At 45.2% G+C, this 211,606-nt stretch overlaps 2 protein-coding genes and 1 long non-coding RNA gene across 7 annotated transcripts; all 3 read left to right on the top strand.

Moving 5' to 3' along the window:
* Positions 1 to 742: 742 nt before the first annotated feature.
* LOC135321787 (uncharacterized) lies at positions 743 to 13,177 on the top strand. Of its 2 annotated transcripts, none has more exons than XR_010381860.1 (2): positions 743 to 882; positions 6,535 to 13,177. It is a non-coding gene; the product is annotated as an uncharacterized LOC135321787 (long non-coding RNA). The 2 variants fall into 2 exon arrangements; XR_010381853.1 differs by having other exon boundaries at positions 6,954 to 13,177.
* A 29,777-nt stretch (positions 13,178 to 42,954) lies between these two features.
* PROM1 (prominin 1) lies at positions 42,955 to 144,158 on the top strand. Of its 4 annotated transcripts, none has more exons than XM_031437020.2 (25): positions 42,955 to 43,000; positions 49,338 to 49,771; positions 81,214 to 81,269; positions 88,082 to 88,287; positions 96,046 to 96,166; positions 98,253 to 98,316; positions 99,205 to 99,294; positions 110,705 to 110,922; positions 112,853 to 112,927; positions 115,157 to 115,220; positions 118,311 to 118,470; positions 120,633 to 120,785; positions 126,816 to 126,939; positions 128,321 to 128,424; positions 130,064 to 130,148; positions 131,689 to 131,835; positions 132,464 to 132,535; positions 133,516 to 133,608; positions 135,883 to 135,936; positions 136,518 to 136,598; positions 136,714 to 136,782; positions 138,884 to 138,976; positions 142,053 to 142,171; positions 142,662 to 142,685; positions 143,112 to 144,158. In XM_031437020.2, exons 2-25 carry the CDS (start codon positions 49,552 to 49,554, stop codon positions 143,164 to 143,166), a joined length of 2,547 nt encoding a protein of 848 aa, XP_031292880.2. In that variant the 5' UTR covers positions 42,955 to 43,000; positions 49,338 to 49,551; the 3' UTR covers positions 143,167 to 144,158. The 4 variants fall into 4 exon arrangements, with proteins under 4 accessions (XP_031292880.2, XP_031292852.2, XP_064343965.1 ...); XM_031436992.2 differs by lacking the exon at positions 42,955 to 43,000 and adding an exon at positions 43,009 to 43,187; XM_064487895.1 differs by lacking the exons at positions 42,955 to 43,000; positions 142,662 to 142,685 and adding an exon at positions 43,383 to 43,502.
* A 20,583-nt stretch (positions 144,159 to 164,741) lies between these two features.
* Positions 164,742 to 167,877, top strand: FGFBP1 (fibroblast growth factor binding protein 1). The gene is made up of 2 exons (XM_010991013.3): positions 164,742 to 164,860; positions 166,789 to 167,877. Exon 2 carries the CDS (start codon positions 166,809 to 166,811, stop codon positions 167,520 to 167,522), a length of 714 nt encoding a protein of 237 aa, XP_010989315.1. The 5' UTR covers positions 164,742 to 164,860; positions 166,789 to 166,808; the 3' UTR covers positions 167,523 to 167,877.
* The last annotated feature ends 43,729 nt before the right edge of the window (positions 167,878 to 211,606 follow it).

Raw genomic sequence — 211,606 nt, forward strand, 5'->3', positions numbered from 1 at the left:
CTAGATCTTGGAGAGATTTTAATGCCTTACCAGGAATCTTAACTTGATCCTGTAGGCAATGGGGGGAGCTCAAGTGCAGCTTTAAATTGCATTGTTCTAACTATCAAATGAGATGGAAAATGAAAAAAAAAAAAAAAAACCCAAATGAAAAAACAAAACTGCAGGCATACATCGTTTTATTGTGCCTCGCAGATACTGCATTTTTTACAAATTGAAGGTTTGGGCCGTGCAACAAGTGAGTCTATCAGCATCATTTTTCCAACAGTATTTGCTCACTTCATGTCTCTGTGTCACATTTTGGTAATTCTCAAAATATTTCAAACCCTTCACCAAAAAGATTATGACTTGCTGAAGGCTCAGATGATGGTTAGCATTTTCTAGCAATAAAATATTTTTTAATTAAGGTATGCACATTTTTTCATTTTTTTACTGAGGTATAGTCAGTTGACAGTGTGTCAATTTCTAGCATACATCATGTTTCAGTCATACATATGCATACAATCTTTTTTTTAATACACTGCTATTGCACACTTAGTAGAATACAGTATAAAATAAACATAACTTTTAGATTTACTGGGAAACCAAAAAATGTGTGCCTCGCTTTATTGAGGGACTGGCTTCATTGCGGCGATCCAGCACTGAAACTGCAGAAAAAGAATCTCCGAAGCACAGGCATACTTTGTAAACAACAAAGTGTTACATAACTTGCCCAAGATCACAGAGGTAGCACATTATCAGAGCAGGAAGTTAAACCCCTCCCCTAACTATAAAACCCGTGCTTTCAACTTCTGTGCTCTCTGCTGCTGTGAAAGGAGGGAGAAGCAGAGGCAGAGAGACCCCTTCAGCAGGCAACTGCGGTCCTCCACACCAGAGGAGCAGGAGGTAAGGGATGGGGAGTGTGGTGACCTTGTGATGTTGGATGTCTAGGATGTTGACCCCTCTAGGAAGTCCGAGGAGGGCTAGCTGGCTGAGCGGTGTTGGGTCAGGGACTTCTGTGTGACACTGCAAACCTCAGTCTGCTCATCTGTAAATCGGGCTTGATCATCTTCTCAGGGTTGTTTGGAGGAGCAAAGAAGATAATGCATCTAAAACTAAATGTGTAAATGATAAAGCGCTATACAAACCTAAGCTGTGCCACCCATCATTCCCCAAGGCCCCACAGCCCGGATGAGTGGTCCTCAAAGTCTGGCCCCAGACCAGCTGCATCCCATCACCTGGGAACATGTTAGAAATGCAGATTCTTGGCCCCTTCCCAGCCCTGCTGAATCCAAAACTCTGGGAGAGGGGCCCGACAATCTTTTTACGGCCCTCCAGGTGATGGGCATGCACGTTCAAGTTTGAGGCCCCCTGGCCAAGAGCCATCCCCCGTCTAGGATCTGGAACTCAGAAGTTTGGCGCCAAAAACAACTCCATCTGCTTTTCCCAAAGTAAAGACTGAAGAGCCTTAAAATAGGATTTGGGGAAGGACGCGGGGGTGGAGGGAGCCCCGCCCACCCCGGGGAGCCCCACCCACCCACCCACCCCTGCCATCGAGAGCGGGGCGGGGGAGGATCCGTGGGCTGAGGTGGTGGCCCCCAATGAGCAAATCATGGGAAGCCCAGGCACCTGCTACATTCTTTATCCTCCAGCAGGAGGTCTTAACTCCTCTGCAGAGCTCAGGGCTGCTGCAGGAGGTGGGGAGGGTGCAGGGGTGCAGGGGCCCAGGAACAAGGGAGTTGGGATACCAGGGCCAGGGGGCACAGTGGATCAGGAGAGAAGGGGAGTGGCTCGGGTGAGGGATGCTGGGGAGTGGCAGGGATTCAGGGACCAGGGGAGGGTCTAGGGGGGTCAGGTGTGCAGACCTGACCGAGGATCCCCAAGGGGTCACAGGGAGTCTGCATTGCAGAGGGTCTGGGGCACAGCGGGGTTCAGCGGACACCCCCACTTGAAAGGAAGCTGCACTTGCATCATTTCTCCTCCGGGGGCTGCTCCAGGAGGGCTCCTCTCCTGGACGCCCTGCCAGCTCCTCGCAATCTGGCCATTCTAAAGGCGACTCCAGGCACAGCGAAGACAGGAGTCTGTTCTGATGGGTGGTGCTAGGATTTGGATTGTGAAATATTTTCCAGATCACTCTGGGTCCTGAACAAAATTTTATCTGATAAAACATTTTTCCTGCTTTAGAACAATTGAAAACCATTCTATTCCTACCCAAGCCACCTCTCTACGTCCAAGGACCCTGACTGGGCCCACACTTGATTTTGACCCGCAAGTGTTTTCAGTTGGGACCATCAAAAGGTGTTTTAAAAATCAGACAATTCGGCATAAAAATATAATTTCTGGTTTTTAACTTGCTCTAGTCCCACCCCCAACTCTCTAGTTCAGCAGTAGCCTTGAAAAATAACAGTCTGCCTTCCCAGTACCGGATGGAGCAGAACAGACCTGGAATTCTTTCCAAACGTCATTCCCAAAGAATTATCATTGTGTGACCTGTGCAGTAGTTCCCTGGAAGACCCACTCAGAATGTTTGTCTTTGTTTAAACTGATTCAAAGTTCATCCAGTGTAAAAGTCTCTCCCACCAGGATGGCCATAATAAAAACAAATCAATTTTAAAATAACAGGTGTTGGCAGGGATGTAGAGAAATTAGAACCCTCACATGTTGCTGGTGGGAATGAGAAATGGTGCCGGCGCTGTGAAAAAGTTGAGCAGTTTTCCAAAATGTTAAACAGAGTTACTGTACGATGCAGCCGTTCTCCTGGATGTAAACCCAAGAGAAATGAAAACATATGTCTGCATGAAAATTTGTACATGAATTTTCATAGCAGCATGATTCATAATAGCCAAAAAGTGGAAACAACCATGTGGTCCATCAACATTAAATGGAGAAGCAAAATTCCATACAATGGAATATCATCCGGCTACAAAAAGAAACGAAGCTACAACATAGATGAACCTTAAAAACATCACGCTAAGTGCAAGAAACCATACACAAAGCCCTCGTGTTGTAGGATTCCATTTATATGAAATGTCTGGAATTGGCACATCTGTAGAGACAGAAATTACATTATTGGTTCCCAGGGCTCGGGGGAAGGGGAAGGAAGGGTGTGACTCCTTAATGGGTATGGAGTGTCTCTTAGGGGTAACATTCTGAAGTTCGATAGTTGTACCATCTTGTAAATATAATAGAAGCTACTGTATTTTACACTTTTAAATGGTGGATTTTATGGTACGTAAATTATATCTTAAAAAATTTTATTAATTAGCAAATGTACAAGGAGGACTTTGCTGTGATGTTTGTTGTCTTACAGACCAAATTTCAGCTCCAAATTGCACTTTTGATACTGGCCTCCTGTAGTTGATGTGTGTTCTGCCCTTTCGCAGTAGAGAGCATAGAGCATAGATATTTACTCTGGATTTGACTGGAGAGAAAATAAGATCAGAGACTGGTTTTAAACCATCCCAGGAGCTGGCCCTCTGACGAGCTGTTGTCAGCTTGCTCGTGGTGGAACTTCACTGCTCCTGTACTTGGACTTGGAGGAGTTAGTAAGGGAACACCTTGAAAGTCTAAAAATAAAAGTCAGTTAAAAAATATTGGAAATTGACAAGTTACAATAAAAAAAGCATGAAATGTGAAAACAGTTGGAAATTCTGTAATGACTGGGATATTGCTAAACAAATCAGTAAGGAAAAAGCCCAGTGGAAGAGGAAAAATGTATATACAAAGTTGATTCTTGAGAAAATCAATGGATGAGCCAATCAACAAAAATATACCATCTCTCAAGTAACTTAAAGATTACAAATGGAAACAAGAACAGGAAGTCATTTTTTGCCTCTCAAGTTAACACACAGTTTACAAAGAACCGTAAAACCAGTGCTGATGAGCATCGTGAGTATTTTCCTGCATTTTTGGTGGGAACTACAAATTATGATTAATTCTCTGGAGGACTATTTGACAGAAGGTATCAGAAGAATGAAAAGTTACAGAAATGAAATCAGTATGTTCAAGCGTCAGAAACAACAGCTCAAGCTCTGGAATCAGATAAACCTAAGTTTGATTGCAGCTTTGCTGTTTACTAGCTGTGTCACTTTGGACAAGTCATTTAATATCTCCAAACCTCTGACACTGTAGCTGTAAAATGGAATTAATTATGGTACCTGCTTCCCAAGTTTCTCTGAGCATTTGTTTATCAAGACGTTTGTAAAGCACTTGGTCGGTCACTGGCCGTTACTAAGCACTCAACAAATAGTCACTGTTTTATTGTCATTAAGAATCTATTCAAAGAACGTGTGCTGTTTACCAGTATTCTTTATACTAATGCAAATTAAAAGGATGCCTTAAAATGTGGAATGTTTAAATAAATCATCATTCATCTACATAATGGATTTCCACACAGATATTTAAAGTGTAATAAAATCTTTACTGACGTAGAAGAATGTTTACAGTATATTGCTAAGTGAACAAAAACATGCGAAAATACTAGAACATGAAACTATAAAAAGTCTTTACAAAGACTTCAATTACATAATTTAAACTGTTGAATGATCATGTGTGTGATCATGTCAGAGAAAAGGTTCTTGCTTTGTGCAGGAAAGAATTTAAGAGCAAGACATAGTAAAATGAAAGCAAATTTATTTAGAGAGATACACACTCCATAGGCAGAGTGCAGGCTGTCTCAGAAGGCAAGAGTGAGCGACCAAGAGGTGCAGAGCTGATGGGTTTTACAGGCTCAGTAATTTCATATGCTAATGAGTAGGAGGATTATTCCAATTCTTTGCCGGGGGGGGGGGGGGGGGGGGGCAGGGATTTCCATGAACTGGGCCCTGCCTACTTCTTGACCTTTTATGGTCAGCCTAGGAACTGTCATGGCACCTGTGGTTATGCCATGAGGCTCAAGTTCTCCTCGAAGTAGAATCTTCCACCATCTTGGTCCTAACCAGTTTGTCCTGTCCTCAATTACTGTGTCATTCCTTCAGCGGTAGTGCCCTGCCCGCTTCCCTCCTGTTTCAATCAGATTCTAAGTGATTTTTTTCCTTTAAGTGATTTTATTTTTTGGATAGGCCTTGTTTTTTAAGGCCAGTTTAAGTTCACATCAAAACTGAGTTCCCATATGCACCCTGGCCCCTGACCCGCACAACCTCTGCCCCACTATCAACCTCCCCCAGTGAGTGGTACATTTGCTGCAATGGATGAGCCCACATGGACATGGACACATCATGCCTACCCGAAATCCATAGTGTTCATGAGGGTTCAACCACTGATCTTCTTACTGTCTTCATAATCTTGCCTTTTCCAGAAAGTCAGATTGTTGGAATCATACACTCTGCAGCCTTCTCAGAATGGTTTCTTTCACTTAGTAAAATGCATTGAAGTTTTCTCCTTCAGGTCTTTCTATGCCTTGATGGCTCACTTCCTTTTAGCACTGAATAATATTTCATTATCTGGATGGAACACAGTTTATTTATCCATTCACCTACTGTGAGACGTTTTGGTTGCTTCCATATTTTGGCAGTTACGAATAAAGCTGCTAGACAGGTTTTTGTGTAGACATAATTTTTCATGACTAATTTTTATAACAGATTTATTGAGATATAATTCACATATCATAAAATCTACCCATTTAAGGAATAGGATTCAATGATTTCGAGTATATTTATAGAGTCATGCAACCGTTACCACAATCAATTTTAGAACATTTTTGTAACTACACAAGAAACCCCATACCTATTAGTAGTCACTCCGCATCTCATCCACCCTGGCCTCAGGCAACCATTAATATACTTTCTGTCTATAGATTTGCCAGTTCTGGATATTTCTTACAATGTATGGTCTTTTGTGACTTCTTTCACGTAGCATAATATTTTCAAGGTGCATCATGTTGAAGCATGTATCAGTACTTCATTCCTTTTTATTGCTTTAATGAATATTCTTCATTGTATGGATAGACCACATTTTCCTTATTCATCAGTTGATGGACATTTGGGTTGATTTCACTTTTTTTGGCCACTGTGAATAATTCTGCTATGAACATTCACTGGCAAGCTCTTATGTGGACATATGTTGTCATGTCTCTTGGGTACATCCCTGGGAGTGGAATCGCTGGGCCATCTCTAACCTTTTGAGAAACTGTGAGATTGTTTGGCAAAGCAGCTGAACTAAACGCCAGCGAGGCATGAGGGCGCTAATCGCCCTACATCCTTACAGAGCCTGCTGTTATCTTTTTCAATAGAACCATCCTTGTCAGTGTAGTGACTTTTTTTCAAAGACATTTTATCCATTTCTCTGTTTTATGATGAATGACTATCATTTTTGTAATTGTGAGGGACGTGTTATATAAATAACCCATAAAAGTAAAAACCCCTCCGGGTGGGACTGCCGTGAGCGGCAGCGCCAGGGAGTGCGGCTCCAGTCTGGGACATTGGGTGGGGCAAGCCAGACTGAAAGAGGCAACATTGGCCTGTTGGGGGCACTTGGGGGGGCGCTGTGATCTGCTGCCCCGGGCGTCTCCTGAGGCCCCAGCCTCTGACCCATTCCCTCATTTCGTTTCCACAACTCCAGGAAATGTCTTCAGGGACTGGCCCTCCCTGGCTGGATTTGGGGTTTGCCTCCTCATCACCCCAGTTTGGGGCTCACCTCACTGCTGCTTACCTGGTTGGCAGCGGGCAACACTGCTCATATGGAAGCGCTCCTGGGATATTTCAGGAAGATGCGGGAACTGATTTTGTTAAGTTCCTCTCATGGGCACATCACCCCCAGCAAAGCCAAAGCCCTCAATGGAAAGCCGAGGCTCAGAATGACTCCCTTGTCCCCAATAAGCCGAGGTTCAGTTTCACGTGGTGCATCTAAGTGATGCCAAGTACACTCGTGAGATCTGAACTGTGCTCCTGGGAGTATTGTATTAGTGGACAAATGACAGGAACTTTTTCCCTTTTTGAGTGCAAACCTAGTGACTTGGTCATTGTGCACCCTCGTTACAGAATTCAAAACAAGGATAAGAATGACCGCCGTCACTGTGAACCAAGGACTTACTGCCTTTGACGCTGCAAGCAGCTGACATACCCTCTCACCTCAGTGCCTTCCTTGTGGCTTGTTTCCTCACCTTCCAGAAAATTGCAGAAGCCATTTCTCATCCAGTCAGTCAGTTCTACAGTAATTAAGAAATCATTCTTGTATTAATCAAGTGTTTTTATTCTGTATTTTTGATGCTTTGACACCTTGGGGTCTTGCTGACCCCGGAGGGGCCGCCCCTCCAAGGTAGCTAATTCCCAGAGACAGCCAATGGCTGGGCTGCGCACAGGTGTTTCCTGTGCAAACCGACCAATCCAGAGCCCACACCCCCAGCCACCTCCCCTAAGGCTCTCACCCTCTGAGCCACTATCCACCTGGCTTCGTCACCCCCAGGCCAGGCACCAGACACCCAGGCGCAGCATCCACGGCCCAGCGTCTGCTGAAATTATTCCCACCGGCCAGTTGCACGCCAGCTTACCCTGCAGCAAGCTCCTTCCCCTGGAAACCTTCCTAAAGGCGCTTGCCCGTGTTTTCCCCTCACTCCCTCTGCCTCCAGCGGATCACGGTGCTGCCCCACGTGGCCCTACCTACTGAGCAAGGCCTCCTGTTTCCAGGGATCTGCGAGAATAACACACTTCTTCCTTCACAACAGTTACTGCCTCACTTGTACGGCATGCCATGCCAGTTACAACAAACCCTCACCCCTCTCCAAACCCTCCTGGAGACCCAGTCTAGAGCCCCTCCGGTCCGTGCTCCCCAGCAGCCTGCAGATGACTTCGTAAGCTCCTAACTCCCTGTACTAACTCTCTTTTTCCCTGGAAACCACTAGAGGGTTTTGTTTCCTGCGGTTAACCCTGATGCTAAAGCCTCTAACCCCAGGCTGCACAGGTGGCCGGGAACAAAGACCCCACCGTCTGTCTGCCTCGAGCACCCATGCCCTCGACCAGGAAGCCCTGCTTTATTTACACCGGTGTTTGTGTCACCACCTACCTTCTCAAGGGGTTTTCCTCTCTCTTGAAAGCACTTCCCCAACCACAGAATGTTGCACTGGCCCTTAGGTGACCTTCGTGGGCCAGCCTCCAGCTAAAGCTGTTGCCTGAGCAGGTGTTTTCCAATTCCTTAATCTGGATCATTTCCCGGCAGTGACCTGGGCTCCAGGTTAGGTTCTGATCTCTGGAGAAGAGGACTCGAAGGTGTCTATGAAGCCGAACTGAGTGTTCCTCCCATTTTGGAAAAGAACAAGGAATGACAGGGAATCCAGGAAAACTTCCTGCCGCCACTCAAGTCTTCAGAGAGGCGCTCTGGCTCCTGCTGAGGCTTGTGGGGGGGGGGGGTATTTCAAGTCAGAGCCCATCAGTCACTTCCACCCGCATGTTTCCTGCAAGTTCCTGCCCAATCTTGGCTCGTGGAGGCAACATCTCACATTATATAGGTGGATGGATCCCATAGCTTGTTCAGGTCATTTTCAGATAGTGAAAATACTCCAGTCTGGTCTAAGCCACATCTTTCTTCTTCTTTTTATCATCTCATATCCTACTGAAGCGGCGCTCTTCCCCCAGTTCAGGCAGAACAGCAGCAGGAGGGGGGGCGATGGTGTGTCCTTCGGGGCATATTTTTCCTCCCCCTCCCCCCTCTGCCTTGCTGTGGCTGGTGCCTCCGGAGCTGGAGGAGAAGGGTGGGCAAAGGGAGAGGAGATGCGAAGATAAGGGGGTTCTGTTGAATTCCTGTTGGAATAGCTGACGACTGGAATGTGCTAGGTGGTGGATGCTCAAAGGTTGGTCCTCACGTTAATTTCCTAGGGCTGCCATAGTAACGTGCCACAATCTGAGGGGCTTACATGAACAGAAATGTATTCTCTCACCCTCTGGAGGCCAGAAATCCAAAATCAAGATGTTGGCAGAGCCACGCTTCCTCTGAAGCCCCAAGGGAGGCTCCTTACTGGCTTCCTCCAGCTCCGGTTGGCGCCAGACTTCCTAGGCTCATGGCTGCATCAGTGCCGCTGTGCCTCCGTCTTCACATGGCCTCCTCCTCTCTGTGCCCGTGTCCAGACTTCCCTCTGCTTATAAGGACACCAGTCACAGTGGAGTAGGAGCCCACCCGACTCCGGTGGGACCTCACCTTAACCAGTTACATTAGCTGCAACCCCCATTCCCAAATAAAGCCACACTCACAGGTCCTGGGGGTTCAGATGCCAACGTGTTTGTGGTGGGTGGAGGCAATTCATCCCGAATGGCCCTCTTTCTCCTCTGTCTTTGGTGAGGTGCTCCTGTGGGCTCCTCAGGGATATCACCCTCTCCTCACAACCACCCTCATCACCACCTGGAGCCTCCTGGCCTGGGAGGTCCCTCCTTGTCTGACCTCTCCCAGCTTCTCTTCATCTCTGGCCCCAGGGCTTCACACTGCAGGTCCCCCTGCCCAGCAGCAAGCAGGATTTTTTCCAGGAAAGTTCTAATCTGGTTCCTTCCTTGGCCCCCTTGGTCCCTGGCTGCCACTCCCCCTTGTGCATCCAGGAGGGCTCCCAGAGAGCAGTGCCGTTTACCTGTGGCCTCGGCAGTTCAGAGGCCACACCTGCCTGCAGCAGGGTCGCTGCTCTCCTCTGGTCTGGCCATGCCGGGCCGCACCGCAGCAGCTCAGGACACGCTCAGCACCAAGTCAGACGCCAGAGTGGCCTGGCTGCCCTTCTCACCCCTCCCAGATTCCTCCTCCTGCACCCGCTCTGGTCTGGGATGGTGAGCCCACCTTCCCCTCTTTCCTCTGAAGTGGAGGAGCAGCACCGTAGCATCCTCCACGTCTGTGTAGGTGCTTTAGCCTTCTCTGGTCCATCACCTCCGAATTTCTCGTCTTCTCTCATGTATGAGGAGGGTGGCGAGCCCAGGTCACAGGATTTGGCAGATTCAGGCATCCCGGGGAGGGGGGGTGTTCTAACACTTCTTTTCAGAATGTGCGAAACCCGTTGTCTTCGGTTCTGGGGGACTCGGGAAAACTCAGTGGACCAGACCAGTCTCATTTAGCATCCTGGATGATGCAGTGCCTGGTTCATAGTGATGCTCAGTAAATAACTGGCTTGGAAGTCCAGATTCCAGTGCCTGTGGTTCTGATGCTCTGTCATTTCATTTCATACTACATTTGCAGCCATGAGACTTCAGGAAACACTGTGGTCCTCCAAAGAATGTTCTACTAAAGACAAACTTCCAAGTTTTGACTCTTTCCACATCTATTGCCACTGAACTTCGATAGATGGGGACTTGTACACAAGTACGTGATATGAGCAATCACAACCCTCTTCATTCAACTGTGTCCTCCAAGAAGGCTCTCCATCCACTTTATCTTACAGGGAACACCCCTACCCAGACAGTCTCTGCCCCTTTTCCCTTTCTAAGTGTGCTTCAGAGCAGTTCTGACTGCCTGAAATTAAATTAACTTATGGTTTGTTGTTTGTCTCTTCCGACTGGAATATAAGCATCCTTCAGCTCGCCGTTGTCTGCCAGGTCTCCCGCAGCGTCCAGGGTTCAGAAGAGGGTCTAGCACGTGGGAGGTGGAGTGGCTTGAAGGGCGCCCCCCCACCAAAAGATGTGCCCACTGGAAACTGTATGTGACCTTATTTGGGGAAAAGTTCTTTGCTGATACAATTAAGTATCTTAGGATGACATCATCCTGAATTAAGGTGAGCCCTAAAAACAATGACAAGTGTCCTTACAAGGGAAGAAAAGGAAAGGAGACACAGACAAGAAGGCCATGTGAAGAGGGAGGCAGAGTTTGGAGGGATGTGACCACAAGCCAAGGGATGCCTGGAGCCACTGGAAGCCAGAAGAGCTAGGGAAGGGTCCATCCCTAGAGACTTCAAAGGGAGTGCAGCCCTGACAACACCCTGATTTTGGCCTTCTTGCCTCCAGAACAGTACAAGAATAATCTCCTGGTATTTCAAGTCACCAAATTTGTGGCAATTTATTATGGTCGCCCTGGGAAACTCATACAGTGGACATGCAGTAAATGTCTGCTCAATGAATGAATGAATGAATGAATGAATGAATGCCATCCACAGCAGCAGTGTTCAGCCCCTCTCTATGGGGTCCTGGAGAGCCCATTGCGTCAAGGCATCGCCCCAGAGGAGGAGCAGGTGTCAGGACCATTGGGTGTAAGTCCCAGCTCTGCTGATAAGTGTCAGTTCCACTCCTGGCCTCAGTCTCCCTGGTTGGAGAGACGATCCCTGAGGTTCTGGGGTCTCCATGACCGAACAGGAGTGCTGCAGAGACAAAGAAGTCTCTCTCTGAGCAGCTCTTTCCAGGCAGCCCTGCACGCACCGGGTCTGAGACCGCAGCTGGCAGAGGGCCCCGGGAGTCCCTCCAGAACAGGGCACGGGCTGCGTGCCCAGCAGTGGCAGCTGCTGTGTGTCTGTGTCTGCCTGCCCTCGGGGCCTTTGGTTACCTTAGCGATCATCTCTCTCCCAGGCTGCCCGGGGCAGATGGGATCAGCTGGCGGTAGGGCTAAGGGAGAACTGTCCCCTGGCTGTGAGACAACATGGGTGCATCATGAAGGGCTTAACCTCTAGCTCAGGGTGGAGGACAAGTGGTTTAGGAAATTCACAACAGCGCTTTAAAGGCTTGTTTTCCATTTAGTGGCTGCGGGGAAGCCCCCTGGTATCGACGTGTCTCCTAGGAAGTCTGGCTGGTTTCCCCAACACAGAGAAGGAAGACTATTTTTGGAAACTTGTAATGGTCTACAGAAATTTATCCACAAACCCGGCCTCTGTATTCTCCCGAGAGTCCAGTTGGATGGCCAAGTTGCATGGTTCGTTTCAGCAGGCTTACATGGGTTTAAAAAAATTCGGAACTCGATATATTTGCGCTGAAGTTCAGCTGAACTCAATCTTCTGACCTTTCCAATGACTGATTCTCTGCGCAGCTGCTGCCCCTCGGAGGGATGGCAGCCCCTGGCAGCCGGGCGGAGCCAAGATGACCCTGGCTGAGGTCCCAGGACACGCAAGCACTAGAGCAGCCTGTGTGACTTTGTAGAAGTTCGTACATCTCTCTGGGCCTCAGCTGCCCATTTGGGAAATAGGACTCACAGTGTCCCTGTGCCCACCTCGGGAGGTGTGGAGAAGGTCCAGCAGCCAGGCACTTCAGAAGACTTCCTAAGAAAGGGCTCGGGGCACCCAGGGAGATGGCTGGTGAAGCCAGAGGAGGGGGAGGCATTAACTTTGCCCAAAGAAAGGTGTCATTACTGAATCTAAACTCGTTCTGCTCACTGCAAGACAGACCAATAAATGGGGGATGAGGTGTTGGAGCAAGGAATAAAAGACTTTACTTGGAAAGCCAGCAGCCCAAGAAGACGGCAGACTAATGTCCCGGAGAACCATCTTCCCCAAGTCAGAATTCAGGCTGCTTTTATCCTGAAAAGGGGAGGGGCTGGGGCTGGTTGTTGCAGACTTCTTGGTGCCAGAGTCCTTTGCTCTGGCATCTGTCCACGTGGGTCAGGTCATGATGTTCCTGCAAACCTCCAGCAGGACGAATATTATTTTCTTTTCTGCAACTTTTTATCTTTATATGAATGGGGAAGTGTTAATACCCTTAAAGGTCAGAGCTTGAGAATGGGTAGACTGTATATTTCAGGCTCTAGGCAACAGTCTTTTACAAAAGGTGCAGAACCAGCATGACTGAGCCCAGGAAACAGAGCACAGGGATAGAGCCAAAGGAACAGGTCTAATACGCAGTCAGATTTGTTCTTCGCTCCTACAGAGTGGCCTTTATCTCTGGCTTCTGGGAGCTAACCGCCAAGCCCTTGGGATGGTCCACCTGATAGAAGTGCCTTTGTTTACCTGGGTCTTGGGCTGTGCCAAATAATTTGCACTGACAATGTGATCTGTGGTGGAGCCCTGGGACCAAGCAGTTATCAGCTGCCCCAAGGGACTGGATATGAAAGTCAGCCACGTGTGTAATCTGCTTTGTGTCTGTGCGACTGACCCCCATAAAAACTCTGGACATCAAGGGTTGGATGAGTGCCCTTGGTTGGCAACACCCAGTGCGTTCTGTCTCACGTGGTGGCTGAGAGAAGTAAGCACTGTCCTGATGTCACTGGAAGAGGACAAGAGGCAGCTCATACCTGGACCTCTCCTGGACCCCTCCCCGTGCCCTTCTTGTTGCTGATTTTGATCTGTGAGCTTTGGCTGTAATAAATCACAACTGTGAGAATGATAGCTTTGCTGGGTTCTGCAGGTCTTTTTGTTGAATTACTGAAGCTGAGGTTGGTCTTGTAGACTCCCCTGAACTTACACTTGGAGAACAGGCAGCATAGGAGAGGGCTCTGTGGCAGAAAATGCGAGAAAATGTTGGATGGGTCACTACCTCTGGTTCCCCCTGCACCCTCACCCCTGCCCCAGCCCCTCCATCCTGCCACTGGCATGGGGTCATGTCTCTAAGCATCCTGCATCTTCACATCAGTCCCTCAAGTCTCAAAATCTGGGGAGGGAGCATCTGACTGGCTGAGCCTGGATCACGTCTTTGTCCGCTGGTTGCCTAGGGGCTTGGAGAGGGTTTTTGTGGTCTAGGGACCATGCCTCCTACCTGGCTCCAAACAATGGGGGATTCCTCCACCCCCCAAATAGGAAGAGTGTTCCAAGCCTCGGAAGATGAAGCTATCCACTCCAAATGACTTGGCTGCTCAGACCATCTCAGACATTTCTCTCTGAGATTAAAGAGTAGCGGGAAACTGCTTAGAAGCAGACCAGCTTAGCGGGCGTGCAAACCGTGCAGCCGGATAGGGCCCCACACTTGTTTTAATGCTCTGCTGTCACCGTCTTGAAGTTTTTCTTAATTTTTGAACAAGGGGCCAACATTTGGTTCTGCACCAGGCCCTGTAAATTGCGTAGCCCGTCGTGCCTGGAAGTCATCAAACATCACACAAATGCAAGGGCTTGTTGTAAGCTTTGTTTACCAGGAAATGATCGAATCCATCAGACTTATTTTCACAGCTGCCTCTTTTATTATTATTATTTACTTTGACTTAGACTTAATGAAACTGCCATCTGTCCCACCTGTCACACCCCCTGAGCAGCACCCTCTGTGGGTATTATAGGCTTTCTGCACCCCAGACCCACTTGCCTGCTCTGCTGCTGTCGGTCCCACTTGACTTTGACCTCTTGGTGCTTCCACTGCATCTGTCCTTCCCTCCAGAAATGCTCCTGCCTGGACTCAGCTGTCCTGTGCTGCCCTGGTTTGCCCCTTTCTTCAGATGTTGATCCTTTGTCTCTGCCATTCGCATTTGCTCTACTTTCTCTGTGCCCTTCAACCCTGGATGTACCTCCAGGGTGAGTTCCCTTTTGTGTCCGCTCTTCTCTAGATGCACCAGTTTTATCCCAAGTCTTCAAGCAGAGCTTCTCTGCCCAGGCTCCCAAGATGGTTGTTCTGACTGGCTGATGGGCATCACCACATGGATGGGCATCACTGCATGGATGGGCATTACCATGTGGATGGGCATTACCATGTTGGTGGGCATCACTGCATGGAAGGGCATCACCACATGGATGCCTCAATTAGGTCCAAATCTAATGTCATCAGCCCAAGCCACCTCCCCATCCCACTCTCCTGATTCTGCCCATGTGACCGTCAGCCTTCTAGCTTAACTAGTCTCCACTTCTTTCCTGCCTACACATTGTTATCTTATTTAAGACATGTCCATCATTAACATCACTTGTAAAATTATTTCCAGTAGGGAGTTGGGTGCATCAGAATCTCTGGGCAGAGGCTGGGGTGGAGAGGTATGTACGTCAGCAAAGTCTCACCGGATGCCATTCCTCAAGCCAGGTGCACAGCAGGGCCAACAAATATTTGTTGAGGAAATGAATGAATGAAATATTTTTTGGCTCTCAGGGCCCCTATAACTAGTGGAGGAGGTAATAATGAACATCTCCAAGCTCCAAGGTCAAGTAAGAGCTACAACCACAAGGAGTCACATTTTCAGCATCAAGCCCTACAACAAGAATTCTGGTAAAGAATTTTTGTATGATTCTTAAATATATTTAAATAAAAATCTTACAAAACTATTTGAATTTAAACATGTCCAACTGATTTTCACAGCCCCTGATCCTCCCATCCTGTCAAGAACCACATCATCTCCTGCCTGGCGATTGGAGTCACTTCCTAACCATGCTCACTGTTTCTATTCTGCGCCACCGGCGAGTGGTTCGGGGGTTTCACGTGTGGACACTGGGCGAGAGAAAGCCTCCACTCGAGGGTCTCCACCCAGTGGGACGGGAGGGGATGGGAGCCTGGGGTTGCGGGTGGTCAGGCTCTCGGCTACTTGAAGAAAGGCGGTCACTGGTCAGGAAGAGTAAAACAAACGAAGCCCCAGCAACAGAATCTGATCACCGGATCCAGCTGTGCCTGGATCTGCCACTAGCCTTTCTGGACACCTAAGTCAGCACCCTTTGTGTGTGAACTCCTTTGGAGCCAGGTTTCTGTTTCTTACAAACAAAAGGCTTCTGGCAAATGCAGTTTTCCAAGTTTCAGTTTCCTCTTCTGCAAAATAAGCCACCTCCTAGGTCTGTGACGAGGATCAAATGAATGAGTATTGGACCAGAGCTTTGTCAATACACAGTACAATTATTCATTGTCATGTGCTGGCCTAAAGCTCCTATCAGCTAGGATGCTTTGGGTTGCAAGCGATAGAGCATGCAACTAAAATTACGTTCAGCCCTGGTTACTCGAAGTGTGGTCCCTGGACCAACATCAGCATCATCTGGGAGCTTTTGGGAAAGGCAAAGCCAGCGGCCTCACTCCAGCCCCATGAATTTATATCTCTGTGTTACATCAAGTTCCCTGAGAGATCCTCGCTCACTAAATTTGGAAATCAATGGCTTCAGCAGCAAGGATTTATTAACTTGTATACAAGAAGTGCAAAGCTAGCTGGGAGCGGGTTGTTTAATTTCCTCAGTGGCCTGGGTGCTTTCTACACTGCTTCTTGGTTTACTGGCTTCTGTGCTTGGGTTTGTCTCATGGTCACAGGATGGTGGCCTTAGCCTCCAATACATATCTCCATAGACTCATGTTCAAGAACAGGAGGGGCAATTTCTCCTCACATATCCTTTCCATTAAGGAGGAGAATCCTTCCCCAAGTCCTCAAAGGACCTCTCCTTCTGCCTCAGAAGCTGAGGCTGCATCCCGTGCTCACCCCTAAGTGGTCATGGATGCAGGGAATGAAGGGACCACAAATGGCTCAAACGAAGCCACATGCATTGCCTGTGGCCATGGAGGGGCAGCTCTCTTGAGCATGTGGGAGAGGGAATGCCCAGACCTGGGCTTTGCCAGCAGGGGAAGAGGGCAGAGTCAGCTGTGGAACACCACTAGGAGGGTCTGCCACATGTATAAGAGAAGTGTCATTTAGAGTCTGGAGTGATCATGGTGTTCTGTTCTCTGATCCATCAGTTAAAGTCCAAGTCATGGGGACCTCATCCATGGGTCATGGTGGGTGGAGATTTTTTCCAGGTGTATTAAGTGAGTTTTTCGTTAGTTCAGAAAGGCCAAGGAAATAGGTTGGGTAGATAGAGGCCCCCAGAGGACATTCTAAGCCTTCCCCAGTGTCAAGGCCACACCCATAGCACCAACAGTGTCCCTGCTCTGTGCAGCCCAGCCCAACAGTGCCACATGAGCTCCGTCATCTCTTCACCTAGTGAGGGCCTGACATCTTCAAGGGATAGAGTCCAAGGCATCTGTAATTTCTGAATTCACAAATAAGGCTTCACCTGTGGACACTCTGGAAACTCAAAAACCAGAAGGCCTCCCTGAGTCCTGCCAAGCCCCAAGCTGGAGGACACTCGGGATCTTCATTGAAGGGAAGGATGTCCTGCTTCCAGACTCAACTCCCATTTGACAAGCCAGGCAGCACCCCCAGATGGGGCTTGTCAGGGCCGCCAGGACCCAGGCAGCCTCTAGTCCCAGTGATGAGGGAGCAGCTCCTGCCGAAAAGCACTCTTATCCCGGGAGATCTCCGAAAGACTGAAAACGGCAGGAACAAGGATGCTCTGTGGGGAGGTGAGCAGCAGGTGAACCCTGGGTCCCTGTGCTCCTCCAAGTTGAATTATTTATGATGCTGTATCGGTCAGGTAGTGTTTTTAATTAGCATCCTGGGAAAAGACTGCAGCCTCGAAGCCCTCTTGTGGAATCTCAGGGAAAGCTCCACGGCCCACTGAATTGTTTTGGTAACAGCGTGAAATCCTGAGCAAGGGGAGCCGGCAGGGCTGCTGGCTCAGGTCTGAGAGGTTTTCCTTGCGGAGGAAGGAAGGGCTGAGGCATTTCCCCACGTATTGGAGGGCTGACCCTGCTCCAGGGCAGAGTTGGGAGGCTTGAATGGATGGCGTCCGTGAGGCAAGGCCAGGTTTCTGGCCCTCAGCAGGCAGCAGCTAGTGTATCCTGGCGAGGCATCGCCCAAGGGCTCCACACGGTCTCCGAGCAGCACCTGAGCGGCTCCAGCAGCAGAAACCTGGGGACTGACAAGCCGGCTTCCTCAGCGTGTTTGTCCCTGCTCGGCTTTTTGGAGGTACTGCTTGAGTATCTCCAGGTGCAGCCAAGAGATGACCAGAGCGAGAAGCCAGGGAGGAAGCAAACGGCAGCTCTGAGGAACCAGGAACGCAGAATCGGATGCTTGGAGCCACACAGAGGTGAGGACCTCTGGCCGCATGTTCCTAAATCCCGTATTAGGGGCCTTCATTACATGGGAGGAGGCAGTGGAGCAGGATGGAGGAAGATACCAGACCTGCAAAGAACCAGCTCTGCCCCTAACTCGCTGTGTGACCTTGGACACCTTGGACACACTTAACCTCTCAGCATCTCAGTTTCCTTCTCTGTAAAATGAGACAATGATAATGACCTAGCACATACAGCTACTCAAAAAAGAATACTTGCTTCCTTTGGTCTTTGGGGAAGTTTTACCTGACCTCTCTGACCCTTGGTTTCTTCTTCTGCAGATAAAATAATCCCCATGACATTGAATTGTGGAGAAAATATAATCACAGCTGATGTGTTCACATTGGCCAAGAGTTTATTCCATGCTTGTCCCATTTGCAGTGCTTCACGTGTATTATTCACTCACTTATCCTCTCAATGAACCTATGAAGCAGGTACTACTATCATCTCCATCGTACAGGTGAGGAAATGAGACACAGAGAGGTTAAGAAACCAACCCAAGGCACACAGCCCAGTAGAGCAACCTAGATGCTCATCAACATTTGCTTGGGGGAAAGATGGGCGACTTGTCTCTAAGATATTAGTCTAGGTATTCTGAGGGATGGGACTAGGAGCAATTTTAAGTTTCTTCTTTGGGATTTTCTGTTTCCAGGTTTTCTACCACAAAATGTGTAATTTTCATTATCACACAAAAAAATCTCAACAAAGGTTAAAATGTATGAAAATGAAAACCACAGTTCCGCCCTCCTACACTGATGCTCTGCAGGTCGCTGAGAAGAGAGTGTGGGACACTTTGATCTGAGCGACATACCTAGGAAAGGTGAATCCACAACGATAGATGCAGACTGGGGGCTGCCAGGGGCTGGGGACAGAGGGGTGGGGAGCAACTGCTTAATGGGATCAGAGCTTTGTTTTGGGGAGATGAAGATGCTTTGGAACTAGACGGGGTGGTAGTTGTGCAAGACTGTGAATGTCCTAAATGCCAGTGAATTGTACACTTTAAAATGGTTAATTTTTTTTTTAAATTGAAGTATTTACAATGTTGTGTTAGTTTCTGGTGTACAGCATAGTGATTCAGTAACAGACATATATGTGTGTGTGTGTGTGTGTGTGTGTGTATAAAATGGTTAGTTTTATGTTATGTGAGTTCTACTACAATTTTTTGAAAAAGGAGAAGAGGGTCCTGCACAGTTGATTCCTGTCCCATGGCTGGATCTGCCGAATGACCGTCCCCCGCCCCCCTGTCACAGAAGGAGCTTCAGCTGAGAAATCTTCCTCCTGTGTTTTTTGTCTGATGCTCAGGGAGGGGCCACCTGCCTGTTGTGGGCCCCACCACCCTCTGGGGTGAGGAGGCCCCTTGGAACCCTGAGGGCCTTTTCTGGTTGAAAAGCCTGTCCCTTCTGTTCCTGTCCCCTCCCTGGGGCCACGCAGCCGCATCCCGGTGCGGCCCCCAGGGCGCAGCGCGGGTGGGGAGGGCGTGCGGCGGGTCTGTGGATGCTGGGCCCTTCTTTGCTGGGCTTAATCTTCGCTCTTTACCATCCTGTGGTCGTTCGCGGTGAGTCATTTTTCCCCTTCAGCCCACTGCATCCCTTGAGTTGAGTGAGTCTCCCTGAGCACCAAACTGGAAAGCTGACATCTCAGGATCAGCGGGAGGGAAATGAGGAGGCAGCCCCTGCAAGCCCCCGAGCAGTCTTATGACCTGGAATTTGCTCCCGGCTCCGCTGCCTCTCTCTCCAGAGAAGCCTGTTCCACAAAAGCTGCCTGAATTGGTGGCCATTTGCACCTGCTCTGTGGCCCTGGGGCCCAGTCATAGGGCCAACCTGCTTCCAATTTCAACACCACAGTTAGGAGACCAAGTTGGTGAGGCGGTCGTTAGCAGGAGAGAGCTCAGAGGCCCTCCAGGCAGTCTAGAAAGGCTGGACTGTGTCTTCATTTCTCCTCCTTCCCTCCTCCAAACAGCAAGCACCCTGCAACTGTCTCCAGATGATTTCTGTGGCACGACAATGAAAGGTGGTGCTTGAATCTCAGCTCTGCCACTCCCTGGCTGGGTGGTTTGGGCTCTTTCTCTGCTTCCTTGAGCTTGGATTTCCTTGGCTCTCCAGGGAAATAAGAGCAGCCCCCACCTCTCGGAGGCGTGGAGAGGCTGGGGTGGCGAAGGGCCGAGGGGCAGCAGGCCCTGGGGAGGGGGTCGGTAACCCTGAGCAGCGATGGGATGATGTCAGTGTGGGAAAGGGGACGGCCACCCAGGGCCACAACACTTTCACTTTCAAAAATGTCCTGCAGCCACTTTATTTACTTTCCCAGAGTTCAGCTCCGGGTTTAAACAACTGGACCTACCAACAAGGCTTTGCAACATAAATAAAGAAACTTCTTCTTCCTCCTGGCTGCCAGGAATCAGATCCCCTCCTGCCTCCGGGAAGGGAAGGCGCTGCCCTGTCCCGTGGGCACCAGGGAGATCACTGGAAGGGCTGTTCCCTAACCGCAGGAGGGCAGCGAGTGATCATAATTCCCGGCGGGGCGTCCTCCGCTGCGGCAGGAGGGCGCAGCTTGTCCCGGGCTCCCCGACCCCCGCGGCACCTGGAGGAGCAGCTCCGTGCAGTGGGAAAGGCTTGGCAGCCAAAGCTCTGCCTCTTACTGGAGGCAGGGACCCTTGAGGGGGACGCGGAAGCTCTCTGAGCCTCTCTCTCCTCATCTGCAAAATAGAGACAACGACTGTCCTCGTGGGGCGGGGGCTCGTTTGCTAGGGCTGCTGGCACCAAGGGCCACAAACCGGTGGCTTAGACAGCAGGTGTGCACTGTCGCACTGCAAGGGGAGGATCTGTCCCAGGCCTCTCTCCTCAGCTCATAGACGGTCACCTTCTCTCTATGTCTGTCTTTGTGTCCAAGTGTCCCCCTTTTATAAGGTCACCAGTTATTCTGGATTTGGGGCCACCCTAATGACTCATCTTAACTAATGACTCTGTAAAGACCCTGCCTCTGAAAAGGGGGTAGGGACTTCAACATGAATTTGGGGGGGGGGCCATTCAACCCTGTCGGGGGGGGGGTGCCATTCAACCCTCTCAGGGTGGCTGCCATGCTGATAGGAGATGGAGAGGTGACTGTTCATAAATGTGTTCGCTTGTCTCTTCTAGAGGTGGGGAAGCCTTGGTCTTGGGGACATTGAAAGAGGATTAATAAAATGGCCACACTTAGGCTAACAGATTGCTTATTCTTATGCTTGCCCTTCGAACAGTCAACGGACCTGACCGATTGCTACTCACAGCTCCAGGCCCTTTGTTAAAATAAAGCTATTAATTCTGTTTCTGCTTTATTCCAGTGATCAAAAGTAATAATCACACTTGGTTTCTGACTTGTTCTCCAGGGAGAAGGTCACAGAACTGTAACCTTACAAAGTAGGCTAAATACCAAGAAGACCACGCCTTGGGCTCTTAGGAGATAAAGAGACTGAAAAAGTGGTAACTTTTGGCCTCTATAGAATTGGTCACCTGGAGGCATCATGACTAAGTCTTATCACTTGGAAAATGAATGTGTTGACTGTTTATTGTTTGAGCTCTGAGCTCTGGCTACATAACCACCCCACCCCATCCCTAAGACGGGTGTACACTTTAGAAGGCACCAGCCTGCTGTGAGTCCCCTTCACCAGGCAAAGCAGTAAAGCTGTCTCTTTCCTTCTAAGCTCCAAGACCCTGTCTCTGAGTTATTTGGTTCATCAGGGACGAGGCAGATCTGGCAACATTTCTGCTGTTCTCTTCTGGCCGTGGCAGCAGAAGCAACTCTTGTAGGACTCTTGCTGGGTGGTTCCCTGCTGCATTCCAGACGATTCCACTGTACACTCTATGATGGACATGGCCACGAGCTCAGCGTAAAATGTCCCAGGGACCCAGACACCTGGCTTAGTGAATTTTTGTTTTCTCTTCCCCAAGTTTCAGGCTTCTTTGCTCAAGAAGCAGTCGGGGTTGGAAGCCGAAATCCCAGGCCCGGATTCAGGCCAATCCACACCCAATGCCCCACCCCCATTCCTCAGCAATGGAATTTTGCCAAGTCTCTTCACCTTGGGAATCAAGCAAATGGGCCACATACATTGTGTCTGGGATACAGCGTGGTCTTGAATCAATTCTATTGTTATGGAAACGACAGGCCAGTCAAGAAACAAGCACCACTCGGAGGGTTGGAGTACTCAGATGTATTACGCCGGCGGGCTCAGAGGGGCTTCTGCTCCGAAGCTCTGAGCACCTCCAAGACGTGCGCATGAGGTTTTATAGGGTAAAGTACAAGCTTGGGGTATTCGGCCAGTAGGCATGGAACAGCTTTAGCAGTATTATCATCACAAAAGTGGGGGCGGGGAGGCAGCAAACCAACATTCCAAAGCCAGATACATATCTTTGAAAACCCAGCTGGCTAGCAGAAAACATGAACAGCAAACCAACACTAATTAACCTAGATTTACAAGTTAGTCCAGCAGAACTCAGATCAGTATTCCGATACTTAGATTTGTGAGTTATCTTGTTAGCCCAGCCCGGCTTTTCCTTCACACTATCGAGTGTACGTGGATATTTACTATCGGTGTAAGTCCCTGTGTTATGTGGTGTGTCCCTCTTGGTCTCTGTCCTCCTGAGCCCATCCAGGCACCATGCCTTGTGCCCCATTTGAAAGTGGACAACTTCTCTGCTCCATTTGCTTTAGCATCTAACTGGTAAACGGGGTGAGAGTTCCTCAGTCAAGGCATGATGGGTCAAAGAAGCCACGTTCCCCCAGACTATCTGGTCTTCAGGACATCCTTGGTGAGCCCCCTGGGCCCTTGAGCCAAAGACTCGGCTGCACAGGCAGAGTCCCCGTGCTGGGCTGGCGAGCAGAGATGAACTTTGAGGGGCCGGGCCAGGTGGGAATTCCTGCCCTAAGCAGCTCAGGACAGGGGCACCAGGTGGAGCTGTGAAGACCCCTACTGCAGGAGAGTCTGTGATTTCTAAATGACACCAAGAGGGCAGTGCTCTTGTCAAACACTGAGGCAAAGAAAGCCAAACTCTGACAGTGGGGTTTGCAGCAAAATAAGGGTTCATTTGCAGGGTACCAAGCAAGGAGAATGGGTCCTTCTGGAATTTGAAAAGATCTGAACTCCCTGATGACTTTCAGGGAAGGGCTTTAAAGAGAGTGCGAGGGGAGAGGGTCCTCAGACGTGTGATCAGCTCATGGACATTCTTCTGATTGGTGGCTGTTGCAGGAATCTTCATCATCAGCCTTCTGGCTCCAGCCAGTCTGGGGTCCACGTGCTTGTGGTCAGCATGTAGTCAGCATCCTCACCCAGGGCAGGAGTTTTCGTTTCTATAGAACAACTCCAAGATATGCACCAGACGGTTATCTAGCTCCAGGAGGACCCAGGAGGCCTGAGATTCCATTGTCCTAATCTGTAACTGCTTGAGTCTGTTCTGTGGGACTTGGGGAAGGCCTAGGAGACAGAAGCCTTTTTTCCTACAAATAAGAGATGGGCACGGAGGGGCTTTTGTACTCAGGAAGGCCCCGCAGGGTCCTGCTTGGTTTCAGTCCCCACTTCTCTTTGATGTTCATCAGTCCTGAGTGGAACAGCGGCGGAACAAGAAAGGGAATGAGTTTGGACAGAGAGGGTAATCATAAACTCAGTGAGGGAGCTCAGTTTTAGAGGGACTGGGTTTCACTTTGATGTGATAAAGCTGGGGCTGCAAGCCCTTGGGGCGCTGGGCGGGGTGTCCCACATAAGAGTGGACGTCCCTGATGTCAGTGAGGCGGGAAGGGGAAGATGCTGGAACGGGAAGTAGCTTGGAGGGCAGGCCTTACACTGGCAAGGAGCCGACCGACTGCTTCTCCATGGGCCCCGCTGTGGGGACCTGGACCCCAGAAGTAGGGAGAAGGGGTGCCAGGTGCTAAGGCTCAGCAGTGGCTACTGCCTGGGAAGAGGCTGAGCCAGGCACGGGACAGCTGCGGGTGACCTTTAGGGTTCTGAGAGCAGCCATGTTGGTGGCGGTGTCAGTGACTCTATTCATGTCCCTTTGGTGCTCTCCAATCCCCTATAAAACTGTGCTAAGCCATCCAGCCCAGTCTCAGCTGAGCTGGGGCAAATTGATGGGTGTGTCTGTGTTCAGGGTTAGGTCAGAGAAGTAAAGGACTAGCAGGGGTGTGGTGACATCAGGCAGACTCCGAGGGAATGGGGAGTCTCACAGCCAAGACTGCCATGGCCCTCCCTGCCAGGGAACCTCCCCCCTGGCCACCAGCCTGGAGAATCAAAGTTAAGAATTTGATGAGGACACCTGTCAGGGAGGCACAGTTACCGGGGTGATAAAACCCCTTCCCCATGCGTTTCCTTTCTGAAGACTAGTGTCCAAGGTTATGTGCCATGGGCCACATCAGGGTTGGGGGTTCCCATAAGGGCAGGGGGAGCCAATAGGGGGTCAAGAGAATCTGTCTTAGAAAACCCAAGTTCAAATTCCAGGAGGATCAAGCTCAGAAGGTCAGGGCATGATTAGGGGGCAGATTACAGAGTTTAGGGTTTAGAAGCCTTCATCTGTATCTTCAAACCCCTGACTTCATGTCCTTACACTGCACTGCAGCCACCAGGACCCTCGATGTTGCATGAGCACGTGAAGCAGTCCTGCACCAGGGCCTTTGCACTGGCTGTTCTCCCTGGAACCCTCGGTCCACAGTTGTCCACTTAACTCTGGTCTCTGCTCCAGCATCACCTCCGAGAGCCATCTCTGAACACCCCATGGAAAATAGCTCTTTCTGTCCCCTATACGTTTTTTTTTTTTGACTTCATGGCACTATTCCTTAAATTGTATCCTACAGGATGTTTATTTATCATTGTCTGTTTGCCCTGGTAGAATGGAACCCCATGAAGACAGGAACTGTGCTTTGCTCAATATTGCCTCCCAAGGCTCTCTAACAGACCTGGCACATAGTAGATGCTCACTGAGTCTTTGCTGAGTGAACGGATTGAAGGTGGTAAGTGCTGCTGAGCCGCCACTCGGGTTCCACGACTTGCCTTTATGGAACATCAGGCTGCCTTAAAGGGGCGGGCACGTGGCAGAGGCAACGTGGACACGCCACAGTGGTTTCTACCTAGGCCTTTAGCCACTCTGTTTTCCATCTTCCTCTCTCTGTTACTCGGTCCTCTCCCCGAGGAGACCCAGTCCTCCGCAGCGACCCTCAACCACACCACACGCATTTCTTCCGTCTGGCCTTCGGTCGTGCTTTTGCCTCTTGTAGTGAACGTTCCTTCTCCCTTCCATTTTCCAAATCCTGCTCTTCTTTCAGGTCAGAACTCTCCATCCCACAAGGGCTAGCTTGAGACTCTGAAACCTTTTTTGTAAAAACTCTTTTGTACCAAGTAAAACTAATATTCCTTTCCCTGGGAATCCTGAATACTTTCTTTAGTCTTCAGTTCAAGCAGCTTTCCCAGGCTCGTGTAATTATGACATAAGAGGGGTCTGTCCCTCTTAGAAGACGATAAGTTTCTTAAACATCTTGACTGGAGGTTTGGTATCCCCAGGACTTTGCATATAACAAGTGTTCAATGAATGTTTGCGTAACTGAATACTATTGGCATTATTCTCTGAGAATTAGCTGGAGAAAAGGAAAAAAAATTAAATGTGCTTTGTAATAATGCCATCACATACTTTTAGTTCCCCAAACAGCAATCTGACAGCATATACATCTTATGGCATGTATATTACCATCACTGCTTTATAGATGAGGATCAGAGAAGTTGTGTGAGCTGCCCAGGGTCACACAGCTAGTAAGAAGCAGAACAAAGTTTTAAAGTCAGACATATATATTTAAAGACACAATGGCTTATATTTAGTTTAATGGCTTATATTCAGTCAGATTATTTATTAATTTTTTAATATTTTATTTTATTTTAATTTTTGGTTGGGGGGAGGTAATCAGGTCTATTTATTTATTTTTAGAGGAGGTACTAGGGATTGAACCCAGGACCTTGTGCATGCTAAACATGCACTCTACCACTTGAGCGACACCCTCCCCCCTTAGTCAGATTATTTTTATCCCTATAAATTCAGAATGAAATTCTAGAAGATGACATAACTAGATATAAACAGGCATGGACTTGGAAGCTTGATTCTAATATTAGCAAAGGGTGACCAAAAAAAAAAGGTGTCCCTTCTCCACCAGAATAAGGATAACTTTCAGAGGACAGTTTAGAGGCTAGACATCTGCCCCAGATGAATCAAAACAATTGGCTACAATGAAATCTCATAAATTAGTGATGCTTAATTCACATTTTTCTGGAAGTGGAAACAACTAGCGTAGCTTTACCCAGGCTTGAAGAGGCAAGAGAGATGTTTACAGCAACAAGAACAGCTGATTGCAAGTATTTATGTGTCACTTAAATTTATTCTAGGAAATCTTATAATTACCAAGTTCATCAGCTCTCACACTGGACTCAACAGCTGACGTTACAATTTAAAATTTTATTTTTAAAACGTCCTCTGAAGCTAAGAATAGAAAAATATGAGGGTTGCCCTGAAGTAGTGTCTCAGGGCAAACTTAGCTAATAGAATTTAGTTCAGCCCCTGAAGAAATTAAATTTCACAAACAGTTTATATGAAAATTCTTTAAAAACTATCCGTAAAAAAGCATCTTTCCAAATAATGTGCTCTGATGTTTACGGAACTTAGAACACAAAAATTACCCTTTAAAATATTTCTTTTTGAGGAGGAGGGGAGGAGGTAATTAGGTTTATTTATGTATTTTTTTTAAACGGAAGTACTGGGAATTGAACGCAGGGCCTCTTGCATGCTAAGCGTGTGCTCTACCCCTGAGTCATATCCACCCACTTAAAGTATTTCTGTGACACCCTTAAACTAAATACTTCCAGAGTAAAAACTAATGCATTCTTTTTTTTTTAAATTGAAGTAAATCTGATTTACAAGGTTTCAGGTGTACAGCAAAGTGATTCAGTTATACATATATATATATAATATATATTATTTTTCATATATTATTATATATATTATTTTTCAGATTCTTTTCCATTATAGGTTATTACAAGATATTGAATACAGTTCCCTGTGCTCCACAGCAGGCCCTTGTTCGCTATCTATTTTATATAGGTTAATCCCAAACTCCTAATTAATCCCTCCCCTCCAAAACTAAACTAATGCATTATTAAACTTTCATGCTTTTTTCTAGAAAAGTTGGTTACCAAATGTATCACTTACAAACTCGAAACAATCAAAAAGCTTTTAAATCTAAAAAAATATAAAAAGAGGGATTGGATGGAGATATTTTAATTCAATTATAGGGATTTTTTTTCCTTCAAAGAAAGTTTTCTTCTTTTAATGATAATGCTTCCAAGCAAAGGCTTTTTAAATAGAAAATCTGGAAAAGACAGAACATTTTTTAAGACTAGAAAAGAAAAAGACTTTGTCCCACTGCTCCCAGAAACAAGCGTGGTGAACGTGTTGGTGTAGCTCCTTTTGCTTTGTTTTGTTTTCTCTAAGCTTGGTTTGTACTGTTCCTGTGTTTGCTCGCATTTATCTGCCCCTTGTTTTGCTCTGAACAGCACCAGTGACCTGGTGAGTGGTTGTCTTGGGGCCCCGGGAGACTGAGCTGCCATTGCTCTGTGATCGCAGGTGGGTTGTTCTTTCTCTTCTCCAGGCCGGACGTTTACACAGGTCGGTTCTGAGAATCTGAAAAATCAAGCACCTTCTGCCCACAGACCTGCACAGGGGCCCACACCACCTGGCACACAGGCTCAGCACCCAAGTCTAAACCCCTCAGCCAACCCGGAGCCTTGGGTTCAACCCCCTGATCTGGGTGATTGTCCAGACCCGTTGGCAGCTAAGACTCTGTTTCTCAGTGATGCTCTCACGTAGGCCCTTATTGTTTAAATCCGCATGCGTTCTGAGTAAGAGACAAGGAGGAGAGAGCCTTTCCAGCCGTCGCCTGAGCCTCCCCGCTGACAGCTTGCTGCCTCCATGAATCTTGCAGGCAGATTGTAGGAAGGGGTTGGGGGCGGCCAGCAGACTTTCTGCACCTGACCCAGGTCACTGCTGGAAACACTCAGGTGAAAACTGTCTGTCTGTGTCAAGATCAGAAGAAAAGGAGCCATCAATCAAGGCTCAAAGAAGGGTTTTGTTTTTCTGTCCCTGCAAAATGGTCCCGGTTCATTACATGTCCTGGCATGCATTCGATGCTGGCTGAAGTGACAGCCACACCCAGGCCCTGACCACACAGGGTCCAGGGGCAGCAGGACAATGACTTGAGTTGCTAACGTCCAAACTGCCTCAGCCAGGCTGTGTGGCAATCGTGACATACCACACTTCCTCTAGGGATGCCGCCAAGCCAGCATCGGGACAGTCAGGGACAGAGCCAGGGGTCAGCAGGAAGGGCAGAGGGCCTAGTGGGGCAACTGAGGGCCCGGGGTGAAAGGTGTTCCGGGAAGGACTTTGAACTGAGAGTCTGGAAGACGGGGCACCAGGGTAGAAAGAAACAAGGAAGTATTTGCCAAGTACATACTGAACCCAACACTATGTATACAATCGGTCTATTATTCAAGCTTCTCAAACCTGCACGATAAGTATTGTTCAGCTATTTAACCAACACATATCATGGGCTGGCGCTCTGCACGGGACCCAGCAAGCAGACACCAGGTCCTGCTCCCCAGGGGCTGCCTTCTCCTGGGGGAGCTGGCAAGAGAGAACTGGACAAATACGCGTGTGAGATGACAGATGAGAATGCCCCCCCAAAACTTAGCTGCCTCCAGGGGCAGCAAGGGGCACAGTCCGGAGAGGCTGTGTGGCATCTGGGGCTGAGGTCCCCCTCGCAGAGGATGTGCTCAGGGCACAGCCGGAGGGGAAGTGGGCCCCGGTGTCTGGGGGCCACGGGGATTACAGGCCACGCCGGACACTTTGGACGTTGTTCTGAGTGGAGGTTGAGATGGGGGCCATCGGCAACTTTTAAGCAAATGAGGGACAAGCTCTGGCTTCCACTTTGAAAGCATCGCTCCTCTGGGTGGGGAATTACACCGCAAGTGGGAAACAGAGAAAGCAGGGGACATGTCAAGTCTCCTGGTCTACAGATGAAGATTCGGAGGCTGAGGAACGTGCCATGACCGTCCTGAGTCTTTAAGTGACTTTCCTTTGCCCTTAGAACAGGGCACGTGTATGGACGAGACCCGGCATGTTCTGCCTCACCTCCTGCCCCTGTTCCCTGGCTACCCCGTCATCTCCTGAACTCCTCAAGAGGCCTCTGTGCATTTGTCCTGACACCTGCAGTGCTCTTGTCCCACCTGTTCACCTGGCTAAGTCCTAGTCATCCTTTGCATCCTTAACCCTTTCTCAAGGAAGCCACTCCTTCCCCCGCAGACCAGGCCAGGTTCCTGGGTACCTCTATGGGGTCCTCCTCTGCTTTGGTGGCATTCCTCACCTTTGGTGGTCCTTCTCTTTGGCAGTCTCCCCTCTGGGTTCTGGAACACCCAGGGACAGTCTGGGTTCTCACTTTCCACCCATCAGCACTTCAGCCGGGAGTGTGATCTGACATGTAATGTGGCCCCTTGCTCGTGAATACCTTGTGAGTTGAGAAGACCTGCCCAAGATCACACAGCTAATGAACAGGAAAATCAGGATTCAGACTTCTGATCCCAGCTTCCCTGTAGCCTCAGGACTTGAACTTAAGTCTTGGTTTAGTCCAGGACCTGGGTGCTTCCTAAGAATATTTATTCCCAGCCTCATTCTGACCTGCAGAGTCACAACTCCAAGATCAACCTGGGACCCTGGTTCTGTTTGTTTGCTAGTTTCATCAAGAGCCCTGGGTTATTCTTATCAAATATATTTTGGAAAGGCACACCGATGGGACTCCTTCCCAGAGGAGTGTCCTGAAAGAAAAAGATTAAGGAGGAGATAAGAACAGGATTCCAGGGACTATAACAACAGTTCCTTCTCAAACGCTTTCTCTTTTATAAAAGGCAACTGCAAGTGAAGCCTGATATTTATTTATGTGAATTATTTTGGTGTCCTAATGGAATGTTCCTGAATTCACTGAGAGTGTAATTTCCTGGACAACTCTAAATAGCCCTGCCTGACAAGCTTTGAGCAAGTCTGAATTAGGCAACACTCAAAAGGAGCAAAGGTGGCAAAAACTCTCAAATGCCCTGAAAGGAGAGATAGAAGACAAGAGAGGTTAGCCAACCTATGTGAAGGCACACAGCTAGCAGGTGTTAGAGGTGGAAGGAGACCCAGCTCCCTGTGCCCCTGGCTGACCTCTTTCCTTCTGAACCACAGGAGTGTGCCAGGGCAATGTGGGTTCTGCACAGAACCAGTGATGCTCGTGCTTCAGAGAGAAGGTGCTCTGAAAACATCACATCAGTGATGCTCTGAGACAAAATCAGTGGCATGGCACGCAGTAGGTGCTCAATAAACAATGGTTAACTGGTTGACCAATCCCAGCCCCTAATCACCTGGGAACTAGACACTTTTCATACTATTTCACTCTCTGCCTTGTTGCAGTAAATCTATGAAATACCTGAGCCAAGTTCCCACTAGTCAAATGAAAATATATTTGATGATTTAAAAAATAATCAGTGCAGAATCAAGGGAGGCAGACATTCTCACTCTGCTGTTTCCTTACCTCGCAGAACCTCAGTTTCTGCCTCTGGGAAATGGGGGTGATGCTTCCCTCATCACGTTGTTGGTGAGGATTAGATGAGAGAGTGCACAGTACCTGCACAGAGTTGGTCAGAGACGGTAAATGAAAAGGAACAGATGAATGACAGAGAGGAAGTGGTCTGTTCTGCCCTAAATTTGGAATTTGTCCTCTCTCCTCCCAACCTCTTGTCCTGTCTATCAAGGATGCAGCAACTATAGGCATTGATTCAGACATTTCCTGAATCAAGAGTCTGTGGTTGGAGGGAGAATGTGAGTCCAAATGCACTATACTAATAAAAGCGGAAAGGAACAGCAAATAAAGAAGCCATAGAACCCACCATCTTCCACTAAGCGTGATACATTGGCATTTTGTTAGTTATGAGGAAGTTTGGTTACATGTAACAGAAAAACAAAAATACCTGTCGCTTAAACCTCATAGAGATGTATTTGTCACTTGCTCATAGTTGTGGAAGGAAGGCAGTGAAGGGCTGGAGTGATGCTTCACTGTTCCTTTCATGTTGCTTTGCTCTGCGTGACTTCTATTTTCAAGGTCAACTCATGACCCTAGATGGCTGCTGGAGCTCCAGCCATCGACCCAAATTCTGACTAGCAGGTGGGAGGAAGAGATGAAGGAAGCACATTCTCCCTCTGTGATGGCTCATTTTACGTGTTCCCAGTTTAAATATTGTTTCTGGGTGTGTTTGTTAGAATTTTCCTGATAAGATTAGCATTTGAATCAGTGGATTTAGTAAAGCTGATTGCCCGCCCCAGTGTGGTTGGGCATTGTCCAATCTACTGAGGGTTTGACTAGAACAAAAGGTGGAGGAAGAAGAAATTCTCCCCGTTTTATTCCTGCTTGAGCTGGGACATTTCACTTCATCTTCTCTTGCCTGTGGACTGGGATTCACATTATCAGCTTGCCCGGTTCCCAGGCCTTCAGATTCAGACAAAATTATACCACCAACTTCCCTGGGGTTCCATCTTGCTGAAGGCAGATCGAGGAACCCCTCAGCCTCCATAGTCACGTGAGTCAATTCCTAGTAATAGATCTGCATCTAGATCTCCTATTGGTTCTGTTTCTCTGGGGAACCCTGACTAACAAACACACTCTCTAAGGACATTTCTGAGAACTGCATACACCAATCCTGCTTAATTCAGCTTGACCAGAATTCAGTGATATGGGCACACCTAGCTTCGAGGAAGGCTGGGAAACGTCGTCTTTACTGGAGGAGGCCGTGACACTGCTTATTCAGGATTTCAGTGTATGAAAGGTAAAGGGGTGGGGGGAGTGGACATCAGCGGACAAGGAGCAGTTCTGGCCACTCTTACTATTTGTGTGTCATTAGATGACTAGTCAAGGTCAGGGCTGTCCCTAGGCTAATTTTAAATGTTGAGTTGGGATGGAGAATAGATCCTTTTTTCCTTAAATGCACATCTTATTTAGTAACGTAACCTAACATATGTAACTGACATCTGAGCACCTGCTCCCCTTGAAATGGGGCCGGGGAGCCCAGACCACGTCCTGCACAAACTCTGGGGCTCCCTGCATCACAGTTAGAAAACCACATCAGAACGGGAGCCCTTTAAGAAGAGCCTTCTGGTAATGAAAGAGTAATTGGGCTTTTATCAAGGATTAGCTTTGTAACATACATGTTCTGGTTGTGCCCTTTGTTTGGGAAGGCAGAAACTGAGGTTCAGAGAGAGCAAACTGCTTGTCTGAGGTCTTAGAGCCGAACGCCCATATATTTCCATCCCTCACGTTGCCTCCCATTCCAAGATGAAGGGGCCTGGTCTGGGTTTTTTCCCAGTATTCTATTGTCCCCTATCATGGGATAGAAGGCTAGATCCCTGAAGTGAGGATCTGGAACCCTCGGTACCCAGCTCCCAGCGATCCTCTAGCTAGTCTCCTGGAGGGGTGAGAGGGGGAGTTCCCCAAGTTCCCTTTGTTAACACGGATGGTCCCGCAGCAGGGACCCTTTGTGGAGGGCGACTGTTGGGCCCCATCAGTCGCCACGATTTTTAGCTGACTCTGAGATCAGAGGCCGAGGGGCTCTTTAAACTGCATCCAGGAAACTGGAGCATTCACAGTGCTCCAGCTCAGTGTCGACCCCCAGAGGAGGGAATGTGTAAGGATGGAGACACATGGGTCCTGGGCAAAGCAGTGGTTTTGAGTAAGAGACCTGAGATTTAATCCCTCATTTCCCACCGACTGACATTGTGACTTTGGGAAAGACCAGCCAGCATGGGGCAGATGTTCAATCAATCCTTACTGAATAGTAATACGCATCAGATCCTGTGCTGAGCTCTTTGGGTGGGTTAACCCACTGAATCCTCACCGTCTCATGCCATATTAGATGCTAGTATCTGTCAGCCACACTTTTCAGAGGAGGGAACTGAAGCACAGAGCAGTTAAATAACACCCCCAGGGGACAAGTGACAGGCACTCTCCCTCCAGAACGTGTGCTTAACCCCTCTGGTGTAAAAGGTGGCACACACAACCTCTTGGAGTCCCTGTTCCTTCATCTCAGGAGGCTGGTGAGAGTGGGGGCACCTTGAGCTTAATCGGTTTGCAGGGCGGGATTGGAACCAGTGCAGCATGGCTGGGGAGTGGTGGACTCGTCCCTGGAAGGCTGTGTCTGCGGGATGGGAGTCCCCCTGAGAGATCCTGGGCCAAACAGCAAAGCCCCAAACAGGGGTTGGAGTGACGGTTCTGTGATGCGCGTGGTGTTTTCACTTAGACATCCTGTCCCGCCCCATTTCCCATGGCTGTGCACCTGTGCTCCCCAGGGAGAGGCAGTGGAGGTAAAAACAAAATGAGCATTTCACCAAATTGTCCGCGGGAGAAGGCTGGGCAGTACTGGTTTGGTGTCCCTTTGACAGAGGGTAACATCAGGGAGAGAGGTGTTTCCTCAAGTCTCGAAATATATTGAAGGGTGTGGGATATCCTCATCTGACCCAGGAGACAGCAGTGCTGGTGAGGCAGGTAGTTCCCAGCCAGCCCAGCCTCAATGGGAGCAGGAGGGGAGAAATGGCCCAGGCAAAAGGTTCCCGGGGGCTTCCAGACTGGAGAAGGGGGGAAGGACCTCCCAGGGTGAGACTGGGAAACCCAGCAGCAATGCTGAGAGCACGTGATGAGATTGGGGATGAGAAGTTCTGAAACCTTAGCCAGTCTGTTTGGAGCAAATTAAGCCATGTTAATGGTGGAATCGCTTTAACAGAGGGAAACACCAAGAAGGAAGAGATGCTCCCCTAGTGTCTGAATTCCTCAGGGTCCCATGGTGGACAAAGGAGAATGAAGAAGAAGCAGAGATGGCCAACCTGGGGTGGAGAGCAGAGAAAGCAGAGGAGGGCAGAGAACCCCAAGAGCACTGTTGGGGGGAGCCTCTGGGAGGGTCACCTTAAACATAAAGTGAAATACTGAGAGTAATGGTTATCTTGATAAATGGTAACTATTGTTCTTACTGTGGACTAATAAAGTACAGCCTGGGTCTGTGAGCCTCAGTTTCCTTCTCTGGAAAATGAGGATAACAGTGCCCCCTCAGAAGGGTTTGAAATAAGGGGACGTATGGAAAGCAATTTGCTCAGAGCTTAACAGATAGTAAATGGTCAACAAATGGCAGCAACAAGCACACAGAACTGCCCCGTGGATACACATCTTCTGTCTTCTGGCTCCCTTGCTGTTAACTACTAACAACAAAAGAAGTAGGGGGCGGGTAGAGCTCAGTGGAAGAGTGTGTGCTTAGCATGCACGAGGTCCTGGCTTCAATCCCCAGTATCTCTGTTAAAGGAAATACATAAATAAATAAACCTAATTACCTCCCCTCCCAAAAAACAAAAACAAAAACAAAAGAAAAGTACCCAAAAAACAAACATGTAATCAATAGTCAATCAATGCAAAAATTAATCAATAGTCAATTTAAGAAAGAAATGGAAAATTTTATTAGAGCCAAACTGAGAATTATGACCTGGGAGACGGTCTCTCAGAGAGCTCTAAGAATGGCTCCAAAGAGGTAAGTGGGGGGAGGCCAGCCAGTATATATGTGATTTTGGTGAGGAGGTCCCGTGCAATCAAATACACATCAATAAACATCACAGGAGAAGGTTGCTGCTAGCCTCCAAAGACAGACATCTTAGTTAATGATTTTAGTGCTTTTCTAAGTATGGGAAGATGCAAGAATCCAGGTTCATAAAAAAATTCTTCTGAAGATACCCAACTACCTGAAGGCACCTCATCCTGATCTTCAGCCTTCAGGGTGTACTGTAGGTCAGCAGCCACAGTGGCCGATGCCTTGATTCTTCTGGACCGGATGGTGGGCAACGTTCTTTATTTGACACTCCCTCCCTTTTGGTCTTAAGTCTGACCAAGGTTCGGGAGGCATCTCATGACCAATTTGTCCCGTGGTGCTGGGAATGCTCATTCCCGAGTTAGGCAAGGATTTTGTTGATTGGCCACTCAATGTGACATTATTGGACTAGACCCTGTTAACAGCAGGCAGAAGCCTCCGGGCCCCCATCTTACTGGTCTGTTAGGGTCCAGGATACAGTTCCCTCTTGTTGCTTCTTCCCACATCTGGAGTTACACTCTTACCATCACTGATCTTATAAGACTATATATTTGATCAGTCGTTTCAAGTCACCTAATTATCGTTACTTTTAACTGAGGCTCAGTCACGTTCGGTACTGCAAGAAACAATAATCTTATAAAATAGGCAAAATACAAGTAATAAAGCTTGTAACGTGAATAAGGTCCTAAGTAAGTATTTAAGCTAAGAACCCCCATTAGATGCAGTCCAGTATCTCCCCAGGTCCCATGACCAGTCTATTCCACACCAGTCGCTGCCTTTAAGGGAGATTACATCTTGGCATTGTAGGGAATGTTCATCCAAGATCTCTGCACGTATAAGGCAAGGAGGTGGGCCGCCGCGATCCTTTGCAGGATCGAGAGGGCGATGTTATCTTCTGGCAAGTTACATGGCTCGCGTCAATAGGAGGAAAATTGATCTTTATGGTCAAACAGGTATTTCTGCCTTCGGGGAGTCTGGTTAGCACGTAATACAGATGTGCTGTGTACGTCAGAGGACGGCGGCCATAGGGCACAGAAAACTTTTGATGTTTAAATGCTTAAACATTTCTTGTCTTACCTTAAAAGGTGAATTTTATTTCATCATGACTTCTGTTTGTCTTTTTTGAGCTTATAGTTTCCCCGCACCGCCCCTGACCACACCCCCACCAGTTTTCCTCTGAGAGTTATCACACGCCAGGCACTTTCTCATTAGGCCATCGGAGATTTCATTAACTATCCTTTTAGTCTTTTTGTCCGAATGCCTCTATGCTCAAAATTATAAGTAAAATGTCGAGCTTCTCCAAGTGCGAGGCTATCCTCAGAACAGCACCCAGCACTGGAGGTTGGTGACGGTCCCAGTGGAGGAGTTGTAGCTATATTCCTGAAATAATGCACTTTGCAATTCTTTCAAAGCAGGCTGTCATCATTGGCTATGTGAGGTCAGGGAGGGCTGACTCCCTGGGGCCAGGGAGGTGACCTGAGTGGATTAAGTGGTTTGGGTACACCTTATGCTTTAGGTCTCGACCCAAATGCTTAGTACTTGACAAAACTGATAGTGGAGACGCCTTCTTTAATACAGCTGATAAATTTTGCCCAAACTCAATCATTTCTCCTCTGACTTAAAAAAAAAATTTCAAACTCTAGATTTTGGACGTATTTGGTTGTCGCAATGTGGGAGGGGGGCGCTACTTCTGTCTGGTGGGTAGGTCAGGGATGCGTGAACATCCCACAGTGCACAGGACAGCCCCACATCAAAGGGTTATCCAGCCCCAAATGTCAGGAGGGCTGAGGTTAAAAACAGCCTTCATCTAGAACAGTATTCTGACTTCATTTGTAATTTTCCTGCCCTCCGTAATGTAAACTGTCTGGGGATCTCTCTCAGACTTCACCCGGATTATTGAAAGAGGTCAGGCAGTCCTGCACTTAACCCCGCCTCCAAGTACAGCCCCTGCACTTACATGCCAGCCAGTCCACCAGGCCAGTCCTTCCTCTCTGCTCCCTGGTCTTTCAAGGGCGAGGTAATTCTACCTAAATTATGAGGATGGAGGGGAGAACCGAATTTTGTAAACATTGGAACCTGCTTCCCCGCCATTTTCCTTGATCTTTAAAAACGTTGAGCCTGTTAATTAAAACACAACAAATCATTCTGTGCCTGCAGCAGTCAAAGGGCATCTACTGTAAGCTAGCTTTTAAAATATTTCCCTTTGTCCCTAGCAGTTCCTTGGAGACTTGAGTCAAAGGTTGCTCTAAATGGGATTGCTGTTGGAAAGAGCTGGAAGAAAAGTTGACAGGAACCTTTGATGTGAGGCTTGCAGCATCTCTCTCCCAACAGAGGGGCTGTTATTATAATATTAGGGTCTATGCATAGGTTTAGAGGTAACTATGCATTTTACATTTCCAGGATTCATTCACATTTTAATTAAAAATTAATTAATGTTTAAAATTGCTATCTGCTTTTTCAAAAAACTAAAAAACATGACTCCCAGGCAAATGTATAGGGAAAATATGTGAAAGATTTTACTCAACTCATTGATTAATGAGGAAACCAGTAAGATGTTATGACTGCTTCAAAGGATACTTTGAAGAATAGACATTTATATAGGTAATTGGGAATGCTGAAATGAATATCTGCTGATAGTTGCAAAATTTGTCAGTATCCTATAGGGCAGTGAAGTATTATGTTTCAACAGGGTGGAAAGGAAATGATCTTTACCAGAGAACAACCATTTGCATTGTTATCAGTGTTCCACAATTTTAACTTCTACCCTTACAGAGTTGTGATGTATCCAAGTCAATAGAAATACAATCAAACATACACCTCTATAGAATCCAATAATTCCCAGAAGGGCCTTTTGATCATGACCCTCATTCCACTGGAAGGATGCCCTGTCGTCTCCTTTGCCCATTTCCAAGTCTTGGACAATTTCTTCTGCAGAGCAAAGGTCAGAATATGTCTAGCTCCTTCAGCCTTTCTGGCTTGGAGCCATACACATCCTTGGGTCATATTATGTAAATATTTGTAGGATGAACATTTAACTTGTGGACCCAACAGCCCTACACCCCGAATGTATGAAATTGAAACTAAAAATCGGGGGTAGGGGTGAGAGAGCGTTTGACAGAGAAATAGAAAGAGCAGAAATAATAGCTGCCATTCATTGCCTCCTGTGTGCCAGGTGGGTTGCATATACCACCTCATTTAATTTTTGCAAAACCTGTATTTTGCAGGTGAGGAAACTGAAGCTCAGAGAGGTCAAGTACTTATCGAAGGGTATACAGCGAACATGCTTATTGATTTGCTGGCTTTTGTGTCTCATGGTCTCCTTTATGAGGGGGTAAGCTCTGGAAGGCCAAGGGTGTCCTTTGGTTTATTCTCTGCCTTTTATCTTTGCTCAGCCTGGCTCGCAGAAGGTACTCAATCAACATTTGTTGAATGCATGTACAAGTGAATGAATGAATGCATGAGAGAATGAATGAATGAGTCAGTGAAGGGAATAAAAGAGCTAGGGCTTGTTACCAGGTTTGTTCAGCCTCCACCTCCCATGCTTTTCCCACCATACCACAAAATATGGCTCCTCCTTCACTCTCTAGTATAAATAATTTTGGGGACTATAATTTAACACCTTCATTGCTCTGGCAAAAATGAATAGTGTTTTAATTAGCAGGAAGTTTAGTGGGTTTAAAATAAATATCTGATTATAGCTTAGGTAGTAGACAAAGTATGATGCAAAAAATTATGCAGAGAATCATTTTTTAGAAAGTCTCACAATGAGGGAAATATGCAAGGGGTAAATAAGAGGAAGGACAGTGTTTCATAAAATAGTTTTTTCATAAGTTTCATTGGAAAAGGTAACTGGAAGACAAATTCAGCACATGAAATATAAAATTCCCTCAAATCTGCCCCATTAAAGTGTAACAGACTTTTCATAAGGATGTTCTGGGTCAGAGTAACTGGAATCTCTAGCTCCTGACATATAGTAGTGTTACTGAACTCAGGTTCGACTGCTTATTGCTCAAGAATTCAATACTAAGAAACAAGTGTTGGGTAAAAGGAAGGATAGTTTCGTTAAGGAAGCTGGCAATCCTGGGAAGAAGGTGCACTCACGTCCCAAAGAACCAACTCCCAACTCTCCAGGTTTTGCTCAGAGATCATATGAGGAAAAGAGGAAGGGCTATGTGCTGGGGAGGGGATAATCTTCAATTTTCAGAGATGGCTGTCTTGATTATGTGCTTCCAAGTAGCCATCAGGTCTTGCTTTCAGCTGGAACATTATCTGAGCCATATATTTTTGGCTAGCTGGGAGGGCCCTGCAGGATCCTGCTGGGTTTCAGTCGGTGCTGAGTAATTTTTATGAATGAATGAATGAACGAATGATTAACTCATGCTTAAAGTGCTTTTAGATGATGATGAAGATAAATGCAAATTAATAGTTCTTTAGAGAAAGGTAATAATATTAATTATTCCCAGAGGGGTAAAACACTGTGTGCATAGATGCAAGTTTTGTGTTGTGTAAATTAAAAGTTCCTGGGTGAATCTTTTATGGGATATGATAAAAACTGAAAACTATAGAATCAGAATTGTGGAATTTTCTTGCCTGCCTCCTTCTGCAAGCTCTCAATATCATCTAGCTGGAAAGAACCTTGCCTTCCTTAAGAAAATGAGAGAGTGTCCTAGCACTTTATAATTCTCTTACCTTCTATGGCTCTCATTTTTTCCATACAGTTCCTGAAGGCAAGTTATGAAGCCCCACTTGAGTTAGTGCATGTTAAAAATGACGTCATAGGGAAAGGCACAGGTGAAAGCCAGCCCCAGAGATGAGGCATTTATTCAAAACAGTTACCAAAAGACAGACTCAGCACATAAAATATAAAAGTACCGCACACCTGCCCCATTAAACTGTGACTGAGTTTTCCAACTTCTCCCCACGTTTCTTATTTGGAATTGAAGCTCTGAGGCACTGTCCTTGGCCTGCGCTTTCTGTCTCTCTCCTCCCCTTGGCCCAAACTGTACTGATGTTTTCTTCCTCTGCCTTTGAGTTAGTATGCAGTGGGCTTGATGGAGGAGTTGCAACTCATGGCTGAAGGTTCTCAAAGCACAAGAAGACTGTATTCTTGGCTTTTGGTTATTAAACACCAGCAATGCTATTTTCGGTACGTAAGCCCAGAGCAAGAGGGAAAAAGCTAGATTAACAGGAAATCAAGAGGTAAATCATTTAGAGGAGAACCCTGGCTTGCCTGAAGCCGTTCCCTTCAAAGCTAGTGGAATTTCTGTTTACAACAATTTCTCTTTCTCTGTTTCTTTGTCTCTGTCTATCTCTGTCTCTGTTTCTGTTTCCGTGTCTCGCTGGCTGTCTCTTACACAAGTTTCAGTCTTAAGAAGACAAGGCAGTGGATGTTGAGATGACACAAACCTGTTTTTCTAAAGGGTCACATGCTGCCATGTTTGTTGGCCAAACAAACACATAATTTTTTTTGAACATAGTTATTCACAGAAATTGTCAGGTTAACCAGAATAACATACTCGCTAACTTATTTTGTTTTAGCCTTAGTGACTCAGAAAAATATCCAAAGTTCTTCATAAAGAGTATCTTGTCAAAGATTGAGGATTGTTGAATGACCAAGCATTGTGTACTCCAACAATAATTAATCTCAATCAACACTTCATTCTTTTTTTTAACACTTAACTTCTAATGTCACATAACCCTGATAATTTTTGTTGAAACTTTAAGTTTCTTATTGCAGCCCTGTTGTAATTTTTCCTTTATTATAGCTCACTATTTAACCCAGCACTATCCAGTAGACCTGTCTGTGATGATGGAAATGTCCTGTATCTGCACTGTCCAAAATGGTAGCCTCTAGCCCACTGTGGTCATTGAGCAGGGCTCTTGACCAAAGAGAATGTGAAGTCTGGGGGGTTACATGACTGACCAGGGACCCACTGGCAGCTTGTGACTGAACCTGAAGGAATCTTCTGGCTGTTTCCAGGCTGCCACACTGCCTCATGCTTAGATTTCACTAGGGCAAGAAAAGTGAGGAGCGATGTTTAGAAAAGGAGACCTAATTTTTGCACCTAATGACTGAGTATGTATATGGGAATAACATCACCCTCTCTGGCCTTGCATATGACAGATGACGTAGAAATTTAGTTGCACGAAGTCAAAACCACAATGATGTATCGCTTCAGAATGGCCATCATCAAAAAGTCTACAAATAATAAATGCTCAAGAGGGTGTGGAGAAAAGGGAACCCTCATACACTGTTGGTGGGAATAAAAACTGGTGCAGCCACTATGGAAAATAGCATGGAGGCTCCTTAAGAGAACTAAAGACAGAGCTACCATATCCTGGGTATCCATCTACTCCTCGATATATATCTGGCCAAAATGAAAACTCTAATTTGAAGAGATACATGCACCCTAATGTTCATAGCAGCACTATTTACAATAGCCAAGACATGGAAACAACCCAAGTGCCCATCAACAAATGATTGGCTTAAGAAGATGTGCTATATAAGGGACTATTAACCCTAAAAAAGAATGAAATACTGCCACTTGCAACAACACAGATGAATCTGGAGTGTATTATGCTCGGTGAAATAAGTCAGACAAAGACAAATACTATATGATAGCACTTGTATATGGTATCTAAAAAATAATTCAAATGAATCTATGTACAAAACAGATGCACAGACATACAGGTTACCGAAGGTGGTGGGGGTGGGAGGGGTAGGGATGGGTAGGGGTGGGGAGGGACAAATTAGGAGTATAGGATTAGCAGGTACAAACTGCTATACTTAAAATAGATAAACAACAAGGATTTACTATATAGCACAGGGAATTATAGTCAATATCTTGTAACAACCTATAATGGAATATAATCTGCAAAAAGAATCCAAAACTCAAATCACTATGCTGTACACCTGAACCTAATGCAATATTGTAAATCAACTATACTTCAATAAAAAAGAAAAAGAAAAGAAATTCAGTTGTGCCAAATAACAGAACTATAGCATTAGAACTCCAGGTTAAATTGAACAGAACAGATCATTAGGTCCTGTCACTGTCTGCCTTAGGCTGTTCAGAACAGATCTTAATATTGTGTTCTATGTTTACTATTTATTCATTTAATTATTAAACACCTAGGACGATCCAGTTAGAGTGGGGTTGGGGGATCTGAGATAAAAGCAGTTGCAGGAAGACAGATGGCTGACCTTTTCAATCCACACTACATCATCTGTCGGGGTTTTATATTATCTTTCTGTGCACTGGTGTGTTAGAACAATCATGGGCTTTGGAGACCAGATCTGAGTTCAAATTCAGTACTTCTCTTACTAGGTTTGTGACCTTGGGCAAATTATTGAAACTCTTTTAGCCTTATTTTTAAGATGGGGATATGCTGTTCTTATTGCTAAGATTACATGAAATAATGCACATAAAACGCTTGGCATAGTATCGCATTTGAAGTGAAAATTCATTAAGTTTTAGCTCTCACCACTACTACAGTTATAATTATTATTACTGTTTTTATTATTAGGGATAAGAATGAGCCCTGTGAGGCTTAATTATCTTTCTTTTCTTTTCTTTTCTTTTTTTTCTTTTCTTTTTTTTTTTTTTTTGCAGACAAGGAAACTGAGGTTTAGCTAGGTTAAGCACTGATGAAAAAAGACAGGGCTGAAATTTGAGGCAGGACACAGCTGGCTGCTCTCAGGAGGGAAGAACTCACCTCTGGGCCCCACCTAGAGAGGGTGGCCTTTGAGCAGAAGTGCTGGGGCCTCTGGAGGTGTTCCATCAGGGGCCCCAACCAACAGGGGCTTTCAGAGGAGGAAACATCAGGCCTGATTAGACATCTCGCCTAACCTGGCTATGTCTGTACTGCAGTTTTCATAAGTTTCCAGAACTAGCATTTGCCCTGGAAATACGCGCATTCAAGATCAATTTAAACTTTTAACTATAAATCAGACAAATCACACTCTTTCCAACACCTGTTTTGTGCTAGGTTCTGGGGTAAGTGAGAGAGCTACTGAATTAACGTTACTGTCCATCTTTCAATCGTTGGTCTGTTCGTCCTTCCCATTTATCCATATCACAAGCCTTGAACACCTACTGTGTGCTAGACGCCGTCCTGAAGGTGCTTGTCTTCTGTAGGTCGTCTTTTTTCCTATCAGACTATACTCTCCACTCAAGATAGGAAGTAGGGAGGGAAGAGTGAGATGAACGTCGGTGTGTGTAGTTGGAGTGGTTGCTTCTGGCAGAAGATTTCCATCACTTAGCCTGCGGAAATGGCAGGCAACTCATAGGCGAGAGACCGATATGCAAAGAGTCACTAACGCTCAATGTTTGCAGCTATAGCGGATGCCTGTGTGCACATAAGGGGTTAAGGACTGCTTTTTGCCGGTTTTATAGCTCCAGCCGCTGGCATTGCGGTTAGTACACGTCAAGGAACCAAATGATTTGAGTTTTCTTTTATTTGGGTGCATTAAAAAAAAGTCTTGAAATTTGGTAATAGAAGCATCTAAAGCGTCACGGGTTGTTACCGAGGCAGGTCTGAGTTGGAAAGAGTGAGAGAAGTTTGTGGAAGAGCAGCGGCGTTCCGAGTAGCCCTCTCTGCTTGCGTAAAGGAGGCGTGGGTGTTGGGAGAAGAACGTGCTCGGGTGAGGGGACTCTCGGCGTCAGGAAATGAATGCAGCGAGGTCCCTGTGGGTACCCTGGGGCATCGTGGCGAAGCTGCTCAGCTGGTCCAACCGGGAGGGCGGGCAGAACCCCGGGCTTAGCGCTCTTTAAAGTCCCCAGCCAGTCCCCACCGGGCACCTGGCCGCGCGCTCGGCTCTCCCGCCGCGGGTGAGTACGTTTACGGAAGCGGTGCATTCCGCCGGCCGCAACCGTCCGGGAGCGGGGGAGGCCGCAACAGGTCGCCGCCGTCACCCTGCTCCTGGCCGGCGGGCCTCCAGGACAGGCGCCTTTCCGGGCCCGCCCCGTCCGGGGGTCTGGCTGGCTCGCGGGGCAGCCAGGCGGCCTCTCCGGAAGCCGTCCCGGTGGTCCCCGAGGCCGACTCATAAATCATTCATGAGCCGGGGCCGGGCGAGGGGGGCTATGAGCAAAGGGGGCGGCGGCTGCGGCGGCGAGGGCAGAAGAGGGAGCTGGACCCGGCGCGCGGTGAGTAGCTGCATCTTCATCCCGGGGCTCGGGAGGTATCTGCGGACTCGACCGCGAGGCTGAGCGCTCCCCTTTCCAGAAAGCTGGGGCGGGGAATGGGGAATGGAAGGGCTCGCTCTGCGCCCGTCTCCGCCCAGCCCTCGGCGTCCCCTCCCCGGCCCCGTGGCAGGTGGTGCGAGCTCCAAGAGCGGCGGGGGAGCCAGCGGGGATTCCGGGCGGGGGGCAGACGCGCGCAAACTTTGCGGGCTGCGTGGTGGGTGTTCTTTCCATGCGCTGCGGGGGGAGCCGGCGGCAGTGGCTCGCCAGGTTCCGGGGCGCGAGCTGGCGGTGGGAGAGCGAGCGCGACCCAGACCCCGAGGTTGCCAGCTGGGTCTCTGAGAGGGCGAAGGACGAGAGGAGGAGGCTCGCCCGGGACTTGAGAACTGTTCTGCTGAAGAGTGACCCGGGGTTGCGGGGCACTGACCCTCCCGGGCTGGGTATGGGAAGGGGTCACCTTCCTCTGGTTTTCTAAATGGAGTACGCTGGGCAACTGTCCATCACAGGACGGGGGCTCTGGGGGGTGCAGTGGGAGGCCTTATGGCCGCGCCCATGAGGGAGCACTCGCTCCCCTGAATTGAAGCATCCCTCTGCCCACTTTGGGTGCACAGCGCGGGGACGTTCGGCGATTGCTGGAGGGAGAACTGAGAGATCGCGGCGCACCCCGCCTGTACTGCGCGGGCCAGGACAACAAAGGGAAACGTGGACGGAGGGAGAGCTTCGCGGTGCGGGAGAGTCGGCAGCCTGGAGTCAGTTTTCCCGAAAGTCCGCGCGGGGGCTGGGGATCCGATCCACGGGGGCTTGAGGCACACCAATCAGGACCCTCACCACCCCTCCACTGGCGACCCCCGATCCATACCAACCTGCATGCGGCCGGGAACCCGCGCTGGCGCGCCGGGCGCAGCCAAGTTACTCCGGCAACCCCCTCCCCCAGGCGGCGGCGGATTCCTCGAGTCTCCTCGCTTCCCGCGCCCACCCTGCGGCTTATCCTTTGTCCCGCAGCCCGAGAGAGGCTCCTACCCGGGAGGGAGCGAGCCCCGGAGGGGCCCCGGCCTGTCTTTGGATTGGAGGGAAAGACCGAGGAAGCCATTACCGCTAGCTTTCTGCAGCAACAGGTTGCGCCTGTAGCCCACGGAGGCTGCTGACCTTTCTCCTGCCCCGGCTTGAGAAAGGTTTTCCCGGGTTCCGGTGGGCGGCGGCTGACCTTTGTTAAGATCAGCAGGTGTATGATTAAGGGCCTTGAACACCCCTTCTCCCAACCGCAACATAAACCCACTGGAGACTCAGACAGCTGCTGGTGATGGTTGGTTGAACTACATGAAATTGCCGCTTTCTGTGGGTCGAAGACTTGACTATCAAGGCAACTTAGTGTGTGAAGTTTCTACCTCTTTCCTCACTCATTTGTGAGTTTCCGCCTTTAGTACCCTCAGAGCTGCCCTGCCTGCCAGGGTGAGCCTGGGATCCACGGTGGAGTTTAGACTATTTCTCTGTGCAGTGGCCGTACACACCCTCCACCACACCTGCCAGGTGTTTGTGCGGCAGGGCCTGTACCTGTTCCAGCTGCAGCCCTCGCACACAATTCCAAACCCCATTTTACAGATGAGCAGAGGACAGCTTGGAGATTGTAAGCGACTACTGTCACAGAGCTCATCAGTGGGACTGGAGATGTCCCCGTCTCAAAAGCGAGGGCTCTTGTCCTTGCAGCAGAGCCCTTCAGTTTAGTTTTGTTTTCTTAATGGGTCCCCTAATCTTTTTTTAAATGAACTTCCTTAAGAGTTGCATGCTGGGCTATTTCTGTGTGTCTAGATAAGGACCCAGTTTTACTTTGTTTTCCCCCTAAATGGCAAGTCAGTGAAGCAAAGTGCATCAGAGGACAAGTGGGAAATAATAAAACTTTAAATCAAATATTGTTTTGTTGGTACTGTTTAAAATATGAACAATTGGGTTTTGCAGGGGCCGAGAACTTGCTTTGAGATTTGTTAAAGGTCAGGTTGCTTTGTTACAGGCGACAGAAACCAACTCTGGATAACTTAAGCAGAAAAAGGGACTGGATACTGGGTGGCTTAGAGAAATGACAGGAGGGCTGGCTAGCCAGGCCGAGGAGCCTGGAGGAGTGGGACACAGGACATGCAGCAGGTCCCCTGATTGGTGTATAGCCATGGCTGCCCCCAGAGACTGGCTGTGGCTGCTGGCAGGCCGCCATCATTGTTTGGATGAGGTAGACACCACCTCTGCCTCAGTGTGTATCTCCTGCACAAGCCCAGGAGTAAGCATCTGACTGGCCAAGCTTGGGCTCAGTTTGGGCACCTCAGCGGGCCTCACAATGAGAGGCAAGACGGCCACCCACAGGACTCACAAAGGTTGGCTCAGAAGTTGGGCAGCTCCCATCGTGCCCCACCCCCTCAGTAAACCCAAGATAACAAACATCTACAGATCCTTTAAAAAAGTCCTTCAAAATTTCCGTCAAAAAAAGGAGAGCAGAAATGAAGCTGGATGGTCATTGTATTTGTTTTTAAACCAGTGTTTGTGGATGTGCCCATCCCTGGACTCCAGGCTCAGAATCATGTGAGGTATTTGCTTAAAATTCATGTTCTTGGGTCCCTTTCCCAATCTGAATTCAGTGCATTTGGAGTAGAAACCAGGAATCTGCACCCCGCAAACCAGAAAATGGTGACTCGCCCTTATTGATTATAGTCCGGTGCCTGTGTGAGGAGAGAGGCCCTGAGGGAGCCGGTTCCAAAGCCTGTGAAGTTGAGGGTCCCAGCTGAAAGTATGGCGCCCAGAATGGTAGGCCGGTTGTTCCGCCGTGGGTGACTCCAGCGAGGCGACAGTCTGCTGCTTGTGTTGGAGGAAACAGCTGTAAGCAGTCCAGCACCTCCCTTGCAGAGGCTGGAGGCTGCTTATCAACAGATGCTTGGTCAGTTCTGAAACAGGTAAACATGACCACTTTGTCAGTCTTCTCTCTACCTGCCGCCGTTTGATTTCAGCAGTCCTTACTGAGTGCCTACCGTGTGCTGGGCTCCCGGGGTGCAGAGAGGATGAGTAAGTCAGGGACCCCCCACGCAGACGTTGGGCCCAATCAGTTCAATGTAAGAAGGGGATTTGGGGAGCTTTTGTCTTGTGCCTGTTGTTCTGCAGTTGTGTTTGGGAAGATTGAGGTGTCTGGAAAATAGCACGGATTAGCCAGGGGGTCCGTGGGAACAGTGCTGGTTCTCAAATCTTACTTGTTTTACTAATTACTCACAGGGGCAGTGGGTTAAAGATGCAGATTAATGAGCCACATCTTGAGAGATTAGTTCCGATCGATCATCTGCACTTGAAATAAACACCCCGTTTGATGCTGATGCAGCTGATGAGTCGGGAGAGCTTTCCTGGATTTTCTGCCGGCAGCTCCCTGAGCTGCTCTCAGTGGCGCTGGCTCCCTGTGGTGGTTTCATAGGGAAGTAGCCAGACCTTCTTTTTTGGGCACAGCTGATTAAAACTGAGATGTATAACTTCCTTTCCGACTTGGTGTGTATCAATTGTCTAATGTTTCATAAGTAGTGAGATTTTATTATGCTCTTAAACTTAAAGAGTTCCAGAGCAAGATGTAAAGAAACCTGCACATGCCGCTCAGGTGCCAACTCCCCTGACACCCTGTCTTCCCATTTCATTTGGGATTTCCTTTCCCCTGCTTCTTCTCTGAGGGAGTCGGAAGGTCTCTTTAGTCACAGATCTCCCGTGGGCCTTCCGCCGTCTCCCTCCCGCTGTTTCTCTGTGTCCCTGGCTGAGGCTTGGTGGCATTACCAGGAAGTCAGCCTTTCTTAGCAGCTGAGCCCTTAATCCTTCCACCGGCTCCTGCCTGTCCTTTAACAGACAACAAGATAAGATGTGAGCGTGGTGTGTGTGTTTATGTATGATGTGTGTATTATGTGTGATGCTTGTGAGTGTGTGTGTGTGCATGTGGGTGTTAGTATGTGGCATGTATGTGTGTGGAGTGTGCTGGCTGTGGACCATATGTACCTGGTATATTTAGTGTGTTGCGTGTATGTGTGTTGTGTGTATGTGGGTTGTGTGTTAGTGTGAGTGCATGTATGGTGTGTGTGATGTGTGCGCGCACACACCCACCTGCCTGCCTAAAGGAGCGTGGTCGTATCCTACCTGAATAACCACACCCCCTCCCCCCACCTTCCCATCTTCCTCCTACCCAGTGCTGGTCCTGCAGACTTCCAGAGAGGGGCTTTGCGAAATAGCTGGCCTGCTTTGTTTCCTTCTCATGTACTCTCTCTGGAAATGATCTGAAGACTGAGCAGAGCGCTGATTCCTAGTAGAACCCGGGAAAGGTTAAGCACTTCAGAGCCCGAGGACAGGGACAGCGGCCATGCCTGGCAGGGACTGCCCTTTGGAAACAGTGCCCAGGGTCCTGGTGGGTCTGTAGGGGAGATGGAGCTGGAAGCTTGGGGTTTGATGAGTTTGGCACTGGGCTCCATAGAAGATCTGGGCAGCCCATGATTTCATAAAGGGAGGATCCAGGGTCATTCCGCTGGCAGGTCAGAGCAGAAGCAGTTGGAGTGGGATGGGGCTTAGAGGATGAGCCCATATCCAAGGGTACCCGATATGAATGAGCATCTTCATTCAAACAGCTCGTGTAGTACTACCTCTTGTCCGGAGCTTTCTTTGACACCACCTATTTCTGTGATATAGGTGGTGGGCCCTCATACAGTGTGTCACTTTCTTGGTGGTCCCTCTCCCCCATCTCACAGTATGTGTTTCAGGAGCACCCTGTCCTTATTCTGAAAGTTATTGAGTGTGTATCTAACATGAAAAATAAAATCAGGGTGTTTTCTGACCCCAAAGAAGTAAGGACAAGCAGAGCATCCCGGCTGCTCTGGGAGGTTCTGTTTTGATTCAGCCTGTGTTCAGTTCTGGGGATAGAAATTCGAGGAGGACAGGGTCAACGTTGCTCTCACTGGACACTGGGCTGGTAGCACTTCTAGATTCCTGATCCTTCTCCCTTTTCCCGGGGGTGGGTGGGAGCCTCCCTCTGCTCTGCCTCTCATCGCCTGGACCCCGAGTTGTCCAGGTGGTGACTTGGGGCAGGGATTTCCATCAGGGCTACCTGATGAGTGTGTTAGGAAGGCAGAGTCCAGTGTCACCCGGCCTTGAAGAGTGTGGTCCCTGCCGGGCAGGCCACGCTCGTCTAGTTTGGGTTGAGGGTGAGTGGAAACAGGGATGTTTGAGATGAGATCTGTGAGCACATAGCAGAATAAAAAGCGTATCTCCAGAGACGGGAGAACAACCCCAAACTGGAGGAAATAAACAAGCATTATCGTCTATTGCTGGGGGCCTTCGCTTCTCTGACTGGGAGGGAGGGCTCTGCAGGGACAGTGTCTTGGAGCTGTGGTTAGAGTTCATAGTTAAAGCAAATGACTGGGTTTGAATTCTGTCCCACCGTGAATCAGCCGTGGCCCCAGGCAAGTCGCTGACATGCTATCTGGGTCATCTGTAAAGCGGGATAACGCCTTAACCGAGGGCCTGCCTGCAAAGCATGTAGAACATGTCTGGCATGTAGTAAGTGCTTAATAAATGGCAGCTTCTAAGACTGCACATGCACTTCACTACCTGGTGTTTCTGGGTCTGGTCCCTGGAACCTTCTAGCTTTCCTGCCCTTGCGCTCTGAAGCAGGCTCTGTGTTTGCATCCCCGACAGCGGATTAGGCTGAGGGCTTGCTCTAAAGCTTTGCAGCCTCTCCTCCAGGGAAGCTGCGCGTGCAGGCCGGCTGCGTGCATTAGTGACCGCTGCCCCTTCTCTCCCTGCCAGGGATGGTGCCTTGAGCGGCTGACCACCCTCCACTCCCCGGAGAACATTCTCTGCCGCCCATCACCGCATGCCAGCCCAGCCGGAAAACCGAGGGCTCAGCACACTCAGTCCTCACCACGCCTCTTCTGCACAGCATCACAGTCCTCCAGGCTTCCAGAACCTCTGAGGCAAAAGGCCCCCAGTCCTACCTCATGTTTGGGGCATCTTGCTAGCTATGGCCCCAGTCCTCGGCTTCTTCCTGCTGCTGGGGCTGTGTGGGGACACCGTTTCAGAGGGGTCGCCACCATCCACCAACAGTTTTGATTGTTTGGAATTTGAATTTCCTCCAACAAACTATGAGACCGAAGATTCTTATGAAGCTGGACCCACTGGCATCCTCTTTCAGATGGTGCACATCTTTCTCCACACCGTGCAGCCCCATGCTTTCCCTGAAGGTAAGTGCCGGTTGCGGGAAAAGGTAGGGTTGGTCCCTAGACACGCTCAGGTGCACACACACGATATTGTTTGTTAATGACAACACCATCCGTGTAGAATATATTCAGTATTTTTAAGTGTGAGATTAAAAACGATTGAATTGCACAGGAGCCGAAAGTATTGAGACAGAAATTAAGAAAACCAGGTTAAATAGGTTGTCGGGAGTGTGAACATAAGAAATGAAATCAAACTGCATTGCTGCGCTGTTTTTCCAGTTCTTTATCCTCCATCTCCTCCCTTTTATTTTTTTTTTCATCTGATTAGTGCATTGAATTATTCTCAAGTACGTACCAAAGGTAAAAATTAGGATAAAGATGCAACTTCTCTGTCATCAAATGAGAAGTTAATAATGACCTTTCATGACCATTTAAAATTACAAATGTAACTCCCCCACCCACCACAAAATGCAGTTTTGACATTGCTCAGGGCAAGGCCAGGCTGGACGGAGCCTGTTACCTGGGTAACTGTTTGCTTCAGTTCTAAGAGTCTGAGTGAGGGTGGGAGGGCGTGTTCACAGCACGCCCTCCCACCCTGTACCGTCCTACTGTTTGGCCTTACCACCGCTCCTCCTCTGTACTCCTGAGTCTTGGGGCTCTGTGTTTTCAAGTGTGGGGTGATGAGAATGTAAATGGTGTGTGGCAAGTGCCTGCTATTAGGGTTTGGCAGTCTAAATTTTTATTGATTTAATCTAGCTTAAGCTTGTTCTTTAAACTATGAAGATTTGAAGATGAGCATGATTACTAAAAATTATAAAATTTGTAGTAATGTTATCATCTTCTTTAGCTGGTCAGCTGTTGTTCACAAGAAGATTATTTGTGTGTGTGAGAGAGAGAGAAAGAGAGAGGGGGAAGAGAGAAAGCGAGAATATATTTTGTGAACTTCAGCTCTTTCTATTACAGGCAGTTCATAGATTTTCGTTCATGTACATTTTTAAATGTTCCTTTGTTTTATTTTTTTAGATTCCACTTATATGTGATATCATAAAGTGTTTGTCTTTGTCTGACTTACTTCACTAAGCATAATACCCTCCAGGTCCATCCATGTTGCATCATTAATATACATTTATGTTGAAACTTCCTTTATATTTGTCTCAGATTAAGCAGTTGAAACAGTTTGAAGTGTAGTTCTCCATTTTTAGTTTAAATTTCAGTTGAGTGAAATAAATCACTCTGAGCCCTGCTGTCATAGGAGAGTGCTTGCTGTTTATGTCACTGCTTGAGCGACTAAATTTGGAAATCCTAAGGGCAGAAGCAGAAAATAAACTGAGTTTATTTATTAATGTTGAATACAAGTTCACTATTCTCAATAAATAGTTCTTCATTTGTTTTTAGACTTGATGTAAATAAAATTAAATAAACAAGTATCTACTAGTGTTTTTAGTCTTGGCTTCTTTGTTGTTTTTTTCTTTTAATGTAAAAAGCATAGAATTCTGTTGTTTAATATGAATTTACAATGACTTCTTTAAAAAGACTGTGATGAGCATCTTCCATGGGTCATTCTAAGACAGATCATGTAATTAGTTAATCCTGTAATCTGTTTCCATATGTTGTTCTATTTTGCTCCTTCTAGACTTCTTGGGAAGACTTCCTCACACATATTTTACAAGGAAAAGCAGTGTTTTTAAAGGTCTTCATTCAAATGATCAGGTTAAAAGACATCTTTCTGGTGCTTTCCGAGGTTTTCGACTCCAATGTCATTATTAGTTTAGAATTTGAATCCTAATGTAATCTGAGGCTGTTGGCCTTGCTTGTCCCTTGACCTTCATTAATACTTGTTACTTCAGAGAAAGAAACTCCCAGAAGTTTCAAAAGTAGACCAGAGCAGACCAGTACTCCCCCTTTCAAAATCACCGTTAGGTTGCTTAGAGAATATAATACTGAAGTTAGCAGGTGACGTCTTGGACTGTTGATTTTCTTCCATCAGCTCATTATTTCTATTCTTTCACCCAGTTACTGGATTTCATAATAGTCTTGAAGTGCCCATTAGGTGCTTTGCAACATAAAGAAAACATATGAGACAATCATAGTTTTTCCATTTGGGGCCGGTGCATTTCATGAGCATCAAAACAGAGGCAGATGTCATCATAATTGAAGATGCAAAAAAAAAAAAAAATAGAGCAAGAGGGAGAGAGATGGATTTCCGTTCATTAGGTTAACTAATGTAGTACACTAACCAAAACAGATGACTATGGACAAGTCTTCTGTGGAGTAACATCTTCACAGATGGTAATATCCCACAGGTCTATTGTTCCACGTGAGGGAGAAGTGTTTTGAATGCAGAGTCCCAGCACAGAGCAGAAGAGGAAGGGAGGAGGGCCCTGAAACCTGGACTCTGTCTTTTCATGCCCTCGGACTGGGGAGTTTTCCACTTTCACATCCCATGTATGACCAAAATGGTGTACCAAATTGTGCATTTGGAACTCCCCAAAGAGAAGTTGTACCATGTTATATCTTGGTAAATACAAAATGGAAAGGTCTAGTTTAGCTGGGGCTTGAGACAAAGGCTTATTCCTGGACAGAAGAAAAGACCAGGAAGACAGGTAACTATACGCTGTGGCAGAATGTGCTCTAGAACCTGGTGTGGGTATTTCATAAATCCCTGCCCTGGACTGAAGTTGCCAGAGCGGAGTGGTGACCTGGGCTTGGCTCTCTAAGCAGAGAGTGATGGCTTACATTTGGGAGGAGTCTTCAGTCTATGCATTCAACCTAGAAAAGGTGTTGATGGCAGGATGAGTGAGGAGGGGCTGGGGGTGGGGGGTGAGGGTGGGGGTGGGGGCTGGGGATGGAGGGTGGGAGAGGGAGTTGGGGAAAGAGCATTCCAGGCAGAGAGAATGGCTTGTCCGGGGAGTGAAGGAGACATTGGTTCATCGTGGACCTATGGGGCGTGTATCTGTGGAATAAGTCCGCCAAGGTTGGGAAGCCAGAGCTGGAGTACCCGGACTGGTAGGCCAGGGGGTTCTGTAGGGGGACAGAAGCTAAGGCAGCAGGAGCAAAGGCTTCATTCACTCGAGAAGCATTATTGAAAGCCCTGCCTTCTGTGGTGCGCCTCGCTGGGTGCTGTGAGCCAGTGTGGATGTGAAGCTGGGTTTTGGGAAAAGAATCCGACAGCAGCTGGTAGGATAGGTCACAGGGAGGGTGGTAATAATGAACTAACGTGGAATGAGGCGAAGGCGATGGGGGAACAGGGTCAGGATCCATTTTAGGTCCAAAAGGCTTGGTTTAAGTCCTAGCTCTTGCCTGTTACCTGCAGGGTGCTCTTGGCCAAGTTAATTTTCAGAACCTCTGTTCTCATAGATGTAGTATGACTATAATCACAGCCCGCTCCGTAGCTTTTATCTGTGAGGCTGAAATGAGCTGATGTACGTGAAGCCTCTGTTTAAAACCATGTCTGCAAGGCACAGAGAAAAATCCTCAGTACATGTGGCTGCTATTAATATTGCCATGTGAGGGGAAGAGTGGGTGAGATTTGATGCCCAGATTGGTGTCGGGAGGGATATGGAAAGAAACGGTGTCCCAGGGGGGCTCATCAAGCTGTCCCTGCTGCTGCTCCCTCAGGACCGTTCTATCTGGAGCTACGTTCCATTATTTTTGAGGTTACGTGGGCTGTATCTCCCCAGCAAGCCCCACGGTGGCAGGACTGGGTCTAGAAGCCAGGACTTGGATGCAATGCTAGTTCACTCAGTAGTCTCTACTCCTACAAAACTACTGGCATCTAACGGGCTCTGTTTTTCTCTGTTGGTTCTTCCCTGCTGTCCCCAGTATCTGCCGTAAGGCATCCTGTGCAAAGCGTTAGCTCATTTGACTCTCAGGTAGTTGATGGTGGTAGATGGTGGTCTAACTTCTGTTTATTACACCCCCCTTTACAGATTGGAAAACTAAGTCAGGATGAGATTCCACATTCAAAGTACACAACTAGCCAGTGGCAGATTGAGGACTCCCCAACCCCCATCTCCAGGACTAGTTATTTCTCGTATATTCTGCAGCTTACTTTGTGGGTAATTTATTTCCCTTTTATTTTATCATAGTGCTTTTAAAATGAAGAAATAAATACGAAAAATAGTAATTTTTACACCTTAAAAGCATGCAGTGCAGAAGATTATCTGGTGTGGATGGTAAGCAGTGTCTTTTCCAGTTTTGTGTGTCTGGGATGAAGTTAGTGTAAATCATGACCCAGATTAGAGCCTTTCTAATGGAGGAAGCAAAGAAAAAGGTCTCCTCTGCTTTTATTCTTAAAGAAGTTTTCTAAAGTCATTCTCCATTCTGTGTTGGTATATTTTAAAATTAGATTTTAGGATGGTTGACCTATTTCTATCAGTGTTTTGGGCTAATGTGGTTTGCTTCCTGGAGTTGGCGGGCGTGGGAGCGGAGCTGGTAAGTGGCAGACCTGCAGAAGAGGGAGGGATTAAGCGTGGTTTCTGCAGACTTTGAGATGCGTGAGGATGTGACATTCAGTGGGAGTCTCCCTGTTGAGGTAACAGAAGCCTATTAGCGAAGGGTGTTTATTATCAGGACTCTGGGTTACCTCGTGGGGGGAGGGGTCAGCCACCAGGGACTCCACCTCCTTCCCTCTTGGCTGCTGTCTGCCCGGTGGCCACTTCATTCCTCCTCCTCTCTCCCATCCCCCTCTCTGGGTTCCCCCCTCCTGCAGTCCTCATGGTGGAGAACCTGCCAAGTTCATAGGTTTCAGGCCGGCTTCCTGGAGAGTGGCTGGGCATTCTCTCTCTTTCAGTCCCAAGTCTCAATTCTCATCCCACCTGGGCCAGTCACCAAGCACGGGCCCATCAAGTCGCCGTGGCCAGAGTGACACCTTGTGCGTGGGCCTGGCGCTGCGAGCTGTCGATGTCCCCCTTGCCTCACAGGCATGGAGGTGGTTTCCAGGAAAGAGGGGTTGGGTGGACAGCCTAATAGGTGTGTGTGTGTCAACGTCCACCTAGAATCAGGAGGTTATATTGTATCCAACACCTGCGTGTTCTTAATTCAGAGCCAGCACTGTCTTCTTTAGATCATGAGACTCATTGGCACCGGGCCTGGCTATAAATAGGGTCATGGAGCCATTGTCCTCCTTCCCAGGTGTCACTCACTGTGCCGCGCAGGGTACAGCTGTCATGTCTTTGCATCTTAACAATTATAACAGCAAACTGCTATTATGTGCCTGCTTTCAGGGGTTTGAACAACTCAGTGACTCTGTGAGCTGGGTACTATTATCCTTATTTTACAGAAGGGGAAGCAGAGGTCCAGAGAGCTAACGAGCTTGACCAGGGTCACACACTAGCCAGTGGGCAGGGTCGAAGTTTGAAGCCAGGCAAGCTGGGTTTGTTGTCCAGGCTCACAGTCGTCACTTGTATTTTGTTGATAAGGAAAGAGAGACTCAGGGAGGTTGAGGGACTGTTGGCAAGGTCACACGCACTGATGGCTAAGGGACCAAGCCAGGGTTTGCCCCAGAGCCCTGTGCCGCCCAAGCCTGGGCTTGTCCCCTGTGCTGCGCTGCGTTGCCTCCGTGGAGGGGATCTGTTGTATATCAGATCAAATAAATGGCATATATGCCACCTATGAGTGTGGGTGGGTTTGAGGAGCGGGGACGTGTCTGGAGACAGTAACGGGCTCTCCTCTAGTCCATCCATCATGGTACAGCTTCTGCAGCTAAGATGAAAAACTAGACCTGTTGACTGTGTTCCCATAAGCTTGTCCATGAAGTCGTGCTGAGCCCTGTCCCGGCCTCCTCCCTGCGAGAAAGTGGTGCAGGCAGGCTGTTCCCTTCTGAGGAGTAAAAGTGGGCCAGTCCCCAGCAAGACACGAGAAGGAAAGCTTCCCTGTCCCCAGCGGTGACGTTCTCTTGGAGGCCTTCAAATACATCCAGGAAAAGACAGATTAGGTATGAATATAAAATGGCCCCCTTCCCCGGGCAGCTGCTGGATGAAGCCCACGTGGTGGGAGGCATCGCTGGTCCACTGAGTGGAAGGGAAGTTCTCGGATGTGCGCTTGGACATCCAGCTGTCGAGTGTGGTCTGGACGGGGCAGTGCTGGGGCAGGAGTGTGAGGGACGTTACCAGGACGGGTGGCCCTGGGCAGCCCTGCCACGTACCCTCTGCCTGGCTGGGGTCTAGATTCCAAAACGGGCCTGGCACTTGAGCGGTGGTGAGCACTCTAGAGCCACTGCCTGAGTTTGACTCCTGGCTCCTGTGTTGACTAGCTCTGTGACCTTGGGCACGTTGCTTAAACTCTCTGTTCCAGAGTTTTCCCTCTGAAAAATGGAGATAATAATAATAATAGTACTTTTGGGATCATCGTAATATCTAAGTAAATAATATTTATGAAGCAATTAGGACATTGATATACACTAAGAGCTATGTGAATGTTTGTTAAATAAAATATGAATGCATAAAATCTATATTCATTACAAACTTTTAAATTAATGTCACACCTCGGTGATCACATGGACAGAAGAACAAGTATTTATTTGACTTATACTGTGTTGGCTTTTTAGGGCTGCTGTGACAAATAATCACAAACTGGGTGGCTTAAAACAACAGAAATTTATTCTCTTATAGTTCTGGGGGCCAGAAGTACAAAATCAATATATTGGCAGGGCTACTCTCCCTTGAAGGGTCTAGGGGACAGTCCTTCCTGGCTTTCTCCAGCTCCTGGTGCCTCCAGATGTCCTTCTCTTGTGGCTGCATCACTCCAGTCTCTGCCCCTCTCCACACGGCTGCCTTCTGTGTCTCTGGCTTGGATCTCCCTTTGCTTTCTCTTATAAGGACATCTGTCATTGGATTTAGGGCCCATCCTATATTTGGGATGATCTCACCTTGAGATCCTGAACCTAATCTGCAAAGACCCTTTTTCCAAATAAGCTTACATTCCTGGGGTCAGGACTTGCTGATTCTTTTTGGGGGCCAACATTCATCTCACCACACCTATTACAGACTTCTTTAGTTCTCCCGGTAGCCCCAGCAGCTCAGAGATATTAAATGATCTGCCCAAGGTCATATTTCTGAAAAATAATGGAATGAGATTCAGACCTGGTTGTCTGATTCCAAGTTCTTGAATTTCAATGCTGTAAGTATAGTGAGCACCCACTGGGTGCCAGGCCTGGTGCTATTTGGCAGACAGACTGGGTTCCCCTGCTCTCAAAAGGCTGACATTGAGCACTGAGCCCTCCACCTCCACAGTCGGCTGTGATGCAGGCAAGCTGGTCCATGCTGACTGTCAGGTGTGAATAGTGGGCTCTCGGCTGTCCAGAGGAGAGACTAGCCATTGTGGGGCAATCAGAGAAGGCTTCCTGGAGGAAGTAACATTTGAACTGAGCTGTGCGGTTGTGGAAGAGTTCAGGAAGCAGAGGAGAGCATGGCAGGTACACAAGCAGAGGCCCGAGTGATGCATGTTGAGACAGGGGCTCGTGGAATATGTCTTGTAGAGCAGTGAGACCAGAGCCCTGCTTGTCTGGGAGGCTGTCAGGCCACAAGCCTGGGGAGTAGCTTGTGAGCAGATGGCAGATGGGCTCTGGAATGTCATGCCAACACGTGTGCTTGGGGCTCTGCGGACAGCGGGAAGTGGACATCACTCAGTAAACCTGTAACCCCAACCAAAGCAACAGGAAGGAGGCTGGGGGTGGGGTGTGTATTGTTCTCGAAGCCTGTTCCTGGAAATTCTCTTGTACACTTGGACATTTGTGGCATAGCTCGCTGCTACTCCAGGTGTGTCCTTTGGACCAACAGCATCTGCCTCATTTAGGAGTTTATTACAAATGCAGATTCTTGGGCCCTACCTAGTAAGTCAGAATTTTCTATTTTTTATTGAAAAAAAAATTTTTAAACAATTTTATGCATATAGAAAAGTGCACCTAAACTTGCAGCTCGATGGCTTTTACTAAACTGCACACATCTGTGTAACTAGACCCCAGGTCAAGAAAAAGAAGCCCCCAGAAGAACCCTCTCGTTTCCCGGTCGCTGTCCCCAGCTTATCCCCAAGGAAACCCTCTCCTGATTTTCAGTGTATAGGTTAGCAATGCCTGGTAGGGGAGTATGTTCTCTTTGGTTTCTAGCTTCTTTTACTTCACATTTTATTTGTGAGATTCATCCACGTTGTTGCATGTAGTTGTAAATATTCACTGCTGTTGTTCTGTCACGTGAATATACCATAATTTATTTATCCATCCTACTGGATTGGCATTTGAGAGGTTTCCAGTTGGGGCCTGTTTTAATCATAACAAAACACCACAGACTGGGTGGTTTAAACAGTCAACATTTGTCTCTCCTAGTCTTGGAGGCTGGAAGTCCAAGATCTTAATGCCGGCGGATTTGATGTCTGGTGAGAATCCTTTTCTTGGTTTGCAGACGGCTTGCTCTCCTCACTTGGTGGAGAGAGAGGGTTCTGGTCCCTTCCTCTTGTTAGAAGGGCACTAACCCTACCATGAGCCCAGGCTCGTGACCTCACCTAAACCTAATTACCTCCCAAAGGTCCTACCTCCAAATACCATCATATTGCAGGTTCGGGATTTGAAAAATGAATTGATTAGACACAGCAATGGATGTTTGAGTTCCCAGTTGTTTGCTGTTTCAAACACTGCTATGAAGACCACTCTTGAATATGTATCTTGCATACTTATAGTTGGGCAATACAACCAGTATGAGGAATCCCTGGAAAAGGAATTACCGTGGCATACGTACCATGGTATGTGCATTTAAAATTTTCATCGCTATTACCATTGTTCTCTAATTTATATACCACTTTGTATTCCCTGTATTAGTGCATGAAAATGCTTGTTTCTCCACACTTTTTCCAACTGTGGTTATGAAGACTCTATCTGGCCGGTCTGACATGTTATAGAAAACATGCTTTATTTTGTGTACCTTTAATCATTGGTCAGTCCTATTCTTTTATCCATTTTTCTTTACTTTTTTTTTTTTAAGATGGAGATCCTGGGGATTGAACCCAGGACCTCCTGCATGCTAAGCATGCGCTCAACCACTGAGCTATACCCTCCCCCACCATATATATTTCTTTTTTTTCAAAAAAACTTGTGATTTTGCCTTTGCTCATTTTTTTCAGTTGAGTTATCAGTATTTTTCACCTTTGATTTGTTCCCATATTTCACCGAATTTAGAAAATACCCATTTCTCAATTGGTGACATATATTTACATACTCAGAATTTAGAAGTGCAAAAACGTATGCGTTGCGAAGCTTCTGTCCCACTCCTGGCTCTCAGTCCCCAGCTTGCTTTCACAGACGACCGCTGTTTGCAGGTTTTGCGTGTGCATTTGTGTGTCTGTGTCTTTTCCGATTTGTTTTCTGGTAACGCAGGCAAACGTGTGTCTGTGGTCTTTTTCCACAGATGATAACATATTGTGTATATTGTTTGGCACCTTGCTTTCTTTGTAAATGCATATTTTGGTCATTGTATTAGTACATTAAGAGCTTCCTCATCTTTTTTTTTTTATTGCTGCAAAGTAGTTCATTACTTTTAATGTGTTTCTACCATTTTGCCGTTACAAATACTGTGTAACAAGTTATTTCACAAATGTGCAGGTAAGTATGTATTCCTAGAAGCAGAATTGCTGGGTCAATTTATAATTTTGTGAATTGGCACATTTGACAAGTAACCCCTCATCACACTCCACAGAGGTGGATTCAGTTCTGTCCTGCACGAGCGAGGCAGAAAAATCTCGCTGAATTTTGTCCAGTGTCTTGGGAGGCGGACATCATCTCTGTAATATACACATGGGGGAAGAGGCTCAGAGAGAGGAACTCACTTAGCCAGGGTCACACAGCTTGTGAGTGAGCAGAGCAGGGATTTGAACTCAGATCGTCTGATTTTGGCATCTTACTCTTACTTACGTTTCATTACGCTCTTAGACTCAGCTATTGCCCGATGCCTTTTAGTCGGATCGAACAATGCACCCCATGGAAAATGCTTTTGTAAGTTCTTCTATTTCCTAGAAAGCTAGAAAGGCAAGCAAGGAGAATGATTTTAAACTTTTGCTAGAAAAGTGTAGTCCAGTAACTACTGTGGATTTTGGGCCCTTTCAAGGTGACTTTTTAGACACTGTATTGCTTGTTTTACAAATAAGTTTCCCCAGTGTAGCAGAAATGGGCTCTGGAGTTAAGGACTGGCCTTTACTGACTCCTAATGTGCCTTTTAATAAATGAAAAATAACCTTCATTTTGTTTAGTCTGTTATTAGTAATTCTACCCTTCTTCACTTGGAAGTCTATTTAATTTTGTTTTTTTAAATTTTTAGAGTAGAACATCTAGTAATTTCATTTTTATTCTTATTTCTTTTTCTAAAAATTAAAAAAAAAATTTTTTGTGGGGGGAAGTAATTAGACTTATCTACTCATTTATTACTTTTGGTGGAGGTACCAGGGATTGAACCCGGGACCTCGTGCATGCTAGGCATGCACTTTACCACAGAGCTATACCCTCCCCCTTATTCTTGTTTCTTGATAAATGCATTTAAGCCTATAAAATTTCTCCTGAGAACAGTGTTGGCTTTATCCTGTAGATTTAGAATGTGGTGTTCTCATTTTTAATTTCCAGTAGTTCATAATTTCAGTTTTGATTTCTTCCTTTTACCCAGTTTGGCTAACATCAATTGAGTCAATTTTACCTTTTTGAAAAGGCATGGATGACAAAGATTGAGCATGAGTTGCTACAGTGTATTTTAAAAATCTCCAGTCTTCACCTGTGTAGGCTGCCATCCACCTGGGCTTCGCCCTGAGCTGTGAGCTGTGTGTGGAGGACTCGTGGTGAGCCCTGACACCTCTCCTTGCTGCCGTCTGTAACTGCACAAGGAAACGGGTCCCACCGGCTCCCATTAGCATGCTGTCGAGGCGGTTAATTACACCTCAGGGTTTCCTTTTGGTGAGAGCATGTGGAATAAAACTTTCTTTCTGAGAAGAGTGGCTCCCCCTTCAGCTGCAGGTACAGGACACAGATGTGCCCCTTGCTCCCTGTGTTCCTCTTCCACAAATGCCAAGTGCATGTGCAGCGCGTGCTGTGCGGGATGGGACCGTGGGTCAGATGGGCTCTACCTGCATGGAGCTTGGGAGTTTCAACTTATGTCCCTGGACTTCCTTTTCTCTTTTTGTCCTTCATATTCATGTTACCTTAATTTTATACATATCCCTGTAAGCCTTGGAAGAATAGGGAAAAAAAGTAAAATCCTGGAAAACAAAAACACTAATTCAAAAAGTTACATGCACCCCAGCATCATGGCAGCATTATTTACAATTGCCAAGATATGGAAGCAACCTAAGTGTCCATCCACAGATGAATGAATAAAGAAGATGTACTATGTGTGTACACACACACACACACACACACACACACACACACACACTGGAATACTACTCAGCCATAAAAAAATGAAATTTTGCCATTTGGAGCAACATGGATGGACTTCAAGGGCATTATGCTAAGTGAAATAAATCAGACAGGGAAATACAAATACTGTGTGACATCACTTATGTGGAATCTAAAGGTAAAAGCTAGTGACTATAATCCAGAAAGAAGCAGACTCACAGATACAGAGAACAAACGAGTGGTTACCAGTGGGGAGGGTGGGAGAGAGGCAATATAGGGGTGGGGAAGTGGGAGGTACAAACTATTGGGTGCAGATTGGCTTCAAGGATGTATTTTACAACACAGGAAACATAGCCAATATTTTGTAATAACTGTACATGGCAAGTGACCTTTAAAAATTATATTAAAATAAACTAAAAATTAAAAAAAAAAAGTCCTAAAAGCCAAGTTCTTATTGAGTGGGATTAAAAAAACCCAAAATAATTTAAAACTAGAAGAGACAGGATGGAGAAGGCTCTCAGGGCAGTAGCTTAGGTGAAAGCAGTCTTTTCAGTCTTTCAAGGAGAGCAGTGACTTGTTTACAGAAAGCAGCTTGAGAAAGCTGTTCAGTAATTCTGTAGGAGGGAACTTCTAAGTTAACGCTGGGAGACAAAAGGTGGCGACATAATGTTTGTGTTTGACATTTTTTGAGCACTGATTACCTCATGCAGGAGTCTGTATGTCCTTGTATTATTATTTTAAAATATTTAATATTTTAGTAATTGATGGTGATGCAGTATGATATGTTTATCACTGCCTTTGAAGGCTCTCCTCCAACCTGATTGGAAGTAAATAGCCTGAATCCTGGGGAAGGGGAGGGTGTGGATGTTTTTATATCCCCTTGGAGGTTGGCTGACCCAGAAGCTCAGCCTAATGAGATTTGGACGGCTGGCTCCTTGGGGGGCCGCTGATTGAGATGTGCTGTGCTTAACGCAGCCAAGTCTACTAGTCTACGGTGGTGTCAAATGACTGAGTACTCGGGAAGCCAGCTTTGCAAGGAATTGCATTTCTTTAAAGAGCCATTCCAAGTATAACTTGTGTAATAGAAATAAAGCAGAGTAGAAGTGAGTATCTGCTCTGAAATCAAGTTAATAGCTGACTTCAGAAGTGAGTGCTTCCTGAGTTCTGCATTGAAGTAACAGCACAGACCCGTCTTCCTGAGGACCAGTTTGCTTGGATGTAATTCCACGTGTTGTACTGTGAGTGTGTGTATCTGAGCTGTCCACTTCTCTCCTGCAGGGCTGTCCTCCCCCTCACTAGGGCTGCCGGTCGCCTGGACCAGTGGAGATGCCTCCTCACTTAGGGGGAGAGAACGGGGAAGTGGGGGACACAGTAGCCTCCGAAGGACCGTAACAGTCATCCCAGCTTCCTCCCAGATCTTCCTGAATGTGCCACATGACGTCCTGCCACAGACCCTTGGCATCTGGCCATTCCCTTTGTTTGGACCATTCCTCTGCATGGCTTGTTTCTCCTGTCACGTGGTCTTTGCTCAAATGTCAGCTCCTCAGGGACCATCTCTGGCCACACTCTCTAACTTAGTATCTCTCTCCAAACACACCACACTCCCTGCTGGTTCTGACTTGTTTCTCATACTATTTGCATACATTTTCTTCTCTTTTGAAATTTCTATCCTGAACCCTCCTCCACCAGCCAGTGATCTCCTACTTCATGGAGAAACTGGGTGGAATCCCATGGAAACTAATTCATCCCTCCCCATTTTTATTTCCAATTTTTCACTAGGCTTATTCAGGCATTTAAAATTCTTTCCCCTCAATAACGAATTAGTCAAAAGATATGATCATTTTCAAAGTCTTTGAAAGAACTACCCATTTCCCAGAAGGTCCTGAAATGGTTGATGCCACCACCAGTAATGTGTTGGGATTTTTTAAGACTGAATTAATTGCATCTTGTTACTTTATACTTATTTCTGATCACTCCTGTGGTTGATGGTTCTCCCATCTGTGTTTCCTTTTTGAGGAGTTTGTGAAATGCCTTCTGCCCAGTTATGTAGCCAAGTCTCTGTCTTTTTAGTGTTGATTTCGTGTCAACAGCTCTTTATACAGAAACCTTTTGCCTAATCAGGTCACTTGGTTTTAGGGAATCTGTCACTGAGGGAAGATCATCTGGTCAGAAATAATCATCCAATTTCCTAGTCCCATTTTACAGACAAGAAAACTAAGGCCCAGAGACAGGAAGCTCGCTCATTTCAGGTCCCACAGTCAAATGAATGCTGGTAGGTCAGGCAAGCAGGAAGGTGGGCAGGGGAGTTGTTGGCTGGGAGGGAGGCAGTGCCTGCTTTGTTGTTTGAAATTGGATTCCTGGTACTTGGGTATAGCAGGAGCTTTTGTTGAATGAACACGCTTTTGTTGACTAAATAAGTGAATAGTTTATTATTGTTGGTTAATATCATTCTTTGCAAGCACAAGAGACATACTTTTATTTGTTTCCATTTTGCAGGTAGAATATGTTCATTCAAAATATACAGAAACAGATTTTAAAAAGGTCCATTCTCCACCCAAAGAAAAAAGATAGTTTTTCAGATTTTTTTTCCCTAGGCAAAGACATTTTAAAATAGTTTTTATATAGTGAAAATCACGCTATATCCCCATATAGAATGTAAGCATAAAGTTAAGACTTGGAAGAAAAAAAGGTATTTAGAACATCTGGTTTCAGACCGTGCACCCACTGGTCTCCAGTATATGCAGAATATCTAGAACTGACTGTGCTTTAGGGTCAAATCATTTTTTATTATGATAAATGAGACTTTTGAGAAATAGATTGCACATTTAAAAACCAGACTGAATTAAGGACTTAGAGCCAGAGGGAAGTAAGATTTTGTGTGATATTTAATGTACCATTGGAATGGCTGGGGTTTTAAAGTTCAACAGTAGTGGTGATTTGGGATTATGATTTAGTTTATAAGAAGTCTTTGATTTCTCAGCCTGCCTCCTTTGGAGCTTAATAAAGAAGACGAGGTGAAAGACATACAGGAATTTCTTAAAATGAAACGAAATATAACTTAAGAATAGTATCATGATTGTATTTCTAGATTTGTTTTCAAAGAAAATATTCTTACCTAGAAGAAGTTATTTCTTAGGTTGGATTGAGGTGTCTTGTTTAGGGCATGCAAGTTCTACTGAAGACAGGCTGCAGGTGCATAACACTGGGTTAGGAATGATAAGATTTATGTGGGAGAAAGAACATTTCCTACTGTAAGGAATGAACAGTCTCCGGTTGAAGAGATGAAATATATTTACAGAGAATAAATAGTCCAGGGGACATGTAAGCCGGTGGATCATTCAGTCTCACAAGTGGATGATGAACTGTAGGTAATTAGTGATGAGGGAAGTTGGCAAAGGACCTCAAGTGTTAACTTTGAAGGATAGAAGGAGGGTTTTGATAGGTGGGGGGATAGCATCACCAAGCCTCAGAGGGTTGGAATAAGTTTTTTTGTTTGTTTGTTTTGGGGACAAGGGAAGAGATCTGGCTGGATTGGAGGGGTCTTGTCTGGAGGGAGACATAATTATAGCAACTGCCTATTGATTGCATAATATGTGCTGGAGTTTTGACGTATTATTTTTAACAATGGGTATTTATTACCTCCGTATCAAAGATGAGACAATTGAGGTCCAGGGGTGTTAAATAGATTGCCAAGGTCACACATCATTAAGTATTAGATCTGGAATTTGAACTCAGGATCACATGATTTAGGGTGGCCATTTAATTTATCATCTAAACCAGGACTTTTTAAGAGTGAGAGACAGCACTGGTAACGATTAGGCCAGGACAGCAGGTGTGCACCGGACTGTCTGGGCGAGCCAAGATATGTATCTGGTCAGTCTGCTTCCAAAGCCTGCACTCGCTTTAATTTCAGTGGGAAGGATAGGGTCACATTATGCACAGCTTTAAAGATAATTAGTGGAGGCCATGTAAAAAGGGTTGTAGGTTAATTAATCTGACAACGTTGTCTAGAAAGGAATGGAGTTAAGAGAGATGTGAGTCCAAGGGATCAATTAGAAGGTGACGTCACTAAAAGTGGGTTACGTGGAATGAAGATCTGAATTGAAGGATGGAGTGAGAGGGAAGTAAGATTTCCTATATGTTTTTATTAATCTGTTTCTTTGTTTTTGTTTTTGTTTTGGTGGGGAGAGGTAATTAGGTTTATTTATTTATTTATTTATTCTTGGAGGAGTTACTGGGGATTGAACCCATGCATGACCTTTTGCATGCTAACTATGCACTCTACCACCTGAGCTATACCCTCCCCTTTCCTATAAATTGTTTATAAAAAATTTTCAAACCTACGCCAAAACCGGAAAGAATAATACAGTGAATCCTCGTTAGCCAATTGCCCAGATGAAAAAATTTATCCGTTTTTGTCATATTTGTTTCATCTGTCCTCTTTTCTTTCTTGTTTCTTTGCTGGGACATTTAAAGCAAATTCAGACATACTATCATTTCACCCTCCACATCAATGTGCCTTTCTAAAGAATACGGGCATTTCTTACTATCCACACTGTCCTTACCGAACTACCAAAATTAATAAGAATTCTATTTTTTTACTATTAATTCTCATCATTAAGTGTGATATCCATTTTCCCAGTTATCTTTTTACTCATTCCTTTGTTCCTTGAGTCAGAATCCCAAAAAGGAGAGAACAAAGCATAAAACGTGTGACTTTCCAAAACTGAGTTCAAAAGTTTTGCCCCTAATAAACAGGAAAATAGGTTAACTGGCTAACTAGTATTAGAAACAGAGTTTGGAAAAGGGAAAATGATTATAGGGAAAAAGATGGGAAGAGATCCAGGAACTTTTGCCTTCCAGATTTTTATCTTGAATCATTTCTAAACTTTAGAAATGTTACAAGAATAGTGCAAATGGACACCTGTCTGTCCTTTATAGATTCATCAATTGTTAATATTTTGCCACACTACTTTGTTAGTATTTTGCCACACCACAGCATGCATCTTGTAAGACTAAGTCTCTCCTACATAACCACATGCAAGTATGACACTCAGGACATTTAACATTATTGTAACACTTTTATCTAATATACAGTTCATATTTACATTTCTCAGATTTCTCCATAATGTTCTATATAGTTTTTAATTCCCTGGATCCAGTATTCAGTCAAGAATCCTGCCTCACCTTAGATTTAGTCTCCTTTAATCTAGAACAGTTCCCTAGCCTATTTTTCTTTATAGCATACAAGTAGTTTTTTGGACGAGCCTAAGCCATTTTCCCCTGAAATGTCCCTCAATTTTGAATTTACCTTGATTTCTCATGATTAGATTCAAATGAAATCTTCTGTCGGGGTACTACGTGCATGCTGGATCCGCTCAGTGGATCTCATCTGGAAGTTACTGATGTCAGTTTGTCCCATGATTGGTGAAATTAAGTTTGTTGATTTGATTAAGGTGGTATCTTCCAGTTTTCCCCATATCCTGTCCTGTTCCCCAGCCCTCGTTGGCTGAGTGCTTTTAGCAACCAGGGATTACCCGTGCCTTCATAAATCATCACTGTGGTGGTTGTGAATGGTCATGCTCTATCATTTCTTTTCCGTTCATGAGTGGCTTTCTGCTGTGTCTGGAGCATTGTGGTGCCATGTCACAGGAAGGGAGAAAACTTGCACAGTCTAGTATTTCCCCAGGACTCAGGGGTGACTTTTGAGTGGCCTGAACAGAGCTCAGGGACTTGGGATCTGTGGGGTGTCGTGATCGCAGATGCGGGGGAAGGTGCACGTGCTGCCTCAATGGCTGGGGGGCCTTATTTAGCCCCTGCACCCTCCGAGGGGGCCCAGGGGCCCAGGTGTGGGTTCAGCTCTCATAAAGGATTCCTTCTGTCCCCACCCTGGCTGCGGGGCTTCCCATCCCACCGCTAACAAACAGGCAGTGCCGTTGATCCAACAGAAGTTGGTTTGTTTTTGTGTTTAAATTGAAAGGAGGTGGCCTTTGGGCATTTCACTGCCTTCCTCTTCATTTGGGGTTTTGTTCTCTGACACTTAGGAAGTTTATGTAGGAGAAATTCAGAGCAAATAAGCAGAAGCCGTTTTTGTACTGGGGTTTGGGAAGTTGTCTTTGGGGGCCTCCGGGCTCTTGCTAATCCCAGTCTCATTCTGAGTTCCCAGCTCTGCCCTGCCTCGAGGAGTGACTGGAAGACAGCGGTCAAAGGCCAGGCTCACAGACAGGCTCAGGACTTTCACATAACACAATTCTGTTCCTCTTTTAAAACACAGCTCAAACATCACCTGCTCCACGAGTGTTTCCTTACTCGCCACAACTCCCCCAATTTGACCTGCTGACGGTGAACCTTGTATGACCCCATCTTCCCAAAAAGCAGACCTACTTTTTATCTACTTATCTGTGTTTCCAGTAGACTGTGAACCTGTTAACCACAAGAATTTTATCTTTTCGTCTCTGTATCCTTAACACCCAGTATAGGGTCTAGGACATATTTGTGCCTATTAAGTATTTTTTTCGAGATGTATTTTTATTGAAGTATAGTTGATTTACAATATTATATTATTTTCAAGTGTACAACATAGTGATTCAAAATTTTTATAGATTATCCTCCATTTAAAGTTATTATGAAATATTGGCAGTATTCCTTGTGCTGGATAATATACCCTGGTAGCTTATTTATGATATTTGTACCTCTTAATCTGCTACCCCTGTTTTGCCCCTCTCCCCTCCCCTCTCCCTGCTGGTAATCACTAGTTTGTTCTTTATATCTGTGAGTCTGTTTCTGTTATATTCATTTGTTTTATGTTTTTAGATTCCACATATAAGTGGTAACATACAGTATTTGCATTTTTCTGTTTGACTTTTTTCACTAAGCATAATACCTTCTAGGTCCATCCATGTTGTTGCAAATGGCAAGATTTCAATCTTTTTTTATGACCGAGTAATATTCCATTGTGTATATCTTCTTTATCCATTCATCTTTTGATGGACACTTAGGTTGCTACCATATCTTGGTAATTGTAAATAATACTGCTGTGAACATTGGGGTACATGTTTCTTTTCTGATTAATGTTTTCATTTTCTTTGGATATATACCCAGGAGTGGAATTGCTGGGTCATACAGTTGTTCTATTTTTAGTTTTCTGAGAAACCTCTATACTGTTTTCCACAGTAGCTGCACCAGTTTACATTCCCACCAACAGTGTATGAGGGTTCTCTTTTCTCCACATCCTTGCCAACATCTATTACTTGTGTTCTTTTTGGTGATAGCCATTCTGACAGGTGTGAGGTGATACCTCATTACGGTTTTGATTTGCCTTTCTCTGATGGAATGTTGAGCATCTTTTCTTGTGTCTGTTTGTCATCTACTTTCCTCTTTGGAAAAATATCTATTCAGTTTTTCTGCCCATTTTTGAATCGAGCTGTTTGATGTATGTGTGTGTGCGTGTGTGTGTTATATAAGCTGTTTATATATGTTGGATATTAACCCCCTACAGTCTTATCATCTGCAAATATTTTCTCCCATTCAGTAGGTTGTCTTTTGTTTTGTCGATGATTTCTTTTGCTGTGCAAAAGCCTTTGAGTTTAATTAGATCCCATTTGTTTATTTCTGCTTTTATTTATTTTGCTTTAGGAGACAGATCCAAAAAAATATTGCTATGAGATATTGCTACAATTTATGTCAGAGTGTTCTGCCTATGTTTTCCTCTAGGAGTTTTATGGTTTCTGGTCTTACACTTAGGTCTTAAATCCGTTTTGAGTTTATCTTTGTGTGTGGTGTGAGAAAATGTTCTAATTTCATTCTTTTACATGCAGCTGTCCAGTTTTCCCAGCACCACTTACTGAAGGGACTGTCTTTTCTTCATTGCATATTCTTGCCTCCTTTGTCAAAGACTGATTGACCACAAGTGCGTGGGTTTATTTCTGTGCTTTCTATCCCATTCCATTGATCTTTGTGTCTATTTTTGGGCCAATACCATACTATTTTGATTACTGTAACTTTGTAATATAGTCTGAAGTCAGGGACTATGAGACCTCCAGCTCTGTTCTTCTTTCTCAATATTGCTTTGGCTCATGAGGGTCTTTTGTGTTTCCATACATATTTGAGAATTATTTGTTCTAGTTCCATGAAGAATGCACTTGGTATTTTGATAGGGATTGCACTGAATGTATAGATTGCCCTGGGTGGTACGGTCATTTTAATTCTTCCAATCCATGAACACACTGTATCTCTTCATCTGCCTAGTAAATATTTTGAGGAGTGTAGTCTGACCATGTCATTATACCAATGAAAAAGCTTCAGCCTGAGAGGGTGAGGAACTTAACAAAACATCATGGAGCAAAGTCTCTCATCTCCCAGTCTTGTCCCTTTTCCTGCTATTAATAGATGTTTTGTCAATATCTATCTTGGATTAAAAAGCCCAAAGATCTATCTTTTCATAAACCACCATTATAGCTACCACCATCACCACCACTATTTGGGGACATTTATTTTGTGTCAGATACTCTTCTAAGTGCTTTTCTACTTACAATACTTAGAATAATCTTGCAAGGTAGGCAGTATTAACTCATTTTACATATGAAGAAGTGGGAGCCTAGGGAATTCAAGGCAAGGGCCCAAGTCACTTCATATCCCACAGGATGCAAGGCTGGACATGGGATCTGGATCCACACAGGGCTGTGTACTGGAAAGAGCATGGGCTTCAGCATGAAAACACTCCTGAGTCTCAATTCCTGACTCACCGTTTATCACCTGAGGGATTATGTGCAATGTATTCAACCTTCCTGGGCCCCAGTGTCCTCATCTGGGAATGGGAGCGATACGGGGACTGCCGGCAGGATTCTGTGTGGTAGCCATCTAGTGTCATTCTGATAAGCTCATGAGTGGCAATTGCTTTCTCTCCATTTTACAGATGAAGATCTCGAGGCCCAGAGGGTTTCTGTAACTTGGCCCATATTCAGACTGGTCACATTGCTTCTGAGTACTGGAGGCAGAACTTGAAGCCATTTCTGACTGGTTCTAAATCATGTGCTCTCTCTGCTTTGCCACACTGCCTAGAGCGCTTGGCTCTGGTTAATAGTCCCTTATCTTCCCCTCCCTTTCCTCTAAAAGACTGAGAAAGTTAGAAAGTTGGAGTAGGGTAGTAAAAGCCACAGATTGGAGATTTGGACAGAACAGGATAGGTTATTACGATTCTTAGAGAATTGCCACTGGATTGATTTATGGTTAAAAAAAATGAGGATTAATTTAAGGAGAGTAGAACCCTCTTATTCAACATGATTACTATTGGTAGTCGATTTGTTAAAGTTGGTCAATTTGGGGAATCCTAAAAATTATACATCCTTTTTGTTTTTTACATTTTTTGAAATTGAAGTATAGTTGATTTGCAATGTTGTATTCATTTCTGGAATACAGTATAGTGATTCAATTATACATAATGTATTCATTTTCATTACAGGTTACTACAAACCATTGAATATAGTTCCCTGAGCTATACAGAAGGACCATGTTGTTTATCTGTTCTGTACACAGTAGTTTGTATCTGCCAATCCCAAACTCTCAATTTATCCCTCCTTCCCCACCCTGGTAACCACAAGTTTTGTACATACTTTTCTTAAGCATTTTATTTTACCTTGAAGTATAAATGTAAATCCCCTCAACAGTCTTTTTTTTTTTTTTTTTTTAATTCGTCTCTGAAAGTTTTCTAACATCTGGATTCTCTCTGGGTTTGATTCTTTCTTGACAGTGGGTCATTTTTTTTCTTTCCTTTTCATGTGTCTTGTAATTTTTTCCTGAATGCTGGGCATCCTGAGGAGAATTGTAGAAACTGGGCTGAACAGTGTTTATTCCTAGATATGGACATGCCTTCTCTGCTTTCAGGCTATTAGTGTTGGGAGGCTGAGCCCTCCTGGTTGAGTCAGTTTGCTGTTGGACCATCTTCAGTGTATGTACACGGGCTTGCAACTCCCCCAGCCGTGGAGTGTGGTTGCCATGTGTGCAGCGTGGGGCCTGGCGTATGGAGGGTTTTCCTCAGTGTGCCCGCTCCACCCTCAGCTCCTAGCGGTCCCCACTCACCTGTGCCACCGAGGGCCCCTCTCGTGCTCCTGCTCCTCCCCTCAGTGCCAGGCTCATGGGGGAGGCAGTGAGGGATGGTCTCCAGCTACCCTGGTCCAGCCTTAGGCTTAGGCTGTCCCTGTGCGGCTGAGCTCGGGGAGTAGTTGGGGGTTTTATCAGTGTTCCTCTCCCCCTCCCCATGGCGGCCAAACTCTTACCGGGAATTTGCCTTCGGTGCTGGAAAGGAGTGAGCTTTCTGCCCCAAGAGTGCTTTCCTCTCTAGGAGCAAAGGGGTTTTGCTCCCATCCTGTCCCCCAGCAGCAGTGGGCCTTTACCTGTGTCCCACCAGGCAGGAGGGTTTCAACCTGTTCCCCATGGGCGGATGGGTTTTGCTGATATCCCCCACCCTAGAAGCAGTGGAGTTTTGCCTTGGCCACAGGGCGCAGAGGGTTCGCTGCCCCTCCTCGAGTGGCTTTAACGCTTTTTCTTTGAGACAAATGTCCAGGGAAGTCTGTGGTCTTTGTGTGTGTCCCCAGTGGCAACCCCTCACCTGCATACCTGCCACCACGGGGACTTTCTCCAGGCACCTCCCCCGCCCCAGTGGAAGCTTGCAAGCAAATGCAAACTCCTCCACATTTCTGGGTCCTCCAGGTATTCCTTCGGGACACGCTAGCCCACACGTGCCCTTTAATAGGTTGGGAACATTTTCGGTGGTTCCTTTTTGCCTGACCAGCAAAGGGGAAACAGCTTGTGGGTCCCTTGTCTCTCCTTCAGCAGTGTGGTGCTCTTTGGAATCGATTGCTTTGAAGCCTCAATTCTCTGGTGTGCCCAAGAAAAGTGAAACACACGCACACACACACACATCTGGCTAGTTCTCCATGCTGGTGAGAAAGACCTGTTTGCAAATTCCTACATCCTCATTCCCCACCAAACATTCTGAAGGTCCATCGACTGTGGATCTCTGGATAGGAATTTCCCCAGCATAACTTTGATGATGTCCAGTTTGGGTTTCATTCATGTAACAAGAATGTGTGGTGTAAACTGAGCACTGATTTTTTTTCCCCTAGATTTTTATTGGTTTTTCTATCTGGGCTTTTAGAGTTGCCTCCCCTACACTGAATTCAACAGCTCTTGTTCTTTTTAAAATTACTCCTCTTTACTGAGTTTTAAAAAGCATACCACTGAGAATTTGTATCAATCACTTTTGCTTTTGGAAGTCATGTTTTATCTGCTTACATAATATTTAATTCAGTTATGAAGTTGCATCCACAAGTACAATGAGCAGACAGTGGTTTGGGTACACACACGAGAGACTCTGGGAGACTGTTCAGCTCAGCTAGTGCAAGAAGGGATGGAGGCAAACCCCCAAAAAAGCTGCTTCTGGTGATTATTCACAAAACACTGGAAGAGTGTACTTTGTCTGGACCACACACTTGTTGGGACAAAACTGGGCTTATCCAGATCTTGAATATTTGGTTATTCCTTTCCCAGTCATTATTGGGCAGCATCTAAATTTTTGCAGATTTTGCAGATTTCAGCCTTACTTCTTTTCCCTTTTTTTTTTTTTTTTGTTTAAATAACAAATACTAGATGCTGAAATACTATAAAAATAGCTCCAGGTCACACCTACTGTAAAATCTGATTCACATGTATGGGAACTAAATTTTTAACTTGATAGTGTTACAAACTCAATTTTTTAATGATTTTTTTGGAGGGGGAGGGTTTGGAAAAAGTAGAAGGGTATGTCAATAAAAGTACTTTGTTTAAAAGCTTTTTAATATTCTCTTAAAAATTCAAGTGTATTCCAAGTATACAGAGGAAAAAAAAAGTCCCCCTCCACTCACCTCCTGGTCCCACCTTCTGTCCCCGGTTGTGGGGAGGCCGTGCTCAACAGCTAAGCCTTCCTCTGTCATGTGGCAGAAAAAAATGGGGTGTAGTGGATTCACATTCTCACAGGAGTGTGTGTGCGATCACCTGGACCTTGGTGCCAACCAAAGGATGTAAATCAAACTATTCCTTTTAAACATCCTCAAGTCAACGTTCCTCAAACAATCAAAAGATGATAGTGGAGCTACGCTTTCCAGGAATGTCTTAGGGGAGGAGATGAGCCAGACACCCTGGGACTCCACAAGCCCCTCCACCCTACCCCCCCCCCCCCCCCGATTTACCAGTGGTGGCGACACAGATGGCAGACCTGTCTCGGTCCCAGCGGCCCCCTCCCAGCCCCCGCCCATCATTAGGGAGCCCCTGGGCCCTGAGCCCTTATCCAACTTGCATCTTTGTCCGAGCTCCAGGAGACCCCAGAGGTCTCCCTTCTCCTGTGCAACCCGAGAGCCTGCTTCCTCTAGAGGAATTTGCAGTGATTGAAGGGCGGGCCTGCCCGTCGCAGGCTTGGCTGCTCGTTGCCTGACGATGAAATAGGATCCCCAGGCACAGACTGGTGTAAACATCTGGTTGGGGAAAGCTACAGGGGCCAGCCTGGTACCAGATGTTTTCCCAAGAATCACTTCCTGTGCGCCGTTTTTCCGAGCTCTTTCCTTGAAGAGCAAGTCATTAATTCTAGTACAAGCTGATGTGTGCCAGTCCTGCCGGGTAGCCGCCCCAGTCAATTCAAGGACAACGGTGCAGTCCTGTGCTGACAGCTGAAATGAAGGGAAAACCGCACCAAGGGTGTTTGAACTGTGCTTTAAATCCAGGAAAGGGGGCTCACCCTCCAGAATACTGGATGATATAGTTGGAGGCAGGGGGAATATGTTTGATAAGTTCTAATAAACCCAGCTTGGCTTCCAAATGTCTGAAGCATCAATCCTTTTATTAAAAACCAAACTGAAGAGTTTAGTCACGTTGATGGAGGAGTTGAGCGGCAGAAGGTAGCGCTCCGTGAAACGGAAAGGTTCAGGACCTGCCGCCTGAAGTGGTTGCTAAAATGCATTATCACCCAGGTCCTGAAGTCAGACAGACTCAGCGCTGCCACTCCAGAAGGAGATACGGTGGCAACACAGATGGCAGACCCGTCTCGGTCCAAGACCTGAGGCAGTTGCATCGTCTGGGTCCCCAAATCCTCACCCACACCAGCCACAGGAAACTATGAGCCGAGAAGTGGGTCAGTCATGTTCATCCAAGCCTCAAAGGACAGTGGACACACTTGACCAAACCAGGCTGCTGGGAGATGGGCTCGCTAAGTACATTCTTCAGAGAAGCAACACTGACCTTGCAAGTGATAAACTCATTTAGTTCTGTCATTTTTGATGGAAATCTTTTCAAAAAGCATTTATCTGTCTGCCTTTTCGTTCAGCGCACACCAAACGTAAGTCAATTTTGGAGGTGGTTAAGGGCCATCATTTCAAGATTAGCGGTCCCCTGCCTTTGCGCTCGCTCGGCCCCAGGGGCTTGGCTGGAGGCTCCGCTGGTCGGGAGTTGCACTGACGATGGTGAGTCTTCCTGCTGGGTAACAGGGCGGCTCAGACAGCCTCTGCTGCAGCACCCCTCCGGGGCGTAATTATCCTATGGGGAACACAGCTGGCTTGTGCCAAGTCGTGGTTTGTCTTCTGTGTCTACAGTGGTACCTAGGGATTTAATGAGATGCTAATCTAGGTGTTGCTGTGAACGTATTTTGTAGATGTGGTTCACACCTACAGTAAGTTGACTGTCAGTGAGGGCGGTTACCCTCGATAATGTGGGTGGCCCTCATCTAATCAGCTGAAAGGTCTTCAGAGCAAAACTCGATTTCCACAGAAGAAATTCAGCCTCAGGACCGTAGCATCACTTCCTGCCTGAGTTTCCAGCCTGCCTGAGACCTCAGACTTAGTACCCATGGATCTTTTAAATCAGTCTCTCTCTCTCTCCCTGTTTCCCTCTCTCTCTCTTTCTCCTGCTGCCTCTGTCTCTTCCTCTATTTCTATCTCATCTCTTACACAGTTCTGTTTCTTCGGAGAACCTGATGTCTTAACATAGGCAGTTACTCCCAGCGTTTGGGGATGAGGGTGGGGAGCAGTGTGTAGTTGGATAAGAGTTTAGTTTAGCCCCTTCCCATTCCAGTCACTGAAGAATCAAATAAGCAAGATCTTCTCATTTTTCGTGAGGCAGAGTTTGTGGTCACCAAGTTCTTTCTCTGAAGTACCTATCTCTGTGTAGGTGGTGCCATCCTGTGAGCCCATCTGAGTCATTATCATCTACCCTAAGCGTGTGGTTTAGAGATGCGGTGGTGGGCACAGGTCTACCTCTAAATAAGCAAGGAGCTTCCTTTTACCTTGGGTTCTATCTTAACTCACATCCGTTCTAACCAGAGGACTCACACCCAAAAAAGGACCTCAGCTTTTCGTCAAATGCTGGTCAAATGCATGTGTATTTATTTGCTTTAAGTTAAAATAAAATGTCTAAGGCATGAGTCCCTTTTTATTTTTCCACCAGCCTATCAGCTGTCAGAGCTGATCACGTCTGCTACGCCGATGTAAGGTAGATTCAGACATTTTCTATGCAGTGAGTTGGCTCCTTAAACGTTTTTCCTGATAAAAAATAAACTGAGTCAAATTATTCAAATAACCAGAGGTTTCCTAATTTCTTTGAATTAATGAGATTTTCCTGCCAAGAGAAGAAACCAGTCTCATTTTAGAAATTGGAATCAGGACGTTCTAAAGCATATAAACAAACCTTAGAAAACCTAGATGGATGAGAGAAGACAAGATTCAACTAACAGCAGTGGGGTACCTATGTCTGGAATCCAAGACCCTTTCCCCATGGGGCTCTAGGGAGAGGGCTGGGGGCCACATTCAAATCATGTAAATGCTAACATTTTCACCAACTACCTTTGCATCTTGGTTGAAATCTGCATCCTCCTCCAGAAAGAACAGTCTAGACCTAGAAGCTGGTGCTCACGACCAGCTTTACCAGCCATCCTGTGCACCTAACTCTTGGAGAGGGTACCACCATCTTACACCCATTTAGTCTTAACCTTTTGTCTGATGCCTGTTTCCCAGGATAAAACTGTTACCTGAGAGCATGTTACGTACATATGTTAGCAGTAGAGACGTGCTTGAATCTGTGGCTTGAACTGATTGGGAACACACGCTTTGTAGACTAGGAGAATTCAGGCAGTAGTGAAGCTTTTGAAAGGCTTGTGGATCTGTGGATGACAGCTCAGGTTGTGCAGACCCGCGGATAAGAAGCAGGCAGGAAGAGTTTTTTCTTTTTAGTATTTTGTATCTTTTTTTAATTGTCTATAGTTGATTTACGATATTATATTAGTTTCATGTGTACAACACTGTGATTTAATACTTTTATAGCTTACACTCCATTTAAAGTTATTAAAATAAAGGCTGTATTTCCCTGGGCTGTACAGTATATCACTGTTGCTTTTTGATTTTATACATAATAGTTTGTACCTCTTAATCCCCTACCTCTATCTTGCCCCTCCCCACTTCCCTTTCCCTGCTGGTAATCAGTAGTTTGTTTTCTATATCTGTGAGTCTCTTTCTATTTTGTTACATACATTTCTTTTATTTTTTAGATTCCACATAAAAGTGGCAACTTAGAGTATTTGTCTTTCTCTGTCTGATTTATTCCACTAAACATAATACGTTCTAGGTCCATCCACATTCTCGCAAATGGCAGAAATTCATTCTTTTTTATGGCTGAGTAAAATTCCTTTATATAGATTGCATATGTATATAAATATAAATATATATATATATATTTGTGGTGTATATATATATATATATATATATATACACACCACATAGGAAGAGGGCTTATTTGAGGTATACTGCATAGCATTTTGTAGTGATTTTTCTGGGTTCAAATACCATTTCATGCATTCTTTTGTGAATACAGAAATTCCGATTTTTGAATGAAGATGTCTTTTGAATCCTGGTTTACCTTAGTGCTAATTCTCAGTCTCCTATATTATGTGTATGTTACACCTGCTCCTGAGAAAAATGGGTTAGTTTTTATTTGGCCAAATCTGGCAGATGAGGCTGTTGTTAGAGGATGCTTGCAGTGGGAAAATGTTGGGGGTCTTAATTGGCTAAGGCTTTTTTAGTTAGGGCAAGTGACACCGTCTGCTATAACAAACAAGCCCAAATTTCAGTGAAAAATGCTTCTCTCTCACAGCTCCATCCAGTGGAGAAGTGATGGAGTGGGGGAGGGCCAGGGCATTCTACTTAATGGTTCCGCCATCCTGTTGGGCTTTGTGTTTCTCTACTGGCTCCTCCAGTGGGTGATGCGTAGATGGATAAAGAGGGTACATGAGGTTTTAGAGGAGGTTTTAGACGCCAGGTGTGGAAGTGGTGGGATATATGTCTGCCCACATTCCAGTGGCCAGAACTCAAGGCTCAGGGCCCCCACCTAACTTCAGGAGGGCTGACCGAGGAGAGCAAGGTGACACATGGTTCTGCTGGGTGCTCAATCGGGCCACAAGCTGAAGGACAGGAGAGGGCAGAGCAGTGAAGGTGGTGGGGTACAAGGGTGATGGTGAAGGATGCCAACCTTCACATGTTAGTGTCTTACAAACCAACCATGCCCTGAACACTTCTCTCAGGGCGAAATGCCTCTCGCTCTTCCGCACCCCACATCATGCTAGCACAGCCAAGACATTACCATTTTTCAGACTGTCCAGGTTGGTGTTTTACCTGGACTTGTCAGGCATTCCACGTGGTCTGCCTGCCTGGATCCCATCCCCACAGGAATTTGTCCTGATGGGGACAGTTGTCAAATTGATTCTTAGGAGGCTGTGGAAAGTCTTTTGTGCCTGGAAAGAAACACTTAGAGTTGTGTTTTGAGTCATATTTAATTTACTAAAGTTATACATTTACAACCCTAGTGTTTGTAGGACTTTAAATTGAATTTGAGTATCATTTTTATTTACTTATAAAACTCATAGCTTTAGCAAAAACGTGAATAATCTCTTTCACTTCGACCAGTGTTGATTTCATGCACAAATTGGCAGATTAAGTCGCTCTCTGTACAGAGACCCCCACACCATGTGAGTTTAAGATGGTGCCACTGGGGGTCAATGAGGGACGCTGTGGGTGTCTCCAAGGGGGGCACGTAACACTATTTATGCTCTTAGTTAATCACATTTCCAAGTAAACACTTTAATTCCCCGAGAGGGCTGACTCTGCTCCAGGGCTGTGTGTGTGTATGTGTGTAATTTTTATTAGTAAGAATTCTGAGTACAATAGCAAATTTAACCTGACATTTAGGAAAAAAAAGTGATTCATCCTATAAGGTTTGTTCATAAAGAAAAACCTATTCTGTGCATTTTATTCTCCAGTTTTAATGCTTACACCACAATGCTTCTAAGTCTATAACTTAATTTTAGGCTTAATGTTAATAATCCTACATTATTGCATCTGGTCAAAGAGACTAGAAACCCTCAGGTAGAAATGAAAATAACCTGAATATAAAACTTGACTGAAAAGCTTTAAAAAAAAGCGTTTTAAAACAATACAGCTTAAAATTAGAATACTTTTGGTAGATAAATTTAGCAGCTATGAACAAAATTAACATTTCATAATATTTTATCAAGAACTACATTACAGTAATATTGTTTTACATATAGGAGAATGATTTGCCTATTTATATCAAATATAAAAATCTCTTTATCAAAAAAAATTTTTAATATAGTTTAGCACTTTGGGGCGATTTTGTTCCCAAAAAAATGGCAGGAACAGAATTTAGAAGATGAAAGGTGGGGTATATTTTTTAAATCAGAGACCTAACCGATAAGTCTTGTCAAATAGATCCTATGAGCAAAATCTTTCCAAGAGCCCTTCAGTTTGTCACAAATCTGATACATCAACTGCCAAGACAGATGCAAAGGACTGGGCTGCAGCAGAATGAATGTGACACTTGTGAACCACCGAGAGTGGGGGGCAAAGTTGGACACCAGTCCTTCCACAGGCTTTCTGAGATGGACTGTAATTGATTCCAAGTTCTCCCCTGCGATGAACCTATTAAAACTGCGATAGAATCTCCGGGAGTGAGGTCCTGTGGGTTCCCAGATGACGTGTGAGCAGCAGCAAGTTAATGCCAGGACTTTTCAAGGAAAGATGCTTGGGTTTTGTGTTCTACAGGCATCCCTGATGTTCACTCACCCTGATTAAAAGCCGCTTAGTCAGAGATACACAGGGAAGCCAAGGAAAAAAACGATGTGTGGCGCTGAGCATTGAGGGCTGCTCATTGTGTGTTCCTGTGCCTGGGCATGCTGGGAAGGAGAGAGGGATAAGGAAACAGAGGCCCTGGGGCTTTGGGGAAATGGCATTGCTCCAGGGTGAGCTGGAGCACTTGAACTGTAGCTGGTCTGATCTGAGATGCGCTGAAGGGCATCTACACGGGCTCCTGAACACTTAGTAGCAAAGTAAGACTGTAAAATAGCTTGGTAATATTTATATTGATTGCATGTTGAAATAATACTATTTTGCATATATTTGGAGTTAAGTAAAACATGTTAAAATTAATTTTAAATTAACTAATCACCTTTTTAAATGTGGCTACTAGGAAATTTGAAACTACTTATACAACTTGCAGTATATTTCTGTAAAACAGTGTTGTTCTGGACTGCAGGAAGGGAGACCACCTCTGCTCCACAGTCTTGGGGTGGGTTTTTGGCCAGCATGGCCAGGATCAGCCTTGGCAGGATGTCAGGGGCAGCTGGCAGCCAATGGACAGGGAGCAGCCACCAATGAGTGTTGTCACTAGGTGTAGCTAAGACCGTGCCTGGGACACTCAGGACCACGAGAATCCCAGAAGGACTCGGGAGGGGCCGGGGGTCCTCAAGCAAACTGATGGGAGCATCTGTTTGATATGGAGGAATGTCACTGTTTCACAGAGGTTGCCGATGGTGCATAATCCATGTTCTCCTGTATTGGCTCACCTCCAGAGAGCTCTATAGAACAACACCTGTTACGTGTGTGCAACTGACGAAAGCAAAGAGACTGGTTCACCATTGGAGGACACTCGTGGGGCTAGGCAGCCTCAGGCTCCTTCCTGCCCTTGGGTTGCCCCTGAGGAGCCTTCAAGAAACTCTAGGGTTCCCAGGGTACCTACCAGCTTGAAAATCCCTATTCCTGCAGCACGTCCTTTACAGATGTGTTCCATGTATTTGCTCTGTGCAGGTGGGAAGCTGTGTTCCAGAAGGCCCATAAGAAAGCTTGTTTTGTTTACTGGCCAGTAAATCTGAACGTCTCTGCTTTATAAAAGGGTTCACCGTGGGCTTTCCTCCCCCCTCCCACAGTAGAACACTTTGGAAGTGATCATACAGGATACAGTCATAGCATCCCAGAACCTCATTCCTGGGGCAGGAGACAGTGTGCAGTGTGCGAGGGGCCCGCAGCAGGGGAACAAAGACCTGTGCCTGGGTCTGGCCTCAAATCCACAAATCACTGCTTTTAGACAAATCACCCTCCCTATCTGGGCATCACTGTGCCATGGCATTACTAGATAGGTGAATCAGGATACGAGGTAGCTCCTGACCTACTGAGAATTTTAAAACTCCCCAAATAAACATGCATAGAAAAGTCCAATTTTGCTTAGCATCGCAGGGTTTTCAGTGCACTGCTTGGAGATGGGAAGGGAGAGACAGCTCATGTTAAGAACTCTTGGGTTAAGTTATTGTAAGATTCCTTTCCTTTCTAAAATATCATGTAAATGTGGAATTATTAAAGAATAAATTAAGCTTGTGGTTCTAAATTATTAAGAATTAGTGATTTCAATGTAACATTTTATCAGCGAGTATTAATGAGGAGTTATGTGGTTTGCTGGTTCATATTGAGGTGTGTTGTGAGAAACTGAAAACTTAAAAATAGCAACCCTCCAGTTCTGCCATTGGCAAAATAGTAGGTCAAAAATATTTGTCCTCCATTCATTTGCTTCTAGCTAGAACCTCATTAGCTCAATTATTCACCTACATTAAGAAATAGGAATAAAGTTATAAGAATATTATATGAAGGTGCAATCGTTTGTGAACATACATAGGCCTTTATTTTCTAAATATGCATTTTACATTTTTATTGAAAAAGTGATTTTGTTTTGTGGCTTTTCTTCCCAGATATTATAAGAAAAATTCTACAGAAGAAATTTGACTTCTCAAAGGACTATGATAAGGTAATTTTTATTGATGTATTTGTTATAAAAAATAAGGATGAGCAAAATTTTGACTCACTTGAAAGTAAATCTTTAAACAACCTGTTATTTAAGAATTTAGTAACCTTTCTGGCTGAGTTTTATGGACTGTGGAAATGCCTTATAAATACTATTTGAACTGCAGCAAAAATTTCGAAAGTTAACACTTGCAGAAACATTCATCTTTCAAGCTGTATGTTGTTGAGAAACTAAAATTTCCTTAAAGGAAGTCTTAATGCTACTTTTTTAGCTAAGGAGAGAATACTCCGTGACTGCATGAATTGTTCGACCATCCCTAGAAACAGGGATGTGTACTTGTAACATATGCATGTGTATTTGTAGGGGGAAAATAATTAATTCCGACCAGAAGCTCTTCTGCAAGGAGGTGACTTTGCGACTTGTAAAAAAGATAAGCAGGGCTGGAGCGAGTGGGGAGGTGGCTTTCCAGGCAGTGGGGACCACGGGAGCAGAGGACGAGGTGTGAGGAGGAAGCCCATGGGCCAAACCGATGGATGAGCTGGGGCCAGTTCAGGGGAGGGCCTTGAAGGCCTCGCTCAGATAAGTGTGCAGTATTTGCAGAAAGTATCCAGGTACCTTGCATGTCTCTACTTAATACCAAGGTGCTGCTAATTCACTCCGTTTGCTTCTAGGATTAACTTAACAGAAGAATGTGTTCTTTCGATTCTGGCTGATGATGAGTGTAGATTGCCAGGGAAACAAACAGATGAATGTTTGTTGCATTGAAGGTTAGGATAATAAAAAAAAAAGTTGAATCTGTTTGTCAAGCTCTTAGTCCTACAGGGTCAGACACCTTGTTCCTCCTCTCCTGGTATGAAGGTGTCATCAAGACAACAGTAAAAGTACCAGTGGACATCCTTTAATGGCCAGCACAACAAATGTGAATGACAGTGTCCCCAGTGGATGTGAAGGCAGTGCGTCCACCAGGAAGGCTGGTGAAGTCTTTTCCAGAGGTGGTAACAACGGCTGTGTATCCTCAGTTTGCAATATAATGATATTCAAGAGAAAGTAAATGTAGAAGCCAAAGAGGAAAGCCTCGTCCCTAAGCCATTTACACACATCAAAGAGGATGAGCCAGTCGCTCCCTGGTGCCAACAACTGTTCTTAGTACCGTGGAAAGCAGCTTCATTCTTGAATGCCACTGGCTTCATTTATATCTTCCAAACATGTTTGTCCTTCTCTCTGGGCAGAATAAAATGATTGTAGCTTTTATATTTATATTAAAAATTAGCATGCCATTAGCAGTCCAGCCTGAATGCCAGTTAGTTCTGCCAAAAAATGGGTGGGGCAGGAGGCTGTGCTTTTTCTGTGTCCAAGCCTTGGAGGACCAGGTCCTTAGACCCTGAGGCGACTCTGAACAGCCTGTCCAGCATGAGCTCGAGTTGGCTGCCACTGTCCATGGCAGGATTCTTAGTTGGACCAGTCCTTTGTGGTTGGCTTGGTATTAGACCTGGAGTTCCTGTAAAATCGGGGACCCCCCGCTAGTTCCTGATTTCCTTTCCATCTTAGGATAGTGGATAAAAACTTTTGGGGTGGAGGTGAAGTGAGGAAAGGAGACAGAACTGGGCCCACTTGAATGAACTGAATCCTACCTTAGATGTGGAATCGGGTCACATTTTCCTGATAGCTAAGGAAGAGGGACTTGGTTAAGCAGAGGCACCGAAGAAGCCAGGTCCCCTTGGGAGGGGAGCTTTCTGATTGGTGTTAGTCAGATAAATGCTGGGTACATTGAGTCTGTGTCCCCCAAAGCGGACCCAGAGTCAGGGATTCCAGGGCAAGTCATTTATGCGGGAGGTGCTGGGAGCACTGGTTGGGAGGTGGGAGGTGACCCAGGGGAGGAAGGGTCACTATAGAGGATGTGCCATTCCACCACCTGCCCCAGGGGACGACAGAGCTCATCCTGTGGAGGAGATGCAAGACACCCTGTAGGACACCAGCCTCCGGATTAGCCCAAGGGAGGGTCAGAGAGCTGAGGTATCTATACTCCAAGACCCAAGAGGCACTGGTTAAGGGCTGCTGGGGGTGGGGGACAGTGCTAATCCCTCTGACCCCTGACCTCCCACGGCTCCTGAAGATGCCTTCGAGCACAGATGGCAGCAGTAGGAAGTCTGAGGAGGCACACTGGCATGGTTAAGGCTGGGGAACATGGGTGGACACCAACAGCATCTCCTATACTGGCCGGTGCCCACTGGCTCTAATACGTGCAGTGGGACAGGTGAGATCTGTCCAGGTGAGTGGCCGTCGGGGGTCCCCTAAGCTGTCCTTGTTCTGAGCTCAGTCTCACCTCCTGGTGAGCCTTGGGGGGCCGAGGAGCCTGGGCTGAGAGTCAGCGATCCTCTGCCGGGCGCTCTTTTTATGAGCTTTCCTCATGAGGAAGTTAGGAAGCAGTCAGCCGTACAGACCTCTTGTTCCAAGGGGTGGGCCTGACTTTGGAAGGGAAATGGGACTCCTTTTCCCAGACCCACCCGCTTCCTCCACTTCAGCTGAGTGTGAGAAGTAGTACTTCAGGATTCTGGGCCTCTTCTACTCCCATTTTCTCTCTTTTGTGTAATGTATTCATTTAATCAGTATTAAGGGAGTACTCACTGGAGGCCATGCATGGTAGGGGTGCAGATGTGTGGAAGGATGGTCTTTATCCAAGAATCTGCGGCTGGTGAAAGGAGGCAGTGGGGTAAGACATGTAGATGCGTGGATGTCATGGGCTGAACTGTGCCCAAAACGCGTATGTTGACGTCCTAATCCTCTGTACCTCAGAATGGGATTGCATTTAGAGATGAGGTCTTTAGAGGAGTAATGAAGTTAAAATGGGGTCATTAATCCACTCTGACTGGGATCCTTACAAGAAGAGGCAATTAGGACACACACACAGAGAAAAGAGCATCTGAAGACATAGGAAGCAGATGGCCACCTGCAAGCCAAGGGGAGAGGTCTTAGAAACTAACCCGGTCAACACCTTGATCTTAGACTTTCCGGCCTCCAGGACTGTGAGAAAATAAACTTCTGTTGTTTAAGCCACCAAGTGAGTGGTACTTGTTACGGCAGCCCTAGACGACTGACACAGTAGAGCCGGGGGGCAGCCCAGAGAGAGATACACATCATATAAGAAGTTCTGATAAAGGCTGCTTTGCCCAACCTCACTCGTGCTGCAAGTCATGGGGTAGGGATTCGGCACGTAGTAAATGGCAGGCCATCGTTCCAGGTGGAGCTTCGTCGGGGGCAGGCACAGGGCTTGGGACACAGCCCCGCTGCTTTTTCCAGGTGGGTTCGCCATGTTTGGAACTCACCCTACACGTTTGTGAAAGACACATGCCTTGGTTCCTTGTTTCCTGCCCTCCTAGAGGGTAAGCTGCTTTAAGTGTGTAAGTAAGTGTGTAAGAACACACTCTCCTCCCCCCAGTAAGGGAGGTATCTTTTGGGATCTCAGAAAGCATTGAGACAGGAAGCAGTACGAGATAGTCCCTGACCGCGTCATTGTCTGAGGCTCCCGGGAGTTTAGGGCTGAAGATGATGCTGACGTGCGTTATTATTACTATTATTATTACTGATTGAGCTTTACTCCGGCAGACACTTCCACCTAATATATGTTAAATAGTACATGCCAAGTGCTGAGAACAGAATAATGCACAGAACATGCATCGCCCCTCATTCTGTCGCCATGGTAACTCAGGCTCAGAGTCGCATTTTAACCATGCCAAGACCTGTCCCCCAGAGACTCCTATGTAGTTGGTCAGGGTCGGCTGGTTATTGATACTGCTCAAAAGGTTCCCGGGGGAGTGGTAATGGGAGATTAATTGGAGCACTGTCCCTCAATTCACTAGTGTATCTGATTGCAATTGGGCAACTGTCATCTGCCAAGCCCCTGGTGGGTGCCCGGGAAAGAGCGGGGAGTGTGACTGTCACAGTTCTCCCTCCCCTGGGGCTGCAGCAGGCTCAGGAATCGGCCACAAGGGAGCCGTCACCCTAAGTCAGGTGAGTGCCATGAAGGGACAAGTGTAGGACTCCATGAAGGAAGGATTTACAGCAAACTCAGACATGGTTATCAAGACAGACTTGCTGGAAGAAGCAACGTCCAAACTTAGACTTGAGTTTCATCAGGGGAGCAGTGATGGGAATAATGTTCTGGGTGAGGAGGTGGCAGGAGGGAGCCCAGAGTGAAGAAGGGGAGAGAGCATGACGCTTCCTGGGGACTAGACTGGTCAAGAAGAACAGGACGTGCAGCCGGGCAGCAGAGGCCCACGTGGAGGAGTGTGAATTCCACGTGGTGGGAGCCCCTGGGATGCTATTCAGCAGGGGAATGCCCCATCAGAGCTTCATATTGGAAAGGGCACTTGGAAGGTGGTGCCTTGGGCTCTGGGGTTCTAGGCAGCCGCTGATTCTCTTTTACAGAGACCATGTGGTTAGTGCATTAAGCATTTGTAGCTCTCCCTCCCATTCCCTGGTCCATGACTGATTAGCATATGATTAAGGACCTTTCAAGGAATCCAAATGTGAATTCAAACGTGAGCCTTAGAACTTGACTCCACCTGCAGCACCGTTTCTCTGATGAACACTCCTTTCACATTCTTGTCTGGTGTCCTCTCCCCCTTGATTTTCTCTGTGTCGGGTATTAATGTTCTTCGTGGTGGTTGATCACTCCAGTAACTTTTCTGTTTTCTCACTGCATGCTGCCTCTGCGGGCACAACGGCTTTGACTTCTACAGCCAGAAAACGTAGTCCTGACTCTGAAGGTAAAGTCCTGGCCGCTGTTTCACGTCGCTCTGTCTAAAGCCCACGAGTGGTGTGATGCTTTGGCCTGAATGCTCTGGTCACTGTCCTCTCCACTGTGATGGTTTTAAAATTACTTGTTTCTCTTTTGTTTCTTCCATCATCTTTCATCTTCTATTTCAGCTTTAGTGGTTCATGAAAGAATAGCCACCCATCTCGGCAAATTTAAATCTTGATCTCTTCAACACAGTCCACAAAGGCCTCCGGAGATCTTGGTATATCAGGAAATAACTGAGGTCCTTGCCAGACCTTGGCCAGACTTCAGCCTAGACGGGGACTCTGGAAATGACGTACCTTGTTCCTGACTCTGTTTGACCTCATATTTAGTCAGAAACATTGGGAAAGTTGTACATAAAACATAAAATTTGCATTTGGAGCTAAAGAGCACATTTAAAACGTTTTAATACACCTTTCTCTTCTGGGTTTGGGTTCAGTGTCTCGGGCTTCAGAAAGGATTTTAAATTCCTTTTAAAATAGTAACAGTTTTGTTTTTTTTTTAAGTAACGATTTAGAATATTTGCTGAGAAATGAAAGCAAACTAAGTAAGAGTTTGGAGTGTCTGGGGTTGGTTTCTCTATTAGCCAGTGATGTGAGTCCTCAAGGCCGGGTTACGCACCAGCAAATAGTGACTCTTCGTGGCCGCAGTGTCGGGCTGAGTTTAAGGAAGAGTGTGTAAGTGATGAAGGTGGCAAAAATTTAATCACTTTTTTTCTCCCTTTTTTTTTTTTTTTTTTTAGCATTTTAACCTTAATATGGGAGTAGATAATACTCAAGGGCCATGTGCACCTGGCTTAATACTTACAAGCATTTGCCCACAGAGTTAGCTAATATTGATCGAATATTTGCTGCGTGCTGGGAAGTTGGCTAATTGCTGACACATTACATTATTTAATTAGCTGTCCTTTGCAATATGCCTGTGACATTAGTGCTAGCAATGCAGCGCTTCGCAGTTTAGAGAATGAGAAGCCCGCTGCTGGGATTTAATTAGGCCTTCTGACTCTAAGTTCAGTGCTCTCTCCCAAGACATCACATGTGCTTCTAGCAACGAGCCTTGGGCTTTGTTTCGCTTTGCTCAGCTTGGCTTCAGAACATATTGCTATCTAGCTGGCCCATAGCTGCAAACTGCCAACCTGTAATTTCCTATCATTCTTTAAAAATGTCTTGCTTTATGAAAATGTGAGTAACTGCAGACATGGATTGGAACAAGAACAAGTTTTATCCAGTTGCATTAATTTTTTTTTATCCTGGAATAAAGCCAGGAAAATATGTTTAGGTCATGTGATTGTATCTAGCAATTGGGCCAGTTCCTAGGAACCTAGGAACCTAGGAACGATCTGAGACAGGCTGCCGAGCGCAGCCTCACTTATTAAGCATCTGCTCCGTGCCAGGTACTTGGTACGTTATTGCTAATCACAGATTATCTGTAACGTTCACCGTGACCTTACAAAGTATATATTATTATTCCCAGTGTATGGATGGGGAAACTGAGTCACCTGTGATTCACATGTCTGATTCGGAAAGTCTGAGCCTTTTTCCTAAATGTAGATATATTCCAGACTCTTTTGCAACTAACTATGAATTTATCATTAATTGATCCAGTCCAAACTGCTTTGAATCCTTAATGATGACTATTAGTTCTATCTGGTGAAAAGCACCCTTGGTGTAGGTTATTCATTATGCAAGTATTCCTGCCAAAATTTGTCATGCCATTTAAACAAAATACCTTTGAGGCTGAAATTCACTTGCAGCTTGGCCTTGCATTTGGATATTTTCCTGGAAGTTGAAAGAATTTAGTAATGGCTTGGTCCCATGTTCTGATAACTCAAATGTCTGCTTCCTCTGTTTCAAGAAGGATCTTCAGAATGGATGCACACACACATACACACACACACTCCTTACAATTTAACTCATGATGGCAAATAGGTTAAAAAGCATGAAATGTGTACCCTGTGGAATGTTCTACGTGTGATTTTGTGTTACAGCATGTGCTGTTTCTTTTGTTTGACTTGCAGATTATCTACTATGAGATCGGAATTATTACCTGTGCTGCCCTGGGATTGCTGTTCATTATCTTGATGCCCCTGGTGGGGTTTTTCTTTAGCGTGTGTCGTTGCTGTAACAAGTGTGGTGGAGAAATGCACCAGCGACAGAAGAAAAATGGCACCTACCTTAGGAAATACTTTGCAGTCTCCCTCTTGGTGATTTGTATATTTATAAGGCAAGTAGAATCTTGGACAACAGCTGATGGTGTTTTAGGTCAATGAGAAATGTCTCGTGTTTTAACTGTTAAGCCCATGAGTTTGAAACAACAACCACCAAAAAAAAAAAACAAAAACAAAACTAAAAACTAAAAAAAACCCCAAAACAGAAAAGAGAGGACAGAGATGCTTGCCCAGGACAGCTCAAAAATATGTCACTTTTAAGCAGAAGTTAGCGTTGTAACCAAGCTGCTCTAGCTTATGTGATGAGCCAGCCCTTTGGTAGTTTTTCATTTGAAGACATCCTGATACACCTCTGGCCGCAGAAAGCGTTCACCTCCCAGAACGGCACCCCCTCCTCTGAGTAGCTCCCTAGAGCCAGGCAGCAGGCAGGAGGGCAGAGCAAGTATTTGCTAGTTGGTTTGTACATCGTAGGTGTCTTGAAGGACGGGTAGAGTCCCTGAATTTGGCAAATTGAGAATATTGTAGAATGGAATTAATTTTCTCATCATATACCCAGTCTTCTAGAATTTGCGATTAAGCTGAAATCCTCTCTTGAAGCCTGGAGTACGCTTCATGGTGTTTCTTCTGCAGCTCCTACTGCTGCCAAAAGTTTTCCAGTTGAGTGACAGATGGGACGTGCCCGGCTTTTAGGACAAGGATATTAAGTTGGGTCCAAATCAGGTTCCTTGGTTGAGGAGTTTGCGTCATGGTACTGGCCCTCTGGTTGGGATATTTGGTCCTCTCTTCACATTTCCTCATTCATTCAACTGATGTGTCAAATCCAGGGGAAAAAAAAGTGCCTATGACATGAATAATGCCTTAAGGAGACACAGAGACAGCGAGGAGAGGCAGTCAGCCTCTTCCCTGAGGTGTCTCTACCGCATTTCTCAGTAGCCGTGAGGAAGATTTTTCAAGTTGCTAAATAACTGATATTGGGGAGTTTAAGCAGAAAACAGAATTGAACAGAACAATTTAAAGTTCTAAAGCTCTAGCTGCAAACTCAAGAGGAAGAGTCTTTAAGTGTGGCCGCCAGTAGGGGCCTGGTAAGATGTATGCTGTCAGGGGGACCATTCAGCGGCATGCAGTTTACCCAGGGGAGAGAGCACTGGCCAGCTCTAGATTTGCTGATATAAAACAGTCCCCAAGTGAGATGCAGTGAGACAAGCAGGTGGCAGACCCTGTGTAGAACACGGCGTCAGTGATTGAAAACAAAGAAGTCAGGGCACAAGCACTTTCTTACATTTGCACAGAGCACATGTGGAAAGATTGCCAGGACCCTGGCAACGCGGCGGTCCGACCTCTGGGAAGGAAACTGGTGGTCGTCTCTTTTAGATGACCTACCATGCTCAGCATTACCTGCTGAATTAGGTGCACTAAAAATTAACCCTGAACAACCGAAAAAATCTCCTCAGAAAGCAGAAGCTAATGCACTGCCGCTGATTCCAGGGAAGTCATTTTTTGAACAAGGGCATAACTTCTGCTGAAAATAGTCAAATAATAGACCTTAACAATATGCTCTTTAACAAATTACAACTGAGTGTTAGCTCATTTCACGCACCCTTGTTTGACCACCAGGGAGCTTTGTTGTGTGTGTTTTCTCTGCAAGATTGGGATGTGAGTGTCTCTCTCTCTACCCACCACCCCAACTCCTGTTTCCCTATGTGCCTCTACCTCTGTCTCTCCGTACATAATTTGAATCTGTTTCTTCACTTTGCATTCTGCAAAGCAGCTTAGGATCAGGTTGATGGTAATTCCAGATGTCCCCTCTCTCTCTGCTTTGCATTTGAAATGTTTTCAGGAATGCACAGAGGAGTAATTACCTTCTCCCCAACCGCCAGAGAAATGTCAGGTATAGCCCAAAGCCCCTTGTGCATTTCCTTTAAGCCTGAAACTTACATCCTTCATGCATCCAAAGACTTGGACAGCCATGCCTCTCCCTCCTTGTACACCATGGACATCAAAGATGAGGCTCAAGTGACAAAGTGTCATTTGAAAAGACTTGCCCTTAGGGGTTCTTGTCAGCATGATTACTTACTTAACAAGTTAATAGTTTTCACTTGATATAAATGCATGTGATGTAATTTCAGGAAAAGTCTTTATTGCATGTAGTTACTTATTTACCCAAATAAATGTTCACATATATAATAATAGGCTTTGAGGGTTATTTATTTTAGTGGAGCATATGTCCTGTATTGGGCTTCTATTTTTAAACTGGATTTTTATTCACATTACATATAATTATGCAATATACGCGTTATAGTTCACCTGGAACTGACTGCATTATTTTTATTAGGTTTTAGATACCAAAATATATGAAAGCTTCAATGTCAGAAAGAAACTTGAATGCTGTATGTATTTTTTATTCTTGAGAACTGAGACCCATCAAACAAATTTAGATAAGTTTTTTCTCCTGAGTATATTTTAATTTAGAAAATTCTTAAATTTTCTTACATACACAGATGTGAGTCTGTAACCTCCAACACATTCAGTTAAGATATTTTCCCCCAACCAAGTAAAACTTATTAATTAATATCACAATTTTAAATTTCAGTATAATTAAACCAAATTTGATCAACCATTTGAGGCTAAGTGACACATTTACAACTAATTTATTTCACACAGAACACTGAATTTATATATGAATTATAAATAGGCCTAAATAAGAGGAGTATTTGAGACTGTTTTGTTTACTTCAAATTCAGACTAGAAGTTTAAACTTCTTTGCCTTGAAGCTTTCAAATTTAAGTAGCTATTTTGATGTCTTCCTTCTTGAACACTTACTGGTTTGCAAGTATCTTCAAATCATGAGTTGAAATAATGTCTGTGTGTTGTTTGCAAGTAATCAAAACTAGCCAGTGAGAGTAAAGACTAGGCGAAAGCAAGGATTTCTCTATTATGATTAGATAGAAAGGAGAAGAAAGTTACGTCCCCACATCAGAAGATTAGATAAAATAAGAGGGGAAGGAATGCCAACAAAACCAGAAGGCAGAAAGAGGAAGAAAAGGAGGTGTTAACCTCCGGCTTATGTTGACCTCAGCAGAGATTGGATTCTGTTGACAAATAATCTTTGTATATGATTTTTTAAAACTCCGCTCAGAAGCCCACAGTAGTCCACTTGCCTTTTAATCAGGCTCAGTTCCAATTTGTGGCTGTACACTAAATGTTAGAATTAAAAATGAGGTTGGCTTTTAAATGAGTCTTGAGTACTCTAACATTTCATACGTTCTGTTTTCTTTAAAAATTAAAAAAAAATTTTTTTAATTAAGAAAGGCATAGATGTTAAGGAGAAAGCTTCCCTATATGTAGAATATATGTGGTCGTGTTCTCTCTGGGCTTTTCCAAAGGCAAGCTGTGGAATGTTTAATTCCACAGACATTGACATGTGTTTGTGTAAGCCTGTTTGACCATCAGCAGAAGATTACATTTCCACATCTCGCTGTGGATGGTTTACACAGATGTGTCTTACTCCAGAAAAAGCCAACTTTCCTTTGCACCTGTCATCACTGCATTTTTCAGAATTTCATAAAGGTTATAAGCAACAGTGAAAAGGAGAAGCCATGCATGCCTTTATTTCTCCAGTACAGAGGTGTTTCTAAGTTTCCAAGTGCGGTAAGTCAGCTTTTACTAATTACTGTAGTGAAAATTGAATCCTGGTCATTTTAGGAAGACGGCTGTTTTCAAAGTTCATTTATTTTTGTTGTTAGGATGTGATATCAATTCCTGGCTTGGTGGCCACAAGCTTCTAGCAAAGAAATTGAGCCAGTATGCCTTGAAAATCATGAGACTTTCTTAATGAGAGGGCTAGTTATTTAAAATCGATACTCAAATTGAAAAATTATTTTTAAAAAGTAAGAGACCAGTTACACACTGAAATTTATTTGGCTCTTATTGGCTAATTTCATTGTCAGTAGAAATTGGTAGAACAAATTGCTACAAATTTTAAAGGTTTAGCTATACTCTTTAAAAACTTTAAATATTTACTTCTAAGTGTATATGAGAGCAAATTGGTCCGTCCATATAAAATATAGAAGATGTAGTGCTAATATATCATAAAAAAAGTCCTGTCTTCTGCTAAAATTTTCCAGGAAATTTTGTTGTCCTGCATTAAACTTGAAGGCTTTTCTGTCAAATGTGAGAGAGCTGAAAGTAGTTTGATTATCATTTGATTGAAATTTTATTCACTTTTTGTGTGAGGTGAATTTCTTTCATCCTCATATCCTAAGAGTTGATTGGTAGTTGTTTAAAAAAAACCCAAAAACATTAATTCACATGATTTTTTTTTTTGCTTTAAAGAGCATCAAATAATAGGGAATGTCTAAATCAACAGCAACAAAAAGCATAACTTTTTCATTTTCTATTTGTGTGTAAATAGCAGTGTTAAATTTGAGATTATAAATGGAGACCATCAATTTGTGTAGTATTTAAAATTTTTTTCTTTGATTTGTTGCTAATATTTAAAAACAGGAAAAAAAATTTAAAAATGAAAATGGGAGATTTTACATACAAATCCAGACTCCCAGATTTTTGTAAATAATTGGAAGATCCGGCAATACTGGTCTTCCATCGAGGTGGCACTTGCTGGAGTTGCAGAACATCTGGCGCACCCTATCTTTGCTCCCCCAGCTCCCAAAGGTCGGTACCCTACACTGTGCCCTCCATGCTTTCTGCCTGCCTCTGTGGGCTTTTGATGTTCCCATCTTTAATTTAAATGTAAAATTTACAATGAGCTATGGGTTTGAAAATCAGCTTTGAAAGTTGCTGAATTCTATCCCAGAATTCTGTTTAGTACAGTTTTTTTTTTAATGATCTATGCTTTCATTTTAATTGGATTCATAACTGGGTAGCAGAAATGTGGGTCTTTTTAACTATGTTGCATTGAAATTCAGTGTTGTTTTGCAGCGCTGTGATGCTGTTCATTTATTTTACTGATTGATGATCTTTTGAGTAAAGGCATTAATTCAATAAAGGAACAAAGACAGTTTCTGACTTGGACACTCCGAACATATGGCTAATCTTCTAAATGGATCAAATGAAACAAAGCCCAGTCCTTAAACCCACATTCACTGATCACCCACCATGAACAAGAGACCCTCAGTACCCAAAGTTGACAAAGAAGCAGTCAACCTTTCTTTTAGAGCAGTTAAACATAGGTGAAAATAAAGACAAAATAAGAGACGAAGTGAGAAATATCCCATCAGAACTTCAGGCGCGCCCTCTAGGAGTTCATGGCTAGGCGTTCTCCCATCCAGGTGGACTTGGGCCTGCTGTTTGCTTCCCAAGTTCACTTTGACTTCTTATGTGACAAAATGAGTCTGGAGCATGATGAATGACGAATAATTTGGACGTGATGGGGAGGAGAACAAGAGTCCCAGTGTGAAATCTTCTGGTCAGGTGGCGATCCTGACTTGGCATGGTATGGAATGTTTGAGATTTGGCGTGGTAAATAAAGCTCCAGGCACATTGCTGTGACTCAGCCTTTCCTCCCTACTGTTGACACTACACCAAACTCATTGTTTTGGGTCATTTGGCCTCATTTCGCATGAATGTATCATTTAATAACTCATTGCTCTGGTGTAATGTCAACCTCATAAATACCGATGCAGACCTTTAAGACTGACAAAAATGTATTCCAAGGTGGTCATTCTAAATGGCAATTTTTAAAGGTGGTCCTTGACACCCAAACTTTTAAAATAATCGTAGATACCTTGTGAACATCCATACCCCTCTTTGCAGTTTGAGAAGCACTGATCTAATCGAGTTTCTAGCTTTGTGATGCCAGGGAAACTCAGAGGGAAAGTGACTTTCTCAGGCTCACACAGTGTAAGTTAGTGGCACTAGAACCCAAGTCTCCTGTTTCTACCCTAGTACACGTCCCACTGCAACTTGTTAACCATAAGAAATATTGTTCACCATTGTGTAATAGACTTTTTAGGATTAGTTTGGAAAACCCAAAGCACTTGTGTAATACTGCTGAGGGAAAGTATGTTTTTATGAGAACAGCAATGAACTCCTTGGAATAACTCATTACCGAAACTGGGGTGAATGATTCCTCATTTACCCAAGACTGAGAGGTTTCCTGGGAACATGGGACCTTTGGTGCAAAAATGGACACTTGGCCACCCTACTTGTAAATATATGAATGCATACTGCCTAAGATGTTGCTTTTGGTGAAGATGCAAAAGTATTCATATTCTGCATCAGAATTATTTTCCCTAAAGTTTCTTATTTGCAAAACATTTTTCTAAAAACATATTGACACCAATCATTGAGTGGTTATAAACTAACAATTTGTTGCAAACTAAATTTTGTTATTAACTTCTCAGGTAACATCTACAGCCTATGTGTTGAGTTTATGTGAGTCCCTGCTGCCATCTAGAGGCTAAATCCAATGAGGGGGGGCTTGGCAATTAGCAATTTTAAATGTAACTTTTTAATGTTTAAAGGCTTTGACATAAAAACAAACCAGTCGATCAAATTAATTGAAGTCAGTGAATTGTTGGTAATTAGTCAACATTAAGAGCCCTTAAGATTAAATGTAGACATTTCAGATGGTTCAAAAAATGTTTTTTATTTTCATGTAGAACTTTGCATGCAGGATGCCTTTCATGTAGTGTTTTTGAAACTCTTTTCCAAAGTATATTTTATATGGAAAGAAGTGTTCATATCATAAATACATAGGTATGAATTTCCGTGAAGTGAGCACAGCGATCCACCCCTCCCCAAGTATAACCACTGGCGTTTAGCATCAGAGTTGTGTTTGATTCTGTATTTCACGTGAGCTAGAATGACACAGTATGTACTTTGCTGTGTGTGGCTTCTTATGTAGCATTTTAATGCAAGATTAATTCATGTTTCTTTTCAATCTGGACGATACAGTAATAACAGACAATTATATTAACTGAAAACGTTAGAAAGCCCAAACCATTCTTATCATTTGGGTTTTTTTTTTTTTTTTCAGTAACGGAAATGGATTTTTTGTGTATATTTATTTTTTAGAAGTATAGTCAGTTTACAATGCTGTGTCAACTTCTGGCATACAGCATAATGCTTCAGTCATACATGAACATACAGGTATTTGTTTTCATATTCTTTTTCACCATAAGTTACTATAAGATATTGAATATAGTTCTCTGTGCTATAGAGTATGAACTTGTTGATCTATTTTATATATATTAGTTAATGTCTGCAAATCTTGAATTCCCAATTTGTCTCTTCCCATCCCCTTCCTGCCTTCCAACCATAAGTTTATTTTCTATGTCTGTGAATCTAAAAAAAAACAAAAGGCAAAGGAACTTATTTACAAAACATTTGGGTGTTTTTGCTGAGAGTCTTCTGTGAGGGAAGCAGAGCTACGCGTGTGGGGTTTGTGTGTGTGCTGCGTGGAGGGTGTGCACCTGTGTTCCCATCTGTACAGAAATGGGACTGTATTCCACACGCTGCTCTGTAACCTTTGTGACTTCTGTTTCCGCCATAACTGATCGTGAACATTGTTCGGTTTATAAGGCTTGTATTTAACAGAACAATGTCTCTTGAACGGATGTGGGTGTTCTCTGAGAGGATGGAGTCCTGTTCCGTGGGTCACATTGGCTGGTGCGTGGATTATGGTTCTGTGGCAGGAAGGTTGTGGCAGTGGCAGGGCTGGGCTTGGGGAGGAGGGGCCTCTGCGCAGGAAGACCCCCCCCCCCAACCCCGGGCCCTGGGGCTGCTCTGAACCTGGCCACAGGTTCGCTGCGCCCTCAGTAAACGCTGTCCCTTCTCCTCTGCTCTCCCCGCAGCATTGGCATCACCTATGGTTTTGTGGCAAGCCACCACATGAGGATTCACCTCAGAAAGACTCAGAAATTGGCAGAAAGCAATTTCAACGACTTGAGAACGCTCCTGAACACCACTCCAGGGGTAAGGACCACGGTCTGATTATCCTGTGATGCTCTGTGTCTGGGGCCTTTTGGAGTTCCTGCATATATTTGGAATCTCATTCAGACCTTCTGGAAACCTAATGAATCAATGCAGATGGATGCTGTCTCTTAATTTTGCAGATGAAGAAATAAAGGCCTAGCAAGTGATTTTCAAAAGAGTATAAAAGCATAATTTCTGAATTTATGTTTTTATTATATTTTATTTCTTTATTTTATTAAGGTATAACATATAGTACGTATTATAAAAGTACTTAACCATTTTAAGGGTCTCATGATTTTTAAGATTTTATTGTTATTTATTTGTGTATTTACTTATTTATTGAAGTATTACTTTGTTTTTAGATCTTTTTTTCTGTTTTGTGAACACTTACTTGCTAATACCTATATACATGTGTAAACTTCCTTGGGAAGGAGACACACAGACACAAGCTGTCTTTGGGGAAGGGGACAGGGTGGCTTGAGGGCATCCTTTTTCTGTATCCCAGAAATATGTTGATGCCCTGCCTATTCAGAACCTTGTTTTTAAAAATATCTCAGCAGAAAGCAGCCCAAACATGCTGCTGAGCGTGTGGGAACCTACATGCGGAGACAAAGATGCTGTCTTATCAGAGTCACTAGTAAGAGCCTGCCGGAATCCCTGGGCCTCCTCACACAGGGATGTGTTCTTCCAAATTGAACACATTCTACAAAAATGCCAACATGTTAAATATGGCGCTAGTTTTTTAATATGTGGTTGGAACTAAAATAGCAAAGCGTGCAAGCTTTCTTTAATACTGAGATTAGAGAAGCTAGTTTTATTAATAGTTTCATAGCCTGTGCAGAGAGGGACGCTTCATTTTCCCAGCCTGCGAATAAAAGTTCATATTTTCCACCTATCATCCTAACGACTCCAAAGTAAAACGTTCCCCCTAAAAAGTTGGCAAAGTCATACACGCAGCAGTCACGGCTGGTGAACTTTGGAATTGCTTTCCTAATCTCAGAAGGAGAGTAAATTGTTATGACTTTGGGGGAAATTTATCTGGTTCAAAGTATAAGAAAGCGCTCTGACAAATCTATAAGAAACTGGGCAAAGAATGTCAGTAGTCGATTCACAGAGGAAATATAGCTGGTCCCAAACACAATAAGAGATTCAGCTTTCCTCTAGTAATTGGAGAAATGAAAAAGTAAATCATGATGCACCGAGAAGGTTGGCAGTAGTTATTTTATTTAAAAGTGGTGATACCCGAAGTTGCAGAGGCTGCGGGGAAGCAGATCCGCTAAGACCTAGTAGACGGAAGAGCAAGTGTCCCCAGCAGAGGCCAGATCAGCGGTAACTGCTGAACAAAATGATGCTAAGGTGGTAGGTTTCTAATGGCCTCGAATTCTTTGCAGTCTCTCCTCCCTTCAAGACGTGGATCTGTTTGCAACCCCTTGAATCTGGGCTGTGCCTCTGACCTGATTCTTTGACCAAAAGAATGCAGCGGACATGACCTTGTGCTAGTTTTGACCTTAGGCTGCCAGAAGCCTTGCAGGGTCCACTCTTGTCCTCTCGTTGCAGGGGCCGCTACGTGAAAACACCCGGCAGGCCTTGGGGGGAGAAGCCACATAGAGAGAGGGGTCCGTTTATCCCCAGCCACACTGGCCCCAACCAGGCAATCCACATAGCCCATCCACAGGACCATGAGAAATAATAAACCATATTTCTTAAGACAATAAGCTTTGAGTATTTTGAAGAAGTCTGGGAGTCAGATAGGAGAAGTATCTCTGAGAACCCACTTTCCTATAAAAATGTTCTGATTCAGGATAATTTTTCCCTTTAAATCTCTTTTTTTTTTTAAAATTGAAATATAGTTGATCTATAATGTGTTAATTTCTGGTGTACAGCAGTGATTCAGTCGTATATATATTCTTTCTCATATTCCTCTTCATTATAGGTTATTATGAGCCATTGAATACAGTCCCCTGTGCTATACAGTGGGACCTTGTTCATCTGTTTTGTATAAAGTAGTGTTAAACGTCTTCCTACTGTGGCTTCTAAGGAGAAGAGGCGGTTTCATTTAGTTTTTTGTTTTTGTTTTTGTGTTTAGCAAATCGACTATGTACTGGACCAGTACACCATCACTAAGGCAAAGGCATTCTCAGATCTGGACAGTAAGTAAAATCTAAACTTGCCTCAAATTGTTTGTTTTGGCTGGAAGATGCTATGGCCACTTCCCATAAAACATGGAGGAAGAACTGAAGTAGTTGTTTCTACATTTTCTGCGTGAAAGCAGGGGAAAGCAGGTCAGTGGTTCCTCAGTGCTATTGACAATGTGTAGTTTGTTCCTCAGTGAGGAAAACCTAGCATTTATTGTAAGAATGCTTTTGCTTCCCTGCGGTCACCATCACCCGGTCTTCACTCCCCACGTGGGAGAGGAGATGGGTCTCTGGCAGGTCCATCGTTAGAGACAGACATGGACCTACCGGAGAAACCAGTGGCTTTGGGACTAGAGGGACAGGTGGGTGGTGCCGGTCCCTGCGCGCCCACGTGGCACTCACACACAGCCCAGTGTTCAGGAACCAGGGGCTGTATTGCCTTCGAGACAACATTTGGCAACATCTGGAGGCATTCCGGTTGTCCCTACGGGGTGAGGAGGGGAGAGCAGCGCTGCTGGCATCCATCGGTAGAGGCCAGGGATGCAGGGAAAAGCCCTCAGTGCCCAGGACAGCCCCTACAACAAAGAAGGATCAGGCCCTCAGTGTCGACGTGCCAGGGTTCAGAAACCCTGGTCCAGCTGGAGAGATTAGGGACCCCTCTGCGGTGATTAAGTTTTCCCGGGGGGCACCGCTGGTGTGGGGGCTTTGAAGAAGGCGATGAAATCCCCAAGGCGAGGGTCCACGCCTGAACGGAGTCTGGAGTGAAAGGGGATTTCAGGGCGGGAGAGACTACAGAGAATCTTCCAGGCAAGGACACCTTGCAGCGTGAAGAGACTGAGCGGTAGGAGGGTAGGCAATCAGTGCAACCCACCCTCACCGCCCCTTCTGCTTCTTTGAATTTAGATGTTAAATTATTGCTGGGAGGCAGCATTTACGAAAAGCTGAGACCCAGGGTGGTCCCCGCGCTGGATAATGTCAAGGCCATGGCAGAAGGTAAGCACATGGCACAAAGACCCGGACAGCCTTGCACCCGGAGTCCCCGGCTCCCCAGCCTCCCTCTCTGGCTTCTCTTTTCCCTGCGAGTCAGCGGGGGTGGGGTCTCGCTAGAGTCTGTTTTTTAAAACTTTTTTTAAAAAAAGCCTGTGCTAAAGCTATTGTACAAATGACCTAAAAGTCATTTGAAATAATAGTAGCAGAATTTGATAGGGGCCCGCCAGCTGCTTTTGTAAATAAAGTTCTTGGAACCCAGCCGTGCTCACCTGTGCAGACATCACCTGTGGCAGCTGCCACACTGTCACACGGAGCTGAATCGATGCACCAGGGGGCCCACGAAGCCCACATATGATGGCCTGGCCCTTGACAGAAAAAACTTGTCAGCTCCTCCTGCAGATTTTAGGTCTTTTGGAGTTTGTTGGCTTCCTTTTCCTTTTCCCCCTGAGAGAACAACTTCTGATGCAATAGGAGAATATGTTTGTATCGTAAGCTGCTGTGATCACTGATGTAAGTGAGCAGATATACTGATGTTAATTAATAAACTACATATTCAACTGCAGTGAAAAAAGACCTCCCGGGCCCTTCCCGATGTTGAGAAAATGTCGTTTTCTAAGCGTTTGATGGAGAAGACAGTTTCATCTATGCAAAACTTTTGTCATTTTGCCAATCTGAATTTCATTTTCATGAGCTTGTATTCCTGAGAAAATGGGCCATAAGAGAATGAATTGGGTGGAAGCTGGGAAATTATGCCTGTTCCTTTTGGCATAACACCTCCCGTCTTAGATTTCAAGGACTCAGGGAGGTACAGAAACACGTTGACGTACAGAACAACCAGGGGCCAGTCAGATTAGTCTTATTAACTAATGGGAAGGGCCTTTCCCTGCCCTTCCCCTTGACTCTGCGAAGGCTCCGGCTACGGTCTGAAGATGTTTCCTCTGCTCTTGACGCCTTAGACGGCTCCAGACACCTGTTCTCCTCGTCACCAACCATTTCCCATGCAGAGAAACTGAGGTCCAGAGAGGGGAGTGACTGCTGAGACCCATGGCCTCGCCTTCCTGTCCTAACTTCTTCCATGTAGTCTTCTCTTCCTCCCTTCCTTCCTTTCTTCCTCCCTTCCTCCCTTCCTTCCTCCCTTCCTCCCTTCCTTCCTCCCTTCCTCCCTTCCTTCCTTCCTTCTTCCCTTCCTTCCATGCCTGACCCCTGCCTGTCATTCCAGTCTCTCTTCTGCCAGAGCCCCTCGCCTTCCATTCCAGGCCATGAATCCAGGTGGTCATCCTGCTGTAAGTCCCTGATGGTGTCATTCTCTCCCAGATCCCGTACTGCGTGTGTTTCCTCTGCCTGGGGTGCCACAGAACCCCACCTCATCTTACCTGCCTCGTGGCCCTGAGCTAAGCGTTCTCTCCTCTGCAAGCTTCCCCACCCCCTCCCCTCCCACAGGGGAGCATGATAACTCCGTGTTTCTGCTGCTCACTTTGTAACCCTGAATACACGGCTTATTCATGGCATTTACAGCATTGCCTCTGTAGTACACCACGAGCTCCTTCAGGACAGGATCTGTTGATTTTGTTCACCCTTTATTCCCTGTACCTCTTGCAGCCTCTGGACTGGAGCAGAGAGATGATCATTTCTTGAATGAGTAAATGCCTGTGGCCCTTACCTTAATTGTCTAAGTTTAGGATATTGTGAGTTCACTGGGTATAAAGTAGAAAATGGACTATATTCTTTCATCACCCTGCCTCAGTTGGTAGGCAGCTCCTTTTGAGTCGACAAGCTTCCTGACCCTTTACTTTTTTTTAAATATATTTTTATTGAAGTATATTCAGTTTACAATGTGTCAATTTCTGGTGTACAGCACAATACTTCAGTCATATAGGAACATACATATATTCGTTTTCACATTCTTTTTCACCATAAGTTACTACAAGATATTGAATATAGTTCCCTGTGCTGTACAGTATGAACTTGTTGTTTATCTATTTTGTATATATTAGTTAGTATCTGTAAAATCTCAAACTCCCAGTTTATCCTTTCTCAATCCCTTCCCCACCTGGTAACCATAAGTTTGTTTTTTATGTCTGTGAGCCTGTTTTGTAAATAAATTTGTTTTTTTTGTTTTTGTTTTTGTTTTTTAATTCCACATGTAAGTGATAGCATGTGATATTTTTCTTTCTGTTTCTTGCTTCCTTCACTTAGAAAGACAATCTCCAGGTTCATCCATGTTGCTGCAAATGGCATTATTTTATTATTTTTTATGGCTGAATAGTATTCCATTGTATAGATATACCACAGCTTTATCCACTGACCATTTACTTTGGATGTCTCTAGTCATTTGTTTAACTTCATGACTTATTTATTTATTTATTAAGGTATAGGCAGTTACAGTATGTCAATTTCTGGTGGATAGCATAATGTCCCAGTTATACATACACACACATATACTCATTTTCATATTCTTTTTCATTATAGTTTACTGCAAGATATAGAATATAGCTCCCTGTGCTATATAGAAAAAATTTGGGTTTTTAATCTATTTTATATATAGTAGTTAATATTAGCAATTCTCAAACTCCCAGTTTATCCCTTCTCACCCTCTTTCCCCCTGGTAACCATGGGTCTGTTTACCATATCTGTGAATCTGTTTCTGTTTTATAGATAAGTTCGTTAGTGTCTTCTTTTTTTTTTGTTCTTTCCTTTCTTTCTTTCTTTCTTTCTTTCTTTCTTTCTTTCTTTCTTTCTTTCTTTCTTTCTTTCTTTCTTTCTTTCTTTCTTTCTTTTTTTTAGATTCCACATATGAATGATATCATGTGGTATTTTTCTTTCTCTTTCTGGTCTATTTCACTTAGAATGACAGTCTCCAGGTCCATCCATGTTGCTGCAAATGGCATTATTCTATTCTTTTTTATGGCTGAGTAGTATTCCATTGTATAAATATACCACAGCTTCTTTATCCAGTCATCTGTCAATGGACATTTAAGTTGCTTCTGTGTCTTGGCTACTGTAAATAGTGCTGCTGTGAACATTGGGGTGCATGTATCTTTTCGAATTAGAGTTCCCTCTGGATATCCGTCCAGGAGTGGGATTGCTGGATCATATGGTAAGTCTATTTTTAGTTTTTTGAGGAATGTGATTTTTTTCAGTTGCCTTCAGTGTGCTCTATGACTGTATCTGTCTGTCTGTCTATCTATCTATCTATTTATCTATTTATGTATTTCAGTGAGATTAAAATTGTTTTCATCGGAATTTAGGAGATAATTCTCATAATTAGAGATCTTTTGAAGGTGATATGATATCAATGCTAAAGATCACTTGAGTGGCTTAAACAATAGAAAATATATCACCCATGACAGGGTATCGGCTGTGAGGGGTTGGTTGCTTCAGTGGTTCAATAACATTGTCAGGGTGTCCCCTGCCCTTCAGCTTCCCTCGTGTTACCCTTTGTGTGTTGGTGTGGCTCTCCTGTGTAGCTCCAGGTACATGTGACTCTCATATATGTCACATGAGGAAGAGGGACACTGTCTCCTGTGCTCCTTTATATCACAAATGACAGCAGGCCTGGCCTCAGTCCTCTTAGCCAGTGCCCCTGGCAGTGGCTGAAGGGGCTGAAAAGGCGTGCTTGCTATGGAAGACCTGTGGTTCTCAAACTTGAGGGTGCACTGCAATCACCTTGAGTCTTGTAAGAACACAGCTGCCGGTGCCCCGCCGTAAGCTTCTGATTCAGTTGGTCCGGAGTGGGCCTGAGGCTTTCCAGGTCTAACGAGCTCCCAGGGGATGCTGCTGCTGCTGCTGGTTCAAGAACCACGTTCTGAAAACTACTGCTTTGATCTGTCGCTCCCAGGCCTGGGTGCTTATTAGAATCACCAGGTGAGCCTTTAAAAAATACCCTCCCTCGATAGACTCTGAGTTTATGGCTCTCGGGAGGACCCTGGCTGATGTTCTGTGCCTCTCCTGTTATGTTTCGTTGTTAAAAACTCCAGATGATTCTAAGGAGCACTCGGGTTGATAATCCATTGCTTAAAGGAACAGGCATGCGTGCTGTGTGGTTTGTGAGGGGCTTGTTCAACACATTGCCATGTATTTCTGAAACAATCAGAAAGGAGGGAGCAGAGCCGAGGCCACCGGATGATTGTATCAACTGACCTTTGCTGCATAACACAGTCTGTTCCAAACTTAATGGCTTGAAACAAGTCATCTGTTTAGCTCCTGATTCTGTGGGTCAATAGGGTGGCATTCCTGCTTCAGGTTAGCTCAGCTGATCTCCACTGGGCTCTCAGACATGTCTGCAGTCAGCTGCCCGTCCAGCCTGGGGCTGGGTGATGAATGATGTCCTCATTCACCTCTGGCCATCAGGAGGCTGTTGACGAGGGCAGCGGAGCCATGTGCCCCATCACCCAGCAGGCTCGCTGGTGCTGCCTCACCTGCCAGCCACGGGTTCTGCAAGCAGCAGGAAGGGGGAGCCCCAGTGCTCCAGCCCCTTTCAAATCTCTGCTGTGTCACATTTGTTATTGTCCCACTGGCTGCAGGGAGTGACATGGCCAAGCCTAGTGTGGGAAGAGACTACCCAAGGGTGTGAACTTAGTGCGGCACCAATGTATGGGGACCATCACTAGAACAGCCTACCACAGTGGGTGTGGTCCCCAGCCTTCACCATGGCCCCAGTGACCGCAGCCTGCTGGTGGTCCCATCATCACGTGAGTCTCCCGCACCATGACACGAGGTCTGTGTGGCTAATGCAATATAGCAAATAGGGCAGAGGTGATGGTGTGTCACTTCTGGGCTCCCATCTCTCTCCCTCACTAATCACACACATTGGGAAGTCAGCTGCTGTGTGGTGAGCCGCCCTAGAGAGGGGCCCACATGGTGAGGAACTGAGGTCTCCTGCCAACCACGTGATTGACTGGGAAATTGGTCCTCCAGCCCCCAGCAGTCTTCAGACAGATGCAGCCCCAGCTGACAGCTTGGGTGCAACCTCAGGGGAAACCCTGAGCCAGAACAACCCTGCTCAGCTAACCCCAGACTTCTGACCCTCAGAAACTGTGTGAGATAATAAACATTTGCAGTTTTAAGCTGCTAACTTTTGGGGATAACATGTGTGCAGCAACAGATAACTAATACCATGGACAGTCAAGCGTGTCCGTTATTTCCCTAAAGCATCAATTTACTATCTGGGCTCTGACACATGGAGAAGGACTAAAATCGTCTGATTTTCCCAGCCAATATATACGATGTTATCTGTGACACCTTTTCAGATTTATACCTGATTTTCAGGCAGCGTGTATTATATAGACCATTGGATTAAGAAAGAACTTTTTGGGGAAAGAGGAAAGTATCACATTAAACTAAATACAATATTGATCAAACATGCATCTTCATTTCATTAAAGTTAATGCAAAAAAGAAAGTGAAAGGAGTCATTGAATCAGGGAAGTTTGATAATCCTTAAAAACGGAAAGATGACCCACTCCGGAGCCAAAAAAAATAATAGGGAAAGAATAAACACACAAAAATGATAACACGGTGGACTCGTAGGGGGCGCTGTCTTAGATGAAGGACTCAGTGTGCAAGGAGTGTAACGTCCTATTCCTGTTAATTAGTACATTTTCTTACACCTGAGCTTTAACATTTCTTTCCTCCAATAATCACACTTAAGACAGAAGATGAAGTCTTTGTTATCATGGCCAAAAGTTGGCTCCCAAACAGTGTATTATTGTCCTTTATTGAAAACTAAATGGTGTTAGTTACAAAAAGAGCCAGCAAAGGCCTTTGGCAGGATCTTCATATGTGAGGCATCAGGTCTGCTTAGAGATGAAAGATGAAAGCTCTTTCTCATTTGAAAAGATGCTTGAAACAATGAAAACCACCTTCCTTGGTTTCAGCCCATTTTTACACTGAAGCCAGGATGTCTCTGATCTGGGAGGTGGGTGGGGCCCTCTACTCACAGGAAGGGCGGACTTCCCTAAATCCTCTTTCCGGTGTTGCATCTGTGCCAAAAACAAAACAAAAAGAAACAGATTTGAGAGAGAGAGAGTGTGTGTGTGGCGGGTGTGCCGAGGCTTGCTTCGACCCTCACCTCTAGGTGAGATTTCACAGCCCTCGTTCCTTGAGTGTTGACATTGCCTTTCACGTGGCAGCCGTTGTACAGGCTGGTACCCAAGGAATCCGCATTCCTGCAAATCCTCCTCCCAAATGATTCCCCCAGCCAGTCAACGGTGCTGAAAAGCCACTCCTTAACTCCACTGTCCCCGCAGAGCTACTCGGCCTCCCACAATGGTGGTGTGCTCTCCATCCTCCCATAGGTATGAAAATAATGCCTGATATTTGTATAGGATTTTGTGGTTTTTCAAACACCTTTTAAAGTATATATGTATTCCGTGTACTTGTCATCATGTCCCTGGGATACAGGCAGGGAGCTATGATGAGCCCCACATTGCAAAGAAAAGCCCAGAACTTGAAACCTATGTTCTTTGGTTAAATTGGATGCTTTTTTCCCTCTAGTGCTTTCTGACCCACTCTTACTTCTCTGCTTTAGGACAGCCAGAGAAAGAGATTGGAAACACCACTTCCTCTCTAACTAGGCAGTGTCCTTTGCTGACATGGGGAACACAAGAAGCAGGGAGGGACCCGCTTTGGAGAGCTTCCTCTTGCCCCTGGCACACTCGTCCGAGTGGCCAACAAGTGTGCTTCACGCCACGCGAGGCTGGGAGGAAGTTGTTGAGAACAGCTAATTTTACCCCAACGTCGGCAGGTCTGCCTTGCTTGGTCTGTTGAAAATTCAGCCTTCATAAGCTGAAGTAAGTCCCTTTTAAATTAAAACCGAAACAAAACCAAAAACAAAACAAAACAAAAGATGCCTTCTTATTGACCAAGCGTACTGGAATTTGGGCTTTCATTGGTTGAGGGGTGGCTCCTGTCTGTCCCCGTGATGGCTCTGATGATCAATTCATCCTTGTCAAGCAGCAGAAAGATGTTTCCTGAACTGCCTAAGGAGAACCACCCACCGGATCAGTACATGGCAGAAATTTAGATCGGGGGTCCTTGACATTTTTGGTACTATGGACTTGTGAACTCTATGGACTTTTCCTCAGAATATTTTTAAATACATCACATAAAAGATACAAGGTCATAAAGGAGACCAGTTGGGTTGAAATATCAAAATATTAAAAAAATGAATCTGCAGAGCAGTAGCATGTGCTTGTTTATTAACGTCATTAGCTAGTGGCGTCTAGTAGGGGTCTGATAACTGTCATAATTTCAGAATAGCCATGAGCAGACACAGTATATCAGCAAACACTGAATATTAAATAAAAATATTTCTGACTTTTTAGTGACAGTCAGAGAAACTGCCAGAGATTGGCTGTCCACTTTCGTAAGAGAATCAAAGGTTAAATGTGACTAGAGTGGAAATAAAAAGGGGGGTTTGCTTTGGTTAGACTCTTTTCTTCCAAGCTCATAAATCCTCCTGAATTCTATTCACAGGCACAGTTGAAAAACCTCCGATTTCACCTTAAATAGTTCAGGTTTATCCAGGGAACCAGATTACATCAGAAACAAGGAGCCCTGGGTTGTGATTAGAGCTGAGGGAACAGTCTTCAGAGACGACTTTGTCACTTGGTGTTTGAGCATTCCCACTGCGGGGAGGAGAATGAAGCCCGGACGTCCTCCCTGGAGAAGCTTCCTTCCATAGCTGTCCCCCTCACCGCCCGCCTCCCCCCACCCCCCACCTCACCCAGGCCTGTGTCTTAGCAGGAAATACTACTACTTAACTGGCAGGAGCGGAACTGTGATGAGAGTGGGGGTCCAGCGGCTCCTCCTCCCTTCGCCTTCAGAGTTCACCACCCTTGTCCGATAGCCTTCACTCTCTGCTGCCTCCGGCATCACTCTTGCTGGCGATCCTCTAGGGCCCTCCATCCCACCCTCGAGTGTTTATTTACACTTCACCAGTGGATTAATGATTATTTGGGTTGGCTCTGTGACCTTTTACAATCAAATCTCTCCAGTCATCTCTTTCATTCTCTTATAAGCATTTTTTGAGTAATCATGGGATGTTTGCCTGATTCATACAGAAAACCTATCTCTATCTGGCTTTCGACTGAGTGGATTATTGGCTCATGCACCTGAAACTAGCTTCAGGTGAGGCTTGATCTAGCGGTGAGCCACTTTCCATCTAGCTGTTCTCTACAATGTCTGCACCACTCTAATGCAAACTCCCTTTGCAGTTGAAAGAGGGCTGGCTCCAGCCACACTGGTCCTCCTGCTCAACCAGATTTCCCTCCAGTTGGGCCATCAAGGGCCCATGGCCAGCTCTGAACCGGTGCTACGGAGGGGAAATAGGTTGGCTGGGGGCAGTCAAGGCCCACTCCTTAAGCTGAGGGTGGATCCTGCATTACCCAAACTGCTGCCGCATGGAAGAGGGCTTCTGAGATGTCAGCCAGCAAAGTCCAACAAAGCAAGTGTTTGTAGAAATGATGAGCCATGAAGTCAAATTTAGAAAGCTGTTGAGTGTTGGGGGCCTGCCATGTGCTAATGCTGTGCACCAAGTACTCTCCTGTGTTCTGTCAGTCAGTGCTCACAACTGCTCTGTGGGATGGATCTGGTTACCCCCATTTTGCCAGCTCGAGACAGTGAGTCTCAGAGATCGTCTAACTTGTCTGAGATAAGATAGCCGGGAAGTGGTGGCTGGGAGCTGGGATTCAGACCCTGGTCTGACTCTAAGGCCTGTGCTGCCTTGACTCCGTGATATTTGGGCACATTCGGGAGTGATGATGCAGGGTGCTTCTGGGCCGTCCACGGCAACACAGCTCAGTGTCAGTTTGGAAGAGGAGTTAGGAATCTGGAGTTCAAGAGCTGGTGTGACCCCAGGGTGATGCTGGGCACCTCTGCACCCCAGATCCCTCATGAGTCAGTGCCTTTGGAGCAGGGGTCTGCCAAGATCTCTTCCAGCTTCAAAATTCTGTGAAGGTAAAGGCCGTGCAGAAATATGCAGACGGGTCAGTGCATGTTTACTTTGCCCCGTGGTTTGCCCAGCTTTTCCTGTTTGCTTTATAGTTCTCTTGGATTAAAGCCAATTAACACAGATGTTTTTTCATTTCAGTGCTTTCTGTATTTGTATTGAAGTTGTCTGTATTTTTTAAAAAAGCCAGCCTGAATACGTTAGAGTTTAGCCTCTGGTGTTGCCAGAGCGTCTTAAAATGTACTTAATAAACTGCTTCGGCAAATGTTTTGCTAAAAATTCCTTTCAGCTGCATGTGTCTTGTGGCCTTTGGAGAAAGTAGAAACATGCAGATGGATTGGTGCAGGTCGTATTTGAGCTGCAGGGTAGGACCTCTAAAGGAAGTGTGCTATGAGCTGGTAAAATGTTAATTAGCTAAAATTGAGATTCTAGAATACCTTTCCACTGACTTCAGATACATAATATATGTGATCTTGGTAGGCTTGGAATGACTCCCAGAGTTATGACCCAGTAGACATTTTATAAAATGCTTTGAAGCCTTTGGAAAATAAATGTATTTATTACTTCTCAGTCCTTCTTGGGACATGGCAGCCTAGTACCCATAATCCAGAATGTCTACACATGGCGCCTAAACGGACACACGTTTTCTGGGCCATCCACTTATTTTATTGTCCATTCTTTGTTGTTGTTGTTTGTTTGTCTCTTACCTTAAAATAACTCATCTTGAAGTCAAGGCGGAAGGGGCTATGAGAGGTAAACCACAGAACATTAAGATGTGAGGTGTGTGTTGTGTGATTTTGGCATGGTCTTTTGCATCCTCCTGTGTGTTTCTAGCTGGCACTGTGTTCTTTGAGTCTTGCTTCCTTATGGTAGGTATTTATTGAACCTCTAATTTGGGCTGGGTACCTGCTCCATGCTTTGCTGATAATCCTGGGAGATAGATGGAAAATGAGCAACTGGGGCTCAGAGCGACTTTTTGATAAAGTCTTTATTAATATTGTAATCTCAAATATCGTCAAGATATGACTGGGCCTTAAGTCAGGAGAAAAGATTGTAGCAGACTCTAAAATTTTCTATTCGGAGAAGGTGATAGAACTGGGGGCCGAGGGTCATACAGTCCAATCCTGGAGACCTCCCCAGATCTCTGAGAGAATCATCAAGGCTGGGTTGTGGCACCATCTTGGATGACACGGGCAGTGCCACCTCCTACGAGCATACCTGCTAAGGTCCAGCCTAGAAGCACAGACTCGCCTTATAACCAGGAGATGACCCACCCAACCTCCCACCCAGCCTCTAATTTGCAGGTATGCAAACCAGGTTCCGAGAGGTGAAGGAGTTTGCCAAACGTGCTAGAACAAGGTGGTAGAAGACCTGGGGTGAGACTGCACGCTGCTTTTGGCAAGAGGCCACAACACATGAAAATGTGTGTGTGTGGTGTTAGCACCGAGTTTCATGTGGTTGCCAGGGGAATTTGGGGACACTAGTTTTTAAAGGCACACTTTCCCTAGCAGCACGCTGTTGTGACTTGGTGCCCCCAGCATCTGTTTTGTGAGCCCAGACTTATTTGCTTAGAAGAAAAGCATTGCCCTGTAATTTAAATTTCACCTCTTTCACTGCTTTGATTTTCAGTCACTGTGGAAAAGAGTTGTCAGTTTGCTCCTTGCCTAGCCTTGAATTTCTACGCCCCAGAGAGACCAGGGTAGCAAATGACGGAATAGGGATTTCCTAGTCTAGGGACGTGTCCTCGGCGGTGGAGCTTCCAACATTTAACAGGTGGACTCAGTGCCACTGAGGAATTTCAGCCTGGTCATCCTAACCTCACAGTTTGCAGTATGAGCCTGGTGGTGGTGGTTTCACCGTTTTCAGATGAAGAAATTGCCAGTGTTCAGGAATCGGCGTCTGTTTACACAGCGGGTAGTGAGGCTGGGACCTGCACCTTGGCTTGCCTGCATCCCAACCTGTGATTGTAACCGCTGCCCTGTGTTTAATTACAGCTCTTTGAATGTCCACAGCTAAAATCTGACTTGGGGTGACTAGTTTTTATGTGAGTTAAAACTGCTTGCTATGGAAGGTGCTAGCCTGTGTGGGCTGACCTCTTCATGGGCAAGGCTAGGGGGGCGACACCTTTCCCTGCCGCTGCTGCTCCAGTCTGGCCAGTTCATGCTGTGCCCACCCGTCCCGGGCACATTTCTGGGGGTTGACCCTCGCCCCTGCTTGTTGGAAAGAGCCCCCCGGTGGGAAAGCTGAGCTGGTGGGAGCAGCTGGCAGGGGCAGAGGAGGCCAGCAGTGTCCCTGCATTTCCCCGCCAGACGCCCCCTCACAGCAGGGTCCCCTGCTTTGCCCTCCAGTGTCATTTACAAGTTCATCTCAAGTTCCCTTAGAGGACTTTTGTAGATGAGAAGGGATTTTTCCACTTGCTGGCCTAGTGAGTGCCTCTGTTCTGAAGTGGACTGTGTTCCTGCAGCCATCAGAGAGACCGAAGAAGCCCTGGTGATGGTGAACAGTGTCTTAATGGACATGAAACAGTCATCCGCACAGCTGAGTGCCAACCTGAGTGACGTTCAGAAGGACCTGGCGCTATCCCTCAAGGACCCCGCGTGCCAGGTGCCTTCGGCAGCCACCACTTGCGACCACATCAACAGCTCTCTAAGCTACCTGGATGTCAGCGTGGACTTCAGTCAGGTGAGGGGGGGCCCTGGCTCCGGGGCAGCGCCAGCTGGGGAAGGCTGATAAGGAGGGGCTCGCCCGTCAGGTGCTTGGTGACCGGGTCTGTGTCGCGGTAGAACAGTGGCAGCAGGAGAGAAGGAGTCGCGGGAGACCCTCCTTGGGAGTTCTCTGCGACTGATCTGATGAAACATCAGAATGAATTCAGCTTTTTTTTTTTCAGATTCTTCTTTTTAAATTTAATTTAAATTTTACTTTGGTAGTTTCAATGTGCATTTTATAAAATACAGGCTGTGTTCCCTGTGTTGTGCAGTATATCCCTGTAGCTTTTTTTATACATCATAGTTGGTGCCTCTTAATCCCCTCTCCCTGTATCGCCCCTCCCCCTCCGCCTCCCCACTGGGAACCACCAGTGTGTTCTCTGTATCTGTGATACATTCAGCTTTAAAAAAGAAAAAGGAAGTCGAATGCATTTTTGTAGACCTTTAAAAATTAAAATAGATTTAAAAATGGTGAGCCTAGTATATTAACCACATATGCCTAAATATTGGGTAATTTCCCATATTCCCAAAGAGATTAGAAAAAAAAAGAATTTGGAGCAACTTGAATATATAAAGTTCTGGGTTGTAGATAAAATAATCATATATCAGCATTGTGATATATACACACCACACTTTATACACAACAGTATTTTAACATAGCTACATTTTCCTCACCTTCACATCCCGTGAGTCGGTTTCATTCACACACGTCACATTCAACATCTGTGTCTGCGAATCTACTACAGTCACTTTTCTTGTCATCGAACAGTTTTTCAGAGCCTAGGACCTATAGTTGCATTTAGGTTATTTGAAATCAAGTCCTTTTGGGGTATCTTTTATTTTTGATGTGCTTTTAATACATGCAGAAAATTTGCAAGATTGGTATAAGGAACCCTTGTTCACAGCTTTTATCCACGTTCACCAGATGTCAACATTTGGGTCCATGTGCTTAATTTATCTCTGTATCTGCCATCTTTCTCTTCATACCACCATATATGTGCAAATTTAGTATTGTGTACTGTGCATTTTGCTCTTTTCTCAGTCATTTGGAGGTAAGTTGCAGACATTATTCCCTTTTACCCTTAAATATTTCAGTGGATTTCCTAACTTTACATAACATTTGGATGATCAAAATTAGGGCATATAACGTTGACCCAATACCACTAACAAATCCACAGTTTATATTCAAATTTTGCCGATTTTTCCAAAAAATGCTCTTTTAAACTGCTTTTTCTTTTTCCAGTCTGAGATCCAGTTTAGAGTACACGGTCTTTAGCTGTAATGTCTCTTTAGTTCCTTTGATCTGGAACAGTCTCAGTTTTTTTTTGAAGATTGCGGGCCATTTATTTTAAAGCATGACCTTCAATTTTGCTTTGTCCAATGTTCCCTCATGATTAGATTTGTTATGCGTATTTGTCAGGGTGTCACAAAAATGATACAGTGTCCTTCTCGGTACATTGTGTCAGAGGCCCATGATCTCTGTCCCAGTATTGGAAAGAGATAGAACACTTACATCCATATGTAATGCTGTAAAATAAAATATTTATTCCAGGCCACTCACCAAGATAACCACTGACTATTACTTTTAAACATGCTTTTTCAAAGGTTATTTACAACTGTATTCAACACTGTTCAGTACCTGACATTGTGAGGTCACACATACTCAATCTGTGTTAAATTTCTTTCCCTCATTTTTAGCTGACTGCAACAGGAGACCTTCAAACGTTGAAAAGTTAATGCTTGTAGAGCCCATTCTGAGCTAAATGTGTTTTCCCCAAATAATACTCTTAGATCATACCCTGAAATATAGAGACTTCGGGACTTGGGTGTAAGATGATTCCCATTTTTATGACAAATAATTTTGGGGGAAACCACCTTGCCTAATATTCTGTTTTATAAAATTTCAGCTCCCACCTTTGGATAAGCAAATTGCTAATATGAGTGATGTTCTTCAAACAAATTTGTCCGGCTTGATCCAAGAGGTATGTTTTTTGGGGAAAAAAAAATACAGTAGCTCATTTTAGATTATTTTAAAGAGTAGAACAGTACATAAGAAAACAGGTAACAGCAGAAAAGCAGTGATGCTCTGGAGGAGGGTGGCCAAGAACGGTGATCGGTGTTATCCTCCGGGTAATTCTATTCATTCCAATTCAGGAATTTTTTTTTATCGTGTATCTATTTTATGCCAAGCACAATGCTAGGACCGTAAGAGACAAAAAGAAAAACATGATCTCACCTTCCTGGGGCTCAGAATTTGGTGGGCTTGGTGTTGGACCCCATGCTGATTCTGACACAGACGCTCTCCCACTCGGCCTGTGAGTCAGCCGCGTTTTGTTTCTTTCCGCTTCTGCACGTGTGCACATGCTGGGCGCTCTGCCCGCGCTCTCGTCCTTCCCCCTCCCCTTTGCCTCCCTTCTTGGGCTACTAAGGCCGAGCTCCTTTAAGTTTTATACATCACTTTCTTAGTGAGACTTTTCCTGGGCTTCTTGACCAGGTCAAACCCTTTTTAATACATCCTTACAGCATTGCAAATATTTTTTGTTAATTTCCTCATAATTGTGATTATTGCTTTCATGTCTCGATTATCCCCCTGGACTGTAAACCCTAAAAAAGGCAGGGACCACATTGTTCGAGAATACCTTGATTTCCGCAATAGCCTAAAAGGAAGAGAATAGAATTTTACTCTTGGCTCTGCCTTTTAGCATAGTCATAAAAAAGTTATAAAATATCTCTTCAACACTCATCTTCATATACTAACAAAGTGAGTGTCCCCGGAAACAAGTCATTCAAAACTCTTAGCCTTTGCCTTCTGATGTCACCTCCTTTGTTAAATGAAGGAATGGAGCCGGGAGATGTGTGAGTCCCCTTACAGCCACGAAGCCTCTCATGATGGGTGAACCCCACAAGTCCAAACACCGATAGAGACAGAGGGACCAGGTGTACTGAAGCCAGCACAAGCTCTGGTGCGCTCAGCGGCTTAGTCCCTGTGAGGAAACGAGTCGGGGACGTGCTTTTAATGACATCAGCACTGCTGGGCTGAGGTGGAAGTGTTCTGGCACCATAAATCTCATAACGGCTATAGCAGATTGCACTGCTATGAAAGAATATAGACTAGGTGGTTTATAAACAACAGAAGTTTCTCACATTTGTGGTGGCTGGACGTCAAGGTCAGCCTGCCAGCATGGTCAGTTCTGATGAGGACGCCTTCCAGGTTGCCGATGGCCATTGCGTCATTGTAACCCCGCATGGTAGAGAGAGCTCTGAGGTCCAGCCCTTTTAAAAGGGCACTGACTGATCCCATTCGTGAGGGTGAGGGCTGCACTCTCACAACGTAACACCCTCCCAAAGGCCTCCTGACAACGTCTCACTGGGGATTAGGATTTCAACACATGCTTTTGGGGGGGGACAGACATTCAGTTCATGTAATTGCCACGGTTCCCCTAGAGGATGCCTAAATACACCAGCAGGAAGGTAGGAGACACAAACTAAACCCCTTCCAGAGGAAAGGCTGGCTATTGAATTGAGTTGCTTGGAAATAGTGACATTTTCCTGTCGTGGATTTAGATGCAAAGTGAGAAAGCTTGGCGTGGCTGTTTTGGTTTTCATTTTAGCTCCCTGCAATGTGTATCCTTTGTCAGTTGTGTTTTAGGACATGACTGTTTTCTATGAGACCTGATCTCCAATTTTACTGTGTAATTGCACTGGAGAATAAGATTCTATTTTCAGAAATTCACTTTATATCTGCACATGGTGCATTGTGCAGATCAGGGTCTTTTTAGCCTCAGCACAGTTGGGGCTGGATGATTCTTTGTTGTGGGGACTATCCTGTGCACTGCTGGGTTTTTATTAGCTCCTCTGGCTCATGTCCACACAAGGCCAACAGCACCCCCACAACTGTGATAACCAGAATGTCTCCAGACGTTGCCAGATACTCCTTGGGGAACCAAATGGCTCCCGATTGAGAAACACTAGTATAGATACATGTAAACTTGTAACATGAGTTGAACATTAAAAATGGGAACCTTTTAACATGATCTTCAGCGGATACAATTTAAAGGAAGTCCTCTCTAAAGGGTAATGAACATATGATCGTTTCAGCCTTAGGGGGCATGTTCCATTTTAATTTTGCTCCTCTACTCCATATGAGGTTGAAAATGAATAATAGCGAACCGCTCACTCTGTATTTCACTTTATTTTGAACTATTTTTTAGGGCTATACATCTTTTAATGATATACCTGAGACAGTGGAAAGTAAAACCACGAACGTCATATCAGGTAAGAGTCCCAGTCGGCAGTAATTTTGCATCTCTCCTTGTTAGAAATTGGCTGCTAGTACAAACAAACGTATTGTTGAAAATTGTATCATTCTTTTTCCCTCTTAAAAAAATATTCTTTCACTAAAACCTTAAACACTCAACGCATATTTCAGTTGTGTTACCTTCACACCGTGATGGAGATTTTCAAAAATAGTAATATTATTGAGCATCCATCACATCCGCCTGCGGGCTGGAAGCTGTCTGGTTGAGGGCCACGCCTTTGTCAGGTGCTGTCAGAGCCCACAACAGCCAAAGTCCACAGTTTGGAAGGTCACATTCTGATTGTTTTCGCTGGAAATTTATTTTATTTTCTAAAAGAACTTAAAATTCATTTTTTTAAAGTTTGTTTTTAAATTTAAAAATTTTTAAAATTTTTCAGGGGGCTAATTAGGGTTTATTTATTTATTCTAATGGTGGTACCAGAGATTGAACCCAGGACTTTGTGCGTGCTAAGCATGCACTCTACCACTGAGCTATACCTTCCCCCTTGAAAAATTCATTTGTTTTTAGAGGAATACTCCGTAGAGGGATTTATTTTGTCTTTTTATGAATGTGTTCCTCTGATGCTGATATAATGCTGTTTTAGACTCTTAAGGATGCTCACAATTTTGGAGAGACAGAACTGATGCTGAGAGAATGCCACTGGTCTCAAATGACCGCATCATGTCGAATTCAGGTTTTGGTATCTGGAGTGGATATGGAGAAAGAATGCAGTATACACAGTTCTCTGAGCAGGGGTGGGACTCCATCAAGGTTGTTTGCTAAGAAGGGAAATCTCTGAAGCTATGTAAGATTATCTTCTCTTTTTGTAAAACTTATCATCTTCTCAGTGCTTCCTTTTTATCTGTTGACCAAGTGGTTTTATTTCATTTATTATTATTTTTTTAATTGAAGTATAGTCAGTTACAATGTATCAGTTTCTGGTGTTCAGCACAATGTCCTGACCAAGTGGTTTTAAAATACCGTCTAGAGGTATTTGATAGTTTTTTTCCTAGTAGAGTTCTTTCAACCCATTAAGACTTTAGAAAGGGGGTTTTATCCTGAGACATAGTATTTTGGATGTTTTGTGGGTTCCCTTCTGTTCTAGATTCTGCTTTAAAATGTTAAGATTCTCAAGACAGAGTTCACGCTTTCCTAAGCTAGCATCTGAGGGCTTGCACACCCACGCTGCACACCCAGTAGCCACCTGCTGACTAATCTCTGTGTTTACTTTTTTTGTTTCCCCTTTCTGGACCTCTTCTGCCAGTACTCATGGCCCTCCCTTGTAAGTCTGGCCAAGCGAGGCGTGCGGTTTGTGTGAGCGAGGCCCGGTGCACGCCATGTCATTACCCAAACACAAGCCAGAGTTTTCCCAAGTCTGAGCGAGTGCCAGCCATTCCATCAAGCCGAGTATCATGCCCTTCCAAAACAAATAACCCTTAGCTCCCATGTCTTGAGCATTGGGTCCTACCCTGCATGCGTACTTTGAGTGCCTACTGTGTGCCAGGCGCCGCTAGGCTCTGGGGATGGCAGGTGAATAAGGCCTGACCCCTTCCTGCCTGTCAGCTGGGTGTGTTTACAGATGCTTGTTATCACCCTCCGGGAACAGGGCGAGGTGTGTGCAAGGAATCCAAGGTGGGTAGAGGGTCACGGAAGGTTTCCTGGAGGAAGCAACATCCAGATGGAGGCCTGAAGAAGGTATTAGCTGAGAGAGGGCACCAGCCATGTGTAGTCACCAAGGCTGTGGTGTGTGGGAGGCAGCACAGCCTGAGGAGCAGAAGGGGCCCGACTCTGAGTTCAGGCAACTGTGCGCAGGAGACGGGGGCGGTCTCCATGCTACATCTCCCGGACTCCCAGAGATCCCAGGGGTAAAAGAGAGACCTGCAGGGTCACCTTGTCCAGGATCCTGGGGTCTTTTGGTGCACAAGCCATCTGGAGGAGACGCTGAGCTCTCCTATTAGGAGCTCTCGAGATTGTATATTGATGTGAACCACCGGCTTTGAAAAACAGTTCCCCCCTACCCCCATGTTATGTAATTTCATTTTGGCTCATGCTACCACCGCCCCGAAGTTCACCAGGAGCCCTGGGACTGCATTGTGAGGACTGCCAGTCTTACTTCTGCTGCTGCAAAGAGGTTTATCTGCCTTTGAGGGTCGGTGGACTTTGCACTGATTAGCATGTTTTTGGTATGTCCATGTCAAGAATCACGGTGGATAAAGCCAACTTCAGATCTTAGGCGGGTGTTGGACCAGGTGACAGCCCTACCCCCCCCCCCAGGGCTTTGACCCCAAGACTTGTCAGGATGGATGAACGCTTTCCAGGAAACTGGAACTTTATTTCCTCTCTGAAAGATTAAGATGACTATTAATAGAAACTGTTCAACCACTGGGAATCCTATTGATTCTTGCATATAAGACAGAGATGTACTTTAATAAGTCTCAATTTGTATGAGTCAAATATAATTTTAACAAAAATGTCACCTGGGTCACTTCTTCCAAAAACTAGTCCTAGAGAATTACTTTGTTCTTGAGTGGCATTTCAGAGATGGAGGAATTATTATAATGTTAAATTATTTTCCCCAAGTCATTTAACAGAACCTTTAGTCAGAGAAACCCGAGTTTTCATCCCATTTCTAGTGCTTTCTGAAAAAGAGACAGATGGGCGAATGATTTAACCCCCAGGGGCCTCAACATCACTGTCAGTGAAATGGGAATAAAGAAATGAGTTAACATTTATAAAAGTGCCTGGCCCATGGTAGGCACAAAATACATTTTAAATCGCCTGACCTTTTTTTTTTTTTTTTTTTAGTGAAATAAGTAGAAGAAAACTCTGGCTTGATTTCAGCACCATATCATTACAGTCAGCTCTCATGGCTTGCTGTTTTGTTAAGTAATTGCTTTCCTATGGGCTTAGCTACATTCCTGCTTGTCATAGACCCTTTTCATATTTTTGACACGTACATAATGCGGGAAAGGCCAGAAGTGGTTCGAGCTTTCCAGTTGAGTTCCAGGGCAAAAGTTCTGTGTCCTCTAGGTTGGAAAACGCATCACTGAGGTATCTCTGTTTTCAGATATCAAGAGGACTTTGAATTCCATTGGCTCAGAGATCACTAATATAAGCAAAAAGATTCCTGTTCAGGATAAGCTGTCAAATTTCATTCACTACATTAATAACACTGAAGATTACATCCACCGCTATTTACCCACTTTGGAAGAATATGATTCGTACAGGTGAGTGAGTGCCTCCTGTGAGCTGGTAAACTAGCAGAGTGACACCTACCATAGGGCAGGATGAAAATTTAACATCATAACCAAGACAATCTTATGAGAGCCAACTACAAAGAGGCCATAACCTGATGGGTTGACCCTAGTTTATGTTCATTAAGAAGTTGAAGTGTTCACTTCGGTAGCACAGATACTAAAGTTGAAACTATGTAAAGAAGACTCAGGGCGTGGGTGTAGCTCAGTGGTAGAGCACATGCTCAGTATACATGAGGTTCTGGGTTCAATCTCCAGTACCTCCATTAACAAAAATTTCTTAAAAATAAAGACTAGCATGTTTGCTGTGAAAGGATGTCATGGGAATTCATGAAGCAGTCCATTTATTAAAAATTGCAGACTTGAAGTTCTTGAGCCAAATAGTCGATAACATGCAATTTTGATGTTGTCAGTGGACTCTGGAATCTTGGTTATAATTATCTAAGGCAGGTAAAAGGATTTTGAAGCTTAAAAGTAATTAAAAAGGGCATTTGGATAATATTTTTCTCTTCTTTGGTTTATAAAATAAATACATAGGTGTCGGTTCTCACAGAAAGAGCATCCTTGAAACCAGTACCGTGACTGAAGCTGCTGTCGTTCCCAGCTCTTCGCCCTTTAGGAGAATGCCAGGGTGGGGCTTGGCCCCGGGAGATGGTGGTGGGCATCTCAGACAGGAGCGTGGGGGAGGGAGGGGCTTGGAGACTCGGTGTTCCCAGGATCGCATGAGATGTGGGACGCACGCTCCTCTCTGAAAGGCTCAGCCCTATGACTGGCCACCGGAACTGTGCCTTCTGCCCCAACCCACAGAGATTCTGGAGACTTCCATTCCTGTTCAGGTTATTTATTAGGCAAGGATATGAGATAAATAATAAAATAATAGCAATAATTGCAAGCCTTTAGGGGACAGTCACAACGTGCCTATCACATGCTGTACACATGGCATCCCCTTTAATACAAAATCCCTTTGCTTGTGTTCTATTTATAACCCTGTTTCATAGGTGAGGACACTGAGGCTCAGGGAGGTGAGGCGACTTTCTTAGGGCTGGCGACAGCACGGCAAAAGTGGGTTTTCAGCCTCCGCCTGACTCTGCTTTTAATTATTGCTCTGTAATCAACAAGCCATTTTCTGACCCTGCAGCTTGGCCCCCCCAGCAGGTGTCAGGACAAACATAAGACACACCCTTTACAATCTCATTGGAAGTCATAGCTGGAAAAATGGTGCAGTGATCTGTCTATATATCAGCTCCCCTTCCTTTCATCTTCCCCCATCCTGAGACTGTAAGCTCATTAAAAAAAAATTTAATGAAGCAGATGAGGTATACATTAACTGGAAAAGATTTCTGAAGCCAGGTCCAGGGCTTATTTCATTTTGTGTCCTCAGTATCTGGAACAAAAAGTCACAGAATTGGTACAGGTGGCTATAATGATAATTGACGAGTTTGCACTTAATTGAATGAAAAGCTGTAGTGGCTGCTTTTGTCCAAGAAGTAAATGCTTTGTTTTTTAGTGTTTTAAGGGTTAGGAAGCATTTCTACCCTTAAATGCTCCTCAGTTGCTGGGAAAGGTTGATGTACGTTCCAGGAATGCCAGTAAGACCTAATTGAGGCTCCATTATCCTAAAATGTCTCACTGGACCATTACAAAATTGAGACTTGCAGGCATTTGATTTAGGATGCTCCTAAAATTCTAAAATATTCAATGCCCTCATCACGTAGAGTTGCTGGCTCAGTAAAGAACACAATTCACTCCCCGCCCCAAATATTCCTGCAGCCACAAAACATGTCAGAGGAAGACCAGTGGAAGGAGCCTCATGTTTCTTTACCTCATCATATCTGTTCACATCTCATCATCATCATAATAAACACTGCAGGAACCCTGAAGGAACTTAACCCTGCAAAGGAAAGACGGAATAATCCCGTGTCCGTTGAGAGCTCTTTGAAACCAAGATAAACATCATCTTGGTTGGGTTTGAGGGCTAGGGGTGGAGAGGGGTCTTTTCACAACACTCTCACCCTCTGAGGAATGAACAGAAGGATCTGACACTGGATCGCCAGCTGTTCCAGCTCAAGTCCGAGAGCTCTTGTGTTGCGATGACATCACTCTTGTGTTTGCTAACACTGTGCTTGTTCCACCAGGTGGCTGGGTTGCTTGGTTGTCTGCTGTTTGCTGACCCTCATAGTGATTTTTTTTTGCCTGGGCTTACTGTGTGGCACGTTGGGCTATGACCGGAAAGCTACCCCAACCAGACGAGGCTGTGTCTCGAACACCGGAGGCATCTTCCTCATGGTGTGAGTGTTGGCTCTTCCTTGCCGTGGGTGGGGTGGGGGTCGGTTTGAAACACAAGGAGGAGAGCAGGTGAGTCTGGTGTTACAGCGACCCGGTGGCCTCTGGGCCAAGCAATCTGGGTTCCAGTGAAGTAGGTCGCCTGGTGTGATTGTGCTTTCATTGGTTTGGGGAATTCCATGAAACGTACGTAAAGGAAGACTCTCAGTTGGCTGCACCCTGATAGACAAGCTTAAAAACAATACTTCTAGACGGTAGACTCCTCTTTAAAGCAGCTGTCATGGAAATTGTTTCCAAGTTTCTTTTCCTGATTCTTACTGGTTTTTTCCCCATATTCATCCATCTATCCATCCACCCCTCCCTCCCTCTCTTCATTCATTCATTCATTCCTTCACCAGATACTTGCTGATGACTGACTTGGTATCATACACCGTTCTATATGATCAGCCAGCTTGTTCACTTTGAAACACTAGAAACTTGATTTAGAACAGAGGTGGCCAACCTGGCACCCTTGGAATTCAGACAAGTAGCCTAAATTAGTGATGAGATCAGATGCGAGGTACCAGGGAATGGTGAGCCTGCCGTGGACTGAAGCCACTGCCCCCATTTCAATCACATTCATGTCTAAGTTCATATTTTTGAAAGGGGAAAAAAAAAAACTTTACTAGAGTGTAACAAGGTATAGGGGACATTCATGAGGTGGGACTGGAGATGGAGCCAGGAATGGAAGGCAGTAACCAGGGACAAAAGCTTTGAATGGTCCCCAGAGAGGAAGCTGTGTGAATTCCACCTCCATGAGCTCGTGGAGAATCCATGGGGGGGGGGGGAACGGGGGTGAGGAGGCCCCAGGGATGGGAAAGATCTGGAACAAGTCCTTCAGACAATAGAGAATCACAGCCGTGGCCCTTTATTATGTCAACAGGGACATGCCTTGACTTGCTTTTTTAACCTTTGGGTCGCTCTGATGTTCAGACTTCTTAAGAGCAATGGTTCTAAGGCCTTTTCCTTAAACCTTTAAGCTCCACTGTAGTGCAAGCCTTTATTAACATGAACACAGGCACACGAGTTTTAAAAATAACCTTCAAGCTAATGACATGGGAGTCTGCCAGAATTGGACAGAATTGGACAGAGTTCCACACATGGAAACGCCTGTTTGCTTACATGCCTAAACTTAAGAAATTAAACTAGCAAGGAAGAGTATATTTGCCCGGACTTTTTGTTTAAATGTACACGGCTACAGACAGAAAATTAATTTCATGTTCAGAATTTAATAATCCCGGCACTTGGCTATTTTGTCAGTGTTTTGATGGCAAATTTATTTATTACAACTTTTTAATTGTTTGAAGGGAGGGAGTAAATACTCCATCTTTTTCAAGGGATAAAACCAAAAGATGTGATATTTAGCTTCGAAGAATAAAGAAACAGGAGAGTCACGAGTGGATTGATGGCGGCTGAGAGCAGCGGCAGTTTGGACGTGATGCTCATTTGTGCAGGTTAAGGACTCTCTGAAGGGCTAAAGTCACGTGGACCCCTATGACTTCGGGGCCACAGGATTTAGCTCAGCAGTAAGAAAAAGGCTGGTGACTATAAGTTGCCATCAGATGCGTTCCAGGTGGTCTGCAGATCCGGAGGGTGGCCGTGGTCTCTGGCCTGTAAAGCTCACTACTCCGCATGGCGTGCTCTGCTGTCCTTGGCAAAACTCTCCACCCCTTGCCACATCTGGCAAACAACTGGATGGACTCATCAGACTAACCAGAAGAATGCAGTTCCTTCTTTATAATGCTCTACTTGCTTGTAGACACAAGAAAGCGTATATTTAGTTCAGCTTCAACCAAAACACCACCGGCTCTTTAAAAATAGGGACACTGTTCAATCAAGAGCGTGGACTTCATAAAAATCCTTGCCTCCCGAGAGGACGCTAGTGAAAGACCTGGAAGGAGGGCAGGCAGAGAGTCCTGGCTCTGTCTGCCCCTCCATCTCCTGAGGGTCCAGGGAGCATTTTAGGGGCTGAATGGATGATGGGGTGAACGTACATCTGCAGGGGATATGGACAGTTTCCCCATAGATAAGGAGACCCAATTAAGGCAGCCAGAAAACAAATCTCTTGTACTGAAGCCCACTGTAAAACTTCCAGTTGTAGCTTGAAAACAATGCCTGGATTACCCAGACCTTTGAAGAAAAACTAATACCAGATATTGCCATGGGCGTTTTACATACAGTGGAACTACAGGTGGCAGTTTCAACTGTTCTGTTAGAGCAGGCAGATGGATAGATGTGAGCAGAGAAAGGGAGACACAGGCCAAATGGCAGGAAACCATACATCTTGTGAGCAACCAGGGTCCTTGGGCAGACAGAGGAAAACAGGAACCTCTGGACTGGTAAGAAATCACACATTTTGGGGTGACGAGTGTTCTGGAGGCAGACAAAAGTGGGGAAAAGCAAGAATCTCTGGTGTCCCAATGTAACCTTTTGCTCACTATGCCCTCATTATAATAAGATTAGCCTTGCAGGTTAAAAGTACCCATCACGCACTGACGCCATGACACACTTCCGAGCCAGACTAAACAAGGACAAAAACCTCTCCTCCCCTTGGGAAAGTGGAGCTGGGATGGAGATCAGGGAATACAACTCCAAACCCTTCCCTCCCCAGTGATATTCTGCCCATTCATTTTTATACCCCGTGTAACCAGCTTGACAAAGAAACTCAGCACAGCTACTCACCTGAGTCTGCCCACTCTCCCCTTGAGAATGTGCTGTGTAGCCCTTAATAAGTCCTCACTTTACTTTCTTGACCTCCGTGTCTCATCTCTGAATTCTTTCTGCAAGGAGACAAGAACTTAATCGCCGGCAACAGTTACAGATACTTGGAAAGCAATTTGTTAGGTTCTAGCAAGGGCCATAAAGAGACCATAATCCTCTTGGTCAAGCCCTTCCCATTTAGAGAATTTATTTTGAGGAAGTAGACTGAACTGTGGGAAGAGCATCCTGCGCAGCTGAGTGTTTTTGCCTTGTTAGTTATAACAGCTAATTCCAGGTGACTGTCAGCTCCCAAGGAATGGGAAATCACGTAGCCACGGAAAGGATAAGTAGGTTAGCTCTCCTGGATGGCTGACGAAAGTGTCTTAAGATGTGCCACAAGGACCCACAAAATCATGCACGTGTCATTAGAACCGTGTGATCGGGAGTGGGCAAACTTTTTCTATCAAGGTCCCAATAATCAGTATTTTAGGTTCTGCCGGCCACATACAGTCTTTGCTGCATATTATCATTCTTGTTCTTATTTTTTCTTCTCCTTCTTGTTCTCCACCTCCTCCTCCTTTACGACACTTTAAACACACACCCACCATTCTTACCTCACCAACCTCACAAAGACAGGCCCTGGGCAGTTGCATGCATGTTCCTGACCTGGATGCATGCATGTTCCTGACCTGTATACATGCATGTTTAGAAAACAAAAACTGGAAATGTCAGCAGCATACTCTTTAGAGTAGTGGTGTTGCTTTGGAGTGTTCTATAGTAGGTTATTGATTATTTGTATAATTCTAACACACACACACACAACACTGATGTGCTCAGTTAGAACCTGGGGGTCTGTTATCGCCCTCTGTCGACTGAAAAAGAATGTACAACCTTAAAGTTGAGAATTATGTTTTATTCAACGGACTTGAGGATTAAGCCCAGAAGACAGCCTCTCAGGTCGCTCTGAGGAGCTTCTCTGAAGAGGAAAGGGAGGAGCCCAGATAAATAGGAGTTTTTGCAACAAAAGCTAGGTAGTCGGAACATCAAAATATTACTGTTAATTAAAGAAAACCAGACAACTCAAGTTAATGAATTTCGCTCCTTTCCATGTATGGGAAAATGCAAGAATCTGGGCTTACTGAAATCATTCCTTTGACGAACACCTTAATTAACTCTCTAGGGCCAGTGTCCTGCTGCTCTCCATCCTGAGTCCCCCAGGGCGCACAGACAGGCAGCAGCGGCTGATGGTTTGATGGCCCTGACACCCTTTGTTTACTGATATGGCAGGTGGTGTTTTTCATCCACATCTCACCTGAGGTCCCCTCCTTTACCTTCCCCCTAACTCAATAGTCCTGTCCGTCAGAGAAGGTCCAGACTGACCGAGGGCCCCTCCAGCAAACAGACATTGCTGTTTATTTCAGACCAGCCACTTACATGTAATTCTGCTGTAAGTGTTTGCCCTGGGAAGAGTTGTGGTGAGAAAAACACTGTATTATTAAAAACATCAGCCCTCACCCTCCTGAGGGTCCTTCTGATGTGCGCCAGTGATGGTACAGGATTGGCTACTTTGCCTAGACTAATTTAAGGGTTTGCTCTGTCTGTGTTTCCGTCTGGGCACCTGAGCATGGCTAGAGAAAAGTCACACAACAGGGCACATTAGGATCCCTACGAAATTATGATACCCCACCTCAAAGGGACCCTCCATAGCCCTGGAAATTCCTTCTTTCCTCCCTCTCTCCCTCCCTTCCTTTATTTCTTTCTTCTGGTCTTCCCACTCTGGTACATCCATCCTTCTTATTTCCTCTCTCTCAGCAGACAGCTTTACCATTTTCTTCACAGAGAAAATAGAAGCCATCACAAGCTTTCCACCACCACCCCTCCGAACGTGACTGCGCTCACAGACACGCGAAGCCAGAGGCAGAGGGGTCTCTCTGCCCGGCCCCTCCTCCTGCCCTGGCCCGCTGTGTTCTCTGTCCTTCCCTGCTCACCGTCCGAGGATGGGTCACAGCCTCCCTTCTCTCTCCTGCATCCTCATTATCTTCTCTCCTGGGTTTTCTTCTCAACACTTAAACATGTTCTGTTCTCTGCCTTTGAAAAGGAAAACAGAAAACCCCTACCAACACTGCTCCTTCCCTCCCGCTCCCCTCTCTGCACAGACGTCGGGAAGTGAAGGTCGAGTCTGCTGCCTGTTTCTGCATCTCCTTCTTCCTCCTCAGCCAGCTCCCCTGTGACTGCCCCGCCTGTCACTTGCAGGGCAGCCGTGATCTCTCCGTCTCCAGTACAGTGGGCTGCTTTTGGTTCTTCTGGAGCGCGTCCTCAGAGCAGTGATTGGAATAACTAGCTGCTGCTTCTGCAAACACTCCTCAGTCTCCCTGTCAGTGACTTCACACCCTAATGCTTTCCTTCCTACCTCTCTGACCCTCCACCTTGGTCTTGTTTGCAGACTACCCCTGTTCTTCAAATGGTGAGGCTCCCCCGGTGCAGCCCTAGGCTGCTTCTCCCTCCAACCCCAGCCCCAGGGGTCAGTGATCGTGTCTAAACTGCTGATGCCCTAAAGGAGGCCTGTAACCCAGGCATCTGCTCCAGACACCTGGCGGCCGCCTCCATGGCATCTCCACTGAGGTGTCTCCCGGGCAACGTGACCAAAAGGCCACCCTCTCTCCCCTCCCTGTCCCTGCCGCTGACAAGCCCTGGTGCCCCCCTTGGCCCCTTCCCTTCCTTCACCCCCAGTGCACACGTCTTCACCACATCCCGCTGCGCCGGCCTCCCGTGGCACACTGCTTTCACTGCCGACTTCTCTCCACCACCAGCACCCGGGTCCGACCACCACCTGCGGCCAGAAACAGCCCCCTCGGTGGCACCTTGGTCCACGTGGGCACCTGTCCATCTATCCTTCATGCTCTGCCAAGAGAGAAATGGGGGGAGGGGTGTTCTTCTTGAGCGTTCCCTCCCTGGACCCTTTACAGACTCCGAGGAGTACGTTTCCCACATCACAGCCTCCTCACTCACCAGGAAGCCACAGTTCTCTCATGTGACCCCAGAGCCCGTGCCTGACACCATGGTGCTGGGCTGCAAGCAGGCCAGGGGCTAAGTCATCAGGGGCCCCTAAACACGTGCTTAGGACTGACGGGGACAGTGCTTACCCCTTCCTGTCGGCGCTCGTGGGGAGGCTGACCCGCCTAACCCGCAGGAGGCTGAAGCATACAGTGACTGGGTAGAGTTAGTAAGGACTGGTAGGAAATGTTGAGTAATTCCTGGTAAAATTATTAACTTTATTTCTATTTTTTTTTCCCCAGCGGGGTTGGATTCAGTTTCTTATTCTGTTGGCTACTGATGACCATTGTGGTTCTTACTTTTGTGGTTGGTGGAAATGTGGAAAAACTCGTCTGTGAATCTTACCAAAACAAAAAGTTATTCCAGGTACATATGGTTTGGGGACCCCTTATGGAAGGGGCTTGGGTCAAAACTTTTATTTCCCCATATCTTGTGAGTTTCTTCAAGAGCAAAACGATGAGCAGTTGGTTTGTATTCAATACAGTGAGATTCCTTCTGTTTGTCAGAGCAGAAAAATACAGCAATGCGGCCGACCGTAGAACAACAGGCAGTTGAGGGGGTGGGGGGCTGACCCTCCACGTATGCAAAATCTGCGTACAGTTTATGCTGGTTTGAGGACCCTTAATTTTAAGTGAAAGAGACTGATAAATGACACACCTTGTGGCTGAGGGCTGTCCCTGGTGGAAATCTGATGAGGTAGTTAGGAATTGAATTTGAACTTCACTTTCTCCCTCTGAAACCAGCTGCTTCAGACTCAGTGGCACCAGGTCCAAGTTTAGCTTCGTTAACTAATGATGTTTTGATCTACATGTCTGCCTTCTAACTTTGGCTTTCCAAGGTTTTTCTCCAGATTCAGGTTTTTAAAAAATCTGTTTTCTTGTTTTATTGGCTATATTGTGTTGACCTCGAATCTGTTACTAGAATCAGGTGAATGGCTACTAAAATAAACCAGCTGTTGGGGTGGTAGTTTAACTGCTCAGCCGGCTGAGGAAAATGAAATCAGGAACATGAGTTTGTCAAGTCGTCTCCATTTGGCCTCTTGATTGAAAAATAATACATCAAACCAGACTTCACCATCTTTTGTGCTACGTTAAATCGTTGAAAAGGAATTCTCTAAAAGTAGGGGATATTTGGGAACCATTTACAGTCCTCAAGCATATGTACAGTCATGTACTAACTACCCCGTCTTACATGTGCATCCTGTGAGGTCAGAGAATGTGCCAATTTCATTCATTTTTGTCTACAGGGAAGTAGTGAAGAGCTGGGCCAGCTGCTTCATGGATTCTATTAGCTGTTCTCAGTCGAACAGTCTGTTTTGCTCCCATTTCTAATATGTTCATTTTACCAAAATAGAGGTCCCCCCCCCGAAGGGTACTGTTTTTTTTTGTTTTTTGGGTTTTTTTGAGGGGAGGTGGTAGCTAGGTTCATTTATTTATTATTTCTTTTTTAATGGGGGCTACTGGGGATTGAGCCCAGGACATCATGCGTGCCAAGCACGTGCTCTACTGCGGGGCTCTACCCTCTCCCCAAAAGTAATCTCAGTGATTCCTACTGATGCCACCCAGAAGTCAACCCATTTATTCCAATTACACTCCTGTTTTTTAGTTGTAAGTTGAAAATCAATGAGGAAAATCATGATACGAACATCCCCCCAACACTGTCTCTATCACAGAATATTCATTTTATTATCTGTATGTATGTGAGTAGAAAACTGTCTTTCCAAAAAAAGCTTTAAAATTTGTTCTAGGTTTTGGACACACCGTATTTGCTGAATGAGAATTGGAAATACTACCTCTCTGGCATGATGTTTGACAAACCAGACGTTAATCTCACTTTTGAACAAGTTTACAGGTACAAATAATTGCATGATGCATTTGTGTGTTGTTGTTGTTATGGAGAATGTTGTTTTTCTACAGTGAGAATTTTGCTTTCAAAGTGTCTTTAATTTTAATGATCAGACTTTGCAGTTCCAGAATTAAGCTGCTCTCTAGTCTTGGCTGTATGACCAAAAAGATAACCCTCCCCCTGAACGCCTTCTAGGCTTTAGGACGGTGATGCCCCGAGTCGCTTTGTCTTGATCCCTGGGGAAGGTGACCCCAAAATGCATTCATGGGACACTGTGAAAACTCTTATTTAAGAATCACCCTGCCCCACGTAAATGCCATATAACAAGAATTCATCGAATGGGTCTGTTGACGGAAGTAATCAATAAACAATCTCTAGCAGGGATAGAAAAGAATTTTATCTGAGCCAAACGAAGAACAATAGCCTGGGAGGCAGCCTCTCAGTTTACTCTGAGGAACTGCTCTGGAGAAGCATGGTTTTCAACACAGTTTTGTATTTTGTCAGAACAAACATCAAACAAGTCAAGGATACACTCATTAAATGTTTCCAAACAAGCATCAATTAAACCATCCCTAGGCAGAGAAGATGAGGCCAGGCTGGGCCTGGCCTGCCAGCTCTTTGTGATTCTGGCCCTTGTGGAACTTTCTGGTCTCACCTCCGATGGTTAGTATGTCAAACACTCTGTTCCAACACCAACCCACGTGGGGCTCCCTGGAGAGGAGTGTCGTTCCTCCCAGGGGTGGGGGAGGGTTGCCTCTCCCAGGCACCCCTTGGGGCTAGAGGGCTTTGGCTGCTGGACAAGGAGGAGGTGCCCCAGGAAGTGGCCGTCCTGGTGGCAAGGTTGCACATCAGATGAGGCCACCCTGCTTAGCTCAGTCGAGGAGGCACTTGTCACATTATGAAGCACAGAGAGGTGAGGCCAAGTTAGGTTTGTGGCCAAAGTGGACTGACCCTTTGGAATTTTATCACCCCGTCAAACTGGGTCTCCTTCCTGCCTTTAATCCAACCTTATGTTTGGTGAGTGAAGCCCACCCTAGAAATATGCAGGGGCTTGATAGGATCTTTTCATAAATCTTTTAATAAAGATAGTTTATTTTTATTTATTTTTTTTAATTTTTGTGGGGGAGGTTTATTTATTTATTTATTTTGAAGGAGGTACTGGGGATTGAACCCAGGACCTTGGGCATGCTAGGCATGTGCTCAACCACTGAGCTGTACCCCCCTCCCCCCTTAATAAAGGTAGTTTATTTGTAACACACCTTTGTAACATGCTTCTTTCTGGCCTATGCTTTTTTTTCTTTTAATTAGAGTTTATTTCTTCCCAAATTTGTAAACTCCATTATCACTCACAGCACTGGAAGAGCTCAAAGGAGACAGACAGAAGGATGCAGTGTTTACCAGTCCTGTTGTATCTGTCCCCAACATGGGGCATTTAGTAAAATGGGGAGCGAAGGCAGGAATGGTGGGCGCCATGGGGGTTCGTGCGGCCACTGGTGATGGCCCACTGTGTCCACCCCCAGACGTCACGCCTGTGTACACAGGTTAAACAAGGATGAACAGTTAGCCTTTCTCTCCATCCTGAGCAGTGGACCGAGGTGGCCACAACTGCCTTTCTGGATCTTGATTTCTCTGTTTATTCCTTCAGTGATTGCACGGAAAACAAAGGCATTTATGCCACACTTAGGCTGGAGAACATCTACAATATCAGTAAACATCTCAATTTCCAAGAGGTGAGTAACCAGGGCTGATCAGGATGCTGACCTATTTCTCTGCTACATTCAGTTGTCTTTTGTTTAAATTGGGGTGAAGTTCACGTAGGATAAAATTAATTATTTTAAAGTGACATTTAGTACATTTGCAAGGTTGTGCAACCTTCACGACTGTCTTAATTCCAAAACAATTTCATCACCCGCCCCCAACCAGTTGACTTTCTTTAGCATGCGTTTCTCTAGTAGATCATATGAGCTCCTCCCTGCGCACGCCTCATGGGGAAAGATTTTTGTCTTGCTGAGCGTTGATGTTCCTCGAGGAATAAACCCCGCTTGCTTCCCAGGGATGTTGACTCTCCAAGACCAGCCACCCTTTTCGGTCATGTCCCTGAAGAGAGAACGAGGCACCAAGAACTGTGGCCCACACAGTCACCACTGCTGGCTGTGGCCCCAGGATGCCAGCGTGGGCGCTGGTGAGCTCTGCTGGCCTTTGCCAAGAGACACCGTGAGGACAGAATGGAGCGACCTCTCCTCCTCCTTTGCCCAAGCTCACACCCAAGGCTTGAGTCCTAAGACTCCAAGGAGAGGCCAGTCTAGAGCACACTGGCTGGGAAAAGGGGCAAAGGGGTTTCAGCTGCCCAGGCCTAAGGCACTATTAGCCTAGGCTGTCCCTACTCCCCCATGCCTGGGGGCCTTCTGGGAAAGAATCTAAGGAACCTTCTTTCTTCTGGGCTTCCACATGGAAGCAGATACCAAGGGAAATCAAGGGAAGAGGTTGCTCCCCAAATCTCACGGCTTACCCACTGAGGCATCACAGAAGGCTTCCAAGAGGTACCGTGAAGCCATGACGGCCTGACAGTTTTCAGATGTGAAGAGGCTTATTTGAAAGCTGCGTACAGATTTTGTATTGATTATCTTCCTTAAATATCCCTTGCACGTCTACATAAATAAAATATAATTTTGCAACCAAGCCCTCAATCGATGCCCTCTACTCATTGGCTCATCATGCTATGTGCCATTTTCTTGGTGCACCATGACGATGTGTGACACCTCCCTGCTGCCCCATCTACCCGCAGGCCCAAGTCATCAACCACGGTCCCGCGATCCCAAGTCTCCCTACCACGCAAGTCCAGTGCATGCTGCCTCTTTCCGCCCCTTTCAGCATCTCTATTTGTCAAGACTCACTCAGAAGCCACCCCCTCTGTTGGCCTCCCTAGCCCCCTGCCTTGAAAGGCTCTGTCTCTGGTGTCCCCATGTGGTTCATGTGCCTCTATTACAACACTGCCTCTTCCCTTCGAGGTCTTTGAGGGTGGAGGTGCAATATTACTCTGTTCTGCAGCCCACCTCCTGGCCTCGCACAGTGCTTGGCCTGGGTATAAGGAAGAAGGCAGGGAGGTGGGGGAGGAGTCGGGGGAGGGGCGGTACCAGGAAGAAATGCCGGTCAAGTGTGCGTGTGTTTGTTTTTGGCCTGTGTGGATTTTATTGCTCTTTTAAAGCATTGGGTATGTGACGTTCTTGGAGAAGAGCGGACTGATTCCTAACTTTTCTTTTTATTCTGCAGCGTATGGGAAGCATAAACAGTAGTTTTGAAAATACAGTCATCAGAATTGAGAACGTAGTTCTGCTGGATGAGGCGGGAAGAAAAAACCTTATGGATTTCAGCTCTTCGGGAGTAGACAGAATAGACTACAACAACTTCATGAATGCGGTATGACCCATGAGTTCATGCTTGATTTTGGGGGGATAAGTAGGGCATCGCATATATATGGTTTTCGCTTGTTTGTTCTTAGTTTTTTTTTTTTAATTGAGATGAGATTCACATAACAAAATTAACTCTTTGACCAAGTGAGCAATTCACTAGCATTTAGTATAATCACAGTGTTGCAAAACTAACCGCCTTATCTGGTTCCAGAGTGCCTTCATCACGCCAAGAGAAAGCCCCAATCTCATTCAGTAGTTGCTCCCATCCCCCACTCCCAGCCCCTGGCAACCATCGCTCTGTCTTCTGTTTCTGTGAATTTACCTATTCTAGATATTTCATATGAATGGAATCATACAGTATGTGACCTTTTGTATCTGATGATCTTCACTGGTCCCTTCTGTGTAAGTTTTTTGAGATACATGTCCATCATACCGTGCATCATCACTTTATTCCTCTTTGTGGTTGAGTAACAATAATATCAGTTTTATGTGTATAAATTAGAATGCAGATGTTGCCCATGTGAGAGTGTCTAGCCTTACTTTACGGTTATGGACCTGTGTTCTCTGTTGCTTCTGACACGTTATGGTTTAAAAATCCCACATCCATAACATCGCTTTTCGCACCTCTTTTGCAGACCAGTAAACATCCCACAAAAGTGAATCTTTTATCCTTTGCTGCTGATCTAGATATAAAAGCCAATCATTTGGTGAGTTCAAACAGTCTGGTTAAATGCTGTAATTGTTGTAGATGTCAAATGTCTGTACCATTCTTAGAGAAGCTGCGGAAGGGGTTCCTTAGACCACAAGTAACTCCTCTCCGTGCATGGTAAAATCTCCCACCAGCAGCCACTGCCGCCTGGCCCGAAGTCTGCGAGCGCGTGAATGTTTCCTGGGCGGCTTCAGGATGCATGCAGCTGTTCACAGCCTCTGCTCCTGGTGCTGCTGCCCTCGCTGCTTTAGCCTCGAGTCTGCTTTCACCCCTGTCAACCCCTCATTGCCTGTGCACACATGTTTGTTGCAGTACAGGGGGTAACTGAGGACATGGGAGGGAGATCCCATTTGGTGCCATGCGTCGCCAGTAATGAGTGGCTAAGGGAGGGCAAAGGCACCATCCAAGCCCCGTAAGCCTCCCGGTCACCACCTCCTCTGCTGGTAGGTGACTAATGGCTGTAACTGGTCCCTCTGAAGAAGCAGCCGAGCACGATGATGTGGAATTTGGGCTCTGGAGGAAGACTAGTATTTAAATCCTGACTCAGCCACTTCCTCACTTTGGGCAAGATAGTGCACCCCTGTGCCTTAGCTTCTTCATCTGTAAAATGGGGGCAATAGTAACGCTTATTATACATTGTTATACCAGAAACTATGTAAGTGTGGGTTAAATAAAGGTTTTTAGTTGAACCTTGGTTTTCTCATCCTGTGAAGTGGCTCTCCAGCGGCCGTATTAGGGTGAGGTGAGAGAGGAAACACAGCCTCTGGCGCTCAGGGAGAGCTGAGTGTGGGCTGTCACTGAGAGTGTGTGGTTCCCCGATTTGAGGTAGGGAGTCCTGGTGCTGCCCCTCCTCGTGAGCCCCGCACTCACATCGGCATCCCATTAGAAGGGCGGCATCCTCGTGTCCTGTGATTAGAGACCGTGCTCCAGAGTCTGGAAAGATGGTGCTAATATTTATTTACTTTGTTCTCTTTGTAGCCCCAAGGAGATTTGAAACAGTCCCTGAAAAGAAATGCACAAACCTTGAGAACGATTCACCGCATCAGAATCATTCCTTTGGAAAAATCAATGGTAATAACCAACAAGCTCTGGCACCTCACCAAGACCCGGGCAAGCCCCCTTTCACCTAGGATAAGTGATATATTTGCATCTAATGCGTAGGTCAACGTTGATTAACCTCAGGCTAAGAAATTGAGCTCTTTTTGGGAAAAAATGGTAGTAACTGGGCTTTGAAGAAGACGCACTTTCAATTTTCACTACTCCTTTTCTGCCTTTTCCTTGCCTTTTTCCATTTGAGTGTGAGGTTAGCTTCAATCTGTGGCCACCTCGCATGTTCTGCTGTAGTTTCCATGGCTTTAACAGCCCCCACCCCGCCCCCCGCCCCAAGCCTTGCAGCAACTGAAGTGCTGCTATTTTGGTCTGGACTCACTCTTACTTGGTTTCTTGTTCTTAAACTCTTTTCCTCCTGACCCTGCTGGGAACTATGGGAAGGCAAGTCTGTGTCCTCTCTACCTCCACTGAGTGCTGCTCCCCGTACCGATGTTCTTTTCTCCTCTCTTCCATCCAACTTCCACTTTCCCCTCTTTTTCTTCTCACTGCCTTCTGGCTTCTTTCCTTAAATGCCTGAAAGGCAGTTTGTAGCAGAGAAAAATCACGGACCCTGGAGTCAAGTGGCCCTGATCTCACGTTCCGCTTCTGCGTCTCCAAAGGCTTGTCGCTTTCAGTTTCCTCGTGTGGAAGCAGTGGGGACGGTCCTCGCCTCGCTGTTCCCTGGAAATGAAGGACCTGATGTCCCCGAGGCACTCAGTCAGTGGGAGCTGTGACTCTTTTTTTTTTTTTAATTGAAGTACTGTCAGTTACAATGTGTTAATCTCTGGTGTACAGCGCAATGTCCCTGTCATGCATATGCATACATATATTGATTTTCATATTCTTTTCCCTTAAAGGTTATTACAAGATATTAAATATAGTTTCCTGTGCTCTACAGAAGAAATTTGTTTTTTTTATATATTTTTATATATAGTGGCTAGCATTTGCAAATCTCAAACTTCCAAATTTATTCCTTCCCACTGCCTTTCCCTTGGTAACCATAAGATTGTTTACTATGTCTAGGAGTCTGTTTCTGTTTTGTAGATGAGTTCATTAGTGTCCTCTTTTTTTCTTTTTTTAGATTCCACATATGACTGATATCATATGGTATTTTTCTTTCTGGCTTACTTAGAATGACAAATGGCATTGTTGCTGCAAATGGCATTATTTTATTTTTTCATGGCTGAGTAGTATTCCATTGTATAAATATATCACAGCTTCTTTATCCAGTCATCTGTCGATGGACATTTAGGTTGCTATGCTTGTGTGGAGGTCGTGTTGGCAGTCGTGGAGGGGAGGCTGCATGGGCACTAGGTTACAGGGTCAGCTTGCTCAGGCATGAGGAAGCTGCTGATCAGTCCACTCGACTCCAGCTTCAGAACCTTCTAGAACTAGTTCTTTCTGTCTCTCTCTTCATTTTCCTTCTTACTTTCTTGTTCAGTCAAGTTTTCACCAAGCCCTCCCAACAACTTTCCTGATTCATGTGCCGTGCCCCCTCGGTTCTCTCTCTGATGTCTTGTTTATCTGAGCACAACTTTGTTAACATTGTAAGCTGGTTTTTACACATTCCTTAAATCCTGTCCTTTACTTCACTTCCTTGGACTTTTCAGAGATGGGCAACCTACAAATGGGCAGGTTGTTCTGTAGTTGTGACCCACGATTTAAACTGGGAGTTAGCAAACCAGGGCCTCAAAAACTGCAGCCTATGGGCTCCATCTGGCCTGCTGTCTGTTTTGATAAATAAAGTTTTACTGGAACACAGCCACATCGACTTCGTTTCAGAGGATCTGTGGCTGCCTTTGGCTGAAAGGGCAAAGTTGAGTAGTTGGGACAGGGTATAGCCCCCAAAGCCTAAAATATTTACTTATCGGGACCTTAACTGATAAAGTTGGCCAGTTTCTCCTCTAAACCATGCAAATTAAGCCACTCTTGTCAAGGAGGTTTTACTTTAAGCATTGCATGCTGCTTTGCACAAACCTGATTCCAGACGGTTTCCTGGACACCTTACCTGTGGTGTGCTGCCCTTCAAAGCCCTAGAATATCGATCCCAATTTTCTCCGTCATGTTTTCTTATACCAGCAGTATGCGGGATGCATATTGCTACCTGTGTCTGCTGGGTTTTTTTCTAGAATGAAACTTACAGATTAAAGCCAGATTTGATGGCTGACTTGGAGTTGGGGCTGGGAGAATACAAAGCACATGATCCTGCAGCTTCGTGTAATAAGTTGAAAAATATTATCTGTGTTTGTTCATCAGAGCACTGTGTACCAAACCATGAGGGGACTTCAGTACAAAAACAGTGGACTGGGGGTAAGGATTTGTTTTCTTTTTCTGGCATGGAGCCCTGTTATAAAAGCACCCACAGACTTTCAGAGATGTTGGTTTTTGCAGATACTTTAAGTAAAATGAAGTCTCAGTTACCCACCCATTCTAAACACCAAACTGGGTTCTGCCACCAATCTCCTTTCTACAAAGACTTCTGTAAACACAGGCAGCATCCTGGCATGTTGTTAGTTACAGGAGAAAGTGGTATTTGGATGTGTAGGATGCAAGTGTAGAAGACACACCGGTCACTTTTATGGTCGTTTTTACAGCCTCCAAATCTCCGTGCCTTCTGACCACAAACCTTCATTCTCATGGGAGGACTGGCACAGTGCCACCTCGTCTGCCTTCCAGGGGCCAAAGCAAGTCACACAGCCAAGCCCACCCTCGTGGAGAGGGGACGTACACTGGTGTCCTGGGAAACCATGCCTGGGAAGCTAGCAATAACCACGAACAGCTAGTACAGCCTTCTTAATAGCAGGCTGTGGTGGCGTGGAGCGGAATTAACAGACTCTGCCAACTGTGCAATGAAACCTTTTATCACTTGATACCACTGCTGTGTTTTCCAGGTAAAAGTGGCCAATGTCATTTTCTTTTTGAATACTGCTCAGGACTTCCTCAAAAACCACATCTCCATGATCACTGCCGAAGTAAGTTTTGTTGTTTAAGTAAGTATGCCAGTAAGTGGACGTGACTGCCTGCGTAAGGAGAGGACGGTGTTGGCATTTTAATGGGCTTAATTCTCTTTGCTGTCTTTTTTTCCAGGAAAGTAAGAAGTTTGCGGCTATGATACTGGGATACTTTGAGCACTATCTGCAGTGGGTCAGGATCGCCGTAAGTGGTTTGACCTTTAAGAACTTCAGGGGGCCCTGTCTTGAGATAGTTATTTTCCAGGATAAAATCAGGAGGAACTCAAATTAAATTCCCAGTAATTAGAGAGGAGGGAGGTAAAAGGCCCTTGATCGTGGGGCTCACGAGTGGAGGCGCCGTAAACTCAGTACAAGTGGCGTCCACGCCAGGTGGCTTCCCCGGCCTGCCCACGTGGGGTCGTGCCCACTGCTCCAGGGGCTCTGGCCCCCTCCCCTGCGTCTCCCCTGGCAAACCACAAGCTCCTGATGATAGAGTCCCTTTGACGCTGGGGTTTGTACCTGCCCCGGGCAGCGCTGCGTCTGCTGTGTTGCTGGTGTACTTGCGGACTAGGGTTCTTAAACAGCAGAAGTTTATTTTCTCACCATCCTGGAGGCTGCAAGTCCAAGATCAAAATGGCAGCAGGGTGGTTCCTTCTGAGGCCTCTCTCCCTGGCTTGTTGGTGGCCGTCTTCTCTTGTGTCTTCACGTTGTCTTCCCTCTGTCCGTGTCCATGTTTCCTCTTCTTTTATTAAAGATACCAGTCCTGTTGGATTAGAGCCCATCGTAGTGACCTCATTTTAACTGAGTTGCCTCTTCAAAGACCCTATCTCCAAATATGGTCCCATTCTGAGACACTGGGGGTTAGGACTTTGACATAGAAACTTGCGGTGGGGGGTGGCCAATTCAGTCCATAAAGTTGGGTCTCTATGGACGTATGAGAAGTTGAGGGGAAGGGTGAAGTTCCCAGGGGTGCACGTTGCTCCCAGCATGTGACTTACGGAGAATTACAGCGTTTTGGAAAATGCCTTTTGTCATCTTGGGCCCTGGGCCAGGTCCCCACTGAGGATCATTCCTCTGGGGCGGTGTGCTTGCAGGAGAGTGACTTAGGGAGGTGCACACGCACAGGTGAGTAGTGGCAGAGGAAACACACAGTCTTATCGCCACCATTGCCAACCTGCATCTCCTCTGCTTGACCAGAGGACCCCATCCAGTCACTCTGGAAGTAAAGCGAATCGGGACAGGAATGCTTAAGTCATGCAAGAGCCACAGCATGGGATATTAAGTGGCCGTGGGTACAAAATGGATCAGAGCTACCCCACAGGACTTGAGATTTTTATGGAGTACATGTGAGAGAGAAAAGCCAGATGCAGGAAAACATGCAAGACGTGACCCCTACCCCACTTTTTGTAAAACTAACGGTGAAAAAGCCTGATAGGGTTGTTTGAGCTCAGAAGCATAAGGTTATGAACGTGGGTTGCCCTGTAAGGTGCAGGTGGAAGAAAGGGGGAGGTGAGCCAACCAACAAAGGAAAAGAACTAAGACACACCCCTGCCCCAAAGGGCCAGCACCTGGCTTACTGTACTTACTGTACTTACTACGAAGCTTCTGGAATCAGTGAATAGAGCTTTCTGAAGTCAACGGGATTGGAGCATCTGTTTGTGTTTATTCTCACCTTGTTAATGAGAACTTCGTTTTCTGTCTTCTAAGACGGGGTGCACAGGTACTGCCAGTGTTGTAAATAATGTTTTATTGGCACACAGCCACGCCCATTTGTTCGTGGATCGTCCGTGGTTGCTTGCACCCCACCACGGCAGAGCGGAGCAGTAGCGACAGATGTGTCTCAGCCCAGCCTGCAAAGTCTGAAATATTTATTCTTTGGCCCTTTAGAGAGAAACTTTGCCAACCTCTGTTCTGAAATGTCCCCTGTTTTGAAATGTCCCCTGTTCTAAAATTATCCACCTTTCTATTTAGATCATCCCGTCAGATTACAAAGGGGTCAGGTAAGAAATTCAGACTGAGGTGCAATGCTGGCCGCCTGGACTCTCTGATGCTCTCGGGAGTCCTGCAGGTTGGGACTTATTGTTCCAATAACAAACGAGGAAACCAAGAGAATCGAGGTCTTGCTTTCTAGTACGTACTTTGATGTGTCGTGGAACTCATGCATAGAAATCAGCTGTCAGCTCCATATCCCAAAGGGCACAGAGATCCCTTCTGTGAAAACGGGCCAGAAGTGACTGGCATGTCTCACTCTTGTGGAATTGTGTGGGTGTGGCTCAGAGTTTGCCTGTGTTTCTTACCCACTACAGATCACCGAGCAGGTTGCAGCCTGCAAACCAGTGGCCACTGCTTTAGATTCTGCCATTGACATCTTTCTGTGCGGCTACGTTGTTGACCCCATGGTAAGAATTTCGTCTTTCAAAATAAGAAGACACGATAAACTCACTATCTTTGATTTTTTTTTTCTTCCAGATTGTGGTACATGCTATAATGTGAAATAGATTTCTGCTCGGGTCTGTTACAGTTGTAGAGTCCAAGACCTAAAATCTAAAATCTAGCAGAATGTGTTGATACCAAATAGACTAGAAAAGTCCAAGTCCCAGCTGCACCTCTTCATTCCTTACTGGGATTTTAGTTACGGAAGTCAGGAGACCTTCATGAAGAAGACTCCTCTTTGCCCAGAATAATCAGAAAGGAGCAGTCACTGGTGTGCAGATTGCCACCGTTCCATGGGACTCTTAGTGCAGCTGTAAATGGAAGCCTAAAGATACAGCAAACTTAATTTAATTTTTGAGTTAAAAGCCCTTTAAGATGCTTGTTACCTTTGGGCTGGTAAGTTCCGGTTAATCAAGTTCATTCCCCAGCTCTATTCACTCCTTGGTCCACACTGACTGTCTCCATGAGTCAGTCCTCTCACAGCCTTCCCTTAAAGCACCTCAGTGACTTACCATTCACACCACAATAAAGATCAGCCTCCTTAATGTTCTACACTAGACCCTGCATGATTGGCTGCCTGCTCCTTTGGCCACATTTTGTACTATTTGATCACTTTTCCTACTGTGCTCCAGACACACTTTCTTTCATTTCTTCAAAAAAATTTTCGATCTTCCCACCCCAGGGCCTTTGCACATGCCAGTCCTCTGCCTGGAAATGGGAAATTCTTTCTCTCTCATTCCTCTCCTCCACACCCATCCCTCACCTAGCTGACTCCTCTAGGTTTTACAATATAACGATTGAGAACAGGTTCTGAATTCAAATTCCATTTCTACATTTCTTGAACTCTGTGACTTGGGAAAAATATTGAACTTCATCACCTTAATGGGGTGGTTTTGATGGTCCAAAGAGAGATTGCATAGGAAGCCCTTAGCACCATTCTTGGCACATGAACACACTCCATGAATGTTTGCTGTCATTCAGTTTGTGTGTCTTGCCCAAACGTATCTTTTTTTTGTCCAGGAAGGCTTTTCTGATCTTCTCAACTAGATCTGGCTCCCTTTCCTACACTCCCATGGAACTTCCTGCTTTTCCTTTAGAGATGTTATTAAGCTGTTTGAATCATGCATTTGTGTGGCTTTTTGATGAAGATCTGTCCCCCACAACATACACTAGACTCTAGATGCCTTAGCAAGGGGTACATGTTCACTGCTGTGTCCCTGTCATCTGGAGTATCTCCAGCACAGGCCATTGAATGAAGGATGATCAGATAGCCGTCTGTCACAGTGCATTCGGATTGCTCTATCCATCCATCGCCCTGTCCCATGTCCACATGCCCTACCTTCTGTGGGATGGACTTTTGTACCTGAATGGAAACAATCCTGCCTCTTTCTCCACCATGCAGGCCCCACACCTTGGCTTTCCGGCTGCTTCTTTCTTGTTCCAACTTCTTATCCTTTTTGTCCTGCTGCTTGGAGCCCCTGCTGATGGCTCTGGTTGAAGCCCTCATTAGGGGAGCCCTCAGTTAGCCTAGTTAATTATGAGTTCATCTCCTTGTGTCCAGTCTCTACCACCCGCCCGCAGCCAGGCATATTACCCACTGACCAGAGGCCTCTCTGAAACAATGGGAGACACTGGAGGGGAGGCCTGGAGGGGGCTCAGGGAGATTGTAGGCTGGAGCTTTGTCAGAGGTGGTTTAAAGAGTCAGGGAGAGTTCTGGCCAGGAAAATAGACTCCAGGCTGTCTGATGTGTTTCTTTTATATCTTGATTATACCCCGAAGGATTGAGGCAGCTTCCGGTAAAAGGTATGGTTGTCATAAAGCTCTAAGGCCTCCACAAACAAGGTTGAGAGCGTAGAAATCTACCAATAGAGAACATGTGGAAAAATAGAACAAGCTTACTGGAAATTCTGGGCCACAAGGTGCCACTCCAGTCGACACTAAACCCAGCCAGGAACAAAGCGGCAATGCAGGGGCCGAGGCCTGCGGGTCTGGGCGGTGGTTGTTGCCTCCCTGCGGGCTAGGAGGGCTGCTGTAGTGTTGCTGCCGTGTCCTTGGGAGGGGCTGCAGACTGGAGCCTCTGCAGGGATCTGGTGGGTGGTAGATTTGCAAAGCAGGCCGAGGTCAGACACCGGCTGGCGTACAGGGTGGATGGTACCCACGGGGCCGTGCTGGTCGTGCACGGCTGTGTCTGTGCTGATTGGTGGTCAGGTTAAATGACGTCGGGTAGCACCCCTGCGAGAGCTCGTGGTGTGGCCTGCGGCAGGCTGAGGACAGATGCCCCTCTTGAAGGAAGAACCATCACTTGGCTCCAGCTGACATCACCTTGTGGGCTCGAGAGTCCAGCTGTTGCAAGATCTAACTTGAGACTTTCTGAGAAAAGATGCGTAAACCCAAGTTTCGAGGTGAAATCTGACTTAGGAATATTGGCAACTGTCTTCAAAAAAATAACTTTAACATTGTTTTTTGGACAAAAACAGGATTGAATTCAGCCTCCAATTGACCCTAAAGTTGGTTTAATGAGTCATGAGGTGTTTGTTGGGGGCCTCAGCTGCACCGACCATTGCTTCTGCTTTCTTCACCCAGTAATGTTATGGGGTGAGGATGCTGCCGTCCCACTGTTCTGATGCAGAACAAAGCCAGGGAGTTTCATGAGCCACCCTAACATCAGAGCAACTCATGGAAAGATTTGCCCATGCTCCTGCCGCTGGCCACAAAGGGAGGCCGTCTAGTGGGGTGGTGAGCAGTGGTTTCTGGGGATCCTGGATGCTAATCCTGGCTTCACTACTTGCTGCCTCTGTTCCTTGTTTGTAAAATAAATAAATACAACAATAGGATCTAGTCAAGGTTTTCAGAAAGATTGAATGAATTATAATAAGACGCAGCACTTCACACAGTGGCCAGTGCATCTTAAATTCACAACCGGCTTCGATGAGCAAAGTTAGAATCCGTTTAAAAAAAAAAAAAAAACCCAAGCAAGTGTTGTTTTCCATTTCTCATCTCCAAGCGTCTAATCCTCCTGATTTTCCTTTTTCCCTTCTCCAGAATTTGTTTTGGTTTGGCCTAGGAAAAGCTACCGTATTTTTACTTCCGGCTATAATTTTTGCTGTGAAGCTGGCCAAGTATTACCGTCGGATGGATTCTGAAGACGTGTATGATGATGAGTAAGTGTGCACGTGAGGGGCGCGGGGTCACTTTCTAAGCGGTGCTACCTTCCAAGAGCTTTCTGGGGAAGAGCTCTGATGAGATTTTACTTGATCGTTTTTTTAAGCGGCAGGTCAGCCCTATTCAGATGTTTTCTTTGTACTGATTTTCTATGCGTGACCTATTTGTCCCCTTGCCTGATCTCAGCTTCTTTAACCAGCCTTCTTATTTCTTGTTTGCAGTTCCTCTGTCCCGGGGACTTGGCACTTTACTTTGTAACTGTTTCACTAGTTTTCGTTTTGACTCTGTAGTCCGCGCTCCACTCTTCCCGGTGAACTTGTATTCAAACTGTGTTCATTTTTCCTTTAGTCACCTCCTCCGCAATATGTGTTTCTTCTGAATTTGCTTCGTCAGCGTCTGTATTAGAGTGAAAATGTGGAGGATGCAGCTCCTGGGCTGTAACTGTAATTAAAAAATAATTTTATCTTTTTTTTTTTTGTATTTTTATAGTCTTGAAACTATTCCCATGGAAAAGTAAGCCTTTTCTTTATTAAGCTGTATTTATAAGGTGGGACTGGGGAGGGCTTTGTTATTAGATGATGGACTTTTAAAACTCAATTAACAACATTATAGTTATGTCACAACCACAGATATGCCCAGATAAAAATAAACACTGATGCCTCTTAAAATGAGAGCAGGCACGTGGAGAGGACTAAAGAAATACTTGTTGAATTAAGGAAAACTTTATATGTTATAAAACTTATTAATATATAAAATGTCGGTTTTGATATTTGGTTTTTAAAGGAAACAAAATGTAAATATACCTTTTTACTCTCTTTGTAGATGTAACACATTGTTATAGACATTGTACAGCCATTATATTGTCTTTGTAACCCATGATGTAAATGCTTTATCTTAGAGATAACATGGTTTTTTTTGGTGTATTTATTCTTGTTACAGTATGAAAAACGGTAATATTGGTTTTCGTAGACATCGAACCGCTCAGACACATTGAACAAAGTTTTTAAACAGAGCCAACTGCACAAGTTCTTGAACTGCAGCGCCTGCAAATATTGGAAAAGAAACCTTCCCTTCAGGAGTTCACAGAGTTCAGTGGGATTATATGGAATGTATACTGATGGGAAAGCACGCATGCTTATGTTTTATTTTTAGTAGTTTTGTTTTAATCATTTGAGCCTCCTTTGAACATTTAAATATGCAACACATTCGTTAATTACCCGTTTAGCCTTGGAAACTAGATGTGAATTTTGGCCCATTTCACTGCATGGGAACTTAGACTCCTAGTTAGAGAAAGTCCAGCAGACCACAGATACGTGTGTGCACAATAAAAGAATGATTTCAGAACTATGACTCTAATCTTTTTATTGCAAAATGGGCCTAAACTACAGGTGTCAATTAAGTCTCTGTATTATTTCCTTAGGGTGGCTGTAACACATCACACAAACTGGGTGGCTTAAAGCAGCAGAAATGTGTCCTCGCGGTTCCGGAGACCGGAAGTCTGAAATGAACGCGGCAGCAGAAATCAGCCTCCTCCCTGCGGGTCTGCGGGAGAGTCTGTCTGTTCCATGCCTCTCTCCCAGATTCTGATGATTGCTGGCAATCCTTGATGTTCCTCGGCTTGTAGACATATCACTGCAGTCTGTCTCTGTCTTCACATGGAGTTTTCCTTTGTGTATCTGCGTCCAAATTTCCCTCATCTCCCAGGGACACCAGTCTTTGGATCAGGGCCCATCCTAATCAAGAATGACCTCATCTTAATTTCATCACATCTGCAAACAACCTGTTTCCGAACATTCACAGGTTCTAGGTGGACATAATTTGGGGCATGGGTGGATATTCAGCCCAGCACAGTCACACAACAATAGCAAATAGCCAAAGAGATAGAGACGTGGACACGAAAGAGCAACACTGTACACACAGAAATAAAGTAAGTTACCAGAATCAGAAATGACAGGAAATAAAAAATTTTGATAGACATACACAAAATAGTGACTCGTTCCCCTCTTAATTTTGTTTGTCTTTGTCTAAGAGCATGTTAATACTCCACTGCTTGTGCACATAAATTGTTTTCCATCTAACCCAGTGATGCCCCGCCCCTGCTAGACAGTGGATTTACCCAAGGGGGGAACTTTTAAAAAGTACTGATACTGTCTCCTACCCTAGGAGGTTCCCATGTCGTTGGTTACTGATGTGGCTTGAATATGTGGATTTAAACATTTTCCTGGGTTAGGGGGAGGGTATAGCTCAGTGGTAGAGTGTGTGCTTAGCCTGCACAAGGTCCGAGGTTCAATCCGCAGTACCTCCACTAAAAGAAAAATTAGTTAAAAAGTACATAAGTAAACCTAATTACTACCCCTCCGCCCCTCCTAAAAAAAAAGATTTTCCCTGGTGATTCTGATGTACAGCCAAGGTTGAGAAACACTATGTCTGATTCATTAAGTCAGAATTTCTGAGCTGTATCCCAGGTAATCCTCATATGTAACCTGGATTGAGAAGTACTCATTCAGCTTCTACAGGCATTGCATCCCATTAATATATTTTCATTTATTGTCTGCTATGTCCCAAGCCCTGTGCAAGACCCTGGGTGGAGGAGGGGGTGAGCTAACAGATTAGGTCCAGCCTCGTAGGAATTCACCGTCAGCAGCGGAGACCGAGAAGATACACTTGATGAGAGTATGAGAGACAGAAGGCTGTGGGGTGGTGGGAGTCAGGGAGGTTTTTGCTGCAGTTGAATTTCTGAAAAATAAATACATTAAAAACCTATGACACAGTTAACACATCTGTTTCTTGGGAAAGCTCTGCGTCTTTTACTGTCCCCTCCTGTAGTCCTCACCGCATCCCTGTGGGGTCAGCAGTTTTAGTTAATAACTATAAACTAAGTGGCCTGAAGCTTACAGAATCGAGTTGTCCGGTACCACCCAGCTCATAAGTGTTGGGGCCAGAAGAGGCCTCCGGTCCCCCAGATTCTGTAGCTTCTGACTCCCCAGCACATGCACGGCTGGGCTGGGCTGGGTTTTGGCTCAGACATGTACTGACAACATTTCAAAGGAAAACCGCCCGTTAGCTGCCTGGTGTTCTGTAGGGATGAAATGGAATGAGCATCAGTGCTACTCAGAGCGTGGGCTGAGGACCAGAGCATCACCAGGGGAACCGAGAAAGGCTAATTCTGACCCCACCCTGGACACACTGAATCAGAGTCGCTGAGGGCAAGGCCCAGGAATGTGGATTTTAACAAGCTATCAGGATGAGTCCAAAGTAACCTAAAGTTGGCCAGTATTTCAATATTTCAAATCACCCTGAAGGAAAAGATCCTGATTCATTTACAAAATTGCTTTTGCCCAAGAAATGTGGCTAAGCCCCACTGCAAACTAGAGACTGTTGGCAGAGCAACCTGTGCCTCTGTAAGGGCTGCAGAAGGCAAGGGAGCGCGGTCATGGTGCTTTGCACGGCTGAGCGCCAGGCGCAGACCCACCTCCACCCGGCTGAAACGCCCGTCTCCTCGCCCGTCGTCCCCTGCGGGCCTTCATGCCTTTTCTGAACGGCAGCTGCCATCAGGTCAGATCAGTGACGGCCACCACTTCTCCGTCCTCTTCTAAATAAGCATTTATTTTATTGCTGCAACCAGGTCTCAGACCCTCGTACACAAAGCCCATGTCTCAAGTTCCTCAGATTCCCCCTGGCCCATTAGAGTGTAAACCACAGTTTCAGAACCAGAGACCTAACTAAAATAAAGAGAGATTTATTTAGGATTTATTAGGAGTGCAGTCCAGGAGACACAGATTCAAGATGTCCCTACAGCACCTTCCTGGGACAGACCACCCCAGCTCCCCTGTATCCTCCACCTGCCTCTTGTTGGTAGAAGACTTTAGCCTCCTAGACCTTCCCCAAGTTCCACAGAATACATTTAATCAGACAAGTGAGAAAATGCAGAAACAAAGGAAAACAGTCAAATAAGACAAAATAATAATAGTTTAGCCGTTAAACAAAGTCAAGGACCTATAGGCCCTCCTCCGGGGCTGTGGGAGCTTTGAACTGTTCTACAGGTACATAAACCCCCACCAGGTGGGAGAAGTTAGCTGTCTGCTGCCCACAGCACGTAGACCCTAGACTGGTCGGCTCCCGATTACCTCACCACCAGCCAATCAAAACAAGGTCCACAAAGCTGATCTCAAACCCCGAAACCCTCTCCCTCACCCTGTCTTTAAAAAACCTTTCCCTGAAAGCCACTAGGGGAGCGTTCAGGTCTTTTAAGCACCAGCTTTCTGGACTCCTTGCTTGGTGTCCTGCCGTAAACACTGCACTTTCCTTCACCACAACCTGGTGTCGGTGGATTGGCTTTATAGCCCGAGGCTGAGCAGACACAAGTTTGGTTTGGTAACAAAGAAGCACTTGAATTGTGCCAGGCTAGAAAATGCGAGAAACTTATAAAGGCAAAAACTCACAGGATTACAGAAGTTGTTTGCCAAGAATTAGAATTGGAGCCGGCAAGAAGTAAAGGTGCTTGTTAAGCAAGGATTGGTTGGGGTTTGAAATGATTAGCAGTGTAAGGGGTGGGGTACTTTGAAATGACATGGTTACAGCTAGCAGCTGCTAGCAGGTAATGTTTTGCAAACTTAATGCTGGTAGTGTCCTTGAGTTTGATACCGTTCAAGAAAGTTCAAGTTCTCAAGGATGCAGGAACGTGTCTGAAACCACAACCACAGTGGCCACCCAGCTCCATCTGAGAACCATAGTTACTCCATTTTGAATTTTAAATGATTTTAAATATGTCATCAAGAGACAGTCTGGACTGACGTCAGACTCTGAGACCTCAGTTCAAATGTGGCTCTCCCTTGAGAAATAACTCAAGCTTTCTCAGCCTCATTCTCCCATCTGTTAACCGGGGAGGGGAATGCACCCACCTCCTTGGGTGGATGTGATGGTCCTCATGATGGCTGGCACCGAGTAGCCTCAATAAAGGAGAGCCAGTGTCACCTGCCAGTGATGCTATAGGCTTCCAATACACAGCAGATCAAGGTTTTTTTGTGAGGTAGTGAACTCCTGTCCCTGGGGGGTTCAAGAAAGTCTAGCCAAACTATCTTATTTGTGAGATGTCATGAAGAGGTGTCTCCAGTTCAAAGAAGAAAAGAAAGGAAAGGAAGATGTTAGAGAAGGCACGAGGATCTGTCTTCCCACTTAAAAATGAATTGCGCAGACAAAATCTGTCCAAAATAGTTACACTATTTTGGAACCCTGGAGTCTATTGAAGGCTGACAAATTCCAGGGGAATGTTTGGATGGTAAACTGGGTAATTTCCATCAATTTCAGCTTGAAGCTCTCCATTCCCTGCCCTAGTCCGATGGCAGTCAATGGTGTGTGTGTTCCTGGAGTAGCTCGTACGCAGACTTTTCGAGTGCCAGGATGGGCATTATGGACCCTGTTCCCCAGATACTGGGGGCCTGTGTTCTGATCACTGGCTGCTGCTTCTAATCACAGAGATGCAGTCGCAGACACGGGTGGCTCTTCTTGACTTCCTCTAGGGACAAGCTGCTCTAATGCTCACGCAGTCTGGCTATGGGGTGGCCCACTATGCTGGCAGCACATCCTATCCTGCTGGATGGACTTCCCCAGCCAAGTTTTTTCATGTCCCTTCTACCTCTTGCTGATGCCACCAGCTGAGACATCTGTGGAATGTCACGTTCACCAGCCCACTGCCAGGGCCCCTTTGCTGTGAGTGATGCAGCATATGTGACCACAATGAGCTTGGTCTCCAGTGCTACCTGGGATGGCCCAAATCTGCCACTGGTGCAGAATGGCAAATTCTAGTTAGAGGTTAAGTGTCCAAGGCCACTGGAAGCCACGAGCAGTCACAAGATGGCAGCAGAGGACACATGTGTTCTATTTGCCAGAAAAGGGCAAGGCTCACCCTTAGAGCTGAAAGGGTCCCGGCTTATTTTCAGAAAGACAGATGAACTACTGACGGGCACCACAACCCGATAGTCACTTCAGTCTCAACGGCACACAGATGTAAGCCCCGTTTTAGAGCCCATTGCGCTAGAGGCAGGATTACCACAACCAGACCAACGGGGGTGGAGAGAGGGATTGATGATGGCACTGGGAATGTGCAGACCACTGACTCGCACTGTTCCACTCAGTCTCAGCTGGGTGTGCACCTTCCCACGGGCACCCACCTGGTGCACAGAGAAGTGTCATGCAGCAGTGGCTTTCCAGAGCACGCAGCTGCACAGAGGGGTGTCTTGGATGTACTTGTCATTGTCAACCACTAGCTAGGTTGCTATCCAGGGTCCAAGAACAGGTAATAAGAGGCCTGCCTGGTCCCTAGGAGTATTGCTTAAGGGAAGGGCGACTGCATTCAATTTCAGTTTAGCCCAAGAGCTGATGGGCTCCTTCCAGAGCTGTCACCGGCAGTAGGTGGCTGCTGCCACCCGGTGGGCTCCATCAGTTTTTAGCTGGGATATGCCTTCAGCAAACTGGGTCCAAGCATCCTCAGGGACTTCTGGGAGCCACCCCCAGGTAGCCAAAGGCTTTCCCCAGGAGTAACCAGGGGAGGCCCAGTGGATCTCTAAGGGTGTGGCCTCAGCCTTCTTGTGTGAAGAGCACTCATCTGTGGGGCCAGACTTGATGTTCTGGAATGTTCCATTTCCTTTTTTTTTTTTTTAAGTAAGAAATCTGTTTGCTTTTCCAACTCTGTCTTCAGCATCTGAGGGGGCCAAGGCAGGATGGGGATCCCTGGACATAGTGACATCTGGCAGTCCTCTCTAAGGCACTTGGTCTCCACAAGTGCCCAAGAGCAGGCCAGGAGCTGGTTTTTCTTTTTTTTTTAGACATTATTTTTATTTTTTTAGTTGAAATGTAGTTGATTTACAATGCTGTGTTAGTTTCTGGTGTACAGCATAGAGATTTTGTTATGTCTATGTGTATATCTATATCTATATCTATGTTTATTCCTGTTCAGATTCTTTTCCATTATAGGTTATTACAAGATATTGATTGTAGTTCCCTGTGCTGTACAGTAGGTCCTTCTTGTTTATCTATTTTATATACAGTAGTTTGTATATGTTAATCCGAAGCTCCTAACTTATCTCTGTCCCCTCCCTTTCCCCTTTGTTAACCATAAGTTTGTGTTCTATGTCTGTGAGTCTACTTCTGTTTTGTAAATAAGTTCATTTGTGTAATTTTTTTAGATTTCACATATAAGCAATATCATATTTGTCTTGCTGTCTGACCTACTCTCCAAGTCCATCCATGTTGCTGGAAATGGCATTATTACATTCTTTTTTATGGCTGAGTAGTAGTCCATTGTGTATGGTGTGTGTGTGTGTGTGTATACACACACATATATATATATACACACACACACACACATGTACTACACCTTCTTTATCTGGTCATCTGTTGATGGACATTTAGGTTGCTTCTATGTCTTGGCCATTGTAAATAGTGCTGCTGTGAACATAGGGGTGCATGTATCTTTTTGAATTAGTTTCCTCTGGATATATGCCCAGGAGTGGGATTGCTGGATCACTCTATTTTGAGCTTTTGTTAGGAATTTCCATACTGTTCCGGGAGCTGTTTTTTAAGTGGGGTCTCACCAGGAGCCATGCCTCCGAGGAGCCGGTAGCCCAAGGGCAGACCCTGGGCAGAGGCTGCCTCCTTCTGCCGGAGGCTCCACTCAGCATAGCTCGCAGTGTCAGCCAGATTTCACCCCATCCTCAGGTTTACGGGGCCCCAGCATAGGTTGCCTGTGGGACTCCCTCTAGCACACCTGCCACCCTGATGCCCAGGTAAACCTGGCAGATTTTCTGGTAACTGTGTACACCGGGCTCAGCAAAATACCTGGATGAGGCACATTGCTTCCTGTTCCCAAGGAGTCCCGCTAAGTCTGGGCTTTCTACTTCAGTTGTGAGGTCTTCAGGGAGAGTAATTTTTTCTTTACTGTCTCAGGAATCAATCTTGAAGCCTCAGTCCGTGGTGCTCCCAGGAATTGACATGGTGCTGATCCCTGATCCTCTGGGGACTGTTGAGTCCCCACCCCCACCCTGCTTTGGCATTAGTCAGAGTCTATTCTCAGTTTCTGCCACCTGCTCTTCATGGGAGCCTCTCAGAATGAAATCATCCACGTAGTCACTCCCTGAGGGGAGAAAGGCTTGTCCCGTCACTTGGCTCATCCTTTGGTGACAAATACTAGAACAGTAAACATGCATGGACATCCAAGTGATCTTCCAAGAAAACTGACCCCTGACACTTTGTGCCAAAGAGACTGAGAAAAGGCATTCATTAGCCGTGTCCAAGACAAAACACTGGCAGAATGTATAACATTTTGCAGCAAGTAGACAAAGTCTGCCAAGGCTGGGGCTGTAGAGCCAACCACTGAATTTTGTTGGCTAGAATTAGCCGTGGAAACATCCACTGTGGACTTCATGTGAGGAAGAAATGCCTTTCCAGTGTGTTAAGCCCCTGAGACCTGGGGCTTTATTTGCAACTGCATTCCTGGCTTACAGACTTGGCTACTTCTTGGCTCGAGGACTTGTAAGTGACACATGATCTGTCTGAGCTCCATGTAGGAACATCAGTAACTATTTGTCAAATTAATTGGGTTAATGGATATAAACTGATGACATTGAGCTGTATCATCTCTCAGAGGTACTCCTCTTACAGTCAGAGATTGAAAGTTTATTTGAATGTTGGGCCAGTTTGGACGCTGGACTAATTACTGCCCTTTATGAACAACCATCCCCTTGTCTGCAGGAAGGCGTTAAGAAATGCCCGAGGAGTCCATGAGGTGAGAAGCCTCACGGCTTTGAGTTTGATGTCTAAGAAACATGTGAACATGAAAAGAGAAAGAAAAACAGCATATGATATCACTCACATGTGGAATCTAAAAAAAGAAAACAGAAAAAAGAGGACACTAATGAACTCACCTACAAAACGGAAACAGACTCGTAGACATAGTAAACTATCTTTTGGTTACTGGGGAAAGGGAGTGAGAAGGGATAAATTTGGGAGTTTGAGATTTGCAAATGTTAACCACAATATATAAAAATAGGTAAAAAACCAAATTTCTTCTGTATAGCACAGGGAACTGTATTCAATATCTTGTAATAACCTTTAATGAAAAAGAATATGAAAATGAATATATGTATGTATATGCATGACTGGGACATTGTGCTGAATACCAGAAACTGACACATTGTGACTGACTATGCTTTAATTAAGAAGAAGAAATACGTGAGCACGAAAAATCCCTTGCTGTGTGTCAAGTTGCAAATATAGGTAGGTCTCTGAGCACCACAAGGATGGCAGTTTATAACCGGCATAAAGGAATGCTTTGAAGGACTGTTTTCTGCCTGGAGAGCTCAAGTCTGAGGCCAGCCTGGAGCAGCTGGGTGGTCTTGTGGCTGTTCTTTAATAATATATTTTTTATGTTCCCCTGAAGTCATACATCCATCGACACTTTAGAGATCAGAGTTGGAAAAGACTTTAGACCTGTTAAAGAGAGTGACCCTTTGTGTGAAGGCATCCTCCCCATTCCTCTCCAGCCTTTGAGTCACTCAAGCTGCACCCACCCTCCCAGGGAGCATCGTTCTCTTTCTGCTTTGCCTTCCTTTCTCAGCCCCTCTGCTTCCAGGAGCCTGCCGAGCTGCGAGCTGAAGTCTAAGCAGGATTTCCTGTGTGCAGTTCTACCCCCTGACTCCTGTATTCATCTGCTGTCAGGCTTCATTTGGGCTTGTGGTGTCAAGCAAAGATGAAAAACCTTTGTCAGAGGAGAAAGAACATTGTCTCTGAGGTAGGAGATCTGGGGACAGCTGAAAGGTTGGAGTTCTGAGACTTTCGGGAAGTCACTGGAGTCAGTTTTCTCATCTTTATTTTTAAGCGTAAATAACAGCTACTCCTCATCGGGTTGGTATCAAAGTCTGATGTAAGAGTGCACAGTGGACACACGGCAATGAAATGGTCTGGGCAGATGTGAGGTGCAATTATCACACAGATAGAAAAGAGGCTGAAATATTCAAAAAAGGGAGGAAAAGACCTCCCGACAGACCAGTCTGCTCTTCCAGGATAAGATCACCACGAGGTGGCGATATGGAGTCACCAACGCGTCTGAAAACTGGTAACCAGAGGCTCCCCGTCACTGAGAAGGACTGAGGACTAAACTAGCCTGAACAGAAGCCCTCACCATGAAAACCTGCTGTAAAAGTTGGTTGTTACAAGTTTGAACTCTGAGACAAATTAAATTGTTGAATTCATTCAGATGATGGTTTTAAAGAGAAGCTGAGGAAAGGTGACCCTTTTTCTGCATTTAGGTCATTTGAAGGTGCCAGGAGAGGGAGGCATGTTACTAAACCAAACCTGGCCCCCGGGGGTGGGGGTGGGGGCTGACATCAGACTCTCTTTCCCTCCCCGGTCACACTCCGATGACCCTGTCCCTCTTGGAGACTGACTCCCCCATATTTGAAGAGCTGTGTCTGTTCTGAGGTCAGACCCTGGGTGGGCGGATGGCCTGTGGATCCATTTAGCCTCTCGCAGTCCCAGAGTGAACCTTCTCTACCCACCTCTTTCAAAGGTGGCAGCCTGTGTGACCTCAGGGATTTCTAACTGCTGGTCCCAAAAGGGCCCCAAGCAGAGGGTGGCAGGCGGTAGGAGGAGAAGAAAGAGCATAGGGTCTGAAGGCCAGATGTTACAGGGCTGGGTGGGGCCACTGTGTCTTGGACATAGATATACAACTCATGGGCAAATGACAGTAGGTGGTACAGTAGTAAATGAGCTGCATATCTATTTAAAATCATAATTCCCATTGGCTCTGTGTCATCTTTTGACAGCAGTTTAGGCTCAGGGCATAGATTTTTTAGTGTCTCCATGACCTTGTTAAACCATGGCTTTGTCAGTCGTTAGCTGTCTGGTCTTGGGTAATCTTTAATTTCCTCGTCTCCACAATGTGGGTAATAATAGCACCTATCTCATAAGCTTGGTGCAAGAATTAAGTGTGATTATCCACATAGATTGTGCTGAGTAATGGCTCACGCGATAGCTGCTGTCACTTTCAAACTTTATTAAATGCATGAATGCAGTGATGGAGAGGTCTGCCCAGGGTGCGGGGATCATCAAAGGGTCCTCATCCTGGGGAAGATAGGAAGCCATTGGCCTGGATGCAGCCTCAGGTGAATTCTAGAATGTCCTCCTGCACACCTCCTGGTCTACCTGATCCATAAATTTCTCCCACGCAGACCTGAACCCTACAGAGTCTCTCCGTGCTGGGAACAGCTCTCTGTGTGAGAAGAGTTGCTTCTCCTTCAAATCCTACCACAGATGTCAGGGGACCGGGCTGTTTGCCCCAGGATCCTGCTCTTTGCCAGAATCCATGAGTCCAGCAGCAGGAACGTGACTCAAGCCCAGGAAATTGAATATAGTTCCCTGTGCTATCCAGTAGGCCCTTGTCGTTTACCTATTTTATATACAGTAATGTCTGTTAATCCCAAACTCCTAATCTATCCCTCCCCCTCCATTCCCCCCTGGTCATCACAGTTTGCTTTCTATGTGGGTGATCTATCTCTGACATGTAAAAAAACTGGTTTTTTTTTTAGATTCCACATGTAAGTGACATCATATGATATTTGTTTTTATCTGTGGAGTCAGTCATTTTAATAATATTAGATATTGTGTATGAGGGTCCTGGAGGATGAGAACACAGTATTAAAGTTGTTTTCATTTACCATGAGGTAACCTTTATTTTTCTTCAATTTCTTGTAGTGAGCTGTAATAGAAAAGAATCCGAAAAAAAATGTGTATGTATAACTGAATCTCTTAGCTGTACATGTGAAACTAACATTGTAAATTGACTACACTTTAATAAAAAATAAGAATTTAAAAAAAAGACTGACTATACCCAATTAACACCTGGTGACTGCCTGCCCCGTGGCTTTGGCTAGCATGGTCTTTTCAGTGCCTCTTTGAGCAGCCTCTCACTGCTGTTTGCCTTCCCCTCCAAAGGGACACAATGCACTTTTTCCAGACCACCCATGGACTACGCTAACAGCTTTGTCATCATGGCAGCTTTGCAGACAAGGTCTTAATGGCTTTTAAGATTACACGACATACAATGTTGAAATTTAATGAGGTCCTCAGATACAGCTATAATTTGAGCCTCAATGTTGATTGTGTTTTATCAATCGTCAATTTATCATTTGTAAAGCTGATGGCACTCCTCCCATAAGCAGCCTGCTCTGCAGTGTAGACAGTTCAGGTCTCGAGAGTAATCTAGGGGCGTACCCATCAGTTCAACACCTGCTGGGCCAACTGTCTCAAAAGCTACCCTTAGGATTCTAATTTACAGGAGTGGCTGGGTGATGACATTGAGAGGCTAATGCCATTAAAAGAACAATTTATTACTTACATTTCCGAAAAGAAGTGGGCACACCCTGCCACCACGGCCACAGGGGAAGCACCTGGTTTTTGTCAGGAGGGAGGGGAAAGTGGAGGCTAGAGCCCTTACTGTGGTTATTTGAGAGAAAGACCCTTCCCCTTTAAATATGTCAACAGGAAAAGGCAGGGTGGAGTAAACAGTTTAGGATGGGCCAGTGTGACTAGTTCCCACGGGCTTGGGACAGTGGCTGGCTGTTTGATATCTGGCCATGGGTTGACTTAAGGCAGGAAAAAAATATTGGCTTGGGGAGTTCAGAGTTAGATAAGAATGGTTAGCTTGTATAAGGGAAGAGCGCGCGTAATTAAGCTACTTACTATCTCCAGGATTAGCTTGCCCTGGGAAGGACAGTCTCTCCTCGTATCTGTTGGCTCCCGGCAAGATGTCAAAACATCATAAGATACAGGATATAAAATACACGATTAAGACAACCACTCAGACACACAGAGGTGGGGACCTAGAAATCACCAGCACAATCTCTCATATCGCATCTCCTTTTTCTCTGCACGTGTGCTTTGCATTCTCAGAAAACTCTTCCTCACGTGGTTAGAAACGTGGGTGTCGGCAGCTCTGACAGAGGCCATGTGGCAAATCTCAGGGATAGACTTTGATAAGCTGGGCTCGAGGCCCAGAGCACGGGTATGACATTACGTTGACGACAGCTCCGCTAAAGAGAGATATTTGACACGTTCATTATGGACATAGAAGTCCAGCAACTTTTTGTTCCTTTTGGATTCTAGTGGCAACATAGTTTTCATCTACAAACTTTACTTCCAAGTTAAAATCAGCTGGCTCCCGTTGGTGCCCTCGGAGACTCCTTCATTGGAGTGGCTTCGGCCACCTCTTCTCATGCCCCCTGGAGTCTCTGGGCCACCAGTGAAGGCCATCAGTTGGCCAAGGGCTCTGATACAAGAAACTACCCCTCTCAGCTGGGCTGTACACCAGTAACACAACAGATGACTGGCTACCTACTGGGCTGTGCTGGACCCTGAGCCCGTGACCCTTCATGCCCACTGGCACGTTATGGTTTGGGTCATGCCACCAGCACCCCACAAGACAGGATGGAGGCAAACTGAGGCTCTCTGGAATATTCCTGCTGCAGGAGTGGGTGGCTTCCCCTGTCCTCTGTCCCTGGCCAGAGGTCTCAGTGCTAGAGGAGGTCACCCCTCCCCCAGTCACCTTTGTGACCCGAGAAGCCCCTTGGGAGTGACTAAGTGAAAAGCAATGGGTAGTGGTAGGCCACGCGAATAGCACCACCGAGCACCGTGCCGTCATCCCAGCACTGGACGCTTTGGCCAGTAAGCGGCCCCATTTCCACATTTATTACAAACTCTTGGTCCATGGCCTTAAACTTCTCCCCTTCAGAGTAGAGAACTCTGGGAATCTCTTGTCTCACAGATACCCAAAATATCAATCAAAATCACACATGTCCCTACCTGTACCAAGGCCACGGTACAAGGCCAGGACATCCTGTACCTTCACAGTAACCAAGTTACAGACACTCCTCATAGTAACCAAGACACACGTTTCACTTCTCAGAATAGACAGTGCTTGGAAGAGGCGTTCAGTAGAACTCTCGTGTTCTGGATTGTTCCGGGAAACCTGGAGCAACTGAGACATGTGACTGTCTCCTCTAAGAACTTGTTTACATATTCCAGTCCAACAAAGAAACCTCCAGGTGAGTTTCTATTTTGCCCGAGGCCCTAATCCAGTTTCACAAACTTTCTATCCTGAGCCCACCTGATGACGTCCGGCAGCCAGATCGAGGGCACAGATTCTTCTGAAATCCATTAACCAGACGTTATCCCAGGACCAGCAGATGCCCGTGCAACATAGGACGGATGTGAACCTAGACTTTCCTCCAAAGCAAAAGCCAGCTCAGTGCCGCAGTACCACACTCTGTGGGCTGTTGCTCTAATTGCTTCTGGACTAGGAGCTTTCACTGGTGTGTAATACAGAGGCCCAAACCCTCCAAACAAGCCATTGTTTCATCCAAACATGGCACGTGCTTAGAGCCACATCAGTTGGAGGGGATGTCCACTTGGAAAGGATGCTCCAGTCCCACATCCCAAATGACATCGCCCTGGCCTAGGTGACGCCACTAGTGACGCCCTCACTGCTGAAGATGACATTGCCTCAAGTGACATTGCCCCTTAAGTAGGGGCAGCTGAAGACCTCACCTTGGACGTAGGACATTTTTGCTTCTTTTTTTTAATGTCAGAAATTCTGTTGTGTTTCTGAGCTCACTGTCTGCTTAGCTCATGATGCTGGAGTAGACATTCCTTGCTCTCTGCCAAGACCTACACACCTACACTCCCTGCCTAAAGGGAAATCTGGGAAGGGGTACTACTGTCTGAGCCATTCTCCCCAGGAGACACCTCACCTGCCTCATATCAGTCAACCTCCTCGAGCCCCTGGGTAGAGGACCACCCACTCCTCTGTGCCTTTACCTACTACCCCCACCTCAGCTTCCCACCACAATCTCCACTCTTGCATTTCCCACGAGACCACCGTAACTGTCCCTCCCCTTAGTTACACACGACGCCACCAATCTTTACATATACTTTACTAACTTGTGAGTTTATATCCTCCAACAGCATAACTGCCACCTTGAACCAAAATACGTACACAAAGACATTATTGGCAAACTGTTGCTTTTAATGATTTCCACCAGGGTATGGTTGGAAACCTCTGCAAATTCCAGATCTCATTTCTTGATTACACCTTATAAATAGAAAACTTACTTATGGGCTGACCTGAAAGAATCCCATGTACCTCTACTTGTGTCTCTCCATTCTGCTTTCATAACAAAATATTTTCTTAGCTGTTGAGGGCAACTTATGGTTCACTCCCCCAAAATCTCCATGATCATCACACCAAAATTTCCTTAGTCTGGTGTCAAAACATCAGAGGATGGATTGAATTCATTATTTTTTTTATAGTCTGCATTTTATGATGCTTTGCTATTTTACAGGATCTTCTAAACTTGAGAAGAGACTGCCCCTCCAGAGGTAGTTAATTCCGAATGAGAGCAGCAGCTTATTTGGGAGCATACCTCTCATTTGCTAGGTAAGCACCTCCTTTATTCAGCTCTCACACATCAAACCAATAACTCCCTGCCCCCAATCCATCCAGGGCCAGGGGCCAGATAGCTAGGGATACCCCTGGGCCCCACATCCCTCTAGAGCTATTCAAACTGACCAGTCCAAAGCTGTTTACTATGCCCTGCTTCACCTTGCCCTTGGAAGCCCCAGTAAGGGCGCTGGTCCAGGCTTTCCTTCCCCCTCTCTTAATTCTGCCTCCCAAACAAACAAGCCAGATGCTCTTCCTTGGAAAATGTAAGTTTTGAACTCTTCTGTCAGTAGCTTTATACACTCCACAGAGTCACTTAGTAACTTCCATAAATGAAAATTCCAAAGGTACATTTTGAGACAGGGGTCCTACACGATCCTCCTTGCCTTCCATGGGTTATAAGAAACTTCCTGCAAATTCCCAATTTTGTTTCTATTGTTTTTAGTTTTTTTTTTATTATGATTACAATCAGAATAATCTTGATAAACACAAAATCCAATTCAATCCAATAAATATTTGCTAAGTGCTTACTTATTTTTTTAAAATTGAAGTACAGTCAGTCTACAATGTGTCAATTTCTGGTGTACAACATAATGTTTCAGTCATATGTACACATGTATATATTCGTTTTCATAGTCTTTTCCACTGTAGGTTACTACAGTATTGAATGTAGTTCTCTGTGCAGGAGAAACTTGTTGTTTAGGCTAAGTGCTTTCTAAGCTTTGTGCTTGAGCTCTGGGCCAGAGATGTCACTACCTGGGATGCAGGTGGTGGCGAGTACATGAATGAAGCAAAACAAGGCGACCCCTCAGCTGTAATCATGGTGAAGTCAGTGAAAACGTATGAGACCCGATGAAGGAGCAACGAATTCTGCCGTAGGCACAGGGAGTCAGGGAGAGAGAGAATCTGCCAGGTAGAGAAGGGTGAAATGGACTTTTAGGCAAAAATATCAGTTTGACAGAGGCAACGTGTCCTGAAACAGTCCAACGTGTAGGAGAAGAGTGGATGGGAGGATACAGCTGGAGCCCAGGGACATGTGTGTAGGATGTGCAGGGTGTTGACCTTGAAGTTGGCTAGAATTGAGAAGGGAAGGACTTCTTAGGTCAGATTCAGAAATTTGGACCTTTTCTCTAAGCAGATGAAAAGCCTCAGGGACTTGAAGCTAAGATGTAATGAGATGCCACCATGACAGCAGTCACTGGAGAGTGAGCTGTAGACCAGGCTGGTGGTCTGGAAGGCAGGGGCCAAAGCTCTCTCACCCTGCATCCCGCACAGTGACTAAAAGCGCACTTGGCACAGAGTGGGTACTGAGTAATGACTGAATAGATACTGTTGTTTCTCTCCAGCTATTGTGTTGTCACCTAACCAGTAGAAGGCTATTGAGAAATTCTCTCTGCCTCTGGCTAGGTCAGATGTCCCCACACTGAGCATTCCAGCCTTCCCTCCAACATTTCAGTGACCACTGTATTGTCATGACCGGTAGCCTTTTCTCACCCCCTACTGCCGTCTCTTTGAGGACGGGTACCAGCTCATTCTTGACAGCAATTCATTCAATGACAGAGAGAGTCTGGGACCTGAGGTGCTTCATGAGTGCTCTTTGGGTAACTGGAAGAATGAGAGAATGACAGGAGAATGACAGACTGAGTGACAGGATGAATGAGGTCTGGCAGAGGCCAGCCCTGTTCTTGCTGGAATCAACAGTGTCAGTTCCCCTAGCACCCTTCTCTTCCCTGAAACTGCCCGCAGCTCTTGGAGCATGGATACCATTTGCCCCAGGAGTCACCACAGGCCTTTTCAGAGCTGTTTTCTGATGCCTTTCATCTAAACGTCTTCACCTCTTCATGTGACAAAAGCAGCCAATCAAATGCCCGCGTGCATGGTGACTCACAGCATTAACGCAAAGGGCAACTTGTCTTCTCCTCTTTTCAGATTCCTAGGACAGCAACAGACACTCTTTGTAGCAAAGATGCTGAGGGTTAGAGACACAGGTTAGAGACTAATAGTTCCAAAGGGAAACTCTCTAAGACCTTCTGCCCCAAGATACAGAGGTGGCAGCTGTGCGAAGGAATGTGTCCCCATCTGTGACGCACCTGCATGACAGTGTGTGTACGTACGTGTGTTCAGGGTGTTTAAGAGGATGTTTAAGATGTTTTAAAGCAATTTCTTTTTAAAAACGAAATGAAAAACCCAGAAAAAATCAATTAACTTATCTTGTATAAAGAGTTTGTTATAAAACACTAAAATTAAAAAATATATATGTATAAGGCTTTGAGATACCTGGGGAAAAACCCTCTAAATATTATTATTAGTTCGAGCTATTCGAAAATTGCTGATATTCTACCATGTTTACCTACCAGAAACAACAATTTCATCTGGTTTAACTTTAGCAGAAAAACTATGAATTACTTTTTAGATGGATTCAGAATCAAAACCAAGAATTGCACATGGCTTCGAACAAAATAGTTTCAATGTTAAGAGATGTGACATAGGGCCTTCCTTTAAGAGAAATAAACATTAATATACTTTCCATTTGCATTCATACAAAGTGCTGTACCATCAACTCTTCACTGTCTCTTATTTTTCTAAAGTAAAGCATTAGCAATTTGAACTGCTGGACAGGAATTCTGAAACCTCATGGCTAATGAGCATTTTAAATTTGGAAAGCAAATACTGTTCTGTAGGTCTAAGATGGATGCTTTCTGCCAGACTAGATTTTAGCTTATGTTTATTTGGCCAACTTCCTCATTTTCTGACAATGAATATGTTTTTAATGTACATAATTTGACCGAAAAATTAATACTGCTTTGATGCAGTGATAAGCATTTTGTCTGTATGTGAGGTCACTTTTGAAGGAGGGGCTAGTTTTTGAGCAAATTTGGCCTGGCAAAATGCACAGTTAAGACTCAGCTGAGAGCAAAACCTCACCCACTGGATAACCACTGGTGACTTACAAACAGGGGCCAGCCCTCTAGGTCAGGGAACCACACGGCAGTACAACATGCATGAGAGCAAAGTCAGATTTTGAACTTCAAAACTATCAGTGACCAGACTGCATAGGACACGTATTCAACCACCAGCCTTAGCTGTGGGTGGTCACTAGCTGTGTCCAGACATTCTATGGAACCCCCAAAGGAAACCTGCCATCCATCATTTCAATCTTTGGTGAAGAGAATGACACATCCCCAATCTAATCAGGAGAAAAAAGCAGAGAAATTCCAGATGGAACACATTCTCAAAACACCTGACCGTACTCCTGAAAACTGTCAAGGTCATGAAAAACAAGGAACATTTGAAAAACCGTCACAACCAAGGGGACCCTAAGGAGTCTTGTCTATTAAATGTCACTTGGAATCTTGGATAGAATCCTGGGCAGAAAAGATCATTAGGAATTGAACACATATGTCCATAGCAAAGCCTGCACGCAAATGTTAATAGAAGCTTTTCTCATAGTTACAAAAATGATGGAGCAGCTGAGATGTCCATCAGGAGGTGAATGGATAAATAAACTGTGGTCCATCCGGTGGAATGTTATTCAGTGCTAAAAAGAAGTGAGCTATCAAACCACAAAAAGAAACAAAGGAAACTTAAAATCATATCACTGAGTGAAAGAAGCCATTCAGAAAAGAGTAAGTTCTGTATGATTCCAACTATATGACACTTGTGAAAGGCAAAACTACGGAGCCAGTAAAAAGACTGGGTATCTCCAGTGGTTGGGGGAGGTGGGGTGAGCAGGTGTGACGCAGAGGATTTTTAGGGCAGTGAAACTCCTCTGGATGACACTATAATGGTGGAAACATGTTATTATGTTTGTCAGAACCCGTGGATTATACAGCCCCAAGAGGGAACTATTATGAAACCTATGGACTTGGGGTAATTACAATGTGTCAAGAAACGTTCATCAGCTATTGTGATTGTACCACCCTGGTGGAAAATCTTGACAGTGTTTGTGAAGGACAGGGTTGATATGGGAATTTTCTGCACTTTCCACTCAATGTTGCTGGGAACCAAAAACCACTCTTAAAAATAATATCCAGTAATAGCCTCCAATGAATAAGAATATTAAAGAGTATATATACATGTAACTGAATCACAATGCTGTATACCAGAAATTAACACAGCATTATGAATAAACTAAACTTCAATTAAATAAAGTCTCTTGATGATTTAAAAAAAGAACACTAGGTAAAAAGTAAGGAGGGCTGAACAAAATATGGACTTTAGCAGTAATACATCAATATTGGTTCAATAGTTTTATTAATGTAGCATTATTTTGCAAAAGGTTGACAACAGAGGAACCTGGATTGGAGGTAGGGCAAGGGAAACTATCTTTGCCAATATTTTGTAAAGTTAATACTAGTCTAATATTTAAAAATGTATATATTAAAGAGAGAGTTTACAATTTATCAAAGTAAGGGTACATCATTTTTCATGAAAGTATTAGAAGTGGCCTCCATTCAGTCTTTCCTAATCACATGCCAGGCACATGCTTAGCCTCAGCTTCACATCTGGACCACAAAATCTGGCAAAAAAAGAGTTGATGAGCCTTTACAGAGTCTGTTCTCCAGGAGTCAGGGAAGCCCTCAGTTCTGGGAGTATGGGGGGGTCATGGAACCTGCTGAGAGCAGCCTTGCTGAGGTTCCAAACCCCGTCCAGCTCCCCAGGGCACAGCAGTGCAGGTGTATGCTTTTTCAGCACGTCGAGCTGTGAGTTAGTGTGTGGATAGAGCCTCAGCATGATGCTAGCACACTGGGAGTGACGGTCTATTTCTCTCCATGGATGTCCATGAAAAACGGGCAATGGGGAAGCTTCAGGGGACCAAGGACACCAACAAAGAGGAGATGGCATTTGAGATGGATCTTGAAGGATGAGTCATTGTGTGTCTGGCAAAGTAGAACTGGAAGGGCATTCCAAGTAAAGGGAACAGCAGTAGCAAAGGCAGGAAGGGGAAGAATTCACCAGGTATTCAGGAAATGCTGGATGAGTGGCTTAGTGTGTGTGTGTGTGTGTGTGTGTGTGTGTGTGTGTGTGTGTTTGTGTGTGTGTGTCTAGAAATGAGTTTGAAATAACAAGCTCAGCCAAGAGGAAAAAGACTACACAGCCTGGTCTAAGATTGTTCCCCCTGTTTGGAAAAGAAAGATCAAGGCAGAAGTTGGCACAGGGTCACAGGAAAAGCTGGGGGTTCACGGGAAGCCAGTGAAGAAAGTTCCCTGCTCCCTGCCAGAGCTTGGAGACATCTCTCAGAAAAGATCCCGGAGTCCACGTGTTTTTGTTTTTCTAATTTTGCTTTGTGTTCTGACCTATAGTCTTTCTCCAGAAAGAATCTGGCTGCCACTTTAGGATCAAGATGAATTTCTCATTTTGCAGGAGACCACCTCGATCTGTACTTCCTTGTGAAACAAAGCAGCTTTGTCTTGCCTGTGTCCAAGTAATCCCCCAAAATACCACATTGTGAGTGCCTGTTTGTGTGGTTCAACAAAGCGAACAGAGGGTTGGATCTTAGGGTGAGCCAGCTTTACATGGGGCTTGGAGTCTGGGGAAATAGCCTCCTTCCATGCGATTCATGAAGAAAACCTTTGAATCACTGAGAGAACCAGTCACTACCCAGAGCTCTGTGATCTTGGAATTCTCAAACAGGTGGAACTTGAATGGAATCCATCCACAGTCACAACTTTTTGTATCTTTATTGTGGGTCAGGACAATGTTTTTGAAAGTTACAATTAGCTACCAACCCAATTCTATAAACACACATCAAGATGTCAGAGGAGCTCTTAAAATTTCATGAAATGTCCATTTTTATTTTTAAAATTGTATATGTGAAAAAAAATCATTAGGTCAGAAAATACTGATCTTCATGCCAACTTGTTTTTGGTCAACTGGCACTGAGTGTTGACATTTGGATATCAGGAACTACCCTGTTTGCCACAGTCCCCATCACTCCTTATTGCCTCATTGTCCCTGTCCCAGAGACAAGGCTCAGTTGCCATTTATCATCACACATGTGCTGTTGTTTTCCTTACAACTGAGTCAAAAAGGAAAATGACAAATTTCTTGTGCCCAAACATCATGAAAAGTAAAGAAACAAATTATAGAGATCTACATCTTTATGGAAGTGAGTTCTTTTTATATGGTCAATGTGAAAACAAAATGTATCTATTTTTAAAGAATACAACTTATGAACCAAATCTGTTCTGCTTCATTTCATGTTAATAGCTCAGCCTCCTATAATTTAGTATGAAGCCTTACATGAGGGGCTGTGGTTGTCAGCTATCAGGAGATGAGCAAATGGAAATTCAGAGAAGTTAAGATCACAGCCAAACAGATGCTGTATCCAGGGCTCCATCCACGTAGGTCATTCTGCTACCAGACTCTGCCTAGAAAAGCCTGACCAGAGTGAGGTCCCCCACATGTGGCCAGAAGGTGAATTTTTTTAAATCAAAAACCCAGATCAAGAATTTCCTCCTTATTAACCTCTCAGGGCCCAAGGATGCCTCTGCTCACACAGTAACTTCAGGTGCTTCACAGGAAACAGGAACTCAGAGACCGAGATGGCTTCCCCAGCTCAGTCCTTCATTCATCGAATGTTCATTGAGAGCAGCAGATAGGAAAAGATCAGATAGTGGACTCCAAGCGTCGGGGCTTCAAACTCTGGGCTTCTCATCCTCCTAACCCTGTGACTTTGGACAAGCCGTGAGTATCTCCAAGCTCCAACATTCCATCTGTAAAATGGGATGAATTATAGGTTACGCATACCATGGAGGGGACTGTGATGAGAATGAAGGGAGAGCTTTGGGTAAAATGGGCTTATTGTTTGTAACTTCCCCTCCAAGATTTTGCTGCTGGGGTCCTTACCCAATCAAGGAGGGTCTTTACAAGGCTGAGCTGTCCTAAACCGGCTGCTGGGGGGAAAGGAAAGGGCTTGGAAGAACCTGGTCTAATGCCACACATGTAACACCCTCCCACCCCGCCCCCCACAAGATTACATCAACCACTTTCCCTGCAGGAAATGGCTGTCTCTGAAGGGGCGTGGCTGGGAGGAGTGTGAGTAAAGCTACACAGGTTTGTGAGTTGTAAAACCCTTGTCTATCTGGGCACTTGTATAAAAGGCCGTCCCTGCCTCATACTGTGGACAAGACAGCTGTAAGCCTGCAAGCTCACTCCTACATCTGGGATCACACTGGATCTGCAAACTCAGAGCCAGGTAAGAGCCTAGCTCTCTAGAGAGTTTCATTGCCTGTCCCCCTCCCAGCTCCCATGAGGACCTCAGGTTCCTGGGGTCTGGACCCCAGCAGAGACATGTGGGCGCTGAGTCCCAGTGCCGTGAGGAATGAGTGGGTCTTCATCTGATATGCCTGGCTCCCATCCAGCCTTCATTTCGGAAGCCCACGTTTGGTGACTATCCTGTATCAATCCTGAAGGGATGCCATGTGCTAAGAGTAGAAATGAGATCAGGGCCACTTCCTGCCTCTTTTGTTTTTAAGTTTTTTTTATTGAAATGTAGTTGATTTACAATGTTAGTTTCAGGTGTACAGCAAAGTGATTCAGTTACACAGATATATATACTTTTTCAGATTCTTTTCCATTGTAGTTTATTACAAGATATTGAATGTAGTTCCCTGTGCTACACAGTAGGTGCTTGTCGTTGATCTATTTTATGTATAGTAACATGTGTCTGTTAATCCCCAACCCCTAGTTTTCCCTCCCCGCCCTTTCCCCTTTGTGAGACCTGCCTCTTTTTAAACAAAATTCTGTATTCTTTTAAAATGGAGCACTGATCATAATAATCAGCTTATCACCCTGAACTAAGCCAAACCAAATCTTGAGTTTTTCATAATTGCTTTTTTATTTCTTGCCAATGTTTTCTGAAAGGCAGAGTAAGGTGAAGGCAAGAGGTCTTCAGTGAGGGCTGGTGTACAGGACCAGAGAGAGAAGTTCTGGCTGTCTGTCCCAGCTTTGTCACTTGACCACCAGGGGACACTGAGCAATTTGTTTGCCATTCTGAACCTTAACTGTCATATCTGTTACCTGGGGGTGATGTTTTATTACCTACCAGGCAGGGCTCTTGTGTGGATTAACAAGACAAGAATTAAATACCGGTCAAGTGCTTAGCACATAGTAGGTATCAAATTAAAATGCTAATTCTCTTCTTTCAAGTGTGGTTTTTGTTGCCCACCTGATAAAATCTATGCAGTTTGGTGTAGCAATTAAGGTCATCCTATTTGTTCAATGATTACTTTTGAAAAGCACTTATTGTGGGCTTTCTGTATGTCAAGCACAGTGCCACAAGTCTAAAGGCTCCAGTGGAAATTCACCCCTATCCACCCTGGTTCACGTTGCCCAGTCAAGTTGGGTGACTTCCCCTCTTGCATGACTCTCCCTAGCTCTTACTGAATCCCAAATACCCCTCCTCCCAAGCCCCGCTCCATCCCCCATCTCAGAGTCTCCAAACTTCATGCATGTCTAACCTTGGGTCAAACATCACCTTTCATGTCACTTACCATGTCCTTCATCATTGTGTGGTCATCTGAGTGCACATCGAACAGTGAGAGAGAAATTCAGCACGCTGGAGCTGGAAGAGGGTTGACGATGATCTCACCCACCATCTTGATTTCCAGATAAAGAAGCTGAGACCCAGAATGGGAGAGAGACTTGCCCAAGATCAAGCTGGGGACACAGTTGGGATAGACTCCTGGTCCACGTTATTCAGAGTCCCCAAAGAGTTGCCTCTAAGTTTTTAAGACATGAGACTTTCTTACTTACCTCGAGGAATTCAACATCCAGTCTAGTGCACAGCTAGTAGAAGCAGCTCCATGAGTGCTTAGTGAGTGATGAGCACAGGAGTGAGTGAGCAAGTGTGCAGTAATTCAGTGAGTGATTGAGGGAGTGAGAGTTAAGGATGTTCAGAGTGGTGATGAATGAATGAAGAGTAAGAACTTGCTGACATTCAAGATTCAAGTCAAGCAGAAGTATAATTAGACAGACTGCTTGTTTACTAATTCCAGGGAAGAGAAGGATCTTTGATCTCGCTCCTCTGCAGGCAGGCACGGGTCTGGGTGGAGGGAGGGTCATCCTGCAGCCCAGCACTACAGAACGCTGCCTGACACTGACTCACTGCCTTTTGTCACACAGGTTCCCACCAAGCTGAAGCCATGAGGGTCCAGAGCCTCACCCTTCTCTCCCTCCTCCTTCTGGCTGCTCTGGTGCTCTCGGTGGAGGCCGAAAAAGAAAGAAAGAAACGACATGGCAGTAAAGCCAGCACAGATAAATTGCATGCTCCGGGCAAGCCCCAGATGGAGCCGAGAAGCCAGCCATCCAAGCACCTGACCAAAGGCAAGTTTGTTACCCAAGACCACGCCAACTGCAGATGGGCGGTGACTGAGCAGGAGGAGGGCATTGCCCTGAAGGTCGAGTGCACTCGGCAGGACAATAAGTTTTCCTGTTTCTTCACTGGCAATCCAACCTCATGCTTTGAGTCAAACCAAAAGAACGTCTATTGGAAACAAATTGGCCGGAACCTACGCTCTCAAAAGATCATCTGTGGGGACTCCAAGAGCGTCCTGAAGACCAGGGTGTGCAGAAAGAAGTTTCCAGAATCCAATCTCAAGCTGGTGAACTCCACTCTGATTAGAAACCAGAAATCCAGCCAGAAGTTAATGAAGCCTTCTACCGAAGAGCAGAGTGAGGTCGAAAAGACCACCCTTTCCAGCCCAGCAAAGACTCAGACCACGGCCACCAATTATTCCAAGTGTGTGGAGGACCCAGACTTGGTAAACCAGAGGAAGATAGCTTTAGACTACTGTGGGGAGTCCTGGAGCTTTTTCTGCAATTTCTTCATCTCCATGATACAGGGCAGTTCATGTTAATGAAGTCAAAATTGAACAGAGCCCACTAGGAGGTGCCATGTCAAAACTTTTCCATGTGCTGTAAAGATCTCCTGGTTACCTGTAAGATGAACATTTGTGCTATGAGAGTGCAACAGTTTATTTAAACAGATTTTGTAATTTTTGCTTTTGTGTTTTGGTATTTGTTTTATATTCATTTCCTGAGATGTGATTTCCAGAGGCTGTTGACCTCTGTATGTTTCCATGACCCCTAAAGCTATGTTTATATGAGCACTAAGGACCAGTCTTTGAGCTGAATGAGTCAGAGTGATGATTTCAGTTCAATGCACTTTCTGCACAATTAACAAACATAATAAAGCTCTGTGTGTTTTTCAGAAATACGTCCAACCATTGTTTGGTTTCTCTATATCTAGTTCGAATGAACTCATAAACAGGCCCTCACATAAGTGGAAAAAATATCCTGTTACCATCCTAAGTCATCCATAAGGGGACCCACCCAGAATCTCCATCTGCATACTTCCATGCTTTGGTCTGAAGTATTTGATGCTGACTGAACTGATTTCCAGTGGGGCACCTGAAGCATAAAGTTATTGGTTGATACCTGTCAGGGTCTCACAGAAGGTAAGAAGGGAGGCAGGACTGGAACCCAGGAGGTCGGCAGGGTGGCCAGGTCCACAGGCTGGAGGGGCATCCTCCATCGATTCAAGTCAGGGCTGCCCATTACCACTCGCCATATACAGGACCTCTGACCGTGAGCTCGTTTCCAGCCTGGGGAGAGGGGCCTAAGTAAGTACAGCTTCCTGAGATGAAGACTCCAATACAAGGGTAGAGGCAGCATGGAAAACCAGAGAGAGGAGGCAGAAACTTCTGGAAGATCTCAGGTTGAGCTTCAGAGAAGAGGTGATACCAGAGCTAGAATTTGGAGAGAGTTTCTTTAGGTAGGAAGTGGGGCAGAATGGAGGCACATTAGGCAGATGACAGACGTATGGTGAAGCTTCCACACAAAGACACACTCATCTCCACTTCTGTGGTCAATGCAGATCCAGTGGCCACACCCAAGTTTAAGGGGGCCGGAAAATGCCATCTTATGGTGTATCCAGGTGGGAGAAAACTGCATAGAATAATGACTCTTACACATAGCTAATAACTGTACCACTCTGAATGTTTCACAAGAGATTTTTCCATACCTGAGGTCTCACTGTCTTTAAATTCCCTGGGTGACTGTGAACCTCACAATGGCAAATGTAGATGTGATTCTAGGTAATGGGGCCTTGAGATTTCTGAGCAGGGAAGGACAGAGTGCTAAAGTTCCATAAGTAAATGAAGGCAAGCATCAACGCGGTGCTGGAAACCAATGCCGATGCTGGTAGAGCGCAGGGGGCACTTGCCGTGGGAGACGTCAAAGACGGCAGCCATGGAAAAGCTGCTGGAACAGTCCAGGTGCAACCTGGACTTGGGATGGTGGCGACGAAAAGACAAGAGAATACTACAGAGACACTCTGATGCACGAAACACTGAGTATCTACTCTGTGCCAAGCACTGCAGGGCACTGGACGCGCAGAGATGGGTGAGAATGACCAGACGGCGGAGGCACTTCCAGTCCTGGTGGGGGAGACAGACATGAACAACTCTTCCTCTTGGGAAACAAATAGAATTAGTGAACCTTGACCTTGGATGTGGCCATTGGCCTTGCCTTGGCCAAAGAAGTAGAAATGAGCATGTCACTTGGCTGCCTCTGTTCTCACCCTGTGCCCACCTCAGAGTAAGACTTAAAACTTAGTTGTATTCCTGGAAAAGTAAACCTGCAACCTCCCTTTAAAGAGGGTCCACATTTTACTGAAGATGGCGTGGAAAGCTGGAGAACGCTCCATCGGACACAGCACAGCAAAGCGAATGGTTACCAAGCCCCATTCAGTGGCGCCCTTCTTCCCCAACCCACGCTCTGACCACAGCCAGCCTCACTTCCTTGTCCCAGGCCACTGACACCCCCCTCTCCCCCACCCCCGTATTCCCCAAACTTCCTTTTCTCTTTGCAAAGTGATTTAGTGCTCTCTCTGTCTCAGCCTCTCCCAGCCTGCAGTCTGGCACACAGCACGGTCCTGGGCGTATGGCCAACCCTCCTGAGAACTCACCCTCTTCAGAAGGGGAAGTAGGTGATGAAAACGACTATCAGCTGCCTGTCTCAGTCCCTTGCCTTCCCTGACGCTCTTCCCAGAGCAGAGCGGCTTCAGCTCATCTATTACTTAACCTTTTCTCAGAGAACTTTGAGAAGACAAAGCAGGCCATTCACTCTGTGCAGGGACCCGTCTCAGTCTGTGTCTGACACCTTCCCTCTTCCTTTTGGCTCTGCCCTGTCGTTTAGCGCAGAGACACGTTTACCGGGTCCCTGGGTGCCTCCACTGAATGTGCTGGCCATGGGGGCTTGGCACTTTCTCTGCTTCTCACTCCTCCCAGCACTAGGGCTCCTGGCACTTGGGGAAGCGGCCCCTTCTGGGTCGCCTACCGATCCTCCCCCAGCAGATGCTCTGGAGAAACTTAGCTCACAGTACCATTACTGTTTAGGTAGAATTAACATTCCAAATAAAAATCAAATGGTGAGTATTTAGAAATGTTCTTTCTACCAGTGTTAAAGCAACTATTAAATATTGTTCATGTTTTTAAATATAGGAATAAACAAAACAATGCTCAGAGAGTGACACTCCGTCCTCGTGACGAGTGTCCATTCGCCAAATGATACTGGGATCGTTTCCCATCGCTGGCCCCCCACGCACGACTGCTGGCTGGATTCTGCCTCGGCCCCAGCACGTCCTGGGGAAAGAGAGGCCCATATAACGAATGCCTTGAACAGGGCTCCTGTCCTCACCTCTGTCAGGCTTTCTAAAGTTTCCCCAGACCCTAGGGAAAGGCTTTTAACAAAGCCCTTCCTCCTCTTAGGAAGCAAATAGAATTAATGAAACTCGGACACCTCTGGGTGTCCTCTTCCTGGAAAACAATCAAACAAACAAAAACCAGGCGGTTATGAGGAAGGAGAAACCGCTTGAGTGGCAGAAGTCCTCACCCCAGGACCTCTTGCTGGGAGATGGTGCTGGCCGAGGGCGATGTTCTTGTTAGCGGCAGAAGTAAACACCCGCCCTGCTGCTCTACCACGTATGACGTAGGGAAGCTGGGCCTAAGGGGGATAGCAGGGCTCAGGGCACCTCGCACCTTCAAGGTGGTCAGCCGCTCGAGGCCACAGAGCTTGGCTGTCCACTGCAGAGTAACTGCCCTGAGTCCATCCTAGAGCCAAGGCCACTGCTCATGGTATTAATCATGTTTTAAAATTTTCTATATTGCCTGATGCTTTGATGTCTTGGGGCCTTGCTTCCTCGGGAAGAGACCCCTGCTCCGGGGACTCGTCCCAGTAAAGGACCCACCTGCACGTGCTTTTTTCAAATGAGGATCCAATCCGAAGCCCACAGCCCAAGCCCCTCCCTCCCTGGGCTCACACAGGACTCCCACACTCCAGGCCAGTGTTCCCCTGCCCTGATCACACCGGAGCCAGGTACCAGACACCTCAGGACAGCTGCGCCACTGCGGAGCCTGCTCAAATTAGACACACTAGCCAGTTCTCAGTCTGCCTCGTCTGCCGCTTCTCACAGGGACCCCAGTGCAGGCTCCTGCCGTGTTCTCCTCCCGCTGCCTCTGCCCCCTGACCAGGCCTGGTGCTTCCCCACGCGGCCTGCGCAGGGTGACGTGTGCCCCTCCTCCTGGGAGCTGCGAGCAATAAACTGCTCTTTCAATGGCAGCGTCTCAGCGTCTCACCGCACCTGAATAATAATGAAACCTGCATTTTCAAACGCCTGCCTTGGGCAGAGGGCTGCAAGTGGTGTTGGCGATATTTAAATGTGCTTAGTTTTGTCTCGGATGGGGACAAAAGGTCAGTGACTAGTGTCAGTCTCTGGGTGTCCTGAAACTTCTGTCTAACTGGATTAACAGAATCAAAGTATGCCCTAGGGCGGAGAGGCGAGTCACTGACAATCTGACAGGTCCTAAAATCGAATTAGGAAGCGTTTCCATGCATCTTTGTTTTGCAGTGAAGTTTGTCAGAATCCAAGCCTACGCATATTCTTCCCATAAAATCCCTTCCTTCTTAAATTAAGGTGACACGGGTCAAGGAGCATAATGATCTGTGTAGGAAAACCCCACTCTTCTCCTGCGTCTGTGCTTTTGTCTCACATCCCTACCACACTCACACCGCTTCTGACACCAGATGTGTGGGTTTTCCCCAGGCCACGCAGTTCTGTGACACCAGCTGGGTGTCTTACAATCTAACTCAATCTGGACACTGCCTACCTGGAAGGCACAAGTCTGCCCCCCACCGTAGATACCAATCACAGGTGGTAGGTCCCCAGGTTACCCACAGCTTCAGTCCAACTTGGCTACAAATCGGAGGTTCCCAGACCCCCTCCTTGGGTTCAATTTGCTGGAGAGACTCACAGAACTCAGAGAAATATTTACTTATGTTTATGAATTTATTAAAGGAAATATTAAAGGCTACAGATGAACAGCCAGATGAAAAGATACATAGGGTGGGGTCTGGGAGGGTCCCCAGGGCAGGAGTTTCTGTTCCCATAGAGTTGGAATGCATTACACTCCCCGTGTGGATGTGACCACTAACCCCATACTTGTGGGATTTTTAGGGATATCTTATCATGTAGGCATGATTGACAATTAACTCCATTTCCAGCCCCTCCCCTTCTCTGCAGAATGGGGGTGGGCCTGAAAATTCCAAGCTTTTAATTATGGCCTGGTCCTGTTGGTGACCAGCTCCTACTCAGGAGCAAACCCAGAGTCACACCATTAGAAACAAAGACATTTCCTATCACCCAGAAAATTCCAAGAGTTTAGGAGATTTGTGCCAGGAACCAAGGGCAAAGATCAATGTGTGTGTGTGTGTGTGTGTGTGTGTGTGTGTGTGTATGTGTGTGTGTGTGTGTGTGTGTGTGTGTGTATATATATATATATATATATATATATATATATATATATATTCTATTATCTTCCAAGAGCCAGCCTATAAAATTTCAATCCTTTTGAATAAACATATTTGAAAATAGATTACGTACATCTCTGCTTTCTTAAGTGAAGTTAATTCAAAGAGGGCACAGCAGGCCATAAACTAGGCAACCAAAATAAGAATATGTAAGCGCTCAGTGAAGGCCCAAAGCACGTACTCACCTGTCATAGAACACAGAAGCGTTAGTGTCCAGACAATACCTATTTTGATGGTTAGAGACATTTGTTTTATTTCTTTCCAGTTTTTTGGAAATTGGAATGGTACTAATTTTTACTAGTACAATTAAGAATCAAATGTCTTTACTGGACTCTTTTCTATCCTCATTCACTGATGGGGCCAACAAGGTTCAAAGGAGTTAAGTGCCCAGAGACTGATGGCCAGAAAATAATGGAGCTAAGGTTTGAAACGAGACCTGTCAGGCTGCCGAAGCCCCCTTTCTCAGCCTCATGTCTGTCTTGAGCAACTAACATTGTCAGGTTAGTGCCTTACAGTGGCTGGTGTGTTACTGAGGTTTACCTAAAGTCAGGTCCGTCAGTGATGATGCTGGAAGGAAAAGAAATGCCTCACAATGTAGAGAGTAACCGTCGAGCTCCGCAGAGTCCATGGCGCACTTCCCGATGGGAAACCGCACTGATGGTCCTTTAGGAAGAACTGCCTCCCTAGACCTTTCCCTGCAGGAGACGTTCTCCAGCTCTGAGAATGTTTTATCCTACTTTTTTTTTTTTTGGTTTATTTTTATTTCCCCAAATATGGTGAAATATTTTGGTTTCAGCAGTGCCACCTAACTAGCTTGTCTCAGTAAAAGTCTAGTGCCAGCCCCGGTTGCAGTTTCGAAGTTGAACGACCCAGAGCCGTGCAGGTCTCTGCCTCCACGCTCCCACCTTCAAGGAGGTCTTTCTGCCTGATTGATCTCAGTTCAATATTTCAGTGCAGCAAATTTGACAAGCATCCACATAACTAGTTAGACTGCCCTACTTTCTAGTGTCCTGAGATTTGGGTGCGGAGTTGGGAAGACAAGTGGTGTGACCCTGGGCAAGTCATTTAACCTCTGAGCATGTTCATTTCAGTCAACTCACTTCAAAACCACTCACTGAGGTCCTACTAACTACCATGCCCCAGGCTAGGTCATAGCTAGGTCACACAGGAGTGCAGGTTTTGAAGCTAGACAGACCTGGGTTCATAGGCCAGCCCATCACCTCCCTAATCATGTGACCTGGGGATAGCCACTTCCATTCTCTAATATGAGCCGGCACCCAGGACCGTATACCTTCTCCATCACCCGACAGGGATGGATTAAGCCTCTGTCATGTGTCAGGTGTCCAGCCCTGGGTAAAGTGAACAGCAAACACAGCAACCCTAGACACAGGACAGTGCTCACCACGTGCAGACACTGCCATGAGTCTTTGACAGATGTTAACCCAGTTAACCCTTCTGATAACCTGTATATGAGGTAGGCACTCTCATTAGCCCTGTCCTGCAGCCAGGAAATTGGGGCATAAAGTCAAACAACTGGCTAAGATCACACAGCTACTAGGTGGCAGAGCCAGGAGTCAAACCCAGGCAGTCTGGGTCCAGAGTCCCTGCCCATCGCCCTGTGTAAGTTGAGGCTCTCAGTAACCCGACCAGAACTTCAGCAACAAATTCCTGTCTTGTTTCTGCCACTACTCTTGTTCCTTGTCAGCCCATGGCCCTCCCTGCATGAAACCTCTCAACAGTTCCCCACACCTTCAGAGTCAAGATCAAATTCCCCACTGGAACTCAAAGGCCCACAGATCCTACCCTTGAACAATTTCCACCAGCTCAGATCTCACTGAGACACACCCTCCCCCAACCACCACCCCCTGCAAGCTCTTATCACACAAGAACACCCTGGGACCTTGACCTTCTGTGTTTTGCTTACCCTTCTCCCTCTGCCCTCCCTCCCTCCCCTCCACCCAGCCATGCCCAATTCATTTTTTAACAGAACACCAAGTAGGAATTTTTTTTTATACAGAATGTTTACAAAAACAAAACAAACAAAAAAACCTTCCTTGACTTTCTGTTGAGATATAGGTACAAATATCAAAAGTAAAACATTCACATGGTATACTTGTTTGCTAGGGTTGCCATAACAAAGTACCACCCACTGGGGGACTTAAACAACAGAAATTTATTTTCCCACAGTTTGGGAGGCTAGAAGTCCAAGATCAAGGTGTTGGCAGGATTGGTTTCTTCTGAGGCCTCTGTCGCCGGCTTGTACTCAGCCAGCTTCTCCGTGTCTGCTGTGTGCCTCTGTCTTCCGAGTGCCTGTGTCTCTTCTTATAAAGAAGACAGTCATGTTGGACTAGGACCCACCCAATAGGACCTCATTTTAACTTAATCACCTCTTCAAAAACTCTAAATAGAGTCACATTTTGAAGTACAAGGGGTTAGGACTTCAGTATGTGAAATTTAGGGGGACACACTTCAGCCCACCACACGTGGTTAGAAAACCAACGCATTTCCTCCCCCCTTCTCTCATGACTTTCCCCATAGGAAACCACTCCAAACAGTTTCTTGGGATTCCCACCTGCTTAATGTATATGCATTGACTATCCCCTCTGCCATGAAAATCACCCAGAGAAAAGTGACTATGACTTCCACAGTGTTGCATCTTGCCTCTTCCTCTCAGTGACATATCTTGGGTCTCTTTCTGGAGTAACATGTTCGAACCTGCCTCACTCTTCACGGGCTACAGTGTCTCCAGCACAGAGAGGTACCTCCTTGAGCCAGCCCCTGTGGATAAGCAGCTGGTCTCCTAAGCTTCCACCATCACAAACAAAGCTGCGGGGGAGGCCAGCACACGTGGGTCTGGGCAAACTTTTCCCAGTAAATTCGTAGGCTAAATTCCCACCAGGTGGATCCCTGCAGCCTGCACACTGGGTTGTGCCAAATTTCCACCAGCACCCCGGTTTATGCTCCACCAAGCATGGATGAGACAGCCTACTCTGATGTGCGTCAGCTCATTTTTGAAACCGAGTTTCAAATTCTTTGTAATTTCCTCTGCTGAGTCCTGACGGTTCAGGGTGAGCTGAACAGTCGTGCCCACCCTTCGGGTCCCGCAGGGCCCTTCTGCCAGGACAGCTTCCTGCGTGCATTTACTTAGCTCTGTGTTCCTCAAGGGCAGAGGAAAGCCGGCTTCACCTCTGTACACCCAGTGCCTTGATCATAGCAGGTGCTCATTAAACTTTACTGACCTGCCTATTGGCTCCTCCAGGAGCATCCTAATCTTAGAATCCTGGGAGTCTGGGTTGGGGATAATGTTTCATTCACCTGCATTTCTCCAGGCCTGAGCCCAGCACCTGGTGTGGTCATGGATTCAAAGGAGAGTTCTAGAATGGAGCAGTTCCCAAGAAGCCTTGTCAACGTGATGGGCTAACTCAGCTTGTCTTTACAGCTGTCCCTTCTGCCTCTTGAGAGGGGCAGAGAGAAGAAGGAAGGAAGGATGGAGAGGCATCCAGAGCCCTGAGCTCTCAGGAACCCCATTTTGCTGATGGCTCACGACCAAGCTCCGTGGGATCAACCAAGTGCCTATTTCATGGAGTGCCGCCGGCAAGGGAGGAGGGGGCTGCCCTGTTATTACTTCCCCCGGGCAGACAACTTCCACCTGCCAGTTAGAAATGAACTCACTACTCTCTTATTTCATGCAAGACATTAAGGGGGAATTTTTATGACATTCTCTACTAAAACCTTGGAAGAAAGCAAGCCAGCATTTTCCCTTTTTTTTTTTGAGCAAGAGCTTGGAAAGTGTCAATGTACATTTTCCTCTTCCCAGATAGAGAGCACCTTCTGGGGACACACAGACCTTGGTACAACTTTGCTTAAGGACCATAGACAAGAGCCTCAGCTCTTCCATTTGAGGGGCTCTTTAATTTAACTTCCTTCCTCTGGGGGCCCCCCGGACCTCTCTGTCAACTGGAAGTACCACAAATTCTGGCAGAGGAAAGAGCGGATAATATTGGAGCAGGTGCTGGTGTGCTGGCTCCAGCGTTTGGCTAAAAACAATTCAGTTGAAAACCCAGCCAGCGGACAAAACCACCCGGCTAAAATGAAGACATGTCAAAACCGAAGGGCGCCACGTCCTGTGTTTTCAGCCCATACTGGTCGTTTGGATGCACTGGGTCATTTTGAACGTTTTGAAATTTGTCTTTAATCATTTTAGCATAATTTAGAATTTCTCAGGTTTAAAGAAAAGAGATTCCAATGCTTTGTTATTTATTCCTAATTCAATTTTAGCTTATTGTGATGATTTGTTTGGACTGCAAAACCAAAAAGACCGAACAATCCAAATAACTAACAACAGAGATTAGTTACAACAACCTGAAAGTCCTGCGGGGAATTGATTGGAAACCACCTAAACATCTCAGAACTGGTGGCTGGCGACAGCAAACTGTGGAGGGCTATCATATAATATTTACGGTAAGATCAAAGTTTACAGAAAACAGTATTTATACACATGTGTGGATGCATGGAAAATAATCTGAATTACACACCTGGTCTGCTCCCCACCCCTCGACATTTCCAGGGTTCAGGCAAAAGTACAGACAGGGTCTGACATCCCATATGTATAAATATTTAGAAGTTATAGATTAAACTAACAAACTGTTTAAAAAAGGTCTATTCTTTCCTTAACAAAGTTACTTTTCTAATGACTCAGAAGGCTAGGGTGAAATGCAGAATTCTTAGACTCCTCAGAGCTCCGAGCTGGAGAGTGGAACCATGAAACAGGGCAGTATTTCCTTCTCCCCCTTCACCCCCCAGGGCTTGCTTGGTTCAGTCCCCGGCTCCCACCCCCCAGGCCCTCAGCCCCCAGCCCCCAGCCTGTCCCCTTCTCCTGTCACCCAGAGCTCCATCCCACGGCAGGAGCAGCCTCACACACATGTGTGAACCACCCCACCTGCTCATCCCAGTTCTGTCCAACCCCACTAATAGCCACTGCTGGGTGCCCTTTGGGACTGGGGTGCCCCCTTGGCCCCCTTGTAAGGCTGGACCAAGGAAACAGTCCATGCAAGTGGAGAGTGGGCTTGGGACATTTGGGCAATGAACTCGATCTTGGGCACCCATGGGAGTTCCAGAAGGAGAGTGGGCACTAGCTTTCAGTGGGTCTAACACCACGGGTCCACAAACTCCTTCCCTGGTGGACAGAGGCTGGTATCATGGAGTTTAGGGCAGTGGGTTAACTTCCTTTTGCTGCTATAACAAATGACCACAAACTTCTCACAGACTTCAGACAACACTACAGAGCTACAGTAATCAAGGCAGCATGGTATTGGTACAAAAACAGACATATAGACCAATGGAACAGAATAGTGAGCCCAGAAATGAACCCACAAACGTTTGGTCAACTAATCTTCAACAAAGGAGGCAAGAATATACAATGGAATAAAGACAGTCTCTTCAGCAAATGGTGTTGGGAAAACTGGACAGCAGCATGTAAATCAATGAAGCTAGAACACTCTCTTACACCATACACAAAAATCAACTCAAAATGGATCAAAGACTTAAACATAAGACAAGACACAATAAACCTCCTAGAAGAAAATATAGGCAAAACATTATCTCACATACATCTCAAAAATGTTCTCCTAGGACAATCTGCCCAAGCAATAGAAATAAAAGCAAGAATAATCAAATGAGACCTAATTAAACTTATAAGCTTCTGCACAGCAAAGGAAACCATAAATAAAACAAAACGACAACCTATGGAATGGAACAAAATTTTTGCAAATGAAACCGACAAAGGCTTGATCTCCAGAATATATAAGCAGCTGATATGACATCATAAGAAAAAAACAAACAACCCCATCCAAAAATGGGCAGAAGACCTAAATAAGCAATTCTCCAAGGAAGAAATACAAATGATCAATAAGCACATGAAGAAAATGCTCAACATCACTAATTATCAGAGAAATGCAAATCAAAACTACAATGAGGTATCACCTCACTCCAGTCAGAATGGCCATCATTCAAAAGTCCACAAATGACAAATGCTGGAGAGGCTGTGGAGAAAAGGGAACCCTCCTACACTGCTGGTGGGAATGCAGTTTGGTGCAGCCACTGCGGAAAGCAGGATGGAGATTCCTCAAAAGACTAGGAGTAGACTTACCATATGACCCAGGAATTCTGCTCCTGGGCATATATCCAGAAGGAACCCTACTTCAAAATTACACCTGCACCCCAATGTTCATAGCAGCACTATTTACAACAGACAGACATGGAAACAGCCTAAATGTCCATCAACAGATGACTAGATAAAGAAGCAGTGGTATATTTATACAATGGAATACTATTCAGCCATAAAAACCAACAACATAACGCCATTTGCAGCAACATGGATGTTCCTAGAGAATGTCATTGTAAGTGAAGTAAGCCAGAAAGAGAAAGAAAAATACCATATGAGATCACTCATATGTGGAATCTAAATAAATAAAAAAAAAAAACCAAAAACCATAAATACAAAACAGAAACAGATTCATAGACTGAATGCAAACTTGTGGTTGCCAAGGGGGCAGGGAGTCAGAAGGGACAGACTGGGATTTAAAAATATAGAATAGATAAACAAGATTATAGTATATAGCACAGGGAAATATATACAAGATCTTGTGGTAGCTCACAGTGAAAAAAATGTGTAACAATTAATATATGTATGTTCATGTATAACTGAAAAATTGTACTCTACACTGGAATTTGACACAACATTGTAAAGTGACTATTACTTAATAAAAAAAAATGTTAAAAAAAAAAACACAAACTTAATGGCTAAAACTAGCAAAAAATTATTATCTTACAGTTCTGGAGGTCAGAGGTCCAACACAGATCTCACTGGATAAAATCAAGGTGTCAGCCAAATGATGTTTCTTTCTTTTATCTCTAGGGGAGAGTCTGTTTCCTTGCTTTTTTCATCTTTGAGAGGCTGCCTTGGTTCATGGCCTCTCCTCCATCTTCAAAGCAAGGAATGCGGGCAACTGTTTTTACTGTGGTCTAGAGATTTCTGGGAGGTCCCTGAGACCCTTTCAGGGGTTTCATAAAGTCCAAGCTATTGTCTTAATACACTAAGATGCCATTTACCTTTTCATGCCCCCCTCAGGGGTGGACGGTTCAGGTTTCCAGAGGTACAGTAATATCACGGCAGACTGAATATAGCCACAGGGAGGAGCAGCCCACTGGCTTCCACTAAGCCAGATGTGAAAGAGATTTGCAAAAATGTAAAACAATGTCATTATTCTAGTTACGTTTTGTTTGAGGAAATATAGTTACTTTTCACAAAAATGTTTCTGTTAACATGTCATAGGTTTATTAATGTTTAAAATAATTTAAAATTTTTTCTTATTTTTGACTTCAAATACAGTAAATACTAATAGCTATAAGTCACAGAAACAAGAAATGTTAGGGGATTTCAATAATTTTTAAGAGTGTGAAGAGGTCCTGAGGCCAGATTGCTTGACCCCTGAGCCTGGCAGTCAAGGGCAGGGTCACATCCCTCCCAGAAGGACTTGGTGAGGCTGGACAGGCCTGGCAGGGCTGGAGTCCAGGTGGGGGGACCAGTGATGGAAGAGGGTGACAAGTGGGCAGAGGACTGCAGGAGGGTCTCCCAAGCTGCCAAAGGAAGCCCCTTAAGGCATAAAGAAGGGTGAGCTGGCTGAAAGGTCACATTAAAGAGCTCACTTTCTCTGCTCCCAGAATAGTTTGGAAGGGATGTTTTCAGTAGGTGCACTTCGAGGGGTGCGGGGCTCCTTGTCACCACCTACAACTCAGGAAATTGGTTTCAAGCTCCAAAGCAAATCTGGTATAAAGAAGATGATGCTTAAGAGAGTAGATCTTAAAAGTTCTCACCCTAAGAAAAAACAGTTGGAACTCTGTGTGGTGATGGATGTCAGCTAGAATTATGCGGTGGCCATTTCACAGTACATAGATACGCGAATCATTCTGTTGTGCACCTGAAAGGAACATAAGGTTCTGTCAATTATATTTCATTTAAAAAGAGAAGATGCTTTATTGATAGAAATGTACAGTTCTTTTAAAAATAAAAAAGGACAAGATATTGGTTCAGTCGCTTTGGAGGTAAAGGACTGTGGATTGTAAGTTTGACTTTGCCACTTACTGGCAGTAGTGGGCATGCAGTTCTGACCTTTCTGATCCTCAGTTTCCCCATCTACAAAATGGGAATTAAAAATAGCCCCTGCTTCTTAGGGTTGTTGTGAGAATCAAAGGAGCAGGTGCATGAAAAGTACTCACCACGGTGGTCAGTAAATCGCCTTTTTTTTTTAATGGTGTTGGGTAGTGTCCCTTTGGAGGTGGCCATCTCTGTCAAGAAACCTTTATCATTCTTTCTAAATTCACGTTCTTTCTCCTGTCCTGGCCGATTTAGTTACCCACTTGGCAGCAGCAGTTTTGGGGAGTGGCTTACACACTTGTTTGGTCACACCTGGGGAACGGAACCGGGCAGGGGCAGGACACACCCTGGGCTCAGCGACCAGCCCTGCCCTGACCTTGGGGAATGGAACCCTGGCAGGGGCAAGACAAGCCCTGGGACCAGGGACCGGCCCTGCCCTGCCCCGCCCCACCCCGCCCCACCCCGCCCCACCCCGCCCCGCCCGTGCCCGGGTCCCGCCCCACCGCCTGATGTTGCCCCATGCACCCCGGCCAATCAGCAGGGCCACCGCCCTTGCCAGGTACCTGGCTGGCACCTGCTCCAGCTCGCATCTGCATCTAACTGGGCGGGATGCAGGAGCGCGCTCTTCCGGCCCTCACCTTCTCCACCTGCCCTCGCTCCCTGGCCTCCTCAGAGTCCGGACTCCCACCCTTGCTGTCATCTCACCCACCCTTCCTTCTGACCACCCCCTCCCCTTCAAAGGCGGGAATCTTAATTCCTAGGGGTGGGGGATGGGTAGGAGAGGAAGGGAGCAACCCACAGCAGGACATTTTTTACAAGGCTGGCCTTGAACCAGCTTTTACTATTTTTTTCATAAGACGGAAACTGGTTTTTCCTGTTTCACTGGCAAAGATTGTTACAGAGAGATGTCTGCCCTGCATGGAAGAGGAAATGAAAATGGGGAAAATTAGCTGCATGTGGAGACAATTGAAGGAGGGTGTGATGGACAAAGGTCACAAGGTGTGACTGGCACACTTGCCCCAGTTCCCAATTCCTTAGAACCAGGGGCGTCATCTGACTTTGAGATGATTGCAGGGGAAGACCGTGTCTCCGCTGTACGTCCTCTAGAGGACTTACAGAATAGCAGCTATCCTGCTCAGATGCTGCTTTACATCATCTCGCTTACTCTTCTTGCCTGGGAGGTTTGTATCGTTGCTTCCCATTTGCAGGTGAGGAACTTGAGGTCCAGGTAGGATGACTTAAACAACTAGTAAGTGACAGAGCCAGAAAGCAAGGCTCTTGGGGTAACCACTCTGCTTTCTCACCTCCCTTACGCGGTAATGGATGGGCTGACATCCAGCAGGGAGCCATTATAGGACTCTTCCTGGGCAGAGGACAAAAACAGAGCATAGGGAAATACCATTTTGATGGTGACTGTCTGGCACATTTTGTCTTCAGAGCAGCCCATCAGAAAATCCCATGATTTATTCATTCATTCAGTCAACAAACATGCGTCGAGTCCTTCTATGAGCCAGGCGTCTTACTAAGGCAATGCAATAGTCAGACTTAATTCCCTGCCCTCGTGGAGCTGAGATTCTAGTAGTTGGGGGTGGGTGCGGGGAGAGAAAGGCCATAAACAATAAATGTAAGAAAATAATCATTTAATTATAGAGTAAGATAGGAAAAAGCAGAGCATGTTAAGGGGGATTGAAAGTATAGGAGAAGTGGGAGCAGGTTGCAATTATAAATAGGGTTTTCAGGGCAGGGTTCGCTGAGAAGATAGCAAGGGTAGGAGCTGTCTTAGGAAAGAGTTTTCCAAGCAAGAGGGTGTGGCCAGGGCAATGGCTCTGAGATTGGAGTGTAGCTGGACCAACTAGGAAGCTAGTAGGGATGGAAAGAAGGGAAGGCGTGAGCAGGGAGAGAATGGTAGGATGTAAGGTCTGGGGAGTGGAGGATGTGTCGTGTCCTGTAGGATCTTGAAGGTCATTATAAAGACTAACTTTCACTTTGGGTGCCATGGAAGGCCACTGGGGAGTGACATGATCTGCCTTTCATCTGAACAAGATCACTCTACCACCGTGCTGAGAGGAGCACGCAGGGAGTCGTGGGTCGACACTGAACAGCAGGTTAGAGGCGTTCCCCACCGTCCAGCTGAGAGACGATGGTGGCCAGGGACCAAGGTGGCAGCAATGAAGTGGAGAGAAGGACCTCGATTTGGGATCTACTCTAAAGATAAAGTCAATAGAATTTGGTGATGGACTGGATGTGAGTCATGAACAAGAGGGGTCAACGGTGATTTGAAGGTTTGACCAAACCGAAAGAGTTGAGTTGCTCCCCCGAAGTCAGGAAGTGCTGTGAAACAGCGTTAGTGGTGGGATTAGGAGTTCACTTTTGTTTCTCACCCGCTGTGCAGACACCTGAAGGCACAGGCGCGCTGGGTGCGGGCTTTCCCTGTGCTCCAGTGCCGTTTCATGACATTGTGCTTTCACACCGCCTTATGCTCCCAGCTTCCTTTCTACCGCTGGTGCCTAGTAAATTTCTACTTTTCTTTAACATCTTAGGTAAATGGCATCCTTCAAAGAATCCTCTGTTGACACTAAGTGCCGGGGGCCATTCTCTCAACCCCTTTAGTCTCTGCCACCTAATATGATTCTGTGAGGTCATTTGGGATTCACTGTTTTCTTGAGGTTTGCTAGCTCCCTGGAGATGTCTCAAAAGGTCAACGCTCATGCCTTACCTCTTGTATCTCACAGGGTACCTAACACACAGGGGCTTGGCTCTTGGTGGGACTTGATCAGAGCTTGTTGACTGAGCTGCTTCTGTACGTTGTAGTGGAAATGATCACTGACATGGCGAATGGCCGTTTCGGATGGGAATCGCAGGTTTGGGATCATGGAGTCAGCACTTCTCTAGCTTGAAGGTCCTGTCATCAGATGAGAAACTTGGGTCCCAGAGAAGGTAACTGGTCCGAGGTCTTTTCGGGAATTAGAGAGCCAGGACTAGGACATAGCTGCTCTCATTCTTTAGCATAATCTGCAAAATTCTGTTTGCCATGTAGAATAACACAAGCACAGATTCCAGGAACTGGCACATGGACATCTCTGGGGAGTCAGGATTCTGCCAACCTTCATAGGAATGTGTTATCCTATCTAGAGTCCCATTAGGAAACTGTCCTCTCAGTGAAGCTGTTTCAGGAGGTATATACTTGAATTGTAGAGGGAAGCAGTTGGCCAACAGTGTGCCTCAGAGCGACCTGAGTGTAAGGGGAGCAGATTAAAAAATGCAGCTGCCAGAGCCCCTCCCCAGCCATTCTGACTCATCAGATCAGAGCTGGTGGCTGCCATATTTGGTCCCCTTTCCTCAGGCGGAAGTGAATGAATCACACTTGCCCAAGCTTGAGACCCTTCCCTTGAGGACACAGGTGAGAGAGAACAGGTAGAAGCTCGTTTTCCTGGTCCCCTTCTGAAGTCCTTCCTCTCAAGGGTACTTATGTGGCAGAATCACTTCCCAGTTTGTCAACAGTCACCGGCAAGAATGAACATGCCGGCGACAGTCAGGACGAGTGAGCTTCTTCAAGGGGATGGTACTGGCAGATCTCCTTCCTCAGGAGACAGCGAACTTCTTCCCCCTAGGTCATCCATAAAAAAGGAGGGGACAACAAGACCTCTTTGCAAGCTTTCTTCTTGCAATATTTAGTATTTCAATTATAGGAACATATTGTTTGTTTTTTTTTTTTCAGTTAAAAAGGAATCGTGCCCTGAATAGCCAAGTGGGGCTAATCTAATCACACGACCCCTTAGACAAGGAGAACCTTCAGAGGGAGACTTGACTATGGAAGAATGGTTGGAGAGATGCAATGGCTATGGAGGATGAAAAAGGCAAGGAAACAGACTCTCCTCTAGAGCTTCCAGAAGGGAATGCAGCCATACCGACACCTCGATTTTAGCCCAGTGAAACCTGGATAGGACTTCTGACCTCCAGAACTGTAAGATAATAAATTTGTCTTGTTTTAAATCCCTAAGTTTATAACAACTTGTTATAGTAGCAATTGGAAATGGAAACATAAGTATTCTGGGCAAAGGTGTTCAATGTGAATCTAATCAAATGTCTATACTTCATCTAGATTGCAGGAAACGCAGGGACTAAAGGAACAAGTCAAATGACACCAGGAGGAAACACCAGACAAAGGAAGAATGTAGCACATTCTTGAAGACAGCTGGCCTAGATTATTGTATTAAAAAAGCAATGTTATGGAAAACAAATCCAGGAGGGGCTGCTTTGGATTAAAATAGACAAATGAGACGTAACCAAAAGCCATGTGGGGTACTTGGTTAGATCCTGATTCAGAAAAAGAGGAGGAAAAAAACAGAAAACACTTTCTTAAGGCAAATGGAGGAGTTTTAATATTTTTATTTTTATTATTTATTATTTTTTACTATTTATTGTAGTCCATGTACTAAATTAGATGATAGAATTATTGTAAATATTCTTAGGTGTGCTAATGGAGTTATAGTTAGTAGAATATCCCTGGAAAATGCTTGCTGGAATATTTAAACATAAAGTATAGTGTCCAGCTTACTTTCAAATATTTTTGAAAAAATAAACAATAGAAGGAAGGGAAAAAGGGTGTGTAAGGGAAGGGAGAGAGAAAACTAGGGTAAGGAAAGAGAAAGAAAGAATGTAAATATGACAAAATGTTAACTCCTGTTCAATCGGGGAGGAGGGTTTCTGCATACATTGCATAGTCTTTCAATTTTCTTATATTTGAAGATATTCATAGTAAAACTTGAGGTGAGGAGAAACCTGAGTTGATGGAGAATTTGAAGATAGAAGAACAGACCTCAAATCACCTGTTCTGGCAGATACTGTGGACAGATTCATCCTCATATGTTGGGTTTTGGTGTCTTTCACTCGTGTGTTTATTCATTAACTTATTTTTATACTTATGTACTTATGAAACAGGCAGTAAGGGTCTCCTTTTTCTAGGTCCTGATTTAAGCCACAGGAGATCACAGGAAGGGAACTCCTCTCAGGGGAAAGGAACACTCAGATTGAAATTTCCTGCTGACCCCTGGGCAGTTGGAGAGTTTGGAGTGGGGAAGACCCGCTTCTGGGTGAGAGCAGGTCAAGCCAGAAGAGATCTTTGCAGCTCTGCCTTCTCTGGCAAAAGGGAAAGGAAAGGAACGGGAAAGGCCTCCTCACCCTCTTCCCCGCCTGTGAAATGCAAGATTCAAAGGCTGCTTGTCACCTCAGTCCCAGTACTCATCAAGCAGGGCCCTTGACCCACAATCCATCCACCTGCCAGAGGCAGGCAAAATCGTTTACTCCTCCACCCAACGAACGTTGGGTGAACTCCTGCCATGTGTCAGGAGACAATCTAGTTACTGTGGGTTCACAGCAGAGAAAGCAAAGTTCCCACCCTCACGAGTTTCTGTTCTTTTGGAGGGTGGAGATGGGAAATAAACAAATAAAAAAGTAAATATAATAATGTCAGGCAGTGATAAGCGCTACAAAGACTAACAAAGCAGAGTGAAGGGTAGAGAGCCTGGGTGGCTGGAACGCTCTCCTGAGAACTGGACCTCCGAGCAGAGATCGGAGTGAAGTGAGGGAACTTGCCACGTGGGGGCATCTGGCGGAGAGGGAAGAGCACGAGCAGAGCTCCTGGTGGAGGATGTTCTTGGTGTGTTCAAGTGAGAGGACAGGTGGCCAGAATGGAAGGAAGTAGGAGAAAAGGCTGTGTATTATTATTATTGTTTGGTCTTTGCCCATGGCTCCTGGCACAGAGCTCCTAAAGGCTCTGGAATTTCCTAAGTGATGGAGGTGATTGGAGTGGTTTTTGTTATTTAATAACAAGCCCCTTTCAACTGGTCATACCTGCTTTTATGCTAACAAGGTGACTCTCGGAGGGTCCCTAGACAGCTTCAGGATGGGGGCTGGTTGTCAGAGAAGCCAACATGGATCAGAAGGCTGAAACATTCAGCCCCACTCCCAACCGCAGGGAGGAGAGAGGGCCTGAGATTGAGTTCAATCACCAAGAGCCAATGGTTTAATCGGTCATGTCCAGATGATGAAACCTCCATAAAAAAATCCCTAAACAATAAAATCCGGGGAGCTTCCAAGTCGGCAAACACATCCATGTGCTGGGAGGGGGGAGGTGCACACCTCAACTACACAGGACAGAGGCTTCTGCATCTGGAACCCTTGTGGACCTTGCCCTGTGTACCCCTTCATCGGGCTGGTCACTGTATCTTTAGGGGAGGAGTAAGCTTTCCCAGGCCCTCTTAGGGTCCCTGGCTGGGTCTAACAATTAAACTGACAAAGATAGGTTAACAGGATAAAAGCACATTTTATTGCACTTTTACGTGTACCTGGGAGCCTCCACAGGAGAATGAAGACTGGAAGAAGTGACCAGAACAGGAAACTCCTATACCTTTAGACAAAGAAACAATACATTTGTGGAAAATTGTCAAGGCAGGGAGGTTTGGGCTAGAGGTATTAAATGGTGAAAAATTAACAAGGTTTTTTGTTTTTTTTTTAATTAGTCTTTTCTGCCCTAAATTCCCTGTCTCTAGTGATGTCTCTCTTCCTCTTGGTACATGGAGGGTACCTTTCACATGGGAGATTTACCTCCTGCTTTCAAGGAAGACAGGCCTGGTGGGAGAGGTCAGAATGGCCTTCTTGCTTCTGCTATTTTCTCAAACTCCTTCAGCCTGACATATCCAGTGGGCCAAGGTGCCGTATTTTAAGGTGGTGTCTCCTGAACCCCATTATGTCCTTTATAATTAACTCTAACAAGAAGTATAGCGTTTTCTTGAATTCTGTAGGTCACTCTCGTAAATAATTTAACCTGAGGAGAGGGGTTGTGGGAACACTCGACTTCGTAGCCCGTTGGACAGAATGTGGGTGACCTGGGGACCTGATTCTTGTGACTGGCACCTGAAAGGGGACAGTCCTGTGGGACTGAGCACTTAAACCTGTGGGGTCTGAGACTAACCGTTGGTGTCAGAACAGAACTGAACTATGGGACACCCAGTCAGCGAGCAGAGAGTTGGAGAATTGGTTGGTATGAGAGGAAAACCCCTCACCTTTGGTGTCAGAAGTGCTGTGAGTAAAAGCAGATCAGAGAACTCTCAGTGACTGAGCTTACAAACACTTTCTTCTCTGTTTCAAACTTAGAAAAGGGCCAGCTGCCATTCAGCCTCACATGAAGGGACCTGAATGTACCTCTCCTTTACCTGACTGCCAAGAGTTACCTGAATGCACCAGCCTACTGTCATAATTCTTTCAGAAGGGATTTGGACTTGGTGCAAGTCCCAAGTGTAATAAAACATTATACCGATGACATTGTGATAATGTCAGAAAGCTACGAACAAGCTAGGACTGACTTGTAACCCGCGGTGACTCACATAACCAACCGAGATGGGTTAATAAATCCAACAGAGTTCCAAGGGCCCGCCTGCCAGTGAAATTCTTGAGAACAGTCTGGGCAGGAGCCATCCCGGCCATTCATTCCACAAGTGGCCAGAAATAAAATGCTGTTATTACCCAGCCCTAGGGCCAAGGAGGGAGACCAGTGATTGTTTGGTTGATGCGGATTTGGGAGAACACATATTCCACACCTGGTAATACTGAAGCTCCTACCCGTGTGACTCCCTGAAAGAAGGCCATGTTTGAGTTGGGAGCAGAACAAAAAGCAGGCCATGTCTGAATTACACAAAGCATGAGTTTTCTCCGTGGTCTTGAACGCTTTGATTCCCCACGCAGGTATGGTTTTTGGAAATGTCTGCCACCGGACAAGCAGACTGGAGCTGATGGCAAAAGCCTGTGCATACCTGCTGGTGGCGTACGTTGAGTTTTGGACCAGAAAATTTCCACGTGTTATCACCCCATATACACCAACTAACAGGCAATGACTAGCTTGCTGTTGACATTTGACTCTGCCTCAGTGACGAGGCATGTGAAAATAACCATGGCACCTGAGATGCCCATAATGTCTCTATCAGAGAAGCACTCTGATGAGGAAGGCAGTGCCCAGAGGAAGTTCCATAAAAAAAACGGAAATGGTTTCTGTACCCGCCGGCAGGGAGCCTCTCCTCCCCGAGGACCAGCTTTGGAACTACCCGAGGAGCTGCCACAACCTTTTGCCACGCAGGCGGTACCCCAGGAGCAGCACTAAACTGACCAAGAATCAGCTGCTTGGTTTTCAAATGGCAGTTCCTAGGGGAATGGACAGAGTCTGGTTTGGAAAGCTGCCACATTAAGACCGGCAGGCAGAGAGACTCTGCTTGAGGAAGGTGAGAATGAATCACCTCATCGGACTGAGCTGCGTGCTCTTTTCCTAGCAGTGATGGACGCATTCAACAGCGGTGACAGCCCCTGTGTTTGGGTTTTTACCAGCTCCTGGGCAGCAGCCAATGGCTGAGCCATACAGTCAGGTAAATGGACAGTGGAAAACTGGACTGTTAAAGGGCTGCCTGTGTGAAGCATTCCCCTGGGGCAACCACTCTGGGAACTTAAGGGGCACATTAAAGTAGGACCTGCTGATGCACATCAGATGAACTCCGGTCCAGGTTCAGAAGGCGACTGGAGCCACCAAGTGGACCTCTGGGTGCACATTCTTGCAGTGGCCACGTGGGTGCATGAAATGAGTGGACGTGGAGGGCGGCAGCAATGCAGAGACGCGTGGAATCTGGACATCTTCCTCTTGTCCCCTCCGAGGCAAAAAACTCCAACAACTGTCTTGTCTACCAACGAGAGGGATAGAGGCTGCGGATGGCTATGGGGACATTCCCGGGGAGGAAGACCCTACCCGTAGCAGGCAATGGATACACTGGGCCAATGCTGGTGGCCCCAGGAGGCTAGAACTGGACCCTAAAGGGAATAGACACTTACTCTGGACTGGGATTTGCACACCCTGTGGAAAGGCAAGTGCTCAAAATACTATTAAACAATTGGAACAGAAGACACTGTACCAATTTAGGTGACTGAGTCAATTTCTTCAGACCAAGGGACTGTAAAGTGTTTTGCAGCCCATAGTGTCCAACAGTGGTCCAAGAGATAGCAAATTAAATGGACATATCGCACCACAAAGCATCCTTAGAGTAGTGGTTTAACAGAGAATTGAAATGAGCAGTTGAAATACTGCTGTCTAAACAGGGGGAGATCAAGGCATGATGGGCTGGCTTACACACTTTCACAAGCGTGTGCTCACACTCAGCCCTGTGTAAGCCCACCATACAGGATGAGAGTGCACAGAGCCCTGCGTACCTCTTCATGTGGTTGTTCCCTTGGAGCCTTTATGATAAAGTGTGATAGTCAGTGTGACAGTCACTGAGCTCTGTGAGCCATAGAAGCAAATTAGGGAACCATGGTCAGGGAGGGGGTCATGGGAACCCTTGACTTTGTAGCCAAATTGGGCAAAAGTGCAGGACACCTGGGGACCTGACATTTAATGAGTGGCCTCTGAAGCGCGTGCAGTCTTGTGGGCTGAGCCTCTCCATTTGCAGTCTGAGGCTAACTCTGGGTGGTTAGAGTCAGATTCTAACTGAATTATAGGACACCACATTGGGTGTTCAAGAGTTTGCTGGCTAGGAAAAAAAAAAAAAAAGCATTAGTAGCAGAAAGTGCCCAGGGACCAGACCATGAGAAACATCATAGGCTATGCTGAGAAATCTGAATTCTAGTCTAAGTAATTACTCTTACCTTTCTTGCTTGTTTGTTTTTTGGAATACCAACTCCATATCCAGCTCCTTTACATGAGTTAATTCCCTTATTTTCAATACTCATAACCATCCTTTGAGACCAGCATTACTATGCCCATTTTACAATTAAGACAAACTAAGGCTCGGAAATCCTAGGTAACTCACAAACAGTCATACATAGTAGGACAGCTGAAACGAAATTTGAATTCAGGACAGTTTGACAATGTCTGTCTGGCAATGGCAGCAACAGAACGAGAGTGTTGAGGACCCCCCCCCCCCTCGCTGCTCAAGGATTCTCTGAGTGGCGGACAAGAATGGGCACCTGGAAAAGTCTGGAGTGAGAGGCAACTGCTCAGATGTGGCTGGAAGTCACATGAGAATAAAAGCAATGCAATTCAAGAGACTGCACCCAGGGTTGTTGTAAGGGGACAGACACAATGTGGATAATGGCATTAAACTTTTGTGCCTGATTAAATCATTGTATTTTGTATTCCTTTGAGAACATTTTGCTCTGGAGAGGCCTGGAATACAGACCAGGAAGGGGAGCCCAGGGCTGAGAGCTCAGGAACAGAGCAGCCACCAGGAACCAGCCAGCAGGAGGCACATACTCCAGTGGAAACCAAGGACCAAGACCCCACCCCTGTTCCTTGCTCCCCTTTCTGCCCCCAGGTGCCTCTCTGAGAATAAAGGGGTGAAGAAACCCCTTGAGAGAGGGAGAAAAAATCCCTGAGGAGCAGTTCTATCTTTGAACTTACCACTTACCCCAAAGAGACTGAGTTAACCCTGAAGAGAATAGTTTAAATCTCAAAAGAGAAAGCACCACTTAACCGCCTTGCTAAACCCCTCTTCTGCCCTCTTGGCAGGAATGGGGACTTCAGAGCGCAGTGCAAGCAGTTCACAGAAAAGACGTGTGTTTTGCAGACCTAAACTGTAATGTATGCGTTTCCATTTGTCAACTCTCAGAGCTCGTCTCACTCAAACTCCCAGGAACTTCTGCTACAAGGGTCACGCAGTCTTTCTGGAGGCACTCTCTTTGCGTGGCTGCAGGGCACCACACCCAGCCCCGCTTGCCTCACCTTACAGGTCGCTACTTCTCAGCTGCCTTTGCTGTCTCCATCTCCTCTTCCCAACCTCTCCTTGTGGGAGGGTCCCAAGGATCAGTCCTGGGAACCCTGCTTTTGCCATTTACAACCCTGCCTCCAAAGTATCCCAAGACCAACCTGTCCAATAGGTTCAGACTCACGTGTCCAAATGCCCACCCGACATATCACATGGGTGCGTGGTAGGCATTTCAAAGTAAGCGTGTCTGGGACTCTTGACTCCTAATCAACTCCTTCCCCAGGTGCCCCCACATCTGTAAATGGCACCCACAGTTATCCGTTTATTCTGGTAGTGAACCTAGGACCCATCTTGGGCGCCTTCATTTCCTTTAGCCTTCCATCTGCTCCATTAACAGGTCCTGCTGGCTCTACCATCAAACCACCTTGTCTCCTAACTGGGCTTCCTGCTTCCCTTCCCCACAATCATTCTACACCTAGCAGCTGGAGAGCATCATTTAAAACATAAACAGACCTGTCCAGTACCTTTCAGAATCTTCCAGTCGCATGTAGAATAAAAGCCAGCCTCTTCTCCATGGCTAGTAAATCCCTGTATAATCTGACCCCTGCTTCCCGCTCTGGTCTCATTCATTTGTAATTTCTAACTTCCAACATCTCTAACTCATTTCTCGGCTTTGCTTCCCCTGTCCCAGTCCACACTGGCCTGCTTTCTGTTTCCACACTCCTGAAACTAATTCCTCACTTTGGGTCTTTGCCCCTTGCTTTCCCCTCTGCCAGGAAGCCCTGCCGTAGAGATTCACATGGCTGATTTAACTCACCTCTTCCTAGAGACATTCTTGATCCCTTTCTCCAAAATAACACCCTTCCATCCTTTCCCATGTTCCCCCTGAGTAGGGAGGATTGGCTTGAGAGTGGGGCCAGCAGAGAAGACAGCAGAATTGAGAAATAGAAATACAATAGTGAAATATCTTTCTCCAGTCACAGATCCATAACATAGGATGTAATAGTGTGTGCCCCTGGTTCTAGCTCTGCCTGGACTTGAATTCTTTGCAGTATCATGAGTCATCAGAATCTCTTTGTTCTGAAAACCCAGTTTGGGTTTTTTTTTTTTTTTCTTTCCTGTCATTTATAACCAAGAGCCTTGACCACGGACACCAAACCCATCTATTTCCATGTGCTGCCTACCTTGACACACCTTTCTTATTCTACTGTCTTCATCTACATGACTTGACTTTGCCAGGTAAATCTTTTGCTCTGATGTCCCTTAAAAAAAAAACTCTCAATAGAATCAATGTTGTACAGCAAGGCAATGAGTTCTTTATGAAAGTCAAAAGCTGCTGAGTCATGCTTCAAAGTTGCTGGGAGGTAAAAACAAATTGTGCCATCATTGTCTTTAAAGACATGACTACTAGTCCAGGAAACATTTGTTCGACCAGGAAGATAAGAAGTTGCAGATGACTTTATTGTTCGGGTTAGGAAATTCCTGAGATCAAACTGATTTAAATGAATGTCAGACTGCTCGATATTCAGTAGGTGGTATCAAATGACATTTATACCCCAAGACTCTTCTAAAGCTTTGCCTGGGAACCCTTGTTTTGCTGGGTCCACTGATCCTAAATGATTGTGTCACAAGCCTTACCCAGTTTTCATCAAAGCCCTGCACTGGAAGACCCAGCTTAAACCAGACCCCAAAGCCCATAAATACCTGAATGTCCTAACTTTGCTCTTCCCACTCTGAGACTCTATGGAGACTCTTCAGGGTAGCAACAAACAGACTGGCTGATCAACCAGTTGTTTCAGCGGTATTTGCAGGGGACAAGCACTTGAGAATAAATAAAACTAATCCTAGATCTGGGCTTGGTGAGCATGTGACTGTGTTTGGGGTGTGTGTTTGTGTGTGTGAGTGCACTGCATGCTGTCAGGGGCTTTCTGACACCCAAGTGGAGTCTTTCTTTGGCCACCTCGGTTTCACCTACTTTTTATCTGCTTTCTCCTGACCAGCCGACCTTATGGATCTCTTTTCTTGGGCCATCACTGAAGTTTGAAAACGTGCTTGTCTTTTTCTTCTATAACAGTTTCTGTAATTGCAAAGGCCACGTGGCATCATGAATAGACTAGGGACCACGGTTGTTGAGTTCCTGCTCTGCCACTTACTAAATACAATGGTTTGGGGGCTTTCACTTACCTTTTGAGCCTCATATTTAAAATACAGAGAATACTGTATATTAATCAGGGTAATACAGAGACCCAGGACTAATAGTAGAGAGAGGGAAAGAGAGAGAGAGAGAGAGAGAGAGATTTTAAGGAGCTGGCTCACAGGATTGTGGAGGCTTGGCAGGTCCAAAACCTCCAGGGCAGGGCAGCAGCCTAGATACCAAGGAAGAATTGCAGTTTGAGTCCAAAGGCAGTCTGTTGACAGAATTTCTTCTTTCTTGAGTGAGGTCAGTCTTTGTCTATAAAAGCCTTCAACTGATTGGGTGAGGCCCACCCACATTATGGAGAGTAATCTGCTTTACTCAAAGTCTACTGATTTAAATGTTAACCATGTTTAAAATACCTTCATAGCAATATACAGAATAATGTTTGACCAACTATCTGGGTACCATGACACAAAAATTAACCATTACACAATACCAGAATTTCTGTTTTTAACTATAACGAGAAATCCCAATTTGGTCTTATGTCATTTTTCCAAACTCCAAATATTTTCTACTTTTCTAAAGTTATCAATTACTATTATCTTTAAATTGATTCAATTTTGAAATTAAATTTGTTTTAAAAGAAAGGTTTATTTCACCACATTAAAATAAAAGCTAGTACAATTTTATATAGAGAGAAAGTAATTATGGAAATAAATATAATATGAAGAAATTCAGGTTATTAAAGTCTAGCTAGAAGCCACTGCCTCATCTAGGCTCTGAGCCTGAGACCTGTTGTCTCTCTGTTAGAAGGAAAGAAAAAGAAAAGAAAAAAGATGGGCATTGAAAAAAAAAAGTGATATAATAACAGCAAACTGAAATCATTGTCTTTGAGGTAACTGGATTGAGAAAGAAATTTAAAGGGAATAGTTTTCTTACTGCAAGATTCAATATTATGTTCTTTCTAGGAATGATCTAAAATCATTACATGTTTAACCAAAAAGTGTCTTTCATGGATTCATATCTTACACCTTGGGAAATATGGACTCCCTAAGGGAGAAGCTCTACTTTTGAAGAGACAGAATCCAGTGTCTAAAACTAAAGAGAGAGAGATGTTGGAAGTACATGTTTGATGAGGATTTGGAGGAGGAAATGCTGCATGCTCTGTAAGTAAATTTTTCTCTCTATTTTTCCCAAGAATCGTTCGGTGAAATTGACATTGGATGCTAACGCAATGAGTTCTTTATGAATGTAAAGAAGTGATGAGTTGTGCTTCAAAGTTGCTGCACGGCAGAAACAAAACCCACGGTCAGAGACAGCCAATGTATGGGTTACAAATACCACTTAATTCAAACAGTCATTGAGCATCTATTACACCCAGGCACTAGGCAGAGACGGAGAAGACCAGCCCCTCCCTTTGTAGAGCTCACACTAGTGGGAGGGATACGGAGGGGACGGCTTGTCTCCCACAGGACAAAGACATCTTCGTAGGGCTATATATTGATTTCTCCATCCTGTTACTTTTTAGAGAAAGAAAATCATTTCAAAATTATATTGTGCTCTTAAAACAACTATAAAGAGCAAGTTTCACTAGCAGGAGATTTTCTCTCAACCCATCCTGATTATTTGAAGTTGGAGAAGTCAAGATGCCTCACCTGGATTATGGATTCAAGGTTTCTTCTCCTTATTTTTGTCTGTTATCACTGGCATTCAATGGTAACTGCTTCAGAGCGGTGTTTCTTAAGCCTGGCTCATGCATCAATAGGTTCGTCCACCAACACTTGTAAGTCTGGAGCCAATCAATATATTATTACTCAATACAAATCACAGTATGACATTTAAAGATAAATCAGATGACTCATTGGTGGCCCATTGCTCCCTAGGTGAGTTTTGGATTATAAGAGCTTTCCTGTTCAGGAAATCTGGAGGGATGTACCAACTGATCGAACTTGTACTGACCATGTTTGAGCCTGAAGACAGCTGAAAGGACATCACACCTCTCTGTTCACCAGGCCTTCAGGGCAGGGTTGAAACAACTTCTCACTGAACCCAGTAGTGAATCATCCGCTTTAGTCAATTTCCTCGTGGCTTCCTGGGCAACCTCTGTGATTAAAGGAATGCATTTTTGCATTAGCCTAGAGCATCTCTCAATATCCTTTCAAAACTGGAGTTGAACTGAATGAAGAATGTGTTGCACTTTCCAAAACCAACCCTTTGCTTTTAGCCAATTGATCAAAAGGGGACACAGAATATTATGGTGGTTGTTATTGTTATTATTATTATTATTACTCCCTCTTAGATAAATACCACAGTCAAATCTCTAATTTTGTTCCCCTTTCCAAGTCTCCCGTATTAATGGACTCATTTGTTCATTCATTCAACAAATATTTGCTGCTCATACACCAGGGCCAACACATAAATTGCCTTTACCCTTAAATAACTGATATTAATAAGCAAATTGGCCATTTTGGAACTGTATGAGCAGCCAAGTAAAAGTCAAGAGAGGCTTCCTGGAGGAGGCAATGTATGAGCTGAGTCCTAAGGGTTGAACACATGTCAGCCAGGCAGTGATGTCAAAGAATGAGGTTCCAGGCAGACAGAACAACACACAGAAAGACCAAATCTGGGAGAAAAGCATGAACAGATGCTCAGTGTGACTTACTTAGTGGAGACACTTAGGTGTTATGGTGGGAGAAAATTTGAAAGGGTTTAGCCCTACTCTGAAAGCAAAGGAGAGCCATTTCAGGAATTAATATTAAATGGGTTCCCCCACTTCAAAAAGACACCTGCACTCCAATGTTCATAGCAGCACTATTTACAATAGCCAAGACATTGAAACAGCCTAAATGTCCATCAACAGATGACTGGATAAAGAAGCAGTGGTATATTTATACAATGGAATACTATTCAGCCATAAAGACTGACAGCATAATGCCATTTGCAGCAACATGGATGTTCCTGGAGAATGTCATTCTAAGTGAAGTAAGCCAGAAAGAGAAAGAAAAATACCATATGAGATAGCTCATATGTGAAATCTTAAAAAAAATGAACATAAATACAAAACAGAAACAGACTCATAGACATAGAATACAAACTTGTGTTTGCCAAGGGGCAGGGGTGGGAATGGATAGACTGGGAGTTTAAAATTTTAGATACTGACAGGCATATGCAGAAAGATAAACAAGATTACACTGTATAGCACAGGGAAATATATACAAGATCTTGTGGTAGCTCACAGCGAAAAAAAAATGTGACAATGAATATATATATGTTCATGTATAACTGAAAAATTGTGCTCTATGCTGGAATTTGACACAACATTGTAAAATGACTGTAACTCAATAAAAAAAGTTTAAAAAACATTAAATGGGTTCCATAGTAGTATATGGATTAAGTAGAAGTGGTGCCACTGACAGTAAGAGCAATCTCATACAAATTTAAAGGGAAAGCAGATCTAAAATCACAGGGCAGTATCTCCTTACACCCTCCAAAATGGCTAAAATGGAAATGATAAGCAATGCCAAGTGCTGGCAAGGATGTGGAACAAATGGAACTTTCACCCACTGGAGCCTGTATGTTGTGACCATCACCTTGGAAAACTTTGTTGGTAGCAACTACAAGTGCTGAACACATGCATAACCTATGACTCAGTCATCTACTCCTTAAATATGTACTCAACAGAACTGTGTCTACAGGTCCGCCTAGAGGCATGTGTGAGAAGGTAGCAGCATTATTCCCAATAACCCCAAACTGGAAATTACCAAAACGCTCATCAAGAGTAGAATACACAACGTTATATTCACACAATAAAATTCTATACGTTAATTAAAATGAGAACATTACAACATGCAACAACAGGGATGAATTTCACAAACACAATGCTGAGCTGACAAAGCCAAACAAGAAAGCATATATGTTCTATGATTCATTTACATAAAGATCAGAAAAAGACAAAAATTTCCTGTGGTGTAGGAAGACAGGATGTGGTTTACCCTTGGGGGATAATTACTGCAAACCGCCTAAAGAAAGCTTCAAAGGTGGTGAAAATGTGTTTTTTTGACCTGAGGGGCCATTACACTGTGTGTTAACTTTGTGAAAAGTCATCAAAGTATATATTTATGATTTATGTACTTTTCTGTATGTATGGTACACTGCAATAAAAAGCCATTCCCCACCCACAAAGAACCAAATACACACACACACACACACACACACCAGGAAGACTATTAAAGCTACCAACCCATTGCACTGGGACTTGGGTTTAGTGAGAGACCAGACCAGCCTCTTCTGCAGGGTGTGGAGCTTAATGCAAAGCTAGGAAAGGAGACCAGCTAACCTGTGGTTTTGGAGTCCTGCACAGTATTCTTAACATTTGTAATTAGTCACCAACATTCTAAAAAGTTTGCATAAAAATCTAAATGCTCTTGCCTCCTTGCTTCTCAAAAAAGCCTTGAAGATCTAGCAACACCCCAGGGCACACAACAACAACTGACTGCAGCAGAGTACTTCCGGCTGCTCCCCTGTGCCCCGTCCCCTGTGCCTACGTCACCCACCCTGTAGGCATCTGAATCTGCGACAGTGGGAACTCACTGAAACCTGGGTGTCATCTCCTTGGCACCGCCCCCAGCACTACCAGGCCAGGTCATTTAGCCCAATTGGACCACTGGTGCCTCATCTGGAAAAAGGAAGTAATGAATATCCTGCTTACCTGAAGATGAGGAACTAGACCAGATAATATACTGAAGTCCTCTTCCAGCTTGCAGGTCTCTTACTCTTACATTCTTTGCTCCATTTCCACTTTCCTTCACTGCAGGCTTCGGAGGGATGGGTGGAAGAGTCTCCCGCCTTCCCTCTGGCTGCATCGCTCGTGCAGTATAGCCTGGGAGAACACCCTTGAATTCCCGGGGTCTGACATAAGCCCAATCCATCTCAGTTGGTCTGGACTTCTTTTATTCCTCCAGGTACATTTAAATAGTTTAGATCCAGAGGAGAAAGCCTGTTAGAATAGAGGGCAGCCCCCAGTGGTGCCTGGAGTCATACTGAAGCGGTTTAAGTTGCTGTTGGTTATGGAGCACATCGGCTGTTATAGCACCCAGCTAGGTATGTTACAGACGTTTTCTCATTCAATTCAGGCAACGCTTATGTGAGATGGGAATTTTTATCCCCACTTTGCAAATGAAGAAATAGGTTCTGTCTGGCTGAACATGCCCAAGTTTATATAACCAGGGAACAGAGGAGTTGAGACTTAAAACAGAGTCTGTCACCTTCAGTCTGTTCTCTAAACCTCATGCTGCTTGCTGTGTCCTGAGACAATGGTTTCATGTTCCCTTCCAACAGAAGGCAAATGTTCTTCGGTAATAATGGGTTCCCTTCCCATGGACCCCTGATACCCTTATATTTAAACTATGGGGGACAAAACCAAGGACTGAGGAGTCCAGACTTCTCACTGAGGATGCTAAGCGAATATACAAGCATACTACAAATAAATCCCCCGTGGAACCTCCACCAGGTGACGAGAATTGAAGATGGGGTACTCCCTCCTCAGACTTGGAACTTTCTTATAAATCATCTCCCGGCACTAAAAAGATCTACATCCTAAAAAAAGGAAATGTGATTTTCTTTATAACTGAAATGTTAGTTATAATGAATGGATAATATGGTAATTTTATATCACATTAAAGAGCCTGACACGGAAAACGGCATAAATAAGAGGATGTGATGTAAGATTACAAGAAAGATTTTAATCCTCGCTCTTCCATCTATTAAGCTGTGAGATGCTGGATAAGGCATCTGACCTCTCGGAGACTTGTTTTAGTTCGCTTATCTGTAAAATGGAGACAATTGTAGCACCTCCCTTTATCTGCTGCACCGGACCACTGCGGTTCACAGGACTGACTGTATTCAGATTCCAAGTCTGTTGTTCAGTACTCCTAAGACAGGGAGCAAATTGTTCAAACTCATTTTTAACCCAATTTTGCCTTAGCTTTCTCAAATGAAATGAGACATATTTATAACTGTATTTTCTTTATAGAGTTCTTCTGAGGTTTAAATGAGTTTACACCAATAAAGCGCTTAGAACAGTGTTCGGCACAAAGTGTGCCCTAGAGAAATATTTGCCATCATTATAAGTGGTGCTATGTGTCAGTGTGTGCTTGGAAACACACACCACTGTACAAAGGATTGTTTTTGCTGTTATTAGTGGGAGTTCCCACATTAGAAAAGGTCATTTAAATTCCATGTACAAAGGTATCATTAGTGTCCATTTCACAGGTGACTTGGCAGACAGGGTCAAGGGCAGAGCAGACTGCTAACAAGACCCAACACAAAGTCTTGACAATTAAGGAATTCGTGGAGAAGACCCCAGACCTCAGTGTGGGGGACTAGGTCACATTCAACCTACAGTTAATTAACTGTATAAAAATAATGATTCATACTATGACTGATTATCCAATCATATCACTGACCTGTTAGCATTTTGGTGTCCACAGTTAACCCCTTCACATTCTCTACACAGCTCCTCACAATTTATGTCCTTCTGTAACTATGATTCACTTAAAAAAAAACTTTCTAAAACGAGCCACTTTTTTAAAACACATAAATCTGTTTTAAAAAGAAAGGCTGCTTCTGCACAGCAAAGGAAACCATAAGTAAAACAAAATGACAACCTACGGAATGGGAGAAGATTTTTGCAAATAAAACCAACAAAGGCTTGATCTCCAGAATATATAAGCAGCTCATGTGACTTAATAAGAAAAAAAACAAACAACCCCATCCAAAAATGGGCAGAAGACCTAAACAAGCAATTCTCCAAGGAAGACATACAAATGATCAATAGGCACATGACAAAATGCTCAATATCACTAATTATCAGAGAAATGCAAATCAAAACTACAATGAGGTATCACCTCACACCAGTCAGAATGGCCATCATTCAAAAGTCCACAAATGACAAATGCTGGAGAGGCTGTGGAGAAAAGAGAACCTCTTACACTGCTGGTGGGAATGCAGTTTGGTGCAGCCACTATGGAAAACAGTATGGAGATTCCTCAAAAGACTAGGAATAGACTTACCATATGACCCAGGAATCCTGCTCCTGGGCATATATCCAGAAGGAACCCTACTTCAAAAAGACACCTGCACCCCAGTGTTCATAGCAGCATTATTTACAATAGCCAAGACATAGAAACAGACTAAATGTCCATCAACAGATGACTGGATAAAGAAGAAGTGGTATATTTATACAATGGAATACTATTCAGCCATCAAAACCAACAACATAATGCCATTTGCAGCGACATGGATGTTCCTGGAGAATGTCATTCTAAGTGAGGTAAGCCAGAAAGAGAAAGAAAAATACCATAGGGTATCACTTTTTTGTGGAATCTAAAACAAACAAACAAACAAACAAAAACCATAAATACAAAACAGAAACAGACTCATAGACATAGAATACAAACTTGTGGGTGCCAAGGGGATGGGGGAATGGGAAGGGACAGATTGGGGTTTTAAAATGTAGAATAGATAAACAAGATTATACTGTATAGCACAGGGAAATATATACAAGATCTTGTGGTAGCTCACAGAGAAAAAAAAATATGACAGTGAATATATGTATGTTCATGTATAACTGAAAAATTATGCTCTACACTGGAATTTGACACAACATTGTAAAATGACTATAACTCAATAAAAAATGTTTAAAAATAAATAAATAAAAATTAAAAAGAATGCAAAAATTTTTTAAAAATAAAAATAATAAAAAGAAAGGCTGATAATGCAGAATGGGATGATCCCTGTGGAAGAGAATCAGTTGGTATTTGGCAAGAGTACAGATGCCTTTATCTTTGATCCAGTGATTGTGCTCCTAGGAATCTGTCCAACTACACCTGCATAAGTAAGAAATGCTGTATGTGCAAGGTAATTCACCATGGAGTGTCTGAAAAGGCAAAGGACTAAAAATAATCCAAATGCTTAGCAATAGGGGACTGGCTGGATAAGCTGGGAGATAGCTACATGATGGAGTATTATGTAGCCATTAAAAGTGATGAGGACTATCTGTGTGCATTAATATGGAGAGATCTCCAGTATGTGTTGTTCAACGGAAAAAACAAAGTGCTAAACTATATACAGTATGTTACTTTTTATATAAGAAAGGGAGAGGATTTTGTGTGTCCATATGCACATAGTTGTCCATATATGTGTTCATACAACAGAGAGCACACATCCTGCCTTCACATTGTTGGAGTAAATGTCTCATGAGACCATCTCCATCTCCCCTTTTCTCATGTTCCAGGACTCTCACCCTTTCTCTCCTGAGCATCTCCAGTGATAATTAGAGTGTAATTCCAATTGGTAAATTTTATTGAACAGGTAATGCTTCTGTTGTCCTGATCCTGGACCATGTCCAAGGAACCTCATCCCTCTCTGGTTCAATCAAATTTGACAATAAATAATAGGCATTAAAAGCAGCAAATTGAGGAGGGGGAGTCTGATGACAGCACTGAGAATGCAAGTGAGTTTGGGAAAGACAATCAACATGGGGTGAGGATAGGGTTGGATGGTTTTGGGTGATAGGATTGAGTTGGAGATGGGAGAGACCTGGGGATAAGGTTGCTAATAGGGCTTTATTGGGTTGGGGCTGTAGAAGGAGCCAAGAGTGAGTATTTGGTTGGGGAGGTGTTGAAATACAGTGGAGATGGTGTTGTGGGTTGACGTTGATAATGAGGACTAAATGTGCAATTGAATGTCTGCACTGGGGTAGGGTTTGGTGGGGGTGGGCTGGCTCATAGCTGTGAGTGTCTCTCAAGGTGACAGAATGGCCACTGTTCTTCCCCATCTTGGAAATATCCCACCTTTCAGGGCTGGACCCAGAGTGAGGACTGAGTCCTCTTTCTGAGTAGAGTTGGGTTTAGGCCTGAGTGGCAGGAGGGAAGATGCTGGGTTAAGGGAGGTGACAGACTTGTGTGGGAAGTCAGGGTACCTGTGACCTCTTGTGGCCTGGGTCCAAATTTCCAGAAAAAGCCTTTCTCACTTGGGAAGGGCTGGAACCTGGGGTCAGGGTGGCTGGCTTTGGCATTTGCTGAGGGGTGAGTACTAGGTGAACACTGATATTGGGGCTTAGGATTGGCTGACTCTTATTGAAATGAGGTCATGGACCCACCAAGGGTTGGGTGCCTTCCACCCCCTCACTTGATAGATAGGGCACCTGGAGCCCAGAGAGTCAGTGAGCTGCTGAAAGTCACACGCCAGCTAGACCAAATCCAGGTGTACTGTCTCATAGATCAGGGCTGGGTTAGCGAAAGGAGGAGTAAGGACTAGAAAAAGAGACTGTGTTCCTAGTGGTTCAGAGCTGAGGCTCTGGAGCCAGACTGCCTGCATTCAAGTGACATGGCCACTCTGTGCCTCAGTGTCCCATTTGTAAAATGGTGCTATCAATAGCACCTGCCTCATAAAGGAGGGTTAAACATGTTAATATTTGGAAGTGCTTAGACGAGAGTCTTGACATGAACCATGGGCCATAAATGTGCTTTTTAAAGAAGTAAAGCTGGAGCTGGAAGATTCCTGAGGGCCCCACCCTGGGTTGGCTTCAAAATGGGATTCTTTGTCCAGTAGGAACTGGAAGTTCTGGTTGGAAGTGCTGGCTAGGACAAGAAAGTTGGCCCCATACCTAGGTCTGGAGCAGAGGGCCCGATGCAAAGGTGAAGGACAGGGAGACAGAGAAAGACACAAAAGGATAAATACAGAGATAGAAAGAATAAGATGGATGAGAGAGGGCAGAGGAAATGCAGGGAGAGACAAAGGCATGAAGGTGTCAGAGGTAGAAAGACAGAGAGATGCCTGGGGAGAACCCAGACTTGGGCTTTTGGAGAGAAAGCTGCACAGGAAGTTGGGACACATGACTTATTCTTTAGAGCCGGATCCATGTGATTAAGATGGTCAACCCCAGTCATCATCTTTCTCAGGCAGCAATGAAATACCACTTTTCACTCATTAAAAATAATAAATATATAAACAAAATAAGCAAATTATATTGTTCTGATTGTTCTCATTGGGAAGTGACATTTGAGGAAAATCTTGAAGAAAGGGAAGGACTTAACTGGGGAAGAGGATTTCAGGCAGGGGGAAGAGCTGGTGCAATGCCCTGAGGCAGGGGTGGGCCTGGTGTGCTGGGGAATCAGGGAGGCCAGTGAGGCCGGAGGAGGGACCAAGGTGGAGGAGAAATAAGGGACAAGGTCTGAGAGATCATCGGGCCTTGAGACCCATCGGGCTTTTGCTCGAGAGAGAGAAGGAGCTATTGGAGAATTTTGAGCAGAAGAGTGTCCTGCTATGATTTGTGTTTTAAGGGGACAACTTAGACTACTTTATGGAAAATATACTACAAGCTGCAAAAGCAGGGACTGGGTAGGAGACTGTTGCCAGAATCCAGATAAGAAGTGAGCATATCTTGGATCACAGGGATAAGACGAAAAATGCCAATTTATGTGCAAATTCTAGATATACTTTGAAAGTACAATGAATGCATTCTCTGGTGTGAGTGTGGGTTATAAAGAGAAAGCTAAGGACAACTCCAAGGATCTTGGACTGACTAACTGAAAGGAGAAAGTACCAACTGAGATGGGTGAAGCCTGAGAATTGAGCAGGGCTTTTGGGACAATGGGGGGTGTGGATGGAGATTAGTCCCCTCAGTTGTGTTAAATTTGAGATAGGTCTTAAATAGCCAATTGGAGATTTCAACAGAGAGTTGAATATTTGAGTCTGGAGTTTGGTAAAGAGGTCTGGAAAGGAGAGATAATTGTGGGAGTCATCAGTGCGTGGATGGTATTTAAAGCCATGAGATTAGAAGCAAGCAAAGGAGTGGATGGAGTCCAAGGACTGAGACCTGGGTTTCCAACATGAAGAGCTCTGGATGAAAAACAGGAAGCAGCAAGAGACAAGGAAGGAATGGGCAATGAGGCAGGACATAAACCAAGAGCGTGTGGTATCCTGGAAGACACACGAAGAAGGTATATTACTGAGGATGATGTGATCAACCGAGTCAAATGCCAAGGAAGGTGAACACTGAAGAAGGACCGGTGGATTTGGCAACGTAGAGGTCATCATGAAATTGGCAAGAGCTCTCTTGGTAGAGTGATGGGCCAAAAAGCAGAGGGGATAAGTTCAAAAGAGAATGGAAGGAAAGACTGGGAATCAGTAAGTGTCATCAATTCTTCCATGGAATTTTGCTGCTAAAGGGAGCTGAGACATGAGATCATCAACACAGGTAGAAAAGAAGTATTTTTCTGTTTGTATGTCTGTTTTGTTAAGTGGGAAAACTAACTGTATGCTCGTGTGCTGAAGAGAATAATGAAAATCAAAAAGAAAAATAAAAAAGCTGATGTTATAGAGAACAGAGAGGAATTTCTGGGAAAATGTGCTTGGACGGGCAAGAGGTGTAGGAGCTGGTCACAAAGTGATTGGCTTCCAGTATCATATGTGATGGTGGCTGAGGTGGTAGAGTGTGTGGGTACAGATGTTGGTTGATGGAAAACCTCTCTGGGTCTCAGCTTCCTTATCCATAACTGGGGCTCATCTCACATAGCCTTTGTAGAGGCTGAGTGGATACAGGTGAGCACCTGGCTCCCAGCATTTCTCAAAAAATGACAACCCCACCTTGTCTCACTGTCCTTAAGTCACAAGGTCCAGCTCTGAAAGTCTCTCTGTTGAGAGGCTGTGCATCTACTAGACAAATTCAAGAAGTTAGTGAGGTTAGGTTTATCCATCAATAACTCATCAGATTTTTCAAGCATTTCTCTCTTAATAAAATGTCTCAGCATCTTGTATGAAATGCCTCCTATGAAAATACTCAGTCAAAGGCAATAACAAAATCTGTCAGAGCAGCATATTTCACATCTTTAGCATCCTGTTCAGACAGGTAAATTTTAAACCTAACCCAAGTCTGTAACTTTTATAACAAAATGAAGGTACAGGAAATGCTTCAGGCTGTGAATCAGAATTTGTAAGAAACCACCTCCTTCCCCACTTCATTTCAAAGCATAGATCAGCCAAATGGATGAGCCAAAAGTTTGAAGTCAGCCAAGTTGCATTGTTTAGCTCTGCTGAAACTGAGGTAAAGGGCGGTTCCCTAGGAATTAAGAGCCTTGGCCTCTAGCCCTGAGATTAACTTCTGCTATTGGACATGAGCACTGGAAAGACCTTTAATTTTCTGGGCCTCTGTTTCCTAATCCATGAAACAAATTGCTTAGACCTGATGGCATCATTTTAGCTTCCAGGGTCTATGATTCTGAGTGTTTGAACGGGCAGTAGAAGGGGATTCACCGGGGCCACCACGATCCCATTGTGGAATGTGAGCAGATTGTTCAACTTCTCAATTTCCTTACCTTTCACCTGAGTTGTGGGAACCAAATACAATCCTGTTAGAAAACCACCTTACTGAGGGTCCTCAGCTCTGCCAAACTAAGGGGCTAAAGCAGTGGCCTCAACAGGAGAAGGCAGGATATGTCAGGCTCAACCTGTGGTGTATACTCAAAATATCCACATCTCTCCTACCGCTCAGAAGATGATCCAGTGAGGCAGACAGTTTCCTTCTCTTTTTCAAACTGTTAGATTAGTAATGGTTGCCTAGAGACTTGTCTTGAGAAGAATGGTAAGGACATGAAAGGACTTCATTAGAAAGTTTTGTGGTTGATGAATTCTCTCTGTGGTGGGTACAGGATTAACAAGAGGTTGCTCTGACTCTGTGTTTGCAACCCCAGGTTAAATGTGTTCAAGTGTGTCAGAAAGATTTTTCAGTCCCATTTCATTCCTTTTTCTTTCACTATCCCCTTTCTCTCCCTTCTTCCTTTCTTCCTGCCCTCTCCCAAAATTGTCCAGCATGCTCTTCCATTTTTAACTTCTACTAACACTGAGAGAAGACAAATTGGTAGAGAAGTTTGGCAAAGGCTGACTTTCCTTGTTGTTTTTTTGTGGTAGATTGTCTGCAGAGTGATCACCATGTCCCTCTTCCCATCAAGAGAGGAGTCAGTTTCCCCAGCCCTGAAACCGGAGCTGGCCTTGTGACTCGGTTTGACCAACAGAATGCAGCCAATGTGATATCCTGGGATTTCTAAGCCTAGACCCCAAGGAGCCACATAGGCTCTTCTTCTACTCAAAGGGGAATCCAACCCACCATGGAAGGAAGTCCAGGCTATCTATAAGGACAGAAGAGAGCACACGAAAGAGAATCCAGGTTCCAGATGTATGAGTGGTTTCTGTCTACACAAGAAGAGTGAAGCCCAGTAATCTTAGCTGGTCCCCAGCCATTCAAGCCATTCCAGCTAAGGCACCAGACATGTGAGGGAGGCCATCTTGAATCCTCAGGTCCCAGGAGAGCCACACTGAGACCACATGGGGCAGGGAAGAGCTGTCCCAGCTGGACACTGCTTAGAATTGTGACCATAAAATGAGTATTGTTCAAAGCCACTAAATTTTGAGGAAACCAAGGCTCAGATGAGTTAATTACCTTACTCAAAGTCACAAAAAGAGTGAATGGCAGAGCTGAGATTAGAACACAAGTCCAGGCTTTCCCAAATTGATGATGTAATTCTTATTCTTCCTCCTCACACTCCCTCTACTTGCATACAGAACTTGAACTTAAAGATTTTAATTATTGAATGATAGGCTTCAAAGCACGAGCATGTTTAGTTGGTACCACACAACTCAGGTCTCAGCTATCTACTGACTCACTCTGCTGTTTAATTACTTGATGAAACATATTTCAATTTAATTTCTCAGAAGTCAGCAAAGGGGAATGTGCTTCCTGATAGTATTTCAAACTATAATCATTAGATTCAGTATAAGTGGGCCTTACTTTTTACAATTGAATCAGTCTTTTAGAAGTTTTATATAAACAAAACCTGTGTAAATCAAATCACATTTTAATGAAATACAAGATTCCATTTAGAGAAAATCAGCAGCGGGTTTATTAATAGAGCTTGAATCGTTTTTAAGGTGATGAATCACTGTATGGTCATTTTCTACCCTAGAAGCTGAGACTTCTATGTTAGGTTTTCTTAAATTTTGGCACAACTTGAAAAGATGAGATTGTACAGTGCATAGGATGGTCCTTGATCCAAAGTAAGTGCTGTGAAAAAATGGTAACAATTACATGCATGTTATGGGTTGAATTGTGTTTCCCCCAAACTGTTGAACTCTTAACCGCTAGTATCTGTGAATGTTTCAGCATCCATAATGTAAATGCTACTTACTCCTTCATTTTGTTTTTTGTACTGTACCACCACTTTTTTATTTGACCATTGCCACCAGTCTAGAAATCCTATTTTATCCTCTAAGAAAGTAAACCTCCGTTCCTCAAAAAACTAAAAATAGAACTACCATATGACCCAGCAGTTCCCTCCTGGGTATACATCTAGAAAAAACAAAAACACTAATTTGAAAAGATACATGCACTCCAATGTTCACAGCAGCACTACTTACAATAGCCAAGACATGGAAGCAACCCAAATGCCCATCAACAGATGACTGGATAAAAAAGATGTGGTGTGTGTGCATATATATATATATATATATATATATATGTATGAATAATATTCAGTCATAAAAAGAATGAAATGCTGCCATTTGCAGCAATGTGGATGGACCTAGAGAATATTATGTTTAGTGAAATAAATCAGACAGAGAAAGACAAATACTGTATATCACTTATATGTGGAATCTAAAAAATAATACAATGAATGCATATGCAAAACAGAGACAGACTCACAGATATAGAAAACAAACTAATGACTATCATAAGGGAGGGGAAGGGTAGGGGCAAATTAGGGATATGAGATTAAGAGATACAAACTACTACATACAAAATAGATAAGCAACAGGATATATTGTATAGCACAGGAAATTACAACTATTACCTTGTAATTACTTTTAATGGAATATAATCTGTAAAAATACTGAACCACTTTGCCATACACCTAAAACTAACATAGTATTATAAGTCAACTGTACTTCAATTTAAAAAAGAAGAAGAAGAAAAGAAAAGAAAAGAAACCTCCAATTATCTCTCAGGGTGGAGAGGGGTGAATTCAAGGAGTGGACACGAAGATTTCAACTACTTTTTATACAAAAATTTAAGGAATCCTCTAGTCTTACATACCACCCTCCCTTCACTTCCAGAGGCATCAGTTTTTCCAGTTCCTTTTAAGGGACTTGCAGTGTAGTATTTGACTAGGGCTGCCATAACGAAGTGCCACAGCCCAGGTGGCTTAAACAACAGAAACTTCTCACAATTTTCAAGCCTAGAAATCTAAGAACAAGGTGTCAGCAAGGTGGGTTTCCTCTGAGGCCTCCGTCCTAGCTTGTAGGTGGCTCTCATCTCTCTGTGTCTTTCACGTGTGTGTCTGTGTCCTCAACTCTTCTTATAAAGATACCAGTCCCTTCTGGACTAAGGCCCATATTGAATGGGCCATAACCATATTAATCCATTATAACCATGATCATCCATTATATTAATCCATTATAAGCCATTATAACCATAAAAAGTTAAGGCCCACCCTCATGACCTCACTTTGACTTAATTACCTTTTAAATACAGTCACATTTTGAGGTGCTGGGGGTTAGGACTTCAACACATGAATTTGGAGGTAGGAGCAGATACAATTGAACCCATAATAATCAGTGTAAAACTGAATTATTTTGGCCTCCTTCTGTGCTTAGATTTAGGTCCTTTGACTTGCAACATCCACTCAATCAATTGTTTTACACCTTCCAAAATGTAGTTGCCATTCACTCTCCTCCCAAAGTCTTTATCCTGAAAGGTTTATGTCTCTCTCTATGTCTCACTTACTCTTATTTGGTGTGGTTTTGGAAGTCAGCAAAAGTAAACGCTTGTGTTCCAGCCCTCATCTTTTATCAGATGTCTAGCCCACTTTATATCTGTCAATACGGCAATGTAAGACTTTTCCAAATTATTGAAAAATCTTCCTAAAGCTAATTTTTATGGCTTCATAAATGAATCTTTTAACAGGAGGGTTCCATGCCCTATTTGTCTATTTGATCTATGCTTATGTTTCCAATTTTTTATTAGAAATAACATATCTGAGTCAAGAATATTGAGTAACTCTTTAATAAAGTCTTTTGATATATACCTAAATTCATCAAATTTAAGACACCATCCATTGTAAGATACAGCAAAGGGTTGAAAAAGTTTACTTCTGGAGCAGAGGACAGGGGGTTGGTGAAGTCAAGAGACTGATTTTTTTTTTTACAAGTTTTTAAAAACATTTTGACTCTATGTGCATCTACAAAATCTGATAAAAATTAAAACTGAAGGGAAAAATCAAGTCAGGAAGTTATGTCTACAACATGACTTCAACCATTTAAAGCCAATAAAATGTCATAGAAACAATACTAGAAATCCACAGGGGTAAGTTTATAAGTGAGTTTTATTTTCATTGTTATCTATTTCTAGATTTTTCAAAATTGTTAGAGATGAGTAGCTAGTTTCTAAAGAAGAGAAAGGTTTACTTTTTTCCCCCTTCATTCAAAAAAGAAAAATGATCAGAAGGACACATACTGAACTGTAGTCCTTGAATTGTGACACTATGGGTGGCATTTCTCCTGAGTGCTTCTCTGAAGTTCCTGGATTTTCCCTAATGAACATGTTTGAGGGCTTAAAGGCTCCAAGAAAGAAGACCCTGGTCGAGAAACAGAAAAAGAATTGAGGCAGATGAAGGATAAAATATCACCCTTCTAATTGGTAAACTCTAGGTCAGATGACTTGCTGAAAAATCAGATTTTTGTGTAGGCTAGCAAATTAACCAAATTAACTGGAAATCCACCAAAATGTACACTCTACTTTGTGCTGTGAGGACCATCCAGACGTTCACTTAGAATCGGTTGCTGAGGTATGACACAGCCTTTGGGATTTTTCGTGGTCCTAAATATCCAGAGAAACTCCAAGGAAATGCTGATTATTCCCACAGGTGTTATCAAAGGAAAGCTGTATTCCTGTTGCTAAGTGACAACTCACAATATTTAGCACTGGGACAGCTTGAAATGAGAAATGGAAACTTTTGCTAACATGATTTATTAGTTTCATAATTGATCGTTGATGTCCTAGACTGGAAATAAAATTAAGGAATAAAAATGCAAATATCTGTAAAGGAAGCCTGGCTAGTTTCCAGAATACAAGCCAAGGAGTAACTAGAATTTCCTCCAGGTTTCTGGAAATCATGTCTTGCAGTAGATCTGAGATTGCCTGACGGGTGAGTGTTCGCATCTTATTGTTGGAAGATGAGCGTTTTGATCTCATAACGTGGCTTGGATGGGGGCCAAAGGAGTGGCCTCTCAACTTGGAGCAGGTTTTCACCTTCTCAATCCTCTTTGATCATCACTGTAGTTTTGCCAGACCCTGCAGCCCTCTGTCATTCCTCATTCAACTGAGTTCTCTTGAAACTTAATAGATTTCCTTGAACATAGTCCTATTTAATATTTACTGAGACAACATTCATATCTGAAGAGAACAGTGGAAAACAAATACTGGGTAATCTTTAGAACCAAGCAGCCGTTGGATGGGTGGACCCAAAAGTGTTCTCACATTAGCCACAGTCGGTGAAATGAACGCCGGTTCTCACTTTTATCTGCTTAAATTATGACCATTCATCTAAAGCAGATACAGTGACTGAAGGACCACTTAAAGCAAACCGAGTGACTGGAGGACCCTGGGACAATGCACATGTTTGCCAATGGTGCTTTATAATTCTAGAATGATTTCTAGAAGCTCTCAGAATTTCATGGGGATCCAAATTTTAGAACTCTAGAGCCAGTCATTCATATTCCTTTAAAGTCATGTCTCATTTTTCTGTTTGTTCCAGCCCAGAGTGATCACTTTCCTTAGCAAACTGGGTGTGAAGTAGCTTATAAAAATCAGGTTCACAAAGGATATTTCAAAGAATGAGCCAGTGGCATTTGGGCTACAGTAATGAATAGAAGACAGCAATTTAAATGGGAAAAAAAATACTAACCTATTCACAGCCCACCTGTTGGCCT

This window comes from Camelus dromedarius, chromosome 1, assembly GCF_036321535.1.
Source record: "Camelus dromedarius isolate mCamDro1 chromosome 1, mCamDro1.pat, whole genome shotgun sequence".
Lineage (NCBI taxonomy): Eukaryota > Metazoa > Chordata > Mammalia > Artiodactyla > Camelidae > Camelus > Camelus dromedarius.

What these genes read in the sequence shown, in the direction of transcription:
- PROM1 (XM_031437020.2), top strand. Translation starts at nt 49,552, where the DNA reads ATGGCCCCAGTCCTCGGCTTCTTCCTGCTGCTGGGGCTGTGTGGGGAC. An exon ending in GGCATTCTCAGATCTGGACA is followed by an intron (nt 98,317 to 99,204) that starts GTAAGTAAAATC and finishes CTTTGAATTTAG; the next exon opens with ATGTTAAATTATTGCTGGGA. An exon ending in AAAACAAAAAGTTATTCCAG is followed by an intron (nt 126,940 to 128,320) that starts GTACATATGGTT and finishes AATTTGTTCTAG; the next exon opens with GTTTTGGACACACCGTATTT.
- FGFBP1 (XM_010991013.3), top strand. Translation starts at nt 166,809, where the DNA reads ATGAGGGTCCAGAGCCTCACCCTTCTCTCCCTCCTCCTTCTGGCTGCT.